At 43.4% G+C, this 224,269-nt stretch overlaps 3 protein-coding genes and 4 long non-coding RNA genes across 12 annotated transcripts; 4 read left to right on the plus strand and 3 right to left on the minus strand.

The window, feature by feature from the left end:
• The first annotated feature begins 45,777 nt into the window (after positions 1-45,777).
• On the plus strand, positions 45,778-88,684 carry LOC115162624 (GTP cyclohydrolase 1). The gene is made up of 6 exons (XM_029714099.1): positions 45,778-46,324; positions 59,608-59,717; positions 71,160-71,215; positions 87,376-87,407; positions 87,778-87,862; positions 88,345-88,684. The coding sequence occupies exons 1-6, from the start codon at positions 45,958-45,960 to the stop codon at positions 88,469-88,471; spliced, it is 777 nt and encodes a 258-aa protein (XP_029569959.1). The 5' UTR covers positions 45,778-45,957; the 3' UTR covers positions 88,472-88,684.
• On the minus strand, positions 61,231-78,521 carry LOC115162625 (uncharacterized). Of its 3 annotated transcripts, none has more exons than XR_003869590.1 (3): positions 78,484-78,521; positions 62,139-62,421; positions 61,231-62,031 (listed from the first exon to the last, which is right to left on the minus strand). It is a non-coding gene; the product is annotated as an uncharacterized LOC115162625 (long non-coding RNA). The 3 variants fall into 3 exon arrangements; XR_003869591.1 differs by lacking the exon at positions 78,484-78,521 and adding an exon at positions 75,323-75,411; XR_003869592.1 differs by lacking the exon at positions 78,484-78,521 and adding an exon at positions 69,681-69,836.
• Positions 88,685-96,885: 8,201 nt separating the features above from the next.
• LOC115162626 (protein Smaug homolog 1) lies at positions 96,886-172,092 on the minus strand. Of its 4 annotated transcripts, XM_029714100.1 has the most exons (14): positions 171,704-172,092; positions 167,857-168,479; positions 127,396-127,977; positions 116,879-117,220; positions 114,938-115,048; positions 113,371-113,480; positions 112,894-112,980; positions 111,603-111,846; positions 110,875-110,960; positions 110,546-110,664; positions 109,182-109,392; positions 105,418-105,544; positions 99,752-99,835; positions 96,886-98,048 (listed from the first exon to the last, which is right to left on the minus strand). In XM_029714100.1, exons 2-14 carry the CDS (start codon positions 168,050-168,052, stop codon positions 98,020-98,022), a joined length of 2,328 nt encoding a protein of 775 aa, XP_029569960.1. In that variant the 5' UTR covers positions 168,053-168,479; positions 171,704-172,092; the 3' UTR covers positions 96,886-98,019. The 4 variants fall into 4 exon arrangements, with proteins under 4 accessions (XP_029569960.1, XP_029569961.1, XP_029569962.1 ...); XM_029714101.1 differs by lacking the exon at positions 114,938-115,048; XM_029714102.1 differs by lacking the exon at positions 116,879-117,220 and having other exon boundaries at positions 171,704-172,090.
• A 7,932-nt stretch (positions 172,093-180,024) lies between these two features.
• Positions 180,025-181,415, plus strand: LOC115162630 (uncharacterized). The gene is made up of 3 exons (XR_003869597.1): positions 180,025-180,068; positions 180,901-181,105; positions 181,186-181,415. It is a non-coding gene; the product is annotated as an uncharacterized LOC115162630 (long non-coding RNA).
• Positions 181,416-183,597: 2,182 nt separating this feature from the next.
• Positions 183,598-186,619, plus strand: LOC115162629 (uncharacterized). The gene is made up of 2 exons (XR_003869596.1): positions 183,598-185,455; positions 185,558-186,619. It is a non-coding gene; the product is annotated as an uncharacterized LOC115162629 (long non-coding RNA).
• Positions 186,620-190,509: 3,890 nt separating this feature from the next.
• LOC115162628 (uncharacterized) lies at positions 190,510-195,961 on the minus strand. The gene is made up of 2 exons (XR_003869595.1): positions 195,371-195,961; positions 190,510-191,320 (listed from the first exon to the last, which is right to left on the minus strand). It is a non-coding gene; the product is annotated as an uncharacterized LOC115162628 (long non-coding RNA).
• Positions 195,913-220,169, plus strand: ero1a (endoplasmic reticulum oxidoreductase 1 alpha). Its single transcript, XM_029714104.1, has 16 exons — positions 195,913-196,201; positions 210,216-210,335; positions 210,431-210,514; positions 210,741-210,785; positions 212,510-212,580; positions 214,242-214,315; positions 214,579-214,699; positions 214,908-214,954; positions 215,131-215,139; positions 215,245-215,271; positions 215,712-215,804; positions 216,531-216,777; positions 218,593-218,662; positions 218,808-218,894; positions 219,085-219,221; positions 219,399-220,169. The coding sequence occupies exons 1-16, from the start codon at positions 196,112-196,114 to the stop codon at positions 219,457-219,459; spliced, it is 1,383 nt and encodes a 460-aa protein (XP_029569964.1). The 5' UTR covers positions 195,913-196,111; the 3' UTR covers positions 219,460-220,169.
• The last annotated feature ends 4,100 nt before the right edge of the window (positions 220,170-224,269 follow it).

A 224,269-nucleotide genomic window follows, 5' to 3' on the forward strand; every position in this document is an offset into this window, starting at 1 on the left:
GGCTATACTGAAAACAACCACCCACAAACCCAAAGGAAAAAACATGGCTTCCAATCAGAGACAACGAGAAACACCTGCCTCTGATTGGAAAGTCATGGTTCTGTGGTCTGTGTGCAGGTCAAATTCTCTCCCAAGAAGGTAGTACCGGAGGCTGTCTAGTGCCCACTTTATAGCCAGGCACTCGAATATCTGGTATCCCTGGGCAAGAGCTTTCGACTCAGGTACAGCATAGGTAGCTCTTCTCCTGGCTCCCCTTGGGCCTGTACAGCTCCAATTCCCACAGCTGAAGCGTCCACCTGTACGAGGAACCTCTTCTGAAAATCAGGGCTCTGGAGAACAGGGGATGAGCACTGGCATTTTTTCAGCGTCGTGAACGCTTCCTCACACTCCTCAATCTACTTCACAGGATTGCTGGCCACCTTTTTGAAGTGAGGTTGGTCAGGGGAACTGCAACGGTGGAGAACTGTGAATGAATCTCCGGTACCACCATGGCAGACCTAGAAAGGACTTCACTGGTCTCTTGGTTCAGGGTTGGGGCTGTTCCTGATGGACTTGACTTTGTCCATCTGAGGCTGAACTTCACCCTTACCCAGCTGGTAACCCAAGTACTTTGTCTCCTGTTTCGCCCACTCACACTTCAGGAGGTTAAACGTGAGGCTCGCATCATGGATCTTCCCCAGGACTCTGCTAAGATGCTGTATGTGCTCCTCCCAGGAGTGGCTGTAGATCACCACATCATCCAAGTAGGCAGCACAGCAATCATCACAGTCCTGGAGGACTTCTGGAAAGTCACAGGGCCCATGAAGCTCAAACGGCATAACCTTGAACTGGAACAGGTCCATCGGCATCCAGAAGGCAGTGAAGGCCTTGGACTGTTCATCCAGGGGCACCTGCTAGTACCCTTTGCAGAGATCCAACGTGGTGATGTAATGTGCTCTACCTATTTTCTGCAGTAAGTCGTCAATGCAGGGCATGGGTTAGGCATGAAACTGGGAGATGGAATTCACCTTACGGAAGTCCATGCAGACACGCAGAGAGGCATCTTTCTTTGGGAGATGGCAATTCACTTGACGATGGCTTGACAACCTCCATCTCTATCGTGGTGCGGACCTCTTCCTTGAGGGCTACCACCAGCCTCCCAGGCACATGGTAAGGATGCTTGCACACAGGGTTCTGGTCAGACTTCAAACGGGTGATATGTTCCAGGATCTTGGTTCTTCCTGGCTTCTGACTGAAGAGTGCTGGATACTCGCCAAACAGCTGCTTCAGCTCATCTTGATTTCCTTCTTCCAGGTGAGCCAGTATGACCTCTGCTCATCTCTTGCATGCCTCTGTGACCCCATCCGACGCATCCTCTTCTTCTACTCAGCAAACCAGAAAGGACGTCCCCTTGGAGATTTCCTCTCTTTTCTGCCAGGCCTTGAGGAGGTAGGTTTGCTTCTCCTTGTCCAGGTGCAGCACCTCGTAGGTTCCCAGGCCCATCTTCCTCCTGATTAGATATGGTCCTTGCCACTGCACGAGGAGCTTGCTGCTAGATAAGGGAAGGAGGAGCAGGACTTTCTGTCCTGGCTCGAACTCTCTGTCCTGGCTCGAACTCTCTGTGACAAGTGTGCTGGTCATACCCACTCTTCTGGGCCTTCTGGTTTTGCTGAAGGTTCATCCTGGCTTCCTCTTGGTAGCTCTCCAGCCTGTCACGCATCTGGAGCACTTACTGGACAATCCCCTTTCCTCAGGCAGAGACTTGTGGACCCTCCCAGGACTTCTTTAGCAGGTCCAGTAGTCCCTGTACTTGCCACAAATAGATTACTTTGAATGACAAGAAACCCGTCAATTCCCAAGGCACCTCCCTGTAAGCAAAAAGCAGTAAGGGTAACCACTTAACCACTTATCCCAGTCTTTGCCAGTGTCAGCCACAAACTTCCTCAGCATGTTCTTGAGCATTTGATTGAACCTCTCTACGAGCCCATCCATTTGGGGATGGTAGGGAGTGGTCCTCAAGCCCTTGATGCCCAGCTGTTGGTGGAGTTGAACCCTCAGTCACGAGGTGAAGTTTGTCCTTTGGTCTGTCAGGATTTCATCAGGTATTGCTACATGAGAGAAGAACTGAACAAGAGCACTGCTTATTTTTGGAGTGGTTATGGAACGGAGTGGGAAGGCTTTAGGGAACCGGGTGGCATATTCACATATCACCAGTATGTACTCGTAACTACTCTTCTCCAAGGGTCCAACAATATCCATTTCAATTATCTTGAATGGGGTAGAGATCACTGGCAGGCAACAGAGAGGAGCCTGGTCAGACCTACAGACAGCACTGGTTTTCTTGCATGTGGGGCATTTTTTGCAGTATGTTTGCACATCAGTATAAATGGGGGGCCAAAAGAAATGGGGGCCTAGCCTGAGGTAGTTCTTATGTTGCCTTAGATGGCCTGCCCATTGAACTCTATGTGCAAGGTTTAGAACAAGTGGTTTACAATTAGACAGCACCACTCAATTCCTGCTATCTGCATCCGACCCAAGGTAGAGTATGTGGTTGTCTATGTTAATCCCCCCTCAAGATGCCGCTGTTAATGAAAGGAGGTAAGAATGTGTGTAATGTATGAACTGAGATAGCTAGGTTACTTGTGTGTATACCCACATTGCTAACGTAGCTGAAAATGGAGCAGGGAGGGGGAAATTAGTATGTGTGTGTGTGGGTGTGTTATCTTACCAAATGCTGCCCCCGGCTGGTGACGTACTTCTCCATCACAGTGTGCATCGGAATTCGGTAAGAAGGACACACATTGTTGAATCTTCTACTTGCATGTTCTTTTAAGATAAATTACCATAATCTAAATTAGATTTCTGTCATTCTGAGCACCTTAAGTGGACACCCTAATCAGGTTATGCACCCAATGCATATGGGTCCGGTAATTTCTCAAATGTCCGGTAAATTAAAATGCTGCCGGTCAAATGTCTGGTGCCACAGTTTCCAAATGGAAACGCTGATACATACTGTATGTTGATGATTGTCTTATAATGAAATTGACAAAGAAAAAATAATGGTGATGATGACTCAAGATGCCTTTTTGGTTTAAAACCTCTAAAACCTCTCTGGTATCATTGGGACGCTAGCCTCCCACCTCGACAACAGCCAGTGAAATTGCAGGGCGCCAAATTCAAACAACAGAAATCCCATAATTAAAATTCCTCAAACACACAAGTATTATACACCATTTTAAAGATAAACTTCTTGTTAATCCAACCACAGTGTCCGATTTCAAAAAGGCTTTACGGCAAAAGCACACCATGCGATTATGTTAGGACAGCGCCTAGCCACAAGAAACCATACAGACATTTCACAGCCAAGGAGAGGACTCACAAAAGTCAGAAATAGCGATTAAATTAATCACTAACCTTTGATGATCTTCATCTGGTGGCACTCCCAGGACTTCATGTTACACAATAAATGTTCGTTTTGTTCGATAATGTCCCTCTTTATGTCCAAAAACCTCAGTTTAAATTGGTGCGTTATATGTTCAGTAATGCATTGTCTCAAATAACATCCGGTAAAATTGCAGAGAGCCAAATCAAATTACAGAAATACTCATCATAAACATTGATGAAAGATACAAGGGTTATACATAGGATTAAAGATACACTCGTTTAGTTCAGTAATCCAAAGGCACAAAGTGCGCTCTCAACACCCAGACGAAAAGTCAAAAAAGTACAATAAAAGTTCGTAGAAACGTCAAACGATGTTTACAATCAATCCTCAGGTTGTTTTTGTCATAAATAATCAATAATATTTCAACCGGACAAAAGCCTCGTCAATAGAAAAGGAGAAACAAGAAAGGCGGGCTCCCGATCATGCACTGGTCTCATGTCTGGAAATTTCCACTGTCCACTCATTGAAAGTGCTGTATCTCCCTCATTTTTCAGAGTAAAAGCCTGAAACAATGCCTAAAGACTGGCCACATGTAGAAGAAGCCATAGAGATCGTGAACTGGGTCCTAAGTCTTTGTGTGGTGGATTGGCTTTCAATGGAAAAACAGCCTTTCAAAATAATAGTACTTCCTGGATGGATTTTCCTCAGGTTTTCGCCTGCCATACAAGTTCTGTTATACTCACAGACATTATTTTAACAGTTTTGGAAACTTTAGAGTGTTTTCTATCCAAATCCTAGCTTCTGGGCCTGAGTAGCAGGCAGTTTAATTTGGGCACGCTTTTCATCCAAAATTCCGAATGCTGCCCCCTATCCTAGTGAAGTTAACCTAAAATTACATACCCAAATCTAACTGCCTGTAGCTCAGGACCTGAATCAAGGATATGCATATTCTTGATACCATTTGAAAGGATACACTTTGAAGTTTGTGGAAATGTGAAATTAATGTAGGAGAATATAACACATTAGATCTGGTAAAAGATAATACAAACAAAAAACATGCATTTATAATAATTCCCCCCCCCATCATCTTTGAAATGCAAGAGAAAGGCCATACGTTCAGATAGGAGTATAGGTGTAATTTAGATTTTGGCCACCAGATTGCAGCAGTGTGTGTGCAAAGTTTCAGACTGATCCAGTAAAGAAATACATTACTGCACAATATTTTGAATCAAGTCTGCCAAAGTTTGCCCAAATGTGCTGAATTGGTCAATTGATACATTTTCAAGTACATAACTATAGAGAACATACAAAAATGCTATGGTAATAACAAATGTAAGTTTACACACTCCCAGGAATGTCATACATGACATTATACACTAACTTTCACATCTAGATGGCCCGGCGGGGTGGGTGTGGAGGCAGAGACAGCAGTGGGGTCAAACTGTAGACCCCAGTTCCTACATTTGAACATAAAAATGGATTTGATCAAACAAAACTATGCTACATTTTATCTCTAGGACCCTCAGGATGACAAATCATAGCAAGGTTATTGAGTGTAAGTACGTTATTTACCTTCAGAGGTGAATGTATAAAACAGTTACTGTGATAAAAGTTTTTTGTTGTTGTGCACTCTCCTCAAACAATAGCATGGTATTTGTTCACTATAATAGCCACTGTTCATTGTACACTGCAGTTAGATTAACAATAATTTAAACTTTCTGCCCATATAAGACATGTCTATGTCCTGGAAAGTTGGCTGTTGTATACAACATCATTTTAGTCACATTAGCGTACGTTAGCAACAACCGTCCTGGTTTACTAGAACACTAGAACTGCTAGGCCTCGCTGGACTCCCCTTCAAGGTAATGAGCAGTCATTCTGACTGCAACATTCAAACAGTGTTATTAGTACATTTTATATATCACAAAAATTATTATTTGGTTGTGTTTACGAAGGTCTAAGGTATAATTAGAATTCTAAGAGAAAACAACATTTGTTTATGTTACTGTAAGGTGTACAGTGCATTCAGAAAGTATTCACGCCCCTTTACTTTTTCCACATATTGTTGTGTTAAAGCCTGAATTTAAAATTGATTAAATTGAGATCTTGTGTCACTGGCCTACACACAATACCCCATAATGTCGAAGTGGAATTATGTTTTTTGAAAACATTTCACCATGAGGCCAATAGTGACTTTGAAACAACTGAGGATAGATCAACAACATTATAGTTTCTCCACAATACTAACCTAATTGACAGAGTGAAAAGATGGAAGCCTGTACAGAATAGTATTCCAATACATGCATCCTGTTTGCAACAAGGCACTAAAGTAATACTGCAAAAAATGTGGCAAAGCAATTAACTTTTTATCCTGAAGATAAAGTGTTATGTTTGGTGCAAATCAGACACATTACGGAGTACCACTCTCCATATTTTCATGGTTGCATCATGTTATGGGTATGCTTGTTATCGTTAAGGACTGGGGAGTTTTTCAGGATAAAAAATAAATGAAATGGCAAAATCCCAGACACAGGGAGATTAATTCACCTTTCAGCAGGACAGTAACCTAAAACACAAGGCCAAATCTACACTGGAGTTGCTTACCAAGAAGACAGTGAATGTTCCTGAGTGGCATAGTTACAGTTTTGACTTAAATCTGCTTGAAAATCTATGGCAAAACTTGAAAATTGATTTTGTCACTGGGCTTCCTCTGTCAGATGGCAACACCACCATCCTGACGGTGGTAGATAGGTTCTCCATTGCCACGCATTTCATCCCTCTTCCTAAGTTACCTTCAGCCAAGGAGACGGCCAGCTCATGGTGCAGCACGTCTTCCGAATCCACAGACTCCCGATCGACATTGTCTCGGATCGGGGTCCTCAATTTTCGTCCCGATTCTGGATCCTTACCGGGTCGTCGGCCAGCCTGTCCTCCGGGTTTCATCACCAATCCAACGGCCAGTCGGAGCGAGCCAATGAAGACGGCACTCCGGTGTCTCATTGCCAGGAACCCCACCACCTGGAGTCAGCAACTGGTCTGGGTGGAATATGCCAGGAACACTCTCCCCTGCTCGGCCATCGGACTCTCCCCCTTCGAATGCTTCATGGGGTATCAGCTTTCGCTCTTCCCAGAGCAAAAAGTTGAGGTCAACAAACCTTCAGCCCAGATGTTCGTCCGCCGCTGTCGTCGTACCTGGAAAAGAGCTCGGGCGGCTCTTCTCAAGACCACCTCCAGGTATCGTCGACAAGCGGATCACCACCGGACTCCGGCTCCCCGCTATCGTATCGGTCAGAGGGTATGGTTGCCCACTCGGGACCTGCCCCTCCGGGTGGAATCACACAAACTTTCCCACCGTTTCAATGGTCCTTTCCCCATTTCTAGAGTCCTTAGTCCCACTGCTGTCCGCCTGCTGTTGCCCCGTACCCTCTGTGTTCATCTTACTTTTCATGTGTCCAGGATTAAGCCCTTGTCTCACAGTCCTCTGTCTTCTGTCTCTAGGCCTATCCCTCCCCCCCAAGTCATCGATGGTCAGCCAGCGTACATGGTGAGACGCATCCTGAGGGTTCGACCACGGGGCAGGGGTTTCCAGTACCTGGTTGACTGGGAGGGTTATGGCCCAGCGGAGAGGTGCTGGGTTCCCGCTAAAGACATCCTGGACCCGGCCCTCATCGGCGATTTTCACCGCCGACACCCCGGTCAGCCAGGTATGCGCCCAGGTAGGACGCTGGTACTGTCACGCCCTGATCTTTTTCACCTGTTTTTGTGATTGTCTCCAACCACCTCTAGGTGTCACCTGTTTTCCTCATTAGTCCCTGGGAACTTATTCCTGTATTCCCTGTTTGTCTGTTGCCAGTTCGTCTTGTCTTGTGAAGTCAACCAGCGTGTTTTTCCGTGCTCTTGTTTTTTTCTGTTTTTGCTAGTCCTCCCGGTTTTGACCCTTGCCTGCCTCTACTCTGAACCCGCCTGCCTGACCATTCTGCCTGTCCTGACCTAGAGCCTGCCTACCACTCTGTACCTCCTGGACTGACCTTGTTATGATATTTTGCCTGTCCACGACCATTCTCTTGCCTGCCCCTTGGATTATAACACAGTTGAAAGTCGTAAGTTTACATACACCTTAGCCAAATACATTTAAACTCAGTTTTTCACAATTCCTGACATTTAATCCAAGTAAATATTCCCTGTCTTAGGTCAGTTAGGATCACCACTTTATTTTAAGAATGTGAAATGTCAGAATAACAGTAGAGAGAATTATTTATTTCAGCTTTTATTTCTTTCATCACATTCCCAGTAGTTCAGAAGTTCCCAGTGGTTCAGAATACACTCAATTAGTATTTGGTAGCATTGCCTTTAAATTGTTTAACTTGAGTCAAACGTTTAGGGTAGCCTTCCACAAGCCTCCTACAATAAGTTAGGTGAATTTTGGCCCATTCCTCCTGACAGAGCTGGTGTAACTGAGTCAGGTTTATAGGCCTCCTTGCTTGCACACGCTTTTTCAGTTGTGCCCACAAATTTTCTATGGGATTGAGGTCAGGGCTTTGTGATGGCCACTCCAATACCTTGACTTTGTTGTCCTTAAGCCATTTTGCCACATTTTTGGAAGTATGCTTGGGGTCATTGTCCATTTGGAAGACCCATTTGCATCCAAGCTTTAACTTCCTGACTGATGTCTTGAGATCTTCAATATATCTACATAACTTTCCCTTCCTCATGATGCCATCTATTTTGTGAATTGCACCAGTCCCTCCTGCAGCAAAGCACCCCCACAACATGATGCTGCTACTCCTGTGCTTCACGGTTGGGATGGTGTTCTTCGGCTTGCAAGCCTCACCCTTTTTCCTCCAAACATAATGATGTTCATTATGGCCAAACAGTTATATTTTTGTTTCATCAGACCAGAGGACATTTCTCCAAAAAGTACGATCTTTGTCCCCATGTGCAGTTGCAAACCGTAGTCTGGCTTTTTTATGGCGGTTTTGGAGCAGTGGCTTCTTCCTTGCTGAGCGGCCTTTCAGGTTATGTCGATACAGGACTCGTTTTATGTGGATATAGATACTTTTGTACCGGTTTCCTCCAGCATCTTCACAAGGTCCTTTGCTGTTGTTCTGGGATTGATTTGCACTTTTTGCACCAAAGTACGTTCATCTCTAGGAGACAGAACGCGTCTCCTTCCTGAGTGGTACAGCGGCTGCATGGTCTCATGGTGTTTATACTTGCGTACTATTGTTTGTACAGATGAACGTGGTACCTTCAGGCATTTGAAAATTGCTCCCAAGGATGAACCAGACTTGTGGAGGTCTGCAATTTGTTTTCTGAGGTCTTGGCTTATTTCTTTTGATTTTCCCATGACGTCAAGCAAAGAGGCACTGAGTTTGAAGGTAGGTCTTGAAATACATCCACAGGTACACCTCCAATTGACTCAAATGATGTTAATTAGCCTATCAGAACCTTCTAAAGCCATGACATCAATTTCTGGAATATTCCAAGCTGTTTAAAGGCACAGTCAACTTAGTGTATGTAAACTTCTGACCCACTGGAATGGCGATACAGTGAATTATAAGTGAAATAATCTGTCTGTAAACAATTGTTGGACAAATTACTTGTGTCATGCACAAAGTAGATGTCCTGACTGACTTGCCAAAACTATAGTTTGTTAACAAGAAATTTGTGGAGAGGTTGAAAAACGAGTTTTCATGACTCCAACCTAACTTCCGACTTCAACTGTATATAAATTAGATTTATGCGTTTAATTTTAAATGAATTTGCTAACATTTCTGTTTTCACTGTCATTATGGGGTAATTTGTGTAGATGGGTGAGGAAAAAAATCTATTTAATCCATTTTGAATTTGGGCTGTAACATCAAAATGGGGAGTAAGCCAAGGGGTATGAATAATTTCTGAAGGCAGTGTATGCATTGGTTGAAACTTTCTTAGCAGCTTGTTTGGATTGCAGCAGTATACTTGTTTGAACATTAGAACCAATGCAGTGAGTGTGCACATGGGCATGACTGACAGCGTTCGTCATGGTCAGTTCCGAAAGAACGGAAAATGAAAATCTGTTCTGATTTGACAAATTCAGGTACTGAACACCACCCTGATGATATAAATCTATATACACTGACAACTTTAAACACAACATGTAATGTGTTGGTCCCATGTTTCATGAGCTGAAATAAAAGATCTCTGAAATTGTCCATAAGCACAAAAACCTTATTTCTCTCAAATGTTGTTCACAAATTTGTTTACTTCCCTGTTAGTGAGAATTTCTCCTTTGCCAAGATAATCCATCCACCTGGCAGGTGTGCAATATCAAGAAGCTGATGAAACCGCATGATCATTACACAGTTGCACTTTGTGCTGGGGACAAAAGGCCACTCTAAAATGTGCAGTTTTGTTACACAACCCAATGCCACAGATGTCTCAAGTTTTGAGGGAGAGTGCAATTGGCATGCTGACTGCAGGAATGCCCTCATGAGCTGTTTTCAGAGAATTGAATGTTAATTTCTCTAAAATAAGCCGCCTCCATCGTTTTAGAGAATTTGGCAGTACTTCCAACCGGCCACACAATCGCAGAGCACATGTATGGCGTTGTGTGGGCGAGCGGTTTGCTGATGTCAACGTCATGAACAGAGTGCCCCATGGTGGCGTTGGGGCTTATTGTATGGGCAGGCATAACCTACGGACAACGAACACGGTTGCATTTTATCTATGGCAATTTGAATGCACAGAAATACTGTGACGAGATTGCATGTTGTGTTTATATTTTTGTTCGGTATAGAATATGAAATGGCTGAAGAAGTTAGAGGCTAGTTCCATTAGGGTGTAATTTAATGAATAATACATGTCAGATAATATAACAAAAAGGAGAATTTGCATAAAGAACCCAAAATCTGATCTGAGGCTACCTTGGGTGAGTTGGGATTCATGATAATATCCGTTTGTTATCCCAGATACGGCCAGAGCAAGTCCCAGAACTAATGTTATAAGTTTATATACTTAATGTAATCAGTTACAGAACTAATATTGTAAGTTTGATTTGCTGAATTTACTCAGTATTGTAATTGATATTCTATGTTTAATCTGCAAATGTTTTTTGCTCAGTTACTTATGGTACTCAGGTTAGTAAAATGTATTTAAATTGGGTTCCTACTACTCAAATATATACTCACAACTATACTTAAAAAGCTGATGCAAATAGTTACCTCAATATACTTGGGATAATTTACTAAAGCATTATTTCTATACAAGGGAATATGCAAAACGAAACAACAGTGCTCAATTTCAAACTTCAACACCTTTATTGTGAATAAAGGTTTTCTTCAAACTCAAATTGCCCCTTAAACCCTACTCCTTAAGCATTTGTGGAGAGCTCATTATTTTGTAATCTTTAAGCATTCTGGGTATAACCACCTTGTCTCCTTAGGTAAAGTTACATCCAGATAGCTTGCACCTGACTACAAATCATTTCAGATCTTCACAACTGCATAAAGTTTAGGTGATAGTTTGGGATTAGCACTTTGACTTCACATCTTGTACATTTTGGCAAGAATTCTCTGGTGGTCTGTGTGCCCCTTAACATCAAAGCGATATTTTAACAGAAACATAAGTTAACGATGTATCTTAATAGATTTTACACAAAGCACAATATGAGCTCAAATACAACCTCATTCAAACTGTTTTAGATTAATAAAAATATGGGTTTTCAAAACATACACTGAACATATTGTTACAAAATATATGCCAAATTGTCCCTTAAACCTGACTCCATTTGCACTAGTGAAGCCCATATGGACATATTATTTTGACAGGTATAAGCATTCTGGGTATAACTCCACCTTGCCTCCTTAGGTAAAGTTACATCCAGATAGCTTGCACCTGACTACAAATAATCTCAGAAATCCACCTGTGCATATGAAGTAAGTTCTTAAAAAAAGCTGTTTTTTTTAACCAGGAATTGACAATGTCTCTTATGACTTCACCTGAAAAAGAGCATCATGTAAACTGTAGCTCCTATACCACCTAGCAACTAGCTTTTCAGCTTACTGAGTAGGGTGTAGACCATAGTTTGTGAGTGGCCCTTTGAGAGTTCTCATAGATATCTTTAGATATCTCTGAAAACAAGTAACTTCATCTTTAGAGCTTGGACCCGGGGGGAGGTCCTGAGATCATCAAGTTCCAAGAATACTTTTTGGAACACCTCAAAGGTATATGTCAGTTCTAGAAGAGGCCCAAAAGCAAGATACATGACTGTAACACTGCAAATACCAGCTAGGACCTCTGCTCCTTCGATGCAGATCCCATGCTCTATATTCTGGTGCAGATCCTTCACAGTGAACACCTGAACGAGGTCCTGAACCTTGTTCTGAACGAGGTCCTCTGGATCAAGGTGTCGTCGGCATCCTGAGTGAAAAAAATTAAGAAATATCAGACTAGGCTATTACATTAACTGTGCAACTTGAGGAGGAGAGGGAAACAAATGAAGATACCGCATTTGATTTTTGGTTCCAACCACCGTGTCTTTGTGAGACGTAGAGTAGGTGAACGGATTATCTCCGCATGTGTGGTTCCCACCGTGAAGCGTGGAGGAGGAGGTGTGATGATTTGGGGATGCTTTGCTGGTGACACTGTCTGTGATTTTGTTTTGAATTCAAGGCACACTTAACCAGCATGGCTACCACAGCATTCTGCAGCGACACGCCATCCCATCTGGTTTGTGCTTAGTGGGACTATCATTTGTTTTTCAACAGGACAATGACGCAACACACCTCCAGGATGTGTAAGGGCTATTTGACCTAGAACAGTGATGGAGTGCTGCATCAGATGACCTGGCCTCCACAATCACCTGAACCTCAACCCAATTGAGATGGTTTGGACCGCAGAATGAAGAAAAAGTAGCCAACAAGTGCTCTGCATTTGTGGGAACTCCTTCAAGACTGTTGGAAAAGCATTCCAGGCGAAGCTGGTTGAGAGAACGCCAAGAGTGTGCAAAGCTGTAATGAAGGCAAAGTGTGGCTACTTTGAAGAATCTCAAATATAAAATATATTTTAATTTGTTTAACACTTTTTTGGTTACTACATGATTCTATATGTGTTATTTCATAGTTTTGATGTCTTCACTATTATTCTACAATGTAGAAAATAGCAAAACAAAGAAAGTCCCTTGAGTAGGTGTGTCGAAACTTTTGACTGGTACTGTATGTCAGATTAAAAAGCACGGTCATAACGAAATGTTACTCAAGCATTGTTGACTAAAATGTCAGGAGCCAATGTGCTTGTGAACCAATGGGAACCAAAGTGTGAACCACTATGTATGAAACAGTAGTAGACTGCAAAAAAACGTGTGCTGCTAACAAATTGTACTCCACGAAACCAATGGATTGTGTCCGAATACCTAAACCAAAGAACAAATGGCTTTCTTACCTTGTCCATTGACATGGTAAGGGAGCCAACATGTAATTTTGTAATTTTGGTGAAATATCCCTTCTTAAGGCTAGGGGGCAGTATTCGGAAGTTCGGATGACTGACGAGCCCAAAGAAAACTGCCTGTTACTCAGGCCCAGAAGCTAGGATATGCATTTGGTAGTATTGGATAGAAAACCCTCTGAAGTTTCTAAAACTGTTAAAATAATGTCTGTGTGTATAACAGAACTGATATGGCAGGTGAAAACCCGAGGAGAATCCATCTGGAATGTTTTTGTTGTTGAGGTCACCACCCATTGAAGTGCTTGTCTATGGGAAATTCAAAGGAAAACCTCCCAGATTGCAGTTCCTGCGGCTTCCACTAGATGTCTTTAGAAAGGGTTTCAGGCTTGTTTTTTGAAAAATGAATTAGTAGTTGTAGTTTTTCAAGGTGGCTCTCATTTTGACTGTAGTCTTGTGGCGCGCGTGGATGAGGGCATGCACCTCGTTATTTATCTCCGGTATTGAACATACTACATTCCGTCTTAAATTTGATCATTTATTTACATATTAGGATACCTGAGGATTGATTAGAAACATTGTTTGACTTGTTTGGACAAAGTTTATTAGTAACTTTTGGGATTCCTTTGTATGCATGTTGAACTAGTGGAACGGGTGGATTACTGAATCAAACAAGCCAAATAAACAGAATTTTTTGGGATATAAAGAAGGACTTTATCGAACAAAACGACCATTTGTTGTGTAGCTGGGACCCTTGGGATTGCAAACAGAGGAAGATCTTCAAAGGTAAGTGATTTATTTTATCACTATTTCTGACTGGTTTGGAAAATGTTTTTAAAGCTTTTGTATGCGGGGCGCTGTCCTCAGATAATAGCATGGTATGCTTTCACCGTAAAGCCTTTTTGAAATCTGACAAAGCAGCTGGATAAACAAGAAGTTAAGTTTTAAATGATGTATGACACTTGTATTTTCATGAATGTTTAATATTACGATTTTTGTATTTTGACGTTTGCGCTCTGCAATTTCACCGGATGTTGTCGAGGTGGGTCACTAGCGCCCCACCTTGCCCAAAGAGGTTGTTAAGATACTGTTACAACTTTGGTAGTGACATATTGTCACTGATGGCCTAGAGTTTTTGGGGATCATTTGACAAGTCCATTGTAGTCACTCAGAAAAGGGTTCATGTTTACAGAAGAAGGGTGGATTGTTTAAATCAAATCAAATTGTATTTGTCTCGTGTGCCGAATACAACAGGTGTAGACCTTGCAGTGAAATGCTTACTTACAAGCCATTAACACTTATTTTTCTTAAAACTGCATTGTTGGTTAAGTAAAAAATAGATAAGTAAAAAATAGCAGTAAAATAACAGTAGCGAGGCTATATACATGGGGTACCAGTACAGAGTCAATGTGCTGTTCAGGATTCTTATGACTTGGGGGTAGAAGCTGTTATTAAGAAGCCTCTTGAACCTAGACTTGGAGCTCCGGTATCGCTTGCCGTGCGGTAGCAGAGGGAACAGTATATGACTAGGATGGCTGGAGTCTTTGACAATTTTTAGGGCCTTCCTCTGACACGGCCTGGTATACAAGTCCTGGATGGCAGGAAGCTTGGCCCCAGTGATGTACTGGGCCATACACACTGCCCTCTGTAGTGCCTTACGGTTGGAGGCCGAGCAGTTGCTATACCAGGCAGTGATGCAACCAGTCAGGATACTCTCGATGGAGCAGCTGTAGAACTTTTTGAGGATCTGAGGACCCATGCCAAATCTTTTCAGTCTCCTGAGGGGGTATAGGCTTTGTTAAGCCCTCTTCACGACTGTCTTGGTGTGTTTGGACCACGACAGTTTGTTGGTGAACACCAAGGAACTTGAAGCTCTCAACCTGCTCCACTACAGCCCCGTCGATGAGAATGGGGGCTTGCTCGGTCCTCCTTTTCCTGTAGTCCACAATCATCTCCTTTGTCTTGATTAAGTTGAGAGAGAGGTTGTTATCCAGGTACCACACGGCCAGGTCTCTGACCTCCTCCCTATAGGCTGTCTCATTGCTGTCGGTGATCAGGCCTACACTGTTGTGTCGTCTGAAAACTTAATGATGGTGTTGGAGTCGTGCCTGGCCATGCAGTCATAGGTGATTAGGGGGTACAGGAGGGGACAGAGCACGCACCCCTGAGAGGCCCCCGTGTTGAGGATCAGCGTGGCAGATGTTTTTTACCTACCCTTACCACCTGAGGGCAGCCTGTCTCACATAGGTTTTCCTTTTGTCCAGGTGGGAAAGGGCAGTGTGGAGTGCAATAGAGATTGCACTATCTGTGGATCTATTGAGTTGGTATGCAAATTGGAGTGTGTCTAGGGTTTCTGGGATAATGGTGTTGATGTGAGCCATGACCAGCCCTTCAAAGCACTTCATGGCTACAGACGTGAGTGCTATGGGTCGGTAGTCATTTAGGCAGGTTACCTTAGTGTTCTTGGGTACAGGGACTATGGTGGTCTGCTTGAAACATGTTGGTATTACAGACTCAGTCAGGGACAGGTTAAAAATGTCACTGAAGACCCTTGCCAGTTGGGTCAGCGCATGCTCGTAGTACACGTCCTGGTAACCCGTCTGGCCTCGCTGCCTTGTCAATGTTGAGCTGTTTAAAGGTCTTAATCACATCGGCTATGGAGAGTGTGATCACACAGTTGTCCGGAACAGCTTATGTTCTCATGCATGCTTCAGTGTTGCTTGCCTCGAAGTGAGCATAGAAATAATTTAGCTCGTCTGGGAGACTCCTGTCACTGGGCAGCTTGCATCTGTGCTTCACTTTGTAGTCTGCAATAGTTTGCAAGCCCTGCCACATCCGACGAGCGTCGGAGCCGGTGTAGTATGATTCAAACTTAGTCCTGTATTGGTGGTTCGTCTGAGGGCATAACGGGATTTCTTATAAGCACCCGGGTTAGAGTCCCCCTCCTCGACAGCAGCAGCTCTACCCTTTAGCTCAGTGCGGATGTTGTCTGTAATCCATGGCTTCTGGTTGGGGTATGTACGTACGGTCACTGTGGGGATGACTTCATCGATGCACTTATTGATGAAGCCAGTGACTGAGGTGGTGTACTCCTCAATGCCACTGGAAGAATCCCGGAACATATTTCAGTCTGTGCTTGCAAAACAGTCCTGTAGCTTAGCATCTGCGTCATCTGACCACTTCTTTATTGACCGAGTCACTGGTGCTTCCTGCTTTAGTTTTTGCTTGTAAGCAGGAATCAGGAGGATAGAATTATGGTTCGATTTGCCAAATGGAGGGCGAGGGAGAGCTTTGTACGCGTGTGTGGAGTAAAGGTGGTCGAAAAATAGAGATGAAAATTCTCTTGGTATATCGTGCGGTCTATAGTTTATCATGAGATACTATACCTCAGGCGAGCAAAACCTTGAGACTTCCTTAATATTAGATTTTGTGCACCAGCTGTTGTTTACAAATATACATAGACTGCCACCCCTTGTCTTACCGGAGGCAGCTGTTCTATCTTGCCGATGCAGCGTAAAACCCACCAACTGGATTTGATCCATGTCGTCATTCAGCCACAACGGTGAAACATAAGATATTACAGTTTTTAATGGTCAGATATTCATGATCGGAGCTCATGTCTTTTGTTATCCAATGATTGTACGTTGGCTAATTGGACTGATGGTAGTGCAGGGGTGGGCAATTCCATTCCTTGAGGGCCTGATTGGTGACACAGATTTGCCCCAGCCCCAGCTAACACACCTGATTCCAATAATCACCTAATTATGATCTTCAGTTTAGAATGCAATTTGATTAATCAGCTGTATTTGCTAGGGATGGGGGAAAAGTGTGACACCAATCAGGCCCTTGAGGACTGGAGTTGCCCACCACTGTGGTAGAGGCAGATTACCCACTCGCCGTTGGATTCTTACAAGGCACCCCGACCTACGTCCACGATATCTCCTTCTCTTTGTCCTGCGAATGACTGGGATGTTGGCCTTGTCGGGTGTCAGAAGTAAATCCTTCGCGTCCGACTCGTTATACAAAAATCTTTCTCCAGTACGAGGGGAGTAATCACTGTCCTGATATACAGAAGATCTTTTCGGTCATAAGAGATGATGGTTACAAATAATGCAAAAAAACACACAATAGCACAATTGGTTAAGAGCCTGTAAAACGGCAGCCATCTCCTCCGGCGCCATCTGATGTTTAACAACAAAACCGATGCAAAACAACCGTGAAGCAAAACAGATGGGGTTGGCTTAGAATCAAAGAATTGTTTACAACATGTAAACTTTATTTCCTCTCCAAATCTATTGAAAACATAAATACCTTTGCATTATGAGCAATTGCTGCCTCTCATGCATCGTTAGTTGTTGATTAGCTAGCTAGCAAATTTTAGCCATATTAGTATCGACATGACACCTCAAAACAAGACATGTCAACAATAACAAGCTGAAATAAGCCAACTTCGATTCCCCACATGGCTGCTTCTTGTCATTTTTGCTAGCTATCTGACCGTCCAGAATCATAACACACGGATGCGTGCGCATCGTTTTCGTGACGTTGTCAGCTAACCCATCTGTTGGACACCTCAGTAAAGCTGAGGACCAGTGCTATTTTTACCTTCTGCAAGTCCGTGCAGAGATATTCTGTTTGTGTTGGTCAACGGTCCCTTCCTCTTATGTGCAATAAGTCAAAGATATTCACCAGGATATATTTTTGTGGTAGATCTGACTGGCTAGTTTGTCTTAAATTTTAGACTCTGCCCTGCCCAACTGCCCTCCTGACGACAACGGATATTAAAAATCTAAAAGATAATCATATTTCTAGAGGCACTTTCACAGGCCAGTACTTGGGCACCTGTAGCCATCCCTACCTCCCCTTGCCCCCTGGTCACATACCCGACCCTCTGAAACCCCAGTATATTCTAAACTGATATTATATGACTTGCCTTTACCTTTGTGATAGAGTGTGTTTTCGCAGGTTACTCTGCATTCACATCTGTGTTTGTGCCCCTGTGTTGAGCTCCCGTTCATGACCCTGCACACACCAAGCCACTTAGCGGAAGGGTGGATGACACTCTACACAGCCTAAAGGAGGGGAAGAGGGAATGAGACAGAAAGGGAGGCTTTATTTGTCTGTTGCTTGGGAACCCAGTGTGTCTGGGGGTTGTGGGCACAGTGCCTTGATCTTATGATAATGATCGCTTAAGGGTGTGTGTTTGTGTGTGGTCGTAAATTAGCTAGTAAATATACAGCAGGCGACCGGGGGCACATTTTAAGGCTTGTATTCACTATTCAGTGAGTCGGGTGAAGAATAGTAATTGTAGGTTGTGAGAATGGGGAGATTGGTTCCTGCCGCTCCGCTTGATGACTCATTACGGCTCCATTTACGTCCAGGGCTAGGTCTCAAATGGCACCCTTTGTCTCTGCCCAGAGAGCAACACAAGGAGAAAAGGCTGCTGAACAAGAAGTGGTCCTGTCTGTCAATAGTGATTACACATAACAGGATGCAATTTAAAACTGCATGGCTGAGTCGCACCCCGTGTGTTTGTGCGTGCGCTTGGTTGTCTTGCTGTGTACAATACAAATGTCACATTTGGTTTGGAATTAAGTGCAATTTAAGACGGTTTTGTGAAGAGGAATATTGACAATTTTTCTATTGCATCTGTATTATGATTTTCAGATGTTTCCTCTCACTCTTTTTTGTTCAGTCCTGGACAGAATGGGAAAAAGGACAGTCTGGAGACACGGCAGATCTGAAGAAACGAAAGAGTGGAGAAGCGGAGGACAGCGGACACGAGAATGGACCATGCGAGGCAGAGAACAGTGCCAAAAAGAAAAAGCCCCTAGACACCTCAGCCAATCTCTCAGCATTCACTTTCAACACAAATTAAATATAAGGCTATATCATGGACCGATTTATACATTTTGCTCCCTATGTCTGTTTAGTTAGGGTCATAGGTCACAGCGAAATAATTCTCATTTGTGAGGTGTTTTCACGTTGTCATTGTGGGGTGTTGTGTGTGGATTGATGAGGAAGGTTTTTTATTTGGTCTGTTTTGGAGTGGGGCTGTGGCGTGGCGGGTTGGGGTATGGGGGGGGGGGGGGGGGGGGGGGGGGGGGTCGGCAGGCCTGGGTGCTTTATGAATGCATAGCATATTCATGTCTGTCAAGTTATTGTTTAATGCCAAATGTAATTCAATTGCATTGTTATATCGTGAAAGGAAACAATAAAAACTATTACCCCCCAAAATATTATAATGATTACCCCCCGAAATATTATAATGTGAATTGGTGCTGAGTATGAGAACTTTTAAGATGTATTTGGTATAATATGTTATCATAATATGTAGTCTCACAGGTGTCTAGAAATTCTCATTAGAACTGTTTGGTATGCCTGTTATGCAGCCATCATCGATGTATACTTTTTTTCCCGATATGTTCCCTGGGTTTGGAGGAATTTCATAGATGACATCAAAGCGAAATATCTCGAGCACTTGAAATAGCTGTGAAAATGTCATTGTTTTAGCTTGTATTGTTTTTGTTGAAAAAAATATGATATATTTACTGTGCTTGTATTGTACATTTATAAAACCAGTCATAAAACCTTTGAGTGTTAGTTTCAGTATCATAACAACCTTCATAATGCATTATTCATAATTGTTTTATAAATAAAAGTCCTTTCAAACAGAGGTGAAGCAAGGCCATTCCAGATTGAATATTGGCCCACCCAGTCAGGCTGGCTGTAACATGTGCTGGGAGTTGGGAAGCAAGTTCAGGGAGTGAATCATTTAATAAATAAATGAAAACATAATACAAAACAAGAAACACAAACAACGCACAGACATGAAACTGAAACGGAGTCAGTCAATAACACCTGAGGAAAGAACCAAGGGGAGTGACAGATATAGGGAAGATAATCAAGGAGGTGATGGAGTCCAGGTCAGTGTCATGAGGCACAGGTGCGCAAGACGAGGGTGACAGGTGTGCGGGATAAATCAGCAGCCTGATGACCTAGAGGCAGTAGAGGGAGTATACGTGACAGTACCCCCTCCCCAATACGCAGCTTCAGCCGCAGGACGCCGTCAAAAGGGACGAACCCAGGGATCAGGAGCAGACCGGTCACCCCTGCTGATGCGCGAGAACCTGTCATGCCAGCTGAGGCACGGGAACCTGTCGAGTCAGCTGGGGCACGGGAACCTGACAGATCGGTTGAGGCAGGGGAGCCTGGCGATCCGACTGAGGCAGGAGAACCTGGCAAGCTGGTGGGAGCGGGGGAGCCTGGCGATCCGGCAGAGGCATGAAAGCCCGACGAGCCGGCTGAGGCAGGGGAGCCTGGCGATCCGGCTAAGGCATGAAAGCCCGACGAGCCGGCTGAGGCAGCGGAGCCTGGCAATCCGGCTGAGCCATGAGAGCCTGGCGATCAGGCTGAGGCATGAGAGCCTGTAGAAGTTCCCGGACCCGACGTCATTACTCTGACACAAAAAATAAAATTAAAAAACACTCCCTGATGCTTCCCTTAGGTGAGGTGTTATTCTGTAATGTGTGCTCTAGGAGTCGGGAAGCAAGTTCAGGGAGTGAATCATTTAATAAATAAATGAAAACATAATACAAAACAAGAAACATGAGTACTCACTTTTGTTGCCAGCGGTTTAGACATTAATGGCTGTGTGTTGTGTTATTTTGAGGGGACAGCAAATTTACACTATTATACAAGCTGTACACTCACTACTTTACATTGTAGCAAAGTATTTCTTCAGTGTTGTCACATGAAAAGATACCGTAATTTCCGGACTATTGAGCGCACCTGAATATAAGCCGCACCACTGAATTTAAAAAAAAATATTATTTTGAACATAAATAAGCCGCACATGTCTATAAGCCGCAGGTGCCTACCGGTACATTGAAACAAATTAACTTTACACAGGCTTTAACGAAACACGGCTTGTAACAAAAATAAATAGGCTTTCATTTCAAAATCCATATATTAGCCGCGTCATTGTTTAAGCCGCGAGGTTCAAAGTGTGGGAAAAAAAGTTGCGGCTTATAGTCCGGAAATTATTATTTACAAAAATGTGAGGGGTGTACTCACTTTTGTGAGATACTGTACATAATCCAAGTGTCAATTGTCTCATGGCTTAAAAATCCTTCTTTAGCCTGTCTCCTCCCATTCATCTACACTGATTGAAGTGCATTCAACAAGTGACATCAATAAGGGATCATAGCTTTCACCTGGATTCACCTGGTCAGTCTGTCATTGAAAGAGCAGGCGTTCTTAACTTTTTGTATACTCAGTGTATATCATTATTTTTGTAAGCATATTAATTCATCTAAACCAGGTCTTTAAATGTGCAAAACGTGTTCTTTCATTCTGTTGAGACATTTTCGTTGGCTGAATTAAGTTCGATCTGTCTTTCTAATCGTGTGCTCTGTATTTAGGTTATAGGTAAGCCTGTTATAAATAAATATCATTAGCCTATTGCTGTCACTCTGACAGTTGAACTTGAGTTGAGGAAGACTGTTTTAGGCCTACCAGAGTTGCGCTTATAATCTACACTGAACAAAAATATAAACGCAACATGCAACAATTTCAACGATTTTAGGCCCTAATCTAGGATTTTCACATGACTGGGAATGCAGATATACATCTGTTAGTCACAGATACCTTAAAAAAAAGTAGGGGCGTGGATCAGAAAACAAGTCAGATTCTGTTGTGACCACCATTTGCATCATGCAGCGCAACTCATCTCTTTGTTGATCAAGCTGTTGATTGTGGCCTGTGGAATGTTGTCCCACTTCTCTTCAATGGCTGTACAAAGTTGCTAGATATTGGCGGGATATGGAACACACCCTGACGTTGATCCAGAGCATCCCAAACAGTGATTCATTTGAGCCCCACCTGTTTTTTTTTTTTTTTTTTGGCATTAATACATGTCACATATCAGTTTGCAAACAATGTAAAAAAAAAAATCATTGAGTTAATAAAGCCGCATACAAAAATGGTCTCCTTTTTGCTTTCTTGAGTAAGGCAGCTCCAAAATGCCAGTGTTTTAGCCTAACTCAGTGCTTTCTGTGGTGGTGGGGCAGCCAGCGGACAATACGGAGCGTAGGGGTTGGTAATGTTCTCTAGTTACGCTGTGATTGGCTCAGTGTTCTGTCACTCATGGGACACTACGTCACCACAAAATCTACGGGGAGAGCTCAAATTCAAGCCCCTTGGGTGATGCCATAGAGTTACATTAGAAGTGCCCATTCAAGAAGGCTCAAGGTCATTGGTCACAGATAAAATGACGTGAAATCATGTTATATCTACCGTAGCTTTGATTAGACTGATCATGTCAACATCATACTTTCAAAATCTTAGCTAGCAAGCTAGACAAGCAGTCATCATCATGAATCACGTCGATAATCTACTGGAAAATCCTTTTCAATCCTTGTCATATGAAGAGAAATTATAGATAAAACATATTGGTGCTCATCGGCCATTGGACATGAACATTACACAACAAGTTGGAAATCGCAAATTCAACAATGAGTGGTTGGAAGGAATCAGTGGCTAACTGCAAGCATTGCAAATCAATCACTAGCCTGCTATTCAGTGGAGTGAGTGTGTGGTCCAAGTATGATTTAAGGGTCTCTTTTCCAAGCTTAAAAGGATAAACATTCAACACCATGGGACAGAAAGGTTTGAATACATTGGCCATGCTTATCAATCCCGCATGACTTCTGCCACGTTCAGAACAACTGGAAATTCAGGAACTGGGAAATCTCAGACTTCAGTGAGTTTAAGACAACTGGGAACTCTGAAAGAAACGAGCTCCGACTGGGAAAATACGTTATGAACAGTCATCCAACTCGGAATTCCAATTCGGGAACTTTGATGACAAAATTTGCCCACAAAAAGGACCGCCATGCCATCTTCCTGTTCAAGTGAGCACAGCACAACAAGGTGAGTCCAAAAATGTTTTGCATACTGCTGCATAAATTATGTAATATGCCAGGGAGATGTGTATACTGTAGCCAAGAAAGTCATAATAAGTGTATGTTGTGTAGTTAGCTGTTAGTAGACCCCTCATACTGTTCTGACTTGGTGGTGCTCATATAGCCTGTTTTAGATAAATGTAACCATTGCTTTCATTGTATGCTTATATGCCCCTTTTATTTATCCTACGGTACTGACTTGGTGCACAGGGAGAATACTGTTAGAACGGCCCATGTAGTGAATTCTGTTGCTGTACATTTGAAAAGTGCTGAACAATGTAGTTATATTGACTACGCCTGTCCTTGCTCGCTCATTAATGTCTGAATCAAAATTACGGATCGCCTGTTTGTCACGATTTCCACCGAACTAGGTAAGAGCTAGACATAGAGCAAAGTCCCATAGGACTGAGCTCAAGGCAGTCATAGTTATGTCCCTCCCTCTCCACTCAGGGAAGCGAAGGCAACACCCAGCACAGCCGTTCCGACCTCATTAGTGGGGGGCAACAGTGACGCAAAGGTGCTAGACGATGCCCAACTGGCCGAGGCGCAAATGGCCAGCCAATATGCTGTAGTAATAGTGTCCACAATCCCCTGCGAGGGTCTTTGAATCGTTAAGCTCTGGCCAAGAACTGTCAAACTGTCAAATTGCCCTGACCCGGGCAGAGCACACTTGGGGGAAAAAAAACACCCAGCTCACCCGCAGCTGGAGGAGGAACATATGTGGACAAATATAAGGGCCAGTTCACATGTCTGTCAAACAGGAATTTTGGCAAGAATGAGGGGTTAAGACCGATGGTGACACTACTCTTGTCTGGACCCAATCGGGAAAAACATTCAGTGCTCACTGAAAAAGCATGAAGTTCACTCACCCTCTATGTGGAGGTAATAGCCAACAGGAATGCCACCTTCATGGAGAGGTACTTCAAAGTCATTGACTCTAGCTTAGCAAAAGCTGACAGCACCACAACAACTTTCCAGTTTGGCACCGAGCAGGCCATTGCTTTACACAGACTTCAAACTCCCTTCATACAATTGGAGAGCAATGGGTAGCCACCCATGGGTCCCTCTTGGCCTTGGTCAAGGCATGCCGAGATAGTGGCTAAATACACTCTCAATGTAGATGCCACTCAGCCCGCATTGAGCAGTGACTGTGAAAACCGTAAAACTGTTTGCACATGTGGCTCTCAAACCAGGTACAAAATATGCCCCACCACATTTGATATGGCGCATTGGTGGAAGAAACTATGGCACTCCGCAACATGTTCACCACACTGTCTTGAAGGCCTAGACTGGTCCACTAACTCCTCCCAGAAGCCAAGCCGAAGGCGGTGCGGGTCTGGATGCCAGTGTTCCCGCCAACTGAAGTAAAGGTCGGGCCTCAGGAGCGGCTGCCATGAGGTCCCTGAGAGGAGAGACAACAGAATGCTAAACCATAGTAGTCTCAGCCATCAGGGAACTATCAAGAGCAGCTGGTGGTGAATCAAGATGACCCCATCTAGTGTAGCCGTGATCAGGGGAAATGGTGGGAAAGCGTAAAACGGCGTTGCCGGCCAATTGTGAGCGAGGGCATCCAGACCCATAGAGTCCGACATCGAGAACCAGCTGGCGAAATGAGCGTTCTCCTGAAATGCAAACAGATCCACCAGTGCTCCCCAAATCTGTCCCAAAGCTGTAGCACCACCTGAGGGTGTAGACTCTAGACCCCCCCCAAAGCAGGATAGCCACTTCAATAGGGTCCTCAAACATGCACTCATCACCAACAGCTGACAGTGTCTGTGCTGTTTTAGGTTCTGGGCGTGGGAGTTGAACAATCGCTGGAGTGGCCTGATGGAGAATGCACAGCGGAACCAACAGGGAAGCCACTGTCAGTAGGCCGAGTAACTGTTGGTACTCTAACACTGGAAATGGCTGAGGTAAGATACAATTTTGTTACACTCACCGAAGGTAGTCTATGGACATCCCGAGGTAGATCACTTTCTCCTTCTTTAGGGTTAGGCCCAGAATGTGAATGTCCACCATGTAATGTGAGAGTCCAGTCGGAGAGGCCCTGGCCCACAACTCTCTCACCATAGTAAACAAAAACGGATAAAGCTTTCGTATTGCCTGCGTCTGTGAAAAGTGTCCGTTTTCCTAGCCGGGTTAACACACTGGGGGAAAGCTTAGGCCAGAATGAAGGGTTAGGATGTAGGTTGGCACCGCTTCATCTGAACTAATTAGGAAATATTCAGTCAACACTAGAAGACCCTGAGACATTTGAGGTGCCAGAATTATAGCGGTGGCCAGCATTGGAGTTTGTTGCCTTCTGTAACTGTATTCAGTGCCAATGGGGACTTTGGGCCTTTGAGAAGCAGCCAATACCAGTGGCAAGCACCTCAGGGTGACTGCAGTGTGCCAACCTTCTTCAAATCAATGTCACATGCGCCGAATACAACCTCACCGCGAAAAGCCCTTAACAATGCAATTAAGAAAATAAACTAAAGTAAAAAATTGTTATAAAAAACCCTCCGATAAAATAACAATAATGAGGCTACATACAGAGGGTACCGGTACTGAGTCAATGTGCGGGGGTACAGGTTAGTCAAGGTAATTTGTACATGTCAGTAGGGGTAAAGTGACTATGCATAGATAATAAATAGCAAGTAGCAGCAGTGTAAAAAGAAAGGGGTGTGGGTGTCAATGCAAATAGTTCGGGTGGCCATTTGATTAATTGTTCAGCAGTCTTATGGCTTGGGGGTAGAGGAGCCTGTTAAGGAGCCTTTTGGACCTAGACTTTGCACCGGTACCGCTTGCCATGCGGTAGCAGAGAGAACTGTCAAACGACTTGGGTGACTGGAGTCTGACAATTTTTTTGGCCTTCCTCTGACACCGCCTAGTATATAGGTCCTGAATGGTAGGAAGTTTGGCCCCAGTGATGCACTACCCTCTGTAGCACCTTACCATCGGATGCCGAGTAGTTGCCATACCAGGCAGTGATGCAACCGGTCAGGATGCTCTCGATGGTGCAGCTGAAGAACTTTGAGGGTCTGGGGATCCATGCCAAATCATTTCATTCTCCTGAGGGGGAAAAGGCGTTGTCGTGCCCTCACGACTTTCTTGGTGTGTTTGGACCATGATAGTTTGTTGGTGATGTGGACACCAAGGAACTTGAAACTCTCGACCCGCTCCACTACAGTCCCGTCTATATGAATGGGGGTGTGTTCGGCCCTTCTATTCCTATAGTCCACAATCATCTTTGTCTTGCTCACGTTGAGGGAGAGGTTGTTGTCCTGGCACCACAGTTCCAGGTCTATGACCTCTTCCCTGAAAGGCTATCTCATCGATGTTGGTGATGAGGCCTACCACCATTGTGTCGTTAGCAAACTTAATGGTGTTGGAGTTGCTTGGCCACACAGTCGTGGTTGAACAGGGAGTACAGGAGGGGACTAAGCATGCACCCCTGAGGGGCCCCCGTGTTGAGGATCAGCGTGGCAGATGTGTTGCCTACCTTTACCACCTGGGGGGGCGGCCCGTCAGGAAGTCCAGGATCCAGATGCAGAGGGAGGTGTTTAGTCCCAGGGTCCTTAGCTTAGTGATGAGCTTCGTGGGCACTATGGTGTTGAACGCTGAGCTGTAGTCAATGAACAGCATTCTCACATAGGTGTTCCTTTTGTCCAGGTGGGAAAGGGCAGTGTGGAGTGCGATTGAGATCGCATCATCTGTGGATCTGTTGAGGCGATATGCGAATTGGAGTGGGTCTAGGGTATCTGGGATACCGACATGAGTGCTACGGGGCGGTAATCATTTAGGCAGGTTACTTTCGCTTCCTTGGGCACTGGGACTATGGTGGTCTGCTTGAAACATAGGCATTACAGACTCGGTCAGGTAGAGGTTGAAAATATCAGTGAAGACACTTGCCAGTTGGTCCGTGCATGCTTTGAGTACACGTCCTGGTAATCCGTCTGGCCCCACGGCGTTGTGAATGTTGACCTGTTTAAAAGGTCTTGCTCACGTCGGCAACCGAGAGCGTTATCACAGTCATCCAGAACAGCTGGTGCTCTCATGCATGCTTCAATGTTGCTTGCCTCGAAGTGAGCATAAAAGGGCAGCTCGCGGGTAGGTTTCCCTTTGTAGTCCGTAATAGTTTAAGACCTGCCACATCCAACGAGCGTCAGAGCCGGTGTAGTAGGATTCAATCTTACTCTTGTATTGACTCTTTGCTAGTTTGTTCGTCTGAGGGCATAGATGGATTTCTTATAAACGTCCAGATTAGTATTCCTTAAGTGGAATCTCCAACCTTTAGCTCAATGTGGATGTTGTCTGTAATCCATGGCTTCTGGTTGGGATATGTATGTACGGTCAATATGGGGACGCTGTCGTCGATGCATTTATTGATGAAGCCGATGACTGAGGTGGTATACATGCCATTTGATGAATCCCAGAACATATTAGAGTCTGTGCTAGCAAAACAGTCCTGTAGCGTAGCATCCGCGTCATCTGACCACTTCCATATTGAGCAAGTCATTGGTACTTCCTGCTTTAGTTTTTGCTTGTAAGCAGGAATCAGGAGGACAGAATTGTGGTCAGATCTGCCAAATGGGGGGCAGGGGAGAGCTTTGTATGCATCTCTGTGTGTGGAGTAAAGGTGGTCTAGAGTTTTTTTCCTCTGGTTGCACATGTCACATGCTGGTGGAAATGAGGTAAAACGGATTTAAGTTTGCCTGTATTAAAGTCCCCGGCCACTAGGAGCGCCACTTCTGGGTGAGCATTTTCTTGTTTGCTTATGGCCTTATACAGCTCGTTGTGTGGTTTTACTGCTAGCATCGGTTTGTGGTTGTAAATAGATGGCTACGAAAAATATACACAGTGCACAGACCCCAGCCAAAGATCGCATCTGAAGTCACCACTGAGGCCAAAGCCTTGCCATTGGCACGTCCGTCTTGAGCATAGTGTGCAGCCTTGACACCTCAGTGGCCTCCTTAAGAAGCTCGTCAGCATCCCCTGGGAGGCGAGGGTTCAGCAGGGTGATGTAGGATTGCAGCATCATAGCCGCATTTACAAGGCGTGCCATGATGGAGAGTGTCCCGAAAGCGCTTTGCAGCCGTTCATCGCTTACTCTTTCAGGTCCTGGTTTGAGGCGAGGCACCTTGCCAACGATCTCCTTGTCAGGGAAGATCATGGCAGCCATCATGTCATCCATCACCGGATAGTGGTCTAGTCCCAAGGACTCTGCATCTATTACGAGTGTCCATGGCCTGGTCTGGTCGTCGCAACGGAAGCGCCCTCCCATCTTGCTCCAGTATTCGCGGAGAGCAAAAGCGAACTCAGGGCATATGGGGATAAGGAGCTTCTCAGATTTTGTTTCTTCCAGCTTTATATCAAGGGCGGCAGCCACTCTCGCTAAAAGCTCCCGTGTTGCTTTTGTCACCACTATGGGGGGGGCATCCGTAGCGGAGCTCCAAGCTATAGATGGCGCTGTAGACTGGGTCAGTCCCTTCTGTGTTCGGGAACACTGAAGCACTGTCACCCAACTCCAACTCTTCTTCAGTGTGGAGAGAGAGGGCGTCGTCGGCGTCATCATCCCCCCATAAAGCATCCACTTCCGCCCACAGGCTTTTTGTCTGACGTTCGAGGCGGATCAACTCCTCAGCCGTACTGAATTTGGATGGTGGGCCCCCAAAGCGGCAAAAGGGGTGCTTCTGCAACAACGCATTACCCCATAGAAGGGAATACGGTGGGGAGATCAGATGAGGGCCCCTGTACTGTGGCCCTCATCCCTTCCAGGCATGCTAAGCTCATGCATTCTCCAAGGGTGGCGCAAGCCAAACAACTACTGGGTTCTCTATCCACTCTTCATGCGTGATCTAATCCAAGACAGGTCACGCAGGCAGAGTGTGCATGGTCATGGGGGGAGGGGCCGAGCACACAAACTCACATGTTAGCTCAATCTTAGCTTATGTGTGAGTCAGCTGTAATTTACACCACTTTATAGTTTATTCTACTATACGTGGGGTGTTGGCAGGATGTAAGGCCTGTGCTTAGTCCTGCAGTGGTCTGCTCTCGTTAAGCTAGCTACTGCATAGCTCGTTCACCGCGGAACACGCAAGAATCTAGGCAAGATGGCTGCGCTCTGTGAGAAATAAGCGTGGTGGGCCTAGCGACTCGTGACTCACTCTCCGGGGAGACACCCGATCTTACAGGGTTAGGCACGATCCCTGAGCCCAAAGGCTAACCGGGAGGGTTCCAGTGGACAGAAAACTAGGACAAACCCTCAGCGCTGCAATACTGGTGGACCAAACCGAGTATCACCCAGGTTGGTACACTGTCACAAGTAATTAAAATCAAGGACAAATCCCAAACGAGATGGCACAAGCCAAACCGAGTGGGAGGACAGCAGAGCACCCAGGTGGATAGGCTAACTAGCTAGCCACTCCAAGCTATTGAATAGCTGCGGGTATACTTCTGCGCTTATACACTCTAACATAGAGCTCTTACCAAGTGAATCCTCTCTGGAATGAGCAGAGAAAAGAAAGCGGTGAGAATAGTGCAGATCAGCCACGGCACTACCCGGTACACAGGACTAATCAGAAATTCTTACTCTGAATATATCCTGCCGAGCATAAGGATACCATATTGGAGTGATCCAATATAGTGCTACATAACGCAAAGTAAAAAAAAAAAATCAAAGTATGCTGTGTTCGCCTCGCAATGGAGCTTTCAACTGCAAAGGGGCATTGTGTTTTTACTCCGTTGTGGACATCTCCACTGAAATGCATGACACCCGGTGCAACGTAACAGAGTGCTTATTAGTAATATGAACGAAGCTTAACGTCTGCCTGATGCCTGCATCTTAAGGCGACTACACAGTTTATGTGCATGTTCGTGGGTGGAGTAATTTTTGGGGGGCAGAAGATTATTTTTGTTGCATTACACCCAGAGGGGAAGTCCAACTTGTGTAGTGTATATCCAATTGGGGGCTTGGGGTGCCAGAGTAGCTTACTACACAAGAGGAGCCGAGGCATGACTCTAGCTATCAACGACATTTGAACTTCCAGATCCGGCGGTATATGCCTATTTACAAGTACTAGCTAGCTAGCTACATGTCAGGCTAGTCTGGTATTCTATAGACGCTACATTTTTGCCACATAAGCAAACATGTCTCTCTATGAATTGCAATTTCTGAAGTTTGAACAGGAAGAGCTTCAACTGCTCTTACTACTCAGGAGGAGAAATCTAATTGCTGCAGGAAGGCTGTCTGTGACCCTTCGGTTTCTGGTGAGTGGCAGCACACAGCGAAGTATCGCTGTAATTTATAAGCTAGGAATCTCGACAATTTGTGCCATCGTCACGTAAGTGTGCCACACTATCTGGCATGTCCTGAAGGAGGATTTTGTTGCTTATCCCGCTGTGGCAAAATGGGCTTCACCATGATCGACGTGGGCGCATAGTCGAGAGCAAGTTCAGCTCCCAACTCAAGGCTACCAAGGCCAGAGTGCATGCCGGGGGACCCATATGTTTTTGTGGGAGGCGAGGCATTCACTGTGATGGTAAACCTGATGCGACCATATCCATGTAAGATATGCTAAATACATTTTACTTTACATGTGAAAATTCTACCAATATATACACGTAATTATAGGCCTAAAAGTGGCATCCCAGTAAGAGGATATGTCCAAAGCATAGGCTACCACTACACAGTTGTTACAGTACACATATGATACCCTTCAAGTTCCGGTTCAATACTAATGGAAACACTTATTTTATTAAAAAGGTTCTTCTGGCCTTGATGACACCAAGAAGATCACTATACGCGTCAGCACTCGGCAGTCCCGTTCTGTGAGCTTGTGTGGCCTACCACTTCACGGCTGAGCCGTTGTTGCTCCTATATGTTTCCACTTCACAATAACAGCACTTACAGTTGACAGGGGCAGATCTAGCAGGGCAGACATTTAACAAACTGACCTGTTGGAAAGGTGATATCCTATGACGGTGCCACGTTGAAAGTCACTGAGCTCCTCAATAAGTCCATTCTACTGCCAATGTTTGTCTATGGTGATTGTATGGCTGTGTGCTCGATTTTATACATCTGTCAGCAACGAGTGTGGCTGAAATAGCCGAATCCACTACACTATATATACAAAAGTATGTTACCTTTTATATACACACATATATATTCAAGTGTTTATTACATATATGTCCCTTATATGTCACAATACATGTAAACAATATAGGCTCCCAAGTAGCGCAGCAGTCTAAGGCACTGCATCTCAGTGCTAGAGGCTGTATCACAACCGGCCGTGATTGGGAGTCCCGTAGGGCGACGGAAAATTGGCCCAGCGTCGTCCGGGTTTGGCCGGTGTAGGCCGTCATTGTAAATAAGAATTTGTTCTTAACTGACTTGCCTTTTTAAATAAAGGTTAAATGAAACCATTTTAAACATATACATGTTACTGGAGCATTATTTCAGTGATGCTTGTAGTCATGGTAATAAAACAGAACAAATGCCAATTAATTTTTTTATATATTTTTTTATCCTATTCACTCTATTGTTCTCGCGCTGCTTCTTAAAATCAGCCATTTTACTGTTTTAAGCCATTCCCTCTTCCCCCTTTGTTGCACCTGGGAAGTGCTTCATGACAGCATCTGTTGGGGGAAAGCAACAAATATTGACATTTTAGTCATTAAGCAGACAGTCTTGTCCAGAGTGAGTGCTTACATTTTCATTTTTACGATAAAGGGCAGTTAGGGGTTGGGTTTGGGGTCATAAATAAAAAAATTATGGAAAACCTTGTGAAAAGCTTACCAGATTCAGTTTAATAACAAATCCTTGACCTTTAATTCCCTATGTGCAATGATTGATTTGTTAACAGTTAACTTTTTTTTTACAGCCGCCAGTCTGATGGTTCCTTGCTCTGAAGGTAGTCTATGGGCCAGGAGAAACTGTAATCCATGATTTAGGGTTGTTTAATTAGCCACTATTAACTTGAGGGGATTTGGCCACTAACATTGAACTTTGTCTAATTGCCCCCACCGCCCACATTGTTTTTTTTTTTTTGTTAGCCATCTGACTATACAGTGTAAAAAAAAGTGAACTAACCCTGTTATGGGGTATTCATTTTTAAAGGGATACTGAGAGTCAGATGAACTCATGAATACCATTTGAATGAATACCAGTCTCAGTGTGCAGTTTGGAGATGAATGAAGTTAACATGCCATGAGTCATTATATTATTTTAAAAATATCATGACAATACTGTCAAATGCTCATTTGCAATCAGTGAACAAAAACCTACTCACCAGTTATTGCGGCCACTTTATCAGGATCCAATCTTTATTTTTTTTCTCCCTATCATCTCCCCTTTTAGCTTTGCCACTTAGAATTGTTTAAATAAAATAAGTTAAGTGTCATAAATACTTATCCAAAGTCATAATGACACAGCCAGATATTTACAATTTAGTTAGGTCTGAAGATGTGCAAAGCTTTCATCAAGGCAAAGGGTGGCTACTTTGAAGAATCTCAAATATAACATATTTTGATTTGTTTAACACTTTTTTTGGTTACTACATGATTCAATGTGTTATTTCATTAGTTGTGATGTCTTCACTATTATTCTACAATGTAGAAAATAGTCCAAATAAAGAAAAATCCTGTAATGAGTAGGCGTCCAAACGTTTGACTGGTACTGTACCACAGCCATTTTCGTATAGAATTAGAATGAGAAGAACAGACATTCCCATCCGAAACAGTGTAACAGCAAGTAACCTCTTCACAGGCGACGTATCTCCGACACAACGCCTGTTATCCTTATAGTATGTGCATTCTGAGATGGAGACCTCCCAAAAATTATCCAGTGTTATTGGATCTTCTTCGAACTATTGAGCCTGAGAACGCTCCTCACACCCAAGGCAGAGCCCCTACTAGCCATGATCTAAGGGCCTATACCCCTTCTAGTAATTCTAAGGTCTATACAAATCTCTGTATATACACCACTCGGGTTGTTTTTCAGCAACATGTCGACATCTAAAGCAGGGTTTCGCAAACTCGGTCCTGGGGCCCCTGCTGAGTGCACCTCCCAAGAGAATTCTCTTCGGTTATAGTCACAGCCGAGTATATTCCGCCTCAAGCCGATACCACGACGGACCTCAAGGAACTCCACTGGACTTTGTGCAAACTGGAAACCACATCTCCTGAGGCCGCATTGATTGTAGCTGGGGATTTTAACAAATCAGATTTGAGGAAAATGCTACCGAAGTTCTATCAGATTACCTGCAGTACTCACGCTTCAGAAACTCTCGATCATTGTTACTCTCTTTTTTGGGATGGCTACAAGGCACTCCCCCGCCCTCCCTTTCATGAAATCAGATCACGACTCCATCCTGCGCCTCCCTTCCCATAGGCAGAAACAAAAAAAAACAGTTAGTACCCATCAGGAGGTGTATAGGGGATGTTGTTCCAACTGTGACTGTTAAAACTTGCCCAAACCAAAAACCATGGATAGATGGCAACATTCAACAAACCTGAAAGTGCAAACCACCGCATTTAACCACAGCAAGGTGACTCAGAATAGGGTCGAATACAAACAGTGTAGTCATTCACTCCGTAAGGCAGTCAAACAGGCAAAGCGTTAGCACAGAGACAAAGTGGAGTCGCAATTCAACGGCTCAGACACGAGACCTACAGTATCTCACAAGTGAGTACACCCCTCACATTTTTGTAAATATTTGAGTATATCTTTTCATGTGACAACACTGAAGAAATGACACTTTGCTACAATGTAAAGTGGTGAGTGTACAGCTTGTATAACAGTGTAAATTTGCTGTCCCCTCAAAATAACTCACACAGCCATTAATGTCTAAACCGCTGGCAACAAAAGTGAGTACACCCCTAAGTGAAAATGTCCAAATTGGGCCCAATTAGACATTTTCCCTCCCCGGTGTCATGTGACTCGTTAGTGTTACAAGGTCTCAGGTGTGAATGGGGAGCAGGTGTGTTAAATTTGGTGTCATCACTCTCACACTCCCTCATACTGACTGGTCACTGGAAGTTCAACATGGCACCTCATGGCAAAGAACTCTGAGGATCTGAAAAAAAGAATTGTTGCTCTACATAAAGATGGCCTGGACTATAAGAAGATTGCCAAGACCCTGTAACTGAGCTGCAGCACGGTGGGCAAGACCATACAGCGGTTTAACAGGACAGGTTCCACTCAGAACAGGCCTCGCCATGGTCGACCAAAGAAGTTGAGTGCACGTGCTCAGCGTCATATCCAGAGGCTGTCTTTGGGAAATAGACGTATGAGTGCTGCCAGCATTGCTGCAGAGGTTGAAGGGGTGGGGGGTCAGCCTGTCAGTGCTCAGACCATACGCCGCACACTGCATCAAATTGGTCTGCATGGCTATCGTCCCAGAAGGAAGCCTCTTCTAAAGATGATGCACAAGAAAGCCCGCAAACAGATTGCTGAAGACAAGCAGACTAAGGACATGGATTACTGGAACCATGTCCTGTGGTCTGAGGAGACCAAGATAAACTTATTTGGTTCAGATGGTGTCAAGCGTGTGTGGCGGCAACCAGGCGAGGAGTACAAAGACAAGTGTGTCTTGCCTACAGTCAAGCATGGTGGCGGGAGTGTCATGGTCTGGGGCTGCATGAGTGCTGCCGGCACTGGGGAGCTACAGTTCATTGAGGGAACCATGAATGCCAACATGTACTGTGACATACTGAAGCAGAGCATGATCCCCCTCCCTTCGGAGACTGGGCCGCAGGGCAGTATTCCAACATGATAACGACCCCAAACACACCTCCAAGACGACCACTGCCTTGCTAAAGAAGCTGCTGGTAAAGGTGATGGACTGGCCAAGCATGTCTCCAGACCTAAACCCTATTGAGCATCTGTGGGGCATCCTCAAACGGAAGGTGGAGGAGTGCAAGGTCTCTAACATCCACCAGCTCTGTGATGTCATCATGGAGGAGTGGAAGAGGACTCCAGTGGCAACCTGTGAAGCTCTGGTGAACTCCATGCCCAAGAGGGTTAAGGCAGTGCTGGAAAATGATGGTGGTCACACAAAATATTGACACTTTGGGCCCAATTTGGATATTTTCACTTAGGGGTGTACTCACTTTTGTTGCCAGCGGTGTAGACATTAATGGCTGTGTGTTATTTTGAGGGGACAGCAAATTTACACTATTATACAAGCTGTACACTCACTACTTTACATTGTAGCAAAGTGTCATTTCTTCAGTGTTGTCACATGAAAAGATAAACTTTACAAAATTGTGAGGGGTGTACTCACTTTGAGATACTGTATGTGGCAGGGTCTACAGACAATCACAGATTACGAAGGGAAAACCAGCCACGTCGTGGATACCAACGTCTTGCTCCTAGACAAGCTAAATACCTTCTTTGCCCGCTTTGAGGATGACAGTGCCACCGACGCGGCCCACTCCCAAGAACTGTGGGCTCTCGTTCTCCGTGGCCGACATGACTGCACACTGCCCTATCCCATCTGGACAAGAGGAATACCCATGTAAGAATGCTGTTCATTGACTATAGCTCAGCCTTCAACAACATAGTATCCTCAAAGCTCATCCTTAAGCTCACGGCCCTGGATCTAAAACCCGCCCTGTGCAACTGGGTCCTGGACTTCTTGACGGGCCGCCCCCAGGTGGTGAAGGTGGGAAACAACATCTCCGCTACGCTGATCCTCAACGCAGGGGCCCCACAAGGGTGCATGCTCAGCCCCCTCCTGTACTCCCTGATCACCCATGATTGCGTGGCCACACACGCCTCCAACTCAATCATCAAGTTTGCATTCGACAACAGTAGTTGCCCTGATTACCAACAATGACAAGACAGCCTACAGGGAGGGGGGGAGGGCCCTGATGGAGTGGTGCCAGGAAAATAACCTCTCCCTCAACGTCAACAAAATGAAGGAGCTGATCGTGGACTTCAGGAGACAGCAGAGGGAGCACTCCCCTATCCACATTGACGGGATCGAAGTGGGGAAGGTGAAAAGCTTCAAGTTCCTCAGCGTACACATCACTGACAATCTGAAATGGTCCACCCACACAGACAGTGTGGCCTCTTCAACCTCAGGAGGCTGAAGAAAGTCAGCTTGGCCCCTAAGACCCTCAAACTTTTCCAGATGCACAATTGAGAGCATCCTGTCGGGCTGTATCACCACCTGGTACGGCAACTGCACCACCCGCAACCGCAGGGCTCTCCAGAGGGTGGTGCGGTCTGCCTAACACATCACTGGGGACACACTGCCTGCCCTCCAGGACACCTACAGCACCCGATGTCACAGGAAGACCAAAAAGATTATCAAGGACATCAACCACCCCAGCCACGGCCTGTTCACCCCGCTACCATCCAGAAGGCGAGGTCAGTACAGGTTCATCAAAGCTAGGACCGAGGGACTGAAAAACTGCTTCCATCTCAACGCCATCAGACTTAAATAGCCATCACTAGCGGGCTTCCACCCGATTACAACACTGAACCTTAGAGGCTACTGTCCTATGTACATGGACTTGGAAAACGCGTCACTTTAATAATGTTTACATATTATTTTACTCATTTCATATGTATACTGTATTTTAGTCATTGACATTGCTCATCCTAATATTTATATATTTCTTAATTCCCTTTTAGATTGGTGTATTGTTGTGAATTGTTAGATACTACTGCATTGTTGGCGCTAGGAACACAAGCATTTCGCTACACCCGCAACAACATTTGGTAAATATGTATACAGTATGTGACCAATAAATGTGATTTGATTTAGCTAATACAATGACATGTATTTAAAAATATACCTTCCAAGTATTTCTTAACCTCATGCACTGTTTCAATAAAAAAATGCCTTTAAATAGCTAAATGAACAATAAACCAGTACAGCTCTCTCAATACTGAGACAGCTAATGGTAGCCTCTAAGCTAATAGCAACCATATAGGCTTGACAGGCTAGAGTTATCGCAGTTAGATTAGCGTTTGGGTATACAGTTAAAACAAAAAAATACAACTAATTTATTTCACCTTTATTTAACCAGGTAGGCCAGTTGAGAACAAGTTCTCATTTACAACTGCGACCTGGCCAAGAGAAAGCAAAGCAGTGCTACAAAAACAGAATTAAACAAACATAGTCAATAACACAATAGAAAAATGTATGTACAGTGTGTGCAAATGTAGAAGATTAGGGAGGTAAGGCAATAAATAGGCCATAGAAGCAAAATAATTACAATTTAGCATTAACACTGGAGTGATAGATGTGCAAGTAGAAATACTGGGGTGCAAAAGAGCAAGAAGATAAATAACAATATGAGGATGAGGTAGTTGGGTGTGCTTTTTACAGGTACAGTGATCGGTAAGCTGCTCTGACAGCTGATGCTTAAAGTTAAAGGGAGATAAGACTCCAGCTTCAGTAATTTTTGTAATTCGTTCCAGTCATTGGTAGCAGAGAACTGGAAGGAAAGGCGGCCAAATGAGGAAATGGCTTTGGGGATGATCAGTGAAATATACCTGCTGGAGAGCGTGTTATGGGTGGGTGTTGCTATGGTGACCAGTGAGCTGAGATAAGGCGGGGCTTTACCCAGCAAGACTTACAGATGACCTGGAGCCAGTGGGTTTGGCAACGGATATGTAGTCAGGGCCAGCTGATGAGAGCATACAGGTCGCAGTGGTGGGTAGTATATGGGGCTTTGGTGACAAAACGGAGGGCACTGTGATAGACTACATCCAATTTACTGAGTAGAGTGTTGGATGCTATTTTGTAAATAACGTCGCTGAAGTCAAGGATCGGCAGGATAGTCAGTTTTACCCTCGTATGTTTGGCAGCATAAGTGAAGGAGGCTTTGTTGTGAAATAGGAAGCCGATTCTAGATTTAATTTTGGATTGGAGATGTTTAATGTGAGTCTGGAAGGAGAGTTTACAGTCTAACCAGACACCTAGGTATTTGTAGTTATCCACATATTCTAAGTCAGAACCGTCCAGAGTAGTGATGCAGTCATTTGAGGCAGTCATTTGAGAAACCAAGGCTGTTGAGTCTGCCGATAAGAATGCGGTGATTGACAAAGTTGAAAGCCTTGGCAAGGTCGATGAATACAGCTGCACAGTATTGTCTTTTATCGATGGCAGTTATATCGTTTAGGACCTTGAGCATGGCTGAGGTGCACCCATGACCAGCTCGGAAACCAGATTGCATAGTGGAGAAGGTACGGTGGGATTCAAAATGGTCCGTGATCTGTTTTGTTAATGTGGCTTTTGAAGATTTTAAAAAAGCAGGACAGGATGGATATAGGTCTATAACAGTTTGGGTCTAGAGTGTCTCCCCCTTTGAAGACGGGGATGACCGCAGCAGCGTTCCAATCTTTGGGGATCTCAGACGATACGAAAGAGATTGAATAGACTAGTTATAGGGGTTGCAACAACTTAGGCAGATCATTTTAGAAAGAGAGTCCAGATTGTCTAGCCCAGCTGATTTGTAGGGATCCAGTATTTGCTGCTCTTTTAGAACATCAGCTGTCTGGATTTGGGTGAAGGAGAAGCAGGGGGGGGGGCTTGGGCAAGTTGCTGCAGGCCGGGGTAGGGGTAGCCAGGTGGAAAGCATGGCCAGCCATAGAGAAACTTATTTAAATCATGATAATTTTGTCGGTGGTGACAGTGTTGCCTAGCCTCAGTGCAGTGGGCAGCTGGGAAGAGGTGCTATTATTCTCCATGGACTTTAGTGTCCCAAAACTTTTTGGAAGTAGTGCTACAGGATGCTAATTTCTTTTTGTTAAGGCTAGCCTTCACTTTCCTAACTGCCTGTGTATATATTCCTGACTTCCCTGAAAAGTTGCATATCGCAGGGGCTATTCAATGCAAAACACCACAGGATATTTGTGCTGGTCAAGGGCAGTCAAGTCTGGGTTGAACCAAGGGCTATATCTGTTCTTAGTTCTACATTTTTTGAATGGGGCATACTTATTTAAGATGGTGAGGAAAGCACTTTTAAAGAGCAACCAGGCATCCTCTACTGACGGGATGAGGTCAATATCCTTCCTGGATACCCGGGCCAGGTTGATTAGAAAGGTCTGCTCGCTGAAGTGCTTTAGGGAGCGTTTGACCGCAGACCCATTACGGACGCAGGCAATGATCGCTGAGATCCTGGTTGAAGACAGCAGAGGTGTATTTAAAGGGCAAGTCGGTCAGAATGATATCTAAGAGGGTGCCCATGGTTACAGATTTGGGGTTGTACCTGGTAGGTTCCTTGATAATTTGTGTGAGATTGAGGACATCTAGCTTAGATTGTAGGGTGGACGGGGTGTTAAGCATATCCCAGTTAAAGTCACATAACAGTCCGAACTCTGAAGATAGATGGGGGGGGGGGGGGCAATCAAGTCACATATGGTGTCCAGGGCACAGCTGGGGGCTCTATAACAAGCGGCAATGGTATCACGGCACAAGGCGAGACCCAAATGCAGACACAGGAGGCAGAAGTTTGCAGTCTTACAATGTTTATTCATCCAAAGGGGTAGGCCAGAGAATGGTCATGGACAGGCCATCTGATCAAAACCAGATCAGAGTCCACTAGGTACAGAGTGGCAGGCAAGCTCGTGGTCAAGGCAGGTAGAATGGTCAGGCAGGCGGGTACAAAGTCCAGAAACAGGCAAGGGTCAAAATCGGGAGGACTAGAAAAAGGAGAATGCAAAATGCATGAGAACGGGAAAACCGCTGGTTGACTTGGAAACATACAGGACGAACTGGCACAGAGACAGGAAACAGGGATAAATACACTGGGGAAAATAAGCGACACCTGGAGGGGGGTGGAGACAAATCACAAGGACAGTTGAAACAGATCAGGGTGCGACAAACAGTGAGACTTGTTTCTGGAAAGGTGGATTATTAAAAGTAGAAGCTCAAATTGTTTGGGCACAGACCTGGATAGTAGGACAGAACTCTGCAGGCTCTGTCTGCAGTAGATTGCAACTCTACCCCCTTTGGCAGTTCTATCTTGTCAGAAAATGTTGTAGCTGGGGATGGAAATGTCAGGATTTTTGGTGGCCTTCCTAAGGCAGGGTTCAGAAACTCTGTGGGATATTCAAACTTTCAGATATTGTTTTATAACCCAACCCTGAGCTGCACTTCGCCACAACTTCGTCCCTGACCTGTTTGGAGAGCTCCTTGGTCTTCATGGTGCCGCTTGCTTGGTGGTGCCTCTTGCTTAGTGGTGTTGCAGACTCTGGGACCTTTCAGAACAGGTGTATATATACTGAGATCATGTGACATATCGGTTGACACTTAGATTGCACACAGGTGGACTTTATTTAACTAATTATGTGACTTCTGAAGGTAATTGGTTGTACCAGATCTTATTTAGGGGCTTCATATCAAAGGGGATGAATACATATGCAAGCACCACTTTTCTGTTTTTTTATTTTGTAGAATTTTTAGAAACAAGTTATTTTTTTCATTTCACTTCACCAATTTAGATTATTTTGTGTATGCCCATTACATGAAATCAAAATAAAAATCAGTTTAAATTACAGGTTGTAACGCAACAAAATAGGAAAACTCCAAGGGGAATGAATACTTTTGCAAGGCACTGTATATGTTTGCTGATTCAAGTGAGCTAGTGTATTCAAACCCGCTGTGGTATTATTTATAATGATTTCATGACTTCACACCTGAATGCCTATACATTAACCTGTAGAAAAAAAGAGGAGGAAGGGAAGCGCTGCTAAGGTACACAATAGTAGATTTTGGGAAACAGAAGTGCTCTTTGGTAAAAGGGGTAAATTTGTCATCAAAAAGGAGGACCAATGCAATCTTAATATAATTAATTAAAATGTATTTATTTGTATGGCATGTTCAATGGAAACAAAGTTTAAAAACTCTGGCGCGTTTTGGCTGCATGGCCTTTGTCAGGGAGTACAAAGAAATTATAATGCAATGTCCTCTTTTGAACAGCTTTTTCCAATCAGCCCTGATTTGAAGAGGGTGGTTACAGAAGCCATTGGACAACACCTAGTAAGCGATACTATACACATTAAAAAGTGAAGTACTGTAGATATGTTATCAAAAAATTAAACTCCAAGCTAGAAGCATCAAAACGCCTAACCTTACATATGACTGGGAAAAGTGCCAAGAATTGGAGAGCCATCTATTCCATAGTACACTAGAACACAGCAAACATGGACAACAACAGTCCAAACATAGCTGAGGGCAATAGAGCAAAATGTCCACTAGATGACAGCAAATGGACCTATCACGACCCTTAAACCAGGGTACTTAGTAGCCTGTAGTTTGTAAATCCAAAAACGTTCCCTTTGGCTTAGTTGTTTAAGACGGTCCCCTTTTCTAATTGAGGCCGGAACATGATCAATACCCATAGCTTGTAGGGAGGCAGGGTTGTCATAGTGTAAGAACTTGTAGTGCCTTGCCATGGGGTAGTCTTCATTGCCTACCTGTATGGCGTACTTGTGTTCCGCTAAGCGGTCTTGAAGGCATCTCTTTGTCCGTCCAATGTAGAACACCTTGCACTGTGGACATTCCAATCTGTAGTTGACATGAGTGGCTTTGCAGTTAATGAAATGCTTGACTTGATACTCAATTTTAGAAGCTGTGTCAACAAAATACTTTTTCTGTGCAATATTTCTGCACTGGTTGCACTGGTTGCATTCAAAAGAGCCCCTCGGTTTGTGGTCTAGCAAAGTTTTTTGAGAGTCCCCAGGAAAATAGCTGTGGACTAATTTGTCATTTAGGGTAGGACATCTCTTAAAGCTTATGACTGGTGGCTCTGGGAAGACTTGGCGTAGTAGCGTATCGCTTTGGATGATTCTCCAATTATTTGATTGATTGAATATTATTTTAATGTTCTCTGCTTCAGTGCTGTATTTTCTAACAAAGTTCACTCTCTCTGATGCATGACGAGCCACTCCCCTTCACAACAAGTTCTCTCTGTGAAGTCGTCTGGCCCTTATACTGTACCTGCATCTTTCAGGACCTGAGCGCTGTAGCCCCGATTCAAGAAGCGATTGTCCAATTCAGCAGATTTGACGCTGTAGTCTGTTTCCACTCTTTGGAATTGGCCATATGGAATGTTCTCTTTTAGCCTTTTGGGGTGAAAGCTGTCTGCCCTCAGAATGGTATTCCCATGTGTAGGCTTCCTAAAGATTGTTGTGTGCAAACTACCTTTGTCATTTTTACTGATGTCAAGGTCCAAAAAATGAATGTTATCCTTGCTGTACTCCATAGTTAGTTTGATGTTATGGTTAATGCTGTTAAGGTATTGGTGGAAGGAAATAAGTTAATCTTCTAATCCGGTCAAAGAACTGGTTTTTAGAAGGATCCGTAATTAAGTAATTTTCTCATTTACCTAAGTACAAACCAGCATAGGAAGGGCTGTAGCAAGCTCCCATGGCACATCCTTTGACCTGTTTAAAAATACGGTCCTGAAAGATAAAGATGTTATGATTAAGAGTCCATTCAGTCAGTGAGACAATGAATTCTGTGAGAGGCGTTTCAGGTCGGGTACTCAAGAAATGGTGCATAGCTGCCAATCCTTGTTCATGTTTAATGGTGGTGTATAGAGACTCCACATCCATGGTGACTAAAAAGGAAGCTGTACCTATATTGTTCAATTGAACACATCTGTGGTATCTTGAAGATGGGAGTGATGGCAAGAAAGGCTTAAAGTAATCAATGTACTTAGAGATGGGTTCTGTCAGACTTTCATTACCACTAATGACTGGTCTGCCTGGGTGGTTTAAGATTCTTGTGGACTTTTGGAAGAAGATAAAAAGAACCCATACGCAGACTGTCATTGAAAATAAATTTGAACTCCTTGTCTGAAATGTAGCCATTCTCCTTAGCTTCTGTGAGGATCCTTCTCAATTCAGTTTTTAGGTCCTATGTAGGGGTTGAAGGTAAGAGATTGGTAGAATTTATCATTGTCTAATTGACGGTAGGCTTCTGTCACATATTTGTCTTTACTCCACACTACTGTAGCACCACCTTTATCTGCTTTTTTAACCACAATCCATTCATTTTTGGACAATGATTGAACTGCATTCCTCTGTCTTAGAAAGATTACGTTGCGCTTGGTTAGAGTCAATTTTACCCTTAAACAGATTCTCCATATCAATTCACCTTCTTGGCAAATGTATTTAGTGTGGCATTCTGGACAATGGGGCAAAAGGTGAACTTGGGCTTAAAAGGTGTTTTTGAGGGCACAGAAACTACCTGACCTGAAACACTAGTGTCCATAGTTGGAGAGATTTTTTTCTTGTACAAGGCCTTCAGATGTAGATTCCTGTAGAAACGAAATAAGACAATCTTTGTATTGAATTCATTCGTTGAGTATGTGGGGGCAAAGGACAGTCGTTTAGACAAGACCATTAACACGATCATCAGAAAGGGGTTCTCCAGAAATGTTGATCACAGCCTTGTTCTGGTCCTGCTCCGTGTGGTTGGACAGTCTTGATTTCTTCCTCCCCCTCTGTGTTGGCCTCTTCTGCATCCTCTCCCTCTCTTGTTGGGGAACCTGCGTGGCTCCTCTTCCTGGTCTAAAAAATCTTGGGAGGAGCCGGCCTCTGACTGTCTGGGTTGACCCTCATCGTCACTGCTCGTAAAGTTGAAGGAAACACATCTAGGCTTCCTCCTCTGTGGATGTGATTCTGAATTCTTGCGGGTTGGTTTTCTCCAGGCAAAGACCTTGCCATCTCTATAATCTACTTCATCTCTTCAAAATTGTCTTAGCTTGTCTTGCTTGAATGTCAGAGTGAATGTGTCTATTTTCTCTTTCAAGATCTCATCACATTGTGCTTTGTTCAAATTGTCACTGTGTTCAGTGATTTTACTTTTTACTTCTTCAATTTCTGTTTGGACTACTTGTCTGTCCTTTTTAGCTTCCTTTATAGCTTCCTTTTAGCGTCCTCTTTTCTCTACAGTAACGTTTGCTTATTCAAAATGAGTAAAAATGTTTATTGTATTGTGTGTTGCTGTTTTAATTTGGGAAAAGTGTGCGTAATGAAAACACTTTTGCTGCTTTGTATTTCTATTCTTCCTTGCTTGTGACATTATAATCTTTCTCATTTTATCACTGCATTTGTCTGCTGCTGTAGAAGAGCTCTCTTTCTCTCCCTCTCGTTCTACGAATATGTAGGTGATAGACATGTTGTGTATTTCATTTCGTTTTTAATGAAAATATGTCAATCATTATTTGAATATGTTGGTAACCCGTTGTATAAAAGTGATAATGCCTTGGAAGCCGCTGTTTGGAGGATATATTGGTATAGGTGTTGTTTCGTCTCTGGCCGGAGACGAAAATGGACAAAAAAAAGTGTGTGTGATGTGTAGGCCCACTGAGTGTACATTTTGAACCTTGTTTGAAGTCAGTAGGTCACATAACCAAGGACCTATTGAAATGAGAAAATTTTAAAAATGAATGTAAAAACATGTGAGATGAAAATGGACAAACTAAAGGGTGTGCAATGTGTAGGCCCACTGATTGAACATTCTGAACCTTGTTTGAGTCCAGTAGGTCACATGACCAAGGAGCTATTGAAATTTTGAAAAATTCATGTAAAATCATTTGAGATTGACAAGGGACAAACTAAAGGGTGTGCAATATAGAAGGGTAGTCACTGGACATTCTGAACCTTGTTTGAGTCCGGTAGGTCACATGACCAAGGAGCTATTGAAATTAGAAAGTTGGATAAATTCATGTAAAAACGTGTGAGATGAAAATGGACAAACTGAAGGGTGTGCATTGTGTAGGCCCACTGAGTGTACATTATGTACCTTGTTTGAAGTCAGTAGGTCACATGACCAAGGAGCTATTGAAATGTGAAAGTTTGAAAAATTCATGTAAAATCGTGTGAGATGAAAAGGGACAATCTAAAGGGTGTGCAATGTGTAGGCCCACCGAGTGTACATTCTGAACTTTGTTTGAGGTCAGTAGGTCACATGACCAAGGAGCTATTGAAATTTGATTGTAAAAAATGTTTGTACTTTTTTACGCTCCCTAACTAATTCAACTAGGAATACAAAATTCTGCTCACATTTCCACATGTTTATTAGCTTTGCAAAGCAAAATAATGTCCAAATCGTGAAAATAAGTCCTGTGCAATGTTGTGCGCAATTTTTCCAACATCATGAGACTTATTTGGAGTCTGTGGCTCAAGTGGTTTGAAAGCTATTGAGGTTTGAAAGTGCGAATATCCGTTGAATATTCAATCTGAAACTGTTTTTACCTCAGCGTTGATCAGAGGAGCTAGTCAACAACACAGCTAACACAATAACTTCAAATTGAAGCTGGAAAGACTGCAAACTAGCTGCACTTCGGTTCATTTGACCTTTTTTCAATTGACATTTCTTTATATATATCCATAAAAATGATGCCAGTTGATTCATGATTTTGACTGGCTAAGAAATGTTGTCTGTCTAGTCCCGACTCCCGACCCTTACAAGTTCATTACTATGAGACAGCTGGAGATCGAATTTGGAGATCGAATTTGAATTTTGAAACACTGTTGCAAATGTCAGAGAGATAGACTGCAAGGTTTATATAAATCTCTGCTGTTGAAAACGAAATATTAGTCTAAAATAAATAATAATGACAACATGTCTAGATGCTTTTTACAGTGGAGATTAAGTTTATGACTTGCCTGGCTGGGCTGATGAGAGTGGATTGCGCAGTTAGATGGAACAGAGTAAATAGATTTAGCCGTGGAATAGACACTGGCTGAAATGTACTTTTAACCCATCAGCATTCAGGATTAGACCCACCCGTTGTATAATTGGCATTATAAACTGTGTGGTTATTTTCCAAAGATTGACGTGTGAATCGTGGGATGTTAAGTCTACTTTTGACAATGTTGTTTATTATATGAATACACGATGGCTAATATTTTACTTTGCTTAATAGTGAATATCATGGCTACATGTGGCATGGGAATATTCGGATCCATACAGAATTCGAGCAGTGCGTGTTCTCCATCTGTTTACCATTGACAGAACGTGACGTACTCAAAATGCGACCAATAGGAATGCACAAGGATTATATATTTATAAAGCCAGTGGGTACTACCAACGCGTGCTTGTTTCAAATAATTTTACACGTTCAGCTGCCGGCAGTGTACTCGGTAGGTGCGCTCTAAACAAAGCTGAGTTTGCGAAGCGAGAACACTGGAAAGCGCATCTTCCAAGACAGAGAAAAGGTGAACGTGAAGGGACCTCTCGTCAATTCTGATCTATGGAGCGCCCAAAACAGAGTCACGAAAATCAAGCTGACAGTAGACCGACTACAAACGAAAGTTCTCTAAACGGACACTTTGACGGCTTGGTAAAAAAAGACACCCGGAATGTGGGATGTCAAGGGACGGGGACCGCCGGTGAGTCGAGTTCGCACACAGGGTCGTCAGTCGTGGAAAACTGGAAGCATGAGCGCACCCGAAGTATAGAAGACAACGAGATGAGCTTGCCTAGTCTGGCGGCTGCCTACACCACTATTATCCGGGGACTCGGGGAAGACCCGCAAAGACAGGGACTTCTCAAAACTCCGTGGAGAGCCGCAACTGCGATGCAGTTCTTCACCAAGGGATACCAGGAGAAAATAATAGGTGAGTCAGTTCGGAATGCCCTTTGTCAAAACTCCATTATTGGCAACAATCTCCTATGTTGGCAAAAAAGTGACATCTCACCTTTTAATTTACCTGAGATTTACATGTGGTATTTAGATGTCATTGACTTGGTTACCTAACTCATCTAAGACCTATGCAAATATGACATTTTATGGTGCTTATCTGACCATTACCCATCTATATACAGTACCAGTCAAAAGTTTGGACACACCTACTCATTCCAGTGTTTTTCTGTATTTGTACTATTTTCTTTATTTAGCTATTTTCTACATTGTAGAATAATAGTGAAGACATCAAAACTATGAAATAACACATATGGAATCATGTCGTAACCAAAAGTTTTTAACAAATCAAAACCAGCTTCATGAGGTAGTCACCTGGAATGCATTTCAATTAACAGGTGTGCCATGTTAAACGTTAATTTGTGGAATGTATTTCCTTCTTAATGCGTTTGAGCCAATCAGTTGGGGAGGGAGGGGTATTATACAGAAGATAGCCCTATTTGGTAAAAAAAACAAGTCCATATTATGGCAAGAACAGCTTAAATAAGCAAAGAGAAACGACAGTCCATCATTACTTTAAGACATGAAGGTCAGTCAATCCGGAAAATGTCAAGAACTTTGTTTTTGCGAGTGCACTTGAAGAAATGTTCAATCAAGCGCTATGATGAAACTCTCTCATGAGGACCGCCACAGGAAAGGAAGACCCAGAGTTACCTCTGCTGCAGAGGATAAGTTCATTAGAGTTACCAGCCTCAGAAATTGCAGCCCAAATAAATGCTTCAGAGTTCAAGTAACAACACATCTCAACATCAACTGTTCAGACGAGACTGCGTGAATCAGGCCTTCATGGTTGTATAGCTGTACAATATTCATTATAAGAGCTACAGATTCATATTTAGTGCTGAGCTGTACAAAATAGTAAATCATTATTGGCACTGGAGAGACCGAATTCACTCAAATAATAAGAAATATTAAATTGACCAATGTGATTTAGGCAGTCGTAGATAAAGACTACATCAAGAAGGAAGGATGCACAATCTATGTTCATCATACATTTATAGACAAGTAACCCAACCCTACTAGAAATATGGTGTTGTATCTCAGATTCTCAATTGATGTACTTTCCCCCCATCCATCTGTAAAATCCCCCTTTCTACACAATACCCCCATCCATCCCTCCATCCTTACAAAATAAATCACGTGCACATCCAGGCTAAACAAATCCCCTGGTCATCCTGACCAGACCATATTGGTTCTCTTTTCCACGGTTGGGACTGTTTTAGTGGTGGAGCTGCCCCTCTGAATATTATTACCCCTCACCCTACCCTCCTCCTCTCATCTGGAGTTGGTTTCATGTGGAGCACTTTGAGGCTCTGTGTATTACATTTTGAGAGAGAGACACACACACAAGGAATGTGTTAGTAGCGCTCTCCGGAGCATAAAAACATGCATCTGGAATAGCTTGAGAATGCTTGGAACCTGCCTGGTTTATATGTATGTACTCAATGCTCTTTCCCCCCCTGTTTGAGGTATGTGTGGTTTGGGAACATGAGGGGACGAACCAAACTGTAAACCCTGCAAAAAGTGAAGAGTCGTGATATGTGTGTGTTCAGCACAGACATCAGTGGTGGTCTTCTCCCCCTTTTTGGGTTGGCTCTTATTTTGCACCACCTCTTTGTTTAAACGCGCAATGCGGGACTAGCACATGCCGTGTGTGTGTGTGTGTGTGTGTGTGTGTGTGTGTGTGTGTGTGTGTGTGTGTGTGTGTGTGTGTGTGTGTCTTCAATAGGGCCGGGACTATACCAGTATAGCGATACGGGTTAGTATCATGGAAAGGAAACAAACCTCATTATGTTGTCATCCAGAGTCACATTTATTTATTTTCCAAGCACTCAATATTTTACATACAGCAGGTTTTTAAAGGAGCGAAGAATTGTCTGCTTCTTGTCATTTATTTTTTTTCGCGATACTGGTATCGTCCCGGCCCTAGTCTTCATGTGTCTTTGTGTGTGCTCATGAGTGACTAGGGAATACAGGAAGTGAGTTTGAATGATGCAGGACTGGATCTTCTTACTCCAACAGTGGACACACACAGACTATTTGTAAAAATTCTCACTTGGTCATAGAATTTCCATTTAAAATCCCTTTTTGCTGACCAAGACTGTCATTTTCATGTGCTAATAAAAACATTCACTCATGTTTGATGTGCAAGACAGACTGTGCCCAAAAGGGTGTGTAAAGGAATGAAAATCAATCCCTATGATGCTCTGTCCTTATTTTCATATAGTGCATTATACAGTTTATAAGGCCTGGTCATAATGCCCTATGAATCTAGTTGCATTGTTTATATGCTATTGGGCAGTTATTAGCACCTATGTCATGCATGAAGAATAGCTCATAATGTGTTATAAATGTGCTTATAATACATTGAAGTGGGTATTCATAGGAAGTGTTACTGTTCATATTATCCTATGCGCTTATAATGCATTATGAAGATAGCATCATACACTAACACATGAATACCATGTGCTTATAAAGCATTGTTTAGGAATTATTACCTTTCATGTTTATGTATGATGCTATCAACACTCACAGGCCGGCTCATAGCCTGTGGCAAAAATGAGGACATGAACAACATGTATAGGCCAATCAAAAGGTTCTTTATTGTAAACCAAAAACTATTAACTTTAAACAAAGAAAAGGGAATGAGGCGTGGAAATGTCATAATGTAGGGTGTAGGTAAGGTGCATGGATGCATGAATCTGTGTGAACATGACTGAGTGGAAACGAAGTAAACCTACAAGGGAACCAACAAAACAGGATCATACCTGGAGGAGCAGGGAGAGAGTGGTTAGTGAAGCAGTTTTAAATACCCTGAGCCCAGGTGGCTCCAATCACGCCAGCTCCAATCACTAACGACCCTCCTCTGCTTGCAGGAGGAACCGCCCCTGCACTGCAGAGGAGGGGCCGTGACAACACACATGACCTTCCAAGAAAAATCTGAATGACAGATCCTTCAGAAGTGCAGAGGCCTGTAATTTGAATTTGAACAGAGGCCTGTAAGCAATATGCATGATCTCTCCTTTCACCTAATTAGGAGGTATCCTTCCATGTGGACTCCTCTTTTATAAAGAAAGAAAAGCCCACACTAGGAGCCATTCATTGAGATTGATGGAGGAGTGGGAGGCTGTGTAATACTGTCATTATCTCGGTCACTTGGGAAGACTGGCCTCAGGCTTTAATGTTGTCATTAGGTGTTGAAGTGAAGGGGCAGGGGGAGGACAGCACTCCATCAGAGGGTTGAGAGAGAGTGGGGGATGAGGGAGAGAAAGGGATAGAGAGGAGAGAGCAAAGACTGGGAAAGGGAGACCGTGAAATGGGTAGGATGAGGAGAGAAGAGGATGAGAGGGAAAGGGAGAGCGTGAGAAAGCTGAGTATGAGCCAACCCCTCTGCTTGACATTGAACAATTTGAGGTATAACCATAGAGACTCATTTTGTGTATGAGGTTGTTTGTGTTGGTGTCATAATGTTTGTGATTGTGCATGTGTGCCTGCGTGCGTGTTTGTGATTGTGTGTGTTTGTCTGAGATGACTTGGGGAGATGCTGATTTGGTTTCCTGTTCTTTTCCTGTGTGTGTGTGTGTGTGTGTGTGTGTGTGTGTGTGTGTGTGCGCGCGCGCATCAGAATAGCGGTGGCTGCATCATGTTATGGGTATGCTTATAATCGTTAAGGACTGGAGGGTTTTTCAGGATACAAAATCAATGTAATGGAGCTAAGCACAGGCAAAATCCTAGAGGAAAACCTGGTTCAGTCTGCTTTCCACGAGACACTGGGAGATGAATTCACCTTTCAGCAGGACTATAACCGAAAACACAAGGCCAAATCTACACTGGAGTTGCTTACCAAGAAGACAGTCAATGTTCCTGAGTGGCCGAGTTACAGTTTTGACATAAATCTATGGCAAAACCTGAAAATGGTTGTCTAGCAATAATCAACAACACATTTGACAGAACTTGAAGAATTGTAATAAAATAATCAGCAAATGTTCCACAATCCAGGTGTAGAAAGCTCTTTGAGACTTACAGAGAAAGACTCTGCTGCCAAAGGTGCTTCTACACAGTATTGACGAGGGTATGAATACTTATGTAAATTCGATATTTCTGTATTTCATGTTCAATAAATTTGTTAAAATGTAAAAAATATTTTCACTTTGTCATTATGGGGTATTGTGTGTAGATGGGCGAGTTTTTTAAATTTTTTATTTAATTGAACCATTTTGAATTCAGGCTGTAATGCAACAAAATGTGAAATAAGTCAAGGTATATAAATACTTTCTGAAGGCATAGGTCTAAACATGCATAGTCCGTCATCGAAACTTGGTTAGATGGTGATGACACTTATCACACCCTACGATGTATGGAGAACCTATTACCGTTTTATTTTGTTGTTGTTAGCCATGATCTCATCATCATGGCACCCAAACCTGGCAGCTGCTGCTCATTCAGGCAACGAGACGGCAACACTGCAACAACCCCACAGGGCCCTGAAGCAACAAGTCAGACAGTTGGCTTACCACAGAAACGTTCCTCCCAACCTCCGTATATAGGCGACCAGGAAATTAAAAACCTCAGTCAGGGAGAAAGGAGGGCGCGTCCCCACAAACCGATATAACCGTTAGATTTATTTAAGCAATTATGAGCTCCGCTACGAGGGAAAACAAAACAAAGAGTGGTAGGCATATATGGGGTCGAAACATAATTACAGTGTTTGCCAGAGAGAAACAACAGTATTTGCCCCCTTTTCTGATTTTCTCTATTTTTGCAACCAAAACCTAATATTAGATAATTGGAACCCGTGTGAACAAATTAGACGATGTTGAGACTTATTTCATTTATTTAAATTATGTAACACCCAATGCCACTGTGTGAAAAACCAATTGTCCCCTTACACTCAATAACTGGTTGTGCCACCTTTAGCTGCAATGACTGCATTCAAACGCTTCCTGTAGATGTTGATCAGTCTCACATCCCTGTGGAGGAATTTTGGCCCACTCTTCCATGCAGCACTGCTTTCACTCAGCGACATTTGTGGGTTTTTGAGCATGAACTACTCGTTTCAGAAGGTCCAACATTTCAATTGGATTTAGGTCTAGACTTTGACTTGGGCATTGCAGAACCTTGAATTTGTTGCTTTTCAGCCATTCTAATGTAGACTTTCTTGTCTGTTTTGGTCATTGTCTTGCTGCATGACCCAGCTGGCTTCAGTTTTAGCTCACGGATGGATGGCCTGACATTCTCCCTGGATGGGACACCAGATGCTGTTGGAAGTGGTGTTGGAGGGCCAATAGGAGGCACTCTTATCGCTGGTCATCTTTTAAAAAAAATGTTATCCCAATTCCCCAGGACATTGCATTTACATTTACATTTAAGTCATTTAGCAGACGCTCTTATCCAGAGCGACTTAAAAATTGGTGCATTCACCTTATGATATCCAGTGGAACAACCACTTTACAATAGTTCATCTAAATCTTTTGGGGGGGGGGGGGGGGTTAGAAGGATTACTTTATCCTATCCCAGGTATTCCTTAAAGAGGTGGGGTTTCAGGTGTCTCCGGAAGGTGGTGATTGACTCCGCTGTCCTGGCGTCGTGAGGGAGCTTGTTCCACCATTGGGGTGCCAGAGCAGCGAACAGTTTTGACTGGGCTGAGCGGGAACTGTGCTTCCTCAGAGGTAGGGAGGCGAGCAGGCCAGAGGTGGATGAACGCAGTGCCCTTGTTTGGGTGTAGGGCCTGATCAGAGCCTGAAGGTATGGCGGTGCCGTTCCCCTCACAGCTCCGTAGGCAAGCACCATGGACTTGTAGCGGATGCGAGCTTCAACTGGAAGCCAGTGGAGAGAGCGGAGGAGCGGGGTGACGTGAGAGAACTTGGGAAGGTTGAACACCAGACGGGCTGCGGCGTTCTGGATGAGTTATAGGGGTTTAATGGCACAGGCAGGGAGCCCAGCCAACAGCGAGTTGCAGTAATCCAGACGGGAGATGACAAGTGCCTGGACTAGGACCTGCGCCGCTTCCTGTGTGAGGCAGGATCGTACTCTGCGAATGTTGTAGAGCATGAACCTACAGGATCGGGTCACCGCCTTGATGTTAGTGGAGAACGACAGGGTGTTGTCCAGGGTCACGCCAAGGTTCTTAGCACTCTGGGAGGAGGACACAAGGGAGTTGTCAACCGTGATGGTGAGATCATGGAACGGGCAGTCCTTCCCCGGGAGGAAGAGCAGCTCCGTCTTGCCGAGGTTCAGCTTGAGGTGGTGAGCCGTCATCCACACTGATATGTCTGCCAGACATGCAGAGATGCGATTCGCCACCTGGTTATCAGAAGGGGGAAAGGAGAAGATTAATTGTGTGTCGTCTGCATAGCAATGATAGGAGAGACCATGTGAGGATATGACAGAGCCAAGTGACTTGGTGTATAGTGAGAATAGGAGAGGGCCTAGAACAGAGCCCTGGGGGACACCAGTGGTGAGAGCACGTGGTGCGGAGACAGATTCTCGCCACGCCACCTGGTAGGAGCGACCTGTCAGGTAGGACGCAATCCAAGCGTGGACAGCGCCGGAGATGCCCAGCTCGGAGAGGGTGGAGAGGAGGATCTGATGGTTCACAGTATCAAAGGCAGCAGATAGGTCTAGAAGGATGAGAGCAGAGGAGAGAGAGTTAGCTTTAGCAGTGCGGAGAGCCTCCGTGACACAGAGAAGAGCAGTCTCAGTTGAATGCCCAGTCTTGAAACCTGACTGATTAGGATCAAGAAGGTCATTCTGAGAGAGATAGCAGGAGAGCTGGCCAAGGACGGCACGTTCAAGAGTTTTGGAGAGAAAAGAAAGAAGGGATACTGGTCTGTAGTTGTTGACATTGCCCTGTGTAAGGTGCCGTCTTTCGGGTGGGATGTTAAACGGATGTCCTAACTCTCTGTGATCACTAAAGATCCCATGGCACTTGTAGGGGTGTTAACCCCGGTGTCCTTACTAAATTCCCAATCTGGCCCTCATACCATCATGGCCACCTAATCATCCCCATCTTCCAATTGGCTCATTCATCCCCACTCCTCTCCCCTGTAACTATTCCCTAGGTCATTGCTGTAAATGAGAATGCGTTCTCAGTCAACTTACTTGGTAAAATAAGGGTTAAATAAAGTAGAGCGCCACCATTGGGTAAATTTTATTTTTATTTTGGAACAGTGACATTTCAAACCTAGACTTTCAAATCTCTTATTCCCCAACATGGGTACAATTGGGGGTTTTGCCTTGTGAAAGCCTAACACTGTAAGATCATATTTTATAACTTAGCCAGTCATCTTGGCAGTAGAACAAGCTTTCAAATCATTCCCACCTGATCCAGATTGCGATTTAGAATAGACCGTTTTGGATTGTGTAATTGTGTGATGGCAGGGATGTGTTCCAAATGAAACAACTACAAGTGTAGTTGCTCTAGTTCCTCAACGGCACAGCTAGGAGAGTTAAAAAAAGTACCTTTTTATAGTTGAAGACTTTTCTATGAGTCATAAGTGCTTTGAAATTGATTAGGAACTGTTCACACTTTGGAGAGGCGTGTGTGGCCACTTGGGGACACCAGTTAGTCCTCTCACTCAAACCCTTGTAATTGTTTTGGTCTTATGTTGCACCTACTCCACATTTTCCAGGAATAGTCTTATCATATTACTGAATATATCCAGAGTATTTTCAGATTTCTTTATCAACAAATGCTTCAAAAAGTACATTAAATGTAAAATGTACATAAAATCAACAGTGTAATGTTTGGATTCAGTCTTGTCAGGTGAACTGTTGTCTACTCACCTTTGGTCTAATAATTTTCCCATTATTTCCAAACTGTTCCCTTTCAAATGCTGCCATGGTTATGCATATGCTTTTCATATTTCTTCTGTAAGAATAATTTCAATTTAGCCCTAGAGTTCTTCAAGGCTATACGCTGACCTTTTTTACAAGGAGCACGTGAAAAATAGAGGTGCACACAAAGATATTAAGGAGCACAATAAAAATATTTGCGATATTCATTTCTTAATTTTTCTAGGCACACTGGTGCTCCTAAACTAAAATTCCAGGTCGCACAGTAAAATATTTAGGAACATATATGAGTAAAATGGTCACACTGTAGAGCTCTGTTCTGCATGGAAGTGTGTCTCTCGCTCACTCAAATGCTAGGCCTACTATAGGTCCTATTTCTGCAACATTCAAATGTACAAACATTATTGATTTTGATTTTAGCGTGTATTGATGGTTTAACGAGACATCAGCTGGTGATAATATAGTGCCGTCGATAGTTGCAGGAGGCCCGTTGTTATTTGATTATATTCCAATTGGCTACATTCTGTAGGCTATCCGCTAGCCTAATCAATGTCACATAATGAAAGGTGTGAAAACCGATAATGGGCTTCTGTGTTCCCATGGCTGAGATGATGAGCTGATTTGGGCCCTCAGTTGATTGACAGATGTAGGCCTACTGTAAAACAAACTTTCCTCCAGTGTGGATGCTCGTCCACTTTTGATAGTTAGGCTACAGTATGTATAATTTGTCAATATAGTTTTGGTCTTTGGTGTGATTGAAAGCCTGTATTGTTTGGCTTTAATATTTCATTTTGTAAAGCTGTGAAGGTGTTTATGCATTTGAGCTTATCCAAAGGCGATTTCGTTGAGCTGTGACACTTTTGTTTGATGTGTAAATTGTCAGACTATTCATTTTACCTCTTGAAAATAGTGAAATAAATGCAATTAACTTGTGGGCCTAATGAAGGCTCAGCCTAGTCACTATCGCAAACTCTTGAGGCTCAGCGCCGGAGCGTGCTGCTTAGACCACTGTGCTACAGCAATTCACAATGCTTTGGCAAGTACTAAGAATACTATGAATACTGAGGATACATGGGCGGGTTGTTTTGTATTATTTTGGTTAACGCTTTACTTGACACCCATAACCATGTCATGATATGTCATAACACCTGACCTAACTTGTCATAACCTGTTAAAATATGGTCATAAGACTGTCATGGCACATATATTTAGACCTGTTGTGATATACTCTATATTGTGTTATTTTATGGCTGGTTATGACACCTACATAAGAGTGTGTAAACCTACCACAGTAGTTATTTTATGACTGGTTAAAGGTCTTACTCACATCGGCTACAGAGACCGTGATCACACAGTCGTCCGGAACAGCTGAGGCTTCATGTATGCTTCAGTGTTACATGCCTCGATGGAAGCATAGAAGTTGTTTAGCTCGTCTGGTAGGCTTGTGTCGCTGGGCAGCTCATGGCTGTGCTTCCCTTTGTAGTCTGTAATAGTTTGCAAGCCCTGCCACATCCGAACGAGCATCGGAGCCGGTGTAGTACGACTCAAACTTAGTCCTGTATTGATGCTTTGCCTGTTTGATGGTTCGTCGGAGAGCATACGGATTTCTTATAAGCTTCCGGGTTAGAGTTCCGCCTCTTGAAAGCGGCAGCTCTGCCCTCTAGCTCAGTGCGGATGTTGCCTGTAATCCATGGCTTCTGGTTGGGGTATGTACGTACGGTCACTGTGGGGATGACGTCATCGATGCAATTATTGATGAAGCCGGTGACTGATGTGGTGTGCTCCTCAATGCCATTGGAAGAATCCCGGAACTTATCCCAGTCTGTGCTAGCAAAACAGTCCTGTAGCTTAGCATCCGCTTCATCTGACCACTTTCTTATTGACCGAGTCACTGGTGCTTCCTGCGTTTGTTTTTGCTTGTAAGCAGGAATCAGGAGGATAGAATTATGGTCAGATTTGCCAAATGGAGGGCGAGGGAGAGCTTTGTACCCGTCTCTGTGTGTTGAGTAAAGGTGGTGTAGAGTTTTTTATTTTTTATTTATTTACTATTTATAAAAGAATTTACCCCTCTGGTTGCACATTCAACATGCTGGTAGAAATGAGGTAAAACGGATTTGAGTTTCCCTGCATTAAAGTCTCCGGCTACTAGGAACGCCGCATCTGGATGAGCGTTTTCCTGTTTGTTTATGGCTGTTTATGGCTCATGGAGTGCGGTCGTAGTGCCAGCATCGGTTTGTGGTGGTATATAGACAGCTACGAAAAATACAGATGAAAACTCTCTGGGTAAATAGTGTGGTCTACAGCTTATCATGAGATACTCTACCTCAGGCCAGCAAAACCTCGAGACTTCCTTAGATTTTGTATACTAGCAGTCGTTTACAAATATACATAGACCGTCACCACTTGTCTTACCAGAGGCCGCTGTTCTATCCTGCCGAAAAAGCTTAAAACCCGTCAGCTGTATGATATTGATGTCGTCGTTCAGCCACGGCTCGGTGACACATAAGATATTGCAGTTTTTAATGTCCCGTTTTTAGGATATACTTGATTGTAGTTCGTCTATTTTATTATCGATCGATTGTACGTTGGCTAATAGGACCTTCTCTCAAGAGAGAAGCACGAAATTTAACTTCACTAAACTTTCGACAGTTTTCCACTTTAGTTAACACTATCGACGTTTTCACTCTACTGTGGAAATTCTGATCAAATAAACACAATATTAGCCACGTTTAATGTAATATACCGAAACAAAACAAACAAGATTGCAAGATTTAGCATGCTAAACTAACTGTGCAAGATATTTTCTTTTAGGCAGAGCGCATTGGAGTAGGATTCTATTGCATTGACAGGCACGACTAGACTCAGGCACATACTCTACACAGACCTGTGCGCCATAACCAATCAGAGCTGCAGTAGGCCTATATGCAAATAGCCATTGGCATTTATGGATCTGTGCCATTTATCTTTGAACTGGACTGTGTTTAGTCATGAGTAGTTGTGCTTGTTTTGAGATCAAAGTGAGAGCTGTGTGTAGCCACCTGTGCACATTTGTTCATATTCTTTGCTAATTAGTGAGTTATTAGCCCAGTTATAGCTCATTTCTAGACAGTGGGGGAGTTTGCCTCCAACAAGTGCACAAAATGTGTGTTTAAAAGGGCAAGTGTTGTATTTTGAGACGTCTTGAATAAGCTAAGTAGCCAATAGGCAGAGGGTAGCATAATTTGTCTGATTCTCTGTAATAATGGTATGGGAATAATAATGAATTTTAATTTGTTAAAATTTTAACATGTTAAAATGTTATGGAGTGCGTTTTTTTTCTCCATTGTTTTTGATGGTAGGCTACCCTGGTAGGCCTATATTATGATCAAATAGCCACAGTTGTCTACTTGGCCACTGTTAAAACTTTCATTTAAAGAGGGTACAACCTCAATGTTCACAGTAAATGCGCGCTGGAAGTTTTCACAAAGTTCAAGTTTGCACTCTGCAGACCTGAAATTTACTCCGGGCCGACATTTATTTTAGGGAACATTGGTTATGACACCTACATAAGTGTCAAAACCCACAAAACCTACCACACAAGGCAAAACATTCCATTACACTATAGCCTACGTGTCAACAGTATGTTTATGTTATATGATGTTGTTTTTTTATTAACAAAATACAATTATCACTGTAATTGCACACACATTGATGTTAGACATGCACCTACCCCAATGCTCTGTATGTGATGACTGGGATGAATGCAGGAGCAGAGTTCAGGAGCAGGACAAGACACCCTCTTTTTGATTGATGGCTGATTTAAGGGCCTGTACCTGATAGTCCTATCTAGCTTATATGATTATGTTGGTCATCATGCTTCTTGACAGTGTCATAAAGTTTATTTTCTACATGTTATTTAAAACATGTTGAAAAGAACATGACTGTAAAGAATGTATTACAACAAAAACTATAAAGGATTTAATGAGCAAACTTTAAAATGAAACTTCTTGGCAGGGAAATAACTCATTTGAATAGCTGTGGGTTTTGACACTTATGTAGGTGTCATAACCAGCCATAAAATAACACAATATATGTCACAACAGGTGTAAATATATGGGTCATGACAGTGTTATAACCATATGACAGGTTATTTCAAGTTATGACATGGTTATGACCTTGTCATCTCATCTTATGACACTGGGTGTCAAGTAATGTGTTACCTTATTTGGTATAATAAGACATTATAAAAAAAAAATTCTTCCTATTGCTTCCCTTCAACATAAAAAAAATGATGAAACATACAGTACCAGTCAAAAGTATGGACACACCTACTCATTCAAGGGTTTTTCTTTAGTTGTACTATTTTCTACATTGTAGAATAATAGTGAAGAAGACATCAAAACTATGAAATAACACATGGAATCATGTAGTAACCAAAAAAGTGTTTAACAAATCAAAATATATTTGGGATTTTAGATTCTTCAAAGTAGCCAACCTTTGCCTTGATGACAGCTTTGCACACTCTTGGCATTCTCTCAACCAGCTTCACCTGGAATGCTTTTCCAACAGTCTTGAAGGAGTTCCCACATATGCTGGGCACTTGTTGGCTGCTTTTCCTTCACTCTGCAGTCCAACTCATCCCAAACCATCTCAATTGTGTTGAGGTTGGGTGATTTGTGAAGGCCAGGCCATCTGATGCAGCACTCCATCACTCTCCTTCTTGGTCAAATAGCCCTTACACAGCCTGGAGGTGTGTTGGGTCATTGCCCTGTTGAAAAACAAATGACAGTCCCACTAAGCGCAAACCAGATGGGATGGCGTATCGCTGCAGAATGCTGTGGTAGCCATACTGGTTAAGTGTGCCTTGAATTCTAAATAAATCACTGACAGTGTCACCAGCAAAGCACCATCACACTTCCTCCTCCATGCTTCACGGTGGGAACCCCACATGCAGAGATCATCTGTTCACCTACTCTGCGTCTCACAAAGACACAGCAGTTGGAAGCAAAAAGTTGGACTCATCAGACTATGTTCAGATATTCAAATTTCCACCTGCGACGAAAGATGGCACAACCAATTATTGAGTGTAAGGGGGCAATTACTTTTTCACACGGCGGCATTGGGTGTTGCGTAACTTTTTGTTTATTAAATAAATTAAAGCAGTATCAATATGTTGTGTTATTTGTTCACTCAGGTTCCCTTCATCTAATATTAGGTTTTGGTTGAAGATCTATGCAAACAGAGAATCAGAAAGTCGGTAAATACTTTATCACGGCACTGTATGTCATATGGGATGGAGGCAGAGTGATTTAGGTTGGGGGGGCTGTCTCATCTGAGTGTCTCGTCAAGGGTCTCGGAGCTTTATGGTGACGACTCGATGGCCCTCGCACTCATCCGTCTCACTCTCATTTTCTTTTGCTTCCGCAGATGTACTGAACGATGCCATCTTCGACGAGGACCACGATGAGATGGTTATCGTGAAGGACATCGACATGTTCTCCATGTGCGAGCACCACCTGGTGCCCATCTTTGGCAGGGTAATATCACACACACACACACACACCTATGCCCCTATCAGCACCACAGATCCACACCAGTCCAAAGGTGTACAATTTAATCACCAGTTATGGAGTATCTCTTCCAGAGGTGAGACCAAGTCATTGTTTTACAAGTCACAAGTAAGTCTCAAGTCTTAGCGCTCAAGTCAAGTCCCAAGTCAAGACAGGCAAGTCCGAGTCAAGTCTCAAGTCCTAAACTTTGAGTTTTGAGTCCTAAACAAGTCATACTGTGCTCTTCACCAAATGTAATACCATTTCATATTTTGAACAAGAGTAATAGTATATTACATTTACGCAAATCATGAATGCGTTTAAAAATATCTATATATTTATTACTTTCCAAATAAACGTTATATTTCCATGGAAATACATGGGTAGCCATGAGAAAGATACACCCCCCCCAATAGTGATTGACTATTGAGGATTGTTATGGGGCGCAATCGGGCGATGTAGGCTTGTACACAATCATCCAACCTTAACACACACACACACTCTCTGTGTGGTTACAGTAGGCTAACGTATGTCAATGGTGTTAGGAACAGCAGTAACATCAGGCAGGATTTAGGCTACCAGCTGCCTAGCCAGTTGTAGCTCAATCTTGGGTGCAATTATCACGTTCCCGGACTGACTGACTGTGTGGAGGCTCATTGATTTAACGTTACGTTAGCCTACATGATACACCAGTAAAGTAATAAAATATATAGCTGTCGGCTATATTAGCCACGACTTACCGTTCTTTGTGCAGCTTCAAATGTCAAACAAAGCTGGAAATTGTTGCGCCTCCATCTGTAATTTTCTTCCCGCATGTTTTGCAAGTTGCAATCCGTTTTTTTGTTGATACAGCGTCGTCTTTATATCCGAAAATAATAATTTTGGGTATCATCTTTCCAAGGGCTCCATCTAAATTCACCCGCCGATGTTCCTCTGAACTGCCACGCACAACTTTTTCTCAGCTGGCACAATTTGATTGGCTGCTGTCCGATTCAAACTGTAATCCGTTAAATGAAGAGTTGATGCGCTGCACACTTTTTTAATAGCATAATATATGTGTGTGTGTGTGTGTGTGTGTGTGTATAATATTTTATATTTGGGCTTGGGGAGGGTGTCAGGTCGAGTCATAAGGGTCAAGTCAAGCCAGGTCGCAATTGTAAATGAGAACTTGTTCTCAACTTGCCTACCTGGTTAAATAAAGGTGAAATAAATAAATAAATAAATAAAGTCACGAGTCATTGGTGTCAAAGTCGAGTTGCAAGTCATCATATTTGTGACTCGAGTCTGACTCGAGTCCAAGTCATGTGACTCGAGTCCACACCTCTGATCTCTTCTACTTTGGATTCATCACACATAACCCAAAAGGTACAGTACTCAGTGGGAGACATTTGGCACATTACATTATTTTCTGATCACAGTTTTTATGTATCTCTTTGGTACTATTTTCACGTGTATGGTACATTTTCACAACTCTTAGTACAAAACTCCAAACTGGTCACACTTATAATGTAATGAGAACATTGGTTTAATCACCAAAACACAACATAATGACATCTTTTCAATGTAGTCATTTTAACTACCAGTTAATCCAATAACAAACAATGTAAAATACGTCTTTCAAATCGCCCTTAGAAGTGCTGAAAGTGGGCCTCCCGAGTGGCGTAGCGGTCTAAGACACTGCAGTGCTCGAGGCGTCACTACAGATCCGCGTTTAAACCCGTGCTGTGTTACAGCCGGCCGCGACCGGAAGACCCACGAGGCGACAATACTGTAAATTTCACATTAGGCAATACACTTACATTACCAAGAAAATGTATAATTTCCATAATATCTATACAATGTGTAATCAAAGGTGTGATCAATGAAGACATCCTCTAAAATCATTCTTGCAAAAAACGGATATAATTGCAACATAGGTGTACTGTCTGTAATCAAATGAAAGAAATTAAATGAAAGAAATTAATGAAAATAAAACATCATGTTCAGCACGCATTCATTTGCATCAATCCTGTCTTAATCATTTGGCCATAAATTGTCATCCCCTTCACCTTGACAGGCCTGATCAATTTCATTGAGTATCACAATGAGGTGTGCAGCGTTGTAGGATCCAAGTAATTGCCTATGTCCTACCACACCATCTTCAGAGATGGCTGCGCACATGGAGATGTTTCCCCCAAGTTGTCTTGGCACTTGGACGGTCGCCCGTACGCTCATGGCGCTGAGTTTTGGCCAGGTTGAAGCCCACTTCGTCAACAAAGATATGCTTGTTATGGTTCACAGCAGTATCAAGCACCATCACCCTCTAAAAATATATTTTGGTCAGTTATTTTTACAGTATAGTTCCAATATGAAATTGTGAAGTAGCATGTGCATTAAATAGTAACAGTAATACAGTATATAGTGTGGTACCTGAAAATACTCGGCCTGCAGTTGTTTCACCCGGTCGCTGTTTCTCTCAAAAGGCACCAGGAAAATGTGTTTCCTAGATACCTGGTTCCTCTTCAAAAGTCGTGTGACTGTTGGTAGGCTGATGGATGCCACATTGGCAAAGGTGTCATCGTTCTCTTCAATGACCTGCTTTATTTCAGACAGCCGTACGTCATTCCTGGCCCTCACCGTTTCCACCACTGCCCACTCCTGCTGGTTGGTCAGCACATGGCCACGGCCACCACCATGGGGTCTTCTGTCAATTCTGAGGGTAGAACAGAGTCTACTGTCTATAGATCATACTGGAAGAATACTGTGAAATGTTTTGTGAATTTACATGCATTATAATATGTCAATTACTGTATATGTAATGATAAAGCATAGTGCCTATCCTGCAGATTTACCATTTTTTTTTGTTTTGTTCTCATGATCGAATTGACAATTGATCTTTTCAGATTGGGGTAAACTAATCTGGCAGCCTCTGCTATGGTAAGGTCTCTGTTTATTAGACACAACAGTTCCCTGCCATCTGGCTCCCTCTCTCTGATGTCCACCTCTTTGACAGTGCCCATGCCTACTTCTTTGACCTCTTTGATGGGGCCCATTCTCAAAATCTATATATAGTAGACAAACCAGTTTAAAATCTATAGGTTTACCAAACAGTTAAGTGATTAACCATTAAGCACAGTTGGATTAGGTGATGGTCAAATGTATTTAAACATATGAGAAGAGAATCATATGAAAAGTATTGTGAACATTGCATTGTGAAAGGCAATTACTTCATATGAAAGGTGTTTCTAGATGAAGGTTTGGTGAAAAGGTTACTGTGTGATGTCGTGTGTTGTACTTGTGAAAATAGTACCAAAGCGATAAAAAAACTCAAAGAAGACGTCATATAACGAGATTACAACCTCACGGTCTCTGCTACAACCAGAAAAACATATTTTGAATTCCTTTTACAACCAGTAAACAACCTGACCATGATGTCATAAAAGTCCTTTGAACCTGTTTTTCCTGCTGGGTAATACTGTATGTTTAATCACTGAAAGTGGTAAAGTGGAAATGTTGTTCACAAAACAGTCAGGCGGTTTTGTGGATTTTCTATCCAACTCCATCCATTTACATTACATTTAAGTAATTTAGCAGAAGCTCTTATCCAGAGCGACTTGCAGTAGTGAGTGCATACATTTTCATACTGGCTAATGATGCCCAATGGCGACCCATCATTCAGTTTTGAGCCCCACCTGTTTTGCATGTTATTTTGGCATTAATATGTGTCACTTCGTTTGCAAACAATGTGAAAAAGTAATTGAGTTAATAAAGCCGCATACGAACATTCTCTTTTTTGCTTTCTTGAGGAAAGCAGCTCCAAAATGCAGGTGTTTCAGCCTAGCTCAGTGCTTTCTGTGGTGGTGGGACAGCCAGTGGAAAATACAGAGGGTATGGGTTGGTAATGTTCTCTAGTTGCGCCGTGATTGGCTCAATGTCTGTCACTCATGGGGACACTATGTCACCACAAAATCTATGGGGAGAGCTCGAAAATTCAAGCCCCTTGGGTGCTACCATAGAGTTATATTAAAAGTGCCCATCAAAGAAGGCTCAAGGTCAAAATCACCCTGTGGCGTACTGCACTAGCTTCGAATAGTCCCCGCGATGTGCATCTTTTCAGGGAAGCCAGGAACCAATACACACAGTCAGTTAGGAAAGCAAAGGCTAGTTTTTTCAAACAGAAATTTGCATCCCGCAGCACCAATTCCAAAAAGTTTTGGGACACTGTAAAGTCTATGGAGAATAAAAGTACCTCCTCCCAGCTGCCCACTGCACTGAGACTAGGAAAAACTGTCACCACTGATTAAATCCATGATAATCGAGAATTTCAAAAAGCATTTCTCTATGGCTGGCCATGCTTTCCACCTGGCTACCCCAACCCCGGCCAACAGCTCTGCACCCCCCGCAGCAACTGGCCCAAGTCCCCCCCCGCTTCTCCTTCACCCACATTCAGACAGCTGATGTTCTGAAAGAGCTGCCAAATCTGGATCCTTACAAATCAGCTGGGCTAGAAAATCTGGACCCTCTCTTCCAAAAATTATCCGCCGCCCTTGTTGCAACCCCTATTACTAGTCTGCTCAACCTGTCTTTCATATCGTCTGAGGTTCCTAAAGATTGGAAAGCGGCCGCGGTCATCCCCCTCTTCAAAGGGGGAGACACTCTCGACCCAAACTGTTATAGACCTATATCCAGGGCAGGTAGTTTGCACCCGGTGATGCGTTGTACAGACCTCACTACCCTCTGGAGAGCCTTCCGGTTATGGGTGGAGCAGCTGCCGTACCAGGCGGTGATGCAGCCCGACAGGATGCTCTCGATTGTGCATCTGTAAAAGTCTGTGTGCTTTTGGTGACAAGCCGAATTTCTTCAGCCTCCTGAGGTTGGAGAGGCGCTGCTGCGCCTTCTTCACCACGCTGTCTGTGTGGGTGGACCATTTCAGTTTGTTCGTGATGTGTACGCCGAGGAACTTAACTCTCCACCCTCTCCACTACTGTCCCGTCAATGTAGATTGGGGGCTGCTCCCTCTGCTGTTTCCTGAAGTTCACGATCATCTCCTTTGTTTTGTTGACATTGAGTGTGAGGTTATTTTCCTGACGCCACACTCCGGGGGCCCTCACCTCCTCCCTGTCGGCCGTCTCGTCGTTTTTGGTAATCAAGCCTACCACTGTAGTGTCGTCTGCGAACTTGATGATTGAGTTGGAGGCGTGCATGGCCACGCAGTCATGGGTGAACAGGGAGTACAGTAGAGGGCTGAGAACGCACCCTTGCGGGGACCCAGTGTCGAGGATCAGCGGGGTGGAGATGTTGTTACCTACCCTCACCACCTGGGGGCGGCCCGTCAGGAAGTCCAGGACCCAGTTGCACAGGGCGGGGTCGAGACCCAGGGTCTCGAGCTTAATGACGAGTTTGGAGGGTACTATGGCGTTAAATGCTGAGCTGTAATCGATGAACAGCATTCTTACATAGGTATTCCTCTTGTCCAGATGGGTTTGTGCAGTGTGATGGCGATTGCGTTGTCTGTGGACCTATTGTGGCGGTAAGCAAATTGGAGTGGGTCTAGGGTGTCAGGTAGGGTGGAGGTGATATGGTCCTTGACTAGTCTCTCAAAGCACTTCATGATGACGGAAGTGAGTGCTACAGGGCGGTAGTCATTTAGCTCAGTTACCTTAGCTTTCTTGGGAACAGGAACAATGGTGGCCCTCTTGAAGCATGTGGGGACAGCAGACTGGGATAAGGATTGATTGAATATGTCTGTAAACACACCAGCCAGCTGGTCTGCGCATGCTCTGAGGACGCGGCCGGGGATGCCGTCTGGGCCTGCAGCCTTGCGAGGGTTAACACGTTTAAATGTTTTACTCACGTTGGCTACAGTGAAGGAGAGCCCGCAGGTTTTGGTAGCGGGCCGTGTCAGTGGCACTGTATTGTCCTCAAAGCGAGCAAAAAAGTTGTTCAGTCTGTCTGGGAGCAGTCATCATCATGAATCACGTGGACAATCTACTGGCAAATGCTTTTCAATCCTTGTCATATGAAGAGAAATTATAGATGAGTATCGGTGCCATTGGACATAAACATTACACAAGAAGTTTGAAATCGCAAATTCAACAATGAGTGGTTTGGAAGGAATCAGTGGCTAACTGCAAGCTTTGTAAAGCGATAACTAGCTGGCTATTCAGTGGAGTGGGTGTGTGGTCCAAGTCTGGGTTTAAGGGTCTCTTTTCCAAGCTTAAATGGATAAACATTCAACACCATGGGCATTGGCCATGCTGTCAATCTAGCATGACCTTTGTCGCGTTCAAAACAACTGGAAACTCAGAATTGGGAAATCTCAGACTTCAGTGAGTTCAAGACAACTAGGAACTCTGGGGGGGAAAAATTACATTTACATTTTACATTTTAGTCATTTAGCAGAGGCTCTTATCCAGAGCGACTTACAGTAGTGAATGCATACATTTCTTTCCTCCGTACTGGTCCCCCGTGGGAATCGAACCCACAACCCTGGCATTGCAAAGACCATGCTCTACCAACTGAGCCACACGGGACCTAGGTACAATGCAATGCCTACTGAAGAGGTCACCATATTTTGGCGATATAAGGATGACCGTAATGTCTACATTATTGTCAGTGGAAAAGCAGACTTGACAGATCAAGACCGTCAGTTCAGAAACAGAATCAGGATTTTCCCTGAGGAATGTGCAAACATTTACATTATATTTAAGTCATTTAGCAGACGCTCTTATCCAGAGCGACTTACAAATTGGTGCATTCACTTATTAGTTTCACAATTCACAATTAGTTTAGAACAGTCATCCAACTCAGAATTCCAAGTCGGGAACTCAGGCCTCTTTCTCGACCTCCGACCTGAAGATCAGTGACGTCATGATTCAACCTTGTTTTTTTTTGTAAGTTCCCAGTTCTCTTCAAAGCACCATAAATCCAGAGAATGCCTGCCTTTGATTACAAAGTTTGATGACAAAATTTGCCTACAAGGACCGCCGCGCCACCTTCCTGTTCAAGTGAGCACAGCACATCAAGGTGAGTCCAAAAATGTATTGTAGGCTGCTGCATAAATTGTCATTTTCCAGGGAGATATGTATCCTGTAGCTAAGAAAGTAATACAAAGTGTATGTTATGGAGTAATCTGTTAGTAGCCCATGTGCATCACCCTAATTATTTGGGCCTTTACCCCCTCATAATTTAGCCTACTGTTCTGACTTGGTGGTGCCTGTTTTGGAGAAATGTAATCATTGAATATTGTAAGAGCTTTCATTGTCTGCTTATATGCCACCTTTATTTATCCTACGGTTCTGACTTGGTGTACAAGAAGAATACTGTAAGAACGGCCCATGTTCTGAATTCTGTCGATGTACATTTCAAAAGTGCTGAACAAACAGTTATATTGACTACGTTCGTCCTAGCTCGCTCATTAATGTTTAATTATGCCATAGTTTGTACACCTCAATTGTCAGTAGAAGCCACATTTGTTAAGCAAGTCAGCCATATCAGCGATGTTTTTTAAAAGGGCTGTAAATGAGGCTGAATTAACGGTTTCGCTGCCATACAAGGCTCCGCTGATAGCCAGGTGTAGCAGTTGTAAGGATTCACTCCATGGTGCTGAAAAGACAGCTTTATGTAGGCCCTAACAGTTTGTGGGCACCGTTTGTCACCGTGACAGTGCAATTAATGTATTGTTTAGTGTTGTAAAGTGGCTTTGCTGGCATGCATCTAAACATTTTTGGGGGAGTTTGCCCCACCAAGATTTGCATGCTAAAATCGCCACTGATGATGCCACAATTGTGAGAGGAGTAACCTACTGATAAAGGCTTTCTTTATCTACTGATGAGCCTGTAATTGAGCCCAGCTGTGATTAAACTACTGGTAAATACAAATAGCCCGCAGCACTGACCAAGGTTGTGTTCCAAATGGCACCCTATTGCACTACTTTTGACCAGGGCCCATAGGACTCTGATAAAATGTAGTGCACTATATTGGGAAAGGGGTGACCTTTGGAACGCCATGCAAATCAGATGAAATCCCATTAGCGGGGATTCAAGTGAGACACGCTTGCCTCTGGAAATTCTCCTGCTTGACATTTAGTACCGTAGACCTAGCATCCTGCCCTCTATTCTCCCCTCATCTTACCCTGCAGGTGTTTGCCATTTAAGACAAAGCGGGAGGCAATTTATACTTTCACATCCCTTTCACGCCTGCAAATGGGCCATGATGATAGAGGGAGCAAGCGTTATACACACACAGACTGTGACTTTTTCTCTTTGTGCTGTGTGTGTGTTTGTTTGTCAGCAGCTGGCTGTCAGAAGGCCACTTTGTTTCCGTTCATCTCCTTCCCCCGCTGATAGCTCCCTGTCGTCGTCACAAGCGCTAGTCGCCTCTTATCCACGCACTCATCTATTTCCCTGCACGTCTATCCATGCTGCCCGCTGAGTGCTATAATGACTCACCGATTTCTCCCCGCCAACTGAAATATAGAGCCGTTTGGTGCTCTTTTTTTTTTCATTTTCGTCACGCCTCCAGTCAGTCACTTGTCTTTTAATAATGATGTTAATGTTTGTCATCACCTCGCGACAAGTTGATATTGTTTTTCATTGCGTTTGGCTTTAATGTATACCTTTACACCGCATACCTTTGAAAAACCACGAAACCCATCTCTGAACCCTACTTTGAATCAAACTTGAATCCCCTCTTTTCGAAGTGAAGTGAAAGTGTTGTTTGTTTACCCAGTTCAGAAATGCGCTTTTTAAAAGTGCAGCAGTGAGCCGAAAGGAAGAAGCTGAAGAGCTTGGACCAAGATAGTTAAATGACGCCGTTTTTATCACAACCAACCAGAAAGAGGGGGCGGGGGGGCAGGAGAGGAGGATAAATCCTTGCATGCATGCCCTTTCTCTCAGCCTGTTTCATCAAATTGCTGCTGACATTTGAATGGAGGATGGAGGGTGAGGGGTGCCACTTAGCCTCCCAGTCATACGCAGAAGCAGGCTCAACCAGTTGGATGGGGAGGAGAGTCTCAATCTGCTTTCTAATCTTCTATCTGCTGCTTATTTATCCACGGGCAGACATGACTCCCTTGCCTCCCCTGCACTCCTCCGATGACCTTTAGATAACGTTGCCTTTTGTCTTGGCGCCTTATGATTCATGTCTTTACACGCCTGTCATGGTGAAACACAAATGTTTACCTTGCCTTCTTCATACTGTATAATGCAGTGGCAGTCAGTGCCGTTTATGATGAGAGAGGATGATTTTTTTTTTTTATGAGCACGGCCTTATTTCTATTACAGCGTGTTGGATGACTGTCATTCATATTCCATTCACCCAGTTCAATGTAACATCGATAGGTTTAGGCTACTACATAATACTCTAATTTTCCCTATACCCATCATGAGGTTGAACCTAGCCTATGAATGAAAGTTTACAACGTAGGTGCACACAGGTCGAGAGAAGAATTTGAGATGACAGACAGTGACACATGTCAATACCGCCTTGCACACTTGCTTGCACCTAGCTTATCTAGGGTGTAATCATTAGTCCAACAGTATATTGGACAAATTCAAGTATTTCTATCCATGTTTTGTTTGCTTCCGTTATAAGAAAGAACAATTCAACAGAATCAGCGGAATGAATACACCCCTGATCACGCATAAGGGTTTGTTTTCATAAGAGGTTGTTTTCATTCTAGCCTCTATTCACTCTCCTCTCACCTTTTCCCTTGGTTTGTGGACTTCAATGAACAACACATCAGCTCTATTTGACCAGGTGAAAAAACCTTTCCAAGCCCAAACCATGTCATAACCGCTACACACAGCCTACATCGTTGTCCCCATATCAGCTAAAGTAACGTTCTAGTCAACATAGCTAATAGAACTAATGTGTTAGTAAACCCGCTACAATCATATGGTAACATTACAGTGTATAGTCAGTATGCAGATAGACCGGCGGGCCCTGGTGGCAATAAAACCAAAAGCTTACCTTGACTTGGAAGAGTTCCAGTGTTGTGTTGGATAGTCATAGCCAGCTAGCTAACATAGCATCCCTCTGTTTGAATGTTTGGGTGTTTGAGTATCTAAACTAGCCAGCTGCATTGGCTAGCTAAGTAAGTGAAACTGAAAGTTTGTCATTTTTTTTATCTTTCTCTCTCTCTCTTGCTTCTCCTTCATTTTGAAGAAATTAATTTGTTGAAAACTGTTCAACTATTGTCCTTCTCTCTCTTTGAGTGAACTACTCACCACATGTTATGCACTGCAGCGCTAGCTAGCTGTAGCTTATGCTTTCAGTACTAGATTCATTCTCTGATCCTTTGACTGGGTGGACAACATGTCAGTTCGTGCTGCAAGAGCTATGATAGGTTGGAGGACGTCCTCTGGAAGTTGTCATAATTACTGTGTAAGTCTATGGAAGAGGGTGAGAACCAAGAGCCTCCTAGGTTTTGTATTGAAGTCAATGTACCAAGAGGAGGACGGAAGCCAGCTGTCCTCCGGCTACACCATGGTGCTACCCTACAGAGTGCCGTTGAGGCTACTGTAGACCTTCATTGCAAAACAGTGTGTTTTAATCAATTATTTGGTGACGTGAATATATTTAGTATAATGTTTTACAATTTTCATTTGTATGTAATTCACTGAGTAGGATGGTCCTCCCCTTCCTCCTCTGAGGAGCCTCCACTGGAATGATAAAAAATGTTTGTGAGATGAGTAACCTTGCCTGAGACCTGAAGGCTTGTGTTGCCTAGGCTTTGGCTTAGCGAGCTGACACAGTCAACCACTGATACATTGAGTGTACAAAACATTAAGAACACCTGCTCTTTCGGTGACATAAACTGACCAGGTGAATTGAGGTGAAAGCTATGATCCCCTATTGATTTCCCTTGTTAATTCCACTTCAATCAGTGTACATGAAGGGAGGAGACAGGTTTAAGAAGCCTTGAGACAATTAAGACATGGATTGTGTATGTGTGTCATTCAGAGGGTGAATGGACAAGACAAAATATTGAAGTGCCTTTAAACGGGGTATGGTAGTAGGTGCCAGGTGCACCGGTTTGTGTCAAGAACTGCAACGCTGCTGGGTTTTTCACGCTCAACAGTTTCCTGTGTGTATCAAGAATGGTCCACCACCTGAAGGACATCCAGCCAACTTGATACAACTGTGGGAAGCATTGGAGTCAACATGGGCCAGCATCCCTGTGGAATGCTTTCGACACTTTGTAGAGTCCATGCCCCGACAAATTGAGTCTGTTCTGAGGACAAAATTGGGGGTGCAACTCAATATTAGGAAGGTGTTCTTAATGTTTTGTATACTGAGTGTATACTGCACATTGACATACCAGTTAGGTCTGTCTTGGGAATTGCAGAATTTGGGGCAACATGATTTGCTGTCTGTGGTTGTGGATATGCTATAATAAGGATCTTGGACATCACTAATGACAGACATGGTCTCTCTTTTCTCCCCCAGGTCCACATAGGCTATCTCCCCAATAAAAGGGTGCTGGGCCTCAGCAAGCTGGCCAGGTAAGAGAGTATGGACAGTTTAACAGTTTGTTTGCTATTGTTGTCAAAGATATAACAAAACTTTTAATGGGTCAGCACTCTGCACACAAAAAGATGTCTCAAAAAGCTTACTTCATTTTTCGTTTTTCTAAATAATGTTTGCCGGTTCAGGGATAGCATACCCAAACGTTTCGACGTAATAAGGATCCGCCCCTTTTTTTCAATTTTCGTCTAAAATGACATACCCAAATCGAACTGCCTGTAGCTCAGGACCTGAAGCAAGGATATGCATATTCTTGATACCATTTGAAAGGAAACACTTTGAAGTTTGTGGAAATGTGAAATTAATGTAGGAGATTATAACACATTAGATCTGGTAAAAGATAATACAAAGAAAAAACATGGTTTTTTTTGTATTTATTTTGTACCATCGTCTTTGAAATGCAAGAGAAAGGCCATAATGAATTATTCTAGCCCAGGCACAGTTTAGACTTTGGCCACTAGATGGCAGCACTGTATGTGAAAAGTTTTAGACTGATCCAATGAACTATTGCATATCTATTCAAAATGTTGTATCAATACTGCCCAAATGTGCCTAATTGGTTTATTCATACATTTTCAAGTTCATAATTGTGCACTCTCCTCAAACAATAGCATGGTATTCTTTCACTGTAATAGCAACTGTAAATTGGAAAGTGCAGTTAGATTAACAAGAATTTAAGCTTTCTGCCCATATAAGAAATGTCTGTGTCCTGGGAATTTTTGTTTCTTACAACCTCATGCTAATTACATTAGCCTACGTTAGCTCAACCATCCCGAGGTCGGGACACCGATCCTGTAGAGGTTTTAATACCCTTCTTCAGTGTGTAAGTATTGTTAGCTATTTAAATTCTTGTCAATATACCAGGGAACCGACCAAGGTTCCGAATTCATATGACAATAAAATAATAACAGGAAGGTTGAATATTGAGGGATTGGGATTACCTAGACTCGTGCAGTATCATCATGTGTGAATGTAATCTGTTCTTCGAGAGTCCTTCAGACAGTACAGTACGGTCACTTTTATTAAATAATAGGAACTAGAACACTTAGCGGTGATGCGTCTGAACTAAGAACCTGACTCATGTTGTAACTCAGAGTAAGCTGGTCCTGGGTTTAGTGGGTTAGTGGTACATTAGCTTCTACAATGTAGCATTCGCAGAACATAGTTTTAGCATAGCGCTAGTGTTTACGGTGGGGCTGTTTAAGTGGAGAGGCTGCTCATGGTGGAGCTGTAAGCTGATTAGGAGTGTGTAAGTGACAAGCGAGGACTCTGATCCCACCTGACCCCAATACCTGAGCCCCTTTCACTAACGCCTATTCTTACTTCCCTTCCCTGGCCTGGAGTCTCACTAACGGACATCTCACCAGGCACGCACGCAGACAGTCACGCATGCAAACTTTAAGCACATGGTCTTATACACTCTGTTAGCACACAAGCTGATACCCCAGTGCTTACACAAACACATAGACCACATAACACAATATATTTCCAAATCACAAAGATACCTCCAAGGGATGTGATTGACAATAACTGTATAGTGGAGTAATATTTGTATATATGTGCATATTATACATTTCCTTCAGAAAGTATTCACACCCCTGGACTTTTTCTACATTTTGTCGTGTTACGGCCTTATTTGGTTAAATTTAGATTTTGGGTCACTGTCCTACACACAATACCCCGTAATGTCAAAGTGGAATTATGTTTTTTGAAATGTTTACAAATTCATAAAAATGTAATAGCTGAAATGTCTTGAGTCAATAAGTATTAAACCCCTTTGTTATGGCAAGCCTAAATAAGTTCAGGTGTAAACATGTGCTTAACAAGTCACATAATACGTTGCCTGGACTAACTATGTGTGCAGTAAGTGTTTTTTGAATTACTACCTCATATCTGTACCCCACACATGCAATTATCTGGAAGGTCCCTCAGTCGAGCAGTGAATTTCAAACACAGATTCAACCACAAAGACCAGGGAGGTCTTCCAATGCCTCACAAAGAAGGGTACCTATTGGTAGATGGGTAAAAATAATAAATCAGACATGGAATATCCCTTTAAGCATGCTGAAGCTATTAATTACATTTTGGCTGATTTATCAATGCACCTTTCAAACTAAGATATTTTTCTACTAACATAAGCATCCCGCCAACTTTTTGCCTACTTTTGCCGGCGACAAAGCCTCTATTTTTATTTCTGCCATCCGACCTAGTCATGATTGTGGTGAAGTTCTGCGAACGGCTTAGTATGAAATGTAGCTGTAATGCTGAGGCTGCATTGGCACGCACTACACTCTTAAACTCTTGAAGGTTGCTAGGCAGTGCCCGTTATCCTCCTGTAAACTTTGCGAGGCATGTCACTTCACCCATCTCTTCGCATAGCCCACCCCATGCACTGTTTTCTTAACCACAACAAGGTGGACCCATAAATAATTAATAAATATCACCGAATGACGAAAATATTGGAATAAAGTAGGCTAATGCAATTGAAGGCATCAAATTGTTGCTTACTGAAACTCCAAAAGTCATCCAATTGTTATGATACATTTGAAGCAGTAGCTTACCCGCGTGTTCACCTATTTCAGCACCTTTTCGCGCTGCTTTGAGACAAGCGTGAGGACTCGTCTTGATAAATCAACCAATGTCAGATTTTAGTTTTCATTGGATCTCCATTTGGATATTGGTTAGGCTACATTTAGGCTGTAGAAATGTTAGCTAAGTTGAGGTGAGTACTGCTAATGATCCTCTTTAGTTGGCTCATGTATTAGCCCTGATCACAACATTTTGAAAGCATGTTACGTAGTTTAACAAGTGGATTATTTTGCTCTTCACTCTCAGGTTGCTGAGTAGCCTAGGTCTACTTCCAACCAAAAGCCTGTGACTCATATTTATCAATGTGATTTTGTTTCACTGGATCTCCGTTTGTATATTTGGTTAATTCTCTGGCTGGGTAAATAAGTGGAGGTGGTACAGCTCATCTATTTGTTTTCTCATCTATCACTGATCAGAAACATTTTGCATGCAACAATGTTGCCTAAATCAAGTGTACAGTTGAAGTCGGAAGTTTACACACTTAGGTTGGAGTCATTAGAACACGTTTTTCAACCGCTTCACAAATTTTGTGTTAACAAACTATAGTTTTGGCAAGTCGGTTAGGACATCTACTTTGTGCATGACACAAGTAATTTTTCCAACAATTGTTTACAGACAGATTATTTCACTTATAATTCACTGTAATAAAATTCCAGAAAAGGATGTCATGGCTTTAGAAGCTTCTGACATCATTTGAGTCAATTGGAGGTGTACCTGTGGATGTATTTCAAGGCCTACCTTGAAACTCAGTGCCTCTTTGCTTGACATCATGGGAAAATCAAAAGAAATCAGCCAAGACCCTTTTAAAAACAATTGTAAACCTCCACAAGTCTGGTTCCATGTTCATCTGTACAAACAATAGTACGCAAGTATAAACACCATGGGACCACGCAGCCGCCGTACCGCTCAGGAAGGAGACGCGTTCTGTCTCCTAGAGATGAACGTACTTTGGTGAGAAAAGTGCAAATCAATCCCAGAACAACAGCGAAGGACCTTGTGAAGATGCTGGAGGAAACGGATACAAAAGTATCTATACCCACAGTAAAACGAGTCCTATATCGACATAACCTGAAAGGCCACTCAGCAAGGAAGAAGCCACTGCTCCAAACCGCCATAAAAAAGCCAGACTACGGTTTGCAACTGTACATGGGGACAAAGATTGTACCTTTTGGAGAAATGTCCTCTGGTCTGATTAAACAAAAATAGAACTGTTTGGCCATAATGACCGTCATTATGTTTGGAGGAAAAAGGGGGAGGCTTGCAAGCCGAAGAATACCATCCCAACTGTGAAGCACGGGGGTGGCAGCATCATGTTGTGGGGGTGCTTTGCTGCAGGAGGGACTGGTGCACTTCACAAAATAGATGGCATCATGAGGAAGGAAAATGAAGTGTATATATATTGAAGCAACATCTCAAGACAGCAGTCAGGAAGTTAAAGCTTGGTCGCAAATGGGCTGTATGTGGACTTTCCAACAAGACAATGACCCAAAACATACCTCAAGATCCACACAGAAATGGTTCTGTGACAACATAATCAATGTTGTACCATGGCCATCTCAGTCGCCGGACCTCAATCCAATCAAAAACCTGTGGGCTGAGTTGAAGAGGGCAGTTGATAAGCGCAAACCCAAGAGTGTGAAGGATCTGCATAAAGGAATGGTCCAAAATCCCTCCAAATGTGTTCCTTAACCTTGTCAAACATTACAGGGTTCCATTGAAACATTAATAAAGTACAGTATTTTTCACATGTTGGTATTTTGAGTTTCTCTATAATTATATTGTTTATATTTGTTAAAGTATTGTTTGTGCATTGCCAGTCAGGTGTGCCAGTAATTTTGGAGCCCACTGTAAAACAACACTTGGCGAGTAACTGAAAGGCCTTTCTATTTATTGACAGAGTGCGCCTGTCCGGTGGTGGGAACATGATTCAATCGCGCTGATCTGGATCTAAATGGAACAAGAAGACGTATGCATATTGTCGGCCTATAAGTATTTTTGCAGTAGAAATATAATCACTAAGATTGTGATGATAGCCAGTTCGTTTTACAAGTGTGTGTGCACAGTTGACAGGCATAGGGTAAAGGCACTTCTCGTTGTGGCTGCACTGTGGATCTTATTCCTTTCATTTCTGACGTTGTTATAGACATTTAATCCATACCATTATAACCAATGCACAGCAGGACGCATGTATATCGTTGGCCTACAAGTTATTTTTGTTTGCAGTAGAAATATAATCACTAAGATTGTGATGATAGCCAGTTCGTTTTTACAAGTGTGTGTGTGCACAGTTGACAGGCATAGGGTAAAGGCACTTCTCGTTGTGGCTGCACTTTGGATATTATTCATTTCATTTCTGACGTTGTGATCGCCATTTCATCCGAAACATTATTACCGATGCACAGTTGTCTGATTATGCATATGGAATAAATGCACTTGTAAATAGTCATGAAAATGTACTATTTTCTTAGCACCCCCACGTATTGGTCAAGCCCCACCTTAGCACCCGGAGAGAGAAAATCCTGGCGCCGTGCCTGGAGTGTAATGTTTACTGTTCATTTTTGTTTATTATCTACTTCACTTGCTTTGGAAATGTTAACATATGTTTCCCATGCCAATAAAGCCCTTGAATTGATACTCTCAATGTAAGACCCTGTAGGCTATGCCTGCTCCCTAACAAAGCAGAGTAGGATCGAAAAAGTATGGGCTTGCCTTGGGCTCTGTTTCAATATAACTTTTTTATATGACAGCGGTTCCACACGTTGCCTTGATGCAAGTTGTGTGGGAAAAATATAATTTGTATTTTATTCTGTTATGTTTCATTATATTCTTAGAATACTATAAAATATGTGTGTTGACTATGGTCAGGGTAGCCTAAGCGTGTCTTGTCTGTTTAATGAACATAATAACGATTGATTTCATGTGCATGACACTGTCATGTAGCATATAGGCTGTACAGACCAGTGACATAATTCAACTCACAATATGCCAGTCTATTCTTTTGAAAATACATTTTATCAGTCTTATGTTTCTGAGGACCTGCCTAAAACCAATGAATAATGGGTTTATTTGTGATTCAATTGATCTATTAAAATAGGCGCCTACCCACATTGCCGCCCCACGTCTGCTCCCACTCCTGTACTTGCTGGCGTGTGCACAGGAGATACAAAAGGCTTATCCCGGTAAGAATGTGGTAAAAATGGGACTGTATGAATTAGGCTCTAAAAAAACATTGCCATATATTTTTTTTTACAAGCCAAATACAGTAAAGTCTGCCTGTAAAGGGTACCAGTCACTACAAAGATACAGGCGTCCTTCCAAACTCAGTTGCCAGAGAGCGAGGAAACCGCTTAGGGATTTCACCATGAGGCCAATGGTGACTTTAAAACAGTTACAGAGTTTAATGGCTGTGATAGGAGCCAACAATATTGTAGTTACTCCACAATGCTAACCTAATTGACAGAGTGAAAAGAAGGAAACCTGTACAGAAGAAAAAAATATTCCAAAACATGCCTCCTTTTTGTAGTAAGGCAGTAAAGTAATACTGCAACAAATGTGGCAAAGCAATTACACTTTGTATTCAGGACAAAAAGTTATGTTTGGGCAAATCCAATAACACATTACTGAGTACCACTCTTCACATTTTCAAGCATAGTGTTGGCTGCATCATGTTATGGGTATGCTTGTAAACCTTAAGGACTGGGTAGTTCAGGATAAAAAAGAAACGGAATGGAGCTAAGCACTGGCAAAATCCTAAAGGGAAAAACTGGTTCTGTCAGCTTTCCACCAGACACTGGAAGATGAATGAATTCACCTTTCAGCAGGACAATAACCTAAAACACAAGGCCAAATCTACACTGGAGTTGCTAACCAAGAAAACAGTGGATGTTCCTGAGTATCCGATTTTACAGTTTTGACCAAAATCTGCTTGAAAATATATGTAAACACCTGAAAATGGTTGTCTAGCAATGATCAACAACCAATTTCACAGAGCTTGAAGAATTTTAAAAATAATAATGGCCAAATGTTGCACAATCCAGGTGTGCAAAGTTTAGAGACTTACCATAAAAAGACTCACGGCTGTAAACGCTGCCAAAGATGGTTCTAACATGTATTGACTCAGGGGGTTGAATACTTATCTAATCAAGATATATTACATTATTTTTTAATTTTTTTTAACAAATGTTGGAATTTTTCTTCCACTTTGACATCAGAGTGTTTTGTGTAAAAAAAAAAAAAAAACACGACACCTAAATCAATTTTAATCACACAAAATGTGGAATAATTCAAGAGGTGTGAACACTTTCTGAAGGTACTGTATATACCTCACATGCGACCCATGATAAGACTATGCAATTAGCTTATTAAAATGTTTATCGGAGAGCGAAAGAGTATTTTACCAGCGCATGTCAGGAACAAAAAAAGAGAAAGAGACAATGAATCTGAGAACCCTTTAACAATTGATTAGTTGACCAATAGCATTACTGTTGAGTTAACTTCTAATCAGTTATCAGACCTACAGGATGTAAAGACAACAGAACCTCTCCTTCTCGTTTATCTGCGTTGTTTGTAACTTGTTTTTTTTTGCTCTTTTTGTACATACGCTACCGTCTCTTATGACTAAAAATAACTTCTAGACATCAGGACTGCGATTACTCACCACGGACTAGCAGAATCCTTTTTCTTCTTTCACGACTCTGACGAGCCCGAGGCGGAGGATATACAGCTCCCTCGGGAACAGGCCCCGACCCCAGTGATCTGCGTGAAGAGGAGGTGGAGAAAGAGAGGCCGGAGAATGGGCTGCCTTCTGAGAAGTTGGAGGCGATCGAATAAAGCCCCACTCCCCTCAATTCTGCTCACAAACATGCAATCTTTGTACAATAAAATGGACGAGTTATTGGGAAGATTAAACTACCAACGGGACATTAAACTGTAACAGCTTATGCTTCATGGAGTCGTGGCTGAACGAAGACAATATCAACATACAGCTGGCTGGTTATACGATGTACCAACAGGATAGACCAGCGGCGTCTGGTAAGACAAGGGGCGGCGGTCTATGTATGTTTAACAACAGCTGGTGCACAATATCTAAGAAGTCTCGAGCTATTGCTCGTCTGAGGTAGAGTTTCTCATGATAAACTGCAGACACACAGTTTAAAAAAAAAAAATCTTTGTAGCTGTTTACATACCACCACAGTCAGAGGCTGGCACTAAGATAGCATTGAATGAGCTGTATTCCGCCATAAGCGAACAAGGAAAACGCTCACCCAGAGGCGGCGCTCCTAGTAGAAACGGAATGCAGGGAAACTTAAATCAGTTTTGCCAAACCTGGACCACCTAGGCTCCACACACAAAGATGCATACAAAGCTCTCCCTCTCCCTCCATTTGGCAAATCTGACAATAATTCCATCATCCTGATTCCTGCTTACAAGAACAAATTCAAGCAGGAAGCACCAGTGATTAGATCAATAAAAAAAGTGGTCAGATGAAGCAGATGCTAAGCTACAGGACTGTTTTGCTAGCACAGACTGGAATATGTTCCGGGATTCCTTCAATAGCATTGAGGAGTACACCACATCTGTCATTGGCTTCGTCAATAATTGCATCGATAACGTCATCCCCACAGTGACGGTACGTACATACCCCAAACAGATGCCATGGATTACAGGCAGCATCTGCACTGAGCTAAAGGCTAGAGCTGCTGCTTTCAAGGAGCGGGATTCTAACCCGGAAGCTTATAAGAAATCCCGCTATGCCCTCCGACGAACCATCAAACAGGCAAAGCATCAATACAGGACTGGGATTGAGTCGTACTACACAGGCTCTGACGCTCGTCGGATGTGGCAGGGCCTGCAAACCATTACTGACTACAAAGGGAAGCACAGCCGTGAGCTGCCCGGTGACACGAGCCTAACGACGAGCTAAACTACTTCTATGCTCGCTTTGAGGCAAATAACACTGAAACATGCATGAAAGCACCAGCTGTACTGGAAGACTGTGTGATCAAGCTCTCCACAGCCGATGTTAGTAAGACCTTTCGACAGGTCAACATTCACAAGGCCGCAGGGCCAGACGGATTACCAGGACGTGTACTGTGAGCATGCGCTGACCAACTAGCAAGTGTCTTCACTGACATTTTCAACCTCTCCCTGTCTGAGTCTGTAATACCAACATGTTTTAAGCAGACCACCATAGTGCCTGTGCCCAAGAACACTAAGGTAACCTGCCTAAATGACTACCGACCCGTAGCACTCACGTCTGTAGCCATGAAGTGCTTTGAAAGGCTGGTCATGGCTCACATCAACACCATCATCCCAGAACCCTAGACCCACTCCATTTTGCATACCGCCCCAACAGATCCACAGATGATGCAGTCTCTATTGCACTCCACACTGCCCTTTCCCACCTGGACAAAAGGAACACCTATGTGAGAATGCTATTCATTGACTACAGCTCAGCGTTCAACACCATAGTGCCCTCAAAGCTCATCAATAAGCTAAGGACCCTGGGACTAAACACCTCCCTCTGGAACTGGATCCTGGACTTCCTGACGGGCCACCCCCAGGTGGTAAGGGTAGGTAACAACACATACGCCACGCTGATCCTCAATACAGGGGCCCCTCAGGGGTGTGTGCTCAGCCCCTTCCTGTACTCCCTGTTCACTCATGACTGCACAGCCAGGCATGACTCCAACACCATCATTAAATTTGCCGATGACAGAACAATGGTAGGCCTGATCAACGACACGGCCTATATGGAGGAGGTCAGAGACCTGGCCGTGTGGTGCCAGGACAACAACCTCTCCCTCAACGTGATCAAGACAAAGGAGATGATTGTGGACTACAGGAAAAAGAGGACCGAGCACACCCCCATTCTCATCGAGGCTGCAGTGGAGCAGGTTGAGAGCTTCAAGTTCCTTGGTGTCCACATCACCAACAAACTAACATGGTCCAAGCACAATATGACAGTTGTGAAGCGTGCACAACAAAACCTATTCCCCCTCAGGAGACTGAAAAGATTTGGCATGGGTCCTCAAAAGGTTCTACAGCTACACCATCGAGAGCATACTGACTGGTTGCATCACTGCCTGGTATGGCAACTGATCGGCCTCCGACCACAAGGCACTACAGATGGTAGTGCGAACGGCCCAATACATCACTGGGGCCAAGCTTCTTGCCATCCAGGACCTCTATACCAGGTGGTGTCAGAGGAAGGCCCTAAAAATGGTCAAAGACTCCAGCCACCCTAGTCATAGACTGTTCTCTCTGCTACCACACGGCAAGCGGTACCGGAGCGCCAAGTCTAGGTCCAAGAGGCTTCTAACAGCTTCTACCCCAAGCCATAAGACTCCTGAACATCTAGTCAAATGTCTAACAAGACTATTTGCATTACCCCCCCCCCCCCCCTCTCTTCACACCACTGCCACTCTCTGTTGTAATCTATGCATAGTCACTTTAATTAACTCTACCTACAGTCGTGGCCAAAAGTTTGGAGAATGACACAAATATCAATTTTCACAAAGTCTGCTGCCTCAGTTTGTATGATGGCAATTTGCATATACTCCAGAATGTTATGAAGAGTGATCAGATTAATTGCAAAGTCCCTCTTTGCCATGCAAATGAACTGAATCCCCCAAAAACATTTCCACTGCATTTCAGCCCTGCCACAAATGGACAAGCTGACATGTCAGTGATTCTCTCGTTAACACAGGTGTGAGTGTTGACGAGGACAAGGCTGGAGATCACTCTGTCATGCTGATTGAGTTCGAATAAAAGACTGGAAGCTTCAAAAGCAGGGTGGTGCTTGGAATCATTGTTCTTCCTCTGTCAACCATGGTTACCTGCAAGGAAACACATGCCGTCATCATTGCTTTGCACAAAAAGGGCTTCACAGGCAAGGATATTGCTGCCAGTAAGATTGCACCTAAATCAACAATTTATCGGATCATCAAGAACTTCAAGGAGAGCGGTTCAATTGTTGTAAAGAAGGCTTCAGGGCGCCCAAGAAAGTCCAGCAAGTGCCAGGACCGTCTCCTAAAGTCAATTCAGCTGCGGGATCGGTGCACCACCAGTATAGAGCTTGCTCACGAATGGCAGCAGGCAGGTGTGAGTGCATCTGCACGCACAGTGAGGCAAAGACTTTTGGAGGATGGCCTGGTGTCAAGAAGGGCAGCAAAGAAGCCACTTCTCTCCAGGAAAAACATCAGGGACAGACTGATATTCTGCAAAAGGTACAGGGATTGGACTGCTGAGGACTGGGGTAAAGTCATTTTCTCTGAATCCCCTTTCCGATTGTTTGGGGCATCCGGAAAAAAGCTTGTCCGGAGAAGACAAGGTGAGCGCTTCCATCAGTCCTGTGTCATGCCAACAGTAAAACATCCTGAGACCATTCATGCGTGGGGTTGCTTCTCAGCCAAGGGTGTGGGCTCACTCACAATTTTGCCTAAGAACACAGCCGTGAATAAAGAATGGTACCAACACATCCTCCAAGAGCAACTTCTCCCAACCATCCAGGAACAGTTTTATGATGAACAATACCTTTTCCAGCATGATGGAGCATCTTGCCATAAGGCAAAAGTGATAACTAAGTGGCTCGGGGAACAAAACATCGATATTTTGGGTCCATGGCCAGGAAACTCCCCAGACCTTAATCCCATTGAGAACTTGTGGTCAATCCTCAAGAGGCGGGTGGACAAACAAAAACCCACAAACTCCAAACATTGATTATGCAAGAATGGGCTGCCATCAGTCAGGATGTGGCCCAGAAGTTAATTGACAGCATGCCAGGGCGGATTGCAGAGGTCTTGAAAAAGAAGGGTCTCAACACTGCAAATATTGACTCTTTGCATCAACTTTGTCAATAAAAGCCTTTGACACTTATGAAATGCTTGTAATTATACTTTAGTTTTCCATAGTAACATCTGACAAAAATATCTAAAGACACTGAAGCAGCAAACTTTGTGAAAAATGTATATTTGTGTCACTCAAAACTTTTGGCCACGACTGTACATTTACATACTACCTCAACTAACCGGTGCCCCCGCACATTTATTCTGTACCGGCACCCCCCTGTATATATTATTTTTTACTGCTGCTCTTTAATTAATTGTTGCTTTTCTCTTATCCATATTTTTTGACACTGCACTGCTGGTTAGGGGCTTGTAAGTAAGCATTTCACTGTAAGGTTTTTTAGTTTTTTTTCACTGTATTTGGTGCATGTGACTAATACAGTTTTGATTTGAGATGAGGGAGTTGGTGAGATTATGTAGAAATGGCTGACTTCCTAAAACAACACAAAGGAAATTCTTGCATACAGTGTAAAGACTCACTTTGGGGGCTCCCCTACATAATCCTCCCTTGAACACATCTAAGTCTGCATCAGACAGAAGAGTACAACCTTCAAGTCAGCAGTTCATGGTCCTAGTAGTATCATTTCGTAAGTGTCCTTTTGGAGGGTAGCATTGTTTTCTTTAGACATGCAAATGTCCTTAGGTAAGACCTTCCTACAAGCAAGCGAGAAAGGAAGGCTCCTACTCTTTTTTTGTATGAGCAAAATAACTAAAAGTTACTCAAAGATATCACAGATTAATTCACATTTCAGTGAACATAAAGTCTGTTGATCTGATTGGATTGGTCAATAGCAATTTCAGATGTGGTTTTATCAAGCCAGTCAGATGAATATACAGCAAAAGATATCAAAAATCACTCCATCATAAAGACAGTATATTTGAAAATTAGAAAATAAATAAAAGAACCAGAATTTTGAAATAACGAAGAACAATTGTTGAAGTTACATAGAAATTCTGGTTCTTAAAAAAACAATAGTTTTTATTTATACAACGGGTGGGTCTAATGCTGATTGGTTAAAACCGCATTCCAGCCTGTGTTACCCCCGGCTAAATCTATGACGTTAAAATGCCTATTTACTCTGTTCCATCTGATTGTGCAATCCACTCTCTCATCAGCCTAGCCAAGCAGCGTATAATCTTGATCTCCACTATAAAAAGCATCTCGACATTATCTCACATTTCTTTTAGACTAACAGTTAGTTTTCAACAGTGGAGATTCGTATAAACCTTGCGGTCTGCCTCTCCGACATTTACAACATTGTTTCAATATTCAAATTCTGTCTCCAGCTGTCCCATAGTAATGAACGTGTCAGGACGAGAGAGAGAGACAGGCAGGCAACGTTTCTCAGCAAGGCAAAATTATGAATCAACTGGCATAATTTTTATGGATATATGCAAAGATATTTAAATTGAAAAAAAGGTACAGAATTGTGATTGTGTTAGCTGTGTTGTTGGCTTGCTCCACTGAACAACAGTGTCCTAACGAGAGAGCACATTTTCTATGTCAGGCGAAATTGCACCTCATTAGCTCATTTGTTATGGATGTATCCAAATGTCACTAGAAAAGAGCTCAAACGAAATGCAAATGCAGCTACTTTACTGTTATTCTGGCTGCACTTTTTGACGTCACTAGTTGGCTAGCAAGCAAGGGATAAGAACGTTGCCAGCCAGGACGGTTGTATCACATCCGGCCGTGATTGGGAGTCCCGTAGGGCGGCGCACAATATGCCCAGCGTCGTCCAGGTTTGGGCGGGGTAGGCCGTTATTGTAAATAAGAATTAGTTCTTAACTGACTTGCCTAGTTAAATAAAAATACATTTTAAAAAGTATGCAATGGAGCATTTTAGAACAAACGATTGGGTCACGTCCTTAGGTACAGAACAAAAAGAATGAACGAGCCAATAGAACAAACGACCAGCCGGCTTGGAAAGCAACCTTAGATTTGTGTCGGGACTACATCTTGTGGAAGGATGAAATAGTATGAATACATTTCTCAAAAGAACGTTTTAAATAAAAATGTCTATTATTTGAATATGTTGGTAACCCGTTGTATAAAAGTGATAATGCCATCTCGGGCCTAACACCCATGCCAATATATCTTCCAAACACTGGCTTCTTGGGCATTATGACTTAAATATCGGGAAATCGAATGGAATAAACTCCAATTTAGTCCAAAGTATTCGTAAGATATATCAAGTCAGAAGTTACCATTTACTGTAGTGGGGTAATATTTGATATGTGTATATCACTAGGCTACCTGGGGTGGCAGGTAGCCTAGTGGTCAGAGCGTTGGGCCAGGAACCGAAAAGTTGCTAAATCGAATCCCCGAGCTGACAAGGTATAAATCTGTCATTCTGTCCCTGAACAAGGCAGTTAACCCACTGTTCGTAGGCTGTTATTGTAAAGAATTTGTTCTTAACTGACTTGCCTAGTTAAACAAAGGTTCAATTTAAACAAATAATTTTAAAATCATATATACCTCACATGCGACCCATGATAAGACTATGTAATTAGCCTATTAAAATAAAGATTATTTAGCAATGCGCAAGAGACTAAAGTTGAGTTACAGTAATAGGCATTCAAGAAATGTCTGTGAATGGAATTCTAAATACAAGTGTATTTAATTACTTTGTAAAATGACTGAAATCATATACTGTACAAGTAACACACATTACAAAACATATTTTTTCTAGGCATGATCAGAGAGGGAGAGAGATACAGTAAGTCATAGCCTGAAAGGCCATGCCCCAAGAGTCCATGGGGTAGAGAGAGAAAGAAAGAGTGTATCTCACCAGCACAGGTCAGGAACAAAAAAGAGAGAGACAATGAATCTGAGACCCCCTTTATAACATCTGAGTTGTTTGGATTCAAAATTGGAGTTGTTGACCAGTAGCATTACTGTTGACTTAACTTCCAATCAGATGTCAGACCTACAGGGTATAAAGACAGCAGAACCTCTGCTTCTTAGAGGTGAGACAAGAGGGGGTTGGTGAGATTATGCAGAGAAGACTGACTTCCTAAAACAACACTAGGGAATTATTGCATACAGTGTAAAGAGTCACTTTGGGGGCTGGGCTGTCCTACACCTGCAGTACTTTTTTTTTTGTAGAGTACACTTGAGGTATAGGCCTCTATGAAGTGAACTCAGAGTTTGGCTTTGCATCCCCCCCCAAAAAACGAATGAGCTTCTTTGAGATGGATGCAACACCTTTCTACCTTCATATCGATGCATCTGCCCATTTGAAAGTCTTCGTAATCCTCTTGTTCTGTGGCATTTTGCTGCGCAGAGTGACAGAGCTACAGCGATAGGAGAGGTCATGTTTGGAAAAGAGCATTGGGTCAAAGTGGAAGGGATGTCAGACCATAACGAGGCTAGCGTGACCCGCCCCTCCTACTCACGTTGACTCACTGGTGGTTTGAACGTCCAACCGGTTCTCAGTATTAGTAGCTAAGTTTCAATCCAATTGGTGAAAGATGTTCATGCAAATATAAAAAAATCTACATAAAAACAATATGTGCATTTTCCCACCAGAGATGTTTCCATCAAATTGACTTGTTGCGGATAAAAGGCTGTGCGTGACGGTGTGGTGCACATAAAAAGAAAATGGGGAAAGAGTAAGAATAATGTCTGCACTCACTACTGTAAATCAATCTGGTTAAGAGTGTCTGCTAAATGACTAAAATGTAAAACATTTGAATAACTTTTGCTGTTAAATAGCCATGTACTGAATATAATTTTTTATATACTCGGTACCTGCTCAGTTCTTGGCACGTGTGCTCCAGCCAACGGCTTCATCACAGATACAGTGCGGGTGTAGCCTACATGATGAGATTATTATGGACAAAAGAGCAAGATTATTTTTATGTCAAACGGCAGCCAAGCATCAATCATGTCATCAGAATAAGATCCTTGATAGTTATTGGAAATGAGCATCACGCTCATCACTGTGCACTTTCAACCCCCAGTGAAGTATTTCATCTGCAGCCTAAAACTGCATATTTTCCTGAGTCATAGTATGAGGACCACACAAACATACCATCTCATGACTCCAAGTTTACGTCGATTATAATGGTTATTATATCAATATTGGCTCATAAATATAATTTTACAGACACAAAAAGATCCCACCATGTCTAAAGTATTTTGTTTTGTCGACATTTGGAAAGTTTACCGACAGGCCTGTGGTGAATGTTGACTTGGGGCTTATTTAAATCAAAGAGTAATTGCAGAATATTCTCAATAAAATGTAAAAAGCAGTTTCTTACCACCATATACATAGAAAAATCTAAGTTATTATTGGTTGTGAAGAAACACTGTAGCAGATAAACTCCTATTTTAGATGGATCATCCAATTTCACAGTCATTGTGTATGCACAAATTCTGCATAATCATTGCTGTGATGGATTTGATGTCTACTCTTTAAAACACACAAATTACAACAGCACACTTGTAAAAGCGCAATCTCTTAGGAACTTCAACCTGTCCGAACCAATACAAAACAACCTATTTGACTGTAAAATGCGACCTCTGTTGTGAAGAGCTCCCATGTCTCTCTCTCGTCTCCACTCTGTCCCTGAAGAATGTGTAATCCCTCTTTGTCTATATAAGCCTCTCTGTGCCTCTCATTGTAAATCCTGCCACTTGGGTTTTTCCCATGTAATCCAAGTATTTCATCCTGCCTTTTCCCCTCATCTCTCCCCAGGATTGTTGAAATCTACAGCCGTCGACTGCAAGGTACTTCCATACGTTTTAATAATCAATTTATACACTTGATTGTTGACAGACAATAAAATGAGCTGCACCTAGAGCTTTTGTGTATTTTTGTTTTATGTAACACTTTACATTAAGTTGTTCTTATACCTGTACACTTACACTGTAATTACTACAGTAACGACATATTTGAGTAATTCCATTAAAACTCTATAACTTTTTGGAGATGGTCAGTTGGTTGACTGGTAACAGTGCTGTTGTTGGAACCTAGAACAAACCTTACCAATAACTTGCCATGAACCTACCATGTCATGGGCGATGATGTCAGAGGTTTGACTTTGCTCTTTGACATTCTCTGACTTGGACCTTGTTTTATTCGTCTGGTCTCTTTCAGTTCAAGAGCGGTTGACCAAACAAATCGCTGTGGCGATCACTGAAGCTCTGCAGCCTGCTGGAGTGGGCGTCGTCATCGAGGCAACGTATGTCTCTTTCTCCCTTTTTTGTTTGTTTGTTTTTACACTCACCACTGATATTAACAGGCCCATACAGACAGACATTAAAGATACACTATGGAATTTTAGTTGCTAATCGTTTGTCCATTTTTTTTCTGGAATGTAGGCTGGATTGTGCATACACATAAATTAATATTAATACATTATCTCACAAATCCTTAGGAAAACAATATGCTTTTGCTCACAAGGTGTGCTCTTTCTGTTCAATGTGTTCATTTCTGGACAATATTTCTGTCCATTTAGGTGTACCCCCATAGGTAAAAGTACCTTATTGACTTTTTAAAATGATGCAATCATGGCAGTCAAAACACGCACAAATGAAACCAAAGATAAAGGGAGAGGCCATATCTGGACAATCTTCAATGTGTCATTAACAGAACATTTGCCATACACCCAAATCTAATAACTATAACAGTAATGGATAATGATGCCTTTCTTCCTGCATGCAGTCACATGTGCATGGTGATGAGGGGGGTGCAGAAGATGAACAGCAAGACTGTGACCAGCACCATGCTGGGGGTGTTCCGGGAGGACCCCAAGACACGGGACGAGTTCCTCACACTCATCAGGAACTGAGAGGGACGGCTGGCCCACAAACCTGCTGCCCAGCCCAGCGCAGCGCAGACCCCTCTCCCTGTCACCTGCCTGGAGCTAGAGCCGTCCACACAGTAGTTTTGGTACGAAGCCTAGAGTCCGGGCTTGCAGAGTGTGTGTGTGTGTGTGTGTGTGTGTGTTTGTCTATCCCTCCACCCCCTTCCAAATAATCACACACATCACATGGTCGCATGACATAGCTGTCTTGTGTTTGTATCAAATCAAAATCAAATGTATTTATATAGCCCTTCTTATATCAGCTGATATATCAAAGTGCTGTACAGAAACCCAGCCTAAAACCCCAAACAGCAAGCAATGCAGGTGTAGAAGCACGGTGGCTAGGAAAAACTCCCTAGAATGGCCAAAACCTAGGACATGACAGTGTACATGAGTCTTACTAAACGGTGTCTGTCAGGTGGCTGGCTTAACCTAAAAATGAATAGTTTGGATCAATGATTAGTGTTTCTTATGGTTGCTTAATTTAAAGGACTTTGATCCTGTTAAACATTTTTTTGTAACTTTTCATTAGATTGAACCTCCAAGTACGGTAAAGATACTTACACCTACGTAGAAACATCCTAACATTAAAATCAATGTTTTTTTAGAAACATTGTTTTATTCTTTACTTCTTTCCTGATATATTTTTGCAAGATATCTTTATCCAAAGTAAGCTAGGCCCAGGCCCATATGTCAGTTTTACTTTTTTATTTATTTTATTGGACTTTTATTTAACTAGGCAAGTCAGTTAAGAACACATTCTTATTTACAATGACAGCCTACCAAAAGGCAAAATACCTCCTGCGGGGACGGGGCCTTGGATTAAAATATATATTTTTTAAATACAGTGAGGGGAAAAAAGATGAAAAAAAAAAATTATAGACTGATCCTTTCTTTATCAGTGGGCAAATGTACAAAATCAGCAGGGGATCAAATACTTTTTTCCCCCACTGTATATAAACATAAGACAAAACACACATCATGACAAGAGAGACAACACAACACAAAAGAGAGACCTAAGACAATTGACTAATAGTATGCATTTAAACTTGCCTTGAGCCAAACTTATTCAAAAGTGCCAAGTGCCCTTTTCACATGGCATCATATTCCCGCTCAAGCCAAATGCATCAAACCCATTCGTCAAATTGAAAAAAAGGGTCCGATCCTTAATTAACTGTGGTGTTCAAATTATGTGAGGTAATGTCGCTGTTAGTTTTGCAGTTGTTCTATAACCAAAGGACCAAGGTTTCCAAGGGTGCAGTTAAAGTGACTGGACGATAACTGGCTAGTGCAATGAAGGATGATCAGATGGGACTAAAAAGTGTCCATTTTAGGTCACCCTGTCTTAATATGGACACCCTACATTTTTCGCTAATAGTCTCACTCACTATTGTAGTTATTTGTTGAAAATGTCACAATAGTCCAGATTCACAGACGTGTGACTGATATAGTCTGCTTTCTCTGTATCCCCCAAGTGGGTATTTCGCCATTCAGAGAGGATTTCTATTGGGCACCCCTTTGTATCTCTCTGTAAGACGTGTAGGCCTATGTGCGTGGGTATTTGTTTGTGTGCGTTGAAGGCCAGCCCAGTATATATTCTGCTGTCCTTCTGCCTTACTGATTTTTCGCTTGATACGTAGTGTTCACTTCCGACGATGAATTTGAAGAGACTAGACGCAAAGGAATCGGCTGTCTCCACTCATCTCTTCGTAAAGAAACACGTTTTACTCTCTTATCCTTCTCATGTCAATTCTGTTACACTTCTAAATATCTACGTATGTCAGTGTATAAATGTTTCAGAATTGTAGTTAACTTTTTAAATGTAAAAAATATGCTGTAGTTTAGAGTACAGTACATCCCTCTTTGCTACGTCACACATATTGTATGTATGCAATTTCATGTATTATCTCAGCAAATTAGGGATATTAAAATATAGTAACCTATATGAAAATGGTAAATAGGTATAGTAGCAAGGAACATATATGCTGACGAGCGGTATATTTTTTTATTTATTGGAAATATATAATACTCATATTGAAATGGGGAGGTTTTAACCAATGTGATTTGGTCATTGGAGTTCTGTGTGTGTGTGTGTGTGTGTGTGTGTCGGGGGTTGGAGTAGATGAGCGCAATAGTCAGACAGCTCCTGCATCGTCTCTGTGGCCTTCTTTAGAAGGATTTGTTCTTTGGGTTCCTTTACTAATGTCGTTTACATTACACTTCTTAATGTGTTCATTTGAAAGAGTTTTCAACAAAGGAAAATAAATCTGTATGTGTGAACTAGGAACATGGGTACTGTGCTCTTATTTGTAAAGCCCCGTTTATACCTGGTGGTAACATGCCTGTCCTGATCTTGTCCACATTGTGATTGGGCTCACATTTTTAGACTGGTCTAAATAATTAAAATAACTGGTTGGGATCACAGGATGCTAGCATAATATAACCAATGCTTAATGCTGTGTTGGTAACCAAGTGGGAATTTACAAAATACGACTGGAAAAATCCACTTGAATGGCCTTTCAACTGATAATTACTAGTGGGGAACTCGTCAATCATCCTGTGCTCCCACATGCTGACCTCTGACCTACCTACTAAGGAAATGACCTCTAACTCAATTTTTGGCAGTTAAATGCAACAAAACATTATTTATGAAAAACAATATTTATTTTATTTAACCTTTTATTAAACTTGGCAAGTCAGTTAAGAACAAATTTTTATTTACAATGACGGCCTACCCCGGACAACGCTGGGCCATTTGTGCATCACCCTACGGGACTCCAAATTATGGCCGGTTGTGATACAGGCTGGAATGGAATCAGTCTGTAGTGACACCTCCAGCACTAAGATGCAGTGCCTTAGACCGCTGTGCCACTCGGGAGCCCCATATACAGTATACTGGACAAAAATATAAACACAACATGTAAAGGGTTGGTCCCATGTTTCATGAGCTGAAATAAAAGATCCCAGAAATGTTCCATATGAACAAAAAGCTTGTTTCTCTCATGTTGTGCACATCCCTGTTAGTGAACAATTCTCATTTAAGATAATCCATCCACCTGATAGGTGTGTGTGTGTGATATCAAGAAGCTGATTAAACACCATGAGGACTATTTGTCTGTCAGTCATAAAGCCCTTTTGTGGGGAAAAACTCATTCTGCTGGACTGGTCCCCAAGTGGGTGGACCTATGCTAACCCATGGCTGCACCCCTGCCATGTGAAATCCATAGATTAGAACCTAATGAATTTATTTCAATTGACTGAAATCCTTATATGAACTGTAACTCACAAATCTTTGAGCATGTTGCGTTTATTTTTGTTCAGTATAGTAATATGGTTTTTGAACACATTCTCAGTTCCCCCTCACACTGTCAAAACCACTATGCAGATGTAGGCTAAAGTGGATCGGATTGAATAGAGCCCTTAGTTTATGGTTTACACAGCTTGTTGGCCATTAGCCAATCAGCATTTCTCAACGAGTTCAAAGCACACGTATGCATCCAACTCGTAAATTCCCACCTCCCACTTGGTTACGAACGCAGCATAAGACACCCAGATAACTGAACATTGTGTTCACTTGCTATGGAGGTGCAGGGATTTGTTTTTGAGAATGATTCAGCTTTTTTTTAGCTGGTGTTGTGAAGAGCAGTACCCTCCATAACTGGAACCCGTCTCTTGGCAACAGGTTTTATGAATGTGCTTCAGCTCCTCTGATTCGTGGAATTTTTGAATGAGCAGCCAATAGAATCGTCTCCTGCTATGGTGTGACTTCCCAGAATGCAAGACGTATCGCTTTCATTAGAAATTGAATTGAGTAAAAAAAGTACAATTATCCAGACAGTTTTACAAGTTATTCTTTAATACTTTTTTTTGTCTGTGGTTATCACAAAGACGTCAAGCATTTTAACACAGACCCCACAAAACAAAACATTCAGTATCTTCCGCTCTCCCATTCTGACTACATGGCAACCACTCTCCCATAGACAAAAACAAACACGCAAATACATTTACACAGAGGACTCTCCATAGATCCATGTAGAACAGGACAGATGACCATCTACACTTCCTCTCACTAGCCAAACCCTGCCCGACGCAAGTAGCCAAGTTACAGGAACACAGAACCTGAGACAGGCTTTTGGCCCGGGCATCAGGGCCGAATAACAGCAGCCTCCATTGGATCGGGCCATGCCATTTCGCAGCATTTCTGGTACATTTGAGAAGACGTATTTTACAGTTACAGCATGACGCGCTTGCACACTCTCTCACACACATACATCTGTTTGTTGTACAATTCATAACTTCATATCAGCATTGAAAAGTACCTACAGAGTACAGAAACCAAAAAATATGCTGACAACAAGGCTTCCATATTGTTGTCTGAAAACGCGACACCAACAAGACAAGTTTCAAAATGTCCTCGAGGAGCTCGTATGCAGTTTGGAGGATGCCACCATTGTAACTGTCAACATAGCTCTAACTGGGTTGCTTCATGTAATAATATTACAGTTTTCTAAAGTCCATATAAAATAATTTACATTTGGGGTAAATGTCTCGAGTACAAAAAAGGCACTGCCATTTGTTATTCAAAATATGACTTCCCAGCCTTGTGCATGCATTTCTAAAATTACCCCCCCCCCCTTCTTTCTTTTCTTATTTTTTTGGGGGGGCTTTTGAGTTTTATTCTTAAACATAAACAATTTTTAAAATATATATGTAAGCCTGCAGTCAATACAGGATATTGGCTCTTTGATAAACAAATGAAAAGCACAGTAACGCGGTAGAACCTTTGTTACAGTATGGATGATTTCGAGTTTTCACCCCCCCCCCCAAAAAAAAAATCTCACCATCGAATAATTAAGCGATATTTAACTAATGTGCAGAGTCTATGACAAAAAAACAGAGTAAAAAAAAAAGCGTCAAGTCTTCATTTACACTAAAATAAAAAGAATATATTTGGAATATTATCATCTAACTGTTAATACTGCAGTGTGTACAGCAGCTCTCTCTCATCTCAGAGGGGAGGAGCCCTATAGAGTTTGGATGCACTTTGGAAAAAAATAAAAAAAAAACCTTTGAGGAGTCAAAGTCTGATCCACGGCTGCAGTAATATATGAACGACATTGACTCCTTCTGTTTACCGCCTCATCACTCTCTCATAGGCACATACTGTAGTGTACACGACATGCAAACACACAACCTCATGGGCACTAGTGAGTGTGTACATCCCACCCTAGCATGCTCTATCCCCTGCCCTGCAGTTGTTGCCAATCTTATGGATGGGCTACTTAGCTTAGCCTGCCACTGTGATGTCATCAAGAACCACACAGGTGGTGGTTAGCTTAGTAGGCACTGGTTGACCATTCCCATATGGCTAGCCCTGGACCTTCAATACTCATAGCCAAAGTCTATTAGCTGACAAAGTAGGAAGGTCCTTATCCCACACAAATAACCCCAGATGAACCACGTCTCTTGGCAATGTGTCAAAAGGGTTGTCAACCTCTATCCAGTTTGTTTTGCTGGTGGCTGGATCAAAAAGGGAACTTGGCAAAGAGAGCATCGAGGGGTAACATTTCTATAAAAGAGCGCACACAGTATTCAGTCATTTGGCCAACCAGGATATAATAAGCATTCACAAAGCATCAGAAAAAACACACAAATCCCAAGAAAACGCCGGTTGTGCCTCTTTCCTCCACTATCAAAAACAACAATTTGCGATTATAATGTAGTTCAAAACAAAAATAACTATTATTTGAGATGTACTTATGGTCACCAGCCATAGTAAGTTAATACATATGGTACTTTAAATAATACATCTATATGAATACAATAATCAACTCTGCAACAGTAATAGAAAAGAATAAAAAATAAATAATGATTTGAATCTGCTAATAGTATTGATTCATATGGCAGTGACAAGTGGCTCTAACTACCATGTACTGTGTATCCACTGATGCTGCCACTAAATATTTTCCAAGCCATGCCACAAAAGGGTCCATGCCAATTCATGCACCATTCACCTTCCCAGTTAAGGCCATGCGTTTTTAGTGAGTGCACTTCCTGAAGCAGTGACGTTTGGCTGACTGAAAAGTCAGTGACATTTTGTCAATAACAGGTTACAGGTTTGACTAGGTGAGGTTGTCAGTTGTCAACCCTACCTTTTGACAATATGGTTCAGTCCAAGAACTTCAGTTCAATGTGCACTAGGGGAGTGGGCTGTAGTTCTTGTGGCAGAGAAAGGGGGGTTCTCCGCCACTAAGAAAGGGTGCATTTGGCATGAAGCTTGTTTCATCTCACTACTCGAGTTCACCTCCCTTTCTCTGAACTGCAAAACCCTGAACGTTTTATTTCCAAACCCTTTGCTTCTCCCCACTGATGAAGGTCTATGGCACATACTTGGCATTTCTATTGCTGCACCTATTGGAATTGTTATCGATGGATTAGCTGTAGTAAAATATCATGGCACCAAGTGCAGAACAAGAAAACAAGACTCTTTTTAAGAATAAATTTTTTTACAAAATAACCCTCACAAAAACACAATTTTGAATCGCTCCAAATTGATTCCAACTTGGGAAAAACCAACCAGGATGCCCATTCAGGCAAAAAACATCAGCATGACCTTCCATGCACAAAAAAAAACATACAGAGCCAAACTGTTATAACTAAACTTTTAAGAGCTTATTTTAACATTAACCTACCCTTATAGTCTGTCATGCAGATAACAACGAACAGAGGATACATATAAAGACTATAAAACAGCAAGAAATCAAAGTGCCTGGCTGTCGGTAACTGCTTTTGGCCACCAGGTGGAGGTAAGTACTAAAAAGAGAGCAATCTCGGGGAGTAAAACTACTTTTAAACCCTTGCTATGCTGCTTGAGGGAAAGGAAACCTCCTCAGCAACCTTCTCATTCACTATGGCTACTTCCTGATTCTCCTGTCCTCTGTATACATCCCTGGTTAGCATTTTCTCCTTCCTCCTTGATTCAGAACATCTTTGACCGTCTCTTACTTCCTAGTAAGATTGGGAGCATATAGCATACAACATGCAGCGCTATATCATCTACCCTGGACTGAAAACAAACAAGTAATCCTCATTCTAGATCACAACAAGACCCATTGAAAATACTCCAGACCCACACTGACTAGCCCTAATTATAGACTAGGTCACACAACATTGTGCACCTGTTATAGGAACTTCGCTCCAGACAAAGCCCAAGCAAATGAACAGCAACTTTCAATGCATAGTCTGCCGGTACAAAGGCTAAAATAAAAAAATAAAAAAATATATACACACTACCGTTCAAAAATTTGGGGTCACTTAGAAATGTCCTTGTTTTTGAAAGAAGAGCAAATTTTTTTTGTCCATTAAAATAACATCAATTTGATCAGAAATACAGTGTAGACATTGTTAATGTTGTAAATGACTATTGTAGCTGGAAACGCCTCACAAGTTCTCAACTGACAGCTTCATTAAATAGTACCCGCAAAACACCAGTCTCAAAGTCAACAGTGAAGAGGTGACTCCGGGATGTTGGCCTTCTAGGCAGAGTTGCAAAGAAAAAGTCATATCTCAGGCTGGCCAATAAAAATAAATATTAAGATGGGCAAAAGAACACAGATACTGGACAGAGGAACTCCGCCTAGAAGGCCAGCATCCCAGGGTCGCCTCTGCACTGTTGACGTTGAGATTGGTGTTTTGCGGGTACTATTTAATGAAGCTGCCAGTTGAGGACTTGTGAGGCGTCCGTTTCTTAAACTAGACACTCTAATGTACTTGTCCTCTTGCTCAGTTGTGCACCGGGGCCCCCACTCCTCTTTCTATTCTGGTTAGGGCCAGTTTGCGCTGTTCTGTGAAGTGAGTAGGACACATCGTTGTACAAGATCTTCAGTTGGCAATTTCTCGCATGGAATAGCCTTCATTTCTCAGAACAAGAATAGACTGATGAGTTTCAGAAGAAAGTTATTTGTTTCTGGCCATTTTGAGCCTGTAATCGAACCCAGAAATGCTGACGCTCCAGATATTCAACTTGTCTAAAGAAGGCCAGTTTTATTGCTTCTTTAATCAGAACAACCATTTTCAGCTGTGCTAACATAATTGCAAAAGGGTTTTCTAATGATCAATTAGCCTTTTAAAATGATAAACTTGGATTAGCTAACACAACGTGCCATTGGAACACAGGAGTGATGCTTGCTGATAATGGGCCTCTGTACGCCTATGTAGATATTCCATTAAAAATCAGCTTTTTCCAGCTACAATAGTCATTTACAACATTAACATCTACACAGTATTGTATCTATATATATATATACACACACATAGGTATATATATAATATGTCATTGGCCGGTGTAAAAGATGAGTTTACCCTGAACTTTACCACAACTCTGCTAGGCTATTTTCCTCTGTCTTGTTTCAAATCAAAGTCCCTGCCCCTGACATGAATCCATCATCGCTAAAGTCCTCTTATCCTTCCAAAACACTTGGCAGAGACCATCCTGTGTTTCTCCACTTTCATTTCCCCTCCTCCCATCTCTCCTCATGCCTCTCTTTTCCTTATACACACCTCCGCCGCATCCCTCTCTCTTTTTAGCGTTCTCATTTTCACACAGTTTGGCTCCTGGTAAAGGAACAAAAAGCAAAAAAACAAACAATGAATAAGTCTGTGGTAATAATGATAGCTACTGTGGGACGTTAGCCTATAAAGCGACTAGTACGGGTAGTATGTCACTGCTTTCCAAAAAGTTACAACAACAAAAAAATTCAAGAGATAACATTCATACCTGAAATGTATGAATGTTTCGGTACCCTTGATAGTAGTATCTTGTGTAAACAATACATACATGTATAAATGCTTTTTTTTCTGTCACCTATACAGAGCATAGGGTTCTCCCAAGCCTTTTGAAAAATGGCCTCCCTAAAACTCTCCCAAACAGTGGGAGGAAAAGCCAAGGCCTCTCTCACAAAGTGTCCCACATTGTTTACCTGGCTTGTTTGTTTTTGGCTCAGTGACACTGGGAGAAATGCTGATTGGTGTGAACTGGTGTGGGAATTGTGTTACTGGTCTGTAACTGGGACTGGGGGTGAGGGTAGAGAAGGGAACAGAGTCTGGAACTCTGCACAACCCCCCCCATTTTAGCCCAGGGCCATTCGGTTGTTGGCTGATGCCGACCCAAGTGATGCTACAGTATATCTCCCACAGCTCGGCAGAGTGCACTCCTCAGGCACTGTTGTGGGTAGTTATACTGGGTGTGACACTGTGAGGAGAGGAGTCTGTACTGCCTTTCTTATCTGTCACTGAAGCCCAGATTCTTATGAGGGTGCTGGGGCATAGCTGTGTTTTGTCGAGATGGTAACATGCCAATTTACTGCTGGCTAATCCGTGGCATGATTTAGAGCTCGCCCACCCCCCTGGTTGACCTCTCCCATTGGCTGTGGGGGCGCCTGATGGGCAGGTGGGGTGGGGGGGGGGGACTTTGGGTGTTCGGCGAGCCTCCTGGGACCAGCTCAGTCTCTCCTGGTCTCCTTCAGGTCCTCCTCTCAGATGGTGGATGTGCGGTCGACTCCATCTAGACACACAGAATCGAGGGACACGGGACAAACCATCACATAGGAATGAGAATAACACAACTGGACAAATATAGATGGAATGTTTCAAAGACAAAAAAACAACTGCTGCATCTTGCCTGGCTGGACAAACAGAGGACCAAATGGTTGTCCTGGTGTGTGTCCCAAATGGCACCCTATACCCTAAATAGGGCACTACTTTAGACCAGGTCAATGGTCAAAAGTAGTGCACTATGGAGACAATAGGGGGCCATTTGGGACATGGTCCCAGTGGTTCAGACAGAGTGAGTGAATAGTAAGCTGAAAACCCTGCATTACTACATTCATCAGGGGTATGTGCTTTGCAGTACTGTAGCACTAGTTGAGCTGGGTATACGTGCTGGGTGTGCTTCTACACAGCAAATGTGTGTGTGACCAGCAGTACCAGAAACCAGAGGCAGTCATTGGGGGAGGTTAGAGACCCATGATGGACTTTCTTTGGGTCTTCGGGCTTAGAAATGCACTATATAAATCCTATGTATCATAATGCACCCGATAGAGGGGTGCATTACCTACAAGCGGTTTCATAAAGACTTACTATTACTGGAGTTCCTGTGTGTGGCCCAGGGTCTCATGACATGGGGCTGCATCCCAAATGGCACCCTATATAGTATACACTACACTGGTCAAAAGTAGTGCTCTATAAAAGGAATAGACTTCCATTAAAGTCATATATAGGCACAGTTTCAGATGCACCCCTAGCCCTTACACCCGGCGCAAGTAAGCAAAATGCTAATAACGCCACCTTTCCCTCTGATAGGCTAGATGAAACTTTCACCGTATTGGATATACATCCTTTCAGATCTACAGAACAGCCTAGAAGGTTAGGGGCTGGAAGCATGCCAATTAGGGAAATTACTTGGCAACTTTCTGTCAAATTGGTCAAAAGAGGAGAGAGAGTTTGATCATTATTAGAGCTGGACGTGGTATTGCTGTATTTGAGCATGTCAGAGCTTTCTATTGGACATCACTTACTCTATTTGTAAAGAACGGCTCAGGGGCATTCCATTCACCATGAGTACTTTCCTTCTAATTTCTATTCTGTCCATTCAGTATGTTTCAGAGAGGAGAAGGGGCGTAGGGGTACAGCAGAGAGGAAGGGTCCTGTCTGAGACTGGCATTCCTCAGCTTCCCACCTCTACTCTGGGATTGTGTGTGTGGGCGTGTCCAGTCCACGCAAAAACACACACACACACACACACACACACACACACACACACACACACACAAAGCGCTGCTTGTCCACCCCAGCTCCGCGCCGAGCACTGAGGGCTACTGTGTCTGCGCTGGTGAGGCCGGGGAGAGAAAAAAACAGCCCCTTTATTCAAAGCTCAACTCTACTTATAATGGGAATGGTTACTGCATTTATCCAGCTCCCTTCCCGTCTCCTCCTCTCCTCGCAATACGTGTGGATTCATTGTGAAGTCACACCCTGGCTACAGGCAAACGTGGGTTCAAATATTATTTGATTAGCTGGAATTCCAAAGTTGTCTGTTTTTTCTGTGCATGTGTATATGCTGTGTAGACAAAGTAGTAAAGTACTGGAGTGTGTGTGAGAGAAAGAGCGACAGAGAAAGTGTTTGTGAATCTGTGTGTGTGTGTGTGTATTGACAAAGTCCAGTAGTAACTGGAGTGTATGTGTTCATGGTAGTTGTGGTGCTCTTACCTCCCAGAGCGTGCTCCGTCATACTCAGACACAGAGACTCCAGCCGGTTGTTGATGTCTGGTTCAGTCACCGGCACCTGGAGATCTGGAAAACACCACCATGTTACAACAACATACACACAACCAACTACCTGGAGAACAACACCACGTTACAACAACATAAACACAACCAACTACCTGGAGAACAACACCACAATGTTACAACATACACACAACCAACTACCTGGAGAACACCACCACGTTACAACAACATACACACAACCAACTACCTGGAGAACACCACCACGTTACAACAACATACACACAACCAACTACCTGGAGATCAACACCACCACGTTACAACAACATACACACAACCAACTACCTGGAGATCAACACCCCCACCACAATGTTACAACAACATACACACAACCAACTACCTGGAGAACAACACCACCACAACAACGTTACACACAACCAACTACCTGGAGAACAACACCACAATGTTACACACAACCAACTACCTGGAGATCAACACCACCCCCACAATGTTACAACAACATACACACAACCAACTACCTGGACAACACCCCCACAATGTTACAACAACATACACACAACCAACTACCTGGAGATCAACACCACCACAATGTTACAACAACATACACACAACCAACTACCTGGACAACACCACCACAACGTTACAACAACATACACACAACCAACTACCTGGAGATCAACACCACCACAATGTTACAACAACATACACACAACCAACTACCTGGAGAACACCCCCACCACAATGTTACAACAACATACACACAACCAACTACCTGGAGAACACCCCCACCACAATGTTACAACAACATACACACAACCAACTACCTGGAGAACACCCCCACCACAATGTTACAACAACCAACGTTCACGCAATTTACTACGAAAGGAATCAATGAGTTAGCCAGATAACTTTGATAAACAACCAGAAATAACTATTGATTTTCTGGTTCATTAAGAAAGTGGAAGAACTTGACTGGCCTGCACAGAGCCCTGACCTCAACCCCATCGAACACCTTTGGGATGAATTGGAACACCGACTGCAAGTCAGGCCTAATCGCCCAACACCTATGCCCGACTTCACTAATACTCTTGTGGCTGAATGGACGCAAATCCCTGCAGCAATGTTCCAACATCTAGTGGAAAGCCTTCCCAGAAGAGTGGAGGCTGTTATAACAACAAAGGGGGAACCAACTTCATATTAATGCCCATGATTTTGGAATGAGATGTTCGACGATCAGGTGTCCACATACTTTTGGTCATGTAGGATATGTGATCAAAAACAAACTTAAGCAAGATTGAAATTATGATGTTTTAGTGAAATGTTGTATCTGTTTGGGCTTTTTGTGCAGTCTACAAATGATTTGTAATTATGCTCCGGTCCCCTGACCATCCAGTCAATAATAAGTCGTCCCGCGGCTGAATGGAGTGGTTGATCCCTGATCTAAAGGTCTCAATCCTATAATACCTTAACTTTTCCTGACATCGACACCCCCAGTTGGCAACGGACAAGAGGGAATTATTGTGGGCTCCAAATCCCTGTCTCATAACAATCACTTCCACTCTACCACGCCGCTTGTGCCGTTCTTAATCTGATTACACTACACCGCCAATTAACCAACTATCTCCATATTACACCCCTTAAATACAATACCCAGTCACTTGGGTTATTTGCACCGGGGTGGTTTCGCATGCGTGTGGTGTGTTTACTTCTCAAGTCAAAAGTTACCTGTTCCGCCACAAGGGGGACCCCCAACCTCCCAAAAAACCTTAGAAGTGACAGAGGGTCAAATGCTTACTTGCTAGCCGAGCAGCCTTACTTCAGCTGTGAGCTCCTATCATGGGGGGATATCTAGGCTAACGGGCTTTAGCTGCTACTGCCTGCCTTGCCCAGGGCGGCTGTGAAAATCCCTTGGGGGTATAGAGAAGAGCGGAGTTAGGCACTCGCCGCCCCTCGGCTAGACAGACAGAACAGTCCGCCACCGGCTATTTTTAGGCCTCAAATCCTGTCCCCCTCCACACACACACTCGTGTGCTCACATGCTTGTGCGCATTTATTTTTTTGAATTTATAGAATCAATAATTTAAAGGGAGAGATGGAGGGTGAGAGTGAGAGAGTCCTAGCTTTCCAGGCAGCTACATACTCTGGCCACCTCAGAGCATGTGCAGTATATGTGTGACTCAGAGAGGCAGAGAGAGAGAGAGAGAAAGAGAGGGAAAGAGAAAGAGAGTCAGAGAGAGAGAGGCCGAGAGCGAGAGAGAGGCCGAGAGCGAGGCCGAGAGCGAGAGAGAGGCCGAGAGCGAGAGAGTCCGAGGCCGAGAGCGAGAGAGGCCGAGAGAGAGTGAGAGAGGCCGAGAGAGAGTGAGAGGCCGAGAGAGAGTGAGAGGCCGAGAGAGAGTGAGGCTGAGAGAGAGAGAGAGAGGCCGAGAGAGAGAGAGAGAGGCCGAGAGAGAGAGAGAGGCCGAGAGAGAGAGAGGCCGAGAGAGAGAGAGAGAGAGAGAGGCCGAGAGAGAGAGAGACCGAGGGAGAGAGAGACCGAGAGAGGGAGAGAGGGCCGAGAGAGGGAGAGGCCAAGAGAGGGAGAGGCCGAGAGAGAGAGGCCGAGAGAGGGAGAGAGGACGAGAGAGAAAGAGAGGCCGAGAGAGAGAGAGAGAGAGAGAGAGAGGCCGAGAGCGAGAGAGAGGCCGAGAGAGAGAGGCCGAGAGAGAGAGAGGCCGAGAGAGGCCGAGAGAGAGAGAGGCCGAGAGAGCGCGAGAGAGAGAGAGAGGCTGAGAGAGGCCGAGGCCGAGAGAGGCCGAGGCAGGCAAAGGGCGAGAGAGGCCAAGGGCGAGAGAGGGTGAGAGGCCGAGGGAGAGAGAGTGGCCGAGAGAGAGAGAGAGTGGCCGAGAGAGAGAGGCCGAGAGAGAGACCGAGAGAGAGAGAGAGGCCGAGAGAGAGAGAGAGGCCGAGAGCGAGAGAGAGGCCGAGTGCGAGAGAGAGGCCGAGAGCGAGAGAGAGGCCGAGAGCGAGAGAGAGGCCGAGAGCGAGCGAGAGGCCGAGAGCGAGAAGCCGGAGGGAGAGGGAGAGGCCGAGAGAGAGTGAGAGGCCGAGAGAGAGAGAGGCCGAGAGAGGGAGAGAGGCCGAAGAGAGAGGCCGAGAGAGGGAGAGAGGCCGAGAGAGAGAGAGAGGCCGAGAGAGAGAGAGAGGCCGAGAGAGAGAGGCCGAGAGAGGGAGAGAGGCCGAAGAGAGAGGCCGAGAGAGGGAGAGAGGCCGAGAGAGAGAGAGAGGGCCGAGAGAGAGAGAGGCCGAGAGAGAGAGAGAGGCCGAGAGAGAGAGAGGCCGAGAGAGAGAGGCCGAGAGAGAGAGGCCGAGAGAGAGAGGCCGAGAGAGAGAGGGCCGAGAGAGAGAGGCCGAGAGAGAGAGGCTGAGAGAGAGAGGCCGAGAGAAAGAGGCCGAGAGAAAGAGAGAGAGGCCGAGAGAGAGAGGACGAGAGAGAGAGAGAGAGGCCGAGAGAAAGAGAGAGAGGCCGAGAGAGAGAGAGGCCGAGAGCGAGAGGCCGAGAGAGAGAAGCCGAGAGAGAGGGAGAGACCGAGAGAGAGAGAGGCCGAGGGCGAGAGGCCGAGAGAGAGAGAGACCGAGGGCGAGAGGCCGAGAGAGAGAGAGGCCGAGAGAGAGAGAGGCCGAGAGAGAGAGAGGCCGAGAGAGAGAGAGAGGCCGAGAGAGAGAGAGAGGCCGAGAGCGAGAGGCCGAGAGAGAGAAGCCGAGAGAGAGAAGCCGAGAGAGAGTGAGAGGGCCGAGAGAGAGAGAGAGAGAGAGAGAGGCCGAGAGAGAGGCCGAGAGAGAGAGAGAGGCCGAGAGAGAGAGAGGCCGAGAGAGAGAGGCCGAGAGAGAGAGAGAGAGGCCGAGAGAAAGAGAGAGAGGCCGAGAGAGAGAGAGGCCGAGAGCGAGAGGCCGAGAGAGAGAAGCCGAGAGAGAGGGAGAGACCGAGAGAGAGAGAGGCCGAGGGCGAGAGGCCGAGAGAGAGAGAGACCGAGGGCGAGAGGCCGAGAGAGAGAGAGGCCGAGAGAGAGAGAGGGCCGAGAGAGAGAGAGGCCGAGAGAGAGAGAGAGGCCGAGAGAGAGAGAGAGGCCGAGAGCGAGAGGCCGAGAGAGAGAAGCCGAGAGAGAGAAGCCGAGAGAGAGTGAGAGGCCGAGAGAGAGAGAGAGAGAGAGAGGCCGAGAGAGAGGCCGAGAGAGAGAGAGAGGCCGAGAGAGAGAGAGGCCTAGAGAGAGAGGCCGAGAGAGAGAGAGGCCTAGAGAGAGAGGCCGGAGATGAGAGAGAGAGGCCGGAGATGAGAGAGAGAGGCCGGAGAGAGAGAGAGAGGGCCGAGAGAGAGAGAGAGGCCGAGAGTGAGGGAGAGGCCGAGAGTGAGGGAGAGGCCGAGTGCGAGGGAGAGGCCGAGTGCGAGGGAGAGGCCGAGAGCGAGAGAGAGGCCGAGAGCGAGAGAGAGGCCGAGAGAGAGGCCGAGAGCGAGAGAGAGGCCGAGTGCGAGAGAGAGGCCGAGAGCGAGAGAGAGGCCGAGAGCGAGAGAGAGGCCGAGAGAGAGAGAGGCCTAGAGAGAGAGGCCGAGAGAGAGAGAGGCCTAGAGAGAGAGGCCGAGAGAGAGAGGCCGAGAGAGAGAGGCCGAGAGAGAGAGAGAGGGCCGAGAGAGAGAGAGAGGCCGAGAGTGAGGGAGAGGCCGAGAGTGAGGGAGAGGCCGAGTGCGAGGGAGAGGCCGAGTGCGAGGGAGAGGCCGAGAGCGAGAGAGAGGCCGAGAGCGAGAGAGAGGCCGAGAGAGAGGCCGAGAGCGAGAGAGAGGCCGAGTGCGAGAGAGAGGCCGAGAGCGAGAGAGAGGCCGAGAGCGAGAGAGAGGCCGAGAGCGAGAGAGAGGCCGAGCGCGCGAGAGAGGCCGAGAGCGAGAGAGAGGCCGAGAGCGAGAGTGTGCGAGAGCGAAGGGATTGTGTGCCAGCCACCCTGCACAAAGAGACTCATTGTAACAGTCTGCTGACTCTTCCCTCTCTCCGTCCTTCCCTTCCTCCGTCACATACTGCTGCATTCCCTCTTTCCCCCTGAAACTACCCTCCCCCTTCTTCCTCTCCATTCTAAAAAAGGGGGGACACACTTTGGTTCACCATGAAAGACAGAGGAGGAAGTCCCCGCTGTCACATTGATGTCCATTTTGTCCTGCGGCTACAGCATCCAACTGTTACCGAGCAGAGCATTGACTTGAATGGGAATGTCTGTTCTGGTTATTCTATTTTTATGAGCCTGGCGGCCAGCATTGGGGGTAATGGGACCAGTGTATCAGATGCTGTAATGCCACACACACACGCAGCACAACAGTCTTGGGTAAAGCTCCCTGCAATACATCATCATCCTCAACACACTGCATTTAACGCACCAGGAACAACATCTCTCTCCAGGTTAACAAAGAGGAAGGTACTGAGGATGCTAGGCTGCTAAGAGTTTATGGAGACAGATGTCGACACAAAAAAGGAGAGGGAGGGAAAGAAAAAGACAAAGTGTGAGTTGGAAAAAAAAAAAGAAGAGGGACAGGGTAAGAGAGAGAGAAAGGGTTACCTTGTACAGTAGGGTAATGTGTAATAGTGTAACTGTGTGTAGGTTTCTCTTACCAGACTGCTGGAACATGACCATGGTGTGTGGCGTGGTGTGGACAGGCAGGGAGCGGGTCCTCTGCACTGAGCTGTGGGTTCTGCTGGGCATGCTGTTACTGCCCCCGGGGTTGGCGAACCAAAGACCCTGTTGGACAAACTGATAGTCAGACAGGCAGCCACAACAGACCGGTAGGCTGGAGACTCATATCTTTGGATCATTACAGACCGAGACTCACACACACACTCCAGTATATCTTTGGATCATTAGAAACTGGCACAACAACCCTAATAATGGGTGCCACAAATCTAACCACTAACAGACATTGCTGGGAAATATGTTAACAGTGGCAGCTCATCCACTAAGGCATTAGGGGCTGGCTGTGCCCCACTTGTGATTGGTTAAAAAAAATCAAAATAAAAAAATACCCCCCCCACATACACACACACACACATACATACATACATACATTACATATATATATATATATATATATACATACATACATACATAGACACAAATAGTGTGGTTAATTTGTGTACATTTTACAGTTTGAAATATGTCAGTCTGGTTACCTATCCTCTGCAACAGCGTTTGAACTGCTGCCCGGTGCTTGGATTACATTGCTTGTTATTGGGGGGGGGGGGGGGGGGGGGGGGGGGGGGGGGGGGGGGGGGGCGGCAGAAGTGAGATTGCAGGATTTCATCACATGACATCTTGTGTATTAGGTACTGAACTGATGGAGCATAAGAGAAGACTGCAATGAACTTGTAAAACAATCATAACAGTCATTGGAAACCAGGGACCTGAAACAGACGTTCACATACAGTCATACAGGGGGGGCAGGTAGCCAAGTGGTCAAAGCGTTGGGTCAGTAACTGAAAGGTTGCTAGATCGAATCCCTGACCCGACAAGGTAAAAATCTGTCGTTCTGCTTCTGAACAAGGCAGTTAACACACTGTTCCTAGGCCGTCATTGTAAATAAGAATTTGTTCTTAACTGACTTGCCTAGTTAAATAAAATAAATACATTTATTTATTATTTTAAATACAGTCAAAGGACAGTGGGATACGCTCGCTAGAACCTTCTTGCGGATCTGGTAGGATAAAAAAAAACAAGTCTCTGTGCCCCCTCCCTGCATTAGATGCTAGCTAGTGGACACTAGCTACTGGCAAGCTGGCATACAGGTAGATAGCTTGCTAGCTGGCATGCTCAACAAGTCTAACTAAAAAGTTACTGGCGAACTCATTATGCTTGTGACATTATGCTAGCTTGCTATCCCCCTGTTAGAGGAAAAAAATCTGAACTTGTTCTTGTTGCGTTTTCCCTGTGCTTTTGTTAACGATGCACTCAGGTGCTGGCTGCGCGCTGCTCATTCAAAAAATATATACATTTTGGTTATCAAATACCCCCCGCCCCAGGTATTTAGCCAATCAGCGGCCGCCACTGTATGTTAATGACCCTACGACACCACAGTAATATGACATACACGTTCCACACCTTGGGACCCAGGGAATTGTAGTTTCAGATCCTTAGACAAACTACCGAGTGCACAAGACTTAATGCTTGTAAAAATGTTCATTTATATTGATTTAATTCTCATACACACACACTTGACTGCAGAATGACTTCTAGGCAAATGGTACCGCGGTAGCACTAAATGCACAGGAGAGGCTACCTGTTGGAAGTATACAGCTTAAATCATGTGCAATGTACATTTTGGTTCAACTCTGATAAAAATGGACTCGCCTACATTTTCCTAAAATCAGTTTAATTGGGACTTTATCACGTAACGAAATGCACACCTGGGGGGTGGCTTTATAAGTTTGTAAAAACTGGGGCGGGCACCCCAGAAGTGTTACCTCTCTAGCCTATAACTACTGAGCCGTTATACAGTCAACCTTAGAGTCTTCTCTCCCCGTTTAGCCTCAAACTACTGACACTAACTGCACAGATTCCTCTCTGTAACCTGCCTATTATACATTAAACCTCTCTCTTCTCCTGCTCCCTCTACACTCTCTCTCCCCTAACCACTCTCTCCCCCACTCCCGCTCTCCTTACTCCCTCTCTGTCCGTCTTGCTCTCCCCCTTTCCCCGGCCCTCCCGTACAGAGGGCCAGCGGAAAAAAGGAAATGCCTGTGCACTGTTCTCACTGCCTGACGAGCTCATTCTCTCTCTCTCTCTCCGCCCTCCCTCTCTCCCGGTCGCCCATCCCCCTTCACCACCAACTCCCTAACTATGACTCACCCTCGCTCTCTCCTTTCTTTTAATACACACCTTTCGATCCTGTCCAAACAAACTGTCCGACGGAGAGAGTGTGCGAAATGTGGAGGAAGCGGTTTGGAATTTCCTCCCATTGTAAGGATGCCTAGAAAAATGCTGAATGGGAGCAGAGCAGACGTGTGCGAGTGCCATGTTATCACTGCTGCCGACTAGAGGACCGTTCCACTCAGCAGTAGTGATGTAGGGCCTGTGGAACGCATTTGACCAGACCTATGAGTTACAGCCACTTCACCCAACACTTTGCTGTTGAATTTTCCCCCCTTATGGTTGTGTGTTTCTATGACTGTTTTTTACAACTCTGTATTTCACAGGGAGGGATCATTCGTGACAGATGCTGAAAGAGGGAAAATGTGGCTAGGTTTGGACTTCTTCTCTGTGTGGTGGGACGATTCCAGACACGTGATCAAGTAGTGGCTCTCTCACTCTTTCCTTTCTCCAGTTATTATATTATCCCCCAATGCATATTTAAGCAATAAGGCCAGAGGGGAAAGATGATACCTAGTCAGTTGTCCAACTGAATGTATTCAACTGAAATGTGTCTTCTGCATTTAACCCAACCCCTCTGAATCAGAGAGGTGCGGGGGGCTGCCTTAAATCAACATCCACGTCATCGGGCGCCCGGGGAACAGTGGGTTAACTGCCTTGTTCAGGGACAGAACGGCAGATTTTTACCTTGTCAGCTCGGGGATTCGATCCAGCAACCTTTCAGTTACTGGCACAACGCTCCTACCCACCAGGCTACCTGCCGCCCCTAGGAGGTGTGGTATATGGCCAATATACATTTACATTACATTTAAGTCATTTAGCAGACGCTCTTATCCAGAGCGACTTACAAATTGGTGCATTCACCTTATGATATACCACTGCTAAGGGCTGTTCTTACCCCCGACGCATTGCGGTAATCAGTTTATCATAGCAATAGGTGACCTCAGGGTTTGTGATATATGGCCAATATACCACAGCTAAGGGCTGTGTCCAGGCACTCCGCATTGAGTCGTGGTGGGGAACAGCCCTTAGCCGTGGTATATTGGCCATATATCACACCCCCTCGGGCCTTATTGCTTAAATACACAGCTCCTCTTGAGACTGAGAAGACAACAATGCTTTTTCATCTGGGGCCCTTTGTATCACGACCCACTACTGTAGCAAACCAAATTGACGCTGACGAGGATTGTTTGTCTTTTCATTGAGAGGTAGACTAACTCCACAATATGACATCACGAACAAATCCACTCAGATCTACATGAATGCCCAAAATGGAGATACATGCGCTAACTTCAGACACATTGATGCCAATCGGAGACTTGAGCACGCCGCTATGTGGGCAGGGGCTAGATAGACGGGGCTAGGAGAACATTCCCAACTATCATCTTAGTCCAAAGGGAGACTCCGCAATCTGGCATCACCAAATAAATAAAACATCTACATCAATTGCCTGGGCTATGGGTGGAGGCCAAGTGCCTATTGGCTAGGAGAAAGTTAAAGTCAGAAGTGTCTCCACCTGTCGTCCCTGCTTGAGGCCAGTGGGGGTGCTGCTGGTGCTATGTGGCGTGGGTCCCAGCAGGCCCGGCCTGGCGCCGGGCAGGCTCCGTGAGGGCATCTGGAACTGGCGCAGGCTGCGACGGGCCGCCGACACGCTGCTGCTGCCCCCCACGCAGCCCGCCGTGGGGAGAGAATTGGACTGGCTGAAGCCCCGGCTACTGCTGCTGCTGCTGCATGGGAGGAGAGAGAGAGAGAATGCTCTGATCATCATTTGACCTTTTTCCCAATATTTTGTAGACCATTAGGAATTACATTTTAGTCATTTAGCAGACGCTCTTATCCAGAGCGACTTACAGAAGTGAATGCATACATTTCATTTCATGCTTTTTTTGTACTGGCCCCCCGTGGGAATCGAACCCACCATGCTGGCGTTGCAAACACCATGCTCTAAAAACTGAGCCACAGGGAAGGCCCTGGAATCAAAGAAGGTAAAGTATTTTGTGACAACAGCGCATCTCACCCTCTCCCTCCGCGCGCGCGCCAGCGTCACCCACTCACTCCCTCCCCTCCCTCCCTCCCTCCGCGCGCGCGCGCCAGCGTCACCCACCCACTCCCTCCCTCCCTCCCTCCCTCCGCGCGCGCCAGCGTCACCCACTCCCTCCCTCCCTCCCTCCCTCCCTCCCTCCCTCCGCGCGCGCCAGCGTCACCCTCTCCCTCCCTCCCTCCCTCCCTCCCTCCCTCCGCGCGCCAGCGTCACCCACTCCCTCTCTCCGCGCGCGCGCCAGCGTCACCCACTCCCTCCCTCTCTCCGCGAGCGCGCCAGCGTCACCCACTCCCTCTCTCCGTGTGCGCGCCAGCGTCACCCACTCCCTCTCTCCGCGCGCGCCAGCGTCACCCACTCCCTCTCTCCGCGCGCGCGCCAGCGTCACCCACTCCCTCTCTCCGCGCGCGCGCCAGCGTCACCCACTCCCTCCCTCCGCGAGCGCGCCAGCGTCACCCCACTCCCTCCCTCCGCGCGCGCGCCAGCGTCACCCACTCCCTCCCTCCGCGCGCGCGCCAGCGTCACCCACTCCCTCCCTCCCTCCCTCCACGCGCGCGCGCCAGCGTCACCCACTCCCTCCCTCCCTCCGCGCGCGCGCCAGCGTCACCCACTCCCTCCCTCCCTCCGCGCGCGCGCCAGCGTCACCCACTCCCTCCCTCCCTCCGCGCGCGCGCGCCAGCGTCACCCACTCCCTCCCTCCCTCCGCGCGCGCGCGCCAGCGTCACCCACTCCCTCTGTGTGCGCGCCAGCGTCACCCACTCCCTCTGTGTGCGCGCCACCCACTCCCTCTGTGTGCGCGCCAGCGTCATCCACTCCCTCTGTGTGTTTGGTCTATAGCCTACCTCCTCTGCGCCCGGTAGCCGGCCATGTCCAAGAGGGTCTTCCTAGGGAACGAACGGATCAGCTTCTGCACCTGTTGTTTCCACGACAACAGTCGCTTCTTCTGCGTCTCCGTGAATGCCTGTGGGAGGAGAGGGGGGTGAGAGGGGGAAGGAGGGGGTGCAGGGCCAAAGAGAAGGAGAGAGCATGACTCAGGGTTTTTCAGAAAATATAGAGACGTGCCGTTCTAATGTGATACACTCACTCTTGAGCTAAATAAGGGTCTGAAGAAGTGTATAGAGGAAAGTCTTGTCAGTCAGGTGTGTATGTATGCGTGTCTGTGCGTGTATACCTCGTGAAGAAGGCACTTGTCAATGAGCTGCAGGTAGGAGCTGATGTTCTCTTCGTCCGGCCTGGACACCAGGAGCTGTGTGCAAACTGGAGAGAGAAAGAGAGGAAAGAGTGAGGCCAGGGGACTTTAATGGCACACAGGGGGTTTGAGCCAAGAGGAAAGCTCAGGGGAAACCTGGCCCCACTGATTTCCATCTTCCACATTTGTTCTGATATGGCCACTGTTTGCTCAGCACATAACACTGACATGGTAATGGAGAGGAAGGGCAGTCAAGAAACCAAAAGGCCCCATACTAGAATGTTCCTTATACCACCCTTAAAAGGGGCAATTTACTCGAAAAGTTTTTCATTAGTCCACTTTTGATGCAGTCCTAAAAAGTGTGAAAGTCAGCATTAAACTTTTCAAGATATATCGCGTTCAGTCTCCTGATGCCCAAAACGAAGTAAACGCAAAAAGCCTATAAGTAGACACAGGCTTTTCTATCAGGCTAGCTCTGACACTCATGTGCAAAATAATGATATTTTGAGACCACATCGATGGTGGATTGGTGAGCAAGATATGATTTTTTTTTTCTCGATTTAAATACCCCTTTAATATTGACCACATTGTGATCCCAGGTGTTCGGTTTCTTTCAGTGCAGTCTCTCAGCAGCACCTACAATGTGTTGTGCGTACGACAACGTTTACGTCAACTTCACTTCCCAACCTATGGGACTAGATCCTCTGTACCTTTGCCCATGACGCGGGTGAACTGGCCGGGGATGTCCCCCTCAGCGATGAGGGTGGTCCCTGTCTCCCCTTCCCCTCCCGGGGCGGCACTGCTCTTCCCCTCTGGGCTCAATAGGGGCCTGTGTGCGGTCGAGGAGGGCGAGCTGGGGGACGACTCATCGCTGGCCACCGCCTTGATGGGCGTCAGGATCATCTGGTGGAGCTCGGCGAGAGGGCCACGCAGGTTCCCGCCCTCCAACACATCCTGGGAGAGAGAGAGAGAAGGGGAAAAATAATACAAGAAAGTGATAGAGATAAAAGGGCAAGTAAACAAAGTGATAGAGAGAAAGTTGAGAGTGACGAGAGAATAAAGGAAGGAGAAAGGAGAGCGAGGTCACAAAGATGAGGGAAAAGAGAGGAGTGAAAAGAAAGGAGAAGGTAGGTATAGCAGGGAGAAAGTCAAATCAGCATGATCGATATGAAGGCGCTTCTTTAACATCGAAGACACACATCAGCGGCTTGTACGCGTGGAGGCCTGGAGACGCTAAATGTGCTTATGCTAATTAAATGGTAATTTACCGTGAGACCGGCAGTCTTTTGCATGACATTAAGCTGCAGACAAAATGTCATGACCACAGCCCTAGATGTTACCAAACAGTTCCGGGCCGTTACAGTAAGGGAGGCAATTATGCATAGTCCTATTCAGAGGAGAATCATTCTAGAAGTCTACGTCAGAGTCCTCTCTACACCCAGCAGCTGTCAGGTGGGCGACGGGATACCAGCCATGAGATGACTAGGGAAAATAAAGTAGTTCCAAAAATACACGCATGTTTCGCTCCTATCCTGTCTGCTTCTCAAAGTGAACGGAGAGCTTCCAAGGGCCCTCACTTGGACATCTTCCTAGTATTGTTTTCACCAGTCTTTTCCACGACGTGCAGATGGAAGGGAGAAGTCAAACAGAGGAAAAAGAGAACGAGCAACTGTCCTAACTTCAGTTGACTGACCCTTTAGAAAGGAAGACAAAAGCTGACCACAGTTGTCCTCCTATTTCACTCAAGCCCAATCCCAAGTCGACCCCTAGACCCTATGCACTCACAGATCTGAGAGGATTTGACTGGTGTAAGCAATATGGTAATAGCTCCACTTGTTCACAACGATATTGCTTATACTGTACCTATCAAATCCTCTTAGCTCGCCACAAGTACACAGGGTGTAGGGTTTAGAGGTTGATTTGGGATCGGGCCTCCAGACATTGCAGAAGCTTTGTGACAATTCACTCAACCTAATAAAGTTGACAACTTGCACCGCTGACCTTCTCTAGGCAACGCAGCATTTTCTGACGCTCCTTCAGTTTCTGAATGCTGATCACTATCTTGTGCCGTGCCCCTTTGGTGACATTCTGCAGGAGAAAAACACCATTTCACTCTTTCAACATTCCTTCATCACACACACACCAACGACATGTTAAAATACACAGTGAAACTAATAATGAATTACTCAAAGTGTTGAAACTGAAAATGTCTATCACTTTACTTAGAGCCTGCGGTTATAATGCTTTATAACTTGTTAGAAGCACGAAGGAGCCGTTATAATGTCTTATTTGTAATGCTTAAAATACCGGTTCATGTCTATCAGCTCTTTTATGAAGACAACTTTGTGGGAAAAGTACAGTACTAAAAACTGAAGGCAATGACTTTCAATGCCCTAACATTTTCTGTTACATTCCTAGTATTTTTCTTAGCTATTCCCATAGTTAGAATAAGCCATCTATGCTCTGGTTACTACTGACCTGTGATTCCAGCTGCTGTTCGGTCAGTGACATCATCTCGTCATACGTCATGGTGGAGAAGAGCGCCGCATATTTGTGGAGACGGAGGCTTTTCAGCCAGGCTGGCACATCTGTAGGCACACACACACACACACACACACACACACACACACACACACACACACACACACACACACACACACACACATCAGACCAATGTCACATGTCTAGGGCACAGCTGGAGTAAGTCAGGGAGTCAGGGAGTCAGTGTAATGGCACTGACCTATGACATCACAGATGGGGTAGTGTCCTCCTTTCTGGTAATCCCTCTCACCATTAAAACTGGCCTAATGGCTCAGGGGTGTCCCAAATGGCACCCTGCTCCCTATTAAATACTTTACTTTAGACCAGGGCCCATAGAGCTCTGGTCAAAAGTAGTGCACTATATAGGGATAATGTGCCATATGGGAACCTGCAACTCTAACCTTTCCTGTCAAAGCTGTGACTTAAACATTGATACAAGAGACCACCTCATATTTTGGTCGCTAGCTGAGAGAGTTTTGGTTCTATGACCATTAGTTGACTAGAAGCGTAAAAAGGAAAACTATAGCGCTTGCTATGGTTGTTGTGTGGTGAGAGTGCAAATGTCAATTCACTTAGCGGTCTTTCACTTTACTGCTTTAAATCATGTTTCATTGCCACTTCATAATTGGTAACATTGAATTTTAACAGTGTACTTCACACCTGGATGCAAACGATAGGCTCTAAACAAAGAATAAAATGGCCTTCTTTCAAAATCTTTGACCCTAAGCAAAGACTTAAAAATCTAGAAACCGCCACTGTTAGCAGGATGGACCGTTCAGGACCCGTATTCACAAAGTGTCTCAGAGTAGGAGTGCTGATATGATCAGTTTGCGTTTTATATCGTAATGAATAAGAGTATATGGACAGGAGGACGGACCTGATCCTTAATCAGCACTCCTGCGCTGAGACATGCATGCATGCATGCATGCATGCATGCATGCATGCATGCATGCATGCATGTATGTATATATATATATATATATATATATATATATATATATATATATATATATATATATATATAAGCAATGCTTAGTAATCTCTATTCAAAGAACTCTGGTGGGAGTTGACTGTAAATATGCTGGTGGTTTTTATTAACTTTCCCCCCAACAACACAAACAGGCGAGTCATCTCACTCTTCCTGTAGATAGCTAAGGTGACGTTAAGTTCAGGGTCATGTTCATTAGGCACCCAATGGAAGAAAATGGTCTGAAACAGGGAGGGACTACCTGGACTATGAAACACAAAATGTTCCATTTCAGTTGCAAAACGTTTTCAAACATTGTGTGCCCTAATGAACATGACCCAGAAGACGCTATGTCAGTTGGACGCTATGTCAGTTATCTTTAGATTTTACTTATCAGAGGGGGATGTGGTGCCAAGAAACGTCACTGTACTGTTTGCAGGCAGGGACTGTTCTGATTTGAATGTCAGTGTGGATAAGGGGAATTTGCTGAACTTATACGTGTTAATGGTAGTGAGGGTCAAGCAGTGTTTCCCCTACCATTGTAAAGCTGGGGCAGGCCCCCCTGCCCAACTCTGTTGGTCCCCAGAGGGCCTGGATGTTGCTTTGGGGGCCTTTGCGCCACGCCTGGACAATAATCTAAGGGAAAGACTGGGGTAAAGAAGTGGGGAAACTTGTGAAAATGCTTCAGCCGGCATCAACTATAAAGCCCCCGACTGATGTTAAGTGATCAAGTCACACACACACCATTTATGGAGTGATATTAATTCCAACATACATTTGATCGGAATTCATTCATCTTGAATTTGTATTCATAAATTGAATAAACTTGTGCAATGCAAAGTAAAAAAATATTGAATTCAAATTCAATTTATGAAGACAAATTCTAAAATGATTAAATTCGTATAACATTTCTGTTGGCACTAATATCACCCCATACACCTTTCCTCACATACACTTTTCTCAAAACCAAATAACGAAACAATTCACACAACTATCCCAATGAAAAACCAACAGCGGCTTGAAACGAGAGGTAAGAAGTCTGATCACTCAAACAAAACCATAATTTTCATGATGTCCCATACATTTGGCTTCAGGGTTATATGGGGTGTATGAACCAGATGTCACTGTATCTCCGTGTCATGTCCCGAGACTGAGCATGCGACAGGGTCTAAAAGAAAGCCACCCCTGAAAGATGTCACCGGAGACTGACTGGAGCATGTTTGCTTGTGTCCTGGCATGTTTGCTCCTGTCCTGTCTGTGCCCCGCCGTTGCTACTGTAGTCAGGACTTATCCGAGCCCTTAACATGAGCGGCAGTGGTGCATAACTTAAAATACCATGCGGCAGGTGTCTTGTTTCCTGTTGCCACGTTCACTCAAATATGTGCACAGACAAGACATCAGAGATAGGTCTAATAAGTGATGAAACCATAGAATGTGATATATTGAACTATGTACAAAAAAAAACGAATCCACAAAGTACCATTGATGTGACCAATGTGGTGCTTTTCTGTAGGCTATATTCAGTATTATGTGACAACAGATGGGATGTTCATTTCTAAGAAAGGGAAGCTGGGGGAAGGGGTGGCTTTTGAACGAACACCTGGAAAAAAGCAAGTTGCTTGTTTGGCCCGAGGACAAGGTTGTAAATGGGGGGGGGGGCAACCAAACCAATCAAAGAGGTTACCAGGGGTCATGAGTGATCTTTCACAAAAAAAAAAAATATATATAATAATAATAAATGGCCAAACAGGTCAGGTCGCTTCACCCTGCGAAAAACCACATTTCCCTCTCTTCCTTTCTGGGAAATAGTCCCTCACACACCAAACATACGGTTTGAAAGGAGTTTCTGGAAAACCTTATGGGAGAATCTCAACTGCATACTCGTCGCGTCCGCTCTCCTCACCTCTTTTCTCAATTTATAGTGTAGTGATCTGGTCATTCATAAATGTAAAACAAATTCAGTTGGAAAAGAGCTTTTGTCCTGGTCTGAGGAGAGTTATTGTTAAAGAGGTGTTCTAGGGAGACTTTCAATTGCATACTCCTCATGTTCTCTCTCCTCGTCTCTTCCTCAAAACCCATTGGAGGAGAAGGTCAGAGTGGAGGGAAATTTGGCTTTCTCATCCAATGGGTTTTGACAAGGAGGCGAGGAGAGGGTACACGAGAAGTATGTAGTTGAGTCTCCCTAGGACACCTCTTCAACAATAACCTCCTCAGACCAGGACAAAAGCTCTGTTCTAACTGACATTGCGACTGATATTTAGAAGTTTTAAAATAATGACCAGATCACTACACTACAAATCTAACTGCCAAATGCAGGGGGGGGGAGCAGCATTGGTCACCTCAAAACAAACAATCGATGAGGGTCATGCTGAAGTGAACACCATCCACTCCCCTAGCCCCCAGCCCCCAGGGCTGCCTCCTCCATTGCTACTCTGTCCACAGCGCCTACGCATGAAAGCGGTGGAGTACCGAACTCACCCCTCATGCAGCTGCCCTCCTCGTGGAATGTGCTGCTGCGGTGCAAGCCTCCTCCATCCTCCAGGTGCTCACTGCCGCCGCTGCCTGACGACGCTACGCTGCTCTGAGGGGAGAGGGGAGCGTGGTGAGGGTCGGTGGGGGCCAGCCCCAGCCCTCCTCCTCCTCCTCCCCGGGGACCGCGCAGGTCCTCCTGGGAGAGCCAACCATGACCCAGACCCAGGCCCAGGGCTTGGCCGCCCGACGAGGAGGAGGAACTGGCCAAGGAGCTGCCGCTCATCGGGGGGGTGAGGGACACCGAGCGCTTCAGGGGGCTGTGCTGCCCGCCGCCACCGCCGGACAGGACTGCAAGATACACACAAGAGACAGGGGGGAGGGGGAGGCCCAGACTGTTAGAAAGGGGCTCAGCGGTCTGTCTACCATGATACTACTAGGACAACACACTGTGTTAGCTAGAGAACTAGTAGGGACATATGGACAGATGGACATGGTGAGGCCCAGACCAGACATGAGCCTTAGCCCCCTGCTCAACTTTGATACTGTAATCAATGTATTGATGACAACACCCATTCACAATACACGGTTCCCCAGCCAGAAGTCCCTGTCTGCACCAGAGGGAAGTAGGCTAGTGGTGATGGAGCTCTAGTGAGTGGTGAAAGCAGCTTTTCAGTCAGAGCGTCTGGATTATGGAACACACTGCCAACCAGTGAGAGAGAGAGTACAGTACCTTTGCTAGCTTTCAGGAAAGCCTGAAAAAGTGGCTGAAGACAAACCAGTCATGTTAACATGAAGACACTTCGACTCTTAAGATTTCAGATACTGTGGGACCAAGGGACATAAACACTGATGTAATATTATAATTATATATAGTCTATTGTTGTGTGTGTGTGTGTGTGCAGTTGAAGTCGGAAGTTTACATAAACCTTAGCCAAATACATTTAAACTCAGTTTCACAATTCCTGACATTTACTCCTAGTAAAAATTCCCTGTCTTAGGATCACCACATTATTTTAAGAATGTGAAATGTCAGAAAAATAGTAGAGAATGATTTATTTCAGCTTTTTTTCACATTCCCAGTGGGTCAGAAGTTTACATACACTCAATTAGTATTTGGTAGCATTGCCTTTAAATTGTTTAACTTGGGTCAAACGTTTCAGGTAGCCTTCCACAAGCTTCCACAATAAGTTGAGTGAATTTTGGCCCATTCCTCCTGACAGAGGTGGTGTAACTGGGTCAGGTTTGTAGGCCTCCTTGCTCGCACACACTTTTTCAGTTCTGCCCACAAGTTTTCTATAGGATTGAGGTCAGGGCTTTATAATGGCCACTTCAATACCTTGACTTTGTTGTCCTTAAGCCCTTTTGCCACAACTTTGGAAGTATGCTTCCGGTCATTGTCCATTTGGAAGACCCATTTGCGACCAAGCTTTAACTTCCTGACTGATGTCGTGAGATGTTGCTTCAATATATCCACATAATTTTCCTTCCTCTTGATGCCATCTATTTTGTGAAGTGCACCAGTCCCTCCTGCAGCAAAGCACCCCCACAACATGATGCTGCCACAACCGTGCTTCACGTTTGGGATGGTGTTCTTCAGCTTGCAAGCATCCCCCTTTTTCCTCCAAACATAACAATGGTCATTATGGCCAAACAGTTCATCAGACCAGAGGACATTTCTCCAAAAACTATGATCTTTGTCCCCATGTGCAGTTGCAAACTGTAGTCTGGCTTTTTTATGTCGGTTTTGGAGCAGTGGCTTCTTCCTTGCTGAGCGGCCTTTCAGGTTGTGTCGATATAGGACTCGTTTTACTGTGGATATAGATACTTCTGTACTTGTTTCCTAAAGCATCTTCACAAAGTAGATGTCCTAACCGACTTGCCAAAACTAGTTTGTTAACAAGAAATTTGTGGAGTGGTTGAAAAACTAGTTTTAAAATGACTCCAACCTCAGTGTATGTAAACTTCCGACTTCAACTGTGTGTGTGATTAGAGAGATAGAGAGAGAGACACAAAATGTGAAAACCCCTTTCAAATTAGTGTATTCGTTGCTGACAGGTGTATATATAAAATATAATAGAGCACACAGCCATGCAAGTGACTTTCAACGTGGCACCATCATAGGTTGCCACCATCAAATTTCTGCCCTGGTCAACTGTAAGTGCTGTTATTGTGAAGTGGAAATGTCTAGGAGCAACAACGGCTCAGCAGCGAGGAGGCCACACAAGCTCACAGAAAGGGACTGCCGAGTACTGAAGCGTTTAGCGCGTAAAACTATGTTCTCGGTTGCAACACTCACTACCGAGTTCCAAACTGCCTCTGGAAGCAACGTCAACACAAGAACTGTTCGTTGGGAGCTTCATGAAATGGGTTTCCATGACCGAGAAGCCACACACAAGCCTAAGATCACCATGCGCAACGCCAAGCGTCAGCTGGAATGGTGTAAAGCTCGCCGCCATTGGACTCTGGAGCAGTTGAAATGCGTTCTCTGGAGTGTTGAATCACGCTTCACCATCTGGCAATCCGACGGACAAGTCTGGGTTTGGCGGATGCCATGAGAACGCTACCTGCCCGAATGTATAGTGCCAACTGTAAAGTTTGGTGGAGGAGGAATAATAGTCTGGGGCTGTTTTTTATGGTTCGGGCTAGGCCCCTTAGTTCCAGTGAAGGGAAATCTTAATGCTATTGCATTCACTGACATTGTGGACGATTATGTGCTTCCAACTTTGTGGCAACAGTTTGGGGAAGGCCCTTTCCTGTTTCAACATGACAATGCCCCCGCACACAAAGCGAGGTCCATACAGAAATGGTTTGTCGAGATCGGTGTGGAAGAACTTGACTGGCCTGCACAGAGCCCTGACCTCAACCCCATCGAAAACCTTTGGGGACGAATTGGAAAGCCGACTGCGAGCCAGACCTAATCGCCCAACATCAGTGCTCGACCTCACTAATGCTTGTTTTATACATAGATATGTTAATAGTGTGTTACATTGTAGCATTGTATTGATGTACTGATGATGGTTCTCCGCCCAGGGACGACAGATGAACTTTTGCTATAGCTAAATCTGGTGCAATGGCATGTTGTACATGGTCCCTGACAAATAAACAAAAAAATAAGCATGCTGCATGCTCAAAGTTGTGTGGTTAGGGGGCTAGCTACTGCGGGTGGGGTGGCGTAGGGTGTTGTATAATGAGAATCAGAATCCCGCGTCGAGTCGACACAGCCTGCCTTGTGTTCAAACGGTTGTCTACCTTTTAACTCCTACCTTCTAACAACATTTCTGTAGTTAAGACGGAGACCTAGAGAATCACTCCTGATTAAAACAAACTTTCCCTCCTAAAAACTGATCCGAGGGCAGCTGGCTTTGAAACATCAGCTTTCGCATTTAATAAACTGTTCCCAGGCCAGCCTCTGTGGAACTACATGGCAAAAGAGGCCGCTGGGCAAAGGGGCGGCAGGTAGCCTAGTGGTTAGAGTGTTGGGCCAGTAACCGGAAGGTTAGACTGAATCCTCGAGCTGACAAGGTAAAAATCTGTCGTTCTGCCCCTGAATAAGGCAGTTAAACACACTGTTCCTAGGCCTCATTGTAAATAAGAATTTGTTCTTAACTGACTTGCCTAGTTAAATAAAAAAATAGAAGCCAGGTCACACAACTTGTCCCATTTGACCTGTTCACCGGACGTGCTACCTGTCCCAGACCTGCTGTTTTCAACTCTCTAGAGACAGCAGGAGCGGTAGAGATACTCTCAAAGATCGGCTATGAAAAAGCCAATTGACACTTACTCTTGAGTTTATGACTTGTTGCACCCCCGACAACTACTATGATTATTATTATTTGACCATGCTGGTCATTTATGAACATTTGAACATCTTGGCCATGTGCTGTTATAATCTCCACCCGGCACAGCCAGAAGAGGACTGGCCACCCCTCAGAGCCTGGTTCCTCCCTAGGTTTCTTCCTAAGTTTTGGCCTTTCTAGGGAGTTTTTCCTAGCCACCGTGCTTCTACACCTGCATTGCTTGCTGTTTGGGTTTTAGGCTGGGTTTCTGTTCAGCACTTTGAGATATCAGCTGATGTAAGAAGGGCTATATAAATAAATTTGATTTGTGAGTGAGTGAGTGAGTGAGTGAGTGAGTGAGTGAGTGAGTGAGATATACATATATGTCACAGACCTTCCAGAAGAAGCTAGAGCGGGCACACTGGCTGAGAAGGCAAATGAGATGATGTACAGGAGAGCGCTTTGTGCCGCCCGCCAGTCTCTTTCTCCCCCTATATGCGGCACCACTAACTGCGTTGGCCTGGCTATGTATAGGACTTCACGGGCTGATTTAAAATAGGTTCCCAGCTAACATTACAAGCTCCAGTCCCTAAATATTAGCCATTTTCTTTACATACAGACTCTCCACAAAGGCTACCTTACATGGGTAAGGGATGAAGCTAGGGAGGTACAGTGCGGTAAAAGATGGGGAGGAATGATTTTATGGGAAAATTATTATACCAAAAGGTGAGGATAACAATTCACCTGACAAGACTGAATCCAAAGATTACTCTGTTGATTTTACATTTACTGTACTTTTCGCAGCATTTCTTGATAACTATATCTGAAAATACTCTGGATACCATGATGAGAATATTCCTGGAAAATGTGACTCGTTTCAGGAAACTAGTCATATGTCGCACGCCAATACTTCACAGGAAAACATGTTTTTGAAAGCGGTTTTTTTGGCAGAAATGCCTTTTGGAACATGTGAACTTTCATGTGCCTTAATAACAAACTTGTAATGCCATTTGTAAATACGGATACATTAACTTACAAGCCTAGTTGGTTTAGCCACAGAAAAAGTCAGAAACCGTCACACTAACCATGATTGGCTGAGATAATAGATGGGCTGGACATCGCGAGAGATGAATTAAAGAGATATCCATAGATTAGAGCCTAATTACTTCAATTGACTGATTTCCTTATATGAACTAACTCAGCAAAATCGTTGGAATTGTTGCACTTCGCGCTTATATATTTGTTCAGTATATTATATGACTTGTTAAGCACATTTTTACTCCTGAAATTATTTAGGCTTGTCATAAAAAAAAGGAGTTGAATACTTATTGACTCTTAATATTTCAGCTTTTCATTTTTTAATTACATTTGTAATAAATTCAAAAAACACAAATCCACTTTGATATTATGGGGTACTGTGTGTAGGCTAGTGACCCCCCAAAAATATTTAATCCATTTCAAATTCAGGCTCCAACACAACAAAATGTGAAAAAAGTTGAGGGGTGTGAATACTTTCTGAAGGTACGGTATAGCATGTTACTGTACAGCCACTGTGTTCCAATTTAGGAGTTTATTAGGGTCCAAATCTGACATTTTCAACCCGTATACGAGTAAAAAAAAAGGAAAAAAAGACAAAAATGAAACAATACCAACATTAGTTGTCAACTGTATCTGTATGGAATTACAGTGCCTATATAGTCTACACATCCTTTCAAAATGTTCACCTTTTGCAAATGGGTGGAGCTTATAGATCTTATGGGAAACTTGTTTCTCATGAGGAGATGCATATATGTACAAAATGTTATGACTGTAGCTCAAACAGGACAGGATATATTTTCTTGTTCAAAGTTTCAGATGATTACTTTAGCACCCCACTTGGGCCATCAGTGTAATTTTGTAAATGCTGGATCTCTCCCTCTATCTCATCCAAGTTTTGTAAAAATCGGGCCAGTGGTGTCCGAGATATCATGTGTGACCATGCAGGTTGTACACAACACAACTTTCAAAATCCTAACATCGCTAAAGTACACATTAAACAACAGTCTTTCCTGTGTTTTTTTCTCTTACCAACGTAGTGGCCCACTTAATGATTATTATTTTTTATTTCACCTTTATTTAACCAGGTAGGCCAGTTGAGAACAAGTTCTCATTTACAACTGCGACCTGGCAGGTTGTACACTACACGACTTTGGTGGGTCACACACTACAAGATTCTTGAGGATGAGGATACCATGATGATACCACGTTGTCTTGTGAAAACAATGTGATATGATTAGATCGTTAACGTAGCTAGAACGACCCCCCTCAAACGTTTTCAGTCAGGCATTCACGCTTGCCATACATATTTGAAATATCTAGCAAACATTTTGAATAGAATAAAATACTTGTGAACTTCAGAGCTGTAATGATTTGACCAGTTGGCAAGTACAAACGCATACTAGTAATCGCTTCTGCTCGAGTCTACACATTCTTGGTGATGCGAAAATGTAATCATCTCACTGGCTTATTCTATAGTGAGCTCTCATTGGCTATTGCTCTCAAAACGTCGATGCACATCTCACACTACAAGAGCAATGCAGATTTTGTGCCAATAAAATCAACCATGTTTGAAAAAATCCGGACTTCTGGGACTGCTCAAAGACGGGATCGGTAGCACTCAGATTGCGTCTCTAACCCGCTCACATTAAACAAGCGTCGATGAAGACCGCGCACCCTGAGTAGTCAACGACATGGGTATTTTGTCTCGGATTCAAAAAGTTGTCTGGGACAGGTAAATAAGGGCCAAAATCGTGTTGTGTACACCCAGCTTAATGTACAGTTGTGGCCAAAAGTTTTGAGAATGACACATATATTAATTTGAGTCTGCTGCCTCAGTTTGTATGATGGCAATTTGCAGAATCCAGAATGTTGTGAAGAGTGATCAGATGAATCGTAAAGTCCCTCTTTGCCATGCAAATTAACTGAATCCCCAAAAAACATTTCCACTGCATTTCAGCCCTGCCACAAAAGGACCAGCTGACATCATGTCAGTGATTCTCTCGTTAACACAGATGTGAGTGTTGACGAGGACAAGGCTGGAAATCACTCTGTCATGCTGATTGAGTTCGAATAACAGACTTGAAGCTTCAAAAGGAGGGTGGTGCTTGGAATCATTGTTCTTCCTCTGTAAACCATGGTTACCTGCAAGGAAACACGTGCCGTCATCATTGCACAAAAAGGGCTTCACAGGCAAGGATATTGCTGCCAGTAAGATTGCACCTAAATCAACCATTTATCGGATCATCAAGAACTTCAAGGAGAGCGGTTCAATTGTTGTGAAGAATGCTTCAGGGTGCCCAAGAAAATCCAGCAAGCCCCAGGACCGTCTCCTAAAGTTGATTCAGCTGCGGGATCGGGGCACCACCAGTACAGAGCTTGCTCAGGAATGGCAGCAGGCAGGTGTGAGTGCATCTGCACGCACAGTGAGGCAAAGACTTTTGGAGGATGGCCTGGTGTCAAGAAGGGCAGCAAAGAAGCCACTTCTCTCCAGGATAAACATCAGGGACAGACTGATATTCTGCAAAAGGTACAGGGATTGGACTGCTGAGGACTGGGGTAAAGTCATTTTCTCTGATGAATCCCCTTCCCAATTGTTTGGGGCATCCGGAAAAAAGCTTGTCCGGAGAAGACAAGGTGAGCGCTACCATCAGTCCTGTGTCATGCCAACAGTAAAGCATCCTGAGACCATTCATGCGTGGGGTTGTTTCTCAGCCAAGGGAGTGGGCTCTCTCACAATTTTGCCTAAGAACACAGCCATGAATAAAGAATGGTACCAACGCATCCTCCGAGAACAACTTCTCCCAACCATCCAGGAACAGTTTTATGACGAACAATGCATTTTCCAGCATGATGCAGCACCTTGTCATAAGGAAAAAGTGATAACTAAGTGGCTCGGGGAATAAAATATCTATATTTTGGGTCCATGGCCAGGAAACTCCCCAGACCTTAATCCCATTGAGAACTTGTGGTCAATTCTCAAGAGGCGGGTGGACAAACAAAGACCCACAAACTCCAAGCATTGATTATGCAAGAATGGGCTGCCATCAGTCAGGATGTGGCCCAGAAGTTAATTGACAGCATGCCAGGGCGGATTGCAGAGGTCTTGAAAAAGAAGGGTCAACACTGCAAATATTGACTCTTTGCATCAACTTCATGTAATTGTCAATAAAAGCCTTTGACACTTATGAAATCTTGTTACTATGGAATACTGAAGTATAATTACATCTGACAAAAATATCTAAAGACACTGAGGCATCAAATTAATATTTGTGTCATTCAAAACCTTTGGCCACGACTGTACATACTAACATACGTATGAACGTATGGAGACAGATCCATAGACCCTCCCCTCCCACCCAATTTCATTGTGGGGGAAGAATAATTTGTGGGGCCCAGTCTCCAAATTAGGGACTTAAGCAATGGAATATTTCTATACAAACTTTCTCGCCATAATCTACAACTCCTTTGTTTATAAACTAATATATATATATATATATATATATATATATATACACACATATATACATATACATATATACACATACATACATACACACACACACACAAAACACGCTTTATTTAACTAGGCAAGTCAGTTATTTACAATGACAGCCTACCCCAGCCAAACACTCCCCTAACCTGGACAACGCTGGGCCAATTGTGTGCTTCCCCATGGGATACAGCCCAGCATCGAACCAGGGTCTGTAGTGACGCATCTAGCACTGAGCTGCAGTGCCTTAGACCGCTGCTCCACTCGGGAGCTGCAAAAATACTTTTAAATATATCAGTATTTTTGCAGCTCCCGAGTGGCGCAGTGGTCTAAGGCAGTGCAGCTCAGTGCTAGAGGCGTCACTACAGACCCTGGTATTTCCTAGATGGGGATTCCTAAACACTTCTTGGGTAGCCTAGAACAGTCCAATGGTTGAAATGGTCGAATATAAAATCAAACTAGAGAAAATTACTTAATGTGGGTATAAGCTAAAATTCTTTCCAACCTAACCACTTTGGCTGACAGTAAATTTACTTGCGTTGGGGTGAGGATTACTAGGGCCACATTCAGTAAGCAAACATTGTGGATTGTTGCAAAAAGAATAGAATAGAGCTGACATGATTCTACATATCAGGCATGTTTGTTGTACGTGACATATCTCTATCTGAACGTTCTACAAAGTTGTGCCCAACCCAAATTGCGTTCAGCAATTCAGACAACATCCTGGCTGATTGGCTGGCTAATCCCACAGTGACCGACCACTGGCTAAAAGAAGGGCAACTCTAGGTTCGAGTTGTGAAATCATTCCTTTGTGCGATGGACATACTGCTGAAACTCCCAAGCCTAGTCAAAAATAAAAGAGGATCTTGTGCAGGGCCCGGAGCTTTAAATGTGTCGTTATTTATATCCTCAGCTGTCTCCTTCATTGGAGAAGAAAAAAAAATACCATTGCATTCTTCGGCTGGAAATATCCTGCTCTAACCACAGATATGTTCAATCTGAATGGTTTGGGGTGCTGGAGCACAGTAGGGCCTACAAACCCACCTACCGCTTTAGACTTCCACACAGCGGGTAGACATTTTTCTTTCCTTTGTCAGAGGTGGCTACTGGCTGGCTGGGTTGGTTTGTTTGGAGTCTGTTGACCTATGTGACGGCCTGACCTCACTGGCTCCCGATATGGCCGATCTAGAATGTTCTAGTACTAAAAATCGAATCAAATTTGATTTGTCATATGCTTAGTTAACAATAGGTGTAGACTAACAGTGAAATGCTTACTTACAGGCCCTTCCCATAACGCAGAGAGAAAAAGTTAGAGAAAAAGAACAACATGAGAAACTAGGGAAGGAATAACCTGGATGATGACAGATAATGGCACCTTTAGACCTACAGGGTTAGGGTCAGGCTTGGGTTTAAGTCCTATTAGAAATCATTGCAGATAGAAATATCACAAATAGAGCTGACATGATTCCTTATTCTCCATATCAAAGAGGCATGATATCTCTATCTGAACTACATGAACATTCATTCAAATACTTCAGCTGGGCTTGATTGAGCTTGCCTGGCCCAATGGAACCAATAGAAGTCACAAAACTGCAAAACCCGGCCACCTGGCACTCCAGACAGGATAAAGAAAAAACAAAGAGTATTAGAAATATTTCAAATAGTATTTTAACCCAGGTCTGGTCAAATGGGAAGACCCTTTCTTTGAAACGATTGCTAATACACTAAAGAGGTATAAAATGTCATTGTAAATCACACTAAACTATAATTTCAAACAGTCCGGAGGTGAGTTAAGTCCCTTTAATAAAGACCACCCTCTTGTCAGTAGCGTTCAGGAACCCTGATTAAGCACATGCAACTGCTGAGCATGCTGCTAAGAGTGCGAGTCTTCAAATACAAAAACAACCATAAGTGGTGGAGGCCACGGCTCGACACGGCTTCCTTTCCTCGTCTCCTTTCATTCACCACAACTGACGGTGAAAAGCCTGGGTAGCTTTTCAAACTTAACGACTTGCTCTTTACAGGATAAGCCAGAATACTACTGTAATGCAAACAGGGCTTTATGAATACAATTTGATTGATTGATTGGACTGCTTTCAGATCAGTGCTGATCCAGAAAGAAAGTAAACCAGGAGAAGACACGAGGAAAGGAAGCTATGTCAGACTTTTGGGACGTAACCTACAAAAAGCAGGAAATCGAAAAAGAAAGAGCCACTCACTGCTGCCGCCCGTGCCAACCGTGTTGATACTCCCAGGCACCGACGAGGACGGGTAGAGTGCCAGGTGCCCGCCATTCTCACACCCTCCATGCCCCTGCTGCTGTTGGTGCCAACCACTGCCCAATCCCGAGTCCCTGGACCCCTGCCAGCCGTTGAGCCTATCATCCGAGCCGTAGCGCTGGTGGTGGTATAGCTGACCCAGGTGGCTCCCTGAGGAACTCCAACTGGACCCTGACAAGGAGTGTGTCGAAGGGGGCGTCTGATGGAGTGAGGCCGGGGCGGGGGGTGGCCGTTCCAACGAGTCGCCCCGGGCAGCGGCGCGCTCCTCCAGGTGGTTGAGCCAGAGGGCGAGGGCAGCGCGGTCGTCCAGCGAGGTGGCCGGGTGGATGAGGGCATAGGAGAGGAGTTGGCGTGACTCTTCGAGGTGGCGGCCATGGTCGATGGTGTGCGCCAAGATGCGGGGGAGAAGGCGCATGTACTCGCCCTTGGCTTCGACGTTGCCCGGCTTGAGCAGGGGCAGGTGGGTGAGGACCAGGGAGATGACACGCTCCTTGGGCTCACCCTGCCACTGGCTGATCACCACTGGGGGAGGAAGAGAGAGGAGGGGAGTGGAGAGAAAAAAAAGAGAGAGGAAGGGTTAGTACAGCAAAACATAACCGTGGCTTTTTCAGGATGGTGCAACACTTTGAATTTTGCAGATAGCAATGTGTGTGGGACGATCCCTTATCCAGCAAGTCAGAACATCAATTCTGTTCCACACAATATCTTTCGGTGGAAATGTTCTGTAATTGCCTTTCGCACTGGGCTGAGTGAAGCCCGGGATAGACCCATGGCGTTTGTATTAGCTCGTTCTCTAAGGAAAGAGGCAGGGTGGATTTGGCCATCAGCTCGATAGAACTCCAGGCAAAGCCTCTCTCTCTTCACATCTCAACAGATTCTCAACGTATCCCCAACATATTGTGGGAGCTGGAAGAAAAATAAGTACTTCAGTTATTCCAAAACAATTATGTTGTGGGAGCTCTTGCTTTTGCTTGTAGGAAATCCAGATGCCTTACCCCCCCACCCTTAAACAGGACTTGACAGGAACATAAAATAATCAATAACCTGTTTACAACCACACATGGCGGTGGGCAGACGGAGAAAGCAAGGGGTGGATGGAGGAACGAGAGGCGATGAAGGACAAGATTGATTACGAGGTGTCACTTTTTATTTTCCTCTTTTGTTAAAATCGCCAAGTTCAAATTCTTTAAAAGTGCATCCCTCCTTCCTCTAAGTAATCACGGATTAGAAATGAATGGACAGGGGAAAGCCATGTGGTATTTCCCTCTAGTTCACTTGTCCAATCATGCCTAAATCAGTGATAACATCAAGGAAGAACGGACAATAGAAGGAATATCTAGAAGTCAAGAGTAGGTGGGTAGTTAGTTGAGCCCAAGGCAGTGTGGTTGCTATACCTACCCTGTGGAGTTGTGGAGCCTATTGTTGTCTCAGCACTGCAGCCGTGAGAAGCACGCGTCTCAGAAACATTGCGTCATTCCTATCAGATTGGGACAGAGGCTATACATACTTCCGGGTCGAAGCTGTGGGGCTCCGGTCTGACCGCCACCGAGAATAGAGGAGACTGTATTGTAAGAGTAGAGGATACTGCAGTCAGCCCAGGGGTTAACTTCCTGTTTAGGGGATCGGGATGTGTGCATGTTTGTGTGACCCTTTACGTCATTGGTCAAACATAACAGGCCGGGCAGATGTAGGCTACTGTAGTCCTCATCTCTAATTCTGATACATGACGAGAGGGAATAAATAAATGCTACAGTACACAGTATTCTCCAGAGGTCACAGCTTTGTCACAGAAACAAAGGCCGTGTCCCAAATGGCACTCTATTCCCTATATAGTGTATTACTTTTGACTAGGGCCCATAGGTCAAAAGTAGAGCACTATATAGGTAGTAGGGTGCCATTTGGGACACGTCCTGAGTCCGGAGGCTTGTTTGGGAATGAGGCAAGGCAAACTCCTTGTTTAGAAAGCACACAGATGTCACCTAATGGGGACCACAGGCGGGCGGCTCTGTGGTCTATGATTAAGTATCCCCTTCGGTAGCTAGGGCTTTTTTTTTGGCACTGCCATTTTTAAAGTTCACGCGCCCTGACGGCAAGAGAGACAGGAGGTAGAAAGGGATAGAGAGAAGGAAGAAGACAGGGAGAGAGCGACGGAGGGAAAGAGGAGAAAGAGAGGCAGTGTAAGGAAAGGATGAAGAGGAAAGGAGAGAGTGTGCGAGAGAAAAAGAGAGCAACAAAATAGTGGGAAAGAGAGAGGGAGTGAGCATGAGAGGACACCTTCCCAAAAAAAGAGGAGATGTAATCTTTTCAATCAGAAGACATGTACGCTACAACCATGCCCAGGGATAAAACACTCAAACCTGAGTCTACACTGCTTGCTTCAGGACCAAGTAAAGATGAAATTGGGATTTTATCTCTGGAAGAAGGAGCACCAGCATGTATTCGAGACCATCTACAGTATCTGCAGGTGTCAACAAAAGGGCAGGGGGCAGCAGGTAGCCTAGTGGTTAGAGTGTTGGACTAGTAACCAAAAGGTTGCTGGATCGAATCCCCGAGCTGCCATGGTAGAAATCTGTTGTTCTGCCCCTGAACAAGGCAGTTAACCCACTGTTCCCCCGGTAGGCCGTCATTGTTAATAACATTTTGTTCTTAACTGACTTGCCTGGTTAAATAAAAGGTTAGATTTTAAAAAGATAACCAGGGAATGAGGAGATGTAGGTCTATTTCCCCATATAGTGGTGCCCCAGTGCTGTACCTACTGCCTATGGCTCTGCTGGGCCAAAGGCCCAGTTTATCTGGTAATCAAGTCCTCATGACCCCCAGTAACACCCCTCACTTGAGTGAGTGCGCACTTGACTTGGCCTGAGCTCCCCCTCTCCCTTTATTGCTTTCACTATCCACCGACTCTCCAATCCACCGGCTGCCCTACGGTCGCTCTCAGTCTACTATGCTCCTCCACTCCCTCTCTTTTCATCCTTCTTTACTTGGCCTTCTTTCTCCTCCTCATTCACTCCCCCCTCTCTCGCTTTCTCTCTCTCTAGGGGGTTAGTTGTGCATGGGAGCAGCAGGCAGCTAATACAATAGCCTACTCATCTCTGGGATTCTCACTTCCTCCCTCCTCCTCCCTGCTCTCCCCCTTCACATCCTCCCTGTATTCACATATAGATGACATCCAAAAACAGCTTGAGACCACAAGTCTTCCTCCCTCTAAGTGTCAGTTTGATTCATCTATTCCTTGCCTGTCCGGGAAGAAGAGCAACATTGATCACACTTTATTGAAATGGGATTATGTTACGTGCATTTTTGAACGGGTATCCATTCATCTTGTGCTGTGTGACACACAATCAACAATGTAGAATACAAAAAAAATCTCTCTCTCCCTCTCTCTCACACACACACACACACACACACACACACACACTGATCTGAAAACACAGGACAGGTGAAAAGCAATATGGAAACCGCCCTCCGGGAATTTGCTTACACATCATCATTACAGTACAAAGGTAAGAAGACGAGACTCTAATACCACTAGAGATGCACCCCCGGGGGTTGGAAAGAACAAGAGTCAACAACAGCTGGACGAGTCTCAGTGGATGCGAACGCTTCCTTTACAAAAGAGAGGGAAACCTGCCCAGACATTGCCTGTCAAGAGGTCAGTTTACAGCGTTCAGAGGTCAAAGTGTGGTCACTAGGCTAGGGAAACAGGCCACTAGTGAACCCAGAGGAATGCAACAAGGAGGGAGAGTTCTGAAGTCTGTGGAAGACTTCTCCTCTGCTTTCCTCCTCCCTCTATCCCCACCCTCGCTGACCCCTCAGGGTAGTGTTAACCTCATCCAACTCCAGCAGAAAAAGGGAGAGAGATTAAAAAATGTAAATAAAAAGCAGAGCAGACACTTGAGGGGCTGTAGAAGTAGAAAGGAAACAATGAGATGCCGCTCCTTACCACCCCTCACTGGGCCTGAGTAATCGCTCCCTCAGTCTCTCATTCCTACTCATTTTTGTCTCTCCCGCTGAAAGATGTCAGTCTGAGTTCCTCACTCTCTAATAGCTCCCTCTGTCCTCCCCAACCTAACTCTGAGGGTGTGGTGACTGGCCTTAACAGAGGGAGAGGTCATTTCTGGGAATGTGTGGATCACATTCACAGTAACTCCCAGCCCCCCGTCCAGTCAAAGGATTACCCTCCTTCAGTCAGTCGGACTTGGGCCTGTTCTCTCAACTAGAAAATGCTGTGTTGCCTGGTGAACTCTACGTGGCACACCGGCCCAGCAAACAAAACACTTTTTCCGCTGTCGCAGAGGGTGTGGCTTTCTAAAATTTCTGCATTGGGCCATATTTGGTTTCTTTCTCTTCAGAAAGAAACCACATTTTCTCCCCAAAATATGATAAAAGAAATGTAATACAAAAATTATTCTAAATGAATATAGGGAAAACACTGGGAACAGGGTGTCATTTGGACCAGCGGCCATGGCACTCATCAAAAAGGGTGCGTCCTTCGCTCAGTGTATAAATACAGCCGTGTTTTTCCACTTGGGCCACTTTGCAGAGGCATGTGGTTCTCGCACTTCCTGGGCTCAGCCCAACTGTCTCCCTGCAAGTCTGGTGCCACAAACCCCACGGATGATACAGAAGAGACAGTTACCAACCATAGAAATAAAAATCAGGGTTAAAGGTTCCAAGCTCTTTCTTTGGAATAGATTCCTATGATACAAAGCCCTCATACAGGTCACCACAGGAAGGAAAAGGTTTGTCATCACCACCAACACCGTAGATCATTTTACTTGCCGGCAGAGTAGAAATGACAAAGAGACAGACAACTCTAAATAAAATAGACTCTTCAAACCCACTCCAAAATAAATGGATGCCTATAGATAGAGAGGTCTCTGCTTTAATAGGATTACAAAAACAAACTTGGGAGTTTTCAAACGGTCGTCATGGCAGTGGTAAGCCAGGTTGTAGGCTAGGCTACGTCACAATTCAACCAAAAAAATATCCCGCACTGTATGTCAGAGTCTGACCTGGCTTCACCACCAGATGGTCCAACTTCGCTCAAGCTGCCTGAGCTGTGGCAAATGACATCTTACAGTGGTTGGCTGTCCTTCATAAACAAGCCACAGCTTTGGTTTCTGACCTCACACAGAGACAGGGAGAGGTATGACATCGAGAGAGAGAGAAGTGGTCACTGGGTCCATGCCAAACCCATTACATAGCCAACTAACTGTTCACAGGAAGTGTCTCCTTCGAATTAAATCAAACTTTGAGACATCAAATGACAGATGTAAATCCAGCAGCTCGGGAAGCATAACTTCTGTACAGATACAAGACAGACAGCCACTTCTTAATTCCTATACCTGGATGGACAATAGATTATGTCGAGTCACTGTGGAAAATTAGTTACACAAGTGATTTTTATAATTGGCTGAGATGACACACACACACACACACACACACACACAGGGAGAGATTGTCGGACACATGATTCCCCTTGTTCTAAAAATAGGCCTGGTCAACATCACACACAGTCCCAACAACGGTGGGCGGGAGAGAGATAACACCCTATTTATACGAGACCAGAAGAGCACATCAACCGAAAAACAGCCAGCCAGCCACCACACATTGCGTGTACACCAAACACTCCACACGGCCCCAAAAAATGCCATTATTAGCCCGCCACTCTACCCGCCCCCCCCCACCACAATGCTTTGGGCCACCATCCACCCAGCGCTGCCTGTTTTCCGTCTGAAGTTTACTTCATGGCAGAGTTTAGAGCCAGGTTTATAGGGCCTAAGCCTACAGGCCCGTTTTCATCCTGTCAGCAAAACAAACAGGTCCCGGGCCCTCTATGTGCCCGCCGCGGTACCGGGGGCCTTTTTATAGTGTTGAGTCAATAGGGGGCGACTCGTTCCGTTCAACACAGCGTATCCCTGTAACATTTGCCTTCACAACTTGAGGTTTAGCCTTTAGCCACAGTTACACTACATGTATATGGACAAACCTTCATATTAATGGATTCTGCTTTTTCAGCCACACCCGTTGCTGACAGGTGTATACAATCGAGCACACAGCCATGCAATCTAAATAGACAAACATTGGTAGCAGAATGGCCCGTACCAAAGAGCTCAGTGACTTTCAATATGGCACTGTCATAGGATGCCACTTTTCCAACAAGTCAGTTCGTCAAACTTTTGCCCCGCTAGAGCTGCCCCGGGTCAACTAAGTGCTGTTATTGTGAAGTGGAAACGTTTAGGACTAACAACAGCTCAACCGCGAAGTGGTAGGCCACACAAGAGGACTGCCGAGTGCTGAAGCGTGTAAAAATCGTCTGTCCTCGGTTGCAACACTCACTACAGAGTTCCAAACTGCCTACGGAAGCAACATCGGGAAATAACTTTTCGTTTGGAGCTTCATAAAATGAGTTTCCATGGCCGAGCAGCCGCACACAAGCCTAAGACCACCATGCGCAATGCCAAGCGCCGGCTGAAGTGGTGTAAAGCTCACCACCATTGGACTCTGGAGCACCTATCTGGAGCGATGAATCATGCTTCACAATCTGGGTTTGGTGGACGCCAGGAGAACGCAACCTGCCCCAATGCATAGTGCCAACTGTAAAGTTTAGTGGAGAAAGAATAATGGTCTGGGGCTGTTTTTCATACTTCGGGCTAGGCCCTTTAGTTCTAATGATGGGAAATCTTAATGCCACAACATACAATGACATTGTAAATGATTCTGTGCTTCCAACTTTGTGGCAATAGTTTGCGGAAAGCCCTTTCCTGTTTCAGCATGACAATGCCCCTGTGCACAAAGCGAGGTCCATACCAAAATGGTTTGTCGAGATCGGTGTGGAAGAACTTGACTGGCTTGCACAGAGCCCTGACCTCTATTCCATCGAACATCTTTGGGATGAATTGGAACGCCGACTGCGAAACAGGCCTAATCGCCCAAAATCAGTGGCGACCTCACTAATGCTCGTGGCTGAATGGAAGCAAGTCACCACAGCAATGTTCCAACATCTAGTGGAAAGACTTCCCAGAAGAGTGGAGACTGTTATAGCAGCAAAGGGGGAACCAACTCCATATTAATGCCCATGATTTTGGAATGAGATGTTTGACGAGCAGTTGTCCACATACTTTTGTCATGTAGTGTATCTCCCTCAGAAAAGCTTGCTCAAAAGAGCAAGAGGAGGAGTTTGGAAGTTTAATCAAGCCAACAGACTGAGAGAAAGGGGGAAAAGCAATGAAAAGTGGCCCAGAAAGAAAAATAGTCATAATAATTTGGTGGGTGCTTATACATTTGTCCTATTTCACAAAACGTTTATTTTTTTGCATATACAAACTCTGCCTGAGACACCCTCGCAGAGTGGGGTCACGGCCAAAGTGGTTGGTCTGTACTTTTACCCACACAGAGAGAGAAAAAAACAACAACACTGAATTGGGCCATGGCAAGAGACCCACTGCGCGCACCTACACCCATTCACACGACCAACAACTCAACAGGATTTTCCAGGTGTGGAAAAGTAGGGCAAAACTTACAAAATGTCAACTTTGGAAAAGGCAATTCAGAATGAGACGAAAGACCAAGAAGGGGGAGTTGGAAGCCTTTCCAGAAAAGAAGAAGGAAAGAAAGATGAGAGGGGGGAATGAAAGAAAAAAAAAAGGGAAAAAAGGTTTCCCACCCATATCCTTCCCGAATGGACTCTCCAGCTCAGCAGTGAGGAATGCGCTGGCATACCACAGGTCCTAGCTGAAGAATGCAGTTTCCGAGCTGATGCTGCATCCCCAAACCGGCGCTGGTTAGACAGAGTTTCTCTTTGAACCCCCCCCCCCCCCCCCCCCCACACACACACACACACATACACTTGCTCCAGCCCTCTGTAGCCCTACCATAACAAACAACCAAACAACTTCTAATATGTTCCACAGAATGGAGAGGGAGAGAAAGAAGAAAAGTGGGGGAGAGAAAGAAGAAAAGTGGGGGAGAAACAGAAAAGTGGGGGACAGAGAGAGTAGGCTATGGGGGACGGAAAAAAAATGGAGGTACTACCCGTGATCCAATACAAATAGAAGGCTTCCCTCTCATTCTCCACCATTGACACATGTACCTGAAAAGACTGGATAAGTTACTACAAATCTAACTTTCACCAGAAAGTTTGTTCCATATCAGTGGTTGTTGGGAGGAAAAGGGACAAGGGAGGGAAACTAACATACACCAGAATGTAGGGACAAAGCCAACGTACAGTACCAGTCAAAAGTTTGGACACACCTACTCATTCAAGGGTTTTTCTTTATTTTTACAATTTTCTACATTGTAGAATAATAGTCAAGACATCAAAATTATGAAATGACACATATGGAATCATGTAGTAAGCTTTGGCTGTTCCTCAAAGTCCATCCGTATGGTTATTCAGTTCAGCTGTCATCCAGCTGTGAGCCCCTGATAGTTCGAGAGAGACAGAGAGACAGAGAGGAGAGAGGAGACACCAGTGCAAATGGACTGGGCTGACTCCGTTTCTAAGTATAGCAGCAGGCAGGGCTGGCTTCCCGAAAGTATACTGAGCTGACACGCTAACTTGGGGTGAGGTTTCTCCAAAGAAAGACCAGGGCTGAGGGAGGGAGGCAGAGAGAGAGTGTGTGAGTAGGAGTGAGCTCATCATAGGCCTCCCGCCTGGCCCACCCTCTCCACAAGCAGTGGCGGTACGCTGCAGGGCTGGGTCGACAGGCAGACAGGCACCCACAGGCCCAAAACCCAGAGACTTGCATCGCCTCGGATCCGGGTGTAAGGTGAGGTAGGAGAATGTGTGTGTGTGTGTGTGAGTGTGTGTGTGAGAGATAGGAGATGTGAAGAGGGCAAAAAAAAGAGGTTAACAAGGGCTGGAGAGAGAAGAGAACGCAGGAGGGATGGAAAGAAAGTGAACAACTAAAGAAAATAAAAAAAGTGAGCGAAAGAAAGAGAAAGAGTAAAACAGAGAGAGAAAAGACTTAAAGTCCTGGCCTGCAGCACTTCTAAAGAACCAGCCAGCTAGGCAGGAAGAACTGTACTTTAGTGACCAGGATCCCTGCTAGGCTAATCTGAAGGCTTCAGCCCCTGACTGACCCACTGACATAGAGGTAATGAGCAGACAGACAGGGCCCTGTCTAGAGCTCACACAGAGAGGAGAGGGAAGGAAAAAGGAGGGGGAGAGGGAGGAGAGTGAGACCATGTGTGAAAGAGGAAGACATTGTGAGACAGGATAGGAAGAGAATTGTTTGTACTATTTTATAGTAAGAACAATACAATTTAACATAGCTGAATAAAATGAAGGATATTATTCCCCAAACGATTTCCGAGGGAGTGCGCATTCTGTGTTGAGCGGTTAACAAAAGAAACAGGTCCTCCTTTATGCTTAATTTAGAGTTATTCATGTAACTTTAGTTGTTCTACAAACGTTGGGCTATATGTTTAGATGTTTAATACATTGTAAGGCTGCATGATGAGACTAATGATGATTTGAAAAAAGTCACATGAAAGACAAGCGTTTTGCTGCGCAAGCTTCATCAGTCTCGCACTCACAATTTGACAAGCACTTGATAATATTCACACCCATCAGACTATTCTCAACTTAATCCGTTTTTTTTACATAAAGCCTACTAACATGCTGTATGTGTACTGAATTTGTATGTATTTAGAATGTCCCACAACAACCAAAAAAACGTAATCCGTAGCCTGTACTGGAATAGCATATGGAGGTCAGGCCAACCTGCAGTTACGTTTTTAATATGCCAGGTAGGCTACACCATTTGTAAATTTGAATATGTCCGTAAGCACTCCAGCCAACTGGTCTGCGCATGCTGTGAGGACAAGTCCAGGGATGCCGTCTGGGCAGGCAGCCCTGCGAGGGTTAACACACCTAAATGTCTTACTCACGTCGGCCACGGAGAAGGAGAGTGGGCCGCGTCGGTGGCACTGTGTTATCCTCAAAGCGGGCGAAGGTGTTTAGCTTGTCCGGAAGCAAGACGTTGGTGTCCACAACGTGGCTGGTTTTCCCTATGTAATCCGTGATTGTCTGTAGACCCTGCCACATACGTCTAGTGTCGGAGCTGTTGAATTGTGTCTCCACTTTGTACTGATGTTTTGCCTGTTTGATTGCCTTACGGATGGAATAACTACACTGTTTGTATTCAACCATATTCCCAGTCACCTTGCCATGGTTAAATGCAGTGGTTCACATTTTCAGTTTTGCTTGAATGCTGCCATCAATCCACAGTTGCTGGTTTGGGTAGGTTTTAATAGTCACAGTGGGAACGTCGCCTATACACTTCCTGATGAACTCAGTCACCGTGTCCATGTATAAGTCAATGTTCTTCTCAGAGGCTACCCGGAACATATCCCTGTCCGCGTGATCAAAACAATCTTGAAGCATGGATTCCGATTGGTCAGAACAGTGTTGATTAGACCTTAGCACAGGTACTTCCTGTTTCAATTTCTGTCTATAGGAAGGGAGGAGTAAAAAAGGAGTCGTGATCTGATTTTCTGAGGGGAGATCGGGGGAGGGCCTTGTAGGCATCCCGGGAGAGGGAGTAGCAGTGATCGAGCATTTTGGCAGCGCAAGTACTACAGTCAATGTGTTGATGCAACTTTCATTAAATTTGCTTTCATAAAATCCCCAGCTACAATAAATGCGGCCTCAGGATGTGGTTTCCAGTTTGCACAAAGTCCAGTGTAGCTCGAGGACCGTCGTGGTAACGGCTTCAGGGGGAATATACACGGCTGTGACTTTAACCAAACAGAATTATCTTGGGAGGTAATATGGTCGGCATTTGATTTTGAGGTATTCTAGGTTGGGTAAACAAAAGGAGTGGAGTTTCTGTACATTATCACAATCACACCATGAGTAGTTAATCATGAAACATACACCACCACCTTTCTTCCTCCCGGAGAGTTCTTTATTCCTGTCTGCGTGATTTACTGAGAACCCCGCTGGCTGTATGGACGGGGACAGTATATCCGGAGAGCCATAACTCCATGAAAGAGTATGTTACAGTCCCTGATGTCACTCGAAGGAGATCCTCGCCCTGAGCTTGTCTACTTTACTATTCAGAGACTGAACATTAGTGAGTAATATACTCGGAAGCGGTGGATTGTAAGCACGCCTCCTGAGTCGGACTAGAAGTCCGCTCTGAATACCTCTTCTCCGCCAGCGGCGTCTTGGAGCAGCCTCTGGGATACGTTCAATTGCCCTGGGGGGGTACAAACAATGGATCCAATTCTGGAAAGTTGTATTCCTGGTTGTAATGCTGGTTAGTTACCACCGCTCTGATATCCAAAAGTTCTTCCCGGTTGTATGTAACAACACAAAAAATGTTCTGGGCTAATAATGTAAGAAATAACATACAAAAAACAAAATACTGCAAAGTTGCTTAGGCGCTAGAAGCAGAGCTGCCATGTCTGTCGGCGCCATCTTGCTTTAAGCTTTCACCATCTGGCAGTCCGACGGACAAATCTGGGTTTGGCGTATGTCAGGAGAACGCCATCTTCCCCAATGTGTGTCTATGTGTCCTAACCTGTACAGCAGGCAGACAAGTTTGCTATTTGATCTATCATAGTAGCAGGCTAACAAGAGGCAGCAGCAATCTAAACGATCAGACCTAAACAGAGAAGAAGTGAAAGTGATCGGGTGAAATTATGAAGCGACTGGACAGAAATATACAGCTTCACTCTATCCAATCAGAACATACAGCCCACCCTTCTCTTTACAGACAGGCAGACTAGCCAGTTGAGTTATTTAGACCATGTAACACCTCACTTGACTGACATGAGAAAGAATCATGCTAGCCCCCCAAAATCTATATTTTTTCTCCGATCACGGATAATTACAAAATAAATACTGTCATAATCGTCTCCAGAAAATTGCCCATTTCTGTTACGATACTCGTTTAGTCCGACGACTCGGCACACCTCTAGAAGCTACCATAGCATATTTGCCAGCTTTAGCTAGTTAAGGTTAGAAAACTAGCTAGCTAGCGTTCTAGCCAATCCAAAAAAACAGATTGCATGGAAAGTCTATTCTGTAGATGGTAACTAGCTAGCTAGCCTAGTTGGTAGGCCCAACAAAAACACCAGCTAACGTTTGCTATCCAACTAGAAAACAGCATAGCCAGCTATGCTAAATCGTCCAGCAGAATTCATTTATCCAGAAAAAGAAAACTAATTGCATGGAAAACCTCTCTCTCTCCTGTGTTGATGTTTTTGACCTACAACACTTTGTTTCTTTAGCGACAATCTTTCATGTCTGGATTTCACACTGACCTTCTCGACCCCGTTCTTTGTGCACTGTTACATGACATCAGTGTCAACATGTGGGCATGTTTGAGGTCGTCGTAATTTAGAGCGTAGATGGGTAGATCTTGGCATGATGCCTTAATTCCTGGGATAAATATATAATTGCACATCCCATCCAAAAGTGAGAATGTTCCTCAACAGTGAAACCCTTGTAAGGTTACATGATTCAGCCAAGCTTAATAGGCTTACAATGACAAGCACGAATGACTCACAATTTTAACCATAACTTTTTATTGTGTCAACATTTTTTTTTATTGATGGTTAAAGTAATTGACCCATTGTCAAATGCACCATTAAATTATTGAAATAAAGTATTTATTTGATGTTAACCATTTGTGAACCCATTTTTGCTATTGGGTCTGGGCATCAGACTCCAGAGCCCTTTATTGCAGAGTTGTGCCAATGAGGTGGTCTGTTTTCAATTTGCTAAAACTTATGTGCTTTGGGCAGGCTGAAATATGGTGCGTTGGGATGGCATCAGAAACTTTAACATTTGTAACAAGCATGGTAACAGGCATTTGTTGTTACACCGCTGTAATTACAGAATGCAATTACAGTGTAACTATGAATTATAACTACAACACTTGTTCCAGTGTAACTACATATGTAACTACACTGTAATAAGACCCCTTAAAATGAAGTGTTACCAGGAATAAGTCAACTTAACTCCTGTCTGAAAGGGAATGTGTGTTTCCCTCGAAGTTTCATTTATGACCTCTAATCCTGTTCCGAGCATTGGAAATAGTTGCGTAGCCGCGCAAGAGCTAACTATCTATTGAGCTCAGCTAGAATGACAACAAAATGGGAAACACCTGCTTCTGTCACTAACCCCCAGATCCAGCATGCCAGCGTCCTCTGTGTGTGTGCCCGCGCGTTTGCGGTCACCTATTGTTGAGCCAGTGACGATAAGCTACACGCTTTCAGGATGCTCTACTTCCTCTTCCACGAGGAAGAGGAAAAGGAAACGCATCACTGCTACCTAAAAGTAGTATCCCTGTACATAAGTGTGCTATATTCCTTTCCCCTTTCACGTTTGACGAGTGCTTTTCCAGAGAGTGACAATGCACATGACGATATGCACATGTCACTAACGAGACTTGTTTAGTCTTAATAATTTAATTGATTGCAAACCAACCTGCTTTCATCAGACAGACATTGTATGTATCAAGTATTGTAGCAATAAAGCACAAAGTAACTATTCCCTTCCTAATGACATCAAGTCAATTTCTAGAAGTAATTGAGTCGTTCATTGATATCCTTACCATCTCAACGGAAACCCAAGTCAACACATACCCTTCCTCTGCTCTCCCGTCACCCCTGGCAATGAGGAGGAGGCGGGTCTAGAACTGAGCAGTATTACCCAGGCAAGTCTGGAAGGTGGCTGTAAAAGCAATGTGAACAGAGGGAGCCGGCTGCACTCAGTGACTGCAATTCCAGTCTACCTGTTGGAAATGGCTGCTGTGGCTGTAGTGGACTATTTTGTTGTGTGGCTCAGAATGTCGCAGTCCTAGCTATGCCCGGAATGCTAGCCTCAAGTCCAACCCAATTGGAGAAGCCCAAGAGCTCTATTTAAGGAAATGGCTGGGGCCCATTCCGCCCCCACTCTCGACCCAGACTCATTTGGAGAGGTATGATAATTATTTTCCTCTCTGGAAGAAAGCTTGATTTCCGTACCTGCTGAGAACGGAGGGAGAAAAAAAAAATAAAAATAGACAAAGTAGTTGGATACTTCCGCATAGGTTAGATAACCATGCAGGTCAAGCGCGCAGGCACTCGCACGGATACGGTTACATTCCCACAGATGTGCCCTCTTAAGGGCTGGCTAATGTTGCATTACCAAGATGGGTCAACCAGGAGCAAAAAGGAATAAGACCCCAAAAATGACCCAGTCAAGACGTCAGTTGAATGGCAAGGCTTTATGACGCACAGCAATGTACTGCATAGTGTAGTAGTATAATACTGCAATAATAGAGGAACCGGCACTTCAGAGCACACCACTGTACAGTGCAGTGGGCTCAAACAGAGGTGAACCTGTGAATGTCTATATAAAAACTCAGCAAAAAAGAAACGTCCTCACTGTCAACTGCGTTTATTTTCAGCAAACTTTTGTAAATATTTGTATGAACATGAGATTCAACAACAGACAAACTGAACAAGTTCCACAGACAAGTTCAACAGAAATTGAATAATTTGTCCCTGAACAAACGGGGGGGGGGGGTCAAAATCAAAAGTAAGTCAGTATCTGGTGTGGCCACCAGCTGTATTAAGTACTGCAGTGCATCTCCTTCTCATGGACTGCACCAGATTTGCCAGTTCTTGCTGTGAGATGTTACCCCACTCTTCCACCAAGGCACCTGCAAGTTCCCAGACCTTTCTGGGGGGAATGGCCCTAGCTCTCACCCTCCGATCCAACAGGTCCCAGACGTGCTCAATGGGATTGAGATCCGGGCTCTTCGCTGGCCATGGCAGAACACTGACATTCCTGTCTTGCAGGAAATCACGCACAGAACGAGCAGTATGGCTGGTGGCATTGTCACGCTGGAGGGTCATGTCAGGATGAGCCTGCAGGAAGGGTACCAAATGAGGGAGGAGGATGTCTTCCCTGTAACGCACAGCGTTGAGATTGCCTGCAATGACAACAAGCTCAGTCTGATGCTGTGACACACCGCCCCAGACCATAACGGACCCTCCACTTCCAAATTGATCCCGCTCCAGAGTATAGGCCTCGGTGTAACGCTCATTCCTTCGACGATAAACGCGAATCCGACTATCACCTCTGGTGAGACAATACCGCGACTCGTCAGCGAAGAGCACTTTTTGCCAGTCCTGTCTGGTCCAGTGACGGTGGGTTTCTGCCCATAGGCGACGTTGTTGCCGGTGATGTCTGGTGAGGACCTGCATAACAACAAGGCTACAAGCCCTCAGTCCAGCCTGTCTCAGCCTATTGCTGACAGTCTGAGCACTGATGGAGGGATTATGCATTCCTGGTGTAACTCAGGCAGTTGTTGTTGTTGCCGTCCTTTACCTGTCCGCAGGTGTGATGTTCGTATGTACCAATCCTGTGCAGATGTTGTTACACGTGGTCTGCCAGCTGTCCGTCCTGTCTCACAGTACGGACATTGCAATTTATTGCCCTGGCCACATCTGCAGTACTCATGCCTCCTTGCAGCATCCCTAAGGCGCGTTCCGCAGATGAGCAGGGACCCTGGGCATCTTTCTTTTGGTGTTTTTCAGAGTCAGTAGAAAGGCCTCTTTAGTGTCCTACGTTTTCATAACTGTGAGCTTAATTGCCTACCGTCTGTAAGCTGTTAGTGTCTTAACCATTCCACAGGTGCATGTTCATTAATTGTTTATGGTTCATTGAACAAACATGGAAAACAGTGTTTAAACCCTTTACAACGAAGATCTGTGAAGTTACTTGGATTTTTACAAATTATCATTGAAAGACAGGGTCCTGAAAAGTTTAGAACTGTAGAGTGGCACATAGACCAACCACACAAAAATACAGTGAGACAGAGGGTGGACAAACACAACCATCTAGAGAAGTGTGTAAAGCACAGAGCAACGGTGAGCGTGCAGTAATAGCTCATCTTGAACGCTGCAGTGACCAAATCGGTTGAACTGCATTCGTGTTTGTATGTGTGTTTATGTCTGTGTGTAGCTGTGTGTGTGTGTGTGTGTATCTCTAATAGAGTCCACTCAGTGCAGATTCCAGCAGGATTGTGAGGTTGAGAGTTCCTGCACACTGCACAGACCTGAGAACATGGCATGAACCCAGGAACCAGGCTGAGCATGGGACAAACCTACAGTACAATATGGCCATTCACTGTTCACTGCGGACAAAGGAACAGTCAAAGACAAGACCGTTCATTGGTCAGTCTGGTACCATTGTCATCGCCTGGTTACAGTACCACTACCTGACAATTTTTTATATTAAAGCAAGTACATTGTTGGCTATAACAGAACATTTTTAAGTCAACTCTAACTTGACGGATGTTAGTTGCAGGAAAGCCTCTTGAGCTGCTATCCAAGTGGCTACTCCTGGCTAACGTCTCTGTCCCGAGGCATACATTAGCCTGGAGCTAGCCTATGCTAGGCCCATCTCCCGGCTAGCTGAAGAGGTCCATCAGCCACTTCCTTGGGCTACAATACCTATTTTGCCAATTGTCCTGGACCCCTTTTACTGCCAATACGGAGCCCCGCCGATCCTTCACGACTGGTCTACCGACGTAATCCGCCCGAGGCGGTTTTCAACAGGCTCCTCCGTCGCGACGTCCCCTGAATGCTTATCTGCTAAATGGCTATCCCCGGCCCGCTAGCTGTCTGAATCGCCATGTTTCTAGCCCGCCTAGCTACTCACTAGACCCTATGATCACTCGGCTACGCATACCCCCTCTCCCTAATGTCAATATGCCTTGTCCATTGCTGTTTTGGTTAGTGATTATTGTCTTACTGAGCTGGGCTGGAGGCTCTACAGTGAAATATGCCTTCGCTAACCCTTTTGTTCCACCTCCCACACATGCGGTGATCTCACCTGGTTTAAATGGTGTCGCTAGAGACAATACCTCTCTCATCGTCACTCAATGCCTAGGCTTAATTCCACTGTATTCACATCCTACCATAGCCTTGTCTGTACATTATGCCTTGAATCTATTCTTCCATGCCCAGAAACCTGCTCCTTTTACTCTGTTCCGAACGCACTAGACAACCAGCTCTTATAGCCTTTAGCCGTACCCTTATCCTACTCCTCCTCTGGTGATGTGGAGGGTAATCCAGGCCCTGCAGTGCCTAGCTCCACTCCCATTCCCCAGGCGCTCACATTTGTTGACTTCTGTAACCGTAAAAGCCTTGGTTTCATGCATGTTAACATTAGAAGCCTCCTCCCTAAGTTCGTTTTATTCACTGCCCTAGCACACTGTGCCAACCCGGATGTCCTAACTGTGTCTGAATCCTGGCTTAGGAAGGCCACCAAAAACCCTGAAATTTCCATCCCTAACTATAAACATTTTCCGACAAGAGAACTGCCAAAGGTGGAGTTGCAATCTACTGCAGGGATAACCTGCAGAGTTCTGTCATACTATCCAGGTCTGTGCCTAAACAATTTGAGCATCTACTTAAAAAAAAATCCACCTTTCCAGAAACAAGTCTCTCACCGTTGCCACTTGCTATAGACCACCTTCTGTCCCAGCTGTGCCCTGGACACCATATGTGAATTGATTGCCCCCGTCATCTATCTTCAGAGCTCGTACTGTTAGGTGACCAAAACTGGGACATGCTTAACACCCCGGCCATCCTACAAATCTAAACTAGATGCCCTCAAATCTCACACAAATGATCAATGAACCTACCAGGTACAACCCTAAATCCGTAAACCGGGGCACTCTCATAGATATCTCATAGATATCATCCTAACCAACCTGCCCTCCAAATATACCTCCGCTGTCTTCAACCAGGATCTCAGCGATCACTGCCTCATTGCCTGCGTCAGTAATGGGTCTGCAGTCAAACGACCACCCCTCATCACTGTCAAACGCTCCTTAAAACACTTCAGCAAGCAGGCCTTTCTAATCGACCTGGCCCGGGTATCCTGGAAGGATATTGACCTCATTCCGTCAGTAGAGGGCGCCTGGTTATTCTTTAAAAGTGCTTTCCTCACCATCTTAAATAAACATGCACCCTTCAAAAATGTTTTAACCAGGAACAGCCCTTGGTTCACTCCAGACCTGACTGCCCTTGACAAGCAAAAACATCCTGTGACGTACTGCATTAGCATCGAATAGCCCCCGCGATATACAACTTTTCAGGGAAGTAAGGAACCAATATACACAGGCAGATAGGAAAGCAAAGGCTAGCTTTTTAAAACAGAAATTTGCCTCCTGTAGCACAAACTCCAAAAAGCCACCCCTACCCCGGTCAACAGCTCTGCACCCCCCACAGCAACTTGCCCAAGCCTCCCCCATTTCTCCTTCACCCAAATAGCCGATGTGCTGAAAGAGCTGCAAAATCTGGACCTCTACAAATCAGCTGGTCTAGACAATCTGGACCCTCTCTTTCTAAAATGATCCGCTGCAATTGTTGCAACCCCTATTACTAGCCTGTTCAACCTCCCTTTTGTATCGTCTGAGATCACCAAAGATTGGAAAGCTGCTGCAGTCATCCCACTCTTCAAAGGGGGAGACACACTAGACCCAAACTGTTACAGACCTATATCTATCCTACCCTGCCTTTCTAAGGTCTTTGAAAGCCAAGTTACCAAAACAGATCACCGACCATTTCGAATCCCACCGTACCTTCTCCGATATGCAATCTGGTTTCCGAGCTGGTCATGGGTGCACCTCAACCACGCTCAAGGTCCTAAATGATATAACCGCCATCGATAAGAGACAATACTGTGCAGCTGTATTCAACGACCTGGCCAAGGCTTTCGACTGTCAATCACCGCATTCTTATCGGCAGACTCAACAGCCTTAGTTTCTCAAGTGACTGCCTCGCCTTGTTCACCAACTACTTCTCAGAGTTCAGTGTGTCAAATTGGAGTGCCTGTTGTCCGGACCTCTGGCAGTCTCTATGGGGGTTCCACAGGATTCAATTCTCAGGCCGACTCTCTTCTCTGTATACTCTTGGCCAGGTCGCAGTTGTAAATGAGAACTTGTTCTCAACTGTCCTACCTAGTTAAATAAAGGTGTAAAAAAAAGAAAAGAAAAAAAAGAAAAAGGAAATTAAATGTGGGGAGAGAAGGTTGTGTGTGTGTGTCAGGGCGGGTTAGGCAGGAAGTGCTCCCAGTAGAGTTCCTGAGCAGGCCCGGCAGAGTGGCGAGTATGTGTGACGACAAAGGAAGCATCCGGCTGAGACCACATGACGGCAGCACTTAGTGGCCCATTGAGAAAAAAAACAACTCTACACACAAGTCTGCCCTCTTTTCCCTCAGTCTCCAACAAGAAACTACAGGCCTCAGATTCATTGCACAGTCATAGGCTACTATAAGGTAAATATTAGCATAACCAAGAGCGAATACGTTCAATTAGGTGCTTGTCATTCATAAGACAGCCATATTTGCCAAAGGTAAAATACACAATCTATTTGCAGTTTGTAAAGATCCTTTGATCTTGCAGCAGTACTAGCGGCCGTTGAGAATACATTAACAGAGCAAAAGGGTACTTTAAAAAAATAAAACTTTGAACACTGCAAACAGACTAGTCACTCGACAATCAGGTAGACCCTAACAGGTGTCACCTTTCAGCATAACGCTCCCTCTCTAAGACACACACACACCTCTAAGACCCGAACACTGGTTCCTTCGAGACTGGATGAGTGAGGTCAATCCCAACCCACCAGAGTCAAAGTCCCCCAGTGTTTCTGCTGCAGTCATTTAAACTGTGGCGTTGCGCCACGCAAGGAAAAATCATTGCCGCCACGGAAAAAAAATATGGAACATACAGTTTGAAGATGCTAGAACAATCCACATTTACTTTCTCTGCAAACAAAACAAGTAATGAATAGAAAACTCAGAACCTCATAGTAGAATAGTGTTCTATGAGATATATATATATATATATATATTCCTCTCGAGGTGCATTCAAGATACGATTGCCATAGGGAGGGAAACATGCATTCTGACAAGCTGACAATGCACAACAAAACTCTTGCAATCGCGAGGAAAACAGCAGTTTTAAATGGTCTTTGTTAAAAAGAGGGGGACCCCAGCATTCCATTCCTACTTTATTCATTTCTCAACTCCTAAATATGCACAAAATGCACCATTTCAAACTCAGAGTTTTAGGAGTGACATGGTTAAACATTTCTGCTCTTCAATTAGCTGTGAGTGCATAGGGGAGAGTGGGGCAAAATGTAACAGGTGAATTGTAGGGTAATTTAGGGGTAAAACGCCAACCTACCTCAATTTTTTGGAGTGATTTCAATTGTGATGAGTCATGACATTTTTTGTTGAGCAAGAGTAGTGCTTGGGGTAAAAATGGTGACATGAAGTGGTTTTAGTGAGAAGTACAGGCAGGGGCCATATTACCCCGGATGACAGGTTACCTCAAGTTACCCTAATACGTTAGGATACATTATATTCAGTGTTTATGTAATTTCTTGGGACATAACATTCATCAATAGGATGCTAACTAGTTAAAAGATCACATTTGGGATCAAGCTAATGATTACCCCAATAAGGTAAATGCACCCCATGCTTCAGCCTATTTATTTATAGCCACTATGCTGCATCAGTTGGGCTACAGGTGATCATGCTTATTGCATACCTGATAATATGGTCTATGCATAGAATATATGCATGGTCCAAATATGTAAAAATGTTAACAAATATGCTATTGGGCTCATTTCTGGAGGTGGAAATTAGATTTTTGATGGTGTCAGCATTCATTCATTTTGGAGGAGAAGTATGTCCTTTTAAAAAGTCCCCAGAACTGATCTTCTCAGTCCTTCTTCCCAGAGCTCCAGAACAAGGGGGAGAGGACCCCCCCCCCCCCGCAACGCTACACATTTTTACAGAGGAAACACTGAAGTCCTCTTGTGCTAATCTTACGAGCAACCATTGCAATGGGCTTGGACTCGCCTGCTGATGTCATCCAGGCTCACCACAACAGTGATGCTGTGTCGGACAATCAGCTGGCTGTCAGGAGAAGTCAGTCAGGGAAAATGGAGGCTGACACCTTAATTCAGTGAGGGGAGAAGGACATGGTTGGAAGGGATGCAGTCAGAGACAGACTGTGTGCGTGTGGTCAACTGCTGTGACAATTAAGCACATCTTTCCAAGTGCTAAAGCCTCCCCTAAAATAGTTCTCAAACCCAGTTTGCCCAACTCTGTACATCAATAGCTCTAATGTACAGTACCAGTGAAAAGTTTGGGCACACCTACTCATTCCAGGGTTTTTCTTTATTTGTACTATTTTCTACATTGTAGAATAACAGTGAAGACATCACAACTATGATATAACACATATGGAATCAAGAAGTAACCAAAAAAAGTGTTTAACAAATCAAAATATATTTTAGATGATTCTTCAAAATAGCCAACCTTTGCCTTGATGACAGCTTTGCACACTCTTGGCATTCTCTCAACCAGCTTCACCTGGAATGCTTTTCCAACAGTCTTGAAAGAGTTCCCACATATGCGGAGCACTTGTTGGCTTCTTTTCCTTCACTCTGCGGTCCAACTCGTCCCAAACCATCTCAATTGGATTGAGGCCAGGTGATTGTGGAGGCCAGGTCATCCGATGCAGCACTCCATCACTCTCCTTCTTGGTCAAATAGCCCTTGCACAGCCTGGAGGGATGTTTTGGGTCATTGTCCTGTTGAAAAACAAATGATAGTCCCACTAAGTGCAAACCAGATGGGATGGTGCATCGCTGCAGAATGCTGTGGAAGCCGTGCTGGTTAAGTGTGCCTTGAATTCTAAATAAATCACAGACAGTGTCACCAGCAAAGCACCCACACACCTTCTCCATGCTTCACGGTGGGAACCACACATGCGGAGATCATCCATTTACCTACTCTGCATCTCACAAAGATATGGCGGTTGGAACCAAAGATCTCAAATTTGGACTCATAAGACCAAAGGACAGATTTCCACAGGTCTAATGTCCATTGCTCGTGTTCCTTGGCCCAAACAAGTCTCTTCTTCTTCTTGATGTATTTTAGAAGTGGTTTCTTTGCAGCAATTCAACCATGAAGGCCTGATTCACGACAGTCTCCTCTGAAGAGTTGATGATGAGCTGTGTCTGTTATTTGAACTCCGTGAAGCATTTATTTATTTGGGCTGCAATATGAGGTGCAGTTAATTCTAATGAACTTATCCTCTGTAGCAGAGGTAACTCTGGGTCTTCCTTTTCTCTGGCGGTCCTCATGAGAGCCAGTTTCATTATAGTGCTTGATGGTTGTTGCGACTGCACTTGAAAAAAACCTTAAAAGTTCTTGAAATTGTACATATTGACTGACCTTCATGTCTTAAAGTAATGATGGACTGTCATTTCTCTTTGCTTATTTGAGCTGTTCTTGCCATAATATGGACTTGGTCTTTACCAAATAGGGCTATCTTCTGTATAATACTTGTCACGTCACAACACAACTGATTGGCTCAAACACATTAAGAAGGAAAGACATTTCACAAATTAACCTGGCACACCTGTTAATTGAAACGCATTCCATGTGACTACCTCATGAAGCTGGTTGAGAGAATGTCAAGAGTGTGCAAAGCTGTCATCAAGGCAAAGGGTGGCAGCTTTGAAGAATCTCCAATATATATCTCCACTTTTTTGGTTACTATAGGGTGTTATTTTATCATTTTGATGTCTTCACTATTATTCTACAATGTAGAACATAGTAAAAATAAAGAAAAGAAGGTGTCCAAACTTTTGACTGGTACTGTACATCAATGGCTCGATTGTCTCCATCACATACAGTATGCTACATAAAGGCTGTTATATCAGCCTGCAGTGGACAGTCAGTCCTGTCCCAGGCCAACCCCATGCTTGGTGCTCTGTGTTCCCAGCTTGTCTTCTTGATGTCTCAGCAGTGCACGCAGTGAGTGCACACATAGTTAGTTGGGTTCTGGATGGCGCCCAAGCCTAGCCCAGCGTCTGTATACAATGAAACGCACTGTTTAATGCCACCAAGAATGTCCAGCTGCCTCAAGAGAAAGGCAGGGCTAGGGGCTATATAGGGAAACATCAAATGCTCTGTGTCTGCTGCTTATTCATCAATGGGTGTTGCCAATGTGTTTCACCTGTCGGACAGAGGGTGGAGAGCGAACGATATTACATGCGCAGTCTCGGACACTAAGTGCTGATACGTTCACACCTTCGGTCAAACCACACAGCTGCTAAAAATGGTTAGCGCGACTGGTAGAAGCAAGGTTTCAGCCGTCGTTGCATAGGTGGGGCACCCCTTCCATTGGTCTCAACCTAGAAGCTGTGTGCCAGCAGATAGCGGTTTAATTTCAACGGGTTTGGGCCGAACAAAATCAAATCTACGGGGAGGGAGATCACATAGCTCCATTTGGCAGCAAATTGTCTACAATATCTTAAGACACCCCTCCGTGCAGAATGCTCAACAGAAATGAGTCTCCCGAAATCCATACCAGTCCACTAGTAACGCATCAAAATAGTCCACAGCACTGAGCACTGCTTCACTTGGAGTAACATTTGGCTGCATAAACCATGCAATAAAACTCCTGTTTCTGTAGCATGAGGCAGCTTAAAAGTACAACCACACCTCCTGGACAGGACTGCTAGTCTATCGCAGGGCCTTACCCCATCTCCTGAATGCCAAGCAGAGACGCATCAGGTTCTTAGTCTTTGGTAATGACTCGGCCGTGCGTGGATTGAACTCCCAATCTAAAAATCTTACCACAAGTTGGAATCAAGAAGTGAATGAATCATATGACCACAGACAAAATATTGATCCATGTGTAAACCTATTCCTCAAGCAGATGACTCAAAAATCACATCTTTTGTACAAAAATGTTTCCAGGTCAAAAAAAATTGTCTGACTTGACGTCAGTACTTACATACATGCTCGACTCACACTACAGTAACTTCAAAAAGTATCCATACCCCTTGACTTATTCCACATTTAGTTGTGTTACACCCGGAATTGAAAAATAATTATTTCTCTGACCTACACACAATACCCCATAATGACAGTGAAAACATGTTTTTAGAAATGTTTGCAAATTTATTGAAGATGAAATACAGAAATATCATTTACATCGGAGTCAATACTTTGTAGAAGCACCTTTGGTGACGATTACAGCTTTGAGTCGTCTTGGCTGTATCAGCTTTTCACATCTGGATTTCAGGATTTTCTCAAATTCTTCCTTGTAGATTTTCTCAAGCTCTGTTAAGTTAGATGGGGAGCAGCAGTGAACAGCAATCTTCAGGTCTTTCCACAGATTTCAATGCGATTCAAGAGATAGCGCTTTGCATTCCGGCCAAAAATTTACATTTTTGTCTCATTACACCACAGAATCTTTTGCATTATGACAGGTGTGCTGTCATGTGTCTTTTTCTCAGGAGTTGGTGAAGTACTGTAGAAATGGTTGTCCTTCTGGTAGGTTCTACCATCTCAGCTAAAAGAACTCTGTAGTTCTGCCTGTTCTTAGGTCACCTCCCCGACCAAGGTCCTTCAGACTCAGCTCTAGGCAGAGTCTGGGTAATTCCATTTGTTTTTCCAATGATTGAGACCACTGTGCTCTTCGAAACTTTCAACATTCTAGAAATTGTTTTATACCCTTCCCCAGATATATGCCTCACCACAATTATCTTGGAGATCTACGGACAGTTCCTTGGAGTTCATGGTGTAGTTTCTGCTCTGACATGCACTGTCAACTGTGGGACCTTATATAGACAGGTGTGTTTCTTTCTAAATGTCCAAACAATTGAATTGGCTACAGGTGGACTCCAAGTTGTAGTGACATCAAGGATGATCCAAGGAAATTGGATGCACCTGAGTTCAATTTGGAGTGTTATAGCAAATGGGTGTGTATACTTATGAGATACAGTACCTGTATTTAATTTTTTTTTCAATTTGAACAAATGTCATTATGTTGCATTGTGTAGATGGGTGAGAACTCAGGCTTTAACGACAAAATGGGGAATAAGTGAAGGGGTATGATTACTTTCTGAGGGCATTAGTGGCAGTGTTGTTCCCAATAGTCATTCGGAAGAGCTACAAAGAGAGCTTCCTCAGTCACCGTTTCTTTCTTTCAGTGAAGTTCAGATTTTGGGCTGCCGTGAGAGTTGGGAAGGGGAAAAAAGTGATGTTTGATTCCGACTGTTCAGAGATGAGACTAGAAGGGATTTTGTTTGGCAGGTCCTCTGACCCATCATTCCAGAGGTTCAGTATTTCAGTAGTTCACAGAACATGGGGCCGAGTGGGCAGAAATAAACTGTTCGCTCATGCGTGGATGCGAGGAAATAGTTCTGGACCCAAACGTGAGACAAGCACTCTCTTCTCTCCAGCTAGACGACTGGAAGGTGAGATTTTTTTATTCTTCAGAAGAGCAGCTGGAAGGAGAAGGAAGGTGAAGAGGATGGTTGAGGCTGGGGAGAGCAAGTCGGGGTGTTAGCCACTGTAGAACGGGGGTGTCTGGGAAAGGGGTGTTAATAGTAGTTTCTGGGTGGTTCAGCTTCAAATTCCACTTCACCCACTAATCTATAAAATGATATGTGGTTCCATCCTGGAGGACATATAGTTTACATATACAGTGCCTTCCAAAAGTATTCACACCCCTTGAATTTCACATTTTGTTCTGTTACAGCCGGGATTTAAAATTTATTAAATTGATTGCCAACACACAATACCCCATGATGTCAAAGTGGAATTATGCTTTAGAAATGTTTACTGACTATTTAAAAATATAAAGCTGAAATGTCTTCAGTCAATAAGTATTCATTCGCATCGAATAGCCCCCGCGATATGCAACTTCTCAGGGAAGTTAAGAACCAATATACAGTCAGTTAGGAAAGCAAAGGCTAGCTTTTTCAAACAGAAATTTGCATCCTATAGCACAAATTTCAAAAAGTTTTGGTACACTGTAAAGTCAATGGACAATAAGAGCACCTCCTCCCAGCTGCCCACTGCTCTGAGGCTAGGAAACACTCACCACTGATAAATCTACGATAATCTGCACACCACACAGCAACTTGCCAAAGCTTCCCCCACTTATCCTTCACCGAAATCCAGATAGCTGATGTTCTGAAAGAGCTGCAAAATCTGGACCCCTACAAATCAGCTGGGCTAGACAATCTGGACCCTCTCTTTCTAAAATGATCCGCCGCAATTGTTGCAAGCCCTATTACTAGCCTGTTCAACCTCTTTCGTATCGTCTGAGATCCCCAAAGATTGGAAAGCTGCCGCGGTCATCCCCCTCTTCAAAGGGGGAGACACTAGACCCAAACTGTTACAGACATATCTATCCTGCCCTGCCTCTCTAAAGTCTTCGAAAGCCAAGTTAACAAAACAGATCCCCGACCATTTTGAATGCCACCGTACCTTCTCCGATATGCAATCTGGTTTCCGAGCTGGTCATGGGTGCACCTCAGCCATGCTCAAGGTCCTAAACTATATAACTGCCATCGATAAAAGACAGTACTGTGCAGCTGTACTCATCAACCTGGCCAAGGCTTTCGACTCTGTCAAGCACCTCATTTTTATCGGCAGACTCAATAGCCTTGTTTTCTCAAATGACTGCTTCGCCTGGTTCACCAACTATTTCTCAGATCGATTTGACACCCTGAACTCTGAGGGCCTGTTGTCCGGACCTCTTGCAGTTATGGGGGTGCCGCAGGGTTCAATTCTCGGGCCGACTCTCTTCTCTGTATATATCAATGACGTCGCTCTTGCTGATCCACCTCTACGCAGACGACACCATTCTGTATACTTCTGGCACTTCTTTGGACAGTGTTAACAAACCTCCAGACAAGCTTCAATGCTATACAACACTCCTTCTGTGGCCTCCATCTGCTCTTAAATGCAAGTCAAACTAAATGCATGCTCTTCAACCGATCGCTGCCCGCACCCGCCCGCCCGACTAGCATCACTACTCTGGACGGTTCTGACTTACGTATTTGTAGTTGTCCACATATTCTAGGTGTCTGGTTAGACTAAAATCTCCTTCCAGACTCACATTAAGCATCTCCAATCCGAAATTAAATCTAGAATCGGCTTCCTATTTCACAACAAAGCCTCCATCACTCATGCTGCTAAACATGCCCCCGTAAAACTGAATATCCTACCGATCATTGACTTTTGCGATGTAATTTACAAAATAGCCTCCAACACTCCACTAAGCAAATTGGATGCAGTCTATCACAGTGCCATTCGTTTTGTCACCAAAGCCCCATATACTGCCCACCACTGCAACCTGTATGCTCTCGTTGGCTGGCCCTCGCTTCATATTCGTGGCCAAACCCACTGGCTCCAGGTCATCTATAACTCTTTGCTGGGTAAAGCCCCGCCTTATCTCAGCTCACTGGTCATAATAGCAACACCCACCCGTAGCACGCGCTCCAGCAGATATATTTCACTGGTCATCCCCAAAGCCAACTCCTCCATTGGCCACCTTTCAGTTCTCTGCTGCCAATGACAGGAAAAAATCACTGAAGCTGGTGTCTTATAGCTCCCTCGCTAACTTTAAGCATCAGCTGTCGATCATTGCACCTGTACACAGCCCATCTGTAAATAGCCCACCCAACTGCCTCATCCCCATATTGTTATTTATTTTTGCACCCCAGTATCTCTACTTGCACATCATCATCTGCACATCTATCACTCCTGTGTTAATGCTAAACTGTAATTATTTTGCCACTATGGCCTATTTATTTACTTACCTCCCTAATCTTACTACATTTGCACACACTGTAAATAGATTTTTCTATTGTGTTATTGACTGTACGTTTGTTTATTCCATGTGTAACTCTGTGTTGTTGTTTGTGTCGCACTGCTTTGCTTCATCTTGGCCAGGTCGCAGTTGTGAATGAGAACTTGTTCTCAACTGGCCTACCTGGTTAAATAAAGGTGAAATAAAAAAATTATAAAAAAATTCAACCCCTTCCTTGTGGCAAGCCTAAATATGTTCAGGAGTAAAAATGTGCTTAACAAGTCACATAAGTTGCATGGACTCACTCTGTGCAATAATAGTGTTTAACATGATTTTTGAATGACTGCCTCATTTCTGTACCCCACACATACAGATAATTGTAAGGTCCCTCAGTCAGTGAGTTTCTAAACACAGATTCAACCACAAAGACCAGGGATGTTTTCCAATGCCTCGCAAAGAAGGGCACCTATTGGTAGACGTTGAATAGCCCTCAGTCACTACAAAAGATACTGCGTCCTTCCTAACTCAGTTGCTGGAGGGGAAGGCAACCGCTCAGGGATTTTAAAACATTTAGAGTAATGGCTGTGATAGCAGAAAACTTGATCAACAACATTGTAGTTACTCCACAATACAAACCTAAATGACAGAATGAACATAAGGAAGCCTGTACAGAATAAAAATATTCCAAATCATGAATCTTGTCTGCAATAAGACACTAAAGTAAAAGTGCTAAACTTGTGGCAAGGAAATTAAGTTAATGTCCTGAATACAAAGTGTTATGTTTGGGGCAAATCCAACACAAAAACGTCACTGAGTACCACTCTTCATATGTTCATGCTGCATCATGTTATGGGTATGCTTGTCATCGGGCAAGGACAAAGGAGATTTTTTTTTAATCCTAGAGGAAAACCTGGTTCAGTCTGCTTTCCAATAGACAAATTCACCTTTCAGCAGGACAATAACCTAAAACACAAGGCCAAATATACACTGGAGTTGTTTACCAAGAAGACATTGAATATTCCCAAGTGGCTTAGTTACAGTTTTGACTTAAATCATCTTGAAAATCTATGGCAAGACTTAAATGGTTTCTAGCAACGATCAACATGACAGAGCTTGAAGATTTATTTTTTATAAATGTGCAAATATTGTACAATCCAGATGTGCAAAGCTCTTAGAGTTACCCAGAAAGATTCAGCTGTAATCGCTGCCAAAGCTGATTCTAACATGTATTGAATCAGGGGTGTGGTTACTTATGTAAATGTACTTATGTAAAAGATCTTTCTATATTTAATTTTCAATACATTTGCTAACATTTCTAATAACATATTTTCACTTTGTCATCATGGGGTGTTGTGTGTAGATGGGTGAGAAACTTTTTTCTTTCGTTATTTCATTTTAAATTCAGGCTGTAACAACAAAATGTGGAATAAGTCACAGGGTATGAATAATTTCTGAAGGCACTGTATCAAAATTACTTTTATAAAAATCCAATATGGCAACCAGAACTTCAGGGTTTTGCAATAATAATGATTTGATGCTGGTCACTAGTGCACCGACTTATACAATACACTATTGCCCTGGTAGAAGAAAATAGCACCCCACAAATACAACAAGATATTGAAGCTGTCCTAACATAACTCCCTATTATTTTTCCTTCATCATAATTTCCTAAACCATTACTTTTTTTATTCCATTGGAAAGCCCCATTATATCCCCTGCGTTCATGCTCTTACTTCCCAACTATGTTCCATGTCCACATTCCTAGACAATATCCCCATCACCGGAACCCATTTACAACGTCAGCAAGGAATGCTGTTTTCCGTCCATGCTTTTTCCATCAGCGGTAGTAGGCTGAGTGAAGGCAGGGGGAGTATGATGTCTGAAATGAGGTGACCAACAGCAGATGATTATAGGCTACAACATGCAGTGAACCAATCAATTGGGAAAGGTGGTAAGAGATAAGCCCGGTGCCAGGTCTGTTTGTGTCATCCTTTAGCTGGGATCGCAATGACCACAGGAGTTGGCAAAACACCACATACAGAACCAGGCAAAAAAAAGAAAAAAAAAAGATCAGACATGACCACTACCTGAAGAGTCCTTCTATAGGGACAGTGTGGTCCTCACAAAGGCTGCTCTGACAGCCAGGTCCTCCTAATGTTACATGACAGCTCCCTGAGGTGACTATGCCATCATGTCTTTGCCACACTGAATTATCCTTGTCTCCACCACTTCTCAATGAGCGAGTGGCGCTACCAACACTTGACCAATCCAGCTAGATGTCCCCTGCGGTACTACATTGGAGAATGTGTGCGATGGCACTGCAGACAAAATCTCAAATGTGACAGTCCTCCATTCTGTCCATAAAAGATGATGCTCTTAGATGGAACTGGACAAGAGTGCCATTGCTTCTTAGTCCTGACCAACAGAGCACCTGTTCAGTTTGAAGTGGATATTCCTGGACGTATAGACACAGCTATTAGCCTAAATATTAATAGGCTGAACATGACAGTGGAGGAAAATAGGATAATGGGACGTGTAGGTGTTGCATCATCTCTTTTTCAATAAGAAAACTAGGTTTGCTGTGCAAAAGACACAGATATGGAGATGGCAAAAAAGGGAGAGATACTGAGTATGAAAGAGGTAGAGGGAAGAGGGTTAGTAGAAAAAGAAAGGAATAGAAAAACACACACATGCCTGAGTGGTGAGTGCCACAGAAAAGCTGCCTGTACGTTAGCCACCCACCCTTCCTGCCTCCCCTCTACCAGTCAGTCCACAGTGAAAAACACTCCAATGAAGTCAGTCATTCATAACAGTAGCCCCCCTGTCCTCGCCCAACCCCACCCCCCTACCCTGTCCTGCTCTGCAGTCCGCCTCTGGGACAGAGGGGGTAGAGAGGGGTAAACACTAGAGGTCTTTACGGGTCCAAAAAGTTGGACCCATTCCAAAATGGACCTGGGGCTTTCCCACCCGGACCCAATATGCATAAATATTAGAGGTCGGCCAATTATGATTTTTCAACGCCGATACCGATTATTGGAGGGCCAAAAAAGCCGATACCAATTAATCAGCCGATTTTTGGGGGGGGTTTATTTATTTATAATAATTACAACAATAGTGAATGAACACTTATTTTAACTGAATATAATACATCAATAAAATCAATTTAGCCTCAAATAAATAATGAAACATGTTCAATTTGGTTTAAATAATGCAAAACAAAGTGTTGGAGAAGAAAGTAAAAGTGCAATATGTGCCATGTAAAAAAGCTAAGATTTAAGTTCCTTGCTCAGAACATGAGAACATATGAAAGCTGGTGGTTCCTTTTAACATGAGTCTTCAATATTCCCAGGTAAGTTTTAGGTTGTAGTTATTATAGGAATTATAGGACTATTTCTCTCTATACGATTTGTATTTCATATACCTTTGACTATTGGATGTTCTTATAGGCACTTTAGTATTGCCAGTGTTACAGTATAGCTTCCGTCCCTCTCCTCGCTCCTACCTGGGCTTGAACCAGGAACACATCGACAACAGCCACCCTCGAAGCAGCGTTACCCATGTAGAGGAAGGGGAACAACTACTCCAAGTCTCAGAGCGAGTGACGTTTGAAACGCTATTAGCGCACACCCTGCTAACTAGCTAGCCATTTCACATCGGTTACACCAGCCTAATCTTGGGAGTTGACAGGCTTGAAGGGGTGCGTATAATTTGTGGAACATTCCAACAGGAATCTGTTCGAAAAAACGTAAAAGGTTGCCAACCAACAACACATACAAAGTAGCAACGCATACAAACCTAGCTAACTAGCTGCCGAATAGGCATCAACTCACCACGTAGCTTATTTTTAATGTTTGTCCATAGGCAACCAGAGTGAGTACAGACATTTTTCAGAATAAACATGATGAGTGAAAAACGCAACGAAATAGACCACTCACTACCTGGTATCTTATTCCGCCGCTATACAACTTTGATTGCGTTGTTTTTTGGCAACCTTGTTATTTAAAAAGGTTTTGGAATAGATTCCTGTTGGAACGTTCCACAAATTATACCCACCCTGTTTGAAGTCATAAACAGCTTGAAACACAGCGAAGAGCTGCTGGCAAAACGCACGAAAGTGCTGTCTGAATGAATGCTTACGAGTTATGTTATGTCAATGTTATGTCATAATTACGTAAAATTCTGGCAAATTAGTTCGCAACGAGCCAGGCGGCCCAAACTGTTGCATATACCCTGACTCTGCGTGCAATGAACGCTAGAGACGTGGCACAATTTCATGTTAGCAGGCAATAGTAACTAAATATGCAGGTTTAAAAATATATACTTGTTTATTGATTTTAAAGAAAGGCATTGATGTTTATGGTTAGGTACATTGGTGCAACGACAGTGCTTTTTTCGCAAAGGCGCTTGTTAAATCAACACCCGTTTGGCGAAATAGGCTATGATTCAATGATAAATTAACAGGCACCGACTATATGCATCGACTATATGCAACGCAGGACACGTTAGATAAACTAGTAATATCATCAACCATGTGTAATTAACTAGTGATTATGTTAAGATTGATAGTTTTTTATAAGATAAGTTTAATGCTAGCTAGCAACTTACCTTGGCTTCTTGCTGCCCTCGCGTAACAGGTAGTCAGCCTGCCATGCAGGCTCCTCGTGCGTTGGATTGGATTAGTAACCGGAAGGTTGCAAAAATGAATCGCCCCTGAACAAGGCAGTTAACCACCGTTCCTAGGTTGTCATTGAAAATAAGAATGTATTCTTAATCTGACTTGCCTAGTTAAATGAAGGTGTAACATTTATTTTTTTTAAAGTCTAAAAAAAAAAAAATTATAAATAAAAAAAATAGGCAAATCGGTGGACAAAATTACTGATTGTTATGAAAACTTGAAACCGGCCCTAATTAAAATCGGCCATTCCGATTAATCGGTCGACCTCTAATAAATATTTTTCTTAAATATAGGAGATCAGTTCCAAACAGACACGACGACAACTAGATTAGTTCCGTACAGACCTGGTCGATTTGAGCGAGGGAAGCAGCAGATAAGTCATTTTTTTTAAGCTACTTTATTAACCAGAGCTGATAAAGCGCGAGAGGAGGGAGAGAGGTGCCGCTCTAGCAGGCGGGAGAGGGGCGGTGAGTGAGTGACACAAGAAGGGTGTAATTGTAGATCACAATTTGGGGCGTATTCTGATATAGGTGTTTCTTGATATCAAGTTATACTTATTGGTCCGTAGCAGTTTCTTTTGTGTCAGGGACAACAGTTAACAACAGTATCATTGTAGCTAACCCTAACACTTTTCCTAACCTTAACCTCAGTCTCCTTACCTGCCACGCCAATTCACCTTACCTGCCACGCCAATTCACCTTACCTGCCACGCCAATTCACCTTACCTGCCACGCCAATTCACCTTAACTGCCACGCCAATTCACCTTAACTGCCACGCCAATTCACCTTACCTGCCATGCTAGTTATCCTAACCTGCTATGTAAACAAATAATCTGTGTCGAGAAATCTTCAGTCTCATAACATCAGAACTGACCAATGGCAGGTATCAATGGCCATTTTCTGATATCAGGGAATACCCATATCAAGAAATTGCCCCAAATTGCAGTCTGTAATTACACCAAAGTTAAGTGACACAGGGAGGGAGAGACAGCAACCAACCAATCAGACTTGCGCTACAGTAGACTAATAGCTGCCATAGCTAGGTTATTTATCATAATGACTACATAGAACCTGTCTTGATTGCATCAAACCGGGAGAAGCTAGTTATGCTAGCTAACGTTAGCTAGCTAGCCTAATTGAGGCTGTAGTGCATACACTTTCTCATCTCCAAGCTACAAATAAAGTAACAACTCCATTCAGAATATTAAGTAGCAGCCTACCTGTTGACTCTTGGTCATTGTAGCCTATCCTTCTCCTTTAAACACATAATTCTATAACTTTAATTCCATCTTCCATTGATTAGATAGATCTTAAATTGTGCCACACACGGAGGCTCTATGACTGTAGCGGGTGGATCCGTGAAGACCTCTAGTAAACACCCCTCTTTTTCTCCCGAATTTTAAGATATCCAGTTGGTAGATACGTTCTTGTCCCGTCGTTGCCTATCCTGTTCGGACTCGGGAGAGGCGACAGTCGAAAGTAGAGGTCGACCGATTAATCCACATGGCCGATTTCAAGTTTTCATAACAATCGGTAATCTGCATTTTTGGACGCCGATTATGGCCGATTACATTGCATTCCACGAGGAAACTGTGTGGCAGGCTGACCACGTGTTACGCGAGTGCAGCAAGGAGCCAAGGTAAGTTGTTAGCTAGCATTAAACTAATATTTTTAAAAAACGATCAATCTTCAAATAAATCACTAGTTAACTACACATGGTTGATGATATTACTAGGTTAACTTCTTTGGGATAGGGGGCGGTATTTTAACGTCCAGATGAAAAGCATGCCCAAAGTAAACTGCCTGCTACTCAGGCCCAGAAGCTAGGATATAATTGGTAGATTTGGATAGGAAACACTCTAAAGTTTCTAAAACTGTTACAATAATGTCTGTGAGTATAACAGAACTGAAATGGCCTACCACTGATTTCAATGGCTGTCACTTTTATAATAGGGCGAAATCGTGCCCGATTGCAGTTCCTAGGGCTTCCACTAGATGTCTGTCTTTAGAAAGAATTTCAGGCTGGTTTTTGAAAAAATGAGCCAGAAATTGTATTTTTTCTAGGTGGCTCCCATTTTGGCTGTAGTGTTTCCAAGCATGTGACAGAGCTCGTTCTTTGGTATTTTTCTCCGGTAAAGACAATAACGATTCTCCGTCTTAGATTTTATTGTTTATTTGCGTATTAGGGTACCTAAGGTTTGATTATAAACGTTGATTGACTTGTTTGGATAAGTTTATTGGTAACGTTTGGGATTCATTTTGTATGCATTTTGAAGGAGGGATTATTGACTGAAGTGCGCCAGCTAAACTGAGTTTTTATGGATATAAAGAAGGAATTTATTGAACAAAAGGACCATTTGTAATGTAACTGGGACCTTTTGGAGTGCCAACAGAAGAAGATCTTCAAAGGTAAGGCATTTTTTATATCGCTATTTCTGACTTTCGTGTCGCAACTCCCTGGTTGAAAATGATTTGTTATGCATTTGTGTGCTGGGCGCTGTCCTCAGATAATCGCATGGTTTGCTTTCGCCGTAAAGCCTTTTTGAAATATGACACCTTGGCTGGATTAACAACAAGTTAAGCTTTATTTTGATGTATTGCACTTGTGATTTCATGAAAGTTTAATATTTATAGTAATTTAATTTGACGCTCCGAAATTTCAACGGAAATTGTCGAAATGGGACGGTAGCGTCCCACTAATCCGCAAGAAGTTAACTAGCTTGTCCTGCGTTGCATATAATCAATGCGGTGCCTGTTAATTTATCATCGAATCAAACGGGGGATGATTTAACAAAAGCGCATTTGCGAAAAAAGCACATTCGTGAAACGAACCTAACCATAAACATCAATGCCTTTCTTAAAATCAATAAACAGAAGTTTATTTAGACTTACATGGAACCCAAACCGGCTGCGCACGTGCGCCATCGTGCGCTATCATGCATACATTTATTTTGTCCCCCTACACCAAACGCGATCACGACACGCAGGTTAAAATATCAAAACAAACTGAACCAATGACAATAATTTGGGGACATGTATGGCAATTTAGCTAGTTAGCTTGCACTGGCTAGCTAATTTGTCCTATTTAGCTAGCTTGCCGTTGCTAGCTAATATCTCCTGGGGTATAAACATTGAGTTGTTATTTTACCTGAAATAAACAAGGTCTTCTACTCCGACATTTAATCCACACATAAAACGGCCAACCGAATCTTTTCTAGTCATCTCTCCTCCTTCCAGGCTTTTTCATCTTTGAAGTTATATGGTGATTGGCATCTACACTTTTACCACGACAACCGGCAAAACATTTCGTCTTTCAATCCCCCACGTGGGTATAACCAATGAGGAGATGGCACGTGGGTACCTGCTTCTATAAACCAATGAGGAGATGGGAGAGGCAGGACTTTCAGCGCGATCTGCGTCAGAAATAGAAAGGATTTCTATTTTAGCCCTTGGCATCGCAGACACTCGTTGGCGCACACGAGCAGTGTGGGTGCAATAATTGAATAACATGGATTTCTAAATTTATTTTGCGACGCTCGTGCACGCGACGTGTCCGGTCTGGTCAGCGTGTTAGGATTGCCACCCGTTCAATAAAATACGTAATGGTTACGTATTTCACTGAAAGAATAAACATTTTGTTTTCAAAATGATAGTTTCCGGATTTGACCATATTAAATGACCAAAGGCTCGTATTTCTGTGTGTTTATTATATTATAATTAAGTCTATGATTTGATAGAGCAGTCTGAGCGGTGATAGGCAGCAGCAGGCTCGTAAGCATTCATTCAAACTTTACTGCGTTTTCCAGCAGCTCTTAGCAATGCTTGATTCACAGCGCAGTTCATGACTTCAAGCCTATCAACTTCCGAGGTTAGACTGGCAATAATAAAGTGCCTATTAGAACATCCAATAGTCAAAGCTATATGAAATACAAAATGGTATAGAGAGAAATAGTCAACTCGTCATAATTCCTATAATAACTACAACCTAAAACTTCTTAACTGGGAATATTGAACCACCAGCTTTCATATGTTCTGTGCAAGGAACTTAAGATTTGCTTTTTTGCATGGCACATATTGCACTTTTACTTTCTTCTCCAACACTGTGCTTTTGCATTATTTCAACCAAATTGAGCAATCGTCTTTGTTTATTTAAGACAAAATTGATTTTATTTATGTATCAAGTTAAAATAAGTGTTCATTGTTCATTCAGTATTGTTGTAATTGTCAATATTACAAATATATATTTTTTAAAAATTGACCGATTGATCAGTATCGGCATTTTTCAGGCACTCCAATAATCGGTATCGGCGTTGAAAAAAAAAAAAATCATAAAAAAATCGGTCGACCTCTAGTCGAGAGCCATGCGTCCTCCGAAACACCTGCCAAGCCGCACTGCTTCTTGACACAATGCCCGCTTAACCCGGAAGCTAGCCGCACCAATGTGTCGGGGGAAACACCGTACAACTGGTGACCGTGTCACCCAGCCCGCCACAGAAGTCGCTAGAGCGCGATGGGACAAGCACCTCCAGGCCGGCCAAACCCTCCCCTAACCTAGACGACGCTGGGCCAATTGTGCTTCACCTCATTGGTCTCCCGGGTCGCGGCCGCCTGCAACACAGCCCGGGATCGAACCCTGATCTGTAGTGAAACCTCAAGCACTGCAGTGCCTTAGACCGCTGCGCCACTCGGGCAGCCTAAAGACCCCTGTTTAGACAGGACAATGCTCAGCCACTTCAAACTTGATCTGATTGTCCCCCCCCGGGTATGGCCTAAAGATTTATTTTATATCGGGGAGGAAATGTTACATACCCCAAACAGCCATGTTTGAAAAGCCAGACTGCTCCACAAAGCAGAAGAGAAAAAAATACTAGATTTAGGTTAAATGACTTGCACTGAGCTTCGATCAGCACAGTTCTGATAATGCTCTTATGTAGAAACCCAATGAGGAAATAGCATTGAAATTAAAATCAGCTCTACCCATTAACTCCAAAATAAATAAATAAACATACACACACCACCATTCAAAAGTTTGGGGTCTCTTAGAAATGTCCTTGTTTTTAAAAGAAAATCACATTTAAAATAACATAAAATTGATCAGAAATACAGTGTAGACATTGTTAATGTTGTAAATGACTATTGTAGCTGGAAACGGCTGATTTTTAATGGAATATCTACATAGGCGTACAGAGGCCCATTATCAGCAACCATCACTCCTGTGTTCCAATGGCATGTTGTGTTAGCTAATCCAAGTTTATCATTTTAAAGGCTAATTGATCATTAGAAAACCCTCTTGCAATTATGTTAGCACAGCTGAAAACTGTTGTTCTGATTAAAGAAGTAATAAAACTGGCCTTCTTTAGACTAGTTGAGTATTTGGAGCATGAGCATTCGTGGGTTCGATTACAGGCTCAAAATGGCCAGAAACAAAGACCTTTCTTCTGAAACTCGTCAGTCTATTCTTGTTCTGAGAAATGAAGGCTATTCCATGAGAGAAATTGAAGATCTCGTACAACACTAATTGCAAAAGGGTTTTCTAATGATCAATTAGCCTTTTAAAATGATAAACTTAGATTAGCTAACACAACGTGCCATTGGAACACAGGAGTGATGGTTGCTGATAATGAGCCTCTGTATGTAGATATTCCACTAAAAAAAGAAATCTGCCGTTTCCAGCTATAATAGTCATTTACAACATTAACAATGTCTACACTGTATTTCTGATCAATTTGATGTTATTTAATGGACAAAAAAAACAAGGACATTTCTAAGAGACCCCAAACTTTTGAACAGTAGTGTATGTGCGTATAGATATCTCTCTCTCTATTTTAGGTGCTCAAAATAGAAAATCAAATTACTTGAACCGAGTCAAAATCCCAAATCTCTGCCAAATCTGAAAATGTAATATCAACGAGTGACTAAAATAAATCCCCCTCTCCCTCACCCCAGTCTCTTTCTCACACACATACATAGTCTTTTGACTTGATGCTGTGACAAGCAGAAAATAAGTTGCATCACTCTATTCAGGGGAACAAGGCAGCCTCTTCACACAGTGAAATAAGTAGGTCATTGTGGATTCCTTTCATTAGTACAGTACTTTCCAAATAGTTGCGCCTTTCCACTCAACTTGGAGCTTCCAGCTGCAAATTAACCCTGTGAGGGCCACAGGCTTCCATTTCTACCACAAAGATGGATATTATTCCAATTTTCTCACAACTATAAAAACAAAATTGACGACAACCACAACAAGTGTTAAACTTACACATCTAAAATATGCCTGAGCCAATTAGCTTATTAGTTGAGATGATTTTTAAAAAAATGTCCTTGCCATCCACACTTCTGTGTCTGAAGAGATGACAATAAACATGACAATAGATACGATTCAAACAACTGGCATACACTTGATATCAGTGTAGACAGAGAGCAAAGACAGTCAGTAGTCATTACATTCCAGAAAGACTATGTATAGCCACATAATTGATCCATAGACAGCATTGCAGCAGCACTGAAACAATGTTCCATTGCTGGGGGCATTGCCGACTGTCACACTCAGCTTGTTGAGTCAACGGAAGCAGGGTCGACCGCAGGCTGACACAGGTGAGACTGACAGGCGTGGCGAGACCCTGACAAATAGCTAAGTAGCTATAAACGGTGTTCCTAATAGTCTTAGGTTGTATTTTTATTTGTTTGCACTTTCTTCTTCAGGACTGCTAATCTGAATGGATTTAATACAGTAAGTGAAAACAGCCATGAAAAAAATATACCCGGTCCATTTACACATCAATTTTCATGAAGTAAGAGAAACAAGGAAGGCAGATATTCAGAGGTACTGGGATGTACCCATTGAGCAGCCGATTGGATCTTGATGCTATGAAGTGTAGCCATAGTCACATTCATGTCCAGTTCACCACCACTGTACAACTACTAGCCTGGTCCCAGATCTGTTCAGCATGACAATGACCATAAGAGTTGGCCAAACAGATATGGGACCAGCCTACTATTAAAACAAGCTCCTTAAAGCAGTATGATCCCAAATGGAGCTAAACTATTCCTATAAACCCACGAGTTGATGATTTGAACCCATCCTAGCTGAGTCTTCTCTGCCTCCTCTGATCTCTGACAGTGAACACTTGACTCGGGCTTGGGAGTGACCCGCTTAAGGGGATATTTGGGGATTTTGCCAAAGAAGCCCTTTATCTATTTCCCCAGTATCAGATGTAACTAGTGGATAGCATTTTTACGTCTCTATGTGCAGTTTGAAGAAAGTTACTAATTGCTTACTCGCGTTAGCGCAATGACTGGAAGTCTATGGCAACACGTCCATATTTATATTGAACAATAAGGGGCCATACTGCATTACAACCTCCTTGTATAACTGGGAGAACACAGTGGAGAGAGAAGCAAGGTGAGGCTAAAAGAGGCAGCCACTGCCCACTATAAACTCTGATGGGAATCCCATGTTGCTGTGTGTGTGCATGCTGTGCATTTATGTGTGTGTGTAGGAGAAAATTATAACGTATCCATCTTAACAGACGGTTTCTAATCAATGTGTATTAAGGCAGTGCAGACAGACAGTGGTGGTACCAGCTATACAGCTGTAGACATCAGATCAGTACACACAGTGTTTTTTCTCATCATCACAGCACACCAGCCAGAGCTCCACCCTATTTTTCATGAGTCAGTTTGGTTGCCAGGGTGTTTCCATAGCTACGTACCAGCCTGATGCAACAAACCAGACCCCCTAACTGATTTATCCCCACAGCAGAGCACTGGAGTCATGTATGATCTGGTGTCCAATTCAAAGATGGTGCGAGGCCAGCTAGTGCAATGGCCTCATCGTTACCATGCCACAATACACCGACTGGGCAATGGGCACGGTTAACCCTTCGCTGTCTGTAGAAGTGCGTAAGGCTGTTATAGGGAATGACATACCTTCACATGTGTGTGTGAGTGTTTGTGAAGTGGCATCGGTACCAGAAGCACTAACCCTTCCCCAACTTCAACGGAGCACAGCCATTGGTAATCATCAACTTCAATGGACAGTCAATATGGAAATAATGTGTGTGAGTGTGCCTACCTGGGTTATTGGCCTCCCCCTCCAACACGTGGAGCTCGGTGCACTCGGCCAGGCTGTGCTCCAGACACAGCTGCAGGAAGCGGGCCTGGGTCCGCGACACCCGCTTCAGCAGCGACAGCAGAGCCACCGTCTGCTCACACTCATTCCATCCCTTAAACCAGCTTCCCAGGACACCCACCTGGTCGCGAAACATCATGGTCTGGGGGACAGGCACTAAGCAGAACGGGGAAACCAGTTAGAGTGACCCCCCCCCCCCCCCCCGGTGTCACGAGAGAATTAGGTTAACGGAGGTCTTGGTGCTGTGGTGGTTCAACTTTGGTCAAAGCTTGTGTTGTGTTCCTCTGGCTTTCTAGGGTTGGTTGTGCTCTTCTCTTTGCCTGTTTCTGTTGTTGATGTTGAGTGGACAGCAGTAGGTGTGCTTAGTTCAAGTGGCATATCATCATCCGGGCTTTTAGCATTGCAAGTGTAGCTTCAGCTTGAGGGGAGCAAGGTGCTCTCCTTGGTGCATCTGCCAAAGGGCAGGGGTTAACAGTCAGACGGGAGAGTCAGCTTTCTTCCTGCACTCCGCGCTGTCACACCAGCGTTACCCTTGTTGCCATTTTCCACAGGGATCCCCCTTAGACCTGAAATTATGGAAATAAATGGTTGAGAGACATGGTCCCACACGCACACACGGCGTCCCAAAACCCATCCAGCAAAGTCTTTACCGACCGTGAATACCAAACACTGAGGAAATGTGACAGTGCCCGTTGCTTCAGCAAACACTGCTCTCCTCAGACTTGAAATAGACGGTTATTTAAAAGAAACTGTTCTCCATTGAAAACCACGATATTAGTGACACCTATTCCTTACTGCAACAAAGCCTGTATGTATCATACTTTTCATCTAAAAGTAGTTACGCTCTACCGTATAGATGTGGGCTGTGGTATTCACCACCTGGACAAAAAAATATGATTGTCAGTAATTGGCGCAACATCCCGACTGGTATTTCTAAAGAGAAGGGCGCTGGTCCCTTATGTTTTAATGTTACAGACAGCTATGTTCAAAGTAACTCTCTTCTCCGTAGGCTTTTCAGTTGTTCGCGTCGCCCATGGTTGGCTGCGTGTGAACTACAATTCCGACACTGTGTTTAAAAATAACCATTCTTTGCAAAACATATGAAAGATAAAGGGCATATCAGCAAAAAATAATCTTTCAAATAAAAAAAGAATCCCTATCTGTAGCAGTTTTGCACAGAGACATACACTGCGTGTGCCCCCAGTTGACGAACTACACTTCCTCCCCAGTTACGCTAAAGCCTGTCACATGCTTCCCAGTCAAAGAAGTTAGTGCATATATTAGGACATATTTTTGTGAGGTTTTTGTTCGTTTTGGTGTTCGGCAGGTTTTTCTTCGGGCTGTTCGAGCACACATTTTTCTTGAGGCAAGTCAAGTTCGGTAGCCGAAGTCTACTCCTCTTCCTCAGTGATTGGTCAACAGTACTTATTCTAGTAGGAGTGGGAACATTAAGTGTTTGTTATCATTCAACGAAAGATTGAAAAATACTGCACCAAACATCTTAGCTAGATGTAAAATTGCACAATTAAGGGTGTTTTCACACTTGGTCCCTTTCAGACAATTTTTATGAACTCTGTGCAGTTCGCTTAATTTTTGGTGAATGGTTAACATTCCAAAAGGAACTCAGACCCCTCAAAAGAGCTCCCGAAGCAAACAGAACTGAGACAGTTCCTTTTTTTTTAGGGCAATAAGAACACAAAGCTCCAATTACACACACTACTGCAACACCTTTGCCCCTGCCATAACCTCTCACATTGGTGCCACAAGAGATACAATTTTGATGTGCAGTTTTGCGGGAAAAACGTGTGCCATTTTTGGATATTGATTAGCGATTGTCAAAGACGCACAAAAATTCAAAAATATGCGTGTAGTTTTTAGTTCCGATTATTTGTTTGCAATATCTGATCTATAAGAGAGCTTCGTAAGCTGTTTATTCGATTGTGGGGTTTGAATGTTGTGAGAAGACAACATATTTGGTAAGAATCACAAAATACTGTAGCATACAAAATCAATTCTAGCAAATAAAAAGGGGCAGTAGCCCACATTAGCTGTACAATTTTCAATTACAGCATTATTTATTCTGTTACCAATAATATTTACATGTCTTCTGTATCTTCTGATTACAATTATTACAAAATGTAAGTAGGCATATCTTGCTGTCCAAAAAACACATTTTGATGAAATGGCTTGTCCCAGAGTACATTGAGTTAATGTTGGAAAAAGATCTTGGTTCCTTTCAAACATAGCAAATAGGACTCGCAATGCAAAGAGGACTCGGACAACAAAAGGGGCGGCAGGTAGCCTAGTGGTTAGAGCGTTGGGCCAGTAACCAGAAGGTTACTGGATTGAATCCCAGAGCGGAAAAGGTAAAAATCTGTCTTTCTGCCCCTGAACAAGACAGTTAACACACTGTTCCTAGGCTGTCAATGTAAATAAGAATTTGTTCTTAACTGACTTGCCTAGTTTAAAAAAAACTAAATGGGTTACGTGAACTGGCAGTTGAGTCCTCAGGCGAGTGTGAATACAAAGAGACCCCAGTTATTTAGCTTTTTTTTTACCCAAGAGTACTGTGTGAAAAGGACTGTGTGAAAATACCCCAAGACCTCCTTGACAGATTTCTTGATTTCTCTTGATCATTCAAACTATTTTGAGGAAGTGTTTCTTACTATGTTGTTGCTATGGTGGCTCAAGAGGGACAAACAGTTTTCTAATTTGTCAAGCGAAGGTATTTTGGGAGTAGCCTATGCAAGCGCATACGTTCGATTCACCTAGGAGCAAACTGAACCCATGTATGTGGACACCGTCACACACAGGTGTCAGGAGCAAGCGCTGTAACATGGAGATATGGCCGTGTGGGAACACTAACCCTATAAAAAGGTGTGTAGTAATTTCACCATTTGAATTGAGAATTATTTCTCACCGATATGAAAGATATGTCCCTTTTTCCCCAAAAACTACCGCAAGTAATGTGTTTTAACGTTCAGAACAGTAGATCGAAGCCTATCGTCAAAAGGCGCTAAAGGTAGTTAGCGTCTATGAATGAGTTATGTTCAAAGTATCGGTGTGCTGTACTATATGATGAAGCATAAATGACTAAATTCCACCACACATCGTTGTGAAAATAGCCTGTAGACTGTATAATCTGTGGACTGCCAACGTCGACGCGACACAAATAACCTGGCATGAAAAGACCGCATTCGTATTCAATGTCGTACGTTAAAATAAAGTCCCCATGTCAGCACTAACGGGTCTCAAAAACGGCCACTTTGCATCATCAGCATTGGGGCAATCATAGCCCCACATAAAGCACCGAGGATAGGCTAGATCATTTGTAAAATGTGGAGGTGATGCGATTCGTCTCGAAGAAAATGAATACTTGGCTCTACATGAAATAATTGAGTTCAAATGCGGAGTCTAGAACATTCCCAAAATGTGGCCGATGCATCGCTATGCTACACTGTAAATTCTACACATATTCATACTAGTTTCCATAAACTCCTGAGATCCAGAACCGCGCGTTAACCATTCCGACGCGTATTTATACGCGTAAATATCAACCGTCAATGTCTACAAAATAAAATGTCCAGCTGGATACATTTGTATTCTCTGAGAAAAAAAAATGTTATTGTATCACATTTTTTTTTAAAGTTAGTACTTAGCACATTTTCTATATTGCAGGTGTCCCTACTGGACAGCCAACAAGAGAGCAGCTCAAACAAGAGTCTACAAAAATACTCCATAAGCTTGTTAAAAGTTGCAAAGAAAATTGTTAAAACGTTAGGCTACTCACTTCCAGGCACAGTTGTATCGGTTGTTTTGGTCGCAGGACGGGGAGCGGTGCCCCTTCACTCCGGATCTGTGTGTTTTGCCATCTTGACTAACTATTCTCCCTACAGTTATGCTACTCTTGTTTTACCAGAGGCGAGTCTCGGCATTGCTTTCCACATGCTAATAATTAACACGAAGCATTACGTCAGGGGCTTGGCAGCACAAGGAAGCACAAAAATAGAGAATGGATTTAGGGACAGATCACATAGCCTAACAGCAACGGAGACAACTGACAGGGATTAGCACATTTGTGAAGAAAAAAAGGTTTCCATAGCAAAGTGGACAAAATCAAAACAAAAGTGACGATGTGTATGAATGTGAAACAGGGCGGGAGTTGCCTCAATGTGGCCCTTTCACTTATCTGTACAATACTTTCAACTACATTTGTACACATAAAATAATATCGGGTCCATTTTTTTCTCGAGGTTGATCATTAAGTAGTAGTTGCTACACATACAGTATGAAGAGAAATTATATCAATTAAAGAGGAGTGCCTCCCTATTCATGAAGTTCTTCATTGTAAATGTAGCTCTGATGTGTGCATTCCATCCAGCAGAGGGCCTCACCCTCCACCCTACCGTTTGGTTTAATTGAAAGCAAAAAATACACTGCTCAAAAAAATAAAGGGAACACTTAAACAACACAATGTAACTCCAAGTCAATTACACTTCTGTGAAATCAAACTGTCCACTTAGGAAGCAACACTGATTGACAATACATTTCACATGCTGTTGTGCAAATGGAATAGACAACAGGTGGAAATTATAGGCAATTAGCAAGACACCCCCAATAAAGGAGTGGTTCTGCAGGTGGTGACCACAGACCACTTCTCAGTTCCTATGCTTCCTGGCTGATGTTTTGGTCACTTTTGAATGCTGGCGGTGCTTTCACTCTAGTGGTAGCATGAGACGGAGTCTACAACCCACACAAGTGGCTCAGGTAGTGCAGCTCATCCAGGATGGCACATCAATGCGAGCTGTGGCAAGAAAGTTTGCTGTGTCTGTCAGCGTAGTGTCCAGAGCATGGAGGCCCTACCAGGAGACAGGCCAGTACATCAGGAGACGTGGAGGAGGCCGTAGGAGGGCAACAACCCAGCAGCAGGACCGCTACCTCCGCCTTTGTGCAAGGAGGAGCAGGAGAAGCACTGCCAGAGCCCTGCAAAATTACCTCCAGCAGGCCACAAATGTGCATGTGTCTGCTCAAACGGTCAGAAACAGACTCCATGAGGGTGGTATGAGGGCCCGACGTCCACAGGTGGGGGTTGTGCTTACAGCCCAACACCGTGCAGGACGTTTGGCATTTGTCAGAGAACACCAAGATTGGCAAATTCGCCACTGGCGCCCTGTGCTCTTCACAGATGAAAGCAGGTTCACACTGAGCACGTGACAGACGTGACAGAGTCTGGAGACGCCGTGGAGAACGTTCTGCTGCCTGCAACATCCTCCAGCATGACCGGTTTGGCGGTGGGTCAGTCATGGTGTGGGGTGGCATTTCTTTGGGGGGCCGCACAGCCCTCCATGTGCTTGCCAGAGGTAGCCTGACTGCCATTAGGTACCGAGATGAGATCCTCAGACCCCTTGTGAGACCATATGCTGGTGCGGTTGGCCCTGGGTTCCTCCTAATGCAAGACAATGCTTGACCTCATGTGGCTGGAGTGTGTCAGCAGTTCCTGCAAGAGGAAGGCATTGATGCTATGGACTGGCCCGCCCGTCCCCCAGACCTGAATCCAATTGAGCACATCTGGGACATCATGTTTCGCTCCATCCACCAACGCCACGCTGCACCACAGACTGTCCAGGAGTTGGCGGATGCTTTAGTCCAGGTCTGGGAGGAGATCCCTCAGGAGACCATCTGCCACCTCACCAGGAGCATGCCCAGGCGTTGTAGGGAGGTCATACAGGCACGTGGAGGCCACACACACTACTGAGCCTCATTTTGACTTGTTTTAAGGACATTACATCAAAATTGGATCAGCCTGTAGTGTGGTTTTCCACTTTAATTTTGAGTGTGACTCCAAATCCAGACCTCCATGGCTTGATAAATTGGATTTCCATTGATTATTTTTGTGTGATTTTGTTGTCAGCACATTCAACTATGTAAAGAAAAAAGTATTTAATAAGATTATTTCTTTCATTCAGATCTAGGATGTGTTGTTTAAGTGTTCCCTTTATTTTTTTGAGCAGTATATATTTCATACATTGTTTCAATGATAGTATCGAGTTATAGCAATGCAGCAGCTGAGACAATGTGTCGAGTTACAGTAGCAGTGAGCAAAATAGAGACATTAAGTGCTCCGGTCATACATTATATTTATCGGTCTCCTGAAATAGAATAAAAAATGTTTGTGTAAAACCTTGATGTTTTTAATGTTGCCTATACTGCCAGTTCTTTGATGGTTTGACTACATCAATTTATTCCTCATTCATTCATTGATTTTACATGAGCACATGTTACATTTGAACAAAGGTAAAACAATAAACATTTTTGGGTTATGAATGGGGAAAAATAATCCTAAATTGGGCCTCTATAGGGAAGGCTGATTTGACTGGCGAGGCCCACCACTTGTACAGATAGATACATGATAGGGCCTCAAATGCATTCTTGGGACATTGTTTGATAGCAGTGTCCTTTTCTGTCACACAATGCACCCTTACTGCCTTCAGCTGAGTGTGCTCAATATTGACTAAAAGAAGTGGAGGGGGGGGGAAGGAATAGACGTTTTACCAGTGGGGAAGTGGACAGTTCTCTTGAATCAGTCAAAAGCTCAAGCCATCACAAATTGGATTGATATCTGACAAGGTGACAAATGGCCTACAGTTGACCTCTGCATTGGGATATTATAGCATGAAAACTATATCGACTTCATTTTTAGGGTCCTAAATTGTGCTGTTTGTTGCTACTTGGCTCTCTGCCAAACTTTTCGTTTTTTGCTTTTAATACATTTACCAACGTCTTTTTTTCCCCTCGCTCTACTTTTTTCATTCAACTTTTTCACACCTGACGCTTTATCTGGCCATTGTTCTACAGGACCTCCACCAGCCGAAAAGGCTAAGTTGTAACATTAACACTATGCCATCTAATTGCAGTTGCTGTACTCATAATATACAGAACTATCGCCTTATGGTGAGGATAGCCATGTTTCAAGCACATCTTCAGATGCAATCGTTATGCAAGGGTAATTTAAGTGTAGGAAAGGATGAAACAGCGTCTGTGCCACCAGTAAGTACAGATAGTAGTATAAATCCCCCACACAATCCCCGCAGCAGGACAATTTTCTCAAGGCTTCTGGAAAGAAATGATCTCAGCATGCTCAACCGGTATCGCTCATTCAGCCGACAGAAACTTTCAACCGGGTCCCCCCATTAAGCAACGAGTCGGAGTCAGAGGCCAAGCCTTCTCAGGTTACGGGGTCTGAGCCACCGAAGACTCCCACCATTAGCTCTGACAAATTGAAAACCCTAGTCAACGGCGACTCCATTACCTGCAATAGACTTAAAAAATAATCATCCAGTGATCATACACTGTTTACCAGGGCGCAGGGCCACCGACGTAAAGGCTAATCTGAAGATGGTGCTAACTAAGGCTACAACTGGCGAGTTTAGAGAGTATAGGGATATTGTTATTCATGTCGGCACCAACGATGTTAGGATGAAACAGTCAGAGGTCACCAAGTGCATCATAGCTTCAGCGTGTAAATCAGCTAGAAAGATGTCGGCATTGAGTATTTGTCTCTGGCCCCCTCCCAGTAAGGGGGAGTGATGAGCTCTACAGCAGTCTCACAAGTCAATCGCTGGTTCTGCCACCCGCCAACCCCTCTTTTACGCTACTGCTACTCTCTGTTTATCATATATGCATAGTCACTTTAACCATATCTACATACTACCTCAATCAGCCTGACTAACCAGTGTCTGTATGTAGCCTCTCTACTTTTATAGCCTTGCTACTGTATATAGCCTGTCTTTTTACTGTTGTTTTATTTCTTTACCTACCTATTGTTCACCTAATACCTTTTTTGCAGTATTGGTTAGAGCCTGTAAGTAAGCATTTCATTAAGGTCTACTACACCTGTTGTATTCGGCGCACGTGACAAATACACTTTGATTTGAACTGTTTTCTGCCCCTCCCAAAATATAGAATTTGTAGATAATTGAACCTCTTTCTGGGACTCGCCCACAAACAGGACCAAGCCTGGCCTGCTGAGGAGTGACGGACTCCATCCTAGCTGAGGGGTGCTCTCATTTTATCTATGAACATGGACAGGGCTCTTATTCCTTTAACTCCACAATAAGAGAGGGTGCAGGCCAGGCAGCAGGCTGTTAGCCAGCCTGCCAGCTTAGTGGAGCCTGCCACTAGCACAGTCAGTGTAGTCAGCTCAGCTATCCCCATTGAGACCGTGTCTGTGCCTCGATCTAGGTTGAGCAAAACAAAACATGGCGGTGTTCGCCTTAGCAATCTCACTGGAATAAAGACCTCCTCCATTCCTGTCATTATTGAAAGAGATTGTGTTATCTCACATCTCAAAATATGGTTACTTAATGTTAGATCCCTCACTTCCAAGGCAGTCATAGTCAATCAACTAATCACTGATCACAGTGGCGATTTTAGCATATAAATCTTGGTGGGGCAAACTCAAATGTTTTAGATGCATGCCAGCAAAGTCACTACACAACACTAAACAATACATGAATTGCACTATAATGGTGACAAACGGTGCTCACGAACTGTTAGGGCCTACATAAAGCTGTCTTTTCAGCACCATGAAGTGAATCCTTACCACCGCTACACCTGGCTGTCTGCATTTTGGAGCCGCCTTACTCAACTAAAGAGACCATGTTTGTATGTGGCTTTATTAACTGAATGATATATATTTTTTAATTGTTTACAAACTGATGTGACAGTTTTTTTTGCAAAAAATGTTGGGCTCAAAACAGGTGCCCTGAATGACGGGTCGCCACTGACTGATCATAATCTTGATGTGATTGGCCTGATTGAAACATGGCTCAAGCCTGATGAATGTTAAATTAGGCCTATCCTCCTGGTCACACTAGTGACCGTATCCCGCAAAGGCGGGGGTGTTGCTGACATTTATGACAGCAAACTTCGATTTACAATTATTTATTTTTTTCATCGTTTTTGTCTTTTGAGCTTCTAGTCATGAAATCCATGCAGCCGACTCAATCACTTTTTATAGCTACTGTTTACAGGCCTCCTGGGCCGTATACAGCGTTCCTCACTGAGTTCCCTGAATTCCTATCGGACCTTGTAGTCATGGCAGATACCTCCAAAAGGCTTTTGGAGCCATCATCAACTCAGTGGGTTTTGTCAAACAGGTCTCTGGATTTACTTATTGTCACAGTCATACCCTGCATCTAGTTTTGTCCCATGGAATAAATATTGTGGATCTAAATGTTTTTCCTCATTATCCTGGACTATCGGACCACCATTTTATTACGTTTGCAATCACAACAAATAATCTGCTCTGACCCCAACCAAGGATCATCAAAAGTTGTGCTATAAATTCTCAGACAACTCAAAGATTCCTAGATGCCCTTCCAGACTCCCTCCACCTACCCAAGGACGTCAGAGTATAAAAATCGGTTACCCACCCAACTGAGGATCTTAATTTAACCTTGCATAATACCCTAGATGCAGTCGCAACCCTAAAAACATGTCACAAGACATTTGCTCCCTGGTGTACAGAAAATACCTGAGCCCTGAAGCAAGCTTCCAGAAAATTGGAATGAAAATGGTACTCCACCAAACTGGAAGTCTTCTGACTAGCTTGGAAAGACGGTACCGTGCAATATCGAAGAGCCCTCACTACTGCTCGACCATCCTATTTTTTCCAACCTAATTTGAGGAGAATAAGAACAATCCAAAATGTATTTAATACTGTCGCAAAGCTAACTAAAAAGCAGCGTTCAACAAGAGAGGATAGCTTTCACTTCAGCAGTGATAAATTCATTAACTTCTTCGATGAAAAGATCATGATCATTAGAAAGCGAATTACAGACTCCTCTTTGAATCTGCACATTTCTCCAAAGTTCAGTTGTCCTGAGTCTGCACAGAACTGCCAGGACCTAGGATCAATTGAGACACTCAAGTTTTTTAATCCTGAATCTCTTGACACATTCATGAAAATAGTCATGGCCTATAAACCGTCAAGCTGCATATTGGACCCTATTCCAACTAAACTACTGAAAGAGCTACTTCCTGTGCTTGGCCCTCCTATGTTGAACATAATAAATGGCTCCCTATCCACCGGATGTGTACCAAACTTACTAAAAGTGGCAGTAATAAAGCCTTTCTTGAAAAAGCCAAACCTTGACCCAGAAAATGTTAAAAAAAAACGATTGGCTATATCGAATCTCCCATTCCTCTCAATTTTTTTGAAAAAGCTGTAGCGCAGCCACTCACTGCCTTCTCAAAGACATAATGTATATGAAATGCTTCAGTCTGGTTTTAGACCTCATAGCACTGAGACTACACTCGAAGGTTAGAAATGACCTTTTAATGGTGTCAGACCAAGGCTCTGCATCTGTCCTCGTGCTCCTTGACCTAAGTGCTGCTTTTGTCGCCATCGATCACCACATTCTTTAAGAGATTAGAAACCCTAATTGGTCTACACGGACAAATTCTTGCCTGGTTTAGATCTCATTCTTCTGAAAGATATCAGTTTGTCTCTGTGGATGGTTTGTCCTCTGACAAATCAATTGTAAGTTAACGTTTCTCAAGGTTCCGTTTTAGGACCACTATTGTTTTCACTATATATTCTACCTCTTGGTGATGTCATTCGGAAACACATTGTCAACTTTCACTGCTATGCGGACAACACACAGGTGTACATTTCAATGAAACATGGCGAAGCCCCAAAATTGCCTACCCTGGAAGCCTGTGTTTCAGACATAAGGAAGTGGATGGCGGCAAATGTTTTACTTTTAAACTCAGATAAAACAGATGCTAGTTTTAGGTCCCAAGAAACAAAGATCTTCTGTTGAATCTGACAATTAATCTTGATGGTTGTACAGTTGTCTCAAATAAAACTGAAGGACCTCGGCGTTACTCTGGACCCTGATCTCTTGACGAGCATAAAGAAAATTATGGACAGATTTTTTTCCATCTAAGTAACATTGCAAAAATCTAAAACTTTTTGTCCAAAAAGCTGCAGAAAAGCTAATCCATGCTTTTGTCACTTCTAGATTAGACTACTGCAATGCTCTACTCTCCGGCTACCTGGATAAAGCACTAAATACATTTCAGTTAGTGATAAACACTGCTGCTAGAATCCTGACTAGAACCAACAAATTTGATCATATTACTCCAGTGCTACACTGGCTTCCTGTTAAGGCTAGGGCTGATTAAGGTTTTACTGCTAACCTACAAAGCATTACATGGGCTTGCGCCTACCTATCTCTCCGATTTGGTCCTGCCGTACATATCTACAAGGACCAAACGGTCACAAGACGCAGGCCTCCTTATTGTCCCTAGAAATTCTAAGCAAACAGCTGGAGGCAGGGCTTTCTCCTATAGAGCTCAATTTTTATTGAATGATCTGTCTATCCATGTGAGAGACGCAGACTCGGTCTCGACCTTTAAGTCTTTATTGAAGACTCATCTCTTCAGTAGGCCCTATGATTGAGTGTAGTCTGGCCCAGGGGGTGCGAATGTGAACGGCAAGGCACTGGAACGACGAACTGCCCTTGCTGTCTCTGCCTGGCCGGCTCCCCTCCACTGGGATTCTCTGCCTCTGCCTCTATTACGGGGGCTGAGTCACTAGCTTACTAGTGCTCTTCCATGCAGTCTCTAGAAGGGGTGCATCATTTCAGTGGGTTGAGTCACAGACGTGATCTTCCTGTCTGGTTTTGCGCCCCCTCGGGCTCGTGCGGTGGAGGAGATCTTCCTGAGCTATACTCAGCCTTGTCTCAGGGTAGTAAGTTGGTGGTCTGTATCTCTCTAGAGTCGTGGGGGCTGTGCCGGGGGGGGGGGGCTAGGGTCAGTCTTGTCTCTGGTGTAATTTTCCTGTCTTATCTGGTGTCCTGTGTGAATTTATGTATGCTCCCTCTCTCTCTCCCTCCCAGAGGACCTGAGCCCTAGGATCATGCCTCAGGACTACCTGGCTTTGACTCCTAGCTATCCCAGTCCACCTGGTCGTGCTGCTGCTCCAGTTCTACTGTTCTGCCTGCGGCTAGGGAACCCTGACCTGTTTACCGGATGTGCTACCTTGTCCCGGACCTGCTGTTTTCGACCTTCTCCTCCTCTCTACCACACTTGCTGTCTCGACATCTGAATGCTCGGCTATGAAAAGCCAACGGACATTTACTCCTGAGGTACTGACCTGTTGCACCCTCTACAATGGCTGTGATTATTATTTGACCCTGCTGGTCATCTATGAATGTTTGAACATCTTGAATAACAATCTGGCCTTAATGGCCATGTTCTGTTATACATCTCCACCCGGTACAGCCAGAAGAGGACTGGCCACCCCTCAGAGCCTGGTTGCTTCCTAGGTTCCTTCCTTTCTAGGGAGTTTTTCCTAGCCACCGTGCTTCTACATCTGCATTGCTTGCTGTTTGGGGTTTTAGGCTGGGTTTCTGTATAGCCCTTTGACATCTGCTGATGTAAAAAGGGCTTTATAAATACATTTGATTGATTGAGATTCATTTGAACTGAATACTTCTAGGATCATGGAATGCATTTGTTCAGATTTATAATAAAAAGGTATTTGTTGCAGGTTGCAGAATTTATATATTTTTCATTTAATGCAACGATATTGGTTGCTGAAAAGTCTGTTTTGAATGATTTAAAATGACAACTATTTACTCAAGTAAGGCTATGCAATCATCAGGCCTGGACCTACACCTGTTCTGTGAATTTTTTATTATTTTCCCCAGTGCAGTTCATTTTGGAAGATATTTTTGGTGCCCAGTCCTTCCAAAAAGCATGCGAATAATATCCAGTAAAATTGTACTTCTTACTTGAAATAATGATAGTAGTATTGCAATAGTATGTGGTGGAAACAGGCCTACCTCACTGTTTTCCTCAATGGATAAACTCCAGCAGGCCTGAGGTTTGGACGCCACCTTGTGGGTATTGCTTCTCATCCAAAACAGTTTATGGCGTGCATAGATTGATTACATTTTGTCACTGTTTTGGTCTTAGGCAAGCATTTTTTCGGCTGTTCGTGCAAAAGATTTTTCCTGAGGCAAGCCGAAGTTCGGTAGCCGAAGTCTACACCCCTTCGTCGGTGATTGGTCAGCAGTAGGGATTCTTCAATGAAGTGTTGGTTGTCATTGAACTAGAGACGATGACACATTGCAACATTGTTGCAAAGGAGGTGCGATGACGCAAAAGCATAAGAATGGCGGTAAGTTCAGACCTTCGACTCCAGAGTGTATACTGTACCTTCGTCTCCTAAATACAAACCATGTAACTTTACTTCTTTAGGTCTTCTTGCTCTCTTGAAAATCTCAAAATGGAGTTGGTTGGCAGTGGTGAGCTCTCTGAATATGAGCCAGACCAGGATGAAGTGGGCCTACCTGCAGCGACCGGTGTGGTAAAGACTTACAATGTTTGCCCTGTGAATCCTACCGGAGAAAATTTTGGAATGGTGGGAGTGAGATTTTTGGAAAGAGTGGATTGCTACTTTTTGGCCGACGCATACGTTGTGTCAAGCTGGGTAAAGGGAAAACTGGGAATGGATACATACGTGAAAGTTTCGAGAAGTGGATTTGTTTATTTTTTTGTGCATCCTCCACCCAGAGGAAACCTGTGGCGTGCTTTGTTCTCCGGAACGAACAGAGCGCCGCTCAAAGGGGTGCTCAGTGGGGTAGCGTTGAGTGTAGAGGTGGATCAAATGAAAAATAATGTTCCTGGTGTTTGTGACGCCCGCCGGTTAGTGAGACGTGGACCCGGTGGCAATGGCAAGTCTGAAAATACCCTGTCTGTCTTATTGAGTTTTGACAGAGTGTCTACCTGATAAGGTTCGGTTACTTTATATTTTTCTATTCTGTCAGGGCATATGTTCCAAACCTGCTACTGACTGTGCTTTACGTGGCAAGGATTCAGACCTGTTGCAGCAGTGTGTAGAAGGAAGATCCCACAGTGTGAGAAATGTGCAGGAGGGCATAGTCAGAGGGAGTGTACAGTTGGGATAGAGAATGCACTGTGTGTCAACTGTGGGGGTGCCCATGCAGCTGGGGCCGAAGTGCCCTGTGAAAGAGAGACAGGCTGAGATTGCCAGAGTTTGAGTGGGAATGAAAGTGAAGAGAGTAGAGGATAGCCCAAGGGTGGGTGATTCAACTGGAAGCCCCCCAGTGAGAAGGCCTGAGAGAGATCCAGAGAGGATGAGTTTTAGTAAGGTTGGATTTATTTCGTTTATAGCCATGGTGATCAACTGCACTGCGGAGCGGAAATCACAGAAGATACTGTATATGTGGTAGTTGCAGCAACAGATTAATATTTTGGGTGAGATTTTAGTGCAGAAAATCTACAAGAAGTTTTGAGAGAAGGGGTTACATCCTCCCATGCCGGCGGCCTGGTGTAGGATCGTGGTTTTGGGGGGTATAGTGTATAGGTGCAGGGTTAGATGGTGCAATTTAAGATTTTTTGTATGTGACCCAAATGTGCGCAACTAAGACCTAAAAATGTTAAAATGAGATTTGAGTTAGATGAATTCAGACTATTCTGATTAAGTACACACTTACTACGGCAACTCGAGGGACAAACTGTACTATTGCCGCTTTTTTCTCTCACCCCTTTCCTAACCTTAACCTCAGTCTCCTAACCTGCTATGAAAGTCACTTCTAGTAGCTATATCAAAGTGGCGTGAAGTGTGTTTCTCAGTTCTCTTCGTCCTGACAATTGAAACAGAAGTTTAGTCTGTATTTCTTTTAATGTAACCTTTATTTAACTAGGCAAGTCGGTTAAGAACAAATTCTTATTTACAATGGCTAAGTGGTATTTTGCATTGGTTACCCATTGCAGTTGTAATATTTAATGCATGCAATGGAAAAGGCTGTACATATCTTCAACAACCTCAGGATATCTGACATTGTTGAAACTCTTGTAGACCAAATTTATGAGATGTTATACATGCCGTATCGTCAATTGGACATTCGGAGACTTGTCTCGAAGCCACTCCTGCGTTGTCTTGGCTGTGTGCTTAAGGTCGTTGTCCTGTTGGAAGGTGAACCTTGGCCCCAGTCTGAGGTCCTGAGCACACTGGAGCAGGTTTTCATCAAGGATCTAGCTGTACTTTGCTCCATCTTTCCCTTGATCCTGACTAGTTTCCCAGTCCCAGAACAGAAGTTATTTCGACGACAAACAGCCACCTCAATCTGCAAAATGTAAACCTATCAATGGCATGAAGGCTACTCTAGAGAAAAATTATAACCGGATGACCCACATTGAAAAGTAAAATGAGGATCATGGCGAAACGCTAATACAACAAGACCAGGCTATTAACTACTTATGGGCCAGGTAGAGGAATTGCAAAAGGGAGAATTGTTGAAAAACCATTTGCGTCATAATAATATATTCAAATGTTCTCAACCAATGCAGAAAGAGGGCAGAAAATGTCTACATTTGTGGACCAGATGGTGAGGGAGTTCTTGGAAATCCATGCTGCTACACCTTTGGTCATGGAGACAGCCCACAGAACGGCAAGAAACAAATATGCCGACTAACACCGTACCCAAAACGGCTGCGCGCCATTGTGCGTGAATTGATTTTGTTCCCCCACACCAAACGCGATCACGACACGCAGGTTGAAATATTAAAACAAACTCTGAACCAATTATATTAATTTGGGGACAGGTCGAAAAGCATTAAACATTTATGGCAATTTAGCTAGCTAGCTAATTTGTCCTATTTAGCTAGCTTGCTGTTGCTAGCTAATTTGTCCTGGGATATAAACGTTGAGTTGTTATTTTACATGAAATTCACAAGGTCCTCTACGCCGACATTTAATCCACACAAACGGTCAACCGAATAATTTCTAGTCATCTCCTCCTTCCAGGCTTTTTCTTCTTTGGACTATATGGCATCTAACTTTCATTGTTACCACGATGACTGATCGAACTCAGTTCATCTTTCAATCACCCACGTGGGTATAACCAATGAGGAGATGGGAGAGGCAGGACTTGCACCGCGTTCAGCGTCACAAATAGAACTGACTTCTATTTTAGCACTTGGCAACGCAGACGCTCGTTGGCGTGCAATCATTAGAAACGTTTCAATTTATTTTGCAGCACACGTGACGCAAGCAGTATGGTCAGCATGTAAGTGGCAAATTGTTGGGCCCAGGAGTGAGAGCGAAGGAATCAAGGTCCAAGAAGTAACAGTAGCCTAAATCTACTGCGAAACATTGTCCAATCCACATTGACTACTGAAGCGACCCCTTCTTGAGGATTTGAAACTACCTGGATTTATGGTCATTATTGGGACCCATTTGCACGTGAGCTAGCTAATTGCTCACAATGAGGGAATCTTATTTGGACAAATTTGCCTACTTGAGCAGTAAGCCTAGGTTTACATGTACAGTTATGTAATCGATTTGATCATTGATTTGTGTTTCTTCAATGTATGCCTTGTGTTTGGCTGGCTCTAAATGTGTATTGTTGATGCCATTCCCTTAGTTACACATAGCGAGTCTACACAGCCTACACATAGTATATACAATAATGAAATCACCTGGTCCCAACATACATGGCAAGTCAAGAAAAACCATTGTAACTTGTCCACAATGCAAACGGTAATTTAAAAACTTCAAAACACATTTATGAAGAAAGCATACACATTGCTTTGAAAACGTGTCCAAGGAAAGATTTTTGGCAAGTGAGTGCATTGATGTGAGAAATGGTGTGTTTGCAGTCAAATACATTTTCTGGTCGAGCAACACCCATACATGTTGTGAAAAAAACTTGGGCTAATTCAGTTCCAACTGTGTTTAAATCTGTTATGCATGCTGAAGTATAAAAAGCTGTTAATGTCCTTTTTCTTTACTTTCACATACACTGTGTTCAGAAACATTGCTCGGATCTTGTCCCCTGGACCTTGGAGGACTTTGTGTGGATGATCAGGTTAGATATTCCTTTAAATGATTCCACTGAACTGTACCATTTGATTGTCATTCCTTTATTGAAAAGTGTACCTTGTTCACACCACAAGGCCTACCAAAGCAAGGTTTCTCAAACAACTGTGGGGTGTTTGTTTTGATGGTAAGATGCTGGCTATTCACTAAGTCCTATTTTCTGTTATAACATATGAAAAGTTATTTTCTGTGCTTGCCGCATGCAAAGCACACTTATTGCTCATACTTTCTTGTTTATTATTCTTGACATTTTTTGGGACCTATTTCCTACAGTTTTTACACAACATACACAATTCATACATCAAACTCCTGCAGAGCTGGATGCTGATATGACATGTTGTGTCTTCTACATCCTGAAATATATTCCTGGAGGGGAGTTGTTATTATTATTAGTTATAATAACTAACTAACATAACTATCAAACTTAACTTACAGTATGCTCTGTACATTGCTATGGAAGCACAGTGTGATTTCACTGAGGTATGTATAAATTATGAAATTCTCATCACTAGTGGATGTGTTTTTTGGGATAATCATCCGATTGTGTGATTTTCTTTTAAAGGAAAACATGCAGCAAATTAGGCAACGGTGGTGCCTAGTTTTCCTGCAGAACTTTCCCATGCCGTAAGTTTTGAACATTACATTTCATTTGCATTCTTAATAATTATCACTGTAGCCAGGCTGACCTGAATATATGTTCATATTGAATGTATGTCATTCACTAAGGTCTGAAGAAGAGAGGTTGAAAGATCGAAAAAGGCGGTGAAATCAAAACGCACTACAGGTAGGTGTCATAGTCTTAAACCAATGTTTAGACTTACCCCCCCTCCAACATATTTCAGGATGATGTAGATGTCCCCCCAAGAAGTCACATCAGCATCCAGCTCTGCAGGACCAGGTACTGTATAGGCTATTAGCTAAAGTAAGATGCATTCCTGTAAGGGAACCCTAGAGGTTCCCTTACATTACTTAATAACCACAATCTGTTTTCTTTCTAGACGATACTGAAAACAAAATGCGCTGTGAACTGGTTAAGTAGTCTGTGTGTAATACTGAAGGCTTGTAGCATGGTGAACTGGGAGCTGTGAACTGGGTAAGTAGTCTGTGTGTAATACTGAAGGCTTGTAGCATGGTGAACTGGGAGCTGTGAACTGGGTAAGTAGTCTGTGTGTAATACTGAAGGCTTGTAGCATGGTGAACTGGGAGCTGTGAACTGGGTAAGTAGTCTACTGTGTATAATACTGAAGGCTTGATGCATGGCAAGATATACTAGTTGTGATGACTTGTTGAGTAGTAATAGATATCACTGAAAAACCCTTTTAGTAATAGTGGCTTTGGTTTGCATGGTGGTATTGTGAAAGTGGGGTGTAATTTCACTTGATCACCCAATGAGGCACTACTCTTAATATTTATTATTTTTTCTTCATGGAAGCAGATGTTCTTCTAAGGGACACCCTAGAGGCAGCAAGGTGGTGCGAACTCCAAACATTTAAAGGCACTGTTTCCCTCCCTAGTGTAATTGGGATGGACAGGGAAGACTGCATTACAACCCTTGAAGAACTATGGTTGTATGATGGCCTGGATGAAGAGGAAAATATTCTCCTTAAGGAACCATTCATGTTACAGAAAGATTGAGATGTTCTATGTGGAGGCAGTTAACAAGAAAATGACTGTCTTTGCCTCTTTTGAGGAGCAGGAGTGAAGCCATTTTTGAGGAATGGTCAAACCTTGTTTTTGTCTGCTGTGTTAATTGTGTTATGTTGTTTAGTAAAGATGATGTAGAAGTCACCCGAGTCTCTGATCTCTTTACTGGAGCTGGTATAACTCAATGTACAAAGCACATTCAGCTTGTCAGTATGTTTATATGGTATAGTCTGTCTCCATTCTCATGAGGAAAGTAAATAGCATTGTAAATCAGGATAGGTAGTAACAGTATATGCTCAATGAAATATAATTCAAGTTAACATTTATCAACAATTTTAACAGTACATGACATACATAAGTCTGTTCAAAACAACATCAGTAGCTTGTCTCATAGCATGAAACAAAACGTGTTAACACATCTGCTGGTACTTTAATATTTCTTACGATCTTCAAAAATTAAATACGTTTGAATTCAATGTGTGCCTTGCGCAAGCGTGTGCTCAGTGTGTGACTGTCATATCAGATGGACAAAAAGGTGGATGGGGTAAAACGTTTGACTCCGTCCACATTGAGCCCAGCCCTGAATTGCACACTGCAGCCAGGGATACTTGCATATTTTGGTGTGAAGTTCTACATGTTAAACAGGACATCACAGGTGTTATTCAACCAGACCCATGCCATCTCCTTCTAGGTATTGTTCCTGTGGATACACTCCAATCCTTTCCATTTAAATTGATAGATTCTTTAAGCAGCAGCAATGAAATGTATAACAAAATGCTGGAAAAATTAACATGCACCCTCAAAAGATGTGGTTAGGTCTACATTTTTACATTTTAGTCATTTAGCAGACACTTATCCAGAGCGACTTACATTAGTGAATGCATACATTTTTGTCTATGCGGGGAACTTGCTGACATAGAGAGAATTACATCAATCTTGCAACATAGGTAGGGTCATCAAGGACAACCACCCGAGCCACTGCCTGTTCACCCTGCTACCATCTAGAAGGCGAGGTCAGTACAGGTGCATCAAAGCTGGGACAGAGAGATTGAAAAACAGCTCTCTCAAGGCCATCACTGTTAAACAGCCATCACTAAACACAGGGGCTGCTGCCTATATACACGAAATCATTGGCCACTAATGTTCATACCTCAATACTGTATTTTATACCATTTATTGCATCTTACCGACGCCGTTCAGTCATTGCTCATCCATATATTCCATTACTTAGATGTGTGTATTAGGTAGTTGTGGAATTGTTAGATATTACTGCACTGTCAGAACTAGAAGCATTTCGCTACACTCGCAATAACATCTGCTAACCATGTGTATGTGACCAATAAAATTTGATTTGAAGGTGTCTGGTCAGAGTTCTTGATATATCGTACTGGTCTTATTCTGTAATTTGAGGATTTTGTGTGGCTCTATCCAAATTGTATTCTTATTAAGACTCTTGAAATATTTGCTCTATACAGCAAAAATGTACCCTTAACATGTGAATGTAATTACACTCTTTTTAAAGACAGCAAAGATGTGTATATGGTATATGCTCTTGAATAAAAATGTGGTAGAAAATCATTTACAGCTGTTTAAGTGGCTGATGTATTGTTCCATGAACAGACACTTATATGGGTTGTATATTTAACACATCTGCACCAAAACAAATTACAAATGGTAATTGGTCTTACATATAAACAAGTAACAACTTTATTGAAATAAGTTTAGGGGAATACACTGTCATTCAAACCTGAAAACAAAGTGCAAGTTACATTGCTGTAAGAACCATAACATTATACAACATTCATCTCAGGGATATTGTAATCAAAATGGATTTGGAAAGACATAAGAATAAGGCATTTAATAATAGGCATTTACATGGCTGTTCATTGATTCCATTAGGCCTATAGCCTTTCACATGAAGAGTCAGAACAGAAAGAATTTAAAAGCCAAACATTATTTTAGTATTTACAAGGCCATGAATCAACATGCAGGATGTATTGGATAAAGGGAACACCCCCTATATACATAGAATCACTGGTCACTTGAATAATGTTTACATACCGCTTTACTCATCTCATGTATATACTGTATTCTATTCTAATGTATTTTAGTCAATGCCACTGACATTTCTCGATCTAATATTTATATATTTCTTAATGCCATTCTTCCATTTTTAGATTGTGCATTGTTGTGAATCATTTTTAGATACTACTGCACTGTTGGAGCTAGGAACACAAGCATTTTGCAACAAAATCTGCTAAATATGTTTATGTGACCAATACAATTTCATTAGATTTATATACACTGTGCAGTTACAAAGTATTCAGATCCCTTACCCACATTGTTATGGTACAGCCTTATTCTAAAATTTATTAAATTGAGAGAAAATAATCTACACACACTACCCCGTAATGACAAAGCAAAAACGGGATCAGAATTTTTTGCCAATGTATAAAAAGAAATTAACAGATAAAGTATTTATATAAGTATTCAGACCCTTTGTTATGAGCCTCAATTTAGCTCAGGTATATCCTATTTCCATTGATCATCCTTGAGATGTTTCTACAACCTGATTGGAGTCCACCTGTGGTAAATGTAATTGACTGGACATGATTTGGTAAGGCACACACCTGTCTATATAAGGTCCCACAGTTGACAGTGCATGTCAGAGTAAAAACCAAGCAATCAGGTCGAAGGAATTGTCTGTAGAGCTCAGAGACAGGATTGTGTCGAGGCACAGATCTGGGGAAGGGTACCAAAACATGTCTGCAGTATTGAAGGCCCCCAAGAACACAGTGGCCTCCATCATTCTTAAATGGAAGAAATGTAGAGCCACCAATGCTATTACTAGAGCTGTCCACCCAGGCCAAACTGAGGAATCAGGAGAGAAGGGCCTTGGTCAGGGAGGTGACCAAGAACCCGATGGTCACTGACAGAGCTTCAGAGTTCCTCTGTGGAGATGGGAGAGCCTTACTGAAGGACAAACATCTCTGCAGCACTCCACCAATCAGGCCTTTATTTTAGAGTGGCCAGGTGGAAGTCACTCCTCAGTAAAAACCACATGACAGCCCGCTTGGGGTTTGCCAAAAGGCATCTAAAAGTACTTAGACAATGAGAAACAAGATCGTTGATGAAAACCTGCTCCAGAGCACTCATGACCTCCAACTGGGGCGAAGGTTCACCTTCCAACAGAACAACGACCTAGGCACACAGCCAAGACAACGCAGGAGTGGCTTCGGGACAAGTCTCTGAATGTCCTTGAGTGGCCCAGCCAGAGCCCGGACTTGAACCCAATCAAACATCTCCGAGAGACCTGAAAATAGCTGTGCAGCAACGCTTCCCATCCAACCAGACAGCTTGAGAGGATCTGCAGAGAAGGATGCAAGAAACTCCCCAAATACAGGTGTGCCAAGCTTGTAGCGTTATACACAAGAAAGATCGAGGCTGTAATCGCTGCCAAAGGTGCTATAACAAAATACTGAGTAAAGGGTCTGTATACTTACCGTAATTTCCAGACTATTGAGCGCACCTGAACATAACCCACACCCACTGAATTTAAAAAAAAACATTATTTTGAACATAAATAAGCCGCACATGTCTATAAGCCACAGGTGCCTACCGGTACATTGAAACAAATGAACTTTACACAGGCTTTAACGAAACACGGCTTGTAACAAACATTTTTAAATTAGCAGTAAACAGTAGCCTACCAAGAAAGTCATTGGTCACTATCTTCCTCCTCCTGTGCACTGAAACCACTGAAGTCATCTCCTTCGGTGTCGGAGTTGAATAGCCTCAGAATTGCTTCATCCGATATTGGATCGTTTTCATTGTCACTCTCGTCACTTTCATTTCAAAATCCATATATTAGCCGCGTCATTGTTTAAGCCGCGAGGTTCAAAGCGTGGGGAAAAAAGTTGCGGCTTATAGTCCGGAAATTACGTTATGTAAATACATATTTTTTTTTGCACAAATGTATAAAAAACTGTTTTTGCTTTGTGATTGTGTAGATTGATGAGGGGGGAAAAAAAATATTTTATCAATATTCAAATAAGGCTGTAACGCAACAAAATGTGGAAAAAGTCGAGGCGTCTGAATACCAAGCAACTGTATTTGTGCCAGATAGCCAACTACCAAGGTTAACATGGCATGACAATTATACAGTAGGACTTGGCAAAACAGCATAAACGGATCTGGGATCAAGCTAGCAAAATGAACCATTTTGATCTGAAGCACACTTTCTGGAAGAAAGGGTTCTTTGAAAGGCAAGCCGGGTTCTACATAGAACCATATCACCAGCATGCTCTATTGCAGGGTGACTTTCAGAATTGTTTGTTTTAATCTATTTGTACATGTATCAACTAATCAGTGTACATCTTATGCTACACAAAACACATTTTTCTAAACTAATCCAATCTGTTAGTAGTTGGACTTATTGCACTCGTTACATGTAAATATTGTCAAAGAATTAAAATGTTAAAGGATAATAAGGCTGGTGGAACCGTTCATAGATGGTTCTAGGAAGAACCCTCCAAAGATCAAATGGTTCTCAGTAAAACCCTTCATAGAACCATATACAGAGGCTTATATGAACAACCCTACATAGAGGGTTCTAGGTATAACCATTTTCAAAGGGTTCTGCCTAGCACCAAAAAGGGTTCCACCCACTTTTTATTCTCCCTTAAGATAATTCACCTTCCTGTCCTGTTACCCTGGCCTATTGTAGTGCTCACCTTGGCTGTGAGGGTTTGTCCTGTGAGGTCTGGTTGTCCCTCAGGCCTGTCTGCAGCCTACGCAGGATGTTATCCAGCCCGTGTCACCATATGGACAGCTTCTATTGACTACCTGGTGCACAGGTGACATGTCTACAGTGTCATCACAACGGTCCACCACACAGTCCCAAAGAGAGAGAGTGATAGGAAAGTATTTTAAGAAGTATAGTGTATATACAGTGCCTTTGGAAAGTATTCAGACCCATGGACTTTTTCCACATTTTGTGACGTTACAGCCTTTTTCTAAAGTGAATTACATTTTTTCTTCAATCTAAACAATACCCCATAATCTCAAAGCAAAAACAGGTTTAGAAATGTTTGCTCATTTATAAAAAATAAAAAACACATTTACATAAGTATACAGATCCTTTACTCTGTAGTTTCTTTTAGCACCTTTGGCAGCGATGACAGCCTTGAGCCATCTTGGGTATGATGCGACAAGCTTGGTACACCTGTATTTGGGGATTTTATCCCATTCTTCTCTGCAGATCGTCAAGCTCTGTCAGGTTGGATGGGTAGCATTGCTGCACAGGGGATGTTTTCAGGTATCTACAGAGATGTTCAATCAGGTTCAAGACCGGGATCTGGCTTGGCCACTCAAGGACATTCAGAGAATTGTCCCGAAGCCCCTCCTGCGTTGTCTTGGCTGTGACTTAGGGTCGTTGTCCTGTTAGAAGGTGCACCTTCACCCCAGTCTGAGGTCCTGAGCACTCCGGAGCAGGTTTTCACCAATGATCTCTGTACTTCGCTCCATTAAATCTTTCCCTCGACTAGTCTCCCAGTCCCTGCCACTGAAAAACATCCCCACAGCAAGATGTTGCCACCACCATGCTTCACCATAGGGATGGTGCCAGGTTTCCTCCAGACGTGACACTTGGCATTCACAGGCAAAAATAGTTCAATATTGGTTTCTTCAGACCAGAGAATCTTGTTTCTCATGGTCTGAGTCTTTAGGTGCCTTTTGGCAGCCTCCAAGCCAGCGGTCATGTGCTTTTTACTGAGGAGTGGCTTCCCGTCTGGCCACTCTACCATTAAGGCCTGATTGTCCTTCTGTAAGGCTCTCCCATCTCCACAGAGGAACTCTGTAGCTCTGTCAGAGTGACCATCGGGTTCTTGGTCACCTCCCTGACCAAGGCCCTTCTCCCCCGATTACTCATTTTGGCCGGGCAGCCAGCTCTAGGAAGAGTCTTCGTGGTTCCAAACTTCTTAAATTTAAGAATGACGGAGGCCACTGTGTTCTTGGGGACCTTCAATGCTGAAGACATTTTTTCGTACCCTTCCCCTGACCTGTGCCTCAACACAATCCTGTCTCTGAGCTATACAGACAATTCCATTGACCTCATGGCTTGGTTTTTGCTCGGACATGCACTGTCAACTTGTGGGACCTTATATAGACTAGAGGTCGACCGATTAATCGGAATGGCCGATTAATTAGGGCCGATTTCAAGTTTTCATAACAATCTGTATTTTTGGCCAACGATTTGCCGATTTTTTGGGGGGGGTTTTAAATTTTGTAATTTTTTCTTTTAAACCTTTATTTAACTAGGCAAGTCAGTTAAAGAACACATTCTTATTTTCAATGACGGCCTAGGAACGGTGGGTTAACTGCCTTGTTCGGGGGCAGAACGACAGATTTTTACCTTGTCAGCTTGGGGATGCAACCTTACGTTAACTAGCCCAACGCTCTAACCACCTGCTTTACATTGCCAAGGTAAGTTGCTAGCTAGCATTAAACTTATCTTATTAAAAAAAACAATCAATCAATCATAAACACTAGTTAACTACACATGGTTGATGATATTACTAGTTTATCTAGCCTGTCCTGCTTTGCATATAATCGATGTGGTGCGCATTCGCGAAAAAGGACTGTCTTTGCTCCGACGTGTACCTAACCATAAACATCAATGTCTTTCTTAAAATCAATACACAAGTATATATTTTTAAACCTGCATATTTAGTTAATATTGCCTGCTAACATGAATTTCTTTTAACTAGGGAAAATGTGTCACTTCTCTTGCAAACAGAGTCAGGGTATATGCAGCAGTTTGGGCCACCTGGCTTGTTGCGAACTGTGAAGACTATTTCTTCCTAACAAAGACAGCAGACTTCGCCAAACGGGGATGATTTAACAAAAGCGCATTTCTGAAAGAAAAGCACAATCGTTGCACAACTGTACCTAACCATAAACATCAATGCCTTTCTTAAAATCAATACACATAAGTATATATATTTTAAACCTGCATATTTAGCTAAAAGAAATCCAGGTTAGCAGGCAATATTAACCAGGTGAAATTGTGTCAGTTGTCTTGCGTTCGTTGCACGCAGAATCAGGGTATACAGAATCTGGCTCGTTGCGAACTAATTTGCCAGAATTTTACGGAACTATGAAATAACATTGTAGGTTGTGCGATGTAACAGGAATATTTAGACTTATGGATGCCACCCGTTAGATAAAATACGGAAAGGTTCCATATGTCACTGAAAGAATAATGTTTTCGAGATGATAGGTTATTAATATGGTCAAATCCGGAAACTAAGGTTTATTATATTATAGTTAAGTCTATGATTTGAAATTTGATAGAGCAGTCTGACTGAGCGGTGGTAGACAGCAGCAGGCTCGTAACAGTCAAAGGTATATGGTTTAGAGAGAAATAGTCGACGCGTCATAATTCCTGTAATAACTTGCGGCTGAACTTGAAAGGGGTTCCTTCGTTATTTTACCGTTCATGTCTTCCATAGAGAATGTCTTGATCTACTTCAAATAAGGTCTGGGTTTTGTGCTTAAACCGCCTCGGCGTTTTGATACCCGTGTAAATCTCACTAGGTAACGTTTGTCAACGTATTTTCATAAATCCACTCTACAAATTTTTTTTATCTTCGCTTATATTGATCAGAGTTATATCCTATGGATATCTACACAGTTATAAAATTGGCAAGGTGGTGTAAGCCTAAACCAAACACAGACCTTATTTTAAGTTAATCTAAAAATATCCTATGGAATAAATTAAGGAACCGCTTTTCAGATTTTGCTAGGTGTCATGGGAATTATGACTCGCACTTTGGTAGTCAATTCTTACCATGCCCATTAATAAAATAGGATTTCCTGCATATATAAATTACAGTTTTTGTTTTCAGCATTCATCACAGGTAACTTAAACTCTATTTTTATTATTCAAACAGTTGAGAGTATTTGTCTCCTAAGCAGACTCTTCAGTATCCTTGTCACTTCAGAGCTGTGTGTGTGTGTGTGTGTGTGTGTATATATATACACACATATAAAAAAAAAAGCATAATAAATCGGCTGATTAATCGGTATCTGCTTTTTTGGTCCTCCAATAATCGGTATCGGCGTTAAAATCATAATCGGTCGACCTCTAATATAGACAGGTATGTGCCTTTCCAAATCATGTCCAATCAACTGAATTTACCACAGGTGGACTCCAATCAAGTTGTAGAAACATCTGGTGGATGATCAATGGAAACAGGACACACCCGAGCTCAATGGAAACAGGACACACCCGAGCTCAATGGAAACAGGACACACCCGAGCTCAATGGAAACAGGAAACACCCGAGCTCAATTTCGAGTCTCAAAGCAAATGGTCTGAATACTTTTTGCAAAAATGTCATAACTATTTTCGCGTTGTCATTATGGGGTAATGTGTGTAGATTGTTTAGGATTTAATAAAAAATAAAAAAAACCATTTTAGAATGAGGCTGTAACGTAACAATGTGGGAAAATTGAGTTATTGAGCCCCTTGTTTGCGATAGCTGGTTAGTTACCTAGTTTAGCTAGAAACACGAAGTGGCCTGGTCAGTATCTAAAACAGCTAACTAGCCACGCCAACTAAACAACATGATTTACGATAGACTTGAGTTGAGATTGGCTAGCTAATGTTAGCGAGAGCTAGCCACAATGCAGTCGAATTTAATGTAATCTAGATAGCTAGTTTACTTCGCTGCTATTGGCATACAGTTAGCTTGCTACCTAGCAATACCAACGAATTAAAATGCTGAGCCAACCAAAACAATTAAGCAATTTTAGCAGCATGCTATCACAACATTCGACCTTTTCCATTCTGTCCCCCGGACTACACTAGCTAGACATTCGACCACATACGTACCCACTCAACCTTCCATAGCAGTTAGCGCTGTAACCCACATTGTTTCTCCACAACCGTCTTTCAAAGACGTTTGCGCTGATATTTCTACGTACAGTAGTCCACTCTCCTCCCCTAGCAGTCGGCGCTTCCTGTTCTCGCTACATGAGCGGTTTGATTATTCCAATAATCACTATATTGCCTTGTCAGTTGAATATTACGGAACATATAACGCCTATACAAATGGTCACGTAGTCGAGTGAGGCAAGCACGCTTCCGGTTGCCTCACTCGACTACGTGAATTACGTGACCATTTGGTCCACAATAGTTTAAACAATGTCAGAAACTGAGATTGCTGAATATATGTTCAGGTGAGCCTTTTCCATTGCATGCAGTGAATATTAAAACGTCCACGGACAACCAATGCTAAAAGCGTCTACCAAACGCTGTCAATTGCTCATAAGAGTGGAGCGAGACATTTCATTCCAGCCAAAAATCTGTCCAAAATCAACCCAATGCGATTCTAATGGGTTTATTTTTGGACCTAAGCTTGTGGTGTGCCTTTCAGCCTTTGGGACAATGACTCCCATTGTTAGGGCGGAGACATGAGCGTCTCGTCATTATATAAAACATCTCTGCTCATGAGCATGGGATAAATCGCTTGATGAATCATACATACCCGTACCTCGGTGTGACTGGAGCATTCCTGCGAATTAACGGCAACGTTTGGCTTCAATCACTTTTAAAACTTTTAAAAGTGTTGAAATGAAGCGGTATGTTTTTCTAGGTGTTCTTTCGATGTATTACCTCCAGGTGTCAAGCTCGAGCTCTGCCGCCCACGGGTGTTTCTGCCAGGTAATCAATGCTCTTCGGCGACCAACATTTTGCTGCTGTCTACTAGACATTTCTATTGGTTTGATATTTGTTGCACTATGACGAATGCCTCCGAAACTTTTAGAACACATTCTGGGATATTTTCTGATTTTCAATTTCTAGCCTACCCATTGATTCTTGAGGAATATAACTTATAAATGAGCTGGTACAACTACTGTCTTACTATATAATAACCTAAAATAGGTTATATGCCTCCATTAGGTTGTTGTTGTTCAGAGTCGCTGTAAACAATGTAAAACTTAAAAATGTGACTCACTGGATTCGGTCTTATGTAGCAACATTTGAAATTGGTTTGTTTACATTGGATAAAAGTAGAGACTCAGAGCTACAAAATGGTATATCATACACGGCATTTTTTTTTTTAGAAACAATGGGAAAGTAATTATGCTTTGAAAGTTGATACACTTATATACTCACTTATAAACTTTTGAGAAAAGGGCCTTTGAATGTTTTGGTACCTACTTGAGAGCAATCCTTTGTCTACACCCATTCAGCATTGTTCACACCCTCTTAAACCAACCTCTTAAGCCAATATTGAGTAGTGTAGTGAAGACTAAAAGTGGAAGTAGCCTATAATAAGTAAATATTCCAGGTTAACAGAGTGTCCAGATAAAAATATTTTATAAATATTAGATGACACTTACCCAGACACACTTGTCTAAATTGATGGGTCATGTGAAAGTAATGCTATAACCCCCAGCCACATCCAGTGGTGGAAAAAGTACTAAATTGTCATACTTGAGTAAAAGTATAAATGATTTGAAATTCCTTATATTGAACCAGACTGCACAATTTTCTTTTTTGATATATTATTGATGGATAGCCAGGGGCACACTCCAACACTCAGACATAATTTACAAACGAAGCATTTGTGTTTAGTGAGTTTGCCAGATCGGATGCAGTAGGGATGTTCTCTTGATAAGTGTGTGAATTGGAAAATGTTCCTGTCAAAATGTAACGAGTACTTTTGGGTGTCAGGGAAAATGTATGGTGTAAATAGTACAGTATTTTTATTTTATTTATTTAACCATTATTTAACTAGGCAAGTCAGTTAAAACCTCTTACATCTAGACGTTCCGCTAGCGGAACACCTGCTCCAATATCCAATGATGGGCGTGGCGCGAAATACAAACTCCTCGAAAATCCGAAAACCTCAATTTTTCAAACATATGACTATTTTACACCATTTTAAAGACAAGACTCTCCTTTATCTAACCACACTGTCCGATTTCAAAAAGGCTTTACAGCGAAAGCAAAACATTAGATTATGTCAGCAGAGTACCCAGCCAGAAATAATCAGACACCCATTTTTCAAGCTATCATATAATGTCACAAAAAACAAAACCACAGCTAAATGCAGCACTAACCTTTGATGATCTTCATCAGATGACACTCCTAGGACATTATGTTATACAATACATGCATGTTTTGTTCAATCAAGTTCATATTTATATCAAAAAACAGCTTTTTACATTAGCATGTGATGCTCAGAACTAGCATACCCACCGCAAACTTCCGGTGAATTTACTAAATTACTCATGATAAACGTTCACAAAAAACATAATTATTTTAAGAATTATAGATACAGAACTCCTTTATGCAATCGCTATGTCCGATTTTAAAATAGCTTTTCGGTGAAAGCACATTTTGCAATATTCTGAGTAGATAGCTCGCCATCACGGGCTAGCTATTTTGACACCCACCAAGTTTAGCCCTCACCAAACTCAGATTTACAATAAGAAAAATTGGATTACCTTTGCTGTTCTTCGTCAGAATGCACTCCCAGGACTTCTACTTCAATAACAAATGTTGGTTTGGTTCCAAATAATCCATAGTTATATCCAAATAGCGGCGTTTTGTTGTGCGTTCAAGACACTATCTGAAGGGTGACGAAGGGTGATGCGCGTTTCGTGACAAAACATTTCTAAATATTCCATTACCGTACTTCGAAGCATGTCAAACGCTGTTTAAAATCAATTTTTATGCGATTTTTCTCGTAAAAAAGCGATAATATTCCGACCGGGAAACCCTGTTTTCGTTCAAAGACGAAAAAATAAAAACATGGTGTCGGCTCGTGCATGCGCCCCCAGTCTCATTGTTCTCAGATCGACCACTATCCAAATGCGCTACTGTTTTTCAGCCATGGCCTGCAAAGTCATCATTCCCCGTTCTGCCGCCTTCTGAGAGCCTATGGGAGCCGTAGGAAGTGTCACGTTACAGCAGAGATCCTCAGTTTTCAATAAAGAGAGTGTAGAAGGCCAAGAAATGGTCAGAGAGGGCACTTCCTGTTTGGAATTTTCTCAGGTTTTGGCCTGCCAAATGAGTTCTGTTATACTCACAGACACCATTCAAACAGTTTTAGAAACTTTGGAGTGTTTTCTATCCGAAACTAATAATTATATGCATATTCTAGTTTCTGGGCAGGAGTAATAATCCGATTAAATCGGGTACGTTTTTTATCCGGCCGTGAAAATTGATTTGCATTTTAATGAGGGAAATAAGTATTTGACCCCCTCTCAATCAGAAAGATTTCTGGCTCCCAGGTGTCTTTTATACAGGTAACGAGCTGAGATTAGGAGCACACTCTTAAAGGGAGTGCTCCTAACCGCAGCTTGTTACCTGTAAAAAAAGACACATGTCCACAGAAGCAATCAATCAATCAGATTCCAAACTCTCCACCATGGCCAACACCAAAGAGCTCTCCAAAGATGTCAGGGACAAGATTGTAGACCTACACAAGGCTGGAATGGGCTACAAGACCATCGCCAAGCAGCTTGGTGAGAAGGTGACAACATTTGGTGCGATTATTCGCAAATGGAAGAAACACAAAAGAACTGTCAATATCCCTCGGCCTGGGGCTCCATGCAAGATCTCACCTCGTGGGGTTGCAATGATAATGAGAACGGTGAGGAATCAGCCCAGAACTACACGGGAGGATCTTGTCAATGATCTCAAGGCAGCTGGGACCATTGTCGCCAAGAAAACTATTGGTAACGCACTACGCCGTGAAGGACTGAAATCCTGCAGCGCCCGCAAGGTCCCCCTGCTCAAGAATACATAAACATGCCCGACTGAAGTTTGCCAATGAACATCTGAATGACTCAGAGGACAACTGGGGAAAGTGTTCTGGTTAGATGAGACCAAAATGGAGCTCTTTGGCATCAACTTAACTCGCCATGTTTGGAGGAGGAGGAATGCTGCCTATGACCCCAAGAACACCATCTCCACCGTCAAACATGGAGTTGGAAACATTATGCTTTGGGGGTGTTTTTCTGCCAAGGGGACAGGACAACTTCACCGCATCATTTGACAGGGCCATGTACTGTCAAATCTTGGGTGAGAACCTCCTTCCCTCAGCCTGGGCATTGAAAATGGGTCGTGGATGGGTATTCCAGCATGACAATGACCCAAAACACACGGCCAAGGCAACAAAGGAGTAGCTCAAGAAGATGCACATTAAGGTCCTGGAGTGGCCTAGCCAGTCTCCAGACCTTAATCCCATAGAAAATCTGTGGAGGGAGCTGAAGGTTCGAGTTGTCAAACGTCAGCTTCGAAACCTTAATGACTTGGAGAAGATCTGCAAAGAGGAGTGGGACAAAATCCCTCCTGAGATGTGTGCAAACCTGGTGGCCAACTACAAGAAACGTCTGACCTCTGTGATTGCCAACAAGGGTTTTGCCACCAAGTACTAAGTCATGTTTTGCAGAGGGGTCAAATTCTTATTTCCCTCATTAAAATGGAAATCATTTTTTACATGCATTTTCTGGATTTTTTTGTTGTTATTCTGTCTCTCACTGTTCAAATAAACCTACCATTAAAATTATAGACTGATCATTTCTTTGTAAGTGGGCAAACATACAAAATCAGCAGGGGATCAAATACTTTTTTCCTCCACTGTATGCTTGCTTGGAAAATGGCTGTGTGATTATTTGTGTCTATGTACTCTCCTAACATAATCTGTTTTGCTTTCGCTGTAAAGCCTTTTTGAAATCAGACAATGTGGTTAGATTAACGAGAGTCTTATCTTTAAAATGGTGTAAAATAGTTGATTGTTTGAGAAAATTGAATTGTGGTATTTTAGTTGGTTTTGTATTTCGCGCCGTGCGATGCTGTTGGCTACGGGTTCCGCAGGCGGAACGGGGTTCCGCTAGCGTAACATCTGTCCTCAACAGGTTAAAGTAACTAACTTTGGCCTTCTGGATAGCCTGATTGCACTAATTTCTCATTTGCCTGAACGATAGCCAGTCAGTTTGAGTATACATTAGAGGTCGACCGATTATGATTTTTCAACGCCGATACCGTTTATTGGAGGACCAAATAAAGACGATACTGATTAATCGGCCGACTTATTTATATATATTTGTAATAATGACAAAACACTACTGAATGAACAATGAACACTTTTATTTTAACTTAATACTGTATAATACATCAATAAAATCAATTTAGTCTCAAATATATAATGAAACGTTCAATTTGGTTTAAATAATGCAAAAACAAAGTGTTGGAGAAGAAAGTAAAAGTGCAATATATGCCATGTAAAAAAGCTAACGTTTAAGTTCCTTGCTCAGAACATGAGAACATATGAAAGCTGGTGGTTCCTTTTAACATGAGTCTTCAATATTCCCAGGTAAGAAGTTTTAGGTTGTAGTTATTATAGGACTATTTCTCTCTATACCATTTGTATTTCATATACCTTTGACTATTGGATGTTCTAATAGGTACTTTAGTATTGCCAGCCTAATCTCGGGAGTCGATAGGCTTGAAGTCATAAACAGTGCAGTGCTTGAAGCATTGCGAAGAGCTGGTGGCAAACGCAGGAAAGTGCTGTTTGAATGAATGCTTACGAGCCTGCTGCTGCCTACCACCGCTCAGTCAGACTGCCCTATCAAATTATATACTTAATTATAATATAATAACACACAGAAATACGATCCTTAGGTCATTAATATGGTAAAATCCGGAAACTATACGTTTTGTTTTTCGAAATGTTATTCTTACAGTGAAATACGGAACCATTCCGTATTTTATCTAACGGGTGGCATACATAAGTCTAAATATTGCTGTTACATTGCACAACCTTCAATGTTATGTCATAATTATGTACAATTCTGGCAAATTAGTTCGCAACGAGCCAGGTGGCCCAAACTGTTGCATATAACCTGACTCTGCATGCAATGAACGCAAGAGAAGTGACACAATTTGCCTAGTTAATATTGTCTGCTAACATGAATTTCTTTTAACTAAATATGCAGGTTTAAAAAAAGATACTTCTGTGTATTGATTTTAAGAAAGGCATTGATGTTTAGGTGCATTCGTGCAACGATTGTGCTTTTTTCGCAAATGTGCTTTTGTTAAATCATCCCCCGTTTGGCGAAGTTGGCTGTTTTTGTTAGGAAGAAATGGTCTTCACACAGTTCGCAACGAGCCAGGCGGCCCAAACTGCTGCATATACCCTGACTCTGTTGCACAGAACGCAAGAGAGTGACACAATTTCCCTAGTTAAAAGAAATTCATGTTAGCAGGCAATATTAACTAAATATGCAGGTTTAAAAATATATACTTGTGTATTGATTTTAAGAAAGGCGTTGATGTTTATGGTTAGGTACACATTGGTGCAACGACAGTGCTTTTTTCGCGAATGCGCTTGTTAAATCACCCGTTTGGCGAAGTAGGCTGTGATTCAATGATAAATTAACAGGCACCGCATCGATTATATGCAACGCAGGACAAGCTAGATAAACTAGTAATATCATCAACCATGTGTAGTTAACTAGTGATTATGTTAAGATTGATAGTTTTTTATAAGAGAAGTTTAATGCTAGCTAGCAACTTACCTTGGCTTCTTGCTGCCCTCGCGTAACAGGTAGTCAGCCTGCCACGCAGTCTCCTCGTGGAGTGCAATGTAATCGGCCATAATCGGTGTCCAAAAATACCGATTGTTCTGAAAACTTGAAATCAGCCCTAATTAATCGGCCATTCCGATTAATCGGTCGACCTCTAGTATACGTGTGCCAAGCCTTTCGCCAAATGCAATTCTTGAGGTGGAGTAACTCTGCAAGATCACGGTCGAACCAGGGGCTGAACCTGTTTTTAATTCTCATTTTCTTTACGGGGCATGTTTGTTAACAATACCACTGAAAATATCAAAAAAGAAAGTCCAAGCGTCTTCGACAGAGGGGATCAAGCTGATTCTATACCAATTTACAGAGGCCAGTTCAGGAAGGAAGGCTTGCTCATTAAAGTTTTTTATTAAGCGTCTATGACAAATCAGGACAGGTCGTTTCACTGAACAGCCATTACGAACACAGGCTGTAAAACTGTGATCACTAAGGTCATTACAGAAAACACCAGATTGATACCTATCAGGATTATTTGTGAGGATAACATCGAGGAGAGTAGCCTTTTCTGGGTGTTGGGAGTCATATCTTGTGGGCTTGGTGATAATCTGAGAAAGATTTAAGGATTCCCATTGCTTTCGCACTTGGTCAGGAGGTTTAGGCACGTCCCAGTTTAGGTCACCTAGCAGGACAAATTCAGACTTAGTGTAAGAGGCCAAGAGAGAGCTTAGGGTACAGGCCGGTGCTGATGGAGGACGATAGCACCCAGCAACAGTCAACAAAGAGCTATTTTGAAAGTTTAATGCTTAAAACCAGCAAATCAAATTGTTTGGGGACAGACTTGGTGGAGACAACCGAGCACTAAAGATTGCCCCTCCCCCACCTTTGGAAGATCTGTCTTGCCGAATAAAGGTTATAACCAGAAAGGTTACCATCAGTATTCAAAACACTCTTCCTTAACCACATCTCAGTAATGACCAACACATCTGGATTGGAGCTGTGAACCCACACTTTCAATTGATCCATTTTAGGTAATAAGCTTCTAGTGTTTAATGTGCAAAAAATCCAGGCTTTTACGAGAGCAGAAATCACTGAAGCAGATGTCAGAATTGGGGCTAGCAACAGTAGATGGGTCAGGGTGTACATGCACATTTCCAGATATCATCAACAGTAATACAATCAAGGCATGGCATAGTACAGGTATAGCTCTGCAGTGTTGATTTATGACATCTGAATGTGCATCAGATGGCAACAAGATCATATTGTACAGCAATTTCATCAGGTAACATGAATACAAAGCTGGCGAGAGGTGGTTAGAATAGGATGGGAGGCCAACAGTATGTGTAACCAATAGAGAGTCAGAGTCCCAAGTGTGGGAACAAACAGTCTGTGAAGTAAAAGTTTCCAAAAATATAAATAGTAAAATGATGTACAGATACCTCCCAAAAATACTGAAGTAAAAATACTGTAAATTACTACTGAAGTACTTTTGACCACTGCCCAAATGCCTTCACACCAGTACATTAGCATACTTTATATACTGTTACACACACACTTATCACATAACTTTCAGCATGTATGAAATACTAAGGCCATGCAACCTGAGTTGAAACCTGAGTGAGGTGCACATGTACAGTACATAAACAGATGCATGCGCCATATATTTATGTGGTGGATACTTGATAGTCACATTATATTGTTGTGGTATGTCACAAAATCATGTTACGACCACACATCAATATTCATTTTATATATCAATATATTGCTAAGTGGATGGGTCTCTACAGAAGGTGTAAATGGTACAGCCAAATGGTTTCTGGCATAGTAGCAAAATCAGAAATAGATAGTGTTAAAATAATATACAGTATGTACAAGAACAACATCAATAAGGATATCAGTGATAGACAAGGTAAACTCAGCAAAAAAAGAAACGTCCTCTCACTGTCAACTGCGTTTATTTTCAGCAAACTTAACATGTGTAAATATTTGAATGAACATAAGATTCAACAACTGAGACATAAACTGAACAAGTTCAACAGATGGCGACTAACAGAAATTGAATAATGTGTCCCTGAACAAAGGGGGAGTCAAAATCAAAACTAACAGTCAGTATCTGGTGTGGCCACCAGCTGCATTGAGTTCTGCAGTGCATCTCCTCCTCATGGACTGCACCAGATTTGCCAGTTCTTGCTGTGAGATGTTACTCCACTCTTCCACCAAGGCACCTGCAAGTTCCCGGACATTTCTGGGGGGAATGGCCCTAGCCCTCACTCTCCGATCCAACAGGTCTCAGACGTGCTCAATGGGATTGAGATACGGGCTCTTCGCTGGCCATGGCAGAACACTAACATTCCTGTCTTGCAGGAAATCACACACAGAACGAGCAGTATGGCTGGTGGCATTGACATGCTGGAGGGTCATGTCAGGATGAGCCTGCAGGAAGGTTACCACATGCGGGAGAAGGATGTCTTCCCTGTATCGCACAGTGTTGAGATTGCCTGCAATGAGAACAAGCTCAGTCCGATGATGCTGTGACACACCGCCCCAGACCATGAAGGATCCACCACCTCCAAATCGATCCCGCTCCAGAGTACAGGCCTCGGTGTAACGCTCATTCCTTCGACGATAAACGCAAATCCGACCATCACCCCTGGTGAGACAAAACCGTGACTCGTCAGTGAAGAGCCAGTCCTGTCTGGTCCAGCAACGGTGGGTTTGTGCCCATAGGTGACATTGTTGCCGGTGATGTCTGGTGAGGACATGCCTTATAGCAGGCCTACAAGCCCTCAGTCCAGCCTGTCTCAGCCTATTGCAGACAGTCTGAGCACTGATGGAGGGATTGTGCGTTCCTGGTGTAACTCGGGCAGTTGTTGTTGCCATCCTGTACCTGTCCCGCATGTGTGATGTTCGGATGTACCGATCCTGTGCAGGTGTTACACGTGGTCTGCCACTGCGAGGATGATCAGCTGTCCGTCCTGTCTCCCTGTAGCGCTGTCTTAGGCATCTCACAGTACGGACATTGCAATTTATTGCCCTGGCCACATCTGCAGTACTCTTGCCTCCTTGCAGCATCCCTAAGGTACGTTCACGCAGATGAGCAGGGACCCTGGGCATCTTTCTTTTGGTGTTTTTCAGAGTCCGTAGAAAGGCTTCTTTAGTGTCCTAAGTTTTCATAACTGTGACATGAATTGCCTACCGTCTGTAAGTTGTTAGTGTCTTAACAACTGTTCCACAGGTGCATGTTCATTAATTGTTTATGGTTCATTGAACAAGCATGGGAAACAGTGTTTTAAACCGTTTACAATGAAGATCTGTGAAGTTATTTGGATTTTTTAAAATTATCTTTGAAAGACAGGGTCCTGAAAAAGTGAGGTTAATTTTTTTGCTGAGTTTAGTTATATTCATACAATCGGGTAAAATGGCTGAGCAGCAGGATAATAAATACATATAAATAGTAGCAGCAACGTATGGCGTGTGTGTGTGTTAGTGTCACGCCCTGGCCATAGAGAGGGTTTTGTTCTCTATTTTGGTTAGGCCAGGGTGTGACTAGGGTGGGCATTCTATGTTCCGTTTTCTATGTTTTGTGTATTTCTTTGTTTTGGCCGGGTATGGCTCTCAATCAGGGACAGCTGTCTATCGTTGTCTCTGATTGGGAGCCATACTTAGGTAGCCTTTTTCCCACAGGGTTTTTGTGGGTAGTTGTTTTCTGTCTTGTGTGTTCACCTGACAGAGCTGTTGCGTTTTTGTTCCACTTTGTTTTTGATTCAGTGTTCAGAAATAATAAACATCATGAACACGTACCATGCTGCACCTTGGTCCTCTCCTTGCAACAACCGTTACAGTTAGGGGAGAGTCATTTGAATAGAGGCACTGCAGATAGTGCTGATGACTGGTCCGTTTGAACCACGCATGAACAAGGGAATCTATATTCGGAGAGCCTGTTTCTGTCCTGCCCTTGACTTTGGTGCAGGGTATGTGATGTCCATAGCCTCTTCGTCGCAAAACTCCCTCATCTTCTCAAAAAGATAAGTTTGTCTAGCTGTGTCCAGTCCAGGTGGTGCTTGTACAGGTAGACCATCTATGGGAGGAAGGATATCAGCATTGCGCAGCAGCTGAAACCTGGTCCTGACAGTTCTGAACGCTTCTTGGCGATAACACCAGGCTGCAGCGCATCGAAGCTGTAAAATGGAATAATAACAAACCAAAAAAATCAGAAGACATTACAACATCAATTTATCTCCCATGTTTAGATAAGAACAATAACCTCATGCAATGAAAATGATTTTGACCTGAATTGCTGGTACTGCTTAAACTGTGGCAGCGGCCTGAAGTACGGAGTCAGGTGTTATACCGTCTGTAAGACCACGTGTAACAAGTCATAGTTTTCCACCAGCACCGTAGCATCCTCCAGTCCAGCCAGCTGTGGGATGTTGACCCCTGTCACAGTGCTGCCCTTCACAACACCAGCAATCTCAGACGAAGTGCTGCTTGATGAGGCCGAAGCACCAGTCGGGGGCAAACTTGGTATGGCCAGTGATCAGGAAGTCAAAGTCCAGACTGGTGGAGTTTGTGCATGATCCGCCAGGCTCAATATCCGAGCACAAACCTGTTCTTGTTTTGGCCACTGCAATTATCACAATTCAGGTCCAGACTTGTTTCCCCAACTCCATAGTTGGTGAAGAAATGGTGCATGTAGTTTCTTTGCTTGCTTGGGCCAGCTCTCTTTTTGATGGGAGGCATTAGACCATTCTCCTTGTATGACTGCTGGAGGAGAGTCAGGCGTGTTCTACTGATGTTGAAAGACAAATTCCAGATACAAATATTTTTGCATTATTATACAATAGATGCGAAATGGCATTCTGAGATAACATCACTAATGTTACACACACTTCATACACGTAAATGAATGTTAGCTAGCAAGCCAGCCATCTAACATTAGCTAGCTCACAGCAAGCTTTAACTTGGGATCTTTTGTTTAGACATGTAACATTAGCTAGCTAAAAAAACATGAACTATAATCCCAATCCATAAAGTAATGTTACTAGCAATACAAACCGATTGTCATAGCTAAAGTTAGCCAAATAAATTTGGTTCAATGTTAACGTTAGCTAGCTAACATTAGGCTATAACAAGTAATGTGAAATGGCATTCTGAGAAAACATCACTAACATTACACACTTAATATACGTAAATTAATGTTAGCTAGCCATCTAACCTCAGCTGACGTTAGCTAGCTAACAGCAAGCTTTAACTTGGGGTCTTTTGTTTTGACATGTCACGTTAGCTAGCTAAAAAATGAACTATAATCCCAATCCATAGAGTAACGTTACTAGCAATACAAACCTATTGTCATGGTTAACAAAATAAATTAGCTGGCTTGCTAGCTAACATTGAACCTATCGAACTCCAGCTGGCTAGTTAACAGCAAGCCTTAAAACCTCTCTAGGACATATGGGACGGTAGCGTCCCACCTCGCCAACAGCCAGTGAAATAGCAGGGCGCCAAATTCAAAACAACAAAACAACATACAGATACCCGCCATTTTGGAGTCAACAGAAGTCACAAATAACATTATAAATATTCACTTACCTTTGATGATCTTCATCAGAATGCACTCCCAGGTATCCCAGTTCCACTATAAATGTTCGTTTTGTTCGATAAAGTTCATATTTATGTCCAAATACCTCCATTTTGTTCACGCGTTTAGTCCAGCACTCCAAATTCATTAAGCGCGTGAGTTTAGTCCAGACGAAAAGTCAAAATAGTTCCATTACAGTTCGTAGAAACATGTCAAACGATGTATAGAATCAATCTTTAGGATGTTTTTATCATAAATCTGCAATAATATTCCAACCGGACATTTCCATTGTCTTTAGAATTGAAAGGAAAGGCAGCTCGCTCTCACGGCCGTGCGAATGTTTGAGCTCGTGCCAATTTTCCAGACACACGACTGAATCAGCTCTTATTCTCTTCCCATTCACAGTAGAAGCCTGAAACAAGGTTCTAAAGACTGTTGACATCTAGTGGAAGCCTTAGGAAGTGCAAAATGACCCCACCAACACTGTGTATTAGATAGGGAATCACTTGAAAAACTACAAACCTCAGATTTCCCACTTCCTGGTTGGATTTTTCTCAGGTTTTTGCCTGCCATATGAGTTCTGTTATACTCACAGACATTATTCAAACCGTTTTAGAAACCTCAGTGTTTTCTATCCAAATCTACTAATTATATGCATATTCTAGCTTTTGTGTCTGAGTAGGAGGCATTTTACTTTGGGCATGTTTTTCATCCAAGCTACTCAATACTGCCCCCTTTCCTCAAAAAGTTAACTCGCCATGAAAACAACATTCTGACAAAATTAGAAACGTATACTATCTGAAACTGTAGCTAGATTCGTACCCGTATACATGGATGAAAGCTTCACAGCAGACTGCAACCCCTTTCATTAAATAAGACGTCCTGTGTCATTTTCATTTAGTTTGCACTGCTTGTTTGGCCCGTTGTGTTCCACTGATTTCAAAACTCGGTCAACTTCTTCCGTGACAACAACAACACTTTCTTCCCCATCACCGTCATCAGAAGACTCTCTACAATGTCTTCTTCAATGAAAATGTTTTGACCTAAATCGGGGATTTCCTCATTGTCTGATTCATTTTCTGAGTCAGAGAGAGTCAGCATGGCACGATCGTCCTCCAAAAAGTAGTTCATCACAACTTTATCCAACTGACCTTTGTCGATAGCGCCTGATAAATTCAGGGCCGCAATGTAATTGAGAGCAGTAGCAACATATTTGCAGTTCTCCATGGCTAACATTATATCTTTAGAAAAAACTGCAGTGAAAGGATTATCTACACATAACGAGCAGCTCATTTTATAGACAAGATGCTACATCGCAGAACAATCTGAAACTCATCTCTCGGCATGTCCAGCCCACTCATTATCTCAGCCAATCATGGCTAACAGGAAGGTTCCTGACTTTTTCTTTGGCTAAACCAACAAGGCTCGTAATTGAAACAACTTTATTCGTATTTACAGATGGCATAAAAGTTTGTTATTAAGGAACATGAAAGTTCACATGTTCAAGAAGGCATTTCTGCCAAAAAACGCATTTTGATAAAACAATATTTTTTTACTTTCAAATGGCTCTCCTGTCACATTTGTTTGACTGGGATGGGCAACTGATCAATCAAGAGTTAAAGGAAAACTCCACCCAAAAAACAATTTTGCATCATATGATGTTGCATTTTGCAAAATACAGAATAAGAGGATGATTTCTGTATTTTGAAACTTAAATATCTTGAAAACTTTATTGCTGATAAGCTAAACATTTCGGGACTATGTCAACAATGGACTAATGAAACAAATGCCAAAATATCATTTTGGGGTAGAATTTTCCTTTGAAATTGTAGAATACACAAGGTGCAATTTTTTAAAATGTGGTTGTGCATCAGCAGTTTTTCCTCTTGTTAGGTCAGTCACTCAATTACCCCATGTCAGGCAAAATGTTTTTAGATTGATAAATTAGTCTAGCCAGCTATCTAAACTTGTAGTAATCATGATCGAATTACTGACTAGGAGGGCCCCCATTGCTTTTGTTAGTCACCCTCGCTCAGATATATAAAAATGCTAACATTTCTCTCCACCCTATGGCAAAATGTGTAAAATTTCAGAAATTAGCTTTAAAACAGAAACATTTTATCTGCGCCCCATGACAAAATGAGTAGAATTGCATGAAATTAGTTAGAAAATGGCTAAATCTTCTCTGGCAAAATGTATAGTATTGTAGCAAACTTGTTTTAAAAGTACAATATTTTCTATACACCCCATGGCCCCAAAGAATGTATCCGCTGTCAAGAGGGGGGCCTCTAAAATATTTTTCTCGCAAGGTGAGAGCCTCCCCCTAACAAAATTTCACATAGGGCCCCCAAAAGGATGGGAACAGCTCTGACTGCATGTATGGGTATGCAGACCAGCGAGCCACTGCGGCCCCTCATAAGTTCTGATCAAAGTTTGTTCATCCCTGGTTTACAACTATCATGTTTACATCATGGACTGGCAGTAGTCTATGAATTATAGGCCCTACAGTTGAAGTAGGCGTACAGTTTATGAAGTACACTTTCTTTTGTTACCACAGGTGACCGGTAGCTTGGATGACTGCGCTTGTGATGTGGAGACAATTGATGCCTTCAACAATGAGCGACTCTTCCCCAAACTTCAGAAGCTGCTTGAGTCCGACTATTTCAGGTTTTATAAGGCAAGTCAGACTTCTCACACCTGTTATTTCATGTGTCCCAACTACAGTATATCATGATAAAATCTCTATCTCTAAATCTCTATGCCGTTCTTTAGGTGAACCTGAATAAGCCATGTCCATTCTGGACAGACAATGGCCTCTGTGGGCAAAAGAACTGTGCCGTGATACCATGTACACCAGTGAGTATCTTTCTAACGTTGGCCTACCTCTGTCACTGATCAAATAAGGATTCATATAAGTTGAGTGCATAGCAATAGAACGGATCTACTGCTTATTAGACTTGCTTTCAATGAGAATGACGGCTCTATAACTCACATTTATATATATATATATACATGTGCATTTGGTCGGGTCGCCCATAAAGCTACATAGGGGACCTTTTAAGATTGTACTCATGTCCAACAGAATGAGGTCCCAGAGGGAATCAAAACAAATGGCCATCACAATAAGGTAATATGATTAAGAACTTTATGAAGGGGAATTATTTGAAATTAGGGTCATATCATATAGCTACTGTAGTGCACTTAGGCCATTTACAGTTGAAGTCGGAAGTTTACATACACTTAGGTTAGAGTCATTAAAACTCATTTTTCAACCACTCCACACATTTCTTGATAACAAACTATAGTTTTGGCAAGTTGGTTAGGACATCTACTTTGTGCATGACACAAGTAATTTTTCCAACAATTGTTTACAGACAGATTATTTCACTATATCACAATTCCTGTGGGTCAGAAGTTTACATACACTAAGTTGACTGTGCCTTTAAACAGCTTGGAAAATTCCAGAAAATGATGTCATGGCTTTAGAAGCTTCTGATAGGCTAATTGACATAATTTGAGTCAATTGGAGGTGTACCTGTGGATGTATTTCAAGGCCTACCTTCAAACTCAGTGCCTCTTTGCTTGACATCATGAGAAAATCAAAAGAAATCAGCCAAGACCTCAGAAATAAAAATTGTAGACCTCCACAAGTCTGGTTCATCCTTGGGAGCAATTTCCTAATGCCTGAAGGTACCACATTCATCTGTACAAACAAAAGTACGCAAGTATAAACACCATGGGACCACGCAGCCACCGTACCGCTCAGGAAGGAGACACGTTCTGTCTCCTAGAGATGAACATACTTTGGTGCGAAAAGTGCAAATCAATCCCAGAACAACAGCAAAGGACCTTGTGAAGATGCTGGAGGAAACGGGTACAAAGTATCTATATCCACAGTAAAACGAGTCCTGAAAGGCCGCTCAGCAAGGAAGAAGCCACTGCTCCAAGACCGCCATAAAAAAGCCAGACTACGGTTTGCAACTGCACATGGGGACAAAGATCGTACTTTTTGGAGAAATGTCCTCTGGTCTGATGAAACAAAAATATAACTGTTTGGAGGAAAAAGGGGGAGGCTTGCAAGCTGAAGAACACCATCCCAACCGTGAAGCATAGGGGTGGCAGCATCATGTTGTGGGGATGGTTTGCTGCAGGAGGGACTGGTGCACTTCACAAAATAGATGGCATCATGAGGAAGCAAAATTATGTGGATATATTGAAGCAACATCTCAAGACATCAGTCAGGAAGTTAAAGCTTGGTCGCAAATGGGTCTTCCAAATGGACAATGACCCCAAGCATACTTCCAAAGTTGTGGCAAAATGGCTTAAGGACAAAGTCAAGGTATTGGAGTGGCCATCACAAAGTCCTGACCTCAATCCTATAGAAAATTTGTGGGCAGAACTGAAAAAGTGTGTGCGAGCAAGGAGGCCTACAAACCTGACTCAGTTACACCAGCTTTGTCAGGAGGAATGGGCCAAAATTCTTATTGTGGGAAGCTTGTGGAAGGCTACCCAAAACGTTTGACCCAAGTTAAACACTTTAAAGGCAATGCTACCAAATACTAATTGAGTGTATGTAAACTTCTGACCCACTGGGAATGTGATGAAAGAAATAAATGCTGAAATAAATCTTTCTCTCTTATTATTCTGACATTTCACATTCTTAAAATAAAGTGGTGATCCTAATTGACCTAAGACATGGATTTTTTACTAGGATTAAAAGTCAGGAATTGTGAAAAACTGAGTTTAAATGTATTTGGATAAGGTGTATGTTAACTTCTGACTTCAACTGTAAATGTGCTAAAACAGTTGCACTACGTTTGTATGTGTCTGTGTCTCTGTGTATGCGTGCAGTACTCAGCTGAAGCAAACAACCAGGAGTGTGAGAAGGCTGAGACGCTTGGAGCAGTGGACAGCTCCCTCAGGTAAGGTACGAGTTCTATGAAGAGTCTGATGTAGCATTAGGCAGCCGCCGATGGCGGCAGATTGACGAGGGTGGCATTTTATGAGCTAAACTGACCAAGACGCACCTCCAACAACAAATAAAATCTCACATAATTCTTCCCAAAAACAATGACAATTTCTCTCAAAAAGCATATGGGCTTTCTAGGTGAGCACTGATGCCGCTCTGTGATAAACAGTGCCAACTATGTCAAAGGCAGGGGCACAAAATATTTTGCTTGTCCATTCCCAGCGTGCCACTCCAGGGTGCTGTTGGACAGACTAATCGCTACGGCACTCTACCAACGTTTCATCAAAACATAATCGAACATAAAACATGTAGCAGATATAATCTATCCTATGTGGTATTTTCTGTAGCCTACAGACTGGAGATAAAATGTATGATAATGTAATTAAACTGACACTTTTTACATCATGCAGGTTTCTCCGTTCAAATAGCGACCAATAATAAAAAATGCGCTGGGCCTTACAAGTGGTGCAGCGGTCTAAGGCACTGCATCGCAGTGCTGTGAGGCATCAATACAGACCCGGGTTCGATCCCAGGATGTGTCACAACCGGCCGTGACCTGAAGTCCCGTAGGGCAGCACACAATTGGCTCAGAGTTGTCCGGGTTGGGGGAGGGTTTGGCCAGGGGGTTTTACTTGCCTTATCGCGCTCTAGCAGCTCCTTGTGGGGGGCCGGGCGCCTGCAGGCTGACTTCCGGTCATCATTTGAACGGTTTTTCCTCCGGCACATTGGTGCAGCTGGCTTCCTGGTTAAGCCGGCGGGTGTTAAGAAGCTCTGTTTGGCGGGTCATGTTTCGGAGGACGCATGACTCGCCCTGCGTCTCTCCCGAGACCGTTAGGGAGTTGCAGCTATGAGACAAGATCGTAATTGGATTGCAATTGGATATTACAAAATTGGGGTGAAAAGTGGGTAAAATACAACCAAAAAAAAGCATCATGCGCTGACATGTTAACAATCAACATATTTTAAAACCAGGTCAAAGTAAATTTGACAATATGGAATGGACAATCAGGCTACTTACAACTGCTGTCCAGGAGTTTCATCCTGTGTGCAAATTGTCATGACCAGTGGGTTTCAAGTTTGTATCTGTACATTTTTGACGAGCAAAAATAATATACTTTTGAATTTCCCGCTGTGTAAACACATTGATTCTCAATGCAAATAGGCTCAGGATAACTCCTGATAAAGTTGGCTAGCTGATATTCAGAGCGTAAATAGTCATTGTGATTAGTCACAGTAATCAGGACTAATTAAGTCGATGCAACTGCCTGTTACAAATGGTAGTCCTACCACATGGATGGGCATTCATACAATTATATTGCGGGCCAACGCTGTAGGCTACACCCCAGTAAGCACAGACCGACATCTTTTGAACGTAGATTCTGGACCAAATCTGACCCAATCATCTTTTCAACTTTCATTCAGAACCGAAAAGGAACCTGATTTCAACATCTGGAAAATACGTATTTTGGTTATTGGGACTATTGTAGTTTTGCGGAAAGCAGCTATTTTTTGTCTCTCCTAGGGCGGCAGAACGGCCAGGACCGGGCCTGATACTACTTCATCCCTTGTGTTGGATCAATAGCTTGACATCCTTGTGGTTGTTTCTCTGTGCAGTAAGGAGACCAGGCAGGCCCTCCTGGAATGGAACAAGCATGATGACGAGGCAGAGCGATTCTGTGTGATTGATGGTAAGTAAGCTAACCATGTTCTCTTCTCAGTGAAGGATTTTGTAGAATTTCAATATTTTGAATGTTAAACTTGTCCAAATATCTGTGAAGGACAGCTAGACTTAACATTATTTGTGCCTGAGGCAACAGCCTTTCATTCAAGAGGGATGTTAAATCTTCAATCCTCTTAGCATCCTCTTGTGCTGTAGGCTGCAGTATGGTAGAACAGATGCAACAGACTCATCCTCTTTATGAAGGTTCATTCATACGCTCTTTATTCTAAGATGAGGAGTCTCCTGATTCCCAGTATGTGGATCTTCTGCTAAATCCAGAGCGCTTCACTGGATACAAGGGGCCAGAGGCCTGGCAAATCTGGAACAGCATCTATGAGGAGAACTGCTTCAAGTAAGACTTGGTTACACTTTATAATAACTTTCATGAATAAGTCATTATAAATGCTTTATGCATGTCATACATGCTTATGAGTTGTAATGCTTATAAATGTTCATAAATGCTTCCCTTGGATATGAATCAGTTGCCACTTAAACAATGAAGTGGCATTGCAATTTAGATTTTGGATGTTAACAGTAGGCTACAATATGATTTTCCTCAGACCATACACTGTGAAGCGACCTCTAAATCCTATGGTATCTTACAGTGGTAAGTCCACCTGATTTACCCACTGTAGTAATTCCATAATCTTCAAATGCAATAATTAGCTTTTAAAGAATAAGTTAAAATTGATCTAAGTGTCAAGAATATACAGTATATATTTTGTATTGCAAGTTGCAACCAAAGATTTTCATTGATCTTTTATTGTTTCATTCCACCCACAGGAACTGATGGTAAGGATCATGTTGTTTACAATTATAGTTATTTTGGACCATGTAATGTTTGTTCATTGAGCTCAATGAGTATCCCATAAAATGAATAATCTCATGTCTTTGCAGGGAAGACATTTTACAGTTGGCTGGATGGTAAGCAGTGAAACACTTGTAACATTGACCAAAACCCCTTCTTAACTGTTGTCAGGAGAGCGGCAGGTAGCCTAGCAGTTAGAGAGGTTCGAATCCCAGAGCCGACAAGGTGACAAATCTGCCGATGTGCCCCTGATCAAGGCACTTAACGCTAATTGCTCTGGATAAGAGCGTCTGTCAATTACTAAAATGTAAATCAATGACGTCCACTCATTGTCCTATGAATATTATGAAGCACAATGTTCTGATACATATTTACCCCTTTCACACTATTGTTCTGTGCCGAGCTGTCTTGGTTACCGTGCTAGAAAAGGACAATGAGAAAATAAAATATTGGAGCCAGCACAGTGCGGTTGAAGTCAACATGATAGTGTGAAAAGGACTGCTAGGTTGACTGACCAATGAGCCTCAGTTGTCTATCATCCCCGATATCCTCCCAGGCCAGTGTGTGGAAAAGAGGGCTTTCTTTAGGCTCGTCTCTGGGCTCCACTCTAGCATCAACATACACCTGAGTGCCCGGTACCTTCTAGATGGTGAGTCTCTCTCACTCACTCACTCACTCACTCACACACACACACACACACACACACACACACACACACACACACACACACACACACACACACACACAAAGAGGAAGCTGGTTGGTACACTACATGACCAAAAGAATGTGGACACCTGCTCGTCGAACATCTTATTACAAACTCATGGGCATTAATATGGAGTTGGTCCCTCCTTTGCTGCTATAACAGCCTCCACTCTTCTGGGAAGACTTTCCACTAGATGTTGGAACATTGCTGCTGGGACTTGCTTGCACAGCCACAAGAGCATTAGTGAGGTCAGGCACTGATGTTGGGCGATTAAGCCTGGCTTGCAGTCAGTGTTCTAATTCATCCCAAAGATGTTCGATGGAGTTGCATGTTGACCAGATTAACTGTTACGCCTATACCATATTTACTTTTCACCTCTTTATATCTGCAATGGGAATATAAAATGGGAATATGTATTACAATATGTCCATTGATGAGGGGTGTATCAAAGAACCTGCACAGAAACATCTGCTAGCACCAACCCCCTCCCCCCTAGACAGATAGATCTGAGAGGATTGGACAAGATGTAAGCAAGCCTATCAGAGGGCAAGGTGGCACTATACTGATTAAATCAAATCCTCTCAGATCTCTACAAGTGTCCAGGGGGTATGGGCAAGTGGTTGTTTCTGGACAGGGCCAAAGTCTCACCTCCTTCCTCCTCCCTCTCAGACAACTGGTTCCAGAAGAAGTGGGGTCACAACGTCTCTGAGTTCCAACAACGTTTCGATGCCCAGCTGACCAACGGCGAGGGCCCAAAGAGGCTGCGCAACCTCTACTTCCTCTACCTGATCGAGCTGCGTGCCCTGGCCAAAGTCCTGCCTCTTCTCCAGCGCCCCTCCTTCCAGCTGTACACTGGCCAACCCACCCAGGACCGACAACACAAACGCGTGCTCCTAGAGCTCCTCCAGGTGGCCAAGTGAGTGTACTGCAGGCAAAGAATTACTGGGTCAATGCAATTATGTAAAACACTAAGCAGAATGTATAAATATGTATTTGGTCATGGTTCAGATGAATTAACAGTATATTGACACCATATTAAACAAACAAAGTCATACTATAGCAGGGTTCGCCATCTGGTGGACCGAATTTTGCCCACGGGTAGTTTTATGTGGCCCCCCAAGTTTTCTGAAAACAAATTCACATTTTTGTAAAACTTTTGTTGGACATAAAAGACGGTAAAAACAACAGGAAATCAGTTAAGTGATTTTCATTCAAGAAATCTGTTCCCAAGTCTTCTCACGCATAATAGAGACATATGATCATATATAAATGTAAGCAAGGTTTGAAATTGTTTTAGTCAAACATTATATCGGTTTGGCTTCTTGCGGTCAATTTGCAATCTAGAAATTATTTTCCGGCCCCCCGAACATCTGCTCAAGAAAAAGTCGTCCCGCAGCTGAATGTAGTTGATGATCAATCTCCTTCCGTGGTCTCCAACTGCTCCTAAACACAAGTAAAACTAAATGCATGCTCTTCAACCGATCGCTGCCTGCACCTGCATAACTTCTCTGGACGGTTCTAACTTAGAATTTGTGGACAACTACAAATACCTAGGTGTCTGGTTAGACTGTAAACTCTCCTTCCAGACTTACATCAATCATCTCCAATCCAAAGTGAAATCTAGAATTGGCTTCCTATTTCGCAACAAAGCATCCTTCACTCATGCTGCCAAACATACCCTCGTAAAACTGACCATCCTACCAATCCTCGACTTCGGCGATGTCATTTACAAAATAGCCTCCAATACCCTACTCAACAAGCTGGATGCAGTCTATCACAGTGCCATCCGTTTTGTCACCAAAGCCCCATATACTACCCACCACTGCGACCTGTACGCTCTCGTTGGCTGGCCTTCGCTTCATAACCGTCGCCAAACACATTGGCTCCAGGTCATCTACAAGACCCTGCTAGGTAAAGTCCCCCCTTATCCCCGCTCACTGGTCACCATAGCAGCACCCACCTGTAGCACGCGCTCCAGCAGGTATATCTCTCTGGTCACCCCTAAAGCCAACTCCTCCTTTGGTCATCTCTCCTTCCAGTTCTCTGCTGCCAATGACTGGAACGAACTACAAAAATCTCTGAAACTGGAAACACTTATCTCCCTCACTAGCTTTAAGCACCAGCTGTCAGAGCAGCTCACAGATCACTGCACCTGTACATAGCCCATCTATAATTTAGCCCAAACTACTACCTCTTCCCCTACTGTATTTATTTATTTTATTTATTTTGCTCCTTTGCACCATATTATTTATATTTAACTTTGAACTTTCTTCAAACTACAAATCTACCATTCCAGTGTTTTTCTTGCTATACTTTATTTACTTTGCCACCATGGCATTTTTTGCCTTTACCTCCCTTATCTCACATAATTTGCTCACATTGTATATAGTCTTATTTTTTTCTACTGCATCATTGATTGTATGTTGTTTTACTCCATGTGTAACTCTGTGTTGTTGTATGTTGTCGAACTGCTTTGCTTTATCTTGGCCAGGTCGCAATTGTAAATGAGAACTTGTTCTCAACTTGCCTACCTGGTTAAATAAAGGTGAAATAAAAAAATAAAAATAAAAATGTACTATAGGGTATTATTCATGCAGTCTTCATAAGCACTCCATATATGCTTCATAAATAATGTATAAGCAAAAATCATATTACATAAAAGCTGATGTACTCTAAAAGGTACCTGCTTGTGTTGTATCATCGCAGTGAAAAACTCTTTAACACCCCTCAGGTCTTTCCCTTTGCACTTTGACGAGACGTCTCTGTTTGCTGGGAATAAGGAGGAAGCTGTCAATCTCAAGGTCAGTATGCTATTGGCCTACAGTATAGTACTCTTAGAACACATTGAACTCTATGGACGTTATGTAGTCATGTCTGTTGAACTACTAAACCACTATCTGTGCTTCTCTTTCTGTTGTAATTTCTCTTTCTTTTCATTGACATCAGGAGGATTTCAGGCTGACCTTCCGCAACATCTCCAGGATCATGGACTGTGTGGGCTGCTTTAAGTGCAGGCTCTGGGGCAAACTACAGGCGAGTGAACAGGAGAGTCCTCTTAACGCTGTGATATTTGACTGCTCAGACATTTGTGGTGATACAAAGATCTATTTTAGTTAGTGAAGTAATATTGTTATTGTATTGTAGACACCTTGACCAATGTAGAGGGATTGAGGTGACTTAGGTTGTTATGAATGCTATAAGTATGCACTCTCACTCCATGCAGACTCAGGGGTTAGGCACAGCCCTGAAGATCTTGTTTTCTGAGCGACAGATCGAGGCTCTGCCCAAATCCAGCAGCGCCCGGCTCACTTTCCAGCTCAGTCGCCAAGAGATAGTGTCTCTCCTCAATGCCTTTGGAAGGTACAATAGTTCCTGGCATAGAATTAGATATACTAGAAAAGACATGCCAGTTCAAATCAACATGAAATCTATCTGGCCCCCACTTCTTTTAACTTTCAACCACTCTTAACTCTACTCAAATCCATTTCATACAGGAACTTCACTGTGTAAATAAAAGGTTTACATTTTGTTTTTCAGGATTTCAACCAGCATCAGAGAGTTGGAGAACTTCCGATCACTGCTGTCTAAGGTCCGGTAGCCTGAACCTACACGTCCCTACAGAGAGCCACATACCCACAAAAGAATAACCAGGCTGATTTAGAAATTATTCAAAATACAACAGCATCAGCATGTAGCTGGGGTGTTTGGGGCTGCTGAAAGACAAGTGAAAGTCCTGACAAGTGACTTACAAGGGATCTAACTAAACAAACAAAGGAACATGGGCCGTAGCCAATCCCCTTTGAGCTACTTGCCAATAAGGGTGTTTTCACAGTTTTGATCTACAGTTCAAATCAGTTTGAGTGTTTGTTACATTGTTTTTTTAAATTTGTTCCGGTTGGTTTCACATGCGGGTCACAAATGTCAAACGAACTAAAATTCCTAAACAAAACCACCTGTCCATTTAAGGCATAGTTGTTTTGGACAAAAATGCTCACGTTTAATCAATCTGATTATCATGAAGCATCACTGTGTATCCAAATCTATATATCGTTTTGTTCTTCCAAAAACATGCGGGAGGAAACAACGCAATCCTTGCTCTAACTGCTACGTGAATTGACAATATTCAGTAGTTTATATCCCCGGTATAGTATGGAACGCTGTTTGCGTCTTTGCGTGTCAAAAAAGATACACGTCAAATAACACTATTTGACACATTAAATAAGCTTTTAAAGTCACACGTCAAATAACAGTTTAATTGTAGAATGTTGTGTTGGACCGCAACTTCTGGTATTCTTCAGTTCATGAAAAGAAATAGCTAGCCAGCTACTAAACCCTCTTGCCCAAAGCTAACGTTATAAGCAGCCAGCTAGCTTCATGAGGCTCGACCGAACCGGGTTATGTGTTATGAAGCTAGCCACAATAACGATTAGGCACAATATTGGAATTTTCTGTTTGCCTTTTTGAAAGTGATGCAGAAGGTTACAATTGGTGGAATCCTGCCTTATTTAGACTAGATAATGTCAAACAAGGTTGGAATGTGAAGCAATGAAATGGGGTGTAACTGACTTGCCTAGTTAAATAAAGGTTATATATAAAATGCTGTACAGTGAAATAAGTATGCCCCTAATGCAATTCTAAAGTCTAATACATCCAGTGTGAATTAAACAGATTGTCTTTTGTTGTTTGCATATAACATTTCAACCTCGTTTAGCATGATCTATTCAATTACGTCATAATTCTACTATTTGTATTTATTTGCATCACTGTCAATGACACTTTTATTTTGAAAGCTAACCGCAAAGTCCACTGTTGTGGCTAATCCTTATTGTGGCTAGCTTCACATGATTCCACCATTAATCAAATAAGAACTGTCTTATAAATTAGTTATTTTAGATGATGACACCAAGCTAGATAGTTAGCTAGCTAACTATAGCTACTGAAACAGATTGTCGTTTTTGGGGAAGAACATTGTTTGCATCCATGAGCTAGCTAGGTGCGCGAGATAAGTTTACCAGCATCATAGCATACGTATCGATGAATCGTTGTGACATATGAAATATGAGTGATAGTGTAATCAATGTGTAATAACTACGTACAAAAATTATAAACGCGTTAAATGTATGTGACGTGCAGTTATATTCAGGTCCTGATTGGTCAACAAGCTTATTTGACACGTCTGTTGACACGTCAAATAGTGTTATTTGACGTGTGTCTTTTTTTGACATGCAAAGACCCAAACGGTGTTCCATAGTATAGCCCTCTCTCCACTAATCTGCATCGGATGCGCTCATAAATGCGCTGCTACTCAGAGAATGTTTCAGAAATACAAAGTTATGATGCTGCGTGGATTTCATCAAATGGTCGCAGTCAAACAACCATTAATACTGCGCGACTCTGGTTATTTTCTTGTGTTTGGTCTGGACTGCGTTCTCGCCTACAGCGAACCGCGCCACAGTACAAATTGAATCGGGAAAAACCGCTCCAAACCAATTGTGTGTGAAAGCCCCCTTAGATACTGTATTAGGTTTTAAAAAAAACGTTGCACCGTTTTGCTTCCAGTACCTTTTCACAATGGGTTTATTGGCGAGTGGTTGACTACGTTATCCTCAAACATTTTGCACACTACATATGTAAAACGCGTTGACCATTGATATAATGTGTACACTTCTCAGGGCTTTTCTATGTGCTGTAAGGCAACTGAATGTAATGGGATGTTTTCTATGAGTGAAAAAATAAACATTGGCGTGTCCTACATCATCTACATAAAGAGTGCCCACCCTTTGTGAGGGAAAATGTAATAAACAAATGAAAGTGGCACATATCTCTTATTGCTGTAAGAGTAAATAGGGGCCTTTCTGACTCAGACAAAGCTATCTCCTGTAGCAGCTTGATGAACAAGTACACCCGCTGGTCCGGACACTAGTCTATCACAGGGCCTTATGCTGAGTACCAAGTAGAGCCATCAGGTCCTATTTCTTGAGACTCTGGGATGCTGGCCTTCTAGGCAGAGTTGCAAAGAAAAATACATATCTCAGACTGGCCATAAAAATAAAAGATTAAGATGGTCAAAAGAACACAGACACTGGACAGAGGAACTCTGCCTCGAAAGCCAGCATCCCGGAATCGGCTCTTCACTGTTGACGTCGAGACTGGTGTTTTGCAGGTACTATCTAATGAAGCTGCCAGTTGAGGACTTGTGAGGCATCTGTTTCTCAAACTAGACACTCTAATGTACTTGTCCTCTTGCTCAGTTGTGCACCGTGGCCTCCCACTCCTCTTTCTGTTCTGGTTAAAGCCAGTTTGCACTGTTCTGCGAAGGGAGTAGTACACAGCATTGTACGAGATCTTCAGTTTCTGGGCAGTTTCTCGCATGGAATAGCCTTAATTTCTCAGAACAACAATAGACTGACGGAGTTTCAGAAGAAAGTTTTTTGTTTCAGGCCATTTTGAGCCTGTAATTGAACTCACAAATGCTGATGCTCCAGATACTCAACTAGTCTAAAGAAGCCCAGTTTTATTGCTTCTTTAATCAGGACAACAGTTTTCAGCTGTGCTAACATAATTGCAAAAGGGTTTTCTAATGATCAATTAGCCTTTTAAAATGATAAACTTGGATTAGCTAACGCAACGTGCCATTGGAACACAGGAGTGATGGTTGCTGATAATGGGCGCCTATGTAGATATTCCATTAAAGAACCTGCCGTTTCCAGCTACAACAGTCATTTACAACATTAACAATGTCTACACTGTATTTCTGATCAATTTGATGTTATTTTAAAATGCTTTTTAAAATTATTGGGACAGTGACACATTTGTTGTCGTTTTGACTCTGTACTGATACAATAACTGAGGATAAAGTGCAGACTTACAGCTTTCATTTGAGGGTATTTTAATCCATATCGAGTGAACAGTTTTGAAATTACAGTACTTTTTGTACATAGTCTGTCCGCCCCCCCCATGTTATGGGACACAAGTATTGGGAGAAATTGTGTATTCAAGTATTTGGTCCCATATTCCTAGCACACAATGATTACATTAAGCTTGTGACACTACAAACTTGTTGGATGCAGTTTGTTTTGTGTTTTGATTATTTTGTGCCCAATAAATTTAAATGAATGGTTAATATATTGTGTCATTTTGGAGTCACTTGTATTGAAAATAAGAGTACAAAGTTTCTAAACAGTTCTTTAGTGTGGATGCTACCATGATTACGGATAATACTGAATGAATCGTGAATAATGATAGGTGAGAAAATTAAGACACACAAAAGTGACACCATACTGTACATTAGTTACCATTCATTTATATTGGGCACAAAATAATCTGAAACAACACAAACCAATACAAACAGCAAATGCATCCAACACATATAGAGTCAAAAGCTTGATGTGGTCAATGGTATATGTGACAATACTTCACTTTTTACTACTTTAAAACATGTGAATTTGTCCCAATGCACTTTAACCTCCCATAGGCATTGTATAATGTCAAGTCCAAGGTGCTGGAGTACAAATCCAAAACTGAAAATGTGTCACTGTCCCAATACTTTTGGAGCTCACTGTACTTTACTAGCGCATTCACCAGTACAAACATTTGTTCTTCACCAGTACACAAACACATTTTTTTTATAATGCAATCTGCTGTGGGTTTCCACTGTTCCAAGTGACACAAATGCTGGCTTTGATAACCCTCACACTGACACGCTTAGGAATCCTTGTGAATATTGGTAAAGGCAGAAGGTTGTTGATTATGGATAAACTGTGAATCAACATCAGCTGAATAAGAAGTAACTCTGTGAAGTCAACTTGATCCCAAGTGTTTCTGGATCAGAGAGGAATGGGAATAAAACGGTGGATTGAAAGGCCGTCTTCTCTGTCAAAACACACCGGAGCTCGAGCCCGTATTCAATCAGTCGAGGAGGGTTCAGCCAAGACACAAAACCCGATTTTAGACGTCCAGTCGTCCACAGAGGAGAGAACTATGTGAGCGGTTAACGTTGGTCAGTACTTAGGAATGCAAACCGTTAACACCCCACCGGTTATGGTTGGCACCATCAGAGAAAGTGGTCGATTTAATATTTATGGTTGATTTATCAGTCACAGTGACAACCAGAGGCTTCTTGAGCCTTGCGAACTGGGTAGTCTTCATTAGGCACAGAAGAATGCACACCAAAACGGGATGAAACTACCTGGACATCCAATAAGAAATGCTCATTTTCATTTTTCAGTTGCAAAACAATTTAAAACATCCATTACATGTCCTAATTAACGCAACCCTGCTCTTTTTCTACGCATTGTGCTCTTGAATGCAGCCTCTCGTTCTGTAGGGGACACCTGTTTTATACTGTTTTCAAATGAGGTCAGAAACGGGTGACCTCTGATAGATACCACAGCCATATTTAACCCATG

The sequence above is a fragment of the Salmo trutta genome, chromosome 25 (genome assembly GCF_901001165.1).
Source record: "Salmo trutta chromosome 25, fSalTru1.1, whole genome shotgun sequence".
Lineage (NCBI taxonomy): Eukaryota > Metazoa > Chordata > Actinopteri > Salmoniformes > Salmonidae > Salmo > Salmo trutta.

Excerpts from the sequence above, each read along its gene's own strand:
- LOC115162624 (XM_029714099.1), top strand. The coding sequence starts at position 45,958 with ATGGAGCGCCCAAAACAGAGTCACGAAAATCAAGCTGACAGTAGACCG. Across the intron at positions 87,408-87,777 it reads CTACAGCCGTCGACTGCAAG|TTCAAGAGCGGTTGACCAAA; the intron begins GTACTTCCATAC and ends GGTCTCTTTCAG. Across the intron at positions 87,863-88,344 it reads GGCGTCGTCATCGAGGCAAC|TCACATGTGCATGGTGATGA; the intron begins GTATGTCTCTTT and ends TCCTGCATGCAG.
- LOC115162626 (XM_029714100.1), bottom strand. The coding sequence starts at position 168,052 with ATGATGTTTCGCGACCAGGTGGGTGTCCTGGGAAGCTGGTTTAAGGGA. Across the intron at positions 110,665-110,874 it reads ACAAGTGCCTTCTTCACGAG|GCATTCACGGAGACGCAGAA; the intron begins GTATACACGCAC and ends CTCCTCCCACAG. Across the intron at positions 109,393-110,545 it reads GGCTACCGGGCGCAGAGGAG|CAGCAGCAGCAGTAGCCGGG; the intron begins GTAGGCTATAGA and ends CCTCCCATGCAG.
- ero1a (XM_029714104.1), top strand. The coding sequence starts at position 196,112 with ATGAAGCGGTATGTTTTTCTAGGTGTTCTTTCGATGTATTACCTCCAG. Across the intron at positions 214,316-214,578 it reads GCGATTCTGTGTGATTGATG|ATGAGGAGTCTCCTGATTCC; the intron begins GTAAGTAAGCTA and ends CTTTATTCTAAG. Across the intron at positions 215,272-215,711 it reads ATTTTACAGTTGGCTGGATG|GCCAGTGTGTGGAAAAGAGG; the intron begins GTAAGCAGTGAA and ends ATATCCTCCCAG.